The sequence below is a fragment of the Elephas maximus genome, chromosome 8 (assembly GCF_024166365.1).
Source record: "Elephas maximus indicus isolate mEleMax1 chromosome 8, mEleMax1 primary haplotype, whole genome shotgun sequence".
Taxonomy (NCBI): Eukaryota; Metazoa; Chordata; class Mammalia; order Proboscidea; family Elephantidae; genus Elephas; species Elephas maximus.
Genome location: NC_064826.1, coordinates 8266136 through 8509928, shown reverse-complemented (window position 1 = coordinate 8509928; position 243793 = coordinate 8266136). Strand labels below are relative to the sequence as shown.

General features: G+C 42.5%; 7 protein-coding genes and 1 pseudogene across 7 annotated transcripts in view; 1 reads left to right on the top strand and 7 right to left on the bottom strand.

Annotated features, from left to right (window-relative positions):
* The first annotated feature begins 7365 nt into the window (after positions 1 to 7365).
* On the top strand, positions 7366 to 112801 carry MGAM2 (maltase-glucoamylase 2 (putative)). The gene is made up of 51 exons (XM_049894599.1): positions 7366 to 7385; positions 15065 to 15170; positions 18863 to 18939; positions 27707 to 27830; positions 27909 to 28018; positions 28330 to 28484; positions 29728 to 29899; positions 33391 to 33487; positions 34835 to 34947; positions 36482 to 36607; positions 47112 to 47243; positions 47338 to 47436; positions 48841 to 48954; positions 50031 to 50115; positions 51636 to 51753; positions 59297 to 59468; positions 60005 to 60121; positions 61126 to 61280; positions 61412 to 61496; positions 62200 to 62256; positions 62757 to 62881; positions 63939 to 64027; positions 65101 to 65150; positions 72492 to 72665; positions 74640 to 74795; positions 75618 to 75866; positions 77275 to 77429; positions 78443 to 78611; positions 79881 to 79977; positions 80572 to 80684; positions 81336 to 81461; positions 83161 to 83289; positions 85263 to 85370; positions 86881 to 86943; positions 87728 to 87862; positions 89750 to 89834; positions 91228 to 91366; positions 92158 to 92291; positions 92511 to 92545; positions 92642 to 92758; positions 93539 to 93687; positions 93802 to 93886; positions 94524 to 94580; positions 95021 to 95145; positions 96792 to 96880; positions 105615 to 105664; positions 107027 to 107200; positions 108876 to 109882; positions 110045 to 110191; positions 110600 to 112333; positions 112705 to 112801. The coding sequence occupies exons 2-51, from the start codon at positions 15065 to 15067 to the stop codon at positions 112799 to 112801; spliced, it is 8376 nt and encodes a 2791-aa protein (XP_049750556.1). The 5' UTR covers positions 7366 to 7385.
* A 5618-nt stretch (positions 112802 to 118419) lies between these two features.
* On the bottom strand, positions 118420 to 126891 carry LOC126082203 (putative DBH-like monooxygenase protein 2). The gene is made up of 13 exons (XM_049894598.1): positions 126604 to 126891; positions 125345 to 125491; positions 124671 to 124832; positions 124340 to 124423; positions 123059 to 123226; positions 122819 to 122921; positions 122500 to 122666; positions 122139 to 122230; positions 121753 to 121849; positions 121478 to 121537; positions 119705 to 119835; positions 118896 to 119010; positions 118420 to 118662 (listed from the first exon to the last, which is right to left on the bottom strand). Exons 1-13 carry the CDS (start codon positions 126889 to 126891, stop codon positions 118420 to 118422), a joined length of 1857 nt encoding a protein of 618 aa, XP_049750555.1.
* A 3647-nt stretch (positions 126892 to 130538) lies between these two features.
* On the bottom strand, positions 130539 to 141121 carry PRSS58 (serine protease 58). Its single transcript, XM_049894595.1, has 5 exons — positions 141082 to 141121; positions 137160 to 137301; positions 136686 to 136942; positions 130776 to 130915; positions 130539 to 130688 (listed from the first exon to the last, which is right to left on the bottom strand). Exons 1-5 carry the CDS (start codon positions 141119 to 141121, stop codon positions 130539 to 130541), a joined length of 729 nt encoding a protein of 242 aa, XP_049750552.1.
* A 5091-nt stretch (positions 141122 to 146212) lies between these two features.
* On the bottom strand, positions 146213 to 150604 carry LOC126082202 (serine protease 58-like). The gene is made up of 5 exons (XM_049894597.1): positions 150565 to 150604; positions 148925 to 149081; positions 147863 to 148113; positions 147170 to 147306; positions 146213 to 146362 (listed from the first exon to the last, which is right to left on the bottom strand). Exons 1-5 carry the CDS (start codon positions 150602 to 150604, stop codon positions 146213 to 146215), a joined length of 735 nt encoding a protein of 244 aa, XP_049750554.1.
* A 9114-nt stretch (positions 150605 to 159718) lies between these two features.
* LOC126081529 (trypsin-like) lies at positions 159719 to 164209 on the bottom strand. Its single transcript, XM_049893515.1, has 5 exons — positions 164150 to 164209; positions 162282 to 162444; positions 161170 to 161423; positions 160482 to 160618; positions 159719 to 159966 (listed from the first exon to the last, which is right to left on the bottom strand). Exons 1-5 carry the CDS (start codon positions 164187 to 164189, stop codon positions 159817 to 159819), a joined length of 744 nt encoding a protein of 247 aa, XP_049749472.1. The 5' UTR covers positions 164190 to 164209; the 3' UTR covers positions 159719 to 159816.
* Positions 164210 to 190739: 26530 nt separating this feature from the next.
* LOC126081531 (trypsin-like) lies at positions 190740 to 198010 on the bottom strand (annotated as a pseudogene).
* Positions 198011 to 210696: 12686 nt separating this feature from the next.
* LOC126081528 (trypsin-like) lies at positions 210697 to 215355 on the bottom strand. Its single transcript, XM_049893514.1, has 5 exons — positions 215295 to 215355; positions 213323 to 213485; positions 212190 to 212443; positions 211504 to 211640; positions 210697 to 210934 (listed from the first exon to the last, which is right to left on the bottom strand). The coding sequence occupies exons 1-5, from the start codon at positions 215332 to 215334 to the stop codon at positions 210785 to 210787; spliced, it is 744 nt and encodes a 247-aa protein (XP_049749471.1). The 5' UTR covers positions 215335 to 215355; the 3' UTR covers positions 210697 to 210784.
* Positions 215356 to 241951: 26596 nt separating this feature from the next.
* The window catches only part of LOC126081530 (cationic trypsin-3-like), a 3389-nt gene continuing 1547 nt past the window's right edge, over positions 241952 to 243793 (bottom strand). The window contains exons 3-5 of the mRNA XM_049893516.1: positions 243378 to 243631; positions 242716 to 242852; positions 241952 to 242200 (exon numbers count right to left, since the gene is read on the bottom strand). Coding sequence (XP_049749473.1) covers positions 242051 to 242200; positions 242716 to 242852; positions 243378 to 243631 — 541 coding nt within the window. The 3' untranslated portion in view covers positions 241952 to 242050. The remainder of the gene's footprint in view (positions 242201 to 242715; positions 242853 to 243377; positions 243632 to 243793) is intronic.

Below are 243793 nucleotides of genomic sequence, written 5' to 3'. Positions count from 1 at the left end.
GGGTGAGCAAATATGAGGAAAACCCTCAGCGAGATGGATTGAAACAATAGCCTCAACTATAGGCTCAAACTTATCAATGATCATAAAGATGGAGCAGGAGTGGGCAATGTTTCATTCTGTTATGCATAAGGTCACCGTGAGTCTGAGTTGAGCCAACAGCAACTAAAAACAACAACACGACAACTGTGATGGGATGTGAAAATCCCTGTGATCTTCTAATTGAAAACAAAACAGAACAGAACTATGCTTTGTTGCCTACATTCATAATCTAAGGAAATGGTAACTTCCAGTTAGACATTAGTGAAAAGAAGATATATCTTTCACATCTATGTTAGCAGGTCCCCTGAGCTTTATCCATGTACCCCTTGACGGTGTGTGGGCCCTAGTTCAAGAAGCCCCTCGGTTAAGGCAGGTCAGCTTCCCAGACACCATCGTGGCAGCTCAGACCCCATGTGGCTGTAGCAGCAGAAAGGGCTCCCAAGCCTCAGTCTGTCTCCTGGCTCCTGAACACATCATCCGTTGGCCTTGGAGCAGCCAGCCCCACATGGACTCGTAGATCTGTGGTCTGGAATTAGAAAGATCGTAAAAGCTCTGGGAAGGGACATTGGAGGAGGTGGGTCTGGGGCTCCTCTATTTTCCCTCCTTGAAGACGACTTGCCAGTTGCTAGGTGTGGGGTCGCCACCTTGCCTGTCCCCATAACAGACCTTAGGGCCATTGGTTGGGGCATTTTATGCTGATCAGGAGCAATTCTTGGGTTCAGAAAAGTTGGTTAAGTCTCTTAATTTCTCTGAGATTATGTTTCCTACTCTGCAAAATGCCCAGTGCTGGACTAGAGCTGGGATTCCTGAACTGTGGGGCTGTCCAGAGCTCTGATGCTCTCCTTTGCCTGCTGGGGTGAGGAGAAGGTGGGTGGCAGAATTCTGTGCTCTCTCCCTGGGTTCAGTCATTCACTTATTTATGTGCTGAAATTCCATTTGGGGAAAGGATTTTAAATATATATATTTTAAAAGTTTGAAAAATCAAGGCACCAAATCAATAGTCCTCAAATGTTTTGGTTCCAGGATTGGACCCTGTCATGGAATGAATTGTGTGCCCCCAAAATATGTGTCAACTTGGTTAGGGCATGATTCCTAGTATTGTGTGGTTGTCCTCCACTTTATGGTTGTAATTTTATGTTAAAGAGGTTTAGTGTGGGATTGTAACACTCTTACCCAGGTCACATCCCTGATCCAATATAAAGGGAGTTTTCCTGGGGTGTGGCCTGCACTACCTTTTATCCCTCTGGAGATAAAAAGGAGAGAGAAGTGAGCAGAGAGGGGGGAACTCATACAACCAAGAAAGTAGTGCCGGGAGCAGAGAGTGTCCTTTGGACTGGGGGTCCCTGCGAGAAGAAGCTTCTAGTCTGGGGGGAGATTGATAAGAAGACCGACAGAGAAAGCCTTCCCCTGGAGCTGATACCCTGAGTTTGGACTTTTAGCCTACTTTACTGTGAGGAAATAAATTTCTCTTTGTTAAATCCATCCACTTGTGGTATTTCTGTTACAGCAGCGCTAGGTAATTAAGACAGACCATTTACATTTTTAAAAATTATTGAGGATCCCAAGAGTCTTTGTTTATGGGGCTGTATCTATAGATATTTATCACATTAAAGTTGAAAAAAAAAAAAGACAGAAAAAAAATTAAAACAAAAAAATACTTATCCTTGAAAGTAACAATAAACCCTTTAAAGTTAATATAGATAACACATTTTTTATGAAAAATAACTATATTTTCCAAAACTAAAATTTAGTCAGAACACTAGTGTTTTTTTTTTTTATATATAATTTTGCAAATCTCTTGGAAGTCTGGCTTAATAGAAACCAGATGAATTATCCTATCTGCTTGTACATTCACTCTTTTGTAATATCCCACATCGAGTAGACATTGGAAAACCCCACTGTATGCTCATGAGAGAATGAGAGTACAAAAGGCAAATACCGTCTTAATATTTTTATGAGAATAATTTTACTTCACAAACCCCCTGAAAAGGCCTTAGGAAACCCCAGGGTTGGGCTCCAGACCACACTTTGAGAACCACTGCTATGGAGTCATGTCCATCTGTGGCCACCCCAGAGAGGCCCTAAAACATGGATCTGCTCTCAAACTCCTGGCAAAGGATGGAGTCTTACTTTTTTATGTGCTCACTCTTCTCCAGATCACATAATCTCACTTTATCTCTTCATAGCTGTTCCAAAAGCAAAAATAACAATTCCAGTCCTTTGACTTAAAAGGGAAGAAGTATGTTTCTTATTAAAAGCATCATTGTTATAACATTAATTATCATATGCATGCGAAAGCTGAACAGTGAAGAAGGAAGACAGAAGAATCGACACATTTGAAGTTTGATTTTGGTAAAGAATATTGAACATATCTCGGACTACCTGAAGGAAGAACAAATCAGTCTTAGAAGAAATTCTACCAGAATGCTCCTTAGAGGAGAAGATGGCAAGACTTTGGCTGGTTTACTTTGGGCACATCATCAGGAAAGCCCCCAAACTAGAAAAGAACATTATGTTTGGTAAATTATAGGGTTAGTGAAAATGAGGGAAAACCTCAATAGATGGAGTGATACAATAACCACAACCACAAACTCAAACACACTGTGAGGATGGTGCAGGACCTGGCAACATTTCATTCTGTTAGGTGTAGGGTCTCCATGAGTCAGCTGAATGACAACTAACAACAACCTGCAAAGATAAGGTTGTGTTATGCTGGAATGATAGCATTGGAGTCTCACCAATATCCCTTTCTTGTCGTTGCATCGGGAGTTTTACATCTGGCTTGGAGGGTGTTGCTCTGAAAGTTAAGGGTCGTACATGCCTTTGGGTTCTGATCTGTTGACTCCATTTCCTTATATCACTTTATGTTGTTGTCAGGTGCTGTCGAATTGGTTCTGACTCGTAGCGACCCTGTGTACTACAGAAAAAAACGCTGCCTGGTCCTGCATCAGGCTCACAATTGTTATGATTGAACCTATTGTTGCAGTCACTGTGTCAATCCATCTTGTTGAGGGTCTTCCTCTTTTTCACTGACCATGTACTTTACCAAGCATAATACCCTTCTCCAGGGACTGATCCCTCCTGACAACATGTCCAAAGTATGTGAGACGCAGTCTTGCCATCCTGGCTTCTAAGGGGCATTCTGGTTGTGCTTCTTCCAAGACAGATTTGTTCGTCCTTTTGGCAGTCCGTGGTATATTCAGTATTCTTCCCCAACACCACAGTTCGAAGGCATCAATTCTTCTTCAGTCTTCCTTATTCATTGTCCAGCTTTCATATGCATGGCTTGAGTAAGGCACACCTTAGTCTGCAAGGTGACATATTTGCTTTTCAACACTTTAGAGAGGTCTTTCCCAGCAGATTTGCCCAATGTAATGCATCTTTTGACTTCTTGACTGCTGCTTCCATGGCTGTTGATTGTGGATTCAAGTAAAATGAAATCCTTGACAATTTCAAGCTTTTCTCCATTTATCATGATGTTGCTTATCGGTCCAGTTGTGAGGACTTTTGTTTTATATTAAGGTGTAATCCATACTGAAGGCTATGGTCTCTCATCTCCTTCAGTAAGTGCTTCAAGTCTTCTTCCCTTCTAGCAAGCAAGGCTGTGTCATCTGCATAAAGCAGGTTGTTAATGAGTCTTCCTCCAATCCTGACGCCTTATTCTTATATATAGTCCAAGTTTTGAGATTATCTGCTCAGCATACAACTGAATAGGTATGGTGAAAGGATACAACTCTGATGCACACCTTGCTTGACGTTAAACCACTCAGTATCCCCTTGTTCTGTTCAAACAACTGCCTCTTGATCCATGTACAGGTTCCTCATGAGCACATTTATGTGTTCTGGAATTCCCATTCTTCACAATGTTATCCATAATTTGTTATGATCCACACAGTCGAATGCCTTTGTGTAGTCAATAAGACACAGGTAAGCATCTTTCTGGTATTCTCTGCTTTCAGCCAGGATCCAACTGACATCACCAATGATATCCCTGGTTCCACAACCTCTTCTGAATCCTGCCTGAATTTCTGGCAGTTCTGTGTTGATATACAGCTGCAGCAGCTTTTCAATGATTTTCAGCAAAATTTTACTTGTGTGTGTGATATTAATGATATTGTTCAATAATTTCTGCATTGGTTGGATCACCTTTCTTGGGAATAGGCATAAATATGAATCTCTTCCAGTTGGTTGTCCAGGTAGCTGTCTTCCATATTTCTTGGCATAGGTGAGTGAGCACCTCCAGCACTGCATCTGTTTGTTGAAACATCTCAATTGATATTCCATCAATTCCTGGAATCTTGTTTTTCACCAATGCCTTCAGAGCAGCTTTGACTTCTTCCTTCAGTACCATCAGCTCCTGATCATATGCTACGAAACGGCTGAATCTCAACCAATTCTTTTTGTATAATGATTCTGTGTATTCCTTCCATCTTTTTTTTGATGCTTCCTGCTTCGTTTAATACTTTCCCTGTAGAAACCTTCACTATTGCAACCTGAGGCTTGAATTTTTTCTTCAGTTCTTTCAGCTTGAGAAATGCTGAGCATGTTCCTCTCTTTTGGTTTTCTATCTCCAGGTCTTTGTACACATCATCAAAATGTTTTGCTTTGTCTTCTCAAGCTGCCCTTTGAAACCTTCTGTTCAGCTCTTTTACTTCATCAAATTTTTCCCTTCTCTTTAGGTACTTGATGTTCAAGTGCAAGTTTCAGAGTTTCTTCTAACATCTATTTTGGTCTTTTCTTTCTCTACCTTTTTAATGATCTCTTGCTTTCTTCAAGGATAATGTCCTTGATGTCACTTCACAACTTGTCTGGTCTTCAGTCATTAGTGTTCAACATGTCAAATCTATTCTTGAGATGGTTTCTAAATTCAGGTGGGATATACTCATTCCTTGGTTCTCGTGGATTTGTTCTAATTTTCTTCAGTTTCAACTTGAACTTGCATATGAGCAATTGATGGTCTGTTCTGCAGTTGGTCCCTGGCCTTGTTCAGACTGATGATATTGAGTTTTTCCATTGTCTGTTCCCACAGATGTAGTCGGTTTGATTCCTGTGTAGTCCATCCGGAAAGGTCCACGTGTATAGTTTTCATTTATGTTGGTGAAAAAAGATATTTGCAATGAAGAAGTCGTTGGTCTCACAAAATTCTGTCATGCAATCTCTGGCATCGTTTCTCTCACCAAGGCCATATTTTCCAAATATTGATCCATCTTCTTTGTTTTTGATTTTCAAATTCCAGTCACCAGTAATTATCAATGCATCTTGATTGCACATTCGATCAATTTCAGACTGCAGAAGTTGGTAAAAATCTTCAATTTCTTCATCTGTGGTCTTTGTTTATGAGCTCTGCCAATAGCTAACGTTACTATGCCTTCTTGCTTACTAACGACTGGAAGATATTGGGTTATGTGTTTGTCTCTGCCCTTTAAGATGGCTCCATCACTGACTCACTGGCCAACATAAGCATGTGACCAACATCTTCCACTTGCTACTTAGCAAGAAAATATGGCGAAGTTAGCCCATTTTTTGGATTTGGATGTTAGGAAGTAGGTTTTAGCTGGGAATGTCGCTTACCATTGAAACGTGAATGATGTCACAAACGAGCATGGGACATGGGGAGTTATGAGTCAAGTATCACACAAAGAATAGAAAGATCTTGCGTACCAATAACTCTCTGTTCTTGATCTTTGGCCAAGACATCTTCCCAATTTGAAATGAGATCTAAATAAATTTCCCTTCTAATAAAAGCTTTCTTGTAACAGGAAAATGATAACATGGATATGTCATTCCAGGAGTTTATAATGGCAGAAACCAAGTTTCTGTGTGTGTGTGTGTGTGCACGCACACACTTGCCCACACACTGAGCACTTAAGAAAACATGGAGGACTGCTGTGGACACTGTATTACTTACGGTTCTCAAATATCATCAAAAGAACCTACTTTACCATTATGCATTGCTGGTGGGGATGTAAAATGGTGCGGCTGCTTTGGAAAACAGTTGGGCAGTTCCTCAAAACATTAAAGATAGAGTTATCATGTGATACCCAGCAATGCCACTCCTAAATATATACTCAAAATAATTGAAAATATATATCCACACAAAAACTTCTACATGAATGCTCATGGCAGCATTATTTGTCATAACAAAAAGTTGTAACAACCTGAATGTCCATCAACAGATGGATAAACAAAACGTGGTACATACATAAAATGGAGTATTATTCAGCCATAAAAAGGAACATGCTACCACATGGATGAACCTTGAAATCATTATGCTGAGTGAAAAAAGCCAGACACCAAAGGCCACATATTTTATTATTTGATTTATATGAAGCACCCAGAATAGGGAAATCCATAGAGACAGAAAGTAGATTAGTGGTTGCCAGGGACTGAGGGGAGAGAGGAATGGGAGTGACCATAATGGATATAAAGTTTCTTTTGGGGTGATGAAAATGTTCTGGAATTAGTGGTAATTGGATGCACAACTTTGTGAATATACTAAAAGCCACTTAGTTGTACAGATGAAAAAGGTGAATTTCAGGGTTTATGAATTATACCTCAATAATGAAAAAGAACCCACTTTTTTGGTATATACATAAACTGGAGTATCATTCAGCCATTAAAGGAATGGAGTCCTGATACATGCTAGACCTTGGATGAACCTTGGGGTAGGAAGTTCTTGAAGTGTGTAAGAAGAGTTTTCACGAGGTGCTGAGATGTCAGCAAGTCTGACTACTAATGGTGCCTTCTGCTTTAAGGTCCTGTAATTTCTATTTCCGTGGTGTTCCACTTAGGTAAAATGACTGATGGGCAAGTCTTATTTGAACTAATGAAAAACTGAGTTACCCCAACAGAATCCTGGGGAACAAAATGAAGAAAGGAACAGTGTGCTGAACCAAGAGCTATTCATTCTTTCATTTAAGTATTCAGCAATTATCTCTATGTTGTAAAAAACTTATGTATGTTGGGCAGAGTGCAAAGCACAGAGGATATGCAGGGACGAGATGGACAAGACCCTAGCTCCTGAGCCCTTTAGGCTAGGTGGGCAGGCAGGTGAGGATAGTCTAGTGTGGCCAGCAAGGTAACTGGATATGTGAGCAGGAACACAGCCCAGAGAAAAATCCCGCCTTCCCCTTTTCTTAACAAATGGAGCTTCTTCTATGGCGCAGGGCAGGCAAGGGCACTTTTACGGTTTGTTGGAAAACACACTCCTGACCTCCAATTGCCATCAAGTTTACAGGGCAATAAATCAATCACGCGGGGCTGGCTACATCAACTAGTCACCTTTGCTCAGTGCTTTTCAGGATCTCCAAGGAACAGACTCAGCACGAAAAAGATACGGCTATGAGGTGAGTGCTTCCCCATCCAGGTGGTTCTCTGAACCCTAGTGTCTTTCTCTTTGTAAGTGTTCCTGTCTCCTGCTCTGCTGACCCATACTTTTACTCTGGGCCTGATTTTCCTACCGTTTCCACAGACACGAGGAGGCGGTTGAGATAGTGCATGGTGTCTTGGGCTGACTGGAGAGGAGAGGTGATGTGTGAGTGTGTACGCGTGAGTGTGTGTGTGTGAATGTGTGTGAGTGTGTATGTGTGAGTGTGTGTGTGTGCGTGCATGTACGTGTATTTGGGTAACAGATGGGAAGTGTCTAGTGTAAAACTTTCCCCTCTGGGAGAAAACAAGGAAGAAATAAATAGACTGGCCCTTCTAGAAACCAGCTAAAGGTGGCATGGATTGGGAGGAGGTGAAGCCATTCCAACTTTAGGCTGGGGGGTTTCTAGGTGGGGAGGGATTCTGATTCAGGGACCCACCCCCCGCCACAGGTGAATGACAGCAGCTCCTATAACAGGGGAGTGCCTTGGTTGTCCCAAGTGCTTCTGAACTCCCTGAGCACAGGTGCTGAGCTTCCTGCTCCCCTGGAAGAGCCAGGGGATGCGGGGTAGGTGCCTGCTTCTGCTTTGTGGAGGCTGGGAAGAAAACTCACCCCCTGAGAGGAACAATAATGATTGGCAATGTGTTTGCTATGGTACTGGGCAGCCCTGGTGGCACACTGGTTAAGCCCTCGGCAGTTATAGGAAAATTGGTGATTTGAACCTGCTAGCTTCTCCATGGGAGAAAGGTGTTGCAGTCTGCTTCTGTAAAGATTACAGCCTTGGAAATCCCTGTGGGGCAGTTCTACTCTGTCCTGCGGTGTCACCGTGAGTCAAAATTGTCTTGACAGAGGTGGGTGTTGCTGGGGTATTGAAACGGCTGTACAAATAGGAAACAAAGTGAGCTACTACAGGTGTGTCCAAGTCCCTCAGTCTTGTTCCACAGCCTGAATACCCACCCTTAGAGATTTGTCCTCTAGGGCATAACGCCCCACAGTTGAGACGTTGTGGAGAGAGGGAGTCCTAGATCTTGGTGTTTACATCATCTTCCCCACTAACCATGGTTAGACAAAATTCCCCAACACTTACCTGTAAGATGGGAATCGCCATGGGAGCGGGGTTTTTTTGGGGGTGGGTGGGTGATAGAAATGTTCTAAAATGAGGCAGTGGTGTAGGTTGCTGGACTTTGTGAAGGTATTAAAAATCACTGAATGATACACTTTAAAGGAGCGAATTTCACGGAGGGTGAATTGCAACTCATTTAAAAAAAGAACCCACTTTAGCCAGTTTGAGCAGAAAAGAAAAGCTTTCAAGGGTATTAGTGACTCATCGAAACTCTAGGAGAGCTAGATGCCTGCCAGATCAGTCATGGGAAAGTGGTCATACGATATATATCTTATGGGGATTAGAGTAAAATGTTTGAATAGCTTAGACTAGAGGGGAGCCACTTGACAGATTCAGGTTAACAGGAAAGAATATTCAATAAACCTAAACCCCAGCTTCAATCGTAAACCTCAGTTGTACTGAAGGCTAAGAGGTTTTCCTAAACTCCTCTTGGCAAAACATCTGTAGATCCTTGCTCCTCACCCTATTTCAGTATTAAAGTGCTTCTTTTCTTGGGTCAGGGTCCTTGGGTGGTACAAATAGTTAATATGCTCATCTGTTAACATACGTAGACCTTGGAGGTTTGAGTCCACTCAGAGGCTCCTTGGAAGAAAGGCCTAGTGATCTACTTCAGAAAAATCAGCTATTGAAAACCCTGTGGAGCACAGTTCCACTCTGACACACATGGAGTCACCATGAGTTGGAATTAACACGGCAGCAACTGGTTAGCTTTGTTTTCTTAGTTTATTATACATTAAGCCTGCCTTCAATTAAAAATTGAAGCTATATACTGTAGAAACAGTAGTGTTCAGGGATTGAGAGAAGCAGTCTGCCGGGAAATGGAAAATAAAAGGAGAGGGGAAGTTTAAAAAAAACAGAGAGAGGGACAGACAATGTTTTTTGTCCCCGTCAGCTCGTAGGCTGTCACCGTGTAAGTGCTGGTTTGATATGGCTCAAACGTAGGGGAGAGGAGAGGCTGGGCAGCTGGGCATAGCCAATGTCAGGAGGAGTTTGATTACAGACTGAAGAGTTTATGTTTTATCAGGAGAACCACTAAAACTTGAATTCAGGAGCACGAAATGACCCTGCCTGTGCTGTAGGGAGATCAGCGGCTATCAGGGGCAGAAGATGGGGACAAGGAGCCAGATAGGATCTGTCCTCTCACTTCAGCCAGGAGTGATGGCCTGATCAAAGTGTTTCCAGTAGGGATGAGGAGGAAGGATCAGACCTGAGAGATGCTGGGAAAGTAGTCTTCGTGAACTGGCAACCGGCTCTGAGGACTCACAGAGGAGGAGAAAAATCTTCCTCAAAAAAGATTTCTCAAAAAGTTGAACACAGAAATCCCATATGGCCCAGCAATCCCACATCTAGGTATATAGCCAAGAGAACTGAAAGCAGGGATTCAAACAAGTAATTGTGGACCAAAGTCCACAGCAACCTCATTCACATAGTCAAAAGGCAGGAACAGCCTAAAGGTCCATTGACAGATGAATGGATAAACAAAATGTGGTCTATACATTAAAAAAAAAAAAACCCCAAAAAACAAACAAACAAAAAAACCAGTTGCCATTGAGTTGATTTTGGCTTATAGTGGCCCCATGAATATGAGTAGAACTGCACTGCATAGGGTTTTCAATGGCCAAATTTTCATAAGTAGATTGCCAGGTGTCTCTTCTTCTGAGACACCCTGGGTGGACTTGAGATGCCAACTTTTCAGCTTTTCAGCCAAGCTGTGAATATTTTTACCACCTGGGATTCTATATACATACAGTAGGCTATTATTCAGCCACACAAAAGAATGAAGTTCTGATATGTGCTATACCATGGATGAGCTTTGAAAACATTACGCTGAGTGAAATAAACTGACACAAAAGGGCAAATACTGTATGAGCCTACTTATAAGAAACGCCTGGAATAGGCAAATCCACAGAGACGGAAAGTACATTAGAGGTTACCAGGGACTCATGGAGGTGGGGACAGGAAGTGACTTCTGAATGGGCACAGGGTGCCTCTTCGGGGCGATGGAAGAGCTTTGGATGATGGTTGCACAACATTGTGAATGTAATGAATGCCACTGAATTGTGTACTTGCAAATGATTAAAATGGCAAATTTTATGTTATATATATTTTATCACAATTAAAAAAAAATCCAAAGATTCCTAGATTCTTAAAAGAAATTTTGATTTTCAAGCGATTAATTACAGGCGGAACAGCCAGAAGAGTGGATAGTTTAAGAAGAAGATCTAAAATATGATGAAAACATGAGGAATACCAACACTTAATGAAATAGGGGACTACAAGGAAAATTGAAAAGGAGCCAGAAAAGTAGGTGGAAAGCCAAGCTTGAGTGACATCCAGGAATCCAAAAGAGTTTCAAGAGAAGGGAGTGGTTGATAAAGCTAAATGATTAAGACAGGGCTCATTGTATTCAGCAGTTAAGTCCTCAGTGTCCTTGGCAAGAGCAGTTTCAGTGGTATGCAAGAAACAAAGTCATGCCAATCTTATATGAGGAAGTTAATGCAGTATGGATTTCTCCTTTAAAAGGTTAGTTATGAAAGGAAAAGGAAAGTTGTAACGGTACCTGGAGAGGAAGACAGTATCATTAACGGAGTTACAGCAACTTGGGAGATATTTATGAGGGGAAAGAGTGAATTAAGAGAGAGAAAGAGGATGTTAATCCAAAAAAGAGGAGGGATAATGGGTGGAACAAGAGTTTTGAGAAACTCAAAGCCTATAAAATCTAGAGAATAGATGCAGGGGTTAGACTTGGACAACAGGAGGGAAAACTCTTCCATTGAGAGCAGAGGGAAGGAGGTAAGAATTCACCTAGACATGGAAGATAAAGGAAGATCCAAGGAGAATTTTTTAAAATTGTGCTTTAGATGAAGATTTACAGAGCAAATTAGTTTCTCATTAAACAATACACGTATTATTTTGTGACATTGGTTGCCAATGCCACAACAATTCAATACTCTCCCTTTCTTGACCTTGGGTTCCCCATTTCCGTTCGTCCAGCTTTCCTGTCCCCTCTTGCCTTCTCGTTCTTGCCACTGAGCTGGTGTTCCCATTAAGTCTTGTATACATTGTTGAGCTATGTAAGAAAAAAATTATTATTTGTTTTATGAGCCTGTCTACTCTTTGGCTGAAAGGTGGACCTCAGGAGTGACTTCAGTACTGAGTTAAAATGGTGACCAGGGGCCATACGCTCAGGGTTTCTCCAGGCCCTGTTAAACCAGTAAGTCTGGTCTTTTTCGTGAGTTTGAATTTTGTCTTACATTTTTCTCCAGCTCTTGGTCTGGGACCCTCTATTGTGATCTCTGTCAGAGAAGTCGGTGGTGGTAGCCAGGCACCATTTAGTTGTGCTAGACTCAGTCTGGCGGAGGCTGTGGTGGTTGTGGTCCATTAGTCCTTTGCACTAATCTTTCCCTTGTGTCTTTGTTTTTTTTCATTCCTCCTTGCTCCAGACAGGGTGAGACCAGGGGAGTATCTTAGATGGCCGCTCACAGGTTTTAAGACCAAAGACACTACTCACCACAGTCAGATGTAGAACATTTTCTTTATAGATTATGCTTTGCCATGTTCTTCAAGATCGTGCTCCCCAGCCCTCAGCCCAGTAGCTTGGTCCCCTCAGGGCACTTGGATGTGTCTGTGAAGCTTCTGTGACTTTCCCCTGCTCAGGTTGTGCTGACTACCCCAGTATCGTGTACTGGCTAACCCTTCACCAAAGTTACCACTTATCTATTCTCTAGCTAATGTTTTTCTCTCCTCACCCTTCTCCTCTCTCTTTACCCCTCCCCTCCCTTGTAACCATCAAAGATTGTTTCTTTCTGTCGGTAAACATTTTCTTGAGTTTTTGTAGTAGTGATCTCGTACAGCATTTGTCCTTTTGTAGTTGACTTTTGTCACCAAGTGTAATGCCCTCCAGATTCATCCATGTTGTAAGATGTTTCGTAGGTCCTTCATTGTTCTTTATCGTTGCCTAATATTCCATTGTGTATATGTACCACAGTTTGTTTACCCATTCATCTGTTGATGGGCACTTAGATTGTTTCCATCTTTTTACTATTGTGAATAATGCCGCAATGAACATGGGTGTGCATATGTCTATTGTGTGACGGCTCTTATTCCTCTAGGATATACTCCTAGGAATGGGATTGCTGAATTGTATAGATATTTTTATTTCTAGTTTTTAAAGGAAGTGTCAGATTGTTTTCCAAAATGGTTGTACCATTTTGCATTCCCATCAGCATTGCATAAGAGTTCCAATCTCCCTGCAGCCTGGCCAACATTTGTTAGTTTTTGATTTGTGCCAGTGATGTTTGGGTAAGATGGTATCTCATTGTGGTTTGGATTTGCATATCTGTAATGGCCAGTGACTGCTAGCATTTCCTTATGTGTCTTCTAGAAACCTGAATGCCTTCTTTGGTGCAGTGTCTGTTTATATCCTTTGTCCATTTTTTAATTGGATTTGTATTTTTGTTGTAGAGGTGTTGGATTTTCCTAAAGATTTTAGAGTTTAGATCTTTGTCAGATATGTCATAGCCAAAACTTTTTTCCCAGTCTGCAGGTTCTCTTTTTACTCTTTTGGTGAAGTATTTTGATAAGCATAAGTGTTTAGAAGATCACAGCTATTTAGCTTATCTTCCGGTGTTTGTGTATTATTAGTTATGGTTTATATCCTATTAATGCCATGTATTAGGACCTCTAGCATTAACCCTATTTTTTCTTCTATGGTCTTCATAGTTTTGGTTTTATATTTAGGTTTTTGATCCATTTAGAATTAGTTTCTGTGTATGATGTAAGATATGGATCCTCTTTGACTTTTTTACAGATGGACATCCAGTTTTCCCAATGCCATTTGTTAAAACGATTGTCTTTTCCACATTTAATGGAATTTGGGTCTTTGTCGAAGATCAGGTGACCGTAGGTGGATGGATTTACATCTGGGTTCTCGACTCTGTTCCACTGGTGAATGTATCTGTCATTGTACCAGTACCAGGCTGTTTTGACTACCATAGCTGTGTAGTAGGTTTTGAGGTCAGATGGTGAGAGGCCTCCTACCTTACTCTTCTTCTTCAATAGCACTTTACTCATCTGGGGCCTTGTTCCTTTCCATATAAAATCAATGATTAGTGTTTCCATCTCCCTAAAGAATGCTGTTGGTATTTGGATTGGGGTCGCATTGTATTTGTAGATTGCTTTGAGTAGAATTGACATTTTCACAATGTTGAGTCTACCTATCCATGAGCATGATATGTTCTTCCATTTATGTAGGTTTCTTGCAGTTTTGTAGTTTTCTTTGTATAAATCTTCACATTCCTGGTTAGATTTATTCCTAAGTTTTTTTTTTTTTTTTTTAGGGGCAGTTATAAATGGCATTTTTTTCCTGGTTTCCTTTTTGTAGTTCTCTTTATTGGTGTATAGCTATCCAACTGATTTTTTTTGTTGTTGTTTATCTTGTATCCTGCTACTCTACTGAATCTTTCCATTAGTTTCAGTAGTTTTCTTGTAGAGTCTTTTGTGTTCTTTATGTATAGTATCTTATCATCTGCAAATAGGGATAGTTTTACTTCTTCCTTACCGGTATGGATGCCCTATATTTCTTTTTGTTGCCTTATTAGTCTAGTTAGGACTTCCAGCATAATGTTAAATAGGAGTGGTAATAAAGGACATCCTTGTCTTGTTTCTGTTCTCAGGGGGAATGTTTTTGGCCTCTCCACTGAGAATGATGTTGGCTGTTTGTTTTATGTTAAATAAGAGGAACTACTTTTTTATATATAACAAAAAACCAGACCAAACCTGTTGCCAAAGTCTAGCTGATTCTGACTCACAGGGACCCTATAGGACAGAGTTTGCCCCATACGGTTTCCAAGGAGTGACTGGTGAATTTGAACTACTGACCTTCTGGTTAGCAGCCAAGCTTTTAACCACTGGGCTACCAGGGATCAATCTCCATGGAACTCAGAAATCTAGATTCCACAAGAATTAAAAACTCCATTCTTCAGAACATACAAGCAAGCATTATGCCAGGGACCAGGCTCATTTCTACTACCAGATTCTTAAAAAGACGAGTGACCTTCAAACAGTTAAACACCTCAGCATTATGCCATGGAATTGGAGTAAGAAGACCTGGATTCAGGTTTCTCCACATTTTTTCTCCTAGAATGTCACCTTCTCCCCCTCTGCACAGGGTGGTTGTGGAATCAAAGTGAGAACAGACATCTAAAAGGACTTTGTGAGCCATCTCAAGCCCTCATCTTCCTTTCTCTTTTACTCTGTTCCACTCTCCCCTCCCCCCAGTTCTTTATGTCTGATGCAGTTTTCCTTGGACAATACTCCAAAGGCAAGAGCCCTAGAGGCGTTGTACACACAGATAGAGTTCTTTGGAGGCACTGTGATGAGTGAAAATAAATGTTCTCTGGATCAGGTGACAAAAAAGGCTGACAAACAAGGCTGTCTTGCAGATAAACTCACATTTTAATCTCCGTATGCAGGGATTCTCTTGGGCTGATGGGGCTTTGTGGTTTGCTTTAATCTAGTTATCTGTGTCCATCTAGATGGCCAGGAAGTTCAGCACGTTGGAAGTCCTGCTGATCGTCTTCATCGTAATTGTATTGCTCATAGCTGTATTTTTACTCATTCTTGTGTTGGAGGAAGATCAAGGTAAGGAAAGTGCCTATGGCTGCAGGATGGAAGGGTTGGTGATGGAAGTCCCCTTTGGATGCTGAGGGATCATTTTACTTCACTCTTCAGCACACTACAATACTGCATTTCTCAAAACCCACATCCACAACTAATTTAAGTCAATCTCTAAAACATAAGTTTTCTTTCTCTACAACAAAACATTGAATGGTAGTGGTATTAAAGGTCTCTCAAGTCTAATCTGGTACAATTCTAACACGATGCAGAGTTAAGCTCACCAGATGTTTGTCCTTTAACCTCGAGTCAAGAAGTAGTAGAGCCTTCAAGGAGAAAGAACATAAAGGCAACAGTGTCCAATCCCACTACTTTCTGGGAGAAGAAATTAGATTTCAGGGAAGTTGAGGGCTGATTAATTTGGCCGAAATATGTCAGTTACATTTAGCCTCCGGAATAGAGATGCCCATATTCTGGCTGAAATAGCCACGATTCCTTCACAGATGCTTTGAAACTGCTGGGTTGCTCTCACAGAAACACCAAACACTATGCTCTCTCCTACATGCACACGTTGTACTCTAATAAAACACCACGTGCAAGACAAAAATCTGTTTTTAATTAAAACTGAATCTGGGGTTAGTTCTACTTGATAAAGCCTGCTTTATAGATCTAAATTAAACATTGGGTGAAAAGAAAGTATACTGTTAGCAGCACCCTACCTATTCAGTTTTCTCTTCGCCACCCTCCGGGGTAAACATTAAGGCACCTGCTATGAACAATTATGACATTGAAAGATGATTTGAAAACCATTGATCCAAACCATTCTTGGGCCTATTCTACTTTTGCTCTACAGAGCTTTTTGGGAGTAATGAATACATGATATTTATACCCAGTATATATAAAGAAGTATATATGGGGTATAGTGGTTAAGAGGTCGACTGCTAACCTAAAGGTCAGCAGTTTGAATCCACAAGCTGCTTCTTGGAAATTCTATGGGCAGTTCTACTCTGTCCTATGGAGTCACTATGAGTCAAAATCAGCTCAACAACAGCAGGTTTGGTTTGGTTATATATGAAAAAGGAGTTCCTGTTATTTAACATAGAACTAGATCCTCTTGCCTGTGTTTATTCTAAACAAGATTCTGACTTATACAGAGTAGTTCCACTTTTAACTATTTTACATGTTGGATTTTTCTCTGCTCTCGGACATGTTTTTTGAAGACATGTTTCCATGGGTTGAAGTTTTAAAACAACAAATTTATATCACACACACACACACACACACACACACACAACTGTAGAACCTGAATATAGTAGCGATGTTTGAGGTCTTTTTAAAATGGGAATGAAGGCTTGGAGGGGAACATATTATGCCCACAGTTGCCTCAACCTCCGTTGGAATCCTGGGTTTTAGATAGTTTCTGGGTCTCACTGAACCAGATCCTACTTCTGATGTTCTTATATGGGGGAGGGGGGCTAAAAAGGTGATAAAAGCTAAAATAAGAATAACCAAAGTTTAGTAAATGTCTAGACTTCATGTGGGGTCAATAATATCTACCCAGCCTACCTCACAGGTTTTTGGGAGTGACTGAAACACAAGAAAAAACAAATGTAAGACATCTGGATATCCACATACAGAAGAATGAACTTGGATCCCTACCTGGCAACATATATAGTAATTAATTCAAAATGGATCAAAGCCCTAAATATAAAGCTTTAAACTATAAAACTCTTAGAAGAAAACATAGGTGTGAATCTGTGCGGTTAGGTAATGGTTTCTTAGAAATGACACCAAAAGTACAAGCAATCAAAGAAAAATGAAAACTTTTGTGTCTCAAAGGAAGAAATAAAGCACAGATTAGGAAAATATATTTAAAAATCATCCCTTTGATAAGGGCTAGTAGCCAGGATATAGGGTTGCTATGAGTCGGAATCGACTCAGTGGCAGTGGGTTTAGTAGCCAGAATACAGGATTGCTATGAGTTGGAATCGACTCGGTGGCAGTGGGTTTGGTTTTTGGTTAGTAGACAGAATGGAGCCCTGGTGGTGCAGTGGGTAGGAGCTCAGCTGCTAACTCAAAGGTCGGCAATTCAGATTCACTAGCCGTTCCTTGGAAACCATATGGCACAGTTCTACTCTGTCGTATTGGGTAGCTATGAGTTGGAATAGACTTGATGGCACCTAACAACAAGAAAAACAAGTAGGTATAATGGAGCCCTGCTGGCTCAGTAGTTAAGAGTTTGACTGCTAGCCAAAAGGTCAGCAGTTCAAATCCACCAGCTGATCCTTGGAAACCTTACGGGGTGGTTCTACTCTGTCCTGTAAAGTAGCTATGAGTCAGAATTGACTCAACAGCAACAGGATTTGTTTTGTTTTTAGTAGCAAGAATATATAAAGAAATCTTACAACTCAACCGTAAAAAGACAAATAACCCAATTAAAAAATGGGCACAGGACTAGAATAGATATACTCCAGAGATATACAAATAGTCAATAAGCTCATGAATAAATAATCAACATCACTGCTCATTGAAAAACAACCATGAGATGCCACTTCACACCTACTAAAAAACCAAAAAACCAAACCCACTGCTGTCAAGTCAATTCCGACTCAGAGCGACCCTATAGGACAGAATAGAACTGCCCAATAGAGTTTCCAAGGAGCGCCTGGCAGATTTGAACTGCCGACCTTTTGGTTAGCAGCTGTAGCACTTAACCACTACACCACCAGGGTTTCCTCACACCCACTAGGATGACTATGATTAAAAAGACAGACAATAGTCAATATTGTCAAAGATGTAGAGAAACTAACCCTCATACAGTGCTGGTGAGAATGTAAAATGGTGCAACCACTTTGAAAGAAACTTGGCAGTTCTTCAAAAGGTTAAAAATAGGATTCACCATATGACTCAGCTCTACCTTTCCTAGGTGAGGACTGAAAACATATATTCATACAAAACGTTTGCATAAAAAGGCACAGGAGCATGATTCACCGTGGCCAAAAAGTAGAGGGAGCCCAGAAGTCCGTCAATGAACGAACAAGCAAAATATGGTACATACATGCAATGGAATATTATTCAACCTTAAAGAGGAATGAAGTCCTCATACGGGCTACAACACGGATTAAAACATCATGCTAAATGAAAGAAGCCAGTTACAAAAGGCCACATATTGTTTGATTCTATTTATACGAAATGTCTGGAAGAGGCAAACCCATAAGGATAGCAAGTAGACAGTGGTTTTCAGGAACTGGCTGGGACGAGGATGGGGACTGACCACTAATGGGTATGGAGTTTCTTTTTGGGTTGATAAAGGTATTCTGGGATTAGATAATGATGATGTTTGCACAATTTATGAATGTCCTAATGAAACATTGAATTGTATACTTTAAAGGAATTGCCCATGAAACAAAAAATTGAACGGGCAAATGTTGTGTTATATATACTTTTACCACAACTTAAAATAGGATGGATTTTATGTTATATTAAATGTATTTCAATAAAAAATAAACAAAAAGACTGGAAAGCAAATGTGTTTAACACTTAGAGAAGTGTTAAACAGTGCGCGCAACTGCAGAGACCAGCCTCTAGTGGCTTATTAACTTCTGGTATCCTTTTGCCTGGAGACTAGGCTTAAAGTCTGTTTGTAACGGTGCCAGCTTGCTTCCAGGAATTACGATTACACCACACATTTTTATCTTTGTCTTCTAATTCCTATGCAGATTCATTTGTTCCAGACTGCCCGGCAATCCCTGAATCAGAAAGGATAGACTGTGCTCCTGGCCAGGTGGTGACCCAGGTCAGAGAAATGGGCTTCCTGCCAGTGGCCTGTAGGCTTTATTTAAAGGCGATAAGTCTGTGAGGTGGGGGGAGGGTGGTGGTGGTGGTTTCGGGTTTTTTTTTTTACTGTTGTTATGGCTTCATTTCATCCTGTTTGAATGCTTGATCTACACTGATGCTTTTTGAAGTAAGTAATGATTTTTAATGACAAGTGGGACACCCTGGTGGTACAGTGGTTAAGAGCTACTGCTGCTAACCAAAAGGTCAGCAGTTCAAATCCACTGGCAGCTCCTTGGAAACCTTATGGGGCAGTTCTACTCTGTACTATAGGGCCACTGTGAGTTGGAATGGACTCAGTGGCAATGAGGTTAATGACAAATGGATCTAGAGTTTTTTCAAATAGGATTTCAGGTGTCCTTTATTATTACTACTAATTAAAAAAACACTAAAAACTTATTTTTCTACTAGTATATAGTTAGTATAGTAGTTTGAGATATGTAGGAATTGCAAACTATGCTTAGGTAAGGTTTTGAATTCCCTATTTTATTGTGTTTTCCCACAACTTTTGCATCTTTAATGAATCCAGAGTTGGCTTGTGTGTATGGTATGATGTGGGAGTCTAGAAATTTCTTTTCCCCATGAATTTCCAGTAGATCTCTTCTTCCCTCTGTACCTTTGCTGCAAATCAGATGTCATTGTATGTGTGAAAATGTTTCTGGAATCTCTATTTTATACCGTTGTCAGCTGTCTCTTCTTTTTTCAATATCACACGGCCTTAGTTACAATAGCTTTATAATGGGTCTTTGTTTGTGGTCATAGAAGTCTTCCAAATCATTCATACTTTTTTCTAGATCGACTAGTCTATGCTTGGCCCTGGAGATTTCTGGATAAATTTTAGAATCTGCCTGTCAGCTTCCTCACAAAACCTACTGGAAATTTATAGATTAATTTTGGGAGAATTGGCATCTTTATAAGATTGGATCTCCCACTCCATAAACATGTTATATCTCTCCATTTATTGAGATTTTTATTTTTGAAATTTTTGGTGTAGTGGTACTGCAGATTTTTTACTAGATTTATTCCTAACCTTTTGATATTCTGGTGCTACTTAGATGGTGTTACTTTAAAGCATTAATTTTCTGTTTATTTGTTGCTGGTATATAGATTTAAAATAGATTTTTGGATGTTGGCCTTATAATCAGCAGTCTTCTTGAATTTGCTTATTCTTTTTCCTACATTGCCTGTAAATTATTTTAGATTTTTCTAGCACAATAGCGATACTCAGAAATAATGACAATTGAAGGTTTTTTCCAGTATGTGTTCTTTTTTCACCCTTGCCTTGTAACACTGATTTAAAAGGTCCTTTTCTTTCTAATTTTTCAATATCAGTTTGAAATATTTGATCTAAAAGGCAATGTGTAACTGTGATAGGCTTAAGGGGTGAAAATTTCTAGAGAGTGATTTTAACTGAACATAAATGATAACTTTGACGTGAAATATTAGCTGTAACATTTCTTGCTTTCTGAGGAAGGTGGTTACTCATTGTTTACAGAATTTAAGCATTTGTCAGAGATTCTATTGGAGAAATCCTGTGTGAAATGGGAATCGGACTACATACTTTCAAGTCAATTTTTAACTCATAATTCTATTAGTCACTAATTTCTGAGTGGAAAGTGACATGAATACCTATTTGGAAGATAACTGGAGAATACTGTCTAGAAAAGTTTGGTTTTAAGGAAAGAATGGAGATGGGGACTTGTGAGTCTACTGTTACAGCCAAGGTATGAGTTTATGTGTTATGGGTTGTTGTGGTGACAAGCTAATTGGCAAAGAAGGAGAGCAATACAGATTCAAAAGGAAGAGATGTGGGCTTGAAGGAGCTGGAAGGGTAAGTGCCTCCAAAGTTTCACTTTTGTTGTCTGGGACACTGGGAATGGCTTAAAACTGAAATAGGGGCATTAAGCCAGAGAGCACACAAAACTATTGTTTACCGGAACACTTAATTGTGCTTATGCAGAACCTATACTTAGACCAAGAGGCAGTCTTTCCAGCAGAACAAGGAGATACTAAGTGGTTTAAAATCAGGACAGGTGTGTGTCAGGGTTCTATCCTTTCACCATACGTAGTCAGTCTGTATGTCGAGCAAATAATCTGAGAAGCTGGACTTTATGAAGAAGAACACAGCATCAGGATTGGAAGAAGACTCGTTAACAACCTGGCCTGTGCAGATGACACAACCTTGCTTGCTGAAGGCAAAGGGGACTTGAAGCACTTAAACTGATGAAGATCAAAGACTACAGCCTTCAGTATGGATTCCACCTCAACATGAAGAAAACAAAAATTCTCACAACCAGGCCAGTAAGCAACATTATGATAAGTGGAGAGATACTGAAGTTGTCGAGGATTTCATTTTACTTGGATCCACAATCAACACCCATGGAAGCAGCAGCCAAGAAGTCAAAAGATGCATCTGCATCAGGCAAAGCTGCTGCAGAAGACCTCTCTGAAGCGTTGAAAAACAGAGGTGTCACATTGAGGACTAAGGTACGCCTGACCCAAGCCATGGTATTTTCAGGAGCCTCATGTTATGAGAAAGTAGACAATGAATAATGAAGACCAAAGAAGAATCTGTGCCTTTGAATTGTGGCATTGGCGAAGAATATTCAATATACCGTGGACTATCATAAGAAAGAACAATCTGTCTTGGAAGAAGTACAGCCAGAAGCCTCCTTAGAAGTGAGGATTGTGAGACGTCTTATGTACTTTAGACACATTATCAGGAGGGACTAGTCTCTGGAGAAGGACATCATGCATGGTAAAGTAGAGCGTCAGCGAAAAAAGAGGAAGACCCTCAATGAGATGGATTGACACAGTGACTGCAACAATGGGCTCAAACATAGCAGCCATTGTGAGGATGGCACAGGACTGGGCAGTGTTTCGTTCTGTTGTACATAGGGTTGCTGAGTTGGAACTGACTTGATGGCGCCTAACAATGAGAACACCTAGATGTACTGAGTTTCTTGCCTTATTCCTTTTTATAGAGGTCTGTAAACTTTGGAACAATTTATGGCAACGAAACTGAACTTTTGGACTTTAGAGATCTCAGTTTCGCGGGTATCAGAGGTAGTTAATGTCTATCTCAGACTTAGGAAAACCAGATATCCAGAGATTACCCATAATCCAAACTCTTCTTGCTAGCTGGAGAGAATGAGATGGGATTACCAGTGAGATCTAGAGATCTTATATTTACAATATGATTGCTTTGTTTATAACAGGCATGGACCATTGATTTCAGTTATATTCATATTGTGACTTTTTAGAGTAATTACATCAGATGTTAGCATCCAACGTATTTTGTAGCACTATGCCCTTTTCAGGAAACCCTGGTGGTATAGCGGTTAAGAGTTATGGCTGCTAATCAAAAGGTCGGCAGTTCAAATCTGCCAGGTGCTCCTTGGGAATCTGATGGGGCAGTTCTACTCTGTCCTACAGGGTCGCTATGAGTAAGAATCAACTTGATGGCAATGGGTTTAATGGGTTATGCCTTTTTCAAATGAGTAGTGTTGTGAAATATTTGAAATATTCTGTATTTTACTACACAATCTGTACTAAATACATTTCTTTATTAAAAAAGATTCAGACATTATAGTTGTCATGAATCTAATTGTGTCTTCCCAAAATATCTGTCACCTTGGCTGGGCCATACTTCCGACTGCATGATTGTCCCCTATTTTGTCATCTGATGTGATTTTCCTATGCGTTGTAAATCCTAGCTCTTTAATGTTAATGAGGTATGATTAGATGCAGTTATGTAAATGAGGCAAGATTCAATCTACAAGGTTAGGTTGTGTCTTCTGTCAATCTCTTTTGAGATATAAAAGAAAGAAGCAAGCGGGGAAGGGCGGTGGGTAGATACCTCATACCACCAAAAAAGTAGTGCCAGGAGCAGAGTGTGTCCTTTGGACATGGGGTCCCTGCACTGAGACACTCCTAGTCTAGGGGAAGATTGATAACAAACTCCTTCCTCCAGAGCTGACAGAGAAAGAAAGCCTTTCCCTGGAGCTGGTGCCCTAAATTTGGACATCTAGCCTCCTAGACTATGAGAGAATAAACTTCTGTTTGTTAAAGCCATCCGCTTGTGATATTTCTGTTATAGCAGTACTAGGTAACTAAGACAATAGTTATGTACAAAGTAAAATGGGGGTCTTTATTCACAAGGACTCCTCTCTACCTCCAAATTCCCTCCCTAGAATCAGACTGACAGCTTAGTGTGTGTGTCCTTTTCTAGATCTTTCTATGCTTTTGCATATATATGTATATATGCATATGCTTGTTTATACATATATATGTATTGCTTGTTTGTTTTAACACAGATTTGATTTACTGTGTATATTGTTTTGCAACTTTTTAAAAAATAATTTAGTATTTGAATTTACCACACTATTTTATTTATCTTTTTAATATTTTGCTTCTGTTACAATGATCATATGATTTTCTTTTGTTGATATGAATTACGCTGAAAGATTTTTAAATTTTTGACCATCTTAGCATTCACTTGATGAGCCCTACCTGGATATTATGCCTTAATTCCTCTAATACATGAGTGAATTCACATTGCTAATATTAAATTTTGTCCATCTATGTTTTTTTAAATAAAATTGGCCTATACATATTTGTTTGCTTGTTTATTTAGACTGTACTAGGAGTTGGTACTGTGATCGCTGTAGCTTCATAAAATAAACGGAAGTTTTCAACCTTTATGCACGTTCTGAAAAGCTCTATAAACCATGAGAATGTTCTATTTACTAAAGATAAAGTAGAACTCTTTCACTAAACCATATGAACAAGGTATTTTTTAAGGGAAAGTTCTTTGACTACATCTGAAAATTCTCTGATGGCTGCTGATCATTTCAGGTTTTTCATCTGCTCTTAGCCAATTTCGATAACTTAATTTTTTACTAAGTAAAGATGCATTTAACTTAGAATTTCACGCTCATTGCAAATGTCTGTGCGAATAATGCTGTCACTTTTCTACACATATGGAAAGCAATCCTATGTGTCTCTTTTTGTTTCTAACCTTGTTTCCCTTTTTCTCAGAACAGCACTTGATATGGTATTTCTATGTCCTTGATCTTTTCAAAGAGTGTCTTTTAAATTTATTGATCTGCCAAGCTAATATCAAAACCTGTTCGCACACAATAGTAGTTATCAGTGTGAAATTACAACAGGAACCGATACATACCTGGTTAGAATATAATAGGGAGTCCCCAAACATATTTATGTGCGTGTATTTGTGCACTTAAATTTAGTTTGTAATAAAAATATTTTTTTAAATCAGCGGTAGAAACCAGCTCTATTCAGTTATTAGTGGTGTCTGTCTCACCTATAAACTCACAGCCAGCTAGGACTTTGTCTTCTTTTGAGCACTCCATCACCGGAACATAGATGAGTGCCCCAAACAATAATAGGTACTCTATAAATATTTTGTATTGATAGATGTAGGTATTTGCTTCTTTTCTATTTCATTAATGACTACTATTATTTTTACTAACTTTTTATGTGTTTTTGTGGGTTTTTTTTAGTTCTTTTCTAGTTTCTTTAGTTGTGTACTTCCTTCATGATATATAACATTGCTTTCCTTCCTTTTGGATTCATAGTTGGGCGTTGCAGCCCAAGGGCAATGGTTACTTCATTCACCCTTTCTCCCAAACTTTGCGTTTATCTTTTTGGGTGATGTTCTGGGATATTAAAACATTTTTGTCTTGCTACTTCTCTCTTTCAATGTTTTCATTTTCTTATTCATTCTAGATAACAAGGAATTTTAAATCTCATTGTTCAAAATCTTAACTTTCAAAATTTCTTGTTGCTTTTTTTAATGGAAGCAGTGGCTTTGCATCTCTCTCTTAAAATAACACTTATATTTTTCTTGAAGCCTTGTTATGTTTTTTCTGTTAACTGTTTCCACCAATTTATTTCTTCTGTTTGTTAAGTTGGGTGCCTTTCTGTCATAGTGTGGGTTTCTCACCAGTATTCATTGGTTCTTGACTGCCATCTTGGATTTAAGTACAATGACACCCTGATCTGCTTACCTTGGCTACACTGGGTATTTAAGAGGGAAGGAAAGGACTATGGGAGGCAATATTGGTATTTGTCTTTGGGGAGGGGAGTCCTCTGAACCCCTGATTGTCATTAGCTGGGGCATTGCTCTGCTTCTTGACTCTCAGCACCTCTCGGTATGCCTGCCAATTAGCAAGAGCTTAGCAATAACCGAGAGGAGCTTGGGGCTGGCCGGATGAATGCTCATAGTAGAAGTTCTCCATTAATCACCCAGAACTATGCTCCCGGCTGTTTTCTTCTTCTTCTACACACCAGCTCTGGGCTTGAAGCTATTCTTATTTTCCTCTTGTGTTTTAGGCTATGAATATATTTTCCGCTACATAAAGTCTCTTTGCTATGCTTTAGGAATTTAACATACCTGGTCTGCCATCTTGCATTCTTTTTGCTGCTTTTTAATGGATTTGTAATCTTCTTCTTAGTGACAGAAACGTCGCTTCATGTAAATTTAGTTGGAAGTGCAGTGGATACTTATGCTCATACCAACGTACCGATTCAATCTACCCCCTACTTCATTTATCTTAACTAAACAATTTTTATACAAGTCAAGCCATGATTACTGTGGGATCTTTAGAATATACACCTTACCAAATAATAATGAAATCATCCATAAATCAAACCACTCTGAGAAGCCATGTGTCGTTTATCTTTACCATATAAACCCAAAGCAGACCACTGGCATTGAGCCAATTTTGACTCAGAGAGACCCCATAGGGCAGAATAGAAGTGCCCCACAGGGTTTCCAAGGAGCAGCTGGTGGATTTGAACTGCCGACCTTTTGGTTAGCAGCTGAGCTCTTAACCACTGCACCACCAGGGCTCCTTGTATTCACTTATATTTACTTCACCCTCTCTCTTATGTTTATCTTAATTTTTTCTATTTACCTTTGCTTTACTTTTTCTTACTTAAAAATTTTTTAGTTTTTTAATTAACAGACTTTATTATTCAGAAAAGTTTTAGATTTGTAGAAAAATTGCACACAAAGTACAGAGTTCCCATATATCTCTTCTTCCTGCCCAGTTTCCCTTATTAATATCTTGCATTGGTGTGGTACGTTTGTTAGAATTGATGAACCAATACTGATATATTATTAACTGCAGTCCATAGTTCACTTTTTCTGTTGTAAGTTTTATGGGTTTTGACAAATGTATAATGTTGCATTCATTATTACAGTAACATACAGTATAGTTTCATTGCCCTTAAAATGACCCATTCATCTCCCTGAACCCTGGCAACCACCAATCTTTTCACTATCTTTATAAAAGAAAAAACAACCCAACCCAAACCCATTGCCATTGAGTTGATTCTGACTCCCAGCAACCCTACAGGACAGAGTAGAATTGTCCCCACAGGTTTCCAAGCCTGTAATTTATATGGAGGCAGACTGGCACATTTTTCTTCTGCAAAGCAGCTGGTAGGTTTGAATAGCCTACCTTTGGGTTAGCAACTGAGTGCTCCACTACTGTGCCACCAGGGCTCGTCGCTGTCTCTGTAGTTTTGTCTTTTCTAAAACGTCCTGTGGTGGGAATCATACAGTATGTAGCTTTGTTAGGTTGGCTTCTTTCACTCAGCAATATGCATTTAAAGTTCCTTCGTTTTTCTTTGTGGCCTGTTAGCTCATTTCTTTTTATCACTGAATGATACTCCACTGGGTGGATGTATGACTCTATCCATTTAGCTTTTGAAGAACATTTTGATTTCTTCCACCTTTTGACAATTATTAATGAAGCTGCTATCAACTTTTATGTGCAGGTTTTTATACGGGCACACGTTTTCAATTCATTTGTGTAAATACCTAGGAGTGTGATTGCTGGGTTGTATGGTATTTTAGCTTTCTCAGAGACCACCAGACCGTCTCCCAAAGTGACTGTGCCCTTTCACATTCCCAAAAGCAATGAATGTGAGTGCCTTTTGCTCCACATCCCTGTCAGCATTTGGTATTGTTTATCAGATAAGTGTTTTGCAAATATTTTCTACCAGTCTGTGGCTCATCTTCTCATTCTCTTAAACTTTTTCTTACTTAAAAAAAAAAAATGTATTTTCCTTTCTGTATTTGTTAGCCAGTTCCATAGCTCTTCTGCATGACGAAATGTAGCCTCCTCAGCCAGGCATTGAGGTCACTCATGGTCTGGGTGCCCTGTCCCTCCAGCCTCACCCGTATTACTCAATGCTCTTGCCACAGTGAGCGCATGGCTTTTCTGAGCATGTCATACATGTTCTTTGCATTGCTGCATCTTTGCCTGGAATACCCCTTTCCTGCCACTCTAGCGTCTAACCTCCTTGGTGCTTTAGGACTGTACTTACCTATCACCTGCCTGGGGAACCCTTCTGCCCACCCCCAGCATACCAGGCTGGGCACAATGCCTGGTGTGTGTCCCCTTAGCCCTCAGCACACTCTGTTTCACCACTCACCTCCCCATGCTATGGTTGCTTATTCATTGTCCAGACTCTAAGTTTGTGCCTTCCTTGTCTGCCTAATCAGTCCTTTGCCTGGGAGATTAAAAATGCATATTGGAAAGCTGGATAAATGTATGAATTAATGAAGAATTAATACATGAATGATGCTATTACAACTATCTTAAATTCTTCTTGAAATAAAATGGGTTATGAATAAACAAGTGTACTTTGCTCCCTTCATTTCATACAATTCTGACCTGGTGCCATTTTTACAGGAAGTCTGTAGCTGGCAGCGACGGTGCTGCTGGAACCCTGTGGAGGACACCAATGTCCCCAGGTGCTTCTTTCCCAAGAACTGGGGCTATGAAGTCAGCACGATTCTCTGGAACAAAAGTGAAGGTGAGCTCTGCCCTGCTCTTGGCCCAGGGAACAGCACATTATGACCAGAGAGCTAAAAGCGCCTCTTTCTCTCCTTAGAGTTTGCTGCCCAGTTGAAAAGGCTGCCATCCCCAACCCTGTTTGGAAATGATGTCAGCGACACCCTCTTCACAGCTGAATATCAGACATCCAATCGTTTTCATTTTAAGGTTGGCTTGGTGGCTCCCACTGCATACATCCGTGAAGAGAGCAGAGCCCCTCAGTGGGTTCGGATGACTCTCCTTCAGACATTGGGTGGGGATGTGGAGAGGGGGGGACTCTTCCTCATCTTGGAATCTCCTCTCCATCCTTGGCTGATTTTTATTTGATGGGAGACATATGATCGGGTGAATTCTGTGGAACCACAAGGCCAAGAATTAGAAGGTATTCTTATTGGGGGCTATTTGAGAGTGATCATCTTTTGTGGTTCTACAAGGAAGTGGTTTTATCTGGAATTGTCCCTCTGTTTTTCTTCCGACAGATCACCGACCTCAATAACAGACGACATGAAGTCCAACATGAAAGTATTAATTCTCTGACTCAGACTGTTAATATCTCTGATTTCAACTATCAAGTGGATGTCACTGAGAAGCCCTTCAGCATCAAAATAATGAGGGCAAGCAATGGAAAAGTCTTGTGAGCTTTTCTTTATGTATCTTTGAATATATCAAAACAAAACAAAACAAAAAATTGTGGTCAAGTCAATTCTGACTCATAGCGACCTCATAAGACAGAGTAGAACTGCCCCATAGGGTTTCCAAGGCTGTAATCTTTAGGAAGCCTACTGACACATCTTTCGCAAGGAGCAGCTGGTGGGTTTGAACCGCCGACCTTTCCTTTAGCAGCCAAGTGCTTAACCACTGCGCCACCAGGGCCCCTTATCTTTGAGTAAACACAGTCCCAACCTCCCTAATTCTAAATTACTATGGGTGGGCAATGAGATAAGTATGATGGGAAAATATTTGAACCTCAGAAAAATGGCAAAGCTTTTACTGTAAATCACCATACTGTTAATCTGTGGCGATTGTAGAGCGAAGAATCCTGACACGCAGTGTGCTAGTTTGCTAAGTGGCGCAAATGTACTGTGGCTCATATATATTATCAAACAGGTTTTATTATTTCGAATTAATATTCACACTGGAACTCAACTTCCCTGTTCATCACTCCAAATTATCATTTATAAATTTATAAATTGCCCCAGGAGGGCAATTTCCCATCAAATCCCTAACAATAGCTTGAGCTTAAATCACAGACTGTACCGGAGAGAACAAGTATTAATGTCAGTAAAACCTATATTCAAATCCTGGTTCTACCAAATCATCAGTCAGTTGTGTGATGACATTAGGCCAGGTACCTGGTCCCCCTCAGTCACATTGCCCATAGAAAGGGGATCGAAATACACCCTTCAGAGTTTGTTGCTAGGTGTTATTGTCGCTGTTGTTGTTGTTGTTGGTTGCCGTTGGCTAGATTCTGACTCATGACGGCCCCATGTGTGCGGAGTGCAACTGCTCCATAGGATTTTCTAGGCTGTGACCTCTCAGAAGCAGATCACCAGGCCTGTCTTCCGAGGCATCCTCTAATGAGATGATATCTATAAGGCATTCAGAGCAGTGTCTGCCAAGGAATAGACGTAGAGGAAATGTAAGGTCATGTTTACACTCTTCCCCCAAATCATCCAACTCGAGCTCCTGGTACCGAGCCCCAGTACTATGCTCCTCCAGGATTCAAGAACTAGAGATGCCTCCCAGGGTGTCGATGTAGCACTAGAGCTGATGGAAGCACCTGGAGGGTATGACCTCTAAGTATAGGCGGAAAGAAAGGGGAGTGCAGGTCCTGGCAGAGAGACTTGTTGGGTAACTCCCTCTTCCCCACTGTCCAGGTTGGACACGGGCATTGGGCCCCTCGAGTTTGCCCAACAGTACCTGCAGCTGTCTTTTCACCTGCCCAGCACCAACGTGTACGGGCTGGGGGAACACGTGCACCAGCAGTATCGCCGTGACATGAACTGGAAGACCTGGCCCATCTTCACTCGGGATGCCTCTCCCACCGAGGTGAGGTCCCTTTCATCACGCACAATCAGGAATACCTTCCCTCCTTTCTGGGAAGTCTCCTACAGAGAAAGATCTCTATAATATTTTGTCCAAATTTAAATGTTTGTACTGGGGAATACTTGTTCTGCAAGTTCATAAACACACAATTAGAAATAACAGCAATTTAAATAATATATATCACTTTTAAAGGGAAATATAATCTAAAGATTTATTTATACAGGGTAATATGTATTCCCTGGAAACCCTGGTGGCGTAGTGGTTAAGTGCTACAGCTGCTAACCAAAAGGTTGGCAGTTCGAATCCACCAGGCGCTCCTTGGAAACTCTATGGAGTAGTTCTACTCTGTCCTATAGGGTCACTATGAGTCTGAATCGACTTAACAGCAACTTTTTTTTTTTTTTTAATATGTATTAGGAGCCCTGGTGGCACAGTGGTTAAGAGCTTGGCTGCTAACCAAAAAGTTGGCAGTTTGAATCCACCAGCTGCTCCGTGGAAACCCTATGGGGCAGGTCTACTCTGTCCTATAGGGTCTCTGAGTCAAAATTGACTCAACGGCAATGCGTTTGGTTGTTTTTTTTAATATGTGTTAGAAAATGCTTCTGCAAAATAACTATGTCTGGTTTAATAAATGAGAAAATATCTAGAGGAGAGCTTCACAGAAGCCATTCTCAGTAGAACTTTTTTTTTTTATAATACTTTATTGTGTTTTTGATGAAAGTTTACACAGCAGCATAGGTTCCCATTTAACAATTTCTATACACACTGTTCAGAGACATTGGTCACATGTTCACATTGTGTCAATTTTCTCATTATTTCCTTTCTGGTTGTTCCCTTTCCATTAATCTAGCTTCCCTACCCCCACCCTGTTCCCCCCCCCATCCTCTTTAGGGTAAATGTTGACCATTTGGTCTCATACAGATGATTTTGTAAAGGAGTACAGTATTCACAGGTTATATTATTTATCGGCAGAACTTTGTGGACTAAAAAATGCCTCTTTTGGAAACTTTAATACTGTTCCAGGCCCTTGCTAGTTAAAGCGTGCTCGTGAGGCAGCAGTACTAGCATCACCTGGGAGCCTGTGAGAAATACAGAGTCTCAGGCCCTAGCCCAGCACCTACTGAATCCGAATCTGCATTTTAACAAGATCCCCAGGTGAACCACATGCATATTCAACGTACCTGTAGTGAAGGGTTAGTTTCCTTGTTTCATTTAAATCCAGTATAGGCAATACTTTCATAAAACACAAAATATAAGAAGAATGAAATAATAATAATAAAAAACTCCAAAGACATACAAAACACAAAATCAAATTTTAAATTGAACAGACACAAATCTACTCTTTTAGACAGTATAAAAAAGTTTCTAAACTCTTACTCTAGATTTTCATATTTTTCCTATTGCTGAGGAGGAGTACTGGTGGCACAGTAGTTAAAGCACTCTGCTGTTAACTGGCAATTCAAACCCACCAGCCACAGTTCTGGAGAAAGATATGGCAGCCTGCTTCCATAAAGACTTACAACCTTGGAAACCCTGTAGGGCAGTTCTACTGTCCTATAGGATTGCTATGAGTTGGAATAGATTCAACGGCAGTGGGTTTTTTTTTTTTTTTTTGGTCACTGATGGATAACACAGCCTAGGGAGGTGCCAGCCCATGGACAACACTTTGAGTAGTGTTACTTTGTAGAGCACGTCTTGAAACCTCCATTGTGCTGATGAGACTTCTCGGATCTGTGCAACAACTTCAGGGTGCTCCATGTTGCTGGCAGGGATGGGGCTGAAGCTTTGCAATCCATATTCCCTAGGAGATGAACACAGCAGGTAGCATATTAATTGCTCCCCTGCCCCACAACAGACTCTGATGCAATGGAGAAAGCAGTTACTGAACCAAAAAAAGAAAAACAAAAGACAAAAGCAATGACCAAAACATTCACGAAAATGCTTAGTCTAGGATCCTGATAATTCTGGAATACTAAGCAGCATATTAAGTTTAAGTTTCCACAGCTGAAGTTCTTGAGTTATGCAGTCACAGATTAAAGACTCTATTTATTTATTTATCGCTCCACCTGCATTCTTTCCAAGTGTTGATATTGTGAGTCCTTATGGTTCCGATTTTAAATCTAGCCTAATTTTGCTAGATCTGTTGTTCCTCTCTGTTTTACATGGCATGCTGATTTTCTTTTTCCTCCTTCTCCTTCTGGACTTTCCCATTATCAGCACTATAGCCCTGTACCCGTTGCCGTCGAGTCAATTCCAACTAATAGCAACCTATAGGACAGAGTAAAATTGCCCCATTAGGTTTCCAAGGAGAGCTGGTGGATTCGAACTGTGACCTTTTGGTTAGCACCCTTGGCTCTTAGCCACAGTGCCACCACAGTTCCATGGCCCTGTACCAGGTGCTAAGTTTGTGACACTATGACACAGGATGCTTCTGTAAAGCTTTCGGGATATTATGATCAATAGCTTCTCTTTGTACAGCGCTTACAGTGGTACGTTTTCTTTTTTTTATATCAGTGCTCATCACAGTCCAGTGACAGGCTCAGTACCTCCCTCTACTTTTTAGTTTAATTTTTTTTAGTACGTAATTAACACATATTCATTACAGAAAAATTAGAATTTATACATAGGCATAAAGAAGCAATTTAAAATAGCTCATAATCGCTGTGAGGAATCAACTTGACGACAATGGGTTTTTGGTATAATCCCATCATCTTCTGCTAACATTTTGGTATATGTCATTACAGATATTTTCTACTGTAAAAAAAGAAAAAAACTAAGTTAGGTATAATGTATATACCATATGATTCACTCCTTTTAAATGTACTATAATTTTTAGTAAATGTACTGGTAAATTTACCAAGTTATACAACCATCGTCATAGTCCAGTTTTAGAACATTTTCTTTACCCCGATATGACCCCTTATGCAATTTAACATTAAATCCCCAATCTCCCCACCCGATCCCCACTCGACCCCCAAGCAACCACTAATCTATCTATGGCTCTTTAGATTTAACTTTTATGGTTATTTTATACAAATGGAATCATGATACAAGGTGTGATCTTTTGAGTATTGCTCCTTTCATTGAGCTTAATGTTTTTGAGATTTTTCGACGTCATAATGTGTACCAGAACCTCATTTCTCTTTATTGCTGAATAATATTCCATTGTATGGATATACCTACCTTGTTTTTCCATCCACTGATTGGTGGGTATTTCAATACCTTTTTGGTACTATGCTGAGACACATCACAAGGCTAGAAAAAGAAAGTAGAATAGCAACATTACTTCCAAAATGAGCAACATGGTACAGGGAGGCAGTGTACCAGTGGTTAGGAATCCTAGCCTCTAACCACTGCTAAGACATCCTGCTCTGGGGAAATCGGTGTGGTGATCAGGTACACATTGTGCACAGCTTTTGATTTGGTTTTAGGGTGATTGAAAACATTTTTAACGCACCATGCTCATTTATGTCCTTTTTTCTTTTTGCCGACAGGGCATTAATCTATACGGGGCTCATACCTTCTTCTTGTGCCTGGAAGACACCAGCGGCTCCTCGTTCGGGGTTTTTCTGTTGAACAGTAACGCCATGGGTAAGAAGCATCTTTTTATCTTGGCAGGATTTGGGATGCTGCTTTTACAAAACTGTTCACGGTGAGATCACCGTTTAACAGAGGTGTATTGGGCCTATAACACTTCTATAGAAACTGGAACTTCTCAGTAGATTAACCTGTCTGCAAACCCAGTTCAGGGGTTTCAATGCTCTTTTTATTGAAATCTGCTCCAGGATTCTTCTTCAACCAATGTTTTCCATAATATTTTGTAGATAATAGGACCCATCATTGATTGGCACATTCCAATGAGGCCTGTAGGTTTCACCGCTTAAACCATGTTCTGTTTGTAGGCAAAAAGGCTGCGCTTTCTACGCCATTTGTCACAGCCCTTCTTTTCCCACTCCTGTATCTTTCTCCTCCAGCTTCTGGATTAGTGAGGCTCTAAGGAGATTAGGTGGTGCGAGCAGTTTGCGACTGGCTGCTAACCTAAGTGTTGACAGTTCAAATCTACCCAGTGGTGCCACCAAAGAAGGGCCCGGCAATCTACTTCTGTAAAGACGGCAGCCAAGAAAACCCTATGGGGTTGCCAGGAGTCAGAACTGATCCATACCAAAAACCAAACCAAACCCACGGTGGTCAAGCCGATTCCCACTCACAGTGACCCTACAGGACAGAGTAGAACTGCCCCATAGAGTTTCCAAGGAGTGCCTGGTGGGTTTGAACTGCCAGCCTTTTGGTTAGCAGCCATAGCCCTTAACCACTTCGCCACCAGGGTTTCCAACTGATAAATAGCAAGATTTTTTTTTTTTTTTTTTTTTTTGCGGGGGGGCAGTGTTTAATAAGACTTTTAAAAATACTTTATTTAGGTTAACCCATGAGCAAGCCCCAGAAGTTTGTAGTTTTATATGGCCAGATTACAATAGAACTTGTTCTTTTTTCTCCGAAAAACAAAACAAAACAAAACAAAGCCACCCCCATCCTTCGTTAGTGTTTTACTCATTCAGTATTTTGCTCAACTCCCCCCCTCCCCCGCCGTTGAGTGGACTCCGACTCGTAGCCACCCTGTAGGACAGAGTAGAACCGCTCCACAGGGTGTCCAAGGCTGTAATCTTTACGGAACCAGACTGCCACATCACTTTCCTGAGGAGGTGGCTGGTGGGTTCGAACCACCGACATTTGGGTTAGCATCCAGGAGCTTTAGCCACCGTTCCACCAGGGCTTCTTTGCTAAACCTCGGTGGCTCCCTAATAAAAGAAATGTGTAATCTCCATCTCTTTCAAAGTGAGGCTTAAAACCACGTGTTTTATACAGCTTGGCTCTTTACATTCTAGAGAAGAACACGTTTTCAACCATGACGTTCTAGTAACTCTCATTTAAATCTTTTAGAGGTCACCCTTCAGCCTGCTCCCGCAATCACCTACCGCACGATTGGGGGTGTTCTTGACTTTTACGTGTTCCTGGGAAGCACTCCAGAGCAGGTCGTTCAGGAATACCTGGAGGTATGGATTTGTGTAGACGGTCGTTTTGCATTGCTGTCGTCTCAGACCCTCATTATAAACTAACACGAGAAAAGGAAAGGTTATGTACAGTAAACTGTCCGGACTAGCAATGAGGGGACTGTGACTCTCTCATCCATCGTAGGTTGATTTTGATGGACAGACATTTATTGGACTCTTTCTGAATGCAAGAGAGGCGCTGTACAAGGTTCTGGAAATTCAAAAGCAAGTCCAATTCTGATGCCACCCTGCTTTCGAGGGGCTCTTGGTGCATCCACGTGTGACCAGTCATTCCAGAGACCTAAGGCCACAAATCAGCAACATTTATTCATTCACCCAGTAAATAAAAACTCGGTGTAAAAGAACTGTGTAAAAGGGGCCGTGCTTGTTATTGAAAATCGCTTTTCCGTTTATTTTTTATTCAAGCCATAACAACAGGAAGAAACTTTAGACGCCATGTAGTCTGAACTCTCTACAGATAAGAAAACCCAGGTACAGAAAGGTGACATGATTTGTTCAAGATGACACATAAAGGCATGGGAAACGTGGTCCCAGACGTTCGAGCATTTACAATCAAACACGGGAAAGAAGAAACCAGCCGCCCTTGAGTCAGCTTTGACTCGTGGTGACCCCATGTGTGTCAGAGCAGAACTGCTCTCCACAGGGTTTTCAGTGGCTGATTTTTTGAAAGGAGATCACCAGGCCTTTCTTGTGAGGTACCTCTGGGTGGACTTTAACCTCCAACCTTTCAGTTAACAGCTGAGTGCGTTAACCATTTGCGCCACTCAGGGGCTCCAGGGGAAAGAAGAAACAGTGAAATGAGTAAAATAGGAAGCACCTCTTAATAAATGCATTAGTGAGTTGCAAATAACTAATCGGGGATTCTGAGGCATGACAGAAAACTCCTGCAGAGGAGGCTCATCTGGAGGACAGGGACTCTTCAGGAACAATGACAGGCGGGGCACCATCTGAGATCTTTTCAGAATTGTGGCTTGAGGGACTTGGAACACTTGAATTTTAAACATATTCCACCATTTCTTCACCCATCCTACCCCAAATCACATCAGCCTCTATAACTTCATCCTTAGCACATACCACTGTCTGAAATTTATTAGACATTTATTTACTTCCTTGTTTACTCCCCACTAGAATTCAAGCTCCACTGGGCAGAAACTATGTTTGCTTTGTCTACCGCTATATCCCAAGTGCCTAGGTCAACCCTTTCCACATCATAGGCCATCAGGAAGTATTTACTGAATGAATGAATGTCATCGCTCCCCCCAAGATTATACTATAATCCAAGCATTTTCTGCAAACTCCAATCACTTTCTAATGTTGCAATTGTTGGGAATACATTTAGGTCGACAGCAGAAAGAGATGTGAGTTGAGAATTTCATAAATTTACCCAGGAGATTGCCCTTGATTCTGATATTATCTGTCTGGGGACTTTACAGAAAATGAGATGGAACCAATGTCTGCAGTGTTGGACACAGTGCTCATTCTAAATGCCAGCTACTTCTTTATTGGTTGTTTTCAGCTTGTTGGAAAACCATTCTTGCCTTCCTACTGGAGTCTTGGGTTCCAGCTTAGTCGCAGGAATTATGGTGGCATCGAAGGACTGAAAAATGTTGTGAGTCGAAACCGTGCAGCTGGGATCCCGTATGTAAGTCGAAACTTCTCCTATTCTACATTCTACATTAGGCACTGTTTTTGGTCTTTTTAATTTTGCATCGATTTTAATTTGTTAGGAAAAATATATTTATCTGTAGATCAATCAATCGATAGGTGAACAAATACACTGTTAGAAATTTGCCTGCTAAATTACCTATCACATCACGGAGAGAGCACAGTTTATAGAGTCGGATGGAAATGGCTTTGAATTTTAGTTTTGCCTCTTCTTGGCTGTAGGCAACATTGAGTTAGTTTATTAGCATCTCTGAGTCCTCATTTCCTCCTTTGTAAAATGAGATTACAAGACTTTGTGCAGTGGGCTGGTAGTAAGAAACGCCTTATGTCACTCATGTAAAACACCTAGACAGAGGGTAAGACACCTGGTGCGGAGGGGAACTCTGTCAGTGTCAGCTATGATTTTACAAGAGGAAGCCACACCTGAGCTGACGTGGTTAACAGAGGCCAAAGATTATAACAATAATGTCCAGTAAATGAGACCACCTTCTCATTATGGCCTCGTACACCCCTTCCAGATTTAGCCAAGTCTAATTTTGAAAGCTCTGTAGTTGCTTGGCTCTAAATGGCTCCCCAGAGTTAGAACAGGTGCTGCTGCCTTGAGCAACAGGCCACACATTCCTTCCGACTCATAGCCACCTTCAACCTGCCCCACAGGATTTCCAAGGCTGTGATCTTTATGGAAGCAGACTGCCGCATCTGTCTGCCACAGAGTGGCTGATGGGTTCAAACCACCAACTTTTGGTTAGCAGCTGAACACTTAACTACTGTACCACCAGGACTCCTCTGCCTATAAACTAGAGCCTTTAAGTGATGAGCTATTTCCTGAGGAGACACTGGGACGTAGAAGACTTCCTTGTGACTTCGGGTTGTTATGTGGTAGAGTGGGGGAATGAACCTCTGACGCGAAGGGTCTCTCACCAAAAACCTGCCCTCCCCATGTATGTGACCTTGGGCAATGTCACTTAACCTCTTCACATTTCAGTCTTCTCACTAAGAATAATACCTGCTCCTCACAGGTTGGTGTGCAAGCAAGAGAGGCAACATATGTGTGAGAGTTTGATTATTTAAAACTCCAGCCCTTCGTTATGTGTATTTGTATTATTGCTGTAACAGTTTTAGAGGACGCACACACACACACACACACACACACAAAAGCAGTTTTCATTAAGTCAATTCAGACTCATGGTGACCCCATGAGTGTCAGAGTAGAACTGTGCTCCATAGGGCTTTCAGTGGCCAATTTTTGAGAAGTAGGTCACCAGGCCTTTCTTCCGAGGAACATTTGAGCTGACCATTTGTTTAGCAGCCTAGTGCCTCACCCTGAACCACCCAGAGACTCCTTTATTGGAGAGGGAGAACATTTTTTTCCTCTTATCATATATTCTGGCTTGATGCTGGGGTTTAATGTTACTGATACAGTCATCTAAACACACACCTGCCTTAGGTCAAGCATCCAAGCCCTCAGGTTATAGAGATCAACAAGATTCAGGCCCCACCCTTGAGTTCTCACAATACCTTTGGCATGCACTTCTCTGGCAAGGGGGTGACCTGCAGCTGACAGCAACGCATGTTTTGAAGAGGGGCTTATTTGCTCCAGGGAGACAGCCATACCTAGAAGCTCCAGGACCACTAAGAAATATGGCCTTCGTTTCTATTTCTGCTTCTTTCTTGGCCATTTTAACTATTTTTTTTATTGTTGTTGTTGTTCTTTTTTTTTTTCTTTTTATTAACTTTTTTTTTAATGATCTTTTTTTTTAATTAACTTTTATTGAGCTTCAAGTGAACGTTTACAAATCAAGTCAAACTGTCACATATAAGTTTATATACACCTTATTCCATACTCCCACTTGCTCTCCCCCTAATGAGTCAGCCCTTCCAGTCTCTCGTGACAAATTTGCCAGCTTCCAACTCTCTCTATCCTCCCATCCTCCCTCCAGACAGGAGATGCCAACACAGTCTCAAGTGTCCACCTGATACAAATAGCTCACTCTTCATCAGCATCTCTCTCCTACCCACTGTCCAGTCCCTTTCATGTCTGAGGAGTTGTCTTCGGGAATGGTTCCTGTCCTGGGCCAACAGAAGATTTGGGGACCAGGACTGCCGGGATTCCTCTAGTCTCAGTCAGACCATTAAGTATGGTCTTTTTGTGAGAATTTGGGGTCTGCATCCCACTGATCTCCTGCTCCCTCAGGGGTTCTCTGTTGTGCTCCCTGGCAGGGCAGTCATCGGTTGTGGCCAGGCACCATCTAGTTCTTCTGGTCTCAGGATGATGTAGGTCTCTGGTTCGTGTGGCCCCTTCTGTCTCTTGGGCTCTTAGTTATCGTGTGACCTTGGTGTTCTTCATTCTCCAGGTGGGTTGAGACCAACTGATGCATCTTAGATGGCCGCTTGTTAGCATTTAAGACCCCAGACGCCACATTTCAAAGTGGGATGCAGAAATGTATTCGTAATAGAATTATTTTGCCAATTGACTTAGAAGTCCCCTTAAACCATGGTCCCCAAACCCCCGCCCTTGCTCCGCTGACCTTTGAAGCATTCAGTTTATTCCGGAAACTTCTTTGCTTTTGGTCCAGTCCAGTTGAGCTGACCTTCCATGTATTGAGTATTGTCCTTTCCTTCACCTAAAGCAGTTCTTATCTAGTAACTAATCAGTAAAAAACCCTCTCCCACCCTCCCTCCCTCCCCCGCTCGTAACCACAAAAGTATGTGTTCTTCTCAGTTTATACTATTTCTCAAGATCTTATAATAGTGGTCTTATACAATATTTGTCCTTTTGCCTCTGACTAATTTCGCTTAGCATAATGCCTTCCAGGTTCCTCCATGTTATGAAATGTTTCAGAGATTCGTCACTGTTCTTTATCGATGCGTAGTATTCCATTGTGTGAATATACCACAATTTATTTAACCATTCATCCGTTGATGGACACCTTGATTGCTTCCATCTTTTTGCTATTGTAAACAGAGCTGCAATAAACGTGGGTGTGCATATATCTGTTTGTTGGAAGGCTCTTATTTCTCTAGGGTATATTCCGAGGAGTGGGATTTCTGGGTTGTATGGTAGTTCTATTTCTAACTTTTTAAGAAAACGCCAGATAGATTTCCAAAGTGGTTGTACCATTTTGCATTCCCACCAGGAGTGTATAAGAGTTCCAATCTCTCCACAGCCTCTCCAACATTTATTATTTTGTGTTTTTTGGATTAATGCCAGCCTTATTGGAGTGAGATGGAATCTCATCGTAGTTTTCATTTGCATTTCTCTAATGGCTAATGATCGAGAGCATTTTCTCATGTATCTGTTAGCTGCCTGAATATCTTCTTTGGTGAAGTGCGTGTTCATATCCTTTGCCCACTTCTTGATTGGGTTGTTTGTCTTTTTGTGGTTGAGTTTTGACAGAATCATATAGATTTTAGAGATCAGGCGCTGGTCGGAGATGTCATAGCTGAAAATTCTTTCCCAGTCTGTAGGTGGTCTTTTTACTCTTTTGGTGAAGTCTTTAGATGAGCATAGGTGTTTGATTTTTAGGAGCTCCCAGTTATCTGGTTTCTCTTTGGTATTTTTGGTAATGTTTTGTATTCTGTTTATGCCTTGTATTAGGGCTCCTAAGGTTGTCCCTATTTTTTCTTCCATGATCTTTATCGTTTTAGTCTTTATGTTTAGGTCTTTGATCCACTTGGAGTTAGTTTTTGTGCTTGATGTGAGGTATGAGTCCTGTTTCGTTTTTTTGCAAATGGATATCCAGTTATGCCAGCACCATTTGTTAAAAAGACTATCTTTTCCCCAATTAACTGACACTGGGCCTTTGTCAAATATCAGCTGCTCATATGTGGATGGATTTATATCTGGGTTCTCAATTCCGTTCCATTGGTCTATGTGTCTGTTGTTGTACCAGTACCAGGCTGTTTTGACTACTGTGGCTGTGTAATAGGTTCTGAAATCAGGTAGAGTGAGGCCTCCCACTTTCTTCTTCTTTTTCAGTAGTGCTTTGCTTATCCAAGGCTTCTTTCCCTTCCATGTGAAGTTGGTGATTTGTTTCTCCAACACATTAAAAAATGACATTGGAATTTGGATCGGAAGTGCATTATATGTATAGATGGCTTTTGGTAGAATAGACATTTTTACTACGTTAAGTCTTCCTATCCATGAGCAAGGTATGTTTTTCCACTTAATAGGTCCTTTTTAGTTTCTTGTAGTAGTGCTTTGTAGTTTTCTTTGTATAGGTCTTTTACATCTTTGGTAAGATTTATTCCTAAGTATTTTACCTTCTTGGTGGCTACTGTGAATGGTATTGATTTGGTTATTTCCTCTTCGATGTTCTTTTTGTTGATGTAGAGGAATCCAAGTGATTTTTGTATGTTTATCTTATGACCTGAGACTCTGCCAAACTCTTCTATTAGTTTCAGTAGTTTTCTGGAGGATTCCTTAGGATTTCCTGTGTATAAGATCATGTCATCTGCAAACAGAGATAATTTTACTTCCTCCTTGCCAATCCAGATGCCCTTTATTTCTTTATCTAGCCTATTTGCTCTGGCTAGGACCTCTAGCACAATGTTGAATAAGAGCGGTGATAAAGGGCATCCTTGTCTGGTTCCTGTTCTCAAGGGAAATGCTTTCAGGCTCTCTCCATTTAGAGTGATGTTGGCTCTTGGCTTTGTATAAAAATAGATGCCCTTTATTATGTTGAGGAATTTTCCTTCAATTCCTATTTTGGTGAGAGTTTTTATCATAAATGGGTGTTGGACTTTGTCAAATGCCTTTTCTGCATCAATTGATAAGATCATGTGGTTTTTGTCTTTTGTTTTATTTATATGGTGGATTACATTAATGGTTTTTCTGATATTAAACCAGCCTTGCATACCTGGTATAAATCCCACTTCGTCATGGTGCGTTAATTTTTTGATATGTTGTTGAATTCTATTGGCTAGAATTTTGTTGAGGATTTTTACATCTATGTTCATGAGGGATATAGGTCTGTAATTTTCTTTTTTTGTGATGTCTTTACCTGGTTTTGGTATCAGGGAAATGGTGGCTTCATAGAATGAGTTAGGTAGTATTCCATCATTTTCTATGCTTTGAAATACCTTTAGTAGTAGTGGTGTTAACTCTTCTCTGAAAGTTTGGTAGAACTCTGCAGTAAAGCCATCTGGGCCAGGGCTTTTTTTTTTTTGTTGGGAGTTTTTTGATTACTGTTTCAATCTCTTTTTTTGTTATGGGTCTATTTAGTTGTTCTACTTCTGATTGTGTTAGTTTAGGTAGGTAGTGTTTTTCCAGGAATTCATCCATTTCTTCTAGGTTTGCAAATTTGTTAGAGTACAATTTTTCATAATAATCTGATATGATTCTTTTAATTTCAGTTGGGTCTGTTGTGATGTGGCCCATCTTGTTTCTTGTTCGGGTTATTGTTTCCTTTCCTGTATTTCTCTAGTCAGTCTGGGTGATGGTTTATCAATTTTGTTAATTTTTTCAAAGAACCAGCTTTTGGTTTTGTTAATTCTTTCAATTGTTTTTCTGTTCTCTAGTTCATTTAGTTCAGCTCTAATTTTTATTATTTGTTTTCTTGCTGCCTGATGGATTCTTTTGTTGCTCACTTTCTATTTGTTCAGGTTGTAGGGACAGTTCTCTGATTTTGGCTCTTTCTTCTTTTTGTATGTGTGCATTTATCGATATAAATTGGCCTCTGAGCACTGCTTTTGCTGTGTCCCAGAGGTTTTGATAGGAAGTATTTTCATTCTCGTTGCATTCTATGAATTTCCTTATTCCCTCCTTAATGTCTTCTATAACCCAGTCTTTTTTGAGCAGGGTATTTTTCAGTTTCCAAGTATTTGATTTCTTTTCCCTAATTTTTCTGTTATTGATTTCCACTTTTATGGCCTTGTGGTCTGGGAAGATGCTTTGTAATATTTCGATGTTTTGGATTCTGCAAAGGTTTGTTTTATGACCTAATATGTGGTCTATTCTAGAGAATATTCCATGTGCGCTAGAAAAAAAAGTATACTTTGCAGCAGTTGGGTGGAGAGTTCTGTATAAGCCAATGAGGTCAAGTTGGTTGATTGTTGTAATTAGGTCTTCCGTGTCTCTATTGAGCTTCTTACTGGATGTCCTGTCCTTCTCCGAAAGTGGTGTGTTGAAGTCTCCTAGTATAATTGTGGAGGTGTCTCTCACTTTTCAGTTCTGTTAAAATTTGATTTATGTATCTTGCAGCCCTGTCATTGGGTGCATAAATATTTAATATGGTTATATCTTCCTGGTCAATTGTCCCTTTTATCATTATGTAGTGTCCTTCTTTATCCTTTGTGGTGGATTTCAGTTTAAAGTCTATTTTCTCAGAAATTAATATTGCTTCTCCTGCTCTTTTTTGCTTATTGTTTGCTTGATATATTTTTTTCCATCCTTTGAGTTTTAGTTTGTTTGTGTCTCTAAGTCTAAGGTGTGTCTCCTGTAGGCAGCATGTAGACGGATCGTGTTTCCTTATCCAGTCTGAAACTCTCTTTCTCTTTATTGGTGCATTTAGTCCATTTACATTCAGCGTAATTATAGATAAGTTTTATGTGTTTAGTGCTGTCATTTTGATGCCTTTTTATGTGTGTTGTTGACAATTTCAATTTTCCACTTACTTTTTTGTGCTGAGACTTTTTCTTAGTAAATTGTGTGTTCCTCATTTTCATAGTATTTGACTTTATGTTTGCTGAGTCATTACGTTTTTCTTGGTTTTTATTTTGAGTTATGGAGTTGTTATACCTCTTTGTGGTTACCTTAATATTTATCCCTATTTTTCTAAGTAAAAACCTGACTTGTATTGTCCTATGTCGCCTTGTATCCCACTCTATATGGCAGTTCTATGCCACCTGTATTTAGTCCCTCTTTTTGATTATTGTGATCTTTTACATATTGACTTCAATGATTCCCTGTTTTGAGCATTTTTTTTTTTAATTATCTTAATTTGTTTTTGTGATTTCCCTATTTGAGTTGATATCAGGATGTTCTGTTCTGTGACCTTGTGTTGTGCTGGTATCTGATATTATTGGTTTTCTGACCAAACAATTTCCTTTAGTATTTCTTGTAGCTTTGGTTTGGTTTTTGCAAATTCTCTAAGCTTGTGTTTATCTGTAAATGTCTTAATTTCACCTTCATATTTCAGAGAGAGTTTTGCTAGATATATGATCCTTGGCTGGCAGTTTTTCTCCTTCAGTGCTCTGTATATGTCATCCCATTGCCTTCTTGCCTGCATGGTTTCTGCTGAGTAGTCTGAACTTATTCTTATTGATTCTCCCTTGTAGGAGACCTTTCTTTTATCTCTGGCTGCTTTTAAAATTTTCTCTTTACCTTTGGTTTTGGCAAGTTTGATGATAATATGTCTTGGTGTTTTTCTTTTTGGATCAATCTTAAATGGGGTTCGATGAGCATCTTGGATAGATATCCTTTCGTCTTTCATGATGTCAGGGAAGTTTTGTGTCAGCAGATCTTCAACTATTCTCTCTGTGTTTTCTGTCCTCCCTCCCTGTTCTGGGACTCCAATCACACGCAAGTTATCCTTCTTGATAGAGTCCCACGTGATTCTTAGGGTTTCTTCATTTTTTTAAATTCTTTTATCTGATTTTTTTTCATCTATGTTGGTGTTAATTCCCTGGTCCTACAGATTTCCCACTCTGCATTCTAATTGCTCAATTCTGCTCCTCTGACTTCCTATTGCGTTGTCTAATTCTGTAATTTTATTGTTAATCTTTTGGATTTGTGAGTGCTGTCTCTCTATGGATTCTTGCAACTTATTAATTTTTCCACTATGTTCTTGAATAATCTTTTTGAGTTCTTCAACAGTTTTATCAGTGTGTTCCTTGGCTTTTTCTGCAGTTCGCCTTATTTCATTTCTGAGGTCATCCCTGATGTCTTGAAGCATTCTGTAAATTAGTTTTTTATATTCTGTATCTGATAATTCCAGGATTGTATCTTAATTTGGGAAAGATTTTGATTCTTTTGTTTGGAGGGTTGTAGAAGCAGTCATGGCCTCCTTCTTTATGTGGTTTGATATCGACTGTTGTCTCCAAGCCATCACTAAGATATTGTAGTGATTTATTCTATATTTGCTCACTGAGTCTTATCTTTTTTTGTTTTCTTTGAATATACGTGGATGGGCTACTAGATTGTGCTGTCTTGTTTTTTGATTGTTGTAGCCCTCGACTTACTTATGACCTATTACCAGCTGGTTTGGGCTGTTACCAGATATATATGCCTGAGTCCATTCACTATTCTTGAGTAGAATCTGATTTTGGGTCATCAAGTGTGTGATGCACCCTATCACCTATCCACCTTGAGAAGTAGTGGTGATAGTTGTGTGCACCAGATTCTAGTAGCAGCTGATGTTCACACTCTGGGGTGGGGGGCAGGATGCTGACAGGCTTCCCCCAAGTGTCAGTGAGGTAGGTGTGTCTCTATTCCTAAAGCACCTTGGCGGGTGGGCTCTGCAGCTGTACCTTAGGCCCCCAATGCAAGTACCTCTACAGATTGGTAGGTGTCACCCTCCTTAGACCCCTAAGGCAGGAGGCTAGGTGGTCTGGGAGGAGCTTCAGCCCTCAGTTCCCTGTTGTGGGTCGGTGAGGGCTCTGTTGAATACGCAGAGGTATCAGACCTGGGAAACTCGTCTTTCCAGTAAATCCGCTAAAAAAAAATGCAGTCAGATCCCTATCAGAAATGCCTTTGCATTATAATAGCCACCTTGTTCCCTGTAGGGTTGAAAGCCGGAGACTGTGGATCACATATGCTTGGCTGTAGCTGGTTCTGCGTTTTTAGTCCAATTAGGGAAGGATTTTTGGTCCCTGGGTTTTTTGTGGTTGCTTCTCTCAGGCTGGAAGAATGGGTTAGGAAAAGACCAAAAAAAAAAAAAAAGGAAAAGAAAAACTGCGGAGCAGTTCTCCCTCTGGCTCAGGAAATTCCAATGTTAATGAAGCCGCCTGGGAAGGGGAGGGGAGGGTTCAGAAAAACAGGAGAGAGTAGCACCCCGGAATATAGACAAAGTTACTTATCTTGCTTAGGATGACTATTTTATCTGAGATTCCCGAGGGGCGCATCGCCTACGTGTGCTGGCTGGGTAGAGATTGCCCCGGAGGGTCAGGCCGGCAGAAGCCGCGGTCAGTTCCTCCGCTCCGAGTCCAAAGCCCCAAGGTTCCCTGGCTGGGACGCTGCTCCCAGCTCCAAAAACAGTCGCTGCCTCCCGGTGACTTCTCCTCCCGCCAGCCTTGTCGCTGCGCCACCTGCACGGACCGGCTGGGCCCCCTCCCAGGGTCGGTTCAGGGGTGTAGGGCTGTGCCCCGTCATTTTAACTATTTTTAAGTGTATAATTCAGAGACATGAACTGCATTCACCATGTTATACAACCAGCACCATGGTTTTCACCACTTTTTCATCCTCCGAACAGAAATTCCGTGTCCATTAAGCAGTAAGTCCTCATCCCCCCTCCACCCAACCATGGTGATAGCTAATCCACTTCTTGTCTCTATGTATTTGCCTGTTCTAGGTATTTCATAGAAGTGGGTGTCTTAGTTACCTACTGCTGCTATCACAGAAATACTACAAGTGGATTCCTTTAACAAACAGAAGTTTATTCTCTCACAGTTTAGGAGGCTAGAAGTCCGAATTCAGGATGCCAACTCTAGGGGAAGGCTTTTTCTCTCTGTTGGTTCTGGGGAAGGTCCTTGTCATCAATCTTCCATTGGTCTAGGAGTATCTCAGAGCAGGGACCCCGATCCAAAGGGCACACTCTACTCCCAATGCTTCTTTCTTGGTGGCATGAGGTCACTCTCCTCTCCTTCCTTCTCTCTTTTATATCTCAGAAGAGATTGGCTCAAAATACAACCTAATCCTGTAGATTGAGTCCTGTCTCATTAACATAACTGCCTCTAATCCTGCCTCATTAACATCATAGAGGCTTAGGACTTATAACACACAGGGTAATCACATCAGATCACATAGTGGTAGACAAACACACAATTCTGGGAGTCATGGCCTAGTTGAGTTGACACACATTTTGGGGGGAAACAATTCAATCCATAACAGTGGGATCATACACTATGTGGACTTCTGGGTCTGGCTTCTTTCACTCAGGATAATGTTTTTGAGGTTCATAAATGTCATAGCATGTCTCAGAACTGTATTCGTTTTTATGGCTGAATGATATTCCATTGCATGGAGAGACCACATGTTGTGTATCCATTCCTCTGTTGATGGACACTTGGGTTGTTTGCACCTTTTGGTTACTGTGAATAGTGTTCCAGTGAACACTGGTGTACAGGTCTCTGTTTGAGTTCATCTTTTCAATTCTTTTGGGTCTATACTTAGGAGTGGAATTGCTGGGTCCTACTGTAATTCTGTTTAACTTTTGGAGGAACTGTTATGGCTCCAGTTTTAATGACCAGGGACCAGTGCTGTAAAGTTTTCCACCAGCGTGGTGACATTTCTTAGGTTCTGACTGGCCAGTGCTGTCTTTCAGGATGTGCAGTACTCTGACATAGACTACATGGATGGATACAAGGATTTCACTTATGATAACAGGACTTTCTATGGTCTCCCAGATTTCACCAAGGAGTTACACAGCAATGGACAGAAATATGTCATTGTTATGGTATGTTCAAACACTTATCTTTTTGCTTTGGTTTTCCCTACAGAGTGCCAAAGAACTTTACACAAGTAATATTTATATCACATTTATTTATTAGAATCCCGGCATCTCCAACAGCTCTGGCTATAAGCCCTACGAGGATGGAAAAACAAAGAGGATATGGGTCTACGAGAATGATGTATTTGCTTTTGGGAAGGTAATTTCTCAAGAAAATCAGAGCAAATTACAGTCATTTTGGGAGGTTTGAACTTCTGGTATGAAGACGAGTAGAGGCAGGTTACACATTACCGTTTTCATGGCTTTGACATTTTCTTTTATTATTATTTTGAAACCAGTAGATGTAATAATTTTAAAACCAAACCCATCATCATTCAGCCGATTCCAACTCGTAGCAACCCTGTAAAACAGAGTAGAACTGCCCCCATAGGGTTTCCTAGGCTGTCATCTTTACTGAAGCAGACTGCCTCATGTTTTGCCCTCAGAGCGACTGGTAGGTTTCAACCACCAACCTTTTGGTTAGCAGCTGAGTGCTTAACCACTGTGCCACCAAGGCTCCTGAGTTGTAAAAATAGAAAGATTAAAATTCCGAAGGATTTAAGAAGCTAGCCTCTGACCGTCTACAGATGCTAGAGAAGCAGTATATTGTTAGAAGAAAATTCAGCGATACATAGAAGCCCTCCCGTCTCCCCATTTCTCTCTCTCCCTCAAGGCAATAAATTCCACTGCAATCGATGTAGCAAGAGGCTCGGAGGCCAATGTGAAACCTATCTCAGCTAATGTATTTTTAATTTACTTGTGATGTATCTCTGATATTTTAGAACCCAGCCTCGATTCTAATGCTGGCAGTTTCAGGCATTGCACTAGGTTGACTATGAGTTTATTTTTAAGACAGCTCTGTTCTGAAAGCACTTTGACTCGAATCACGTAAGCAGCCTTCCATTCCACGTATGTGTAGGCTCTGCCTTAGATAATTGGATGACCTGAGATTTACTAGAACGGGTACTTAATCTAGAAAGTTCATGCGTAACCATAATTCTTATCGTTTCTGAGTAGTTTACTTTGCAAACTATCTTTTCAGGTTTATTGATGGGCCCTTATCTAACTCTGTTCACTCAAGTCATTTCATTGGCTTTACAATACTCAACTCTATTTACATTCTTTTTCATTGATTCCAGCTTTTTCTGAAACAGCTGAGAAGTTTCCTTCCTCCTCCAAACCAAGAGTTTGTGTTGACTGTTTTGCTTGAAGCGAATTTCTAAAGTATCAGATAGATGCGCAGTCACATGTCTGTGCAAAATCAGAGACCACAGTCACATAAGATTTATTTTGGTTATCTAACAAATCAGGTTATCCACGCATGTGAGTCATTTTAGTTTACTTAGATTTGGGTGGTTTATAACTAAGGGTCTGCATATTATGGCAAGAATTGAATTAGATGGTTACCTCCATTGAGTGATAAGTAATATGGTCTTTTGATCTAAGATATTGGCAGAAGTAGTGGTGGTGGGGGGTGGTCACTATAGTGCATTTGGTGGGAGTGAAGTTTGCCGCCTGTGATTGTTGCCAAACCAATTGCCACATCTTCCTCCTTGTTCTCTAGGGCTATCCTGGGTGGACAATCTTTCCTGATTTCAGTAATCCAGCGAGCTTTACCTGGTGGGAAGAACAGTTCAATAAATTCCATGAAACTCTGGAGTTTGATGGAGTGTGGATTGTAAGTTGTCCCTCCAGGACCAAAGTTCCCTTGGGAATGGATATGCCAAATTTTCAGATGAATTTTGACCCTGATCTACAGTAAAATAATTTGCTGGACATGGTGATATTAAAAGTTATTTTACTTAATTCTGAGCCCCAGTGCAGTGAATTAGGCCCCTTAAAACTCCGGGTTCCAATTCTGGAGCTGCCATCAACTGGCGATTAATTGATCGATTGATTTAAAGTCATTTGCTTTCTCCTAACCTCAGCCTTTTCCTCCACAACCTGTCTTTCAGCTTAAGGTTACTGGTTCATTAAATGCTGTAATTGTGATTATCTGTAATGAGTAATACTGGCAGGGAAGCCTTAGAGGATAATTCAGTGAGGCTCTGGCAGCTTTTAGGGGACAGCGGATAGGGAGATTTCTGTGAAATTTGAAAGATTATTATTGTCTGTTAGTAGGACTAGGCATTACTTATTTTTTTCACCCATTTAAAAAAAATTGATCTCAATTACATTCTCTTCTTGCTCCTCACCAAGTGAAATAAAAGAGAGAGAAAATTATGAAAAGGAAATATCACCCTATCCTAGGTTCTTTTAAACAATACTGAAACGATAACAGAAACAAGAAAGTCTTCACATTTTATAAGACAAGAATCTGCCATTGGAATGGCATATTTTAATTAACTGATTGAAATCAATTTATAAAATATGCCCAATACTATTTAGAGCTGGAAGATACCTTACATACAATCTCATCCAGCGATTACCCATTAAAAAAACCACTGCCGTCGAGTCGATTCCGACTCATAGTGACCCTATAGGACAGAGTGGAACTGCCCAATGGAGTTTCCAAGGAGTGCCCAGCGGATTCGAACTGCCGACCCCTTGGTTAGCAGCTGTAGCACTTAACCACTACGCCACCAGGGTTAGATTCTGTAAAAGTTGAAAGGGAGGTTAAAAAAAGTGAGGGAAATTACTCAATGTCCCAATTCCAGTTCATGGGAGACTCCAGGTATCCTGGCTTCTATTTCGGCAAAATATTTCTTGACAGCTGTCTATCAATAACATTTTGTATATTTTGTGTCTTTGAAGGAAATGGATGAAGTTTCTAATCTTCTTAATGGCTCTGATGTTGGGTGTGAATTAAACAGCTTGAACTATCCTCCTTTCACGCCTAGTAAGTTTTTGCCCCTTTGCTAATGGCGTGAGCATGCAATGTGTTTGAAACGACCTCAGTAAGACTCAGTGTGGTCAACAGCGATTTCATCTCCAGTCCAAGAGACCCCCAACCACCCTGTCCATGCCTCTACTTGAGTCTCTGTTGCATGTTTGGTCTCTGGTCCCCTTCGTGCTGCCATAACCCAAGGGCAATCAAGTGGCAAAGGTTACTTGTCTGAGCCTGGCTGCCTCTCTTGGCTGTGCTTCCCGTCTCTAGAGTTCCACATTCTTCCATCCTGTTCACTTCCTCCAAACCCCATACAGCTGGTTCTGTTTTAAACTTATAACACTACCAGAGCACTCTGTGGTGGAAACCACCTTCTCTTTAAGTAGAGGTGGAATTTTATTAACTTTTTTTTTTCATTAGCAAAGAATTTAAAGCCTCAGATTCCTTTTAGGTCCTTCCTATTTCATAGTTTCTATATTTCCAGTCAACACCAACTTCCCAGGCCCTGATTTTGAAAGAATGGGGGGTAAGGAGTATAGAATAGGCTAGGCTGTGGAAACAAATAAACATCATCTCAGTGGATTAACACAATGAAAGCTTATCTTTTGCTCACATCCTGCTCTAGTGAGAGATAGGTGGCTCTCATCCATATGGTGACTCAGGGATCTAGTGACTTCCATTGTTTCATCCTCCTATCTCAGAGCCTTTTGTTTGCAGCTTCATGAGCAAAGGGGAGAGGGTAGAGAGAATTTTATGGACAGCCTCTGGAAGTGGGGTGCATCTAATTTGCCCACATTTCTTTGGGTAGAACCCAGTCACTTGGCTTCAGCTTAATTTCAAGGAAAGACAGGAAATATAACCTTTTTATATTCCAGCCTAACCAGTCTCTGCCAGTTTCTTCTGGTTTGTCCACTTCACTTGAAAACCCTTGGACCAAGCTTTAACTGTTTTTTAGTCTCTTTTGTCACTGAAAGAGTAAAGAACTTTTTTTTAAGGGGAGTTGTTGACCTCAAACCATTTAACTTCTTACAAAATCTCCTGTTTGCTTCCCCAACTTATTTTCTGTCCTTCTCTGCTCACTCTGTGTTTCCCCAACTTTTTAAACTCTGGATCAGTTTATCACGGTTTTCCTTAATCTTTTAATCTTCTTCTTGGCCAAAGATTTTTTTTTTTTCCAGATAACTGTAATACCATACCTGTACTTTGTATACTCAGACCCTCTTGATTATATGTATAGATAAACATCACATGCCTTGTTTATACTTAATCTCAGCTCAGCTTCCCACTGCTCTGAGCATGTTTCTCCGTTGCCCCCACTCACCATCATTCTTTGTGAGTAGAAGGAATGCAAGTTAATTTTAATGATCCCTTTCTAGTGTACACCCCAGGTAGGAAGTGGGATTTATGAAAAGGATTTTGCCAGGTAGAAATTCGTGCAGAAGGTACAGTAACCAGGAAGTCAGTGATTCAGTGACTGTTTTATTGAAGTGGATTGATGTGATCACTGCCTCACTGATGAGTTTTCCCCACAGGAGTTCTGGACCGGGTGCTTTTCGAGAGAACCCTTTGCATGGACACAGAGTTTTACAGTGGCCTTCACTATGACCTCCACAGCTTGTATGGCTACTCCATGGCACAAGCCACAGACTCGTAAGGACTTGGTTGTCTAATTCCAGATTTGGGGAGGTGGGAGCTGGAGGGCTTCTCTTCTTTTCCATAACTATATTTTTCAAATATTTTTGGAGGTTATAGGGATATAGAAATGTTGGTCTCACAGGGCCCTTAAGGGGTCCTCTCATCCAATCCTGTGGCTTCTGAGGAGAATTCTTTTTGATGAGCATATGCTCAGGGACTCCATTATTTCAAGGATTAAAAAAAAAAAAAAATGCCGTCAAGTGGATCTGACTCATAGCAACCCTAAGGGACAAGGTAAGACTGCTCCAAAGGGTTTCCAGGGCTGTAAATCTTCATGGAAGACTGCCAGGACTTTCTCCCATGGAGCAGTTGGTGGGTTCAAGCTACCAGACTAACCCAAAGCCAAACCGTGCTTTTGAGTTGCTTCTGACTCATGGTGAGCTCATGTGTGTCAGAGTAGAACGGTGCTCCCCAGAATTTTCAATGGCTGATTTTTCAGAAGTAGATTGCCAGGCCTTTCTTCTGAGGTCCTTCTGGGTGGATTTGACCCCCGCAATCTTTCGGTTGGCAGCAGAGAGTGTTAGTAATTCATACTACCCAGGAACTCCTCAAGGATACTAGTGGGAGATAATGTGCAAGCCATTTAGAACCCTGACTGGCAGTCAGCCCTTGCTTGGTTCCCATTACTGAATGTGATGTGCTGTCCACACTTGGATTGCCAGACTTAGCAAATAAAAATATAGGGCACCCAGTTAAATTTGCACGAGACATACTCACACTGAAATTCATCGTTTATCTGAAATTCAAATTGAACTGACCGTTCTGTGTTTATCTGGCAATACTACACCACAGCCTCTTATCTTCCCTCCCTACTGGCCTCTTCAGTCTCTCTCTCAATACTTGCTTCTCCCCCACCTCACACACCACGCACACACACACACACACACTACACTCACACCACACACTGAAACACACTACACACACACCATACACAGCACACACACCACAAACACCACACATATGCTACATACTCACACTCTGCACACTCTCACACACCACACCGCACCATACACTCACTCCACACACTCACACACACCATATACAACACATGCGTACCACACACTCACACACACCACTGATACCACACATATGCTGCACACTCACACTCCACATACACACACCACACCACACAATACACTCACACCACACAACACACACACACCACACTGCACCACACACACAACACACATCACATATACACAGCACACTCACACATACACATATCACACACCCACAGTACATTATACCACACTAACACACCACGGTCTCACACATAGCACACACACCACACATACCACACCATACACTCACACACCACACGTGCCACACACACCACACCACACAATCACACCACACACACCATACACTCACAGTCACATGCACTGCAACACCACACAGTCTCACATATACCGTCATAGGCACTCACATACACACACACACACACACACACGCATTGTCTCACACACATACCATGCAAACACACATATACTCACACACACACTCACACCCATTCTCTCACACACACCACACAAACACACATATACACGCTCTCACACATGCCACAAATACACAGCACCCACTCGTACATACACTTAGACAATGCATTCTCTAACAAATGTCCACACAAACACACACATATACTCACACACTCACAGTCTCACACACACACATACTTACACATTCTCTCACACACATCTCATGCAAACACACACATACATACACACTCTCACTCTCACACACACACTCACCTATACCACACACACTCTCACATGTACTCATACACACACACTATCACACACACATTCTACCCGTTTTGAACATTTAACAAGGAGACAGATGCCTTCAGCAAAGAATTCTGTCCTTCCCACAGCTTGTCACATGGATTTTTGCTCATGACTTGTAAAGTGAAGATCAGCTCCCCCAACCCAGGTCCTTCTGGGAGGAAGGTGGTAAAATACAACCGATTATACCCAAGAAAGCAAGGAATTCTGGGCTAAGCTTAAAGATTTCAGTTTTAGGTTTGCAACACAGATGAGGAAACTGAAGCATCTGAAGACCTTCCTGGGGCTTAGGAAAGGATGTGACAGCCATTCCCTGCTTGCTTCCTTCTGGGTTGGTGGTTCCAGAGCTCCACTGTGGGGAGTAGGAGCAGGAGGGCTTGGGTGTGCTGTGGGAGAATCCTCAGTCCTTGTCCAGCTTGACTTCCCAGTTTCATTGGACACCTTGGACACTCCTTCAGTTTTGGGAGTACCACACTACCCTGGAGCTCCTCCCCTCTTTCCATCCATGCTTTCTTAACCTCTGCATTGGAATTGTTTTCATCTACTCTCTCACTGCTGATAGATCTTACGAGTCAAACCTTGGGCTCCCTTTTTCATTCTATGCTATAGACTCTAATTTGAACTCCCTGGGTGGTGCAGTTTGTGCATGACTACTAATCTAAACATTGGCGGTTCGAGCCCACATAGTATCACCGTGGATGCAATCTAACTCAAAGATTACAGGTTTGTTTTTGGTTTGGGCACTGCAAATAGTTAACATGCTCACCTACCAACCAAAAGGCTGGAGGTTTGAGTCTACCCAGAGATGCCTCATAAGAAAGCCTGGCAATCTACTTCTGAAAAATCGGCCACTGAAAACCCCACGGAGCACAGTTCTACCCTGATATACTTGAGGTCATCATGAGCCGGAGTCAACCTGACAGTAGCCTTTTGGTTATTATAATTTATTCTGATGATTTTAAGTTCTGTAATTCCAGTTTAGGTCTCTCTCTGCCTTTCAGACCCAAATATCCAAAACTACCTGCTGATCTTCTCCACTTGGATGTCTCATAGTGCCTCAAACACCACTCACCTGGCTCCACTACCTGTTTGCACCTGGCCTCCCCATACTGGCTAACCGCTTTTGAAACTTCTGCATTCCCTCCTTTGGTTGGTAGCAACGCCGTCCTTATCTTCCATACTTCCCAGTGAGAGGCTTGCCATCATCTTGAGTGCTCTCCTTCTTTCATGCACTTTTCATTCTACCTCTGAGACATTTCTAGAACCTTCTCCTTTTTTTGTCCACCGACACTTCCAAATGGAGGTCATGTTCATCTTTCATATAAAGCATTACTCTGGTCCCTTGGCTCGTTCCCCTGGTGTTAGCCTTTTTCCCATGAATCTGTCCTCTACGCTTGCTACCCAAGTGTGGTCCAAGGACCTGGAGCACCAGCAGCACCTGGGAATCTATCAGAAATACAGTCTCCCGGCTCTCCCTCAGACCTGGGAATCAGCGTCTACATTTTAACAAGATCCCCAGGGACTCAAATACACATTAAATCCCAAAAAGCATTACTGTGCACTGGTCTCAAGGGAATGGTGGTTCATGGGTGGAATTCTCACCTTCCACGAGGAACACCTAGGTTTGATTCTCACCAACGCACCTCGTCATGCACAGCCGCCACCCGTCTGTCGGTGGAAGCTTGTGTGTTGCTGTGATGCTGAACAAGTTTCGGCAGACCTTCCAGATAAAGATAGACTAGGAAGAAAGGCCTGGAGATCTACTTCTGGAAATCAGCTAATCAAAATCCTATGGAGCACAATGGTCTGATTCACAACCCGTCATGACGATTAAGAAGGACTGGGCAGCATTTCTTTCGGTTGTGCATGGGGTTACCGTGAGTCAGGGGCAGCTACCAGTAACAACAACACACTGCTGTCAATGAGATCTTTCTGAATCATCAGCCTGCTCGTTTCTCTTCCCTGTGTAAAATTCTCTGTGGCTTGATATTATCTGTACAGTAAAATCCAGTCACCTTAGCACAATGGATAAGGTGCTTTATAACCCAACCCTGTCTTACTGTTTTTCCTCTCATCTTTGCCACTCCACCCTCCCCATTACACAGCTTGCTCCCAAAGTCAAAATATTATTTCCTTCCTCCATGTCTTTGCACATACTGGCCACCCTGCATGGGGGCCTTCACTGCCCTGTCCACTTCCTTCCTCTGTGTCTTTGCACACGCTGACCACGCTGCATGGGGGCATTCACTGCCCTGTCCACTTCCCTCCTCTGTGTCTTTGCACACGCTGACCACGCTGCATGGGGGCCTTTGCTGTCCTATCACTTTGCAAACAGCCACTTGTCTTAGAAACCTCAGCCCAGGTGTCAGCTCTGGGAGCCTTCCTGACACCTCAAGGAAACACTGATTTCTCCTTCCCTTCTGCCACCTTCGTTCATATCTCAACACACTGAACATGCAGTCATCTTGTCTTGTAATTTCAAGTGTTCTTCCCCCTCTCCCCCCTTTGCTGGACTATAAATTCCTGGAGGGCAGCCAAAAAAGTCCCCATACCCAGTGCTTTTGAGTTGACTATGACTCATGGTGACCCCAAGTGACAGAGTGGAACTTCCCCATAGGATTTTCTTGGGTGTAATATTTACAGAAGCAGGTTACCTGGCCTTTCTTCCACAGCACTGCCAGGAGGGCTTGAACCTCCCACCTTTGGTTAGTAGTCAAGTGCTTAACCATTTGTACCACGTAGGGACATCTTGAGGGCAAAGTCACCTCGTCATCCTTAGCCTTACGAATGATGTGTGTACTGCATGCATGTTTGTTGAACGAATGTCTGGTCTGAGAAGGAGAAGAGGGGCAGGGTGGGCACCCAGGGGACTGGTGAATTAGAAGCAGAGCCCACACCTATTTTGTTTTCCAACACCATTTTGCCCTTATGACTTTGCATGATGCCGTGTGTCCAGGTGACACAGAGAGAGAGTCCTTGTCCAGTAGGTGCAAAGGTTTTTGTTTCAGTGAAGGAACAGCTTCAGTAAGAAGGACTGATGTCTCTGATTTGGCTGCCTTCGCTTTTCTGACTTCCTTTCCTATTACTCTGGAGCCCTGGTGGTGCAGTGATTAAGAGCTTGGCTACTAACCGAAGGTTGGCAGTTCCAATCTGTTCCTTAGAAACCCTATGGGGCAGTTCTGCTCTGTCCTATAGGGTTGCTATGAATTGGACTGGATTCAGTGGCAACGGGTTTGGTTCTGTTACTGTAGCTTTCTGGGAAACGAAGCTAGATGATAATTTAGTTTCCTCATCTGTGACATGAGAGACTTGGATCTGCATTCCCCATGGTCCCTTCCTGTTCTGATATATTTTCATTCTGAGATGTATCCATCTAAGCATGGAAGGTGGGAGGGAGAGTGAAGGAATGGAGAGGGTAAGAAAGAAAGGCAAGAGAGGGCAGGAGGAGGGGAGAGAGTGACACATTGGTTTGTTGCTCATGTCCCCATGTGATAAGCATGTTCTGAAATCACAGTGTATGGTTAATATATTCTAATGGTCATAGTTAAAGTGTACCATGACTGAGAGCCCTGGGCTCAGGGGTTAAGTGCTTGGCTGCCAACCAAAAGGTTGGTAGTTTGAACCGACCAGCTGCACGGTGAGAGAAAGATGTGGCAGTCTGCTTCCATAAAGATTACAACCCTGGAAACCCCATGGGGCAGTTCTAGGTGCTTTTCTAACTTCTCTGGGTCGAACAGAGTGGTCAAGAGTCCAGAGCACAGTGGAGACACTTTGGATTTGGCCTTGGGCACGGAGCAGAGGTGAATTAGAGAAACGGATGAGGTGTTCATTTGGTGGGCTCAGTCAGGAGAACTAACTCAAGGACTGCTGGATCTTTGGCCCAACCTGAACTGGAAGTCCAACTTGGGGACAATGCAGAGATCCTACTGGGCCAACCAGGGCATGAAACTCACTTCCCTCTAGGCTTAAAAGCAGGAGACTGAGTCCTCTTGGGAACCATGACCTGGCCATAAACAGACCAGGGGAGGAAAAAAGAGAAACTCCAGACTTAAGGGTCTCCATCCTAGAATGAGACTCTTCCTCAAAGCTGGAGCACACCTGCCTGTTCTCTACCTGTGTTGCCATGGCACAGGCCAGCCTCCTAATAAACCATAGTCTCAGATGACCTCACTGCTGCTTTGGTTTCAGTCTGCACATCCTGAGGGTATTTTTATCAGGACTGCTGGTGGCATAGTTGTTAAGTGCTACAGCTGCTAACCAAGAGGTTGGCGGTTTGAATCTGCCAGGCACTCCTTGGAAACTCTACCGGGCAGTTCTACTCTGTCCCATAGGGTCACTATGAGTCAAAATCGACTCGACGGCAATGGGTTTTGGCTGACTGCAGAGGGCAATAAACCCTTCAGCCAGTGGTCATAAAGGCAAAATACCTGCTAGTCCAGACCAGAGAAAAAATGGGGGCAGGGCTGGGGAGTAAATCCTTTCCTCCTCCCGTTTTTGTCCAACGTTGTCAGAATGGAGTGTGTCACTTTCTTAAACCAGCTTTCTGTTTCAGCGAGTTCTATCCCTTTGACACCGTAGGGTCGTTCTGCCTTCCTAGATTGTCCACAGCGTCCTTGGGAGTTGGAGGTGGGGGTGTTAGTGGCTGTGGTGGAGTGTTGGTGAGGAATTGCCTGGTGCCTGGGGATAAAGGTTTGTAGAGAGAGATTTTAGGGAGTGATACTCTTACAAGGGAAGACAGAAGAGCTTGCCTGAGGAAGAGCCGGCAGCAGTTGTAGCTCAGGTATCACCACCCCATAGCAGTGTTGTGCTTCAGTTTTGGAACTCTAAAGGAGGGTGGAGGCAGTTTGGATTAGAGGAGAAAGAGCAGGAACAATGTTCAAGAAAGTGCTTGTGCCCAAGAGTGTTCAGAATGAAAACTGGGACAAAGCCTTCATCCTACCATTTGTCATCCCACCCCATCCACCCCTGCCCCTGAGGTATTTAGCATTGTGGAGTCCGTATTTCTAATTCCTCTGGTTTCCTTTCTATACAGTTTTACTAGATATGTAATATATTATGTGCAATACAATACAAATATTGTACAAATATGTGTAATACAATACAAAGCATATCATACATCATCCTTTGAGAATGAGTATTTGCAATCAATATAATTTTGCTTAGACTACGCTTTGCTAACATTGGGAGCTGCCCCGAGCAGGTTCTGAGCTTCAGAGGAACCCAGGTGCCTGGGGCCCTGCTGGCGTACAGACTCCCCTCCTCTGCCGGCAGGGCCCCAGCGTTCCAACCTTAGCTGGCCTTGTGATAAACTACGGGCAGCAAGGTGTGGGACAAAGGGACATTGGAAACACTGTCTGGAGGAGACAGGGCCAAGGACCAAAGACATGGTTCCAATGTGGTGCCAACCGAAGGGCCAGACCACAGCCAGATCCAAGAAGACGGGGAAAACATGATAAGGAAGCCAGGAGCCTAGAGAAATTTCTGTGAGGGGCTGGAATGTAAAGGCTTGCACTGTTTTATAGGAGTTCTGCAACCTTGTCCAAAGGGGGAAGTCGAAGCTTAGAAGTGCTAAGCCAGTGGGCACACCTGGGAAGTGTTCAGGACACTGTGATGTTTTTTCTCAGTTTGGTTGGGAAGTCCACTGTTGGCCTGCATGTAAGGTGAAGCCTAGACACTCATAGCTCACCTCTCACTCAACCAGTTGCATTTCTTTTCAGGGCCATGCGGGCTGTCTTCCCCCAAAAACGGAGCCTCATCTTATCCCGCTCTACTTTTGCTGGGTCTGGCAAGTTTGCTGCTCACTGGTTGGGGGAAAACACAGCCTCATGGAATGATCTCCGGTGGTCCATTCCCAGTATCCTTGAGTTCAACCTATTTGGCATCCCCATGGTGAGCCTCTCTTTCAACCAAGTAACTTTATCATTGTCCTTTGACGTTGTTCCCACCATCAGTCTTCAAGGGTGTCTTGTAGCTAAGGAGCATATGTTCCACTGTGATTTGTGATGGAAAAACCAATTCATATAGGTGGTCTGAGCTGCCTTCTGAAATTAGGATGGTAAAATTTACCTCTGGGTTGGTATCCATGGACTCTCTGGGATTAGGAAGGAGATGCCAGGAGTAAAATGTATTAGTATCACCGAACAATCCCACCAGGAGAGCATCAGTGGGTGGGAAAGTGTGAAACCAGGAACTGAATCTGAGGAAAAGCCCACGATACAAGGACCAATGTCGCTACTGTCATTCAGTCCCCCTCTCAATCTGTCCTCTGCTGCTCACTTGCTTGTTTCCCTCATTTTGACTGGAGTTTCTTTAAGCATGGGAGAATGGGGACAAGAGATTCTCTTTTCCCTGTTCACGTAGGTATCTGGCTAATACCTTTGCCTCTCTTACTGACCGCTGTGCTTGTGTGTGTGCTAATGCTGCAGGTAGGTGCCAATATCTGTGGTTATAAAGAAGATACCACAGAGAGCCTCTGCAGAAGATGGATGCAGCTTGGAGCATTTTATCCACTATCCAGGAATCACAATGGGCCTGGCTTCATGGTAAGCTCCCCCCAAAAAGTGATGGGAACTTCCTGAATTTTCTAATCTGCTTGTTCTTAAAGAAATGTTGAGGAAAATCCTACAGGTTGTTCCTAAATGCAGATAGGCCTAAAAAGCAGGATATGGGAGTGGCAGTGGGGGAATGGGTGTGTGTGTGCTGAATGGTTTTATTGTTGGGAACTCCCTTCTTCTTCCCTTTCTTTTTCTTCTTCCTTTTTCCTTCTCCTCCTCCCCCTCTTCCTGCTTTTCCTCCTCCTCCTGGTCCTTCTCATTGTTACCAAGGGACATGTATATATATTTATTGTACTTTAGATAAAGGTTTACTGAGGAAATTAGTTTCTCGTTAAACAGTACACATTGTTTTACGACATTAGTTAACAACCCCAGGACATGTTAACACTCTCCCTTCTCTACCTTGGGTTCCCTATTATCAGCTTTCTTGTCCCCTCCTGCCTTCTAGTTTTGCCCCAGGGCTGGTGTGCCCCTTTAGTCTTGTTTTGTTCCATGTGTCTGTCTAATTTGGGCTGAAGGGTGAACCATAGGAGTGGCTTCATTACTGAGCTAAAAGGGTATCTAGGGCCATACTCTCAGGGTTCAAAGGACATATTTTTGAGAAATCTCCATATATAAAATAAATTGGAGGAACTCTGGAGGGAACAGGGGTCAAGGTTGGAGTCTGACCCACCATGGCCCCTTCATCTCCATGGAAACCCCTGTGGGGCTTCTTTCCCACCCTGGGGCTCTCATAGGTTGGCCTCAGAAGACTCATGTCAAATGTAGACTCTCCCACTTGCTTACACTTCTCATGGGAAAGTTACTTAGTCTTTGATATTGTTTCCTCATCTGTAAAATGAAGGGATAGAACTAAGAGCCTTTTGTTTCTGGAAGTATCTTGACATTTTCTACGTTGGAGAACAGGGCTACTTTCACTTCAGAAAGCTTATCAGAAGAGAACTTTTAAACGATGATGGGAACACCCAGCGAGTGCCCATATTTCCTCCTAGGACCAGGACCCTGCCTCCTTTGGAGCCGACTCCCTGCTGCTCAACTCTTCCAGGCACTACCTGAACATCAGATACACCTTGCTGCCCTACCTGTACACCCTCTTCTACTGCGCGCACACCCGTGGGGACACAGTGGCCCGGCCCCTGCTGCATGAGTGAGTCACCTGACCCCTGGTGACTTCATTCTGGATCTTAATTTCACCTGCCACCTTGCCGCTGCACCCTGAGCTGGTGTCCTATACTGGTGGTATCACCAGCCTCCCTGGGCTATCTTCTCATTTTTCAGGTTCTACCAGGATTCAGCCACTTGGGATGTGCACGAGCAGTTCCTATGGGGGCCTGCACTCCTGATCACACCTGTTTTACACTCAGTACGTCTATAATCTAAGCCAAGGGGTGGGTGTCACGCATGCCTCTGGCCTGTGTAGCTAAGTTAGGTGCTAAGTAACTTTGACCACATTTAAATATAAATGGGAGAGACTGAGCAGAAAAGTTCAGAAATTAAAAAATATCCCCTCTTGGTCCCACTGGGCCACCAAGTGAATGATTTCCTTTTTGAAAAATCACCTTAAAACCCACATCCATGTGGCTGTGGCTTTTGTCTGAGTGGTGGCAGAGGGAGGTGGGGAAGTCTGGGGGAGGAATCAGGATTATGCTTATCAGCCAAGAGACATGATGGAGTGCTCCTGTAATCATGCCCAAGCCCTGGGAGCTGATGTTTCCACTGGACCATCTGATGGCAGGTCCTGCTAGCCAGCAAGGGATCTGCTGGGGTGCTCACCATCCCCTCCCACCTGTCAGATTACATGAGTGACTCATGAATGGATATTCTCTGCTTCTCTTATAAAGCATGGGGGTGTGGAAGCAAAAGAGACTTGATTTCTAGTTAGAGCTCTGCTATCTCCTGGCTTTGGATGAACTGCTCAACCTTTCTGAGTTTGTGTTTCCATGTGTAGGCTGGGATGATCCCATCCATCTCTAGGATTGTCCAGATGAGCAAAGGCTACAACAGGGAGGTGTTTTGTAAACTGTGAAGGGCCATATTCACATTACTCATTCTTATTGCTTCCCTAGGATGTAGACCAAGTGAATGCCTACATCCCAGATGCTATCTGGTATGACTATGACACAGTAAGTGAGGCAGCCCCTGTGGGCACAAGAGCTACCCATGGCAGAGGGCAGTTTTGACAGAGCAGTCTTGGGAGCTTGGGATGGGAGCACAATACAGGGTTTACATTTTTTTTTTTTTTTGACTTGGGCAACTTTTCTGCAAGAGAGCCTTTCTGAATGTGTCATGACATGTTTTGAATAACTGGAATAGATATACAGAAATATTTACTATCTCAACCTGACCACCATGCAGCTGTTGGGACTAGCCCTGGCCTGTGGCTGAGACCACCTGGAGAAATGAAGCCCAGTTATAAGCCACAGCATGGTGTAATGTAAGGAAATGGGGTGGGTTGGAGTCTCAGCTCTGCTCTTGACTTCCTGTATGCCTTGAGAAGTCACTTTTTGCTTTGGGGGCACTCATTTTCTCTTCTTTAAAATGAGGTCACTGAACTTGATGATCTCCAAAGCCCCTCCAACCTCAAAGAGCCTATCACCTGATCTGTTTTCTTTTTGTTGATTAGGGAATGGCCATCCAATGGAGGAAACAATGGGTGCAGATGCAATTCCCCAAAGATAAAATAGGACTTCACCTTCGAGGGGGCTACATATTCCCTACCCAGAAGCCAAACACAACCACAGAGGCCAGGTACACTCCTCCCTGTTGTAAGGAGGGAGTGCTCTTGAAGTTCCAGTGGGCGGGCTCCATGAGAAGGCAAACAGGGCCTGGGAGTGGGTTACCAACGGGAAAATGTCTCAGCAATCACCCTCCCCTCTGTCAAGGTTGGTCCAGCATGGGCATCTCAGTCTGCAGTTAGCAGGGGAAAAGCTAGCCTTCGCTCCATTGTACTTCCGTAGTCTTGATTTTTGATTGGAATGAGTTTATAGGAATAGTCAAAATAATCAGTCATGAGGACTTCCCTAGGGCCGGAGATTGTTGTCATGTAGATTCTGAAGGCATAAGGGAATGCAAGTTAAAATAGAGATTGTTGTTGTCTTGTGCTGTTGAGTTGACTCCAACTCATAGTGACCCTATGTGACAGAGTAGAACTGCCCAAAAGAGTCTCCAAGGCTAGAATCTTTAGGGTAGCAGATCTCCAGGTCTTTTCTCCCACAGAGCCACTGGTGAATTTGAACCGCCAACCTTTCTATTAGCAGCCAGGCACTTAACCAGTGCACCACCAAGGCTCCTTAAAATATGAGATAAGGCTCTTCATACAAGCCTCAACACAGCTTGCAGGGCAAGAACTCAGATTTGAAGAGGACAGTTTGGGTTTCAGCTCCAGCTCTGCCCGTTGGTACTAGTAGTGTTACCTTGGGGAACTTGTGCTTCTGTTTCTCCTTGGTAAAATGGGGATGATGATGGTTCTACTTTTTAGGGTTAAGATGAGGGTTAAGTGAGTCAAGATGCATAGGAAGCTTGGAAGAGAACCTGGCACATTATAAGCAAGAATGCATGTTGTTAGTATCGTCACAAAGCCTGTTTTCGGCAGGAACTGTCCTCTTCCACCATTCTTCTCATGCTCACGTGCTACAAACCTCCGCTGCCTACTCATGCCCAATTTCCATCTTCCCACAAAACGTCATTATCTACTCTGTTTCTGGGATAGACCCAGGGGCTACCTGTCCATGGGGTGTGGAGGGAGTGGTTGAGCATAGTGCCATCTCTTCTTCATCCTCTGAAATGGAGACTTGCTGTTTTACAGCCGGAAGAATTCCCTGGGACTTATCATTGCCCTGGATCACAAGAGGGAAGCTAATGGGGAGCTGTACTGGGATGATGGCGTGTCCACAGGTAGACCTCCCCGTGGCCCCTCACTGTGCTTCTCAGTGAGACCTGGCCTTACGGGCTGCCCAACATGGCACTACACTGCCATCCTTGTTGTTTATTTCTGCAGCTTAGACTCATTGGGTTGAAGAGCATTCTGAGAGTTTGGGTTATGTCAGCCAAGCACTATGCATTAAAATAGACTTCAAATGTGTACTATAGACAGAATGCATGTTACTGACTCTACCAAGCCCATAGACATAACTGGGTTTAGTTTATTTATTCTCTTTGCTGGATATCATTATTAATACCAAATAATACATTTTTTTTTGTTGTTGTTAATGGCTTTGTAAAAACACCACTTTGGTTACTGTTAAGGGAGAAGTATCTCATCTGTATTGCATGTTTCCCCACTGTAAGAATTCCATGTAAATACCTCACATAAACTTATGGTCTGTGCTTATGGAAAAATCCTACCCTGCAGAGAATTAGCATTTATTGATATCTCTTGGTTATTAGGAGTCCCTGGGTGGTACAAATGATGAAAGCATTCAACTGCTAACCTAGAGTTTGGGGAGGTTTGAGCCTACTCAGAGGTAGGTCAGAAGAAAGCCCCGGTCATCTACTTCATAAAGATCAGCCACTGAAACACCAGGGAGCAGAGTTCTGCCGTGACACACACGGGGTCACCGTGAGTCAGAGTTGATGCGACGGCAGCCAGTCTGGTTCATTTTCTGGCTTATTGGCTATTTACTGTTGCATTATATGCTGGGGCTATAAAGACGAATAACACGTAAACACTTTCTTTGAGGTCCAACAGGAGAGCAAGGATGTGCAGGTAGATAACTATAATACAAGCCAGAATGTGTTAAATGCCCGAAAAAATGGTACCACAAAGTGCCTTGAGAGTTTAGAGGAGGGATCCGTTAGCTATGGATGGAAGTGTTTCAGGAATCCTCCGGTGGGCAGATGGCACTGGCGAACAATGGGTGGAATGTGGATGAGCAGAACTAGATACAAAGGTTTTCCAGGTGAAGAGAAAAGCGTGACCCAGCGCCTCGAGTCCCCTGGTAATGGCGCTCCTCTGTCTTTCTCTTTAGACGCTGTGACCAAAGAGAACTATCTCCTGTATGACTTCTCTGTGGCCTCTGTAAGTACAGTTTTTTAGGGACACATGGTGTGTGTTCCTTTCTGTGGTTGCTTGTGGGGGTTTGGACTCATAGATGCTTGGTCATGTGGACTAGGAAGAGTGAGTGCTGGGCTGTGATGGTCTGGGAAGGAGCCAAGTTAAAGTGGATTTAATCCGTCTTGGGTAAATAAACCAGCTGCGGTGGAGTTGGCTCCAACTCACGGCAATAAGCCTATTAAGAAAACAAAAAACAAAAAAAATGTGAGTTCTGTGAAGAACTTGTTTTCTCTGGGGAAAAAAAGCGTCACCTTTTGAGTTTTAGGAGACATGTCCTGTCTTCCAAGATAAGTGACCCTGCTTGAAGGGGGCAAGTGTGAGTGGGGTGCAGGCAGGGTGATGAGTGTGAAGTGTCTTTCTGAGATACTTCCACCATGGCTTTCCTTTCCAGCCCCATAAGCCTGACCTTGGGCACAGGCATCAGTGATGGCTTTGAGAGTCGGAAGATGCAGAACCTTGCAGGCCTTGTCTATTTCCCCAGGGGACTGGGAGGAGGAACGGGGCAGGGCAGGCAGGTGGGGGGATTCTAATTTGGTTTTCTTAGAAGTCTGATCATGCGTGGACAGAGAATTTTTTTATGTGTGGAATGTCTCTCCCTAACTTCTTTCATTCTTTTTTTTTTTCAACTCCTAGTATTTTTAATTAAACTTTTTATTTTGAGATAATTGCAGATTCACTTGCAGTTTTAAGAAATAGTACAGAGAGATACCTTGTCCCCTTTCCCGCAATGGTACAACCTGTAAAAGTGTAGCACAGTATCACAACCAGGATAGTTATACTGATGCAGCCAAGGTACAGAACATTCCTGCCACCACTGGAGCCCCTTTACAGCCATGTCCACTTTCCCCTGTCCCCACCTCCTCCTTAAACTCTGGCAGTCACTGCTGTTCTCCGTTTCTATACTTTTGTCGTTTCTGCGTAGAGTGGAGTCACGCAGTATGAAACCATTCATGACCGGCTTCTTTCATTAAGCATAATTCCCTCCAGATTCATTCAAGTCGTTGTGTGTATCACTAGTTCTTTCCTTTTTCCTGATGAGGACTAGTCTATGGTCTGAATGGCCTATCTTTTGTTGAAAGTTCACCCACTAAGGGACACGTGGACTGTTTCCAAGTTGGGGTGTTACAAATAAAGCTTCCCTGAATATTCACGTGTAGGTTTTTACGTGAACGTAGGTTTTCATTTCTCTGAGATAAATGCCCAGAAGTGCAATTGCTGGGTCACAGGGCAGTTGCATGTTTAATTTTACAAGAAACTACCAAACTAATTTTCCAGAATGGATGTACCATTTTACATTTGCTCCTGCAGTGTATCCACTTTCTCCGCACCCCCATCAGTATTTGATGTTGTCACTATTTTCCGTTTTAGCCAGTCTGGCAGGTTTTCAGTGATGCGGCATTGTGACTTTAATTTGCATTTCCCTGATGGCTAATGATGTCGGACAGCTTCTCCTGGGCTTATTTGCCATCTATATATCCTCTTGGGGAAATGTTTGTTCACACCTTTTGCCAATTTTCTAATTGGATTTTGTTATTTTTTAATTGTTGAGTTTTGAGTGTTTATTGTATATCTTAGGTATTAGTCCTTTGTCAGATATGTGTTTGCAAATATTTTCTCACCATCTGTAGCTTCTCTTTTCATCCTCTGAACAGGGTCTTTCACAGAGCAAAATTTGAAAAATTTGATGGATTCACCTTACCCATTTTTCGCTCTACAGATCATGCTTTTGGTGTCAAGTTTGCGAACCCTTCGCTTAGCTCTAGATCCCAAAGGTTTTCTCCAATTTTTTTCCAAAAGTTTTATAGTTTTGCCTTTTATATTTAAGTCCATGATCCATCTTGAGTTAATTTTTGTGTAAGATGTCAGTTTTAGGTCAAGGCTAACTTTTTTTACCAATGTATGTCCAATTGTTCTAGCACCATTTTTTTTGAAAAGGCTGTCCTGTCTCCACTGTATTGTTTTTGCACCGTTGTCAAAAATCAGTTGGGACACCTAATCTTTTTAATCATTAAACTGCCTTTTTTCCTCTAGTCTTCAGTTGCACCTTCTTCCCTGTCAGATTGTCTTTGTCACTTTATGAACTGTGGGACCCTTAATACATTTTTTTTGGGGGGGGGGAGTTTTTTGATTACCTTTTCAATCTCTTTTTTTTTTTGTTATGGGTCTATTTAGTTGTTCTACTTCTGATTGTGTTAGTTTAGGTAGGTAGTGTTTTTCTAGGAATTCTTCCATTTCTTCTAGATTTGTAAATTTGTTAGGGTACAATTTTTTGTAATAATCTGATATGATTCTTTTAATTTCAGTTGGGTCTGTTGTGATATGGCCCATCTCATTTCTTATTTGGGTTATTTGTTTCCTTTCCTGTTATTTCTTTAGTCAGTCTGGCCAAAGGTTTATCAATTTTTGTTTCAAAGAACCAGCTTTTGGCTTTGTTAATTCCTTCAATTGTTTTTCTGTTCTCTCAGCTCTAATTTTTATTATTTGTTTTCTTCTGCTGCTTGATGGATTCTTTTGTTGCTCACTTTCTATTTGTTCAAGTTGTAGGGACAGCTCTCTGATTTTGGCTCTTTCTTCTTTATGTGTGCATTTATTGATATAAATTGACCTCTGAGCACTGCTTTTGCTGTGTCCCAGAGGTTTTGATAGGAAGTGTTTTCATTCTCGTTGCATTTATGAATTTCTTTATTTCCTCCTTAATGTCTTCTGTAACCCAGGCTTTTTTGAGCAGGGTATTGTTCAGTTTCCAGGTATTAGATTTCTTTTCCCTGATTTTCCTGTTATTGGTTTCTACTTTTATGGCCTTGTGGTCTGAGAAGATGCTTTGTAATATTTCGATGTTTTGGATTCTGCAAAGGTTTGTTTTATGACCTAATATGTGATCTATTCTAGAGAATGTTCTATGTGCACTAGAAAAAAAAAGTGTACTTTGCAGCTGTTGGGTGGAGTGTTCTGTATAAGTCTATGAGGTCAAGTTGGTTGATTGTAGCAATTAGATCTTCCGTGTCTCTATTGAGCTTCTTACTGGAAGTCCTATCCTTCTCCGAAAGTGGTGTGTTGAAGTCTCCTACTATAATTGTGGAGGTGTCTATCTCACTTTTCAATTCTGCTAAAGTTTGTTTTATGTATCTTGCAGCCCTGTCATTGGGTGCATAAATATTTAATGTGGTTATATCTTCCTGGTCAATTGTCCCTTTAATCATTATGTAGTGTCCTTCCTTATCTTTTGTGGTGGATTTAACTTTAAAGTCTATTTTCTCAGAAATTAATATTGCCAGTCCTGCTCTTTTTTGAGTGTTGTTTGATATATTTTTTTTCCATCCTTTGAGTTTTAGTTTGTTTGTGTCTCTAAGTCTAAGGTGTGTCTCTTGTAGGCAGCTTATAGACGAATCATGTTTCTTTATCCAGTCTGAGACTCTCTGTCTCTTTATTGGTGCATTTAGTCCATTTACATTCAGCCTAGTTATAGATAAGTATGTGTTTAGTGCTGTCATTTTGATGCCTTTTTGTGTGTGTTGTTGACAATTTCATTTTTCCACTTACTTTTTTGTGCTGAGAAGTTTTTCTTTGTAAATTGTGTGTTCCTCATTTTCATAGTAGTTGAATTTATGTCTGCTGAGTTGTTATGTTTTTCTTGGTTTTTATTTTGAATAATGGAATTGTTATACCTCTTTGTGGTTACCTTAATATTTACCTCTATTTTTCTAAGTAAAAGCCTAACTTGTATTGTCCTATATCGCCTTGTTTTCCTCTCCATATGGAAGATCTATGCCCCTTGTATTTAGTTGCTTTTTTTGATTATTGTGATTTTTTACATAATGACTTCAATGATTCCCTGTTTTGAGCATTTTTTTCTTTTTAAAATTAATCTTACTTTGTTTTTGTGATTTCCCTATTTGAGTTGATATCAGGATGTTCTGTTCTGTGACCTTGTGTTGTGCTGGTATCTGATATTATTGATTTTCTGACCAAACAATTTCCTTTGGTATTTCTTGTAGCTTTGGTTTGGTTTTTCTAAATTCTCTTAGCTTGCGTTTATCTGTAAAAGTTTTAGTTTCACCTTCATATTTGAGAGAGAGTTTTGCTGGATATATGATCCCTGGCTGGCAGTTTTTCTCCTTCAGTGCTCTATATATGTCATCCCATTGCCTTCCTGCCTGCATGGTTTCTGCCGAGTAGTCCAAACTTATTCTTATTGATTCTCCTTTGTAGGAGATCTTTCTTTTATCCCTGGCTGCTTTTAAAATTTTCTCTTTATCTTTGGTTTTGGCAAGTTTGATGATAATATGTCTTGGTGATTTTCTTTTTGGATCAATCTTATATGGGGTTCGATGAGCATCTTGGATAGAAATCCTTTTGTCTTTCATGATGTCAGGGAAGTTTTCTGCCAACAGATCTTCAACCATTCTCTCTGTATTTTGTGTTATCCCTCCCTGTTCTGCAACTCCAATCACATGCAAGTTATTCTTCTTGATAGAGTCCCACATGATTCTTAGGGTTTCTTCATTTTTTTCATTCTTTTATCTGGTTTTTCGTCAACTATATTGGTGTCAGTTGCCTTATCCTCCACCTCCCCCACTCTGCATTCCAGTTGCTCGAGTCTGCTCCTCTGACTTCCTATTGAGTTGTCTAGTTCTGGAATTTTACTGTTAATCTTTTGGATTTCTGAATGCTGTCTCTCTATGGATTCTTGCAGCTTATTAATTTTTCCACTATGTTCTTGAATAATCTTTTTGGTTTCTTCAACTGTTTTATCAGTGTGTTCCTTGGCTTTTTCTGTAGATTGCCTTATTTCATTTCTGAGGTCATCCCTGATGTCTTGAAGCATTCTGTAAATTAGTTTTTTATATTCTGTATCTGATAATTCCAGGATTGTATCTTCATTTGGGAAAGATTTTGATTCTTTTGTTTGGGGGGTTGTAGAAGCTGTCATGGTCTGCTTCTTTATGTGGTTTGATATCGACTGTTGTCTCCAAGCCATCACTAAGATATTGTAATGATTTATTTTATATTTGCTCACTGAGTCTTATCTTGTTTTGTTTTGTTTCAGTATACCCAGATGGACTACTAGATTGCGCTGTCTTGATTGTTGTAGCCTTTGAATCACTTATGTCCTATTACCAGCTGGTTTGGGCTGTTACCAGATATATAAGCCTAAGAGTCCATTCACTATTCTTGAATAGAATAAGCTTAGGTGTTCTGATTTTGGGTCACCAAGTGTGTGGTGTAGACTGTCACCTATTAACTTAGAGGAGTAGTGGTGATAGTTGTGTGCACCAGATTCTAGTAGCAGCCGGGGGTCACACTCCGGGTGGGAGGGCAGGATGCTGACAGCCTTCCCCCATGTGCCAGTGAGGTAAGTATGTCTCTATTCCTAAAGCAGTTTGGTGGGTGGGCTCTGTACCTGAACTGTAGGCACCCAATGCATGTACCTCTAAAGACTGGTAGGTGTCACTATCCTCAGACCCCTCTGGCAGGTGGCTAGGTGGTTTGGGTGGAGCTTCAGCCCTCAGTTCTCTGTTGTGGATCAGTGAGGGCTCTGTTTAACAGGTAGAGATATCAGACCTGGAAAACTTGTCTTTCCAGTGATCCTAAAACAATTACAGTCAGATCTCTATCAGAATTACCCTTGCATTATAATAGCCACCTTGTTCCCTATAGGGATGAAAGCCAAAGACTGTGGATCTCATATGCTTGGCTGGAGCTGGTTCTGTATTTTTTTCATCCCTGGGTTGTTAGTAGCTGCTTCTCTCAGGCCAGGAGAGTGGGGTAGGAAAAAAAACAAAACCACTCCATGGCCCAGGAAATTCCAATGTTAATGAAGCCGCCTGGGGCAGGGAGGGGAGGGATCAGATAGATAGGAGAGAGTAGCACCCAGCAATATAGACAAAGTTACTTATCTTGCTTGGTGATGACTATTTTATCTGAGATTCCTGAGGGGCGTGTAGCCTGTGTGCCCTGGCTGGGTCGAGATTGACCCCTAGCGTCAGGCCCGCATCCTGTGCTTGAGCTGTCTCAGGAGCCATGGTCAGCTCCTCCACTCCCAGTCCAAAGCCCAGCGCCAAGGTTCCCCTGCTGGGATGCCGCACTCCAGGCTCCAAAACCAGTTGCTGCCTACCAGTGACTTCTCCTCCTGTCAGCTGCATTGTTGCATTGCCTGCATGCGCTGGCTGGGCTTCCCCCAAGGTCATTTCAGGGGGCTAGGGCTGCGTCCTGTGTTTGCGCTGTCTCAGGAATCCGTGCTCAGCTCTCCTGCACCCAGTCCAAAGGTCAGTGCCAAGGTTTTCTGACTGGGACTCTGGTTCCAGGCTCCGAAAACAGTCGCTCCTTCCCCATGGTTGCTCATTCTCTCGTTAGCTGTGTCAGTGTGCGGCCTGCTTGCACTGGCTGAGTCTCTACTGAGGTTACCCCAGGGGGCTAGGGGTTAGGGCTGTGTCCCGTGCCTGCCCCGTCTCAGTAAGCGGCAATCTGCCCCGCCACTCGGCACCAGGGAACCGCGAGGGCTCAAGGCTGTGGAGTGGGACACCAGTTCCAGAAGCAGTCACTGCTTCAGGGCGCACCGTTTCACTCCCGTGTCACTCAGGTCAACTCTTTAGTTCTGTGTTTAATGGCCAGGGTTCGTAGATTGTCATGTATGTGACCGATTCACTTGTTTTTCCGAGTCTTTGTTGCAAGAGGGATCCAGGGTAGCTTCTACCTAGTCAGCCATCTTGGCCCCGCCCTCTCCCCGTAATACGTTTTTAAAATTTCTCTGTGCCTCAGGCTCCTGAGCTGAAAAGTGGGGATAATCATAGCACAAACCTCGTAGTTTGCGGTCAGAATTGAAGAATATGTGTGAAATGCTTAGCATAGAGCCTGGCATATAGCAAGCATTCGTAAATGTTAACTCTTACCATCGTTAGTAAAAGAAAAAGAAAAAAGGCTGTTTGGGTACATTTTTGTGTGTGTGCCTGAATCTCTATACCTTTGTGTGCCAGAGATTCTCTGTGTGTTTGTGCCATTTGGTTTGTTTTATGGGTTTCCATCTTGTCTGCTTGAGAAATCCGTGAAGTCAGGACCGATTTTCTCAGTGATGGAATCAATAAAGAAACAGTGAACCAGAGCAGGGAATAAATAGTGCTAAAAGACCCAAGATTTTGAAAGGCTGGGCTAACAAGTTTTCATTCCCTGGGATGGTTGCTGGCAACATTTAAAACCTCAGAGAGAGAAGAGACACCTTTGATCTCGGAAAGAGCTGTGTTAGGCGTTATTTGGGAGCTGCTTTAGTAGGATTCACTTAATCTCTGAACTGACTTTTTTCCCCCCCAGAACCGTCTACAGGCAAAGATTATAAATAATTATACGAACCCTGACAACCTGCAATTTACAGATATCAGAATCTTGGGAATGGACAAGGAGCCGGCTAATTTTACTGTCATAGTTAATAATGTTCACACCCTCTGTTCAAACTGTTCAAACGTTGCCTACAGTGCCTCAGCAAAGGTGGGTGTTGCTCCGTTCCACAAGGCATGCAGACAGCCTGGCCGGAGGCTCAGCCAGCTGGCCCTCCCTGGCTCTTTCGACTTTGGGCAGTAGGCCGTCCACCATAGCCCAGAGAGGATGCAGGGAAACATGGCATGCTCCTGGTGGGCCCCGAGCAGGGTCTACACCAAGACCGTGGAGAGGACAGTGGAGGAGGGGCCCTGGGAGAAGGCATACTTTTTGAGCAAATGTAAAACCAGACAGGGTGATACCTAATATGACTTAGTGAAAATATTGCTTACCACATGGCCGGACTCTGGAGACCGTGTTCACATGTTTGTCCTCTCATTTAAACTAAAGACTCCCTTTGAGAAGCAAGTGATAGTGTTCCTTAGGGTTTCAAGCTACTTTTATACTGTTATAAGAGATCCCTAGGTAACACAAACAGTTAAGCGCTCAACTACTAGCTGAAAGTTTGGCGGTTTAAACCCACATGGAGATACCTTGGAAGACAGACCTGGCAATCTCCTTCCAAAAGGGCAAACTGGGGGGTCCAGATGCCTGTGTCTGACCTGGGCCATGGGGAAGAAGGAGTCACCCAACAACCCTATCTGCAGGAGACCTGCCCACACCTTTCCACCTATACTTAGGGGTCACAACCTCCAGGTGCTTCCACCAGCTCTCGTGCTACATTGACACCCTTGAAGGTATCTCTGAATCTTGAATTCTGGAGGAGCATAGTACTTGGGCTGGGTACCAGGAACTCGAGTTGGATGATTTGGGGGAAGAGTGTAGACATGACCTTGCATTTCCTGTACATCTACTGCTTGGCAGACACTGCTCTGAATGCCTTATAGATATCATCCCATTAGAGGATGCCTCGGAAGACAGGCCTGGTGATCTGCTTCTGAGAGATCACAGCCTAGAAAACCCTATGGAGCAGTTCCACTCTGCACACATAGAGCCATCATGAGTCAGAATTGACTTAACAGCAACCACCACCACCAACATCATTACAGAAAATAAGAATGAGTACAGCACAAAGGGTAATTCTGTTTGCTCTTATTGAATGGTTTTGGTGTTGCTGGATGCTATGGAGTTGATTCTGACTCATGGTGATCCCATGTGTTACAGAGTAGAACTGCCCCATAGGGTTTTCTTGGCCATAATTTTTATGGAAGCAGATCATCAGGTCTTTCTTCCACAGTACCACTGGGTGGGTTCAAACCACGAACTTTTAGGTTAGCAGTTGAGTGCAAACCATTTGTGCCACCTATGGACCTTTTATTGGGTAATCAGTTACATGATCGTCCCTGATGAAAGGTTCCAGTGGACTACTTCAAGTGCTGGGGTTCACTGTTTCTAGGGCAGCCCATGTCCATTTTAGCAACACATGGGGCAGGGGATAGATAACAGTGTGGTTTCTAGACTTAGGCAGAATGGGCTTAAATCCTACCTCTACCGTTCACAACTGTGAGGTCTAGGGCAAGATATGACACCTTTCTATACCTCAGAGTCCTATTCTGTAAAACAGACGTAGCTATAGCATTCACAGCACAGAGTAGCTTTTTAGCATTAAGTGAGGTAATGCATATACAGTGGTTATCACAGTGCTTGGCCCTGGAAAGTGCTCACTAAAGGTTATTAGGTTATTAAAGGTTATTGCTGTTATTGCCATCATTATTAAAATTGTTCAGAATGACACACTGAAAAATCACAGCTGTACCTATGACATGTGCTCCCTGACATGATGAAGCCTGATTGACTTCCACAATGGCCCCATGAGGTCAAAAGTTCAGGATAAATCAAGGTCATTCTCCTGACAGGGAAGTCAAAGTCCCAGAGAAGAAAAAGTCATATTCCAACCATTCCAAGGCAATGTGGTCGGGAGGAGGGATAGTGCAGCTACCAGTCCTGAGCTTCAGGCCAACAGGGACATGATCAGTGTCTCTGGCTCTCCCAGTTCATCATTGTGGCTCCGTCCTCCCTCCCTAGGTGGTAACCATCACTGACCTAGAGGGGCTGGTACTGGGACAAGAGTTCTCCATTGAGTGGACGCTTCCCGTCAGTGACCTGGAGAAGTTCAATTGCTACCCTGAGGATCCCTCTGCTTCGGAGGAGAGCTGCAAGCAGCGGGGGTGCCTGTGGGAGGTAACTGTTAGGACTGGGGTCACCATGCTGGGCGGGGGGCTGTAGGAACTGTCTCCAAGTAACTGGGCACCCAGAGGACACATTTAGCCTTGGTGTTTGAACAGCGATTGTTCTCTAGGAAGAAAAGGACGCTGTGCCAACTGATGCACTTTGTCAGATATCCCAAAACACATCACCACACCAGCTCTTTCTCTGCCAGCCTCGTCATTAAAGCCCCCCTTTGTGAACTTAGCAGTCGTAGGTTGGGTTTGCGCTGTGCACTGAGTGTGCTAAGCATCCTCCTTCCATCTATTGGACAGAGGCGGGAGGCGAGGGCGGGGCTGTTCCTCTCCATTTGAACAATGAGCCACCAGTTGCCAGTGTGTCGACTCTGACTTACAGTGACCCCGTGTGTGTCAGAGCAGAACTGTGCTCCACAGAGTTCTCAATGGCTGAGTTTTCAGAAGCAAATTGCCAGGCCTGTCTTCTGAGAGGCCTCTTGGTGGACTCAAACCTCCAACCTCTTGGTTAACAGCCAGGTGCATTAGCTGTTTGTAGCACCCCGGGAGTCCCTTTGGACAATAGAGAGAATGAAAACCAGAGAACCTGGTGATTTCTGCAAGGTTACCCTTGGCAACAAGGTCACTTACCCTGGATCAGAGCCCTGCCTACAGTTCCATTCCCAGGCCTGCTTCCTGCTGGCCCCTCACCAGTACAGGAGGCCTGGGTGTGTCATTTTGAAATGGCCTGGTGTTGGAGACTTAGACCCTGGGAACCACCTTCTTTGGCAAGCAGAGCCTGGAAACTTGGCAGGGGGCTGACCAAGACCCCCGTGTTTTCCAGCTCACAGATGTCCCTGGAGTGCCCTCCTGTTACTCTGACACCATCCCCAGCTATGCTGCCAGTAATATCCAGTACCTGCCCACGGGCATCACCACGGACCTCACTGTCCTGCCAGAATCCCTGAATCTCCCTCCAGCAGCGAGTGCGCGCCAATTGCCCTGGGCCCCCGCTGCTGATCCTCTCTCTGCCAGGATTGACGTCCTCCAACTGAGTGTGATCTACCACACAGACAGAATGCTGCAGTTCAAGGTAACAGCCTGCTGCTGCAGGTCCTGGGGCTCACCAAGAAGCTCTGAACGAATGCGCAGCTAGGCCTGGGGGCCGTGGAACATCTGCCATCCAAATGTCTCATTTTACAGATGAGGGGCAGGTCAAGAAGGGAGCAGGTGGCCTCAGAACCACCAGGCTGGGGATGAGATAGCATGACAAGTGCTCCAGGCCACAGGCATCCCCAGGGAATCATCCTAAGCCCTGAGAAGGTTGCCCACAATGTGATAAACCCACATGACCGCACTCCCTCACTTGCAACTTAGAGCGGCTCCCAGCAGGGGTTCTCAAACTGGAGCTGCGTCACAGCCACCTGCAGGGCATGTTAGAACCCAGGTTTCAGCCGTCCAGAGTTCCGGATTCAGCAGGTCTGGGGCAGGGCTGAGAACCTGCATTTCTAACAAGGTCCCACACACTAGCGACCACAGTCTGGGAGCCACAGTCTGCTCCATTCGAAAGAAGTAGGAATGAGTCACATTAGTGTGCTAGTGGCATTAAGAAAAGTATTTAAAAAAAAAAACTCATTGCCTCTGAGTGGACTCAGACTCATAGTGACCCTATAGGACAGAGTAGAACTTCCCCGTAGAGTTTCCAAGGAGCGCCTAGTGGATTCAAACTGCTGACCTTTTGGTTAGGAGCCGTAGCCCTTAACCACTATACCACCAGGGTTTCCTTTTTTTTTTTTTTAAGGTGAAACTAATTTTACTAACAATTTCTTCAACTACTGCATTAAAAATAGTATCAGTTTACCATGGAATCCGTGTAACTACCACGAGATAGTTTACAATCTGTTAATTGTACTGGGTCTCCAAAATCGGGAGAGGGTTTTGCACATTTCAGACCAGTGCATTGCATGTGCCCTGTGCGTCGGTGGGCACGGCATACACACACGTGCACTCTCACACACACTCACATACATATTAACACTCTGACATATATACACACTCAACACACACATATACCACACACGCATACACGCACACAAAAGCTCACAGTCACTTGCACAAACGTCTTCACACACACTCATACACACACATACACTCACACTCATACACACGCAAGCCCACACAGCCACAGGCACACACTCAATGCACACGCCCATTCGCACACTCACACCCCACCCTCTCTCTCTGTGTGGTGGTCCTCAGTACTCTGGAATCACAGCCTTTCTGGGCTAGGGTCCCTGGCTTTGAATGAACCTCACCGAGGCCTCCGCCTCTTTCTCAGCACAGGGGTGGATGGGCCTCTCACCTATTTGCAGCAGAATATTTGATGCCTCATGTTGTGGTCCAAACTGGCTAGAAAATATGGGAACCTAGTTGTCTGGGCTGGCATGGGGAGTTTTAGGTCCAAGATTCCATCAGGAAGCCTCTTTCTCTCTCCTTGCCAGATCTACAATTCTGCCAACAAGAGGTACGAGGTCCCAGTGCCCCTCAACACCCCAGCCACCCCAGTGGGCTCCCCTGAGCAGCGTCTGTATGTTGTCAGCGTCCAGACCAATCCTTTTGGGATCCAGATTCGACGGAGAAGCTCCAACACGGTGATGTGAGCAGTACTTACTTGGTCTAAGAAGCAGTGTTTCTAATTAGAGCAGGCGAAATATTCATCAAAGAGATTCTATGTGAAACGTGTGTGTTCATGTGGATTAGAGAGAGTATATCTATTTCTCTCTACTTCCATGGGAAACTCATATTTGTTAAGAAGAAAAATTATCAACCAAAGCATTCATAAGAATGAATTAGGTGCTTGATTTCAGAGAAATAAAAATGTATGTGTTAGTCATCCTCCTTATTAAGCAAGGAATAGAGAACTCTATTTAATAAGTATGACACATAAGCCAAGATATAAATCAGTTCTACATCATGGCTCATTAAGAAATGACAAACGAAGAAGCAGGAGAGAGAGGCAAAGACTCATGAGAGCAAGATGGCTCTTCACTGTCTTTGTGTTGATGCCCCTGTAGACCTCCCTCCTCTCACAATGCTAAACATGAAAGGAGCTGTGTTTCTCACCCTGTCCTGCTGAACGGAGGAAGTCAGGGACTGTGCTTTGCCTAGGGCTGAGGCCCCTTCCTAGTAGAAGCTTTCACCTGTGTGTGCACAGGTATGCTTCCTGTGGCCAAGCTTCCCTTCTTTGTGACCACGTGCCTGGTTTTCAGTCTGTCGACCCTTTGGTAAGAAGCTCTTTGTCCAGTCCAGAAAAGTTGTTGTAAGAGTTTCACACATTTCATTGGAAACTTTGCTGAGACCTTATTCATTGATTTTTATGCCCATTCAAGCTGATATGCCCTGCCCAAGAGCTAGAAATAAAGAGATGAATGAGACATGGTTCCTGTCCTCAAGGAGCTCTAGGCCCAGAAAGAAGCTCTCTGCAGAGCACAGAGTGAAAAAAACAATCAGAGCTTTGGCAGTGAGTCACGGGCCCCTGTTAGGATCTGGGCCATCTCACGGTATTCAAACCTGGATGTACAGCTAGATGTAACTCAGGTATGCCACAGTGCAGAGGTGTCTGGGCCCCTGGGGAGGGTTGACACCGACACCTCTGCCCTTGTGTTGCAGCTGGGACTCTCAGCTCCCTGGCTTCACCTTCAACGACATGTTCCTCTCCATCTCAACTCGCCTGCCCTCCCAGTACGTTTACGGCTTTGGGGAAACAGAGCATGAAAGTTTCAGAAGAAACATGAGCTGGAATACATGGGGAATGTTTGCTCGAGATGAACCCCCAGGGGTAAGGACAAATAAATAAATAAATAAATAAGGAAACCCACTGCTGTCGAGTCAATTTTGACTTATAGCGACCATATAGGACAGAGTAGAACAGCCCCATAGGGTTTCCAAGGCTGTAATCTTTACAGAAGCAGACTGCCACATCTTTCTCCTACAGATCGGCTGGTGAACTAGAACCACCAGCCTTCCGGTTAGCAGCTGAGTGCTTAATCACTGTACCAGCAAAATAAAAAAAAACAAACCTGTTCTCATGGAGTTGATTCCGACTCATAACAATCCTACCGGACAGGGTAGAACTGCCCCACGGGGTTTCCGAGGCAGGTGAGAGGAAGATGTGGTAGTCTGCTTCCACAGAGACTTACAGCCTTTTTTAAAACCCTATGGAATCACTATTGACTCAATGGCAGTGGGCAGGAATCTTCACGGAAGCCAACTGCCACACAGCTTTCTCCTGTGGAGCAGCTGGTGGACTTGAACACTTGACCTTCTGGTTAGCAGCCAAGGGATTAACCACTGAGCCACCAGGGCTTCTAAGGGCAAAAAGGACAACAGCTAATAGAAGCAGTTCTCTCTAGGTCAGTTCATTTTAGCCTTTAAGCTCATACATGGCACCTTATTCAAGGAGCCCTGGTAGTATAGTGGTTAAGCACTGGGCTGCGAACCAAACCCACCAGCCACTCCTTGGGAGAAAGATGTGGCCGTTCGCTTCCATAAGGGTTAGAGCCTTGGAAACCCTATGGGGCAGTTCTACCCTGTCCTATAGGGTCACTATGAGTCAGAATCAACTCAAGAGCAATGGGTTTGCTATTTATGTAGCTTCATCTTCCATTGATGAATCCTATGGTCAGATTTTTGTTGTTTCTAAAAGATTTATATATTTTCCCCCCATGGACTATGCATCTGATTTACTTCACAAACTTTTATTTAATATATTCTACCTGTCAGACACATTTCTAAGTGCTTAGCTCTAATTTTAATAAGACATTGTCTTTGCTCTCAGAGAAATTGACTGTGATTGAGAGAGACGCAGAAATAATAACAGCATGTAATCAGTGCTGTGATAAAATGATGTAATAATAAACAAGGTGGGCACAGGGGGGGCTCAGCACTTGGGTGGGAGAGAGGGGTCAAGGAGGGCTTTGCAAAGGACACGGCATTGAGTTGAGTCTCTAATGTGGAGTAGGAGTTTGCTGTTTGGGTTATGATGTGAAAACACTTTCTTGGATTTTTTTTCTTTTGATTACCCACCTTCCCCCATGACCTCCCCCAGTACAAGAAGAACTCCTATGGTGTGCACCCCTACTACATGGCACTAGAGGAGGACGGCAGTGCCCACGGAGTGCTCCTGCTCAACAGCAATGCCATGGGTAAGCCTGGGCACCCTCCCTGTGCACCCTATAAACAGCTGTGACCACCTTATTGGGATCTGGGATATCAATACAAATGGTACATTCAAGATCAAGGAAAATGGAATAAATAAACTGATTTTCCAATCATCCGTTCCTTTATTCAAGGTTTATCCAGAGCTCTAGGCCAGGTAATCGATCTGTTTCTGTAAAGATTTTAGCCAAGAAAACTCGATGGAGCTCAGTTCTATTCTGTCACACATGGGGCCTCCGTGAGTCAGAATTGACTTGATGGCAATGGGTTTGGTTTGTGTGTTGGTTTAGACCAGATATTAGGCATGAAATGTTGACTAAACACAGTGCCTGTTCTTGTGTAATTTTATATGGCTGTGACCTTGTAGTTCTTTTCATAAAGTGATATACAGTGTTGAGACTGTATATTATGTCGGGAGTGTCTGCAAACCCATCTCTGATTCCACTGGGTGAGAACACTTTCTAGAAGGTGGGCATTAAAAGAAGAGAGAGAAAGCAGTTTAGCACAGTTGAGGGCAGGTTCCCTATCTGGGCGGTTTGACAGCTTCAATGATGTTCCTTGTCTTCTATCCTTTCTTACAGATGTGACCATCCAGCCCACCCCTGCCCTGACATACCGCACCACAGGAGGGATTTTGGACTTTTATGTGGTTTTGGGGCCAACCCCTGAACTTGTAACTCAGCAGTACACCGAGGTTGGCAGCCATTCCATCCATTGATAAATCATCAAATTCTTACCGGGTGTTACCACATTCTTAGGATTGTGCTAGGCCCTTAGGTGTCCCCACTGTGTTATTGCTGTCTTTTCTGAAATCCAGCTTTGAGCTAAGGGGACATGAAGGCGTATTAATATCTCTTCCATGTCGTAGTTGTTGTTGTCAGTTGCGGTCTGCTCGGATCCAGACTCACAGCGACCTTATGTATAGCAGAACAAAACTTTGCCTGGTCCTGTGCCATCCTCGCAATTGTTGCTTTGTGTGAGCCCATTGTTGCAGACAATGTGTTGAGCCATCATGTTGAGGGTCTTCCTCTTTTTCGCTGACCCTCTAGAGAGACATATCTGTATCTTGGCTATTTGCTGGATAGTCTTCCTAAGAATCTCTAGAACCACCAAGTTCTCCAGTTTCCTAGAATGGAAGTCCTCGACTACAGGGAAACTTTGTGGAAAAGTTTGCTATCATTCTGCCACCCCATGGCTGTTCTGCTTTTATTTGTCTTTATTTTTCTTGTGTGAGGACTCACATGGACAGCAATCAGTAGAAATGGTCAAGGTGCTTCAAGAATAAACCCACAGTTCTTTCTTCCCTAAGAAGGTTACCTTGACCCATTCTTCTCTTTGATTCTAGCTGATTGGCCGGCCAGTGATGACTCCATACTGGGCCTTGGGATTCCAGCTGAGTCGCTATGGATACTACAGTGATACGGAGATCTCCAATTTGTATGATGCGATGGTGGCAGCCCAGATCCCCTACGTACGAAACTCCCACTCTGTGATATAATTAGTTATGGGGATTTGTGGCCAGCTATATATTGGAAACACGCCCATAGAAATTACTGATGTGACCATATTTCAGTATTAGAAGAAAATGTAGAGATAGCCTAGCGTGGAATTTGCTGCTTTTTAAATGTATTTCTGCTACCCTGTTAACGTGAGGGCTCAAAGCAAGCTTTGCATACGTGCTTCAGCTGGCAGTGGTGAGAATGGGGGTGCTGGTGTCCCCTGCCTCTTTTCAGGAGTGTCTTGCAGTAGCCATGGCTGGGCTTAATCCACAGCTCTGGGACTTCTAAATGGCAGTTGGAATCCCTGGGTGGCACAAATGGTTAGGTGCTTGGCTACTAACCGCAAGGTTGGTGGTTTGAATCCACCAAGAGACCCCTTGGAAGAAAGCCCTGGCGATCCGCTTTCAAAAGGTCACAGCCTTGAAAACCCTGTGGAGATGTTCTACTTTGTAACACATGGGGTCACCATGAGTCAGGATTAACTCTATGGCGTCTGGTAAGTGGGAATTTAAGAGCTTATACTGTGACTATTCTTGGAGAAGATGGATGTAAGTGACAATATGAAAGAAAACAACTAAAATCAAGCCTTCGCATTCTCTAAAACATGCACACACACATATATGTACCCTACTATGACAATGTAGCCCCCCAGAGAAGCCACAGAATTCAACTAATTGCCCTCAACAGCAGAGTTTCACAGAAGGTACGCTCTTTCTCCTCTTACCATCAATTCCTCATCACTCATTCCCTTTCTCTGTTTTTGAGTCTTCTCCTGAGGTCTTGAAGGAATTAATGCTTGGAAGATGAGAATGAAATGGAGTGCTGTGATGTCCTCATCAAAGATAATTTGACACAAACATCTAGGTTTACCATATACTACTATTCTACAGAAAACTATAAGTTTTTCTTTACTACTATGATATGTTCTTATTAAACAGAAATTGAAAAAGATAGGAAAGTAAAAAGACAAAAAAATCCAAAAATCTACCTTAGCAATCAATGTTAATAATATGTCAGTTCATTATTTTCCAAGCTTTGGCTTAAAAATGAGTCTTTTCTCCCCTAAACAAGTCTTACTGAGGATCTTAATGCAATAAAGGTGATTAACCCCTTCAGGAAGCATCTTGTTTCTCACCTGAATATTAACCTTTTTAGGCATCATTCAGCATCATGGGTTGAGTTGACCTCTTGAGTGGAAACCCGGTTGGTACTGTGCATAGAGAGAAGGGAAAACATGGTTCTCACCTCAAGAACCACCCGGACCTGTGAGGTGACAGAAACATACACCTTCTAGAGAGCAGTAGCATGGTGTAGTTCTAAATGCAAACAAATTCAGTCAGGTCTACTGTATTAAAAAAGACCCGGATGTACAGTCGTTTCTCTTTCCCAGCTACATCCTGCTTTCCGCCCTTGAACAATTCAACAAGCACTTTGTTGGAAGGCTCTAGGAGTTTGAGGTTTGATGAGTGGGGAAAACAGGAATTGAGGGAAGGAAAGGGGAGAGAATTCCAATTGGGGAAAGAAAAGGGGGAGAGCTAGGCAGAATTGAAGGGTCAGTGTAGGGGAGTCAGGAGGTAAGAGCTCGGGGCACCTGGGCCCCACAGAGGAGCCTGGGTACCCTTGGGTGGGGGGCTGCAGGGTCCTGAGCACTGTGCTTGCTCCTTCCGGCAGGATGTACAACACGTTGACATGGACTACATGGAGCGGAAGCTGGACTTCACCCTCAGCCCCATGTTCAAAGACCTCGCCCACCTGGTTGACCAAATGAAGGAAAATGGCATGAGATTTATTCCCATTTTGGTAGGTGTCCAGACAGGTTTGATTCTGCTTTGTTTTTGTTCCTAGGTCCAAAATAATACCATTGGGGGAAACTGGGTGGGGACACACAGGACCTCCCTGTACATTTTTCACAATTTCTTGTAAATCTACCATTGTTTAAAAATGAAAAAATGGCCTTTGAAAGGTGAAGCTTTGTAATATTTATTTATTTATTTTATAACTGCTTTTCACTGGAATATAATCTATTATTACCCTTTTCTTAGTAGGGTTAGAAGTAGGCTGAAACACTGAATATAGAAGAGAAAAAACGTGTTTCACTGTTGAGGCTGGGCCTCGGAAGGAATAGCAAGGCTCAGGGACTTATTTCCCCTTCATCAAGTGCAAGAACAACAGAGTTAAGATCCAGTTTTGTTTTCTGTATTAGAAGCTGCCTGGCTTGATAAACACAGAGCTAATCACCTGCAAATGGTCCTGCCTTCCAGCTTACAAAAAATTAGAGAATTATTTGTTGACCTTTGTTCATTCGTTCCTTCATTCAAATATTTATTGAACACTGGCTATTTGAAAATCAGCCCTCGTGTTGCTGTGGCTAGGCGTTAGGCTGCTAATGAAAAGGTCAGCAGTTCAAATCCACCAGGCTGTCCTTGGAAACCCTACAGGGCAGTGCTACTCTGTCCTATAGGGTCACTATGAGTTGGAATTGACTCGATGGCAATGGGTTTTTTGTTTTGTTTTGTTTTGGTATATATCACTATAGTGGCCCTATAGGACAGAACAGCGCTGCCTGTAGGGTTTCCAAGGAGCAGCTGGCGGATTCAAACTGCCGACCTTTTCGTTAGCAGCCGTAGCTCTTAACTACTACACCACCAGGGTTTCCAAGTGATATATAAGTATATATATAACCAGCCTTTTGGTACCAGCCAAACACTTAACAACTGTGCCATCAGGGCTCATGTGTGTGTGTGTGTGTGTATGTGTGTGTGTGTATGTATATATATATAAATTAGTTGATTAAGGTAATGTTCTTATAGGGCTTTTATTCTAGTGGGAGAAGACAGCCAACAAATAAACATAAAACAGGGTCGTTTCGATGGTGATAATTTATGTGGCAGTTGTGTAAACGGACACTACGGCAGAGAGTAACTGGGCAGGTGTGGGGTGAGATGAACAGGGAAAGTTACTTTAGATAGACAAGTCAGGACACAGAACAGAAGAAACTTTCATGTTCTTGAGGAATGTTGCCATCACACCCTGGAAACTCAGTAAATCGGCTTTCTCCTTGTAGATGACTGTGCCATTGGAAAACCACACATGCTGTGCCGTGTTCTATTTCTACAGTATTTATTATTATTATTATTTCATTTATATATCTTTGGGTGGTTATTTTCTATAACATAGAAATACACCACCATTTATTGACACAGGTTCTTATTCCCGGTGAAAGCAATTACTCTCCATAAGGGGGCTAGATCTTGTGTTGGGTACCTGGGACTCCCTTCCGTTGGGTGCAGTGGTTAAGCACTTGGCTGCTAACCCCAGGTTCAGCAGTTCAAACCCACCAGCCACTGTGTGGGAGAAAAATGTGGCAGTCTGCTTCCATAAAGATTACAGCCTTGGCAACTCTATGGAGGCAGTTCCACTCTGTCCTACAGGGTCTCTACAAGTCAGAATCGACTTGACAGCAATGAGTAATAGTAATAGTAATGAGTGGACGTAAGAAAAATTATCCACAGTCTTTGGTACTGAGGATGCCCTGGAGGCGCAATGGTTAAGAGCTACGGTTGCTAACCAAAAGGTGGGCAGTTGATTCTACCAGGCGCTCTAAGAAAACCCTATGCGGCAGTTCTACTCCGTTCTATAGGGTCGCTATGGGTCGAAAATGACTTGGCAGCAGCAGGTTTGGTATCGATGCTCATAGTTTGTTCAAATTTTGGAAAGGACGTTTCTTGGTGATGTGTTTCCCACTTTTGCTGTTTTAAATTCCTTCCTGGCAGGACCCAGCCATTTCTGGCAATGAGACCGGGTATCTCCCTTTCACCAGGGGACAGGCAAATGACGTGTTCATCAAATGGCCTGGCAGCAATGACATTGTCTGGGGGAAGGTAAGGCTGGGGCGAAGGTTTCTGTCACTAATCAGCATCGCAATGTCTTGATTAAAAGATGCTCTCAATAAAGCCTGGACAAATATATCGGGCAATGAATAAATTACGAATGAGCAGGAATCTGTCTGAAGCTGATTAGCTCAGAAACATTACGAAAACCAAGGTCACGGGTCTTAGCCTCTGTTTGGCTTTGTTGTCTAGACATACTTTGATCTGCCCCCACCTGGTGCGTTCCAGCTGGCCATTTCACAAACGCAAGGAACCTTTTCGAGAATGACTCTGAAATCTGTGTCTCCCAGTCACCCACTAGCCCTCCTCTTTGACCCATGAGGCTTAATCAAGCTCTACATCTAAATCTAGTTCCCTGGGTGGCACAGTGGGTTTACACGCACTGTTAAACTAAAGGCTGGTAGTTTGAACCCACCCCAGCGGTGCCACAGAAGAAAGACCGGGCAATCTGCTTCCGTAAAGATCACAGTCCAGAAAACCCTGTGGGGTGCAGTTCTACTCTGACACACATGGGCTCGCCGTGAGTCAGCAACTAACAACAACATATCTAAATCAACCACTAAGTTGTACAGCTCCTTCCCTCCCCTCCTTTAATTCCTTCAGGGGACCTCAGTTCTCATCCTTGTGTTTCTGATTGATAACATCTGTATGGTAGGTAGACTCCCTGACCCCTGAGGAGGGGACTCAGACTCCGTTCTCTTGATATACCTCACTGCTTCCTGTTGCTTGGGGCACATGTCATGCTCACTGCGCCTTGAATGTTGCTTTCTCACCTTAGCCAAATAATATCTGCACTTCAGGAACCACCTTAAATCTTACCCCTGCAAAGCCTTCCGTGACTGGTTTAGCTCTCCCTATTTCTCCCTTGTCTGTACTGTAACCTTCAGAAGGCATAGCATACAACCAGGTCCTCACCTTGCATCTACGAACTCTTAGAAAACAGCGACTATTTCTTACTTAAAGCTCCATAGACACAAAACCTGGAATAGTGCCTGGCACACAGTAAGTGCCCAATAAGTGTTTACTGCATGAACCAGTTAATAAATGTGTGTGGTTATTACCATGGATTTTGTAAGGCTCTAAAGACTGGGCCCCCAATACCTCCGTGAACAGTGACTGCAATTCAGTCTTTTTTCTCTAGAGTCACACTTCATGGTTATTGTTTGTAGAGAGAATTTTGTTCCAGGGTCCATGACTGGTCGATCAGAAAGGCAAGTAACCACTTGAAAGGAGATTGTTTGGAAGATATGTTTAAAATGGACTAAGTCAATCTTAAGTTTGAAAATGAGATTTTGGAAATGAGTCAAGAGATGGAATGAGTTGAGAGGCCCGAGCTCCTTCCACCTGACAGCGTTTCTTATATTTGCCTTTACAATTTAATTAATGACCGAGATACCCAAGCGTTTTCTGGAGATGCAAAACATCAGAGTCTGATGTGACGCATCTCACTGTTGTGTGTGCAGCACCTTTGAAGGTTCTGACCTTTCTTCTTCTGCTCCAGGCATGGCCGGATCTGCCCAACGTTAGCGTGAATGGGTCCCTGGACCAGGAGACTCAGGTGAAGGTACAGTTGTCCACATTGCCCCAAATATCCAGATACTTGGGCGTTTGATCCTGGTGTTAAGTACCTTTAATCTGAGTGTGCTTATCAGCGGGTAGATTACTGGAGAGAGAGGTGGTCAAATAGAAGACTCGACCAACAACTACAGTGGAAATGTGTACCAGGAAATCACAAATGAAATCCCTCCACATGAGTGCCTTTAATGGGTTGTGTTTTGTTTGAAGCTGAAGTTGCTTGAAAAACAATGAACCAAAGTCTAGAATATGTTCAGCGAAGAGGTATCCATTCTGAACAGACTGGGTTTTAATGAATTGTCTACATGCAACAGAAAACACGAGCCCCTTCGAAGGAGTAATGCCTTGATCTCAGCACTGGCTAGTACTCAAACAGCCAGGGCATTTGGCATCTCCTGGATTCCATAGCTCCTTCTTCCCTGGACAACTGGTCCATGTAGAAAAGCCTTTTGTATCTCTGAACTTCAATGGTTCGGGCAGTAACTGCTAATTTTCCAGTTCTCACGATTAAACGCCCAGTTATAAAACAAATCCCATAAGACTCTCCAGTAAAATAAGACCTTCTTCTAGGAAAATAAAAAATGTGACCTGCCTTCCCTGGTTTCTTTGTGTCCCAGTAGACGGGGGTGGCAGCAGACCTGAGGTTAGGTCAGGGAAGGAGGACCTGTGCTTGGCCCAGCTGCCTGCCCAGCAGTCTTTCCCGGCCCCGGACCCCCGGACCCCCTCCCTGGGCAGGCTGAGACCCACCTTGAGTGTATGTGTTACTCTCCCAGCTGTACAGGGCCCACGTGGCATTTCCTGACTTCTTTCGCAACAGCACAGTTGCATGGTGGAAGAAAGAAATTCAAGAGCTCTATGAAAACCTTCGAGAGCCAGAGAACAGCTTGAAGTTTGATGGGCTGTGGCTTGTAAGTGCAACCCTGGTTGTTTTTCTTTGGAAATATTGGCGACCAGAAGGAGAGCAATCTAGAAACTAGCACAGAGCAGGGGCTAAGGCTGCAGGGATGCAAGGGAGGGGTGCTGCTACAGAAGGGAGGTGCTGGGAGATTACTGTGGGCCTACTGGGCAGTGGTGGTGGGTTACTGGGTTTGGAGCCCATGGAGGAGATGCTGCCAGGACAACAGGAAGGGGAGAAATACTCTGGTTCTTCTCCTCCTCCTCCCACCCCAGTGCCTCCCATTGGCCACACCTACCCAGAAGCCAATGGGAGGGGAGCCTGAGAGCCCCTCCCCGTACAGAACAGACCTGGGGCAGGCAGGAGTAAAGCTGAGGGCCAGCGAACCTTCCCACCGGCCAGGTACCAAGGCTCTGGGGAGCTCATGAGGCCTGTGCCTATGAACACCTTCTGTCCAGGTGTGATGTACACATCCATGGGCTCAAGAGCAGGACTTCCTGAGAACCTCTAGGACAAATGTCCTTATTCTTAGAGACTGTATAGGACAGAATAAAGTTGCCCCATAGGATTTCCAAGGCTGTAATCTTTACCATAGCAAACTGCCACATCTTTCCCCCATAGAGCAGCTGGTGGGTTTGAACCACTGACCTTTCTGTTAGCCACTGCTAGGATTCCTAAGACTCTCCTACTGGCCTTTCTAGGGAATGGGAACATGTCAATGTCCTGATTTCCCTCCCCTCTGCCCAGTGGCCTGAATCTTGAGTATGGTCTAGGCCAGCTCTGCAGAACTGCTGGGGTCCGGGCAAGGCTGTAAGAAGCTCAGGACTCACCTAGCAACACACTGTAGGGCCACTGCCAGCCCCGGGGCCTGCCTGGCCATGCATCTTCAGGATAGCTAGGCGCGGTGCAGACACAGGGAAGAGCTTAACCCCAAGAGGCAAGTCCGAAGTGAGGACACCGGGCAGCTTGGAGGAACGAGAGATCCTCGCAGCTCCGGGCTCTTTGTTCTAGTGAGGGGAAAACTATAACGGAGGAACTAAGACAGTGACTAATTCCCTGAACACTTGTGTTTGCCTTTTTCATATGCTGTTTAAGACAGTCCAATATACAAGACGTAAACTTCTCCATTGATAAGTAAGTAGGCAGGGAATGTTCACCTCAGGAGTTCTTACTCCTTGCATTTAAGTAATAAATTTCCCCTAAGCACCATTGGTTTCCAAGTTACCGACAGCTTTCCAGAAATGCGTCTCCCGCAGAAAGTGAGGAGCTACCTCCTTGTCCTTGGCCTTTGCCAACGTCAGAATTAGTTCAAGCTCTTGGGCTGAGAAAGGGTAGGGGGAGATACTCCTGACCCTTGGCCACAGGGAACAGTGAACAGCCCACATGTGGAAAGCAGCAACGAGCTTCTTGTGTGGGGGGGTGAAGCAAAAGGGGTTTCCTTAGGCTCTGGGTCCAGCACAGCCTCAACACTTTGCCGATATGAAACAATCCTCACAAGCTTAAAAATGCCAAGTAAGCTAAACCAGGGCCTGTGGAGTCAGCCCCAGCTCCTGAGACCAGGAGTGGCGGAGCAGAACTGTGCTCCTTGGGGTTTCCAGCGGCTGATTCTCAGACGTAGGTCACCAGGCCTTTCTTCTGCGGCGCCTCTGGGTGGACTCAAACCTCCAACTTTCGGTTAGCAGTCAGCCAAGCACATGAACCATGTGCACCGCGAGGAGTTTACGACGCCCCCACACCCTGCCCACACGTTCGCTTACAGTCCATTTGGGTGTGTCCCTGGGGTTAAAATTCTGCCTCGAGCTGGTGTGAGGCTTCTGTACAACCCCGCTACCTGCCTGAGCTCAGCATAAAGGCTGTATGGCCCTGATGTCATGGAATCTTCTTTGCTAATTCACTTCAGGATATGAACGAGCCGTCAAGCTTTGTGGATGGATCTGTCAGTGGCTGCCAGGATCGCGTTCTGAATAACCCGCCTTACATGCCGTGTATGTACAATAGTTACTATGTCCAGTCATCTCCCGGCCCCCAAACCTTGAAGGTGGCCTCTTACCGTCAAAGTGAAGGCTAATGTTGGAGACAGGACACTCACTCGCAGACTTGGCGTAAAACCCGATAGAACGATATTGAGTAAGTGGGAAGAAGTGCATTACTACTAAGCAGGCATGATGAGGTATGGGAGAAACCAAGCAGACAGGGGGCATCTGGTTACCTCGGTGACCAGGAACCGATTTCTAAAACTTTCAACAATTCCTTTCTCTCTTTCTCTCTCTCCTTCCTCCTCTCTCTCTCTCTCTCTTTCTCTCCCTCCCCTCCCTCTCTGTCTGTATCTCTCTCCTTCTCTCTTTCCTTTCTCCTCCTCCTCTCTCTGTATCTATTTCTCTCCTTCTCTCCCTCCCCTCCTGTATCTCTCTCCTTCCTCCTCCTCTCTCTCTATCTCTCTCCGTCTTTCCCTCCTTCCCTCTCTCTCTTTCTTGATTAGAGAATGAGACCTAGCCCCTGCCTCTCCCTGCCCATGTTCGGAGACACAACATGAAGGATACCAGCTGGCCGGACCATAGTGCAAACAGGAACAGAGACTCATAGGGCGTTAGGATGGAAGGGGACGGGCCCTCTCCCCTTCCAGAGGCCCAGAGTAAAGTGACCCACCTCCCCAAAGCTCTGCATGGGTCATTAGTGAGACAGGATCTAGAACACAAGTCGCCACTGCTTAGTAATGCCCTCACTCACTCATTCACTCGTTCCTATTCTCTTTCCTCTCTTAATTCAGTATTTTATGTGTCAGGAGGTGTCAGGAGGTGCTGACAAATGGAGAGATTGGAGACAGGAACAGAGTTGGTTGAAAGGGGATCTATTCCCTTGAGAAGATCACCATCTAGTGGGAGAGACAGACGTGACAAGGGAGTGGGTTGTGTTGCTACTTGGGCTGTGATGTCCTCTGTTGCTGTCCATTTGATTCCAACTCCCAGCGACCCCACGTGTGCCAGAGTAGAAATGCCCCATAGGGTTTCCAAGGTTGTGACCTTTCGGAAGCAGGTCACCAGGCCATGCTTCCGTGAAACCTCGGGGCGGGGGGAGGTTAGAACCACCAACCTTCCAACCTTTCTGCTGGCAGTCAAGTGCTTAACTGTTTGCACTGCCTGAGGACCCACTGGGCTATGATGATGCTGGAGCAAAAAGGAGGGTGTTTCTCCCAGCACCACGCCCTGTCCTCACCCTCATCAGTTACAAAGCCACCAAATGTGCATTGGGTGGGCTAAAATGGGACCTGTTACTGGTAACAGAATTGCTGATTGAAATCAGGAAAAACAGAGAATGGTGGGCACTTCTAGTGAATGTGCAAGTCGCGTCACTGCGGTAATAACTAAAATCTCCCCTCAGCTCTGGAGTCCAGGGACGCAGGCCTGAGCAACGGGACGCTGTGCATGGAGAGCCAGCAGGTGCTGGCAGACGGCTCCCTGGTGCGGCACTATGACGTGCACAGCCTGTATGGCTGGGCCCAGGCCAGGCCCACCTACGAGTGAGTGTGCCCTTGACATTGTCATTGACTCTGCGTGCAAAAGGGGCCCAGCTGTGTGAGGGGTGGCAAAGCACAGTGAGCACGGCTGCAAAGCTGTCCTTCCTCTCAATTCCAGCTCTTCCCCTCTCTCTTTAAATGATCTTTGACATGTTATCTGCCTTCTCTCAGGCTCGGTTTCCTTATTGTTAGGGAAGGGCAAGAAAACCTTCCTCGTAAGGTTGTGAGACACGATGCTTGAGAGTGGGCAGAATGACCCTGGACGGAGGGATTGCTCAGTAGATGACAGTCCTACCTCCCCACCTCCTTTACCTCCATGTAAACCAAAACCAAACCTGTTGCCTGTTGAGCAGATTCCAACTTGTAGTGTGACCCTGTAGGACAGAATAAAACCATAGGGTTTCCAAGACTGTACCATTCACAGAAGCAGACTGCGCATCTTTCTTCTGAGGAGTGGCTGGTGGATTCAAATCACTGACATTTCAGTTACCAGCTACATGCTTAACCACTGCGCCACCAGGGCTCCTCACCTCCATGTAGACAACGCATTAATTAGATGTTTTAAATAAAGGAAGTCCTCATTCTGGGTGCTGATATACCTGCGGCTGTCCTCCTGGAAGCTCACTGGGCTTCTTAGCATCCCTTGTGGATGGTGGATCCTCTCAGGGAGGAGCTCCCAGCCACAGAAGGAGGGCCTGCTGCCTTTGCTCAGGCTGCAGCTGCTTTCTCTGTCAAGTGCCCTGGTGTCCGTCCTCAAAGCCACTTCAGCTCACCTGCTCGTCCCCTCCACCCAGAGCTGTGCAAGAGGTGACAGGGCAGCGAGGCCTTATCATCACCCGCTCCACCTTCCCCTCCTCTGGCCGCTGGGCAGGACACTGGCTGGGAGACAATACGGCCGCGTGGGACCAGCTGAGGAAATCCATCATCGGTGAGGTGGCTCCTTCCCGGGGCATGCGGGCAGGGGGTGCTGGAGTGAGGGATGCAGTCAACACCCACACCCCACGGTGTGGGTGTCGGTTTACATGCATCTTTAGATATTTTCACTGGAAGTGGCCCTGGGGTCTCTATGGGGTACAGAAGAGGCAGGTGAAACACTCCCCTCCCGAGAGCGCTGCTTGTCCAACCCCGTGGTGTCTTCTCTTTGCAGGCATGATGGATTTCAGCCTCTTTGGGATGTCCTATGTAAGTGGTACTGGGCCCTGCTAGTTACACAGCGCCATCTGAGGTGCCAGCAGCCCACAGGAGCCCCATCTCATGCCTGATGTTGCACCTTCTCAGACAGGAGCCAATATCTGTGGGTTCTTTGGAAACGCGGATTATGAGATGTGTCTCCGCTGGATGCAGCTGGGGGCCTTCTACCCCTTCTCCAGGAACCACAACACCGTGGGGACCAGGGTGAGACAGCTGTTCGCACCTCAAATCACTGCTTCTTGTCTTTAAAACACTGTATTTTAGAGCAACTTTGGGTTTACAGAAACACTGTATAAAAAGTACAGAGTTCCCACAGGCACCCCCCACCCACATAGTCACACATACGGTGCCCCCATTATTAAAATCTTACATTCCTGTGAATGAGCCAATATTGATACACTGTTTATTAACTGAAGTCACAGTTCAGGTTAGGATTCGGTCTGCATTGTGCAGCCCTGTGGGCTTTGACAAAGCCACCGTTACAGTATCCTGCAGAATAGTGTCACCACCCTCACGAGTATCATACTTACATCCTGAGAAAAAGCTAAAATCACCAGAACCCCCATTTTGTGAAAAACTCAAAGAACTCTGAGCCCTAGAGTTGTCCATAATTCTTAGCAACGTACTTTTCTTATCCCCTGGGAGGACAGTCCAGTGAGGAGAGACATTTGTTCAACTCCCCAGTGGGCTTGCATAGAAGAAGCCCCCCATCCACCCAAGATATGTCTGTGCTGCCTGGAGTCCTGTCTCTACACGCACACGAGGTCAAAGCCAGACCTGTGCAGGGACGTAGGAACTGGTGACAAAGAGGAGGCAGCAGAAGCTCTAGTTTGTAAGAAGGTGGTGGTGGAGGGACTGCGCTAGGAGAGAAGGGAGGAGGCAGGTGTAGCCCACAGTGGGGTATGTGTCGGCTGACCCTTCTCTGACACTGCATGGAGGGAATGATGGAGGAGGGAACTCTGAGTGTCCTCTTTTCTCCTTTAGAGACAAGACCCTGTGTCCTGGGACGCCACCTTTGAGAACATCTCCAGGAGTGCCCTGCAGACCAGATACACCCTGCTGCCATACCTGTACACCCTGATGCACAAGGCCCACGTCGAGGGCAGCACCGTCGTGCGACCCCTTCTCCACGAGTGAGTCTTGGCCCTTCCCATGAAATGGGGCTTGGTGTGTGGTAAACTACCCCCCCACACACACACACAACAGGTGTGCCAGCAGGGGTGAGTGTTTCTCATGCATCATTTAAGGTTTGCAGATGATGTCACAACCTGGGAGATTGACCGTCAATTCATGCTTGGTCCTGCCATCCTGATTAGCCCTGTGCTGGAAAGTGTGAGTTCCTGTCATCATCAGAAACCCTCTAATCTCGTCATCGAGAATGCAGGAAGAGAGCCATAAAGACCACCTTGGCTGGCTCCCTGTTGCTGTTGTTGTTGGCTTTGAGTTGAAGGCAACTCATGGTAACCCCGTGTGTGACTTAGTAGAACTGAGCTCCACAGGGTTTTCTCGGCTGTAATCTTTACAAAAGCAGATTGCCAGGCCTTTCTTCCATGGTGCCACTGGGTGGATTTGAACTAACAACCTTTAGGTTAGCAGTGGATGGCAAACTGTTTGCACCACCTAAAGACCAGTCCAGCTCCCTGCTGCCAGGCAAACCATGTCTGGTGACCTCTGAGGGTTTTTTTTTTTAAGATCTCCGTTAGTAAAATCTTCACAATCCCCTTTGATTTCTCATTTTAGAATTCTCTCAGCTGGTGCATTACAAAATTTGATTTTTTTTTAAATCCACCTTTCTGTGTGTTTGAAGAAGTGTTTCCTACCACTTTTTAAAATAAAACATCTCAAAATCTTGAAATCAGTAATAAAATTCCCTTTCTGATCTTAATTCTACTGAGAATGTTTTAAAAATCAAAATTAAGCTATTCTCTTAGTGACATATTCATAATGTCATATGGATTTTATGTTCCAGGGTGCCTTTGCCATCTCTGCTTACTTCCCCAGAGCCCGCTGGTATGACTACAGCTCGGTAAGAGCTCGCCTCTTGTTTTGTGGTTCCTTGAAGGCTAAGGAGGTGGCCAGGGCTTTCTCTTTACTTCCAGGTCCATGTTTTCCAGGGCAACACTGTCCAACCCCTTCAGCCCTGGCAGGGTTTGTATAAGTACAAGTTTACATAAAAGAGTAAATAGAGAAAACCTGGGCACCCATTTCACATTAGCCCCTCTCACTCCCCTCCCCCCATCTTTTCAGAGTGCCTTTTGAAAGGACTCCTTGATCCTTTACTGAATACACAGAAGTGACTGGGTTTCTAGAGGTTTTAGCAAAGCTGAGATCCAGACTTTCTCCCTAGGCTTGCGGTATTGTGCCAACTTTCCAACGTGCTTCCTGGAAGGAAGGACTAGTAAAAAAGCACGCACTCATTTCTTCTACCTGTTTGTCTCTACTCCTTGCTGATGTTCTCCCTTCCAGGAATCTGGTGAGGATTCGGCAGGTAAGTGGAAGACACTGGCGGCTCCCCTTGACCACATCAACCTTCACGTCAGAGGAGGCTACATCCTGCCCTGGCAAGAGCCTGCGATGAACACTCACTACAGGTGAGGACAAGCAGTTGCTGTCCAGTCAATTCTGAATCAGGGCGAGTCTCTGGGTGGTACAGATGGTTAACACACTCAGCCTCTAATCGAAAGGTTAGAGGTTCAAGTCCATCTAGAGGTGCCTTGGAAGAAAGGCCTGGTGATCTGCTCCAAAAAATCAGCTATTGGAAACCCTATGGGGCACATTTCTACTCTGACACACATGGTCGCCATGAGTCAGAATCAACTCAATGGCATCTGGTACTAGTACAGGTGAGAAGAGGCGACCTTCCAGGTGGCTGCTCTACCTTTGCCAAGGTTGTGTGGAGACATAAACCAAATTATAGAGAGGTTCCGTGGCTTTATTCTGCGACTGCCTTCTAAATTGGACCTGAGGGAGGATGGTTCCTGAAGTCAGTCTTGGGGAGATTTTTATCTTTAGGGCTGTGCCAAACATCTGGGGCAACAACTTGTCTAAGAACAGCACGTGTATCTTTTTCCACACTGTTAAAAATATTAAGACTCTTGATGAGTCTCTTGACCTGCGATGGCTACCCAGGGATTCAATACACATTCCCCGGTTTACTTGGGTCAACCCAAAAATATATGCCCCCCCACACATAACCACGCATAATAAAATATTTAGTAGAACATGTTACGTCAAGAGGGAGACACACAAAAAGGGTAACAAAAATTGAAAAGGAGAGAATTTACTTTCAGCCTTGTGTAAAGCCTGGTTCATATGAGAGACAGCTTTGAGCTAGGTCTTAAATAACAGCTAAGATTTGAATGTGTGAGGTCAGGGTAGAGAGATTGAGGGAAGATTAAAAAAATGAAGTGACTAAGGAGTTGGGTTTGGGGAAGAGTAAGTCATCAATTCCACTGGAGCATAGATAAAACCAAAAAACCAAACCCGTTGCCACTGAGCCGATTCCGACTCACAGTGACCCTATAGGACAGAGTAGAACTGCTCCATGAGGTTTCCAAGGAGTGGATGTTGGATTTGAACTGCCAACCTTTTGGTTAGCAGCTGAGCTCTTATCCACTGTGCCACCAGGGCTCCCTAGATAAGGGAGAGGGTAAAACAAACGGAGGTCAAAGAGGCTGGGATCAGGCCTTGGAGGGTGTTGAATGACAGGCTAAGGACTTTGGATTCTATTCTGTGGCAATCTGGAAGCTGCTAAAGGGTTTTCTTCCTGAGGAATTCGTAACACGCCATACTGCATTGTGATGTGTGTGTATGTAAAGTACATATCCCTGCTTTTTGCAAGTTGAAATTGTACCAAACATGTCAATCAATTTTTTTCATTAACATTGAAGCATCTTGCATTTGATCTCATTTTACCTGCTTTTAGAACTTTATGTGCATATTTAATACATTACCCTTATTTATTATTTTTTAATGGATAAGTACTGTTTTCCATAGAGCCCTCGTGGTGAAGTAGCTAAGAGCTCAACTGCTAACCAAAAGGTCAGCAGTTCGAATCTACCAGTAGCTCCTTGGAAACCCTACGGGGCAGTTCTACTCTGTCATATGGGGTCACTATGAGTCGAAATCGACTTGACGGCAATGGGTTTGGTTTTTTTGGTTTATGTTTTCCACAGAAGCTGTCCTTCATTCTGACAGCCTATAATCCAGAGAAAAATATCTGTCTTTTTTCTGACAGTCGACAAAATTTTATGGGACTGACTGTTGCCTTGGACAGTGACAGGAAAGCTTATGGCCAGATGTTCTGGGATGATGGACAAAGCATTGGTGAGTACTGGAGAACATTCCAGAGTTCATGCACCTCCCTCATCCAGGAAAACCATAGCACAGAGCCTCAGCGCACAATCAGAGTGAACTGAAAATCTTACCTCTTTCTTTGCTGCTGTTAATAAGGAATGATGCTGGTAAGATTGTTGCAAATATTGCCTCTTTATATATCTATCACTCCCTGGGTGGCACATACAGTTAAGTGCTGGACTACTAACCAACCGGTTAGTAGTTCAAACCCAACCAGAGGCACCTTGGAAGACAGGCTTGGCGATCTACTTCTGAAAAATCACCTACTGAAAGCCCTGTGGAACACAGTTCTACTTTGACACACGTGAGGTCACCATGAGTTGGGATCGACTTGACAGCAACTGTTTGGTGGTGGTTGTTAATTGTTAGAGACCAGATCCCCAGCTTTTCGGTTGAGGTGTTGGTGTTATGGATTTACCAGGATGGTCTATTGCCCCGGCTGATAAAACAGTGTGAAGGCAAATATGGAATTGACAATTTATTCATTTTCAATGGAAAATAGGCCTGGCTCTATTATTTGGGCCAGCCAACTGACCAGGTGTGCACCCTTTTTCTCATAAGTAGACTCACTCAGGAGACAAATTAGAGCTTGCAGAATTTCTTGGTGACTCAGAAGTGTTGCCAAAAGGAGTCTTGCATGGACAAAATGTTCCTTTGTATGCTTCCTTCCCTGCAGTACTGCCTGTCCTATGCTCCGCCTCCTGCCTTGGACAATTGATACTTGCCATTAAAATCAGGACACTTCAGGACACCCTCTTCCTCAGACATTGCTATACTGTCTGTTACCAACCAACTCTCATTTTTCAATACCTTTTACTGTGGACAAGAACACTGTGGGCAAGAACACTCTTATCTTGTAATATGTCATATTTTCTGAAATTATAGCTTATTTTTCACCAGTAACATCTTTAAAGGTTTCCTTTTTTTTAGTTTTCTTCCTTATAAAGGTAATATACTTTCATTTAAAAATAAAGGATTTTAAAGAAAGACAGAAAAATAATATACATAACCTCTTTTAATAGTTTTGCTGTATTGCCTTTTGTTTTTATATTAAAAAATGCTTAATTTTTTATAATCCTGAAAACTTACCACATATTTCCTGCTTATTTCCCCTTAGCACAATGACAGATGTTATTATACACTCTTTATTTTTTATTGTGCTTTAAGTAAACGTTTACAGCTCAAGTTAGTTTCTCAGACAAGATTTTATACATGCACTATTATCTGACCCTAGTTGCTATCCCTATAATGTGACAGCACACTCCTTCTTTCCACTTCGAATTTCCCGTGTCCATTCAACCCTCTCCTGTCCCTTTCTGCCTTCTCATCGTGCCTCCGGATAGGAGCTGCCTATTTAGTTTCATGTATCTACTTGATCTAAGAAGCATACTCTTCATGAGTGTCATTTTATGTCTCATAGTCCAGGTTAATCTTTGTCTGAAGTGTTGGCTTCAGGAATGGTTTCAGTTCTAGGTTGGTGGAGAGTCCGGAGGCCAGGTCTTCTGGGGTTCCTCCAGTCTCAGTCAGACCATGAAGTCTGGTCTTTTTACTAGAATTCGAGTTCTGCACCCCACTTCTTTCCTGCTCTGTCAGGGACTTTCTGTTGTGGTCCATGTCAGGGTGGTCATTGGTGGTAGCCAGGCACCATCTAGTTGTTCTGGTCTCAGGCTGATGGAGTCTCTGATTTATGTGGACCTTTCTCTTTCTTGGGCTCATATTTTCCTTGTGTCTTTGGTGTTCTTCATTCCCTTTTGCTCCAGGTGGATTGGGACAATTGACACATCTTAGATGGCTGCTCACTAGCTTTAAGACCCCAGACGCCACTCACCAAAGTGGGAGGCAGAACATTTTCTTAATAAACTTTGTTATACCAATAGACTTAGATGTCCCCTGAAACCATGGTCCCCAGGCCTCTGCCCCTGCTACTCTGTCCCTCCAAGTATTTGGTTGTGTTTAGGAAACTTCTGAGCGTTTGGTTTAGTCCAGTTGTGCTGACATCCTCTGTATTGTATTATATACTCTTTATAAACACCATTATGATGACCGTGATCCAGTGAGAGGATATACCACAATTTACCTAACTTTCTACATGTCCTGTCTGTAAAGGTTGTTTTCAGATGTTCTTGTGTTATAACCTCCTGACCCTCACCTGAAAACACCCCCTCCCACATAGCTAAAAAAAGCTAGCTCCATGCTAACCCTTGGTGGAATATTTCCTCAGCTTCTACGTTTAGTGTTCCTCAGATAGGCCATGATCATCCTGGTCAATAATTGTGACGCTATTGAGTTATTTTCTGACTGTACTCAAGATTGCCTGCCACAAGTGAAGCAACGAGAAGTTGCTTTCCTTTTTTCTTCTTTAATTGTGATTTAGGTGAAACTTTACAGAGTGTCTTAGTTACCTAGTGCTGCTATAACAGAAATAACACTAGCAAATAGCTTTAACAAAGAGAAATTTATTCTCTTACAGCCTAGGAGGCTAGAAATACAAATACAGAGTGCCACCTCCAGGGGATGGCTTTCTCTCTCTGTCACCTCTGGAGGAAGGTCTTTGTCATCAATCTCCCCCTGGTCTAGGAGCTTCTCCACACAGGGACCCCAGGTCCAAAGGATGCGCTGTGCTCCCCGTGCTTCTTTCCTTCTTTCCTGGTGATATGAGGTCCCCATGTCTCCCTGCTTGCTCCTCTCTTTTATATCTCAAAAGATACTGTCTTAAAATGAAACCTAATCTTGTAGAGTGAGTCCTGCCCCATTAACATAACTGCCACTAATCCAACCTCATTAACATCATAGAGATAGAATTTATAACACAAAGGAAAATCACATCAGATGACCAAATTGTGGACAATCACACAGCACTGGGAATCATGGCCTAGCCAGGTTGACACATATTTTTGGGAGACACAATTCAATCCATGACACAGAGCAAATTAGTTTCTTATTCAACAGTTGATATACAAATTGTTTTGTGACATTGATTGCAATCCCCAGGATGTGTCAACACCCTCCTCTTCCACACCCCAATTCCCCGTTGCCATCTGTCCATTTTTGCTGTCCCTTCCTGATTTCTTATCTTTGCTTTTAGGAGTTTCCATGTGGTCTCATATACCTGATTAAACTAAGAAGCATGTTTCTCACGCGTGCTATAGGACTTCATACTTGGTAAAGTAGAGGGTCATCAAAAAAGAGAAAGACTCACAAGGAGATGGATTGACACAATGGCTACAACAATGGGCTCAAGCATAACAATGATTGTGAGGATGAAGCGGGACTGGGTGGTGTTTCATTCTGTTGCACACAGGGTCACTAGGAGTCGGAACCGATTCAACGGCATCTAACGACAATGATCTTTGGCTGAAGGGTGAACTTTGGGAGTGGCTTTAGTTCTGAGTTAAAAGAGTGTCAGGGGACCATCATCTTGGGGGTTCTTGCAGTCTCTGTCAGACCAGTAAATCTGATTTTTTTTTTTTGTGGATTTGAATTTTGTTCTACATTTTTCTCCCACTCTATCTGAGACCCTCTATTGTGATCCCTCTCAGAGCAGTTGGTGGTAGTAGCCAGGCACCATCTAGTTCTTCTGGGCTTGGGCTGGTGGAAGCTGTGCCACTTATGGTCCGTTAGGCGTTTGGACTAATCTCTCCCTTGTGTTTTTGATTTTCTTCATTCTGCTTTGCTCTGGATGGAATGGGACCAGTAGATGTATCTTAGATGGCCGCTAGAAAGTTTTTAAGATCCCAGATGCTACTCACTGAAGTTGGATGTAGAGCATTCTCTTTATGAGCCCTGTAATGCCAATTGACCTAAATGACCCTTGCGACCACGGTCCCCAGCCCTCAGCCCCAGTAACTCAGTCCCTCAGGGTGTTTGGATGTGTCTATGAAGCTTCTACGACTTTGCCTAGGTCAAGTTGTGCTGTCTTCCCCTATATCACATACTGTCCTTCCCTTCCCCAAAGTTAACACTTATCTGTGATCTAGTTAAGGATTTCCCCTCCCTGACCCTCCCCTCCCTCGTAACCATCAAAACTTGTTTCTTTCTGTGTGTAAAACTTTTCTTGAGTTTTTATAATAGTGGCCTCATACAGTATTTGTCCTTTTGTGATTGACTTATTTCACTCAGCGTGATGCCCTCCAGATTGATCCATGTTGTGAGATATTTTGCAGATTCATCACTTTTCTTTATCATTGAGTAGTATCTCATTCTAGGTATGTACCGTAATTTGTTCATCCATGCATCTGTTGATGGGCACTTAGGTTGTTTTCATCTTTTTGCTATTGTGAATAATGCTGCAGTGAACATGGGTGTGCACATGTTTATTCATGTGATGGTTCTTATTTCTCTAGGATATATTGCTAGGAATGGGATTGCTGGATCATATGGTATTTCTATTTCTAACTTTTTAAGGAAGCACCATATTGTTTTCCATAGTGGTTGTCCCACTTTACATTCCCACCAGCAGTGCATAGGAGTTCCAGTCTCCCCACAATCTCTCCAATACCTGTTATTTTCTGTTTTTTTGATTAGTGCCAGTAATGTTGGGGTGAGATAATATCTCACTGTAGTTTCAATTTGCATTACTCTAATGTCTAGTGAGAAACCCTGGTGGTGTAGTGGTTAAGAGCTACAGCTGCTAGCCAAAGGGTTGGCAGTTCGAATCCACCAGATGCTCCTTGGAAACCCTACGGGGAAGTTCTACTCTGCCTTATATGGTTGCTATGAGTCAGAATCGACTTGACGGCAGTGGATTTGTTTTTTTTGTTGTTGTTGTTTAATGTCTAGTGATCAGGAGCATTTCCTCATGTGTCTGTTAGCCTGGATGTCTTCTTTGGTGAAATGTCTGTTCATATTCTTTGCCCATTTTTAATTGGATTGGATTATTTGTCTTTTTTGTTTTTGAGGTGTTGCAGTATCTAACAGATTTTTGAGATTAGACCCTTGTTGAATATGTTGCAGCCCAAAATTTTTTTTTCCCAGACTGTAGGTTCTCTTTTACTCTGTTGATGAGCATAAGTATTTACTCTTTCAGTTCTTTCTGAAAAGCTACTGAAAGAAGTAAAGGAAAAATCAAGCCTCAAGTTGCAATACTGAAAGATTCTACAGGGAAAATATTAAATGATGCAGGAGGCATCAAAAGAAGATGGAAAGAATACACAGTCACTATACCAAAAAGAATTGGTCAACATTAAACCATTTTAAGATGTAGCCTATGATCAGGAACCAATGGTACTGAAGGAAGAGATCTAAGTTGCACTGAAGGCACTGGCAAAAAAAAAAACAAAAAACAAAAAAACAAGGCTACAGGAATTGATGGAACACCAGTTGAGATGTTTCAACAAGCAGATGCAGCGCTGGAAGTGCTCACTCGTCTATGCTAAGAAATTTGGAAGACAGCTACCTGGCCAACCGATGGGAAGACATCCATATTTATGCCAATTCCCAAGAAAGGTGATCCAAGTGAATGCAGAAATTATCAAACAATGTCATTAATATCACATGAAAGTAAAATTTTGCTGAAGATCATTCAAAAGTGGCTATGGCACTACATTGACAGGGAGCTACCACAAATTCAAGCCAGATTCAGAAGAGGCTGTGGAACCAGGGTTATCATTGCTGATGTCAGATGGATCCTGGCTGAAAGCGGAGAATATCAGAAAGATGTTTACCTGTGTTTTATTGACTATACAAAAGCATTCAACTGTGTTGATCATATCAAATTATGGATAACATTTTGAAGAATGGGAATTCCAGAACATTTAATTGTGCTCATGAGAAACCTGTACATAGATCAAGAGGCAGACATTCTAACAGAACAAGGGGACACTGTGTGGTTTAAAGTCAGGAAAGGCATGCGTCAGGATTGTATTCTTTCACCATACTTATTCAATCTGTATGCTGAGCAAATAAGCCCAGAAACTGAACTATATGAAGAAGAACAGAGCATCAGGATTGGAGGAAGACTCATTAACAACCTGCATTATGCAGGTGACAGAACCTTGCTTGCTGAAAGTGAGGAGGATTTGAAGCACTTACTGATGAATAATAAAGACCATAGCCTTCAGTATGGATTACACCTCAACATAAAGAAAACAAAATTCTCACAACTGGACCAATAAGCAACATCATGACAAATGGAGAAATGATTGAAGTTGTCAAGGATTTCATTTTACTGGGATCCACAATCAACACCCATGGAAGCAGCAGTCAAGAAATCAAAGGATGCATTGAATTGGGCAAATCTGCTGCAAGAGACCTCTCTAAAGTATTAAAAAGCAAAGATGTCACCTTGAAGACTAAGTGCGCCTGACCCAAGCCTTGGTGTTTTCAATTGCCTCATATGTATTGGAAAGCTGGACAATGAATAAGGAAGATGGAAGAAAAACTGACACCTTTGAATTGTGGTGTTGCCAAAGAATATTGAATATACCATGTATTGCCAGAAGAATGAACAAATCCATCTCGGAAGAAGTATAGCCAGAATGCTCCTTAGAAGCAAGGATGGCATGACCACATCTCACATACTTTGGACATGTTGTCAGGAAGGATCAGTCCTTGGAGAAAGACATCATGCTTAGTAAAGTAGACGGTCAGTGAAAAAGAGGAAGAATCTCATTGAGATGGATTGACACAGTGGCTGCAACAATGGGCTTAAGCATAAAAAGGACTGTGAGGATGGCGCAAGACTGAGAAGTGTTTAGTTCTGTTGTACATAGATAGGGTCGCTATGAATTGGAACTGACTTGACAGCACCTAACAACAACAACAGCAAGTGTTTAATTTTTAGGAGCTTCCAGTTATCTAGTTTAACTTTTGGTGTTTGTGCATTGCTAGCTATTGTTTGTATCCTATTTAAGCTGTGTATTAAGTCCCCTAGTGTTGTCCCTATTTTTTTTTTCCATGATCTTTATAGTCTTAGGTTTTATATTTAGGTCTTTGATCCATTTTGAATTACTTTTTGAGCATGGTGTGAGGTACAGGTCCCGTTTCATTTTTTTACAGATAGACATTCCATTTTGCCAGCAGCATTTATTAAAGAAACTGTCTTTTCCCCACTTTGGGCCTTTGTGAAAGATCAGCTGACCATAAAATATATATATATATATATATGTGGGTGAATATACACCTGGATTCTTAATTCTGTTCTATTGGTCTACTTGTTTGTCGTTGTACCGGTACCAGGCTGCTTTGACTACTGTAGGTTCTGAGATCAGGTAGTGTGAGGCCTCCTACTTTGTTCTTCTTTTTCAATAATGCATTACTTAGCCGGGGCCTCTATCCTTTCCATATAAAGTTAGTGATTAGTTTTTCCATTACATTAAAGAATGCTGTTGATATTTGGATTGGGATTGCATTATATCTGTAGATAGCTTTGGGTAGAATTGTCATTTTCACAATGTTGAGTCTTCCTACCCATGAACATGGCATGTTTTTTCATTTAGGTAGGTCTTGTTTGGTTTCTTGCAGTAGTGCTTTGTAGTTTCCTTTGTATAGATCTTTTACATCCCTGGTTAGATTTATTCCTAAGTATTTTATTTTTTTTAGGGACTATTACAAATGGTATTGCTTTCCTCGTTTCCTTTTTGTAGTTCTCTTTACTGGTGTAGAGGAATCCAACTGATTCTTTAATGTTTATCTTTCATCCTGATACTCTGCTGAATCTGTTAGTTCCAATAGTTTTCTTGTGGAGTTCTTTGGGTTCTCTATGTATAGTATCATATAGTCCACAAATAGGAATAGTTTTACTTCTTCCTTACCAATTTGGATGCCTTTTATTTCTTTTTCTTGCCTTATTGCTCTAGCTAGGATTTCCAGCACAATGTTAAATAGTAGTGGTGATAAAGGGCATCCTTGTCTTGTTCCTTTTCTCGGGGGGAATGCTTTTTGCCTCTCTCCATTGAGAATGATGTTGGCTTTTGGTTTTGTATAGATGCCCTTTATTATGTTGAGGAATTTCCCTTCTATTCCTATTTTGCTGAGAGTTTTTTATCAGGAATGGGCGTTGGACTTTGTCAAATGCCTTTTCTTCATTGAGCTGACCCTGTGATTCTTTTGTTTTATTTATATGGCGGATTACGTTGATTGATTTTCTGATGTTGAACCATCTCTACACACCTGTTATGAATCCCACTTGGTTGTGGTGTTTTTGTTTTAGTTTTCTTTTTTTTGATACAATGCTGAATTCTATTGGCTAGAATTTTGTTAAGAATTTTTGTGTCTATGTTCTCGACTCGATGGCAGTGGGTGGAGTAGGTTATGTTCATGAGAGATACTGGTTAGTAATTTTTTTTTTTTTTTGGTGTCTTTGCCTGGCTTTGGTATCAGGGTTATGCTGGCTTCATAAAATGAATTCTGGGTATTCCTCCCTTTTCTGTGCTCGGAAGTAGTTTGAATAATACTATTATGAGCTCTTCTCTGAACGTTTGGTATAATTCTCCAGTGAAGCCATCCAGGCCAGGGTTTTTATTTGTTGGGACTTTTTTTTCTTCTTCTTCTTCTTATCTGTTCAATCTCTTCTCTTGTTATGAGTCTGCTCCGATTTTCTATCTCAGTTGGTGTTAGTTTAGGTAAGTAGTGTGTTTCTAGAAGTTTGTCCATTTCCTCTAGGTTCTCCAAATTTGTTGGGGTGCAATTTTTCATGGTATTTTGCTGCAATCCTTTTTATTTCAGCTGGGTCTGTTGTAATGCCTTTTCATTTGCTTGATTGCAGATACCTATGAAAATGGAAACTATTTCTTGGCAAACTTTACAGCAGCACAGGTAAGACTATTTTATTGAATTTTATAAATCCTTTTCCAGTTAGCTACAGGTTGTTGTAGTTGTTAGGTGCTGTTGAGTCGATTGTACTCATAGCCACCCCATGTGACAGAGTAGAACTGCCCCATGGGATTTCCTAGGCTGTAATCTTTATGGGAACAGATTGCCATGGAGCTGCTGGGTAGGTTTTAGCTGTCCACATTTTGGTTAGCAGCCGAGTGCTCCTTAGCTACAGCCACCAGCACTCCTTAGCACAGATTAGCAATTATTGATTAACTGTATAAATATGATATCCCACATCTTAATAGGAGTTCCTCTGCCTTTACTGTTATAATTCATAACTGTTGATATTAAAATAGGGGTTGTGTGTTATGCACATTATTTTGCAATACATGGCTGATATAGCACTTGTCTTTTAAAATTTTATCAGCTAGAAAATGCATTCTCATCCCTAGAAAACATGTAATATGTTTAAGGACCAAATTTTCCCCAGCATTATAATTCCCTAGGTTGTCTGGAGTTCCATGTCCTTCCTAAGTCCTTCTTGCAGGGATTTTTTCCTTTCTCTGAGCACCCATAACAAATGTTCCTTGTGACTTTCATTTGGGCCTTACTCAGGTACCACTGCGATGAATCTCCCAATATTTTAACCCTTGTATTGATACTTAAGAGGATCCTTGGTGGCACAGTAGTTAAGCACTCAGCTGCTAACCGAATGGTTGGTGGTTCAAACCCACCAGTGGCTCTGTGGGAGAGATATGTGGCAGTCTGTTTCCATAAAGATTACCCATCACCATCGAGTTGATTCAGACTCATACAGCCTTGGAAACCTTATGAGGCAATTCTACTCTGTCCTATAGGATCACTACGAGTAGGAATCGACTTGGCAGCAATGGTTTTGCGTTTTTTATTGCTACTTAAGCAGTTCATGGTTTAGAGAAGTTTCTGTGTTTGTTGCAAACTGTCTTGAGTCTAGGAACTGTTTGTGCATGCTGTATTAAGTCATGTGATACTATGCACATGGACCGATGATTCAAACACTGTGTCATTTAGGTACATCTTCCAGATCCTCCTTTTTTTCATCTGTAAAAAAGAGGGTGACAATGTTTTCTTTTCAAAATCACCATAAGAATTAGCAGTGATACAGGTGAAGTGACTTTCGTAAGGTTGGTACATACACCTATTTTTTGTTATCATCAAAGTTATTAAAGATATACTTGGATAGTATGTCTTCATGAAGTATTTATTGAACACCAGCAGATCAGTATGACAAAAGTATTTGAGCTTTCATATCATTTTAAAATGGGGTGTAGCCTGTTAACAGATGAATTATGAGTTTTTTTTCTCTTTAAAAATCTTTTATAGGATAACTTGCAGATCCAGACCATACACAATAACTATTTGAGTGACTCAAATCCCCTGAAGGTTGGCTATATTAGGATCTGGGGGATGAAATCTGCTTATGTGACAGAAGTCAAGATCACCCATGACAACCAGCAATTCACAGAGACAAACTTCAGGAGTGACCCTTATAGTCAGGTACATCTCCAAGGAATGGCATCTCATCATAAGAAAATTTAATTCTTCTGCAATGTTTACTTATATTGGAAATGTTAGAGATATGTGCAATAGATATATCCCCCAAAAGTTACAAGTGTTGAATCACTGTTGTAAAATGCACATTTGTGGTTCTCTGCATGTGGTCCAGAGATCAATAATTAATGTTCTGAGATCAATAATCAATGTTCTGATGAGGTCCTTTCATGTGTTTCCCAAAGAAATTGTGCTGTGTATTAAGGTTAGACTCCTAGGCCAGCATAACAAAGCATAGTTACTTCTGCTGCAGATGCTGACACAAAGGAAAGAATGATTCCCCAATGTTGTGGGAGGTTTCTCCCCTTCTTCCTGAAATTACTCTTATCCCTAGTCAAATTAGTAGATCTTATAAGTTGGTGATAATTGGTAGTAAACTGTGGTGATCACCGAATGAATACGTCCTACCTGTTGCGTGAGATAAAACTATCTGGTTACCAAAGCAGAGTGACAAAGCAAATCCTACTAGTGGGTCTGCTGCTAGTTAGCAGGGCCACCCAAACAGCATCTACAAACCAGCATTTTGGAAGGCCGTTTACCAGTAGAGTTACCAAGGGCAACCACAGAGAGAAACGAATCCCACTTAAGAACTCAAGACTGATCATAACCATGGATCTAGTGACCCACAGGAGATGGTTAGGAAAACTGAAAATGGATGACTACAGTTGATTTCCTAAAAGGAATGCAGGGTGCCCCACTGGTATTTGGATTTTGGAAACTAGCCCTTTTAAGCACTCAAATAATCCTTTCTCTATAGCACCTCCTATTACTTCAAAACAGTTGTCCTGGACTATTGGGTTCAAAAACACCATTTTCAAGGAATTGCTTCTACTTGAGACTGATTCAGAGAACCTTTGAACACTTTCTCTATGGCATAGTGGTTGTCTATGAATTATGTGCCATGCACTATACTTGGCATTGTTGTTGTTGCTAGATGCCGTCGAGTCAGTTCCAACTCATAGCTACCCCATGTACAACAGAACACAACACTGCCCGGTCCTGCGCCATCCTCACAATCATTGTTATGCATGAGCCCGTTGTTGCAGCCACTGTGTCAATCCATCTCACTGAAGGTCTTCCTCTCTTTTGCTGACCCTCCACTTTACCAAGCTTGATGTCCTTCTCCAGGGCCTGATCCCTCCTCATAACATGTCCAAAGTATGTGAGACGTAGTCTCACCATCCTTGCTTCTAGGGAGCATTCTAGTTGTACTTCTTCCAAGACAGATTTATTCGTTCTTTCGGCATTCCGTGGTATATTCAATATTCTTCACCAACACCACGATTCAAAGGCGTCATTCTGTAGTCTTCCTTATTCACACTTGGCATTGGAGAAAGTAAAACATGAAACCAGCCTCCCTTAAAGGGAGGCTAAAATTCAATGTGGCTCTGATCAATGGAGTGGAGAGAGATTTCCACCATGGAGATTTTGAACGTGGTGTGCCTCCCCACGCTAGTCTGACTGGAATCATTGTAGCCTTAAAAGTCATGTTTCTGTTCTGTTGCTCTCTTGAAAAAGAATGAACACACCATTTTATGTTAAGTTGTAGTGTGAAGTGTGATTTAAATGTGATGTTTAAGAAGTTCTAAAATGCCAATTTTTTTCTCTTCTTTTCTGGCAGACACTAACTATTCAGTTGACTGACAAGATTATTCACCTGGAAAAGTTAACTGAGGTTACTTGGATTCATGGTGACCCTGTAGTTACTACTCCAACTATGACAAGTACCTTTTTGACGAGTTCTCATTCTTCTCCATCAACTACTGAGGCTACCACTTATGAGACTATTAACACTAGTTCTGCTGGTACAAGTTCTGATGCTCCTAGCACTAGCATTACTGTTCTTATTACAACTACTCCTGCCCTGACAACTGCTACTACTGTTAGCACTAGCACTATTGTTCCTATCATCACTACTCCTTCTCCTACAAGTAATACTGAAGATAGCACTAGTACTACTGTTCTTATGACTCCTTCCCCAACAAGTACTACTGGTGTTATCACTAGCACTACTCTTCTTATTCCAACTACTCCTTTCCCTACAAGTACTGATGCTCCTAGCACCAGTACTACTGTTCATAATACAACCACTCCATTTCTGACAAGTACTACTGATGTTGGCACCAGTACTGCTATTCTTATTAAAACAACCCCTTCTCCTATAAGTACTGTGGATGCGAGCACTGACACTACTGTTTCTAATACAACCTCTCCATTCCTGACAAGTACTACTGATGCTAGCACTAACACTACTATCTCTAATACAACTATTCCTTCCCCTACAAGTACTACTGATGCTAGCACTAATGCTACTGTTTCTAATATGACCACTCCTTCCCTGATAAATGATACTGATGTTGTCAGTAGCACTGCTATTCTTATTACTACAACCCCTTCTCCTACAAGTATTGTGGCTGCTAATACTGATACTACTGTTTCTAATACAACCTCTCCATTCTTGACAAGTACAACTGATGCTAGCACTAACAGTACGATTTCTAATACAATTACTCCTTCTCCTACAAGTACTGGTGCTTCTAGCACTAGTACTACTGTTCCTAATACAACCATTCCGTTCCTGACAAGTACTACTGATGTTGGCAGTAATACTGCTATTCCTATTACGATTACCCCTTCTTCTACAAGTGATACTACTGTTCCTAATGCAGCTACTTCTTCCCCCACAAGTACTACTGATGCTAGCACTAATACTACTATTTCTAATACAAACACTCCTTCTCTGATAAATACTATTGATGTTAGCGCAAGTACTGCTATTCTTATTACAACTACTCCTTCTCTTACAAGTACTACTGATGCTAGCATTGACACTACTATTCTTATTACAACTACTCTTTCTCCCACAAATACTGCTGATTCTAGCACTAGTACTACTCTTTCTACAACTACTCCTTCCCCTACAAGTACTACTGATGCTAGCATTGACACTACTGTTCCTATTAGCACCACTTCTTCCCTGGAAAGTAATACTGGTGCTAGCACTGATACTACTCTTCTTATTACAACTACTCTTTCTCCCACAAATACTGCTGATAGTACTACTCTTTCTAATACAGCTACTCCTTCCCCTACAAGTACTACTGATGCTAGCATTAATACTACTGTTCATAATGTAACCATCCCTTCCCTGATAAACCCTACTGATGTTAGCACGGATACTACTGTTTCTAAGACTACTCCTTCTCCCTCAAGTACTGCTGATGTTAGCACTAATTTTACTGTTTCTAATACAAATACTTCTTCCCTTACAAGTACTACTGATGTTAGCACTAGTAATACTATTTCTATTACAACCGTTATTTCTCCTACGAGTAATAATGATGGTAGCACCAGTACAACTGTTCTTCTTATAACCACTCCCTCTCATACAAGTACTGATGCTGCTGACGCTAATAATACTGTTCCTATTACAGCTACACCTTCTCCTACAATTACTGGTGCTGATATTACTAACAATAATTTCCCTTTTATGACTACTTCTTTCTCTACAAGTACTGATGCTGTGAACACTACTGTTGCTATGATGACTACTTCTTCTCTTGCAAGTACTGATGTTGCTATCACTAGTAGTAATGCTTCTATTACAAGCCCTCCTCTCTCTACAATTTCTGATGGTATTAGCATTGGTAATACTATTCCTGTAGTGACTACGCTTCCTACAAATACTCACACTGCTAGCACTAATAATACTCTTTCTGTTACGACTAATCCTTTTCCTACAAGTACAAGTGCTGCCAGCACTAGTAATATTGTTCCTATTATGACTACTCTTTCTTCTTCAAATACTGATGCTGTTAGTACAAGTATCACTGTTCCTATAATGACTACTTCCTCTACTCCCTCCTCCACTCCTACCCCTATTCCTATGTCTGCCCTTAGCTCTGCTACTTCTATTTTGAGCCCCTTTCCAACAAGTAATACACTTACTACTGGTATAATTACTAATTTTACTACACCTACTAAAGAGAACACCACTCATTTCAACACTCTGGATACACAAAGTACTGTGATAAAGGATGCTACAGCTGCTGCTACCAGCACCACAAAAAGTACTACAAGTCCAGTTACAATGGTTACTTCCACAGACAAATTTACTGCATATACCAAACCGGCTGCGACAGATTTTATAAGCTCGTCTTTTCCAGAAGGAACAACTGCCAGCTCCCTAAGCACCACGTATACTGAAATCACAACTCATGCATTAACTTCCACAAATCTGGACAATGGAACGTCTGCCACCACAGCAAACTCAATAAGTAGCCCCACTAGAAACAGGATAACTACTGGTACACCACAGTCCACAGATACTACCGTCGCTGCAGCGGCTGCCACGGACACACCGTTCTCTACCACCCAAAGCTCTTTTTCTTTTCCCACAGCAGGGCTTATAAATACTACAACCACAGATGTCAGAACTGCCACCATGGACCCTACACTGGTCACTACTTCCCATTCTGCTGCTGCTACAATACAGGCCTCAAGTCCCACAGCATCAACTTCCACAAATTTTCCTAATCCAGGCCCCATCAAGACGACTACTGCAAGCACTACAGCTACTACTGTGGATTCAGTCACCACAGGGATTATAAATACTCCCCCTGCAGGAAACACAAATGCAGCTACAGTCATCCCCACAGTTACTGTGACTACAAATGCTACATCTAAGGAAGCTACTTCTCAGGGCGTTTCTGCTTCGCCACCTCAAGGCACCTCTGGTATCACCACCACAAAAGACACATCTCCCACTGCACTTACTGGAAATATTACCACTACCCATCCTCCCAATACTCCTACTCATGCTTTAAATACCACCTCCACAGGAAATGGAGATACTGCCGCACCAGGCACCACCGATGGAAATATAACCAACGTAATACCTGGGGTTACAGATATAAATACTTCCACTACAGACAGCCCGACTATTGCTAGTGCCAACATCACAAGTACTCCTACTGTGAATACTTTCTCTACTAGTACTGAAGGCTTTGCCACTTCCTCACATGGAGACACTACAGATATTGCTTCTACTACTGCAGCTACTGGAAATGCCATGACAGCGTATACTACACCTCTTTTCAACATGGAAACTACAAATTTAGTTACTAATTCTGGTGTAGGCCTTACAAACACTGACGTTTCAAGTACTACAGCTATTCCCACCACAGACACCATAACCAGTATGGGGCAGACAGTAAGTAACGCTGATACAGATGGCTCCAGCAGCGTTACAGGTGACACTACCCACCCCGCTGCCATCGAGTCTAATGTTTCTAATCCAAATACCACAACAGGCTAAGACACGTTAACTCTTGTTACTCTACATATAGCGACTTACCCTCCAGTAACAACAAATTCTACTACCAGTCATTTACCTACTATTGTAACTAATGCTACCGCACGGTCACAATTGTCACCACAAATGCTGACAGAACAACCATGGATGCTTCTGCTACTGCCTCTAATTATACTGCAAATGCCCTAAATGCCAAACGAGTCCCTCGATCATTGCTACTCAAAGCAGTATAATTACTACAGACCTTAACTCTTTAAAACAGCTATTGGAGATACAGAAAATTAATGAACTGATTTATTATCTTTTTTTTTCACATAAGCTTCCACAAATATTAGTACTCTAGCCGTAACACGTGCAGCTACTCCAGGCATCGTCGCCATTGCAGATATGTCCGAAGAGGCATCCGTTACAAACATAGTAAGGCTCACTTAAGAAGCTGCAGGCACATTGTTCACAGCTAATATGTGTACTACTGTTCTTTTTACTGTTATAGTTATTCTTCTATAGACCCATCAATTAATAAAGCACAGCTATTCTTTTTTATTTTATACAGCCCTGCTGCAGACTTCTCGGGTGATTTTGGTATCTCAGATAATACCACGTTAGGCTCTGCAAGTACTATTGGTTAGGTGTAGTGATTGAGATAGTCCGACTTATTTCTGGGGCTACAAGACATAATACCATTATTGAGAGCACTGGTAATACTTCTGACTCTCAAATGGCCACAATTATTAATGTCACAATGGATTATTTAACTACTAATGATAAAAAATAATGCACTTCATTTTCCTATGGACTTTTCCGAATTCCATGGCTACCAATATCGTAATTTGCTATTCCATATACTGAAAGCATTATTGCTTCTAATAAGAGATCCTAACTGTAGCTATCAATATGGAAAATGCTCCTATTGTAGGTCTTGTATACACCTGACTCCAGGTACTGGAATTATTAAATTAAGAACATTACATGTTATTTTTACTAGCATAAAAAATAAAAATACAATTATAGATTTTAAAAACATAGCTTCCCAAACTTTGCAACCATGACTTCAATAGGTACTAGAGATGATTCACATTTGATAAGTACTTATATTCATAGACACCTAAAGTACTTCCAGGAAGCTAGCACTAATCTTAGTTGTCAGATAGTCTTGGGTCCTTGATGTTACCACCAATTACTGGGCGCACTTACAAGCTCTCCTGTAGTCAGGGCCATGGGAACAGAGATGACAGTGTAATGATACAGCATGGCAATAGACAGTCTCTTTCCCAGGATCAGAGCTGGAATCTAATCTGCTCTTTCTTTTACCCACTAGCTTTTCTCCTATCATTTTCCTATCCAGATTCCAGCTTATTTTTCCCTTTCTCATCCTAATCCACCATGCATCTTTGAATCTTCCTTAACTCCTCCAAGAAAACCCACACTCATTGCCGTCAAGCTGATTCTGACTCATAAGGACCCTACAGAACGATGTAGAGCTGCCCCATAGGGTTTCCAAGGCAGAACATATTTATGTAACCAGATTGTCACATCTTTCTCCCTCAGAGCAGCTGGTGGGTTTGAACCACTGACCTGTTGTTTAGCAGCCAAGTGCTTAACCACTGTGCAACCAGGGCTCTTAGCTCCTCCAGACCCCATGAATAGACTCCTGGCCACAACCAAGTCCAGCCAGTTGGGTGGTATTGAAGGTTTTCTTCTAGGACAGTATTTCTCAAAGTGCAGTTTAGGGACCCCCGGGGGCCCTGAGACTCTTTCTGGGGTCCACAAGGTCGAATCCATTTTCATAATGATTATTGTTGTTGATAGTTGTCATCAAGTCTGCTCTGACTCAAGGCGACCTTATGTATAACAATGAAACATTGTTGGTCCTGTGCCATCCTCACAATCTTTATTATGTTTGGGCCCATTGTTGCAACCACTGTGCCAGTCCATCTCATGGAGCGTTTCCCTCTTTTTCACTTCATAATGATAATAGGTTGTTATTTTGTTATTGCCTTTCTCACTCTCACCTCTCGTGAGTAAACAGTGGCATTTTCCAGAGATGACATGATATGTGTTGCCACATAGATGAATACAGAGACATATATAAGAATCTTTTAGTAAGTCAGACCTAAACAGATTTACAAGAATGCAAAATAATGCCATTATGTCAACCTTCTCACTGATTTTTTTTTTTTTTTTGCTTTGGAAAAGTTATTTTTCATAAAACTATTATTTATGTTAACATGTAGTGGTTTATTGTTATCTTTAATGAATTAATAAATATTTTACAAATGATTCCATTTTAATTTCTGATACAGTAAATATTAATAGGTATAGCCAACATAAAAAAAGCACTTAGGAGTCCGCAATAATTTTTAAGAGTGTAAAGAGGTCTTGAGACCAAAGAGTTAGAACCGCTTCCCTTTTAAAAAAAAAAAAAACCCTTGCAGTTGAGTCGATTCTGATTCATATGGCCCCATGTATTATGGAATAGAACTGAGATCCACGGAGTTTTCTTGTCTGTAATCTTTACAGAAGCAGACCACCAGGCCTTTTATCCATGGTACCACTGCGTAGGTTTGAACTGCCAACCTTTCTGTTAGTAGCAGAGACCAACCATTTGTGCAATGGGACAACAATACCCTAGTTCTCTGTTCTGGCCCTAATCAAGTATACCACGAACTTTACAGCCAGTAGGAACTCTGGCATCTGTGGCTTAAGGTGCCTTCTCCTTAAGTGGGTGGGTGTCTACTAGCTGCCATCTACACATCTGCTGGCCTCTGACCTGCTTACCTTGATGGTGGTCCACAGGACACACAGAACCATCAGCTGGATTCATTTGCCGTTTGGAATCTGCCCACAGGCCAATCTGAGCAAAGTTAAGAGGCCTTATGCCAGAGTATATATGGTTCTTAAATTGACCTTCTGACTCTAAGAAAAAAAACTCATAATTCTAGACTATACCAATGGACTTGGTCATAGATGCCTTCACTTGAGTCTTTAGGGAGGTATCCCCAGGGCACTTGGCCTGAGGGTACCCCACATTCTGAGACAAGGCCAAGTGCTCTGTGGCCTAAGGCCTAAGGGGCCCACACCAGGGCAGAAGAGGTGGCCCAAGGCTCCACTTGAAGCACTTGGGATTTGGAAAACTGAGGATGAATTTGCTCAAACCACCTTATTCCGTAGTTACTGAAATTAAACCTCTTTGTGCATAGAAATGGACCACAACTGAAGGTATAGAATTGTGAAAAGGTAGGTAAAGAGTACAGTTGTAAACACACCGGACTTAGGTCTAACATTTAAAGAAACATGAGAGTTGAAACTTGAATTGAAGCAGAAAGCCTGGTCCAGGACCAGGTCCAGAGAACCTGGAGGCAAAGTCAACATGCTTATGCTACCGCCAGGGACACTTTGTGAAACTTGTACATGGACTTTGGTTTATAGGGTCCAGGGAAGTCCATGCCAGTATCAAAGAAAATGGCAGGCTAGCTTGTTATTTTCAAGTAGGGTAAAACCTCGGACCCTTGACTGTACTGATAAGATGGAAATTGAGGGACAGGGAACTTGAGGGTGGGAATAGGGACTCAAGAGTTCCTTTTTGGCCATGTTAAGTTTGATATGATTTTTAGATATCTATTTAAGAGGAGACAGGCATCAGATAGACAGTTGGATGCATAAGTGTGGAGGTGTTGGGTGGGGGTTCTGGCTAGAGATAAATTTGGAGTCATTAACATATAGCCAGTATTTGAGCCATGGGGATGGATTATATTAGTTTGGGAGAAGATACACGCATAACACAGGGAGAATGAGGCTAGGGCCCTGAGGTGCTCCAACATTTGAAATCTAGGAAAGGAATGAAGGAGCATAGGTGGCGTAAATGGTTTACACTGGACTGCTAACCTGGCTTGAACCCATCCAGTGGGTCCATGAAGGAAAGATCTGGCAATCTGCTTCCCTAAAGATTACAGCCAAGAAAACCCTATGGAGCAGTTCTACTCTGTAACACATGGGGTCTCAATGAATTGGGGCTGACTTGACAGCAGCTAACAACAACAAGGAGAGGAAGAAAGATCAGAAAAGGAGACAGTGGCCAGCAGTAAGGTAGAAATAGAACTGGCTGAGTGTGGTGAGTGTGGTGTGCCAGGAGGCGAGATCCAGGACCTTCCTTCACCCTGTCCTCCTGACTGCTCAGTGCCTGTGCTACAGCTGGGATACCTGACGTGGCATGCGACTCCTGTCCCGGTGAAGGAAGAGGACTGTCAAGAGCAATTGCACTTCTAGTTCAGGGATTCTTCATCTTGGACGTGCATTGGAAACACCTGGAACATTTAATGATCTACAAATGTCTGGGCTCTCCCCCAACAGAATGCTAATCCCCCACCAGGAAGGCTAAACATGCAGTCCAGTTTGAGGGCCCTTGGGTTTGCAGGATTGGGGAGCTCTCCCACCCCACCTCAGCTTACTCACTAGGAGCAGGATTTAGATATTGATGAGAACTCTGCCAAGCAGCAAGAGGAAACTGGGTTACCAGCATGATGAACAGTTGGAGAGAGCTATGACCAGTTCTTCTGTTGCAGCTGGAGACAGGATTTTGAGTCTATGCAGGAGAGGGGCTATCAAATGGCAGGACGTGCAGGCTCTGGAAGGTCTGTGGGTGCCCTGGGATCTGCCTGGCTGCTCCTAGCTCCCCTTTCACCACCCCAGGCTACACACACAGCATTAGCCGCAGTCAAGATGGTAGATCCAGTGGACATGGGCCAAGCTCACTGAATACTTTCTAAGAAGAGGGGAAGTGGGCTCGGCCTGTCCTGTCACCTCCCTCACCACCCCCCATGCTCCACATGCTTTTCTCCCTTATGGTTGTAGTATTTATAAGCCCTGCTGTGGGAAAAGAAAAAGAGCTTTGGGTGGTAGAGAACGGTGTGTCCCTTTTTCTGACTTATTTTAACCAGCCCAGGACTTCCTCCTCTATTTCCGCTTTCCCCCAAACTGACTTTAACAACACAATTGGTGCTGAGATAACCTGCACTGATTACCTGGCATGGTGTCTGTGGGGTTGCTGCGGAGAAGGTGGATTCACAGTAGAATGTAATTGGAACTGCCCAAAGGCCTGGGTACTTGTAGGATGTAGTACATGCAGTGCTGGTGGTGTGTGCATGATGCCTTACTGAGCTGTGAGGATGGAAAGAACTGGGAAGACATGGCGCTGGGAGGAATGCTCTGGTTCATATATCACCCTTTCCAAATGATCCCTCTCCTTCCATCTTAACCCTAGGCTGAGGGGAGGATGCCACTGCCTCTTAGTTCCTTTGTCTCTGACTTACCTCTGGTCCTTCATCTTCATCTTATTCCCATTTATCAGAGATTCTACCTTCCCCATCACACATACAACATCCCAAGGGCTGGGGATCCCTAAGATTCAAGCTCATTCCTGTGCTCCCCAGTGCCAAGCAAAAAGACACGACCCCTGAAACAGGACATTTTATCTATCACAAATGCCTGAACTATTTTCCTTTAGTTTAATGATATCCTCTCTTTTCCCCACCCCTCACGGGGTCTCTGTGTCCCCATTCGCAATACATAGGTAAGACCAAGGTCACTGTAACATGAACCTGTGCTTCCACTTGTCCCCACAGAACCTCAGAGAAAAGGAGTGAGAGTAATGAATCCTTTATTTACCCTCCACATTCAACATGAGCTTTCCAGCAGAGGAGGTGGGCGGCAAGAGAATGACAGGCTTAGGGTCACTCAGAGCCTATGGGGGGTAGCTGCAGCTGGCTGGGCTGAGGGCAGGGAGGAGCTTTGTCTGATGGGAGGGGTGGGGAGGGCTGTGGAGAGGGGCCTGGTGTGTGAGACGGGGACAGGGTCAGTCTCTAGCTTGCAGTGTAGCTAAGAACAATGAGAGGGTCCCCTGTGTAAACAGGAGGGTGGCCAGGGGGAGGCTCCCTGGGGAAGCCATGCTGGCTCCTGAGAGGGACAGGGGTTTGGCCCTGAAGCCTGCAGGGGTCTTGTCATGGGGCTCTACCTTGCCCCCAGTAGACTCCAAGCAGGGTCCTCGGGGAGTAGGGATGATGTCAGGGATCCAACCTGTGGTGTTCTCCACCACCTCCTATGGGGGAGAAGACGTGGGTGAGGGTGGATGTGCTCCTACCCAATTCCTTTCCTGAGATCACAACTGGCCACCTCTAGCCTGCAACCACAACCCAGGGCAGTAACAGCGTCCTTTGCTTCATCAGTCCCTCCTCTCCAACCAGTGTTCCCACCACTGCCATTCACCCCCTCATTGCTCTTTTGTCCTGTACCCACCACCCCTACTGCACAGGGTGGTGTTGGGACACTCACGTCAATCGTCTTTATGATCACCGTCTGCTGGGCCTCCTTGCAGGCTTTCTCTGCCTTCTTAATGTTCTCTGGGGTCCACTCAACATTATTCATGGCCATCATGCCCTCCATGGAGCTGCCGTGGGTGGTATGACAGGGAGGGGGACAGACAGTTCAGGGTCATGCACAAACCATGCTCGCTTTTGTTAGCATCAGTTCTATGTCAGCATAAACCATGAGGCATGTCTTACAGCTCAGTGAGGCAATCATACTGAGCCTGTCTAAAGAGAAAGATCATCAGAGCTCAGAGATGGGAATAAAACAAAAAGAAAGAGAGGATCTTCTGACCAAATCTGGGACCACTGGGATTCAAGAAGGTTGGTGGTTGACTTCTGGAACCTTCAAATGCCCTGAAATTGTGTGAAATGGGATGTGTCTGCACCGATGAGCATTTTTCTTGGGAAGAAGTTTCTGGGCTTTGCTCAGTCTCAGAGAGGGCACTTAGCCCCACAACTAAGAGTCGCTGCTCAGAAGTAAAACACACTCTGATGGAGCTGAATACATGAGAAAGAGGCAGACAAAGGGTTTACACATAAATGACCTGGCTTCTCAGGATAGTTCTTATCTGCCCCTCTGAGTTGCCTTACTAATGTGGAGAAAACCCACAAAGTTCCCACCTTGTGTCAGCTGTGACAGTCAGATCGAGGCCTAGGGCATCAGGCAGACCTTGGAGGAGCCCGGCGTAGGGGACAGTGGAGATTCTCCTTCCCCCCTATCCTCCCCAGCCCCATCTTCTCATGCCCAAGGGCCTATGTCCCAGGCTGACTCACTCAGATGCCTCCTCCCCCAGCTCGTGGGCCACGTAGATGATGTCAGGATACCCCATGCAGCTGGAGATGTTGTTCCGGGGGTAGTAGAAAAGGAAGATGAGGCACATCTCATTGATGGTGCTGGGTCCCCCCTGAGGAAGGGGAGAGACAGAAGAGAGACAAGGACACAAAGGCGTGCAGAGGCCGGCAGAAACCAGGCGAGGTGGGCCTTCCGCCAACCATGCTACTCCCCTTTTCCCTTAATCTAGGTTCAGCTCAGTGCTGGTTCCTTATGGCTACTCCCACACCTCCTCTTCAGGGAAGCAACCCACTGAGCTACCCTGTCCTCTACATGTCCCCAGCCACAGCCCTGTGTCCAGATGGAATGGAAACCTCCTAACTAGTCTCCTGCCAACAACTTCTCCCAAGCTGCTAGACTGGTTTGCTGAAGGTGCATCTTGGGTCCTGTCATCTGCCTATTTAGGAACCCCCAGCGGTTCCCAATAGCCCACTGAACGATAGTCCTTGGCATACATATACACATATGCATATACATATGTATAATACATTTATATATAAATGTAGGTGTGTATATTTGTATCCGGGAGTCCCTGGGTGGTGTAAACATTGATGAGCTGGTTTGCTTAACTGAAAGGTTGGTGGTCCAAGTTTACCCAGAGGCACCTCGGAAGACAGGCCTGACAACCTGCAAAATCAGCCATTAGAAACCCTGGAGAGCACAATTCTACTGTGACACACATGGGTTGCCATGAGTTGGAGTTGACTCAATGGCAACTGGTTTGTTTATATCATCTATCTATCTATGTCTGTCTGTCTCTCTGTCTGTCTGTCTACCTATCTGATAAATTCCCACCCATTCACTTAGAAAATACTTAAGAGCAACAGACCTATTGTCCTGGAGACATAGATAATACAATATCACCTGTGCTTCAAGTGTTCTTTCCAACCCCATGTCCTTCCTGCCACTCCTTCAGATGTCATTTCCCATTCCTTAACTTCCCAGTCAAGTCACTGTTCACCCTACATACCTCATGCTCTCCTCATATATGGCTGTTTCAACCTTCTCCTTTTCTGGCATCCCCTTCTCTATGTGTCTAAAGTAAGACCCATTCAAATGTGTCATAAATTCAGTTCACTTTAGTAGGACCTTAGGATTTTTCCTATGAATTCCCCGAATACATTACCCCCATTCTTAGTTTATGGTTTATACCACTTTCTGCCTTTTTAATAATAATCCGTATGGCAGTCTTGTCTTCCTGTACAAACTGCAACCTCTTTGAGTCCCATCAACCATTTCTGATGCACAGAATGGGTGGGGTTCCCTGTGACCATGATAATAGCAGCTAACCCTCTTGGGCACCTGCCACAAGTCAGACACGGATCTAGGGGTTTTGCATGTACAATTGGTCATTACTTTATGAATGAAGAAACTGAAGACAAAGAGGTAGAGTAACTGTCTAAGGTCAGAAAGCTACCGAGTGGTTGGGTTGAGATTCACACCCAGGCAATGAGGTCCACAGTCCATGATCTTAGTCTCTAGAACACACTGTCTCCCATGGCCTGATGACCATTGACTGAAGGTAGGGAGTCCCTGCACCCACCTCAGATGCCTGGGAGTGGGAAAGCATGAAGACTCCCATGTGAAAGGATAACACCATTGCAGGTAGGGAGGGGCTTCAGCTGGATCAATCAGAGTCACTTGCAGCTACGACAAGAAGTGGAGGTCTGGGGGGGCATTGTTATGGTGACCATGGTGGTGAGGCAGACACTTACAAAAGTCAAGGAGTCTCGGTCCAGCGTCTGGTACTGACACTCCACCAGCAGTTCGTCTCCCTGTTGGGGTGAAACAGGAATGCTAGAGCAAGTCAGAGGGACGTAGCTGATTATCATGAGATCCGACTGCTCCCACCTGCAGCAGCCCTGCCTCTCTCCACCTCCAGCTGTTCTCCCCACCTCCAGCCCCAGCCACGCCTCCCCGGTTTTAGCCACGCCTCCCCGGTTTTAGCCACGCCTCCTCTCAGCTTTAGCCGCGCCTCCCCAGCTCGCACCGGCTTGATCTCCACTCGTGCAGGTAAATCCCGAGTCTCCTGCAGGCTGAAGTCATAGGAGCCATCTCTACAGATGGTTCGGAGCTGGGATCCATTTCTACAGGGAGCAAAGGGGAGGAGAGAGGAAGACGATCAACGGGGAGGGGTCTGTTAATAAAGATGGTGAGGGCGGGTCTTTTGGGGGGCTGCAGCCTGCAGGTCAAATACAGAAGCTCCTCCTCTATAGCCTCGGCCAGACTGTCACCTGCGCTCTAGGGATAGACTTAAAAAAAAATTAGCTCCTCTTAATTCCCACAGAGCGCAGCCTTATGCTGCAGAACCAATAGCTATTCCTTACCTGGGTTCCCACACACAGAAGGAAACTCCGAGTCAAGCCACCCCCTTACCTGTACTGCACGGCCTGCAGAGCCCGGCCTGCCAGGTGGGTGTGGAGCAGGTAGCCATACACCTGTATGTCGGGCACCGGAGTCCCGTTCATCTGTGACAGGGAAGAAGGAAACCTGTTTTGCTAAGAATGTAGGTCTCACCCTGCTCCTTGGTTTTCCTCCCTGGGTATTGGACCCCTTGCTCTGAGGGCTCTGTCTCACCCTCTGATTCTTTCTGCCCCTCCTGGCCTCTCCCGATCCCCCAGCCCTGACCACTACCCTCAAAGTCCCAAGCACCTAGCTGTGGTCATTCTGTGCGCCTGGGGCTTGGGCAGGTGGGTCACACCAGCTCTGGGCCGCATCGAGGGGCCTCCTCACTCACCTCCTCGAACTTCTCCGTCTTGCACAGCCCGTAAGACATGAAGGACTGGGTGCCCGGGGGGATGAAGTGGATGGGGAAAGTAAAGAAGCCCAGCTGCAGGACGCCCATGTCGTATCTGCGCAGCCGCGGGCTGTAGTACATGCGGATCCCGGAGGAGTCATAGATGCCTTGTGCAGAAAGAAGCCCTCACTGGAGTCAGGTGCCAGGAGAGGCCTGGGACAGCTGGGTGGGGATGTCCCTGCACGCACCCCACACCATCTTCCCAGACACACAGGGATCAGCTAGACCACCAGCACCTGCCCGGAACAAGCCCCCTCACCAGGGAGGTTGTGGAAATTGCTGTAATGAATCTCCAGCCGGATCCACTGGGGGTCCATGGGGGTCCCAATAGAGATGCCTACATCATCCGGGAACTGGTAGCTCTGTTGGAAGGAGGAGCAGGGGAGCAGGAGGGCTGGGAGCTGGGTGCAGGGGGCCAGCGCCTGCCCTCCATTTGTCCAGCCATCCCGGTGGCCTGCAGCGGGCCCACCCCAGCCGGGCATCCCCACCCCTGACTCACGGTGCCTCCCACGGCCCAGCCCACGACGACCTGGGAGCAGAGCGAGAAAGCCGGGTCTGCCCCGTAGCAGTCGCTGATGCCGGTGGGGAGGGCGCTAGCGTTGCCGCAGGCATACACCAGGATGTGGTGCACCATGGTTTCATTGTGGTGGGCCAGCTTGGGCTCAAACTGGGAGAGGAAGAGCCGGCACTGGTCAGGGCCCTCTGTGCCCCTGCTCTAGCCCTTTTCCCCAGATACAACCGCGCCTGCCCCTGGCCTCCCCTTTTTCCTCTCTCTTCCATTCCCTGTTTGGTTTGTTTTTGGTTTTCCATTCCCTGTTGCCTTCCCCTCACCGCTATTATTTCCCCCACTCTCTTTGACTCCTCTCTTAGCATCAGGCCTCCACCTCCTCCCTGAGCTAACTTGGCTAGCAAGGAAGTGCTGCCTCCTGACTTTCCTTAATAACCATATCCAGTTTCATTACCTCTGAGCATAAAACCAAGACTTTTTGGGTTCTCTTTCTAAATAAAATGGCTCCCACACACGTGCTACTTCTTCTAAGATAATCTACCCCCCAGAGACACTTGGAAGAAAGGCCTGGCAATCTACTGCTTGGGGGGAAATCAGCCCTTGAAAGCCCTATGGAGCACCGTTCTATTCTGACACACAGGGGGTCACCCTTGTAAGATAGTACTTCTGTCTATTTGATCCAAACTGACATGTGAGCTTAGGTGACCATGTCTGAGTCGCTCTCTCCAGACTTTGTGGCTATACAGCCCTTGGTTGTGTTCCCTCTCTGCTTTTACCTCCTCCTGAGCCAAAAGAGTACCATTCTCAGGCAGGGCAGGGCACATGTCTTGTTCTTTGCAAACATTTGTTAATGAGTTGCTTTTGTCCAAATCTCTGCTGCATTGTGGGGTGTGGAGGACAGCACTGTTGTTGTGACTATAGCGACCCCACAGGGCAGAGTAGGACTGACCTGTGTTTCCTAGACTGTAATCTTTATGGGAACAAATCACCAGGTCTTTCTCCCACGGAGCTGCTGGTGGGTTCAAACCACTGACCTTTCAGTTAGCAGCTGAGTGCTTAATCATTACACCATCAGGGCTCCTTTCCATAGTCCGAGGAGCTAGAATTCTGTGCTCCCCAAATCATGTCATTATGTACTCCACCAAGCCCACCTGGCCCCATTTGCTGCCCAGCTACTTCACCATCGCTCCCTCCCAGTGGTGTTCTAAGCACTGTCCCTCAGAGTGGACTCCCCCTGCTCTGCTCTCTGCCTTTCCTGCTTAGACACGGCACCTTGTAGATGTGGTGCTTCTTGCTCACGATGGGCAGAGGGAGGAAGGTGCAGGCATAGGTGGTGTCATCTTCTGGAATGAGGAACTGGGGGCGGGGGATACCGAGGTTGATCTGGGGGGATGAGGCCCCCCAAGGAGCAGGGAAGGGACCCCAAGGAAGGGGGTTCACTTTAGGGATAGTTTGGCAGTTTTGGGGGACTGAGCAAGGTCAGAATAACCTCAATCCAAGGAATATATGGAAGTATGGAATGTGGGTGCAAAAGGAGGGGCCAGCGTTGAGTGGGAAGAAGGAAACGGAGCCAAGGAAGGCTGGGTGGGGCAGAGGGTCATACATCAGTGATCTCCAGGTCATGGATAATGGTGTCCTCGGGGACATCAAGATCATCGGGGTGGACAATCTGCAGCAGGAAGATGGACTTGACAAAGATGTGCTCCCGGTCCAGCTTCAGGGTATCATCTTGGCCATATGCAGCTAGCACCCGCACTGTGTCACTCTGGGGGATTGGGGCAGTAGCCCATGAATGGTACTTTGCACACCCCACCCACAGATTTCACAGGTCTTCTGCTCATATCTATACCTTGGGGTGGAAGAGCTTAGACTGGGCATCAGGACACCTGGCTTCTAGCCTCCAAGGCTAACCTGCTGGTGATGTTGAGAAGGCACAGTCCCTGTCCCTCACCCTCTCTACGCCTCTGGTGGAGCTAAACTTTTACATCCTAACACTAAATTCAATGAAATCAGGTGAGGTTTTTTGAGTTCTGTATCTCCTGCCGGGGCGGGGGGCACTGGGAAGAGTGGGGTGGATGCTTAGTTGGAGGTGACCACCTTGCAGAGGACTCCTGGATTCCTGGAGGTGGCATGATTGGGCAAGGCTTGGAAAGGCTGAAAGGAATAGTTCTAGGAATAGAGCCTGGCTGCCTGAGATACACGGACATTTCCAGGTAACTCCACCACCCTAGAAGAAAGCTGCTTGTGCGTATATGTCCTTCTCTCTCCCCATTTTACCGTGATGTCCTGGTCATGAGGGTCGCAGGAGCGGAAGGGCCGGGAGAAACGCATCGTGGTGTAGAAGGCATCTTCCATGAGCCCCTGCAGCTCAGCATCCTGACTCCCGTCCTCCTTCAGGGTATCTTCGTCCACCAGATGCTGATCCTGGAGTCCAGGAAGGCAAGGGAATAAGAACCAGAAGTCCCAAAGGTCATGCTTTGTGACAGGACATGCTTTGTTGCAGTACGTGTCCCTCCAGCTCCCCCCGTAGTGCTAACATGGTGGAACTCAGGTCTTCCTTGTTGTGTAGCGTCCTCCTAGGACAGGGAAAGAATCAAAGGGCAGACACTCAGGGATCGATCACGTTTGATGGAGTTCCACCACCAGACCTTGTTTTACTCCTCCCAATTCAAGTCTTCTCTCCATAAATTCTATCCTTCCTGTAGACGCCCCCTCCCCTTGAAAGCTCACCTCTCCCCTGAACAATCTGGGCCACTCGCCCTCTTTTAGCTGGCCATAAACATGTCTCACCTTGTACTGTTAATTGATGCTTCCTTACATAATTGAAGATTAGGAGAGCAATCAGGATGGGTGGTTTTGGAGATGGGTGAGATGCTTGCTTATGTGTAAAATGGGGGTAATAATACGCCACCTCATAATGATACTGTGGGGTTTAACATGCAAACACTTTGGAACCCAAAAAAACAACACCCATTGCCGTCAAATCAATTCCAACTCATAGCAACCATACTATAGGAGAGAGTAGAACTGACCCATAGGGTTTCTAAGCTGCAGCTGGTAGATTCAAACTGCTGACATTTTGGTTAGCAGCTGAAATCTTAACCACCAGGGCTCCGGTAAATCAGAAGTACCTAACCTCACAATTTTAAGCTGTTCTTCTTGTTGTTAGACTATTTCATATCGTACAGAGACATGACTGAGCTTCAAGGAGATTGAGGACAGGGACCATGTCTCAAACAGCTTTGAGTCTTCCCCAGTGACCTGCATGAAGTAGGCTATTAGCAAGTGTTGAGTGCAAGACTCTGTCAGTCCAGCAGCTCCGTTCTATTAGCAGTCTTGGGACACACAGTCTGAAGACCTAGGTTGAAGGTCTACAATGGGCCGCTGTTGTCGGAAGAGATCAGTGGTGAGCAGGTGTTCTGGGAGTACGTCTGGAATCATTTGGGGAATATGGAACCTTCCTCATGGTGGACACGGAGCCTTCCTCCACCCATCAGAGGACCCGCACCTTGGGAGGGAGTCACCCTCAGACTTACCGAGAAATAGACGTTGCCGTCAGGCAAGACCCCACCAACCACCAGATCGCCTCCCACGTTGGTGTAGCGATTCGTGACACCCAGGCCCACCCAGCCAGCTGTCCGGACCTGCAGCTCAAACGTGATGACCTCAGCCTCAAGGTCAAAGTCCCAGCACAGGAACATGACATTGGACGGATCTAGGAACCTGGAATATCGCAGGCGAGATTTTGGGCCGAAGTGGTGGCCTTGGGATGGGGTGGTCAGGGCCAGGAGCAGGATTAGCCAGGAGAAGAGGGTACAGGTCATGGCTCCCAGGGCCCTGAGTGTCTCTCAGCGGATAGACCTGGAGGCCCCAGACTTATATGTGCCTCCACTGTGCCAGGCACCAGGCCATGGGAAGGGCGGGCTGGGGCTTTTGAGCTGATTATCTTCTGGGTTCAGGTGATGCCACTTACATAACTCTGAAGGTGAGAGGTGGTGTCCAGAGGACACAGGACAAGTTGCTGTGGCCCCAGGGCAGGGGCCTGGCATGAAGTTCTCAGGACTAAACTGTTCAGGCTCTTCTTCCCTAATCCAGCATCCTGTCAATGGGGACCCTGCAGAGCCAATGGGGCTGCATTTTTCTCTCTCTCTCCCTCTCCCCACCTCCTCTGCCATCCCTGTGTTCCTGGAAATCCTTGTTGGACACCCTGTCTCTGGCAGTTGTCCGCCTGCCCCAGTTCTCATGGGCACTTCCCTTCTGTCCTTATAGGAACTGAGGCTGCAGCAGGGGTATGGTCCCACAGGTAAACCCAGCCTCACAGCCACCCAAGACAGGGCAGGAAGGAGTGAAGTTGGTGGGAGGGGTTGGGGAATGCCATGATTTCCATCTCCCAGAGGAGTCCTTGCTACTAATCCCTGGAAGGACACTCAGAGGCGCCGGATGCATAATCAGCTTTCTCATGGCCATACCTGGGGCTGCTTTGAGTGTCTGAACATCCCTGGGGAAGGCAGGGAGGCGAAGGAGTGGGAAAAGGCATGAATTCACCTTTGGAACACTTTGTGCCTTCCCAGGGTCCTCCCCTGAGCTGCCTTTCAGAGAAGTCACACATTAGTGACCCTCCACAGGAGGCTGACCCAGTTCCCCTACTGGCAAGCATGTGGCATTGTGGAAATCTTTACAACCACAGAAAGAGTATTCGCACATCAGGGTAGAAGGGAACTTTACATCCACTTGATTATCCAAAATTTCCAATCAACTTAATTTTTAGAAGGGGTAATAGAAACACTAAAGGGTGACATGAATAGGGCCAAGCCATCCAGGGGTCAGGGGCAGAGTCCCAGCAAGGACTCAGGGGTCTGGACCAGGTCCCCCAGAGTCAGGGGCAGAGCCACAGGAAGGACTCAGGGGCCTGGACCAGGCCAGCACAGCCTTTTCCTCCTTTGGCCACAGGCCCCTACGAGGTACCCAGACCAACACATGGGTCTCTGCAGCGCTTGTCCTGAGAGGAGTTGGTGTCATTTGCTGACTGCTCCTCAGGGAAGGGATCAAGGTCTTGCTCTAACCTGACACCCCCCCCCCGGTGCTCCCTCTTTGCACAGCTGCTCTGGATAGATGTCACCTCATCTGACCCCATATGCCTTGGACAGTGAAGAGGTCTGAGAAATAAGCCAGGACATGTGCCCTTGAGAACCCCCAGGAATAGCAGTGCCCATCTGCACACAGAGGTAGACCAGGAGTAGGTGGGAGCAGAGGGCTTGTTTACACCTCAGTGGGATGCGAGTGTAGCTCAGATTCTTCTCATCACCTACTGGATCCACCAAAGGCTGTTTGCTGCTACTGGGAGCACTTGAGTAGTAATGGAATCATATTAATGGGGTATAGTGGGGCGGCTGAGAAGGGAGGGAGCTAAGCCACTTCCGGAAGGGAGAGGCTTATCTGAGCCCAGGAAGGGGAGCCAACCCAGAGAGGAGGGGGAGGAAGAGCCTGGGGACAGGGACACCTGACCTTGAGGGGCAGGAGGGGACAACAGCAGACACTCTGATCCCAATCTCACTGCGGATTATGGCGAGGGAGGGCAGGCGGAGACAGGATGGCGGCCTGTAACCCGAGATAGGCCAGGGTCCCTTTTTCTGCAGGCCGCCCTCTGGGAGGAGGCAAGGGCCACATGGACAAGCTGGGAGCCAGGACAGCAGCCTCAGAATCTTCTCCTGGGCCCCCTGCTTCCACCTCCCAGGTTCACCTTCACATCATTGTACCCCCTCCCTTCAGACAAGTCACTGCAGACAGGGAGAGGAGTGACTTTCTGGGAGATGCTGGCAAAGTCACATGCCCTGAAAACCAGACAACTACGCATTAGCATAGATGCGTCCTGCCCTGGAGAGTGCCCTGGAGCTTTCACCCAGTTAGAGTGCTCTTCCCTGTCTCAGCCTGTTCTCCCACAGTCCAGCTCCCAGAGTGACCCTCCCCACAACCGGACTCTGATAGAATTCACGGCACTCTCCAGGGCAGGATGCATCTATGCTAATGCGTAGTTGTCTGGTTTTCAGGGCATGTGACTTTGCCAGCATCTCCCAGAAAGTCACTCCTCTCCCTGTCTGCAGTGACTTGTCTGAGGGGAGGGAGTTCACTGATGTGAAGGTGAACCTGGGAGGTGCAGCTCCCCAGGAAGCCAGGCCACTGCTGTGCCTTACATGGGGCCTCTCCAGGAGGTGGGACTTGGTCCAGAAGTGGAGAGGGATGACTTTCTGGGAGACACTGGCAAAGCCACACACACACACCCTGTCGTCAGGTATCCAGTGTCTGTGACGTGGCAGACACCACACTGGGAACACAGCCTCAGTGCAGCCCAGGTCGGGAAACAGGACTTTGTGGTGCTAAACCCTCTGTAACACGTTGAGATTGGAGAGATGGCAGATATGGAGTGTTTAAATCTCATTTTCCAGATCACTGGTGTTCAAACTTTCTGAAAAATGAGGCCCCTTATCAGTGTTAAAGTGTTATGAGAACTTGTGCTTTTAATCTCAGTTGATTACAAAGTGATAGGAGACTAAAGAAAGACAAAAAGCTACTATTAGTTTCATGAAATTTACCATCGTAGTGACGAAGTCAACTCTTACTGAGCCCTCAGTCTGCGCCAAGCTCTGTTCTAAGGGGTTCTCATGTGTAAATCCATTTACTTCTATAAGACAGTTTCTACCAGTGCCTCCATCTCACAGATGAAGAAACTGAGGCCCAAGCTCACGCAGCAGGGAAAGGCAGCATTACGGGTCAAACACAGGTGATTTGAGACTGGTGTCTGATGTTGACTGGCATTTGAAGCTTATGGGGAACAGGTGATTGTTCCATCTACAAACCTCCCTTGGTTGTACTGGATATTTGAATCTCAAGCAAAGATTTGAATTAGGAAGACCTGTCCCAGGTCTGCAGCACAAGCCCCTACCCAGAATCCCATGAAATGAATGGCCAGAATCTCCAGCTGGTGTTGGGAATCACATGGATGAGGAGAAACTAGGGCAATACCTCCCTCAGACTCCAGCCTGAAGAAACCTCCCCTCACCTCTGTTTTCATTTCTGCCACTTCTTGCCAGTCTTCCTTTTGCCAATCGGCATGTGTAACTTGCCGATAGTTGTCTAGCTCGGTGCAAGGGTTTTGGCTCTCAAAATGGTTATGGAGTTGGGCTTTTTTTTTTTTTTTTCAATAAATCGATTTTAGTGATCAATTTGCCAGAGAGAACACAATCCCCACTGCATAAACTTTGACCCTCTAAGGAGCATTGGGCTTGCCATCTTCATCTAAAGGGAAGAACGGTTGCCAGGGGAGTCCTAGCAGAGGTACATACAAGTCAGGACTCAGTCACCCACCCAAGTCAGCAGAAGCCAAACAGGGTTATGAGGCACCCCCTAAAGAGCCCATTCAGATTTAATTCTGGCCGGGCTGTGTCACATGGCCCGGAACTACTCCCATGGGGGCTCAGTGGTTTTGGATGATATTTTGGATCCAGGACATGTAGCTAAAGATTCTGGTGTAGATGGCAACATCTGCTCTCAGCACACACCCATCCGCAAAAGCCAGGATTCCATGGAGTGTCCCATTGCAGACTGCTGGGGCAGCCGTTACTTCCTGCAGGGAAAAAAGACACCAGGTTACCTTTCAGGCAAAAGACACAGGAGATAAAATGGGAAAATTGGGTCACTGAGAGCATACTACCTTGCAGGGCAGCCTCCTTCCAGGCACGATGCCCAGGCACAGCATGCTTTCTCGAATGCGGTGGGTTCTATAGGCATCCTGGCACTGCGCCTTGGGGATCACGGTGATGTTCACCCTCTGCATTGAGTTAGGGTCTTTGGCTACAGGAAAAAGAAATGTCAAACCAATAGTCCCTGAGTTCTCCTAATAGCTAGACACCAAACCTTCATTTTTCCTTTTCAGTATATTTTTCTTTCTCTGGGCAGAAAAGAGATCAAACACTTGAGAAATCAGCAGCTAAGGACATCATCAGATTAACAATTTCTTGTTATACTATCTCCTTAAAATGAAAGTTATATGTAAAAGGGAGACATCTCTGCAATGAAATGAAACAAATTACCTTAAAAAGTTTTGGAAATTTAAATATTCAAAGAGTGCACTTTGAGATGAGATTTTTAGTTTGAAGGAATTTAGAGGTCTCTAGCCAGGGCTGCTATTCATAAGGTTTTCACTGTCTAATGCTTTTCAGAAGTAGACTGCGGGTCCGTCTTCCTAGTCTGTCTTAGTCTGGAAGCTCGGTTGAAACCTGTCCTACATGGGTGACCCTGCTGGTATCTGAATACTGGTGGCATAGCTTCCAGCATCACACTAACACGCAAGCCCCCACAGTATGACAAACTGACAGACACGTGACATTGATCGAACATGCAATCAAGATGCATTGATAATTACTAGTGGCTGGAATGTGAATGTTGGAAACAAAGAAGAAGGATCAGTAGTTGGAAAATACGGCCTTGGTGAGAGAAACAATGTTGGAGATCGGATGATAGAATTTTACAAGACCAAAGACTTCTTCATTGCAAATACCTTCTTTCACCAACATAAACAGCGACTATACACATGGACCTCGCCAGATGGAACACACAGAAATCAAATTGGCTACATCTGTGGAAAGAGACAATGGAAAAGCTCAATATCATCAGTCAGAACAAGGCCAGGGGCTGACTGTGGAACAGGCCATCAATTGCCCATATGCAAGTTCAAGCTGAAACTGAAGAAAATCAGAGCAAGTCTATGAGAGCCAACATATGACCTTGAGCATATCCCACCTGAACTTAGAGACCATCTGAAGAATAGATTTGATGCATTGAATACTAGTGACCGAAGACCAAACAAGTTGTGGAATGACATCAAGGACATCATCCATGAAGAAAGCAGAAGATTACTGAAAAGACAGGAAAGAAAGAAAAGACCAAGATGGATATCAGAGGAGACTCTGAAACTTGCTCTTGAGCGTCTAGCAGCTAAAGCAAAACGAAGAATTGATGAAGTAAAATAACTGAACAGAAGATTTCAAAGGGCATCTCAAGAAGACAAAGTAAAGTATTATAATGACATGTGCAAAAAGCTGGAAATGGAAAACCAAAAGGGAAGAACACGCTCGGCGTTTCTCAAGCTGAAAGAACTGAAGAAAACATTCAAGCCTCGAGTTGCAATAGCGAAGGATTCCATGGGGAAAATTTAAATGACACAGGAAGCATCAAAAGAAGATTGAAGGAATACACAGAGTCATTATACCAAAAAGAATTAGTCGATATTCAACCATTTCAAGAGGTGGCATATGATCAGGAACTGATGGTACTGAAGGAAAAAGTCCAAGCTGCTCTGAAGGCATTGGCAAAAAACAAGGCTCCAGGAATTGATGAAATATCAGTTGAGATGTTTCAACAAACAGATGCAGCACTGGAGGTGCTCACTCGTCTATGCCAAGAGATATGGAAGACAGCTTCCTGGCCAACTGACTGGAAGAGATCCATATTTATGCCTATTCCCAAGAAAGGGGATACAACTGAATGTGGAAATTATAGAACAATATCATTAATATCACATGCAAGTAAAATTTTGCTGAAGATCATTCAAAAATGTCTGCAGCAGTATATTGACAGGCAACTGCCAGAAATTCAGGCTGGTTTCCGAAGAGGACGTGGAACCAGAGATATCATTGCTGATGTCAGATGGATACTGGCAGAAAGCAGAGAATACCAGGAGGATGTTTACCTGTGTTTTATTGACAATGCAAAGGCATTTGACTGTGTGGATCATAACAAACTATGGAAAAAATTGGGAAGAAGGAGAATTCCAGAACACTTAATTGTGCTCATGAGGAACCTTTACATAGATCAAGAGGCAGTTGTTCAGACAGAACAAGGGGATACTGATTGGTTTAAAGTCAGGAACGGTGTGTGTCAGGGTTGTATTCTTTCACCATACCTATCTAATCTGTATGCTGAACAAATAATATGAGAAGCTGGACTATATGAAGAAGAACAGGACATCAAGATTGGAGGAAGACTCGTTAACAACCTGCGTTATACAGATGACACAACCTTGCTTGCTGAAAGTGAAGAGGACTTGAAGCACTTACTAATGAAGATCAAAGACCACAGCCTTCAGTATGGATTACACCTCAACATAAAGAAAAGAAAAATCCTCACAACTGGACCAATGAGCAACATCATGATAAACGGAGAAAAGATTGAAGTTGTCAAGGATTTCATTTTCCTTGGATCCACAATCAACAGCCATGGAAGCAGCAGTCAAGAAATCAGAACATGCATTGCATTGGGTAAAGCTGCTGCAAAGGACTTCTTTAAAGTGTTGAAGAGCAAAGATGTCACTCTGAAGACTTAGGTGTGCCTGACCCAAGCCATGGTATTTTCAGTGGCATCATATGCATGCAAAAGCTGGACAATGAATAAGGAAGACCGAAGAAGAGTTGACATCTTTGAATTGTGGTGTTGGCGAAGAATATTGAATATACCATGGACTGCCAAAAGAACGAACAAATCTGTCTTGGAATAAGTGTGGTCAGAGTGTTCCTTAGAGGCAAGGATGGCAAGATTGCGTCTTACATATTTTGGAAATGTTGTCAGGAGGGATCCGTCTCTGGAGAAGGACATCATGCTTGGCAGAGTACAGAGTCAGCGGAAAAGAGGAAGACCCTCAAGCAGGTGAATTGACACAGTGGCTGCAACAATGAGCTCAAGCATAACAATGATTGGAAGGATGGCTCAGGACCAGGCAGTGTTTCATTCTGTTGTGCATAGGGTCACTATGAGTCAGAACTGACTCGATGGCACCTAACAACATCATCAATAACAAGCCAAGGCTAGGAAACCCTGGTGGTGTAGTGGTTAAGAGCTAGGGCTGCTGACCAAAAGGTCAGCAGTTCAAATCCACCAGGCACTCCTTGGAAACTCTGTGGGGCAGCTCCACTCTGTCCCGTAAGGTCGCTGTGAGTCAGACCCGACTCGACGGCAGTGGGTTTGGTTTTTGGTTTGGTTAGCTAGGGCTATGAACCGGTTTGTTCCAGTTCGAGCTCTTGCTGAGAATTTGCATTTTTAATAAGTTCCCCCCCCAAACCAAAACCAAACCCATTGCCATTGAGTCGATTTCCACTCATGGTGACCGTATGGGTTAGAATAGAACTGCCCCATAGAATTTCCGAGAAGCACCTGGTGGATTTGAACTGGCAAAGTCTTTGGTTAGCAGCCGTAGCACTTAACCACTATGCTGCCAACATTTCCACCAAGTTCCCAGGTGATGTTAATTCTGCTGGTTAGGGACCAATTCTAAGAACCACTAGAAGAGCAGTGGTTCTCAAAATTTATTATACTTCAGCATTGCCTGGGGATCTTGTTAAACTGTAGATTCTGATTCAGGATATCTGGGGTGTAAAGGCAAATTCTCAGCAGGGGTTCAAACCAGAACAGAACACCTCCAAGCCCTGTCTCTAGCCTATTTTTGGAGCCCTGGTGGCACAGTAGTTAAAGAGCTCAGCTGCTAACCAAAAGGTCGACAGTTCAAACCCATCAGCTGCTCCTCAGGAGAAAGATGGGGCAGTCTGCTCCAGCAGATTACAGCCTTGGAAACTCTACGGGACAGCCCTACTCTGTCCTACAGGGCCGATATGAGTGGGAATCAACCTGAGGGTAATGGTGGTTTTTTTTTTTTAGCCTAGTTTCTCATTTGTCAGGTCAAAAAACAAAAACAAATATTTCCTCACAAAACAAAACAAAAACTAAACCAAAAAAACACTCAAAGTAATTTGCTGAAAACCATACAGCTGGTAAGTGGCAAAACTAAGAGTTAAAACTGAATTTCCTGATTCTCAGTTCATGTTCTTTCCTTTAAATTGTTTTTGTTGTAGTTAAGTGCCTTTGGGTCGGTTTTTGACTCAGAGCGACCCCGTGTGAGCCTTTAAATTAAAGGTTCACAAACAGTGTGGGCTGTGCAGGTGTGTAAGAATGTTTTCCAAATCTGCAGCGAAATGAGAAGAACAAGAACTGAGTCTGATATATACCTGGGGTAGCTGTGCTTGCCCGGGACTCTTCTCTGGGAGGGAGGACTTCATTTAGAAATTTTGTTTTTCCAAACGGAGGTGTGTTTAGTTTAAATGTCTTTATTTGAAAATAACATTGGCAGTCTGTGTTGGTTTTTCTCAGTTGAAAACAACGTGTGTTTATTAGTTTGTGAAAATAAAGCCTTTGAGAACCTTTGTTTTGTTCTCCAGTCCAGCAATCGTTTCACGACTCAACAACTTCGCAGACATCGCCTCAGAAAATGCTTACGTAACTATCCATCAGCCAGATCAAAGTAAGCTTTATTTTTTATAATCATATCTTCCCCTCCCCCAAAGGGCATCATCCAGATTAATCCAACACCCTGTTTACTGGAGGGACATTTGGGTGTTTCTAAAAATCAAATTGACCCTCAAAGGATGAGGAATTTCTACTTCTTGACATAGTCAAGAAAATGTGCCCCAAGACCTGAGAGCATTTCCTAAAGAGCACTAAAACGGGTCTGTGTAACCTTGGCAGTCTGAGGACCAGGTACAGTTTTTTGGCTTCCACAAGCAGAAACTAAATGTGGATGGATGAATGTGGCCTGAGAGACTTGTTTAAAATGAGCTCCTTTTCCATATGGTGGAATCTACTACGTGACGTAGATTAAATATACTCAAATGAACTTACTCCTGAAGAAAGCCATACTAATAATTCTTCATAGAGGACTATGTCATTGTTCAAATTTGCTTATAGCTAACCCATCCCTCTTCCCCAGTACTTACCACTATCTCGATTAATAGCTACAAACATTTGATTAGAGTTTGCATGAAAATTTTGGGATGGGTTATCAGGCAGAAGTACAAAACTCAGAAAGAAAACAGAAAGCTGTCTTAATTTGTTCAAGGTTTTTTTTTTTTCATGGAATCTGAAACACAACAGCTGGAAGAAATCTTAGGTAGAAGAACATCTAGATCAGTAGCTTCAAATTATGTGTAGAAGACTTCCACTGATTAAAAACAAACAAATGACAGTCTCTGGTCAGATGTCTGAAGAAATGAGTGAATGCTTAGAACGTATCAATTAAAAGTGCCTCTTTCAGAAATACTTTTCTTAAACTTTCAACTAATTAACTCTATACAACCTTGCATAAGGAAAATCTGAGGACTTAGCGCATTATTATATGTGTGTTTGTCTTATGATTAATTCACTAATATTTATTTAATGGTATTTTAAGACCTTGTGTTGCCTTGTTGCCTAACTCAGTTTGGACATATCTGATTTAGTGTTGAGCCCAATTTTAGGGTCAGCTCCAAATGTGAAGGGACCTGCTGTAACACAATGAATTAGGGATGGAATTCAGAAGTCCTCTTTCTGCTAACTTCACGTCTACCGTGTATGGAAGCAAAGGTGGTGGAGGTAGTAGGGAAAGCCTGGAGGACTCTCTCAGCGAGGGTCAGGGAAAGGGACAGGAGGTGAGGAGGATGAATACAGAGGTTAGAGGAGAGGTGCACAAGCCAAGAGGAGAAGGCATAGAAGCACGTCTACTTCTGAGAGAAAAAGAAGATTTTGTCTTGAAGGCACTCACAGATATCACACAAGTCGTAGGCCCAGGTGGAGACAGTGCACATGGTGTTTTCAGGGACATCCTGGTGGGGAAGGTTGACCAGCTGCACATACTCATTGAGGTGGCTCTTCCTTTTCAGCTTGATTAACATGAGGTCATACTCAATGGAAGTGACTGTGAAGTATGGGTGGTGGATCATCTTCTCATAGCCTACCACTTGCAGATGGTTTTCACTCAGGTCTCCTGGGTTTGTGGCCCCCAAGACCACTGTTAGCTTCCTGGAACAACATGGATGTTCATGAGAGGACTTGACAGAGATGTCTTACCCCTCCTTATGGGCCTTTCTCAACTCCACCCCATGGACTTGTATCTCTATCACTGACCCTACCCAAAAGGCCTCCCTAACCCCATTCTACTGGGAGGTGATCCCAGGCAAGGGTTTGTTCCCACCTGAGAACCCCAAGTGTAGAGTGGCTGTGGAGGCCTGTCACTTACGGTAGGTTGCAGTGAGCTGATGTGATGACCCAGAGCGGGTGAACTAGGGCTCCAGTGCAGGGCAGATAATTTGATTTCAGGTAGACCAAGTAGGGAGGAGGGATGAGGTCATCTTCATAATCTGGATTGAAGGCCAAAGTAACTGGGAAAAGAGGCAGACACAGTACAATATAAGATTTATTGGGAATCACTGGAGAAACCGAAGGGAAAACTAAATGCTTTGAAAAAGCTCAGTGTTTTTTTATCTTAAGGCTCCAGCTTCCCTCTACCCTTCTTTCCAGCACTTTATCTACAAGCTAAATAATATACTGGCTTAATTTGCTCTAAAATATGAAGAAACATGATAGACACCCATCTGTTTCAAAGGGTAAAATGTATTTTCTTTTTTAATTATCAATAAATATTTTCTCAAATTTAAATCCCAGGTTTCTTAAATATCTTCCACAATTCAGGGAGCACTACATTAAATCAGCTCATTGGAATGCTTTGGCAAATCTTATTCATTTCTCCCAATACCATTGAGAGGTAGGCAACATGGGTCTTACCTTCATTTTATACATAAAGAAACTGAAACTGAGAAACACAGGAACTAAGATGACAGTAACTAGTAGACCTTCGGCCATCCGACTCAAGGCTTCAATGATTTTCCTTTTCTTTATTTTTTTTCTTAAATTTTCTACAGCGAGTGTGTATTATTATTTTTTCATTTATTTTTATTCTTTAAAAAATTATTTATTTTATTGTTGAGAATATACACAGCAAAGCATACACCAGTTCAACAGTTTCTACATATACAATTCAGTGACACTAAGTACATTCTTCGAGTTGTGCAACCATTCTCACCCTCCTTCTCTGAGTTTTTCCTCCCCTATTAACATAAACTTACTGCCCCCTAAGCTTCCTATCTAATCCTTTGAGTTGCTGTTGTCAGTTTGATCCCATATAGGTAGTTCTTAAAAGAGAATAATGCTCAAGGCAGACATTCTTTACTGGTTAAGCTAAACTATTGTTGGTTTTAAGAATACTTCGGGGGATATTTTGGTTTAAGGTTTGAAGATTATCTCGGGGCAATAGTTTTAGGGATTCATCCAGCGTCCATGGCTCCAGAAAATCTGGAGTCCATGATAATTTGTAATTATGGTCTACATTTTCACCCTTTTGATCAGGATTCCTCTATAGAATCCTTGGTCAAAATGTTCTGTAATGGTAACCCAGCACCATCCAATTCTTCTGGTCTCATAGTAAAGGTGGCAGTTGTTCATAGAAGCAGTTAGCCACACATTCCATATCCCCCTCCTGTTCCTGACACTCCTTTGTCCTTGATTGCTCCAGGTGAATAGAGACCAATTGTGCCTCAGAGGGCCACTACGAAGCTTTTAAGACCCCCAGAAGTATGCAGCGAACTAGGAGGTAGAATAGAAGCACTAAACATGTTATTAGGCCAATTAACTGGGATATCCCATGAACCCATGACCCTCAACCTCCAAATCAAGGGACCAAATCCCATGAGGTTTTTGGTTGTACATATGCTTATAAAAGTAGCCTCAACAGCTACTTTTTTTTTTTTGTAGTTGTTATAAATACATCTATCACGCAACTTTTGCCAATTCATAGGTGTACAACTTTTTATAGGTGTACAACTTACAGCAATTACATTATTTGGCTGTGTATTACTTTTTACTCAGATAAAAATAACTAGAAAATGTAAGAATCATCTCTTAGGTGCTTGAAAAAAGAACTAACAAAAGAAAATGAGAACATGTTTCATCATGATATCTTTCATGAGTGTCTTTACCACACTCCCTTTCCTCTCTGACCTCCAGAGAAAATCTCCTCATCCTTCAAGGGCCAGCCCAGTACTGTACCCTGTGTATCATCTCTGACCACAGCAACACAGCAATGATTTCTCTCCTGCCCTCTCTACTGGTACCATCACTATCCAAAACAATCCATTGGCTCCTAGACACAGTCTGCATTATATTGTCATTTCTATTTTATTTTTGTATAGTCTTTCTTGTAAAACTTTTAGAGGGTAAGGATCATGTTTATACTTAACTGAGTCCACTAAATTACCTGCTATGGACTTTAAGACTTCAGGAAGAGACAGTGGGACAGAAACAGACCATTCAAGAATGGCATGTGTGTTTTTGGACACTAGGGCTGGCCAGATGACCACCGGGCTTTCTGGCCACTGAAACAAAAAGTGATACATCTAAAATATATGACACTATGACCATAATAACAACAATGGGAGGCAAAATCATATAGATACCATTAAAAGAAGAGACCAAATAAGAGACTCTGAGAGAGGAAAAACAATCATTCCACAAATAAATCAATGTTGGTCACCTAATATATTGGGTAAATCTGCTGCAAAGGACCTCTTCAAAGTGTTGAAGAGCAAAGATGTCACCTTGGAGACTAAGGTGCGCCTGACCCAAGCCATGTTATTTTCAATCGCATGATATGCATGTGAAAGCTGGACAATGAATAAGGAAGGCCAAAGAAGAGTTTGGGCCTTTGAATTGTGACATGGGCGAAGAATGTTGAATATACCACGGACTGCCAAAAGAACGAACAAATCTATCTTAGAAGAAGTACAGCCAGAATGCTCCTTAGAGGCAAGGATGGCAAGACTGCGTCTCACATACTTTGGACATGTTGTCAGGAGGGATCAGTCCCTGGAGAAGGACATCATGCTTGGCAGAGTACAGGGTCAGCAGAAAAGAGGAAGACCCTCAATGAGGTGGATTGACACAGTGGCTGCAACAATAAGCTCAAGCATAACAATGATTGTAAGGATGGCGCAGGACCGGGCAGTGTTTTGTTCTGTTGTGCATAGAGTCGCTATGAGTCAGAATCGACTCAATGGCACCTAACAACAACAACAACAATATATGCCAGGCTCTGTTCTAGGTGTTTGGAATGTAACAATGAACAAAGCAGAGAAGGTCTCCTGCTCTGGTACATTCTAATGAGTACAAGCATTCAATAATAATAAAACATGGTACATAAGTAAATTATACACATGTTATAAGGTGATAAGTGTGATGGAAAAAAATTTAGGGCAGGAAAAGAGAGAAAGGCAGTACCAGATGTGTGTGTGTGTGTGTGTATTCAAGAGTTTATGTGCATGTGAGTGTGTGCTCAGGTGCATGCATGTGTGTGTCTGTGTCTTGGAGTTCTCCACTGATTGAAACAGGGGACCACTCAGGATCTTGTATAAAGGAATGATGAGAATTTCCTTACAGAGAACTGTAGGGTGTAGAGTATAGAAGCAGAGAGGCCTGTTAGGAAAATAATCTGATAATTCAGGCAAGAGGTGGTGGCTTAGAGCCTAGTAAGCAATGGGAAAGGAGTTCTGTTGGCACAGTGGTTAAGCACTCAGCTGCTAACTGAAAAGTCGGAGGTTCCAACCCACCAGCCACTCCCCGGGAGAAAGATGGGGCAATCTGCTTCCTTAAAGATTACAGCCTTGGAAACTCTATAGGGCAGTTCTACTCTATCCTGAAGAGTTGCTGTGAGTCAGAATTGACTCAACAGTAATGGAGTGGTTGGTTGGGGACATGTTTAGAGGATAGTGTCAACAAGATTTTTCAAATAGGTTGAATGTGGGATGCAAGAGAAAGAGAGGGTTTGCAGATGACGCCAGGGTTTCTGCCTGAGACCCTGAAATCACGCCTGGGAAGCCATGCCTTTGAAATCATGCCCCCACTGCTTATGCTCCTGTCCAGCATGCATCCTGCTCTAGATGGACCCAGGCCCAGGTCACAGAAGGGAACCTGATGGGATGGCAACAATGAGGGGTGGAAAGTCAGCCTTGCACCTGAAGTGTGGAACTTTGCCCCATTTTTACCCATCTTTCTCACTTTCCCCAGGATTTCTCCTTGTCAAGTAGAAAGAGGAATGCACTGGTGCTCACCTGGCAGGCTCAATAGGGCCCAGAGGAAGGTCAACTTCATCATGGTGTTCAAAGCCTTTCAAGGGATAGATAAGATAAACTCAGGTCTCCGGAAGCAAGAGGGCGAGAACAGGGTAAATAAGACAGAGCAAGAATTGGTCCTGGGGAAGACAGGAAATATCCTCTGAATCCTGTCAGTGGAAGGACACCGTTCCAGAAGATATATCCATTAGGTGAGAACGGATGGTACCAGGTGTCCCAGGGGCCAGAGCAGAGGTCAGATGACTTGGTCTGACCTGGAAAGAATGGTTCTGGAATTCAGAGTTTTACCCTCCTTCTTCATGGAAGAAAGTACCTAACCTGGGAAAAGTGGATGCTCATAGTGCCTACACAGACGTCTCCTCTCTGGCCTCCCCTTTGTCAAACCTGAAGGCAGATCCCCCGCTGGACCGCATGTGGGGTGCTGACCCCTCCCATCTGTGTGATGCTAGTCCCCATTTGTGTGACATTGACACTTACCTCCACTGGACACATCACCCAGTCCTTTGAGCTGACCTCTCTCCCTCTGCCTGACATGAAGTCCTCTCATTCAACCAACCGACCAGCCAACCAACCAGTCAACCAACCAATCCAACCAATCAATCAACCAACCAACCCAACCAATCAAGCAGCCAGCCAGCCAACCAACCAAATCAGTAGTATATGTTATGTGTCTAACTTCCACTTGGTTCTGTGCTTAGTGTTGGGATAAAAAAAAAAAAAAAAACCTCATTTTAATGACCCCATTCCCACCTTTAAGGAGCTTACAGACTAGTGGGAAGCAAAGGTACATAAACAGGCAGTTACAATACAGTGTATTCAGAGCTAAAAATCCAGCTGTGCCTTAGAGCCAGAGTTAAGGACATCTCTTCAGCCTGCATGGTGTGTAAGAAAGGGGTGCCTTGAAGTTATACTTGACCTGGATCTTAGGGGAGGGGGGGATATTTATCACAGAAAGAAGAGAGAGAGAAAAAAAAAGGTTCAAGGGGAGGGAGAGCATTGACAAAGACATTGTCTTAGCCGCCTAGGGCTGTGGTAACAAAATACCACAAAGTAGGAGACTTTAAAGAGCAGAAATTTATTTTCTCATCATTCTGGACACTGAATGTCCAAATTAGGGCCTCTGCCATGTCGGTCCCTTATGTGGGCCTCTCTCCTAGTTTCTGGTAGCTGCAGCAATCCTAGGCATTCCTTTGCTGCTTAAAGATGTATCTGCCTCTGTCATCACATGGTATCTCCCCCTCTGTGTGTCTCCATAACTGTTTTCACTTTTATAAGACACTTAGAAGGGATCAGGACTCACCCTACTCTGGCATGGCTGCATTAACTTAACCGATTACTTCTGAAAACAAACAAACAAACAATTTCCAAAAAAAGGTCACATTCACAGGTACCAGGGTTAGGGTTTCGACCTATCTTTTTGGGGGACACAACTCAATCTATAACAGATGTGTTACTTGAGAATGTATGTAGGCTGAGCGAAAAGTGGAACAGAGAGCCCATTAAATCCATTGCCGACAAGTTGATTCTGGCCCTATAGGACAGAGTAGAGCTGCCCCATAGGGTTTCCAAGGAGCAGGTGGTGGATTCAAACTGCCAACCTTTGGTTAGTAGCCAAGCTTTTAACCACTGTGCCACCAGGGCTCGGAAACAGAGAAGGAGATGCTTAACATATAGGAGATGGAAGGACGAGTTGTTCACACAAGATCCTGGTGTTAGGTGAGATTATGTGCACGTGGCAGGGATTAGCCATGAGCAGAAGGGAGAGCCTCCTCTGAGCCCGGAGGACAGGAAAGAAGGCAGGTGAAAAAGAGAATCATTTGAAGGTGGAAGAGGCAGAAGAAAATGACTGATTTGGAGCCTGTCCATCTCTATTTTCTCTGTGAAAGGGAAGGCAAAGCCACATGCTGACTGCTGGGTAAGACTGTACATGAGGGGGCAGTGTAGGCCAGGAATGACATGCCCTGCTGGGCTGATGGCTTAACTGAGACCAATAATGAATTGTAGTGTCAGCAATATGTGATCTTTCTCCAGCTGCACATACAGGTGAGTATGGGAGGAATTAGGCATGATGAGTTGTAGGGTTGGTTCAGGGTTTTAGCTTTCAAGACATATGTGATGAAAGGAAAAAGAGGTTTGGGATCAGAGATCCCGGGTTTCGGGTGGCAGCCAGCTTGTCAGATGAGGGTTGTTTTCCCTTGACAGTGGCAGGATCCTAATCTGAGAGTGGCACTGAGGAGTAGACAGTGCTGCCCCGCAGCCTCACACCTCTGTCTGCCCTTGTCATGGATTGCATTATGTACCCCCCCAAAACGCGTGTAACAGCTTGGTTAGGTCATGATTCCTAGTATTCTGTGGTTGTCCTCCATTTTGTGATTGTGATTTTATGTTAAAGAGGATTAAGGTGGGATTGTAACACCCTTACCAGGTCATATCCCTGATCCAATGTAAAGAGAGCTTCCCTGGGATGTGGCCTGCACCACCTTTTACTTCTAAAGAGATGAAAGGAAAGGGAAGCTAGCAGAGAGGGGAGACCTCATACCACCAAGAAATCAGCACCGGAAGCAGAGCATGTTCTTTGAACCTGAGGTTCCTGCACTGAGATGCTCCCAGGCCAAGGGAAGACTGATGACAAGGACCTTCTTCCAGGGCCAACACAGAAAGAAAGCCTTCCCCTGGAGCCAGTGCCCTGAATTCTGGCTTCTAGCCTACTGGACTGTGAAAGAATAAATTTCTCTTTGTTAAAGTCATCCACTTGTGGTATTTCAGTTATAGCAGCACTAGATGACCACGACAACCCTCATGCCCAGGCTGTTTGGAAAGCAGAAGGGAGGCCTGCCCCTGACAGAGTGCAGAAGATGCACTGATCCCCAGAAGGAGCTGAGGCTCAGGTGAAGTAGGGTCCTGGAGAGAGGTCTCCATGAGGAGGGAGAAAGTGTAGGTGGGTGTGTACAGGAGTCAATCAGTGAGCAGGGCTTAGAGGGGATTGAGTTGGCAGGACCGGGAGGACAGGGCAGGTAAATAAAAGACAGAAGCAAGGGGAGAAAGCAGAACGAGGCTGCTGGAGAAGACAGGCAAACAGAAGGGCTTGCAGTTTGGATGGGGCCAAAGACTACAGGAAAACGAAAGAAAATCCCAAACCCATTTTCCTCAAGTCGATTTTGACTCACGGTGACCCTGTGTGTGTCACAGTAGAACTGCTCCGTAGGGTGTCATTAGCTGTCACCTTTTGAAAGCAGATCAACAGACTTTTCTTCCAAGATGCCTCTGGGTGGACTTAAACTGCCAACTTGTCGGTTAGTAGCCTAGCACTTAACTAATATGAGAGCAGAGACGATTTTTGTGTGTCAGAACAAATCGTGGGCCTCAGACTTAGCCCAGCTCTACGGTTTGCTTTAGTGGGGGAAGAAAAGTATCCACCGGGGCTCTCAGTCATCTGGTACTGCCCAGTCATTGTCTCAGCTCCAGGTCTTTGTCTCTAGCTGCCCGTTAAAAATGACCACCTCCAAGCCCCCAAGGACCCCAAACACAACCTGCCCAGTGTCACCTCCTTCCCGACCAGACTCCCATCCTTACAAGGAAGCCTTGGTCCTCCTCGTGTAGTTGTTGAAAACCATCACATCCTGGTGCCTAAATCAGAGACCTGGGAGTTACCTGAGACTCCTCCAGTTTCTTTCTCTTCTCACAGTTGATACATCACAATCTCGAAGATCCTACTTCCATAGCCCAAGCCAACCAGCTGTCGCTGCGTTGGTTCTGACTCACCGCCACCCCACGTGTGGTAGAATAGAACCGTGCCCCACAGGATTTTCAATGGCTGGCTTTTTGGAAGCATATCACCAGGACTTTCTTCCGAGGCACCTTTAGGTAGACTCAAACCTTCAACCTTTCAGATAGCAGCGAAGTGTGTTAGCCTTTTGCACCAGTCAGGGACTCCTTTTCTATCTCTTCAGTATTATCTCTTAATTCAGAAACCTGATTATAGAAATCTGACTATGTCATAGAGGCATTAGTGACCCCCTCCCCCAATGCTCTCAAGATAACAGCTAAATTTCTTTATCTAGCAGAGCAGATCCTTCAGGAGCCAACCCTTGCCTACCTGTATAGAATCATCTTTAACCACATTCTGTCTTCCTCTGCAGAGTTCATTTTTTACCTGTGGTGCTACGTTTCCCAGACCATGCCACCTTTTTGTATGTTCCTGTGCCTTCTCATAAGCTACATCCTCGGGTTTACAATGTCCTACTGTTACTGGAGAATAGCCTCGGTTCTTGTTTTTGGTGTAGGAAAGAATTCAAACACTGAGACAAAGAGTGTCAAGCAAGCAAGGGGTTTTATTAGTTAGCAGAGGGATAATAGTGAAAGTACACTTGACAAGACAGCATCAAGCAGACTGCTCAGAGAGAGAGTCTGAGAGCCCCAATAGTCGTTTTCTTAGGGTTTTGTACCCTTCTTGTCTCTTATCTCTCTGTGTTAACATTTAACAGCCAAGTCAGGGACCCCTATAGAGACTATTTCCTTGGCTTAAAGTTTAATTACCAAGTTAGGGACCTTACCAAGTTAGGAACCCCTATAGGGACCATTTCCTTGGCTCAGTGTTTAACTACGTAGGGACCATCTTATTGAGGAACGTCACAAACCCCGTCTCTTCCTCCTCCCGAGTGCAAGCTCTCTCCCACCACTTTACACTACCCTCACTTGTCTGTCTTTCTGGCCCTGTCCCTGACTCTCCCAGCCAGCACAGTTCTCCCAATGTTCTCATATCACTTAGTGCTCATATCCATTATAGCAATCATCACAAGGTACCGTAACTGGCTAACCAATGGCAAAGGCCACGTCTTACTCATTCATGTGTCCCCAGCATATGCAGTGCCTACAAAAGAGTTGGTGGCGCAGTGATTTTTGAATGAAGTGGGGACATTGTTAGATCCCTCATCGTTCTCATGGTTTCCGTGATAAAGAGAGTGGGAGTCAGGGCAAGCACTCTCAGTGGATTTTTTTATTGAGGACTTTCTATTTGTATTCTGTTCAAGAACAAGAAAGATGAAGAGGTGGTGGGCCCCGTAAAGAATCGTGAGGATGCTGCACCCAGGGAATGGAGGGACCAAGGACCTCAGTGGGTACTGATGATATTCATGATCCACCTTGCATAAGGATGAACTTCCGTGAAGAATGCTTCACTTCCTAGGGTGACACTGCCCTTGGCCCAGGACAGGATCCCATGCAGCCGCCCACTGCAGACGGCCAGAGCAGCTGAAACTTCCTGTTGGAGAGAGGAGACCAGAGGTCAGGGGGATCTGTAGTCATGGAACATGAGTGGATCCCAAGAAGTGGCTCAGTACAGTAGCAGAGACAGCAAAGGGACATACTCTTTCTTCTTGAGAGGTGACAACCTCTCTTCACATCTCTGCTGATTCAAGTGAACCTGACCTGAGTGTGAGCAGGAAGGAGGACTTGACCCAATCTGAGTGTGAGCAGGAGGGAGGAATTGACCCGAGCTGAGTATGAGCAGGAGAGGAAGGACAGGTGTCCTGCCAGATCTCCCACTCTGAAAGGGGGGATGAATCACCAGCTGCTCACTCTTTGGATGAGTGTTGTTACAGATTAAATTGTGTCATCAAAAATATTTGTTGTAAATCTAACCCTTATACCTGTGGATGTAATTCCATTTGGGAATAGGGTTGTTAATGAGACCATTATCAGTGTAGGCTGTGTCTTATGCCAATCACCTTTGGGATATAAAAGGAGCAGATTAGACATGAGAAGCAAGCAGAGATGGGGGAAGGTAGATGCCAGGCCACATGAAGATCACCAAGGAGTGAAGAAATAGAAGCTGAAAAGAGACAAGGACCATCCCCCAGAGCTGACAGAGGGAAAGCTCCCGCTAGAGCCAGTGCCCTAAATTCAGACTTCTAGCCTCCTAAACTGTGAGGAAATGTCTGTTTGTTAAAGCCACCCCCTTGTGGTATTTCTGTTACAACAGCAGTAAATAATTAAGGCAAGTGTCACTTGGTTTTCTGTGAGCCCCCTCCTCCTTGTGTTGTGGTCTTGTGTTCCGGAAGGAGAGTACCTTGACTTTTGAGGAGACCTTCAGAGGCTGTCCCACACACATGAAGTTCCCTGTGCTTTTCTGGAGGAGAGCCTCCTGGCACTCAATGAAGGGCAGAGAGTGCTGGTGGATCCATGCGAGGACTTCAGGGTCACTGACTGTGGGGGAGAAAACAAATGAGCTGCCATCCCCTTTGCCACGTGCACTCTTGGACCAGCCCTATTTCCCACCTACAGCAATCCCTGAGAACAGTCAATGCAGCTCCACACTCTGGTCTTAGATGTTCTCAAGATATAGCAACCACTGCCTGCTCCTTTTCTTTTGGTGTCACACGACTGAGGAGCCCTGGTGGTGCAGTGGTTAAGTGCTTAGCTGATAACTGAAAGGTTGATGGTTCTAACCTACCAGCTACTTCTTGGGAGAAAGTTGTAGCCGTCTGCTTCTGTAAAGATTTACAGCCTAGGAAACCCTATGGGGCAGTTCTACTCTGTCCTGCAGGTTTGCTGGGAGTCAGAATCTTGAGGGCAATGGTTTTGAGTCACATAGCTGCACTATTTCCATTTCTTTGGATTGTATTTCTTTGTTCCAGCCTTGGCAGTTAACTGCTCTAGGGTCAAGAACATCACCTCTAGCAGCTATTTCCTTCAAGAATGTCCCTCTGCATGTTCCCCAATTCTAGCCCCTCTGGACTAAGCCCACAGAGTTAGCACTTACAGTTTTTGTAGTTGTTCCAGGTCCAGGTGGGGATGAAGCAGGAATCATTGAAGGACATGGGCTCCAAGGCTATTGCTATGGTCCCCACGTAGCTGTTCATAGTGGCAGCCTTGGACAGCTTGATCAGCATCAGGTCGTGGTTCAGAGTGTGTGCTTGGAAGTCAGGGTGGCGCATGATCACTGAGTGGTCCCGTCTCTGCTCTTTCTTAGTCGGGATGCTGGGTTGGTAGACTCCCAGTCTGATTTTATTGCTTTGGGAGGAAGAAGCCAGGGTCATGGGACAGAACAGGGTCATATGATGTCAGAACTATGGAAAATGTGAGGGTCAACCCCTCCAGTCATCCTAAGTGTGTCTATCAGACCTTAGAAGCCAAGTGATCAGCCCCTGTCTGTAAAGTAATAATAACTATAATTTATAGGATTGTTGTATTAGAGGCATAGTGTATTTAAAAAAAAAACAAAAACCTTACATGGTGTTAAACTGTACCACCCCTCAAAAAAGTGAGGTTGAAGTCCTAAACTCCAGCACCTGTGGATGTCACCTTGTTTGGAAATAGGGTCTTTGAAGATGGTATCAGTTAACATGAGGTCCTTCTGGAATAAGGTGGGTCCTAATTCCATCTGAGTGGTGTCCTTATAAGAGAGAAGTGACACAGAGAGGCAGAAGCAGAGGGAAGGTGGCCATGTTATGACAGGGACAGAAACTATAGTTATGCTGCAGTCAACAAACAACTGGGGCTACCAGGAGCCGGGAGAGGCAAAGAAGGCTCTTCCTCTGGAGGGGACAGAAAGAGCATGGCCAGGCTGATACCCTGGTGGAGAACTTCTAGACTCCAGAACTGTGAGAGAATGCATTTCTGTTATTTAAAGGCACCCAGTTTGTGGTACTTTGTTACAGCAGCTCTGGGACACTGAGACAGTATCAATCACACAACACTTTCTCACACACAACAGAAACAATGAGATTTGCAAGGGATGTATTTCCTTGCCCAGGGTTTCCTTGCCCTTCTCTTTCCTGCTTGAGCAGGACCCACCCAGGTCCCAGAGCAAAGCGGTACTTACGGTAAGGGGCAGTGAGCTGCCGTGAGCACCCACTCAGGGTGAATGAGAGACCCCACACAGGGCTCGGGGCTGGACTGTAGGTAGACCATGTAAGGAATATTATAATTTTGTGGTAAGTTCAAATTAGCATCTTGAGAGTTGGAGGCCAGAACGACTACTGGAGAATTGATGGTGTCACAGGCAGAGAGAGAGAGAAAGGTTGAGAGGTTAGAATAGGCCAGGGCAGATTTTCCCAATCTTCCACTCTGTCCTTTAGGGTCGCTATGAGTCGGAATCGACTCGATGACAATGGGTTTGGTTTTTTGGTTTAAGGTCTTTAACATCAAAAAAAGACTATTTTTCTTTTTTTAATACATTTTTTAATACTTGAAAAAATCCAAGGGAATAATGGATGTCACCCAAGCTATATATTAAAAAAAAAAAAATTGCTTTTGAATCTATTCTGACTCATGGTAACCACACATGTGCAGAGTAGAACTGCTCTATAGAATATTCTTGATTTTAATCTTTTAGGAAGCAGATTGCCAGGTCTTTCTCCCACGGAGCTGCTGGCTGGGTTCAAATTGCCAACCTTTTGGTTAGTAGCTGAGCACTTAACTATTGCACCACTAGGGCTCCTTCCCAAGCTATGTCCCTTAAGGAACTTGACAGCATGTCTCCCTGTTTCAGATGGAATTATATTGAACTCCTGAGTCACTAACTCATGGGCCTGTCTCATGCTGACCATCTGATTGGCAAAGCTTTTCATGTTAACAATGAATAATAATTAAAAAAGCATCATTGTCTTATAATAACTTTGCAAAGTGTGGGGGTCATGGGTAAAAAAATGAAATACAGCCTGACTTTGGTGGTAGAAAGAGGGGGAAAGCTTGGATGAGGGCCATAAGTCTTCAGAGCTCCTGACCGCCGCCTCTGTCCTTGCTGGGCCCATTCCTCTAATGCCCATCTGCCCAAGTAAAGAGGGGGGAGGCTGCCAGGAAATGCAGGAACCTAGGAAACCACATGGTCAGGGGCTGAGCGGGCTCCCTGGAGCAGGGAACGTTTACAGCGCAAGCATCCTGGCTGCTCACAGATGCCCTGGGTGTGGAGAGAGCGTTGATCAGCACAGTTCTGCATAGAGACCGATTCCTGTTGTCACCTGCAGGAGCTCATTGTTTTTTAAATCAATTAATTAATTTTTTATTGCTGTAAAACTATAGATAACACAACATTTGCCATTTCAACATTCTTCACGGATACAATTCAGCGACATCAATTCCGTGGTGCAATCAACACCAATAGAACCAACAACCAAACCTGTTGCTGTTGAGTCCATTCTGACTCATAGCACCCCCTCAGGCCAGAGTAGAGCTATCCTCTAGTGTTTCTGAGGAGCAGCTGGTGGACTTGAACTGCCGACCACGTGATTAGCAGCCAAGCTCTCAACAGCTGCACCCCCAGGGCTCTAACCATCGCCAATATCCACTGCCAAATTTTCCATTTCCATGAATGAAAAACTCAGTGCTTCTGAAGGAGTGAGCTCATTGATTTTTAAGTGCCCTCCACAACCTATCTCTTTAGTAGTAGCTGGCTACTTCTGGCTCCCACCTTTCAACAGCCCAACCCTGATGGTGCCCTGGGCGGAACAGGGTCCCACTCACCAGCTGCACCCAGAAGAGTGAAGACCAGATGGCACTTCATGGTGGCTGGGACTACCAGGAGCACTTAAGTTGAATCGAGCGTCAACCTGTCCCAGTCTTTAGTCTGAGTGTCCCTGGCAAGGATAGCTGGGGAGAAGCAGGGGCAAAAGGGGAAGGGGACAAGGATCTTATAGTAGTCCTCTATCTAGTCTTTACCAAAGCCCAGTGATATCAGCACCGCCTCTGACGTGGGTGAGAGAGGGGAAGGAGAGGACCTAGCATACTCTGGCTCCTCTCTCTCTCTGGCCTGAACGTGTCCCCAAGGCTCTGTATATAGCAGGGACACTTCCCTCCCCTCTCTATGACATAGCCACTGTTGTCCCCTCCTCCCTTTGTGACTGTGAACTCTCTTGCCCTCCCTGCCCTCTGCCACTTGCTCCTTCTCCTAAGAGGCCCCTGAGGCTCACAGACTCACACAACAATGAAGTGTGAAGTACATTTAATATATTTTTTATATATATATATTTTTTTTTCCCTCCTCCATCATTTCAGTGATGAGGAAGCTCTGTCCACCTGGGAGTTAGTGGCTCAGTCAGGACTTGGAACTAAGTTAGCAGGTTCTCCATGAAAATGGTGAATTCTGCCAGAGCCCTGAGCTCCCAGGAAACAGCCATGGTTAAGAAACCTCCACCCACTCTTTTGTGTTCCAGGAAACAGCTTTCTGCAAAGAATACCCTTTTCTGTATGATTTGTATACAACTCCCTGTCACTTGTTTACCTGTGACAAGGCCCCACACAGACCTTCCAACTGCCTGTTCGCTGCCTCATGAATGCCTAGCTGAGATTAGAACTGTTTGACCCCCCTGAAGGAGCCCCTGAGAAGAGCCTGTGGTTAATGCATTTGCCTGCTAACTGAAAGATGGGCAGTTCAAATCCACCCAGAGGCACCTTGGAAGAAAGTCCTGCTGATCTACTTCCTAAAGGTCACAGCCATTGAAAACCCTATGGAGAACAGTTCTGCTCAGACACACTTGGTGTCACAGGAGTGGTAGGTGACTAGACTGGCTCCCTGAAAGTGGCTTGACCCAGAGATGTACATTTCCTGCTCAGCTAACTGACTGAGACTTGCCCTGATTGCAAACAATGCCCACTGTAAATTCCTCCACCTGTGACCTATTTACTCATCCCTGTGAAAGGCTAAGGCCAGGACACCGGATATTCGCATCGGAGGTGCTCTCCCTATTTCTCCCTAAGACAACTGTGACATTTCACAATACACCACACTCCTCTTTGTAAGTTCACTTTCACAATTATTTCCAACCACACCCCTACCCCACCCAGAGATAAGTCATCAATAGCCAGTTCAGTCCTACCTCCTCTGGAGAATAGATTGAACAAAGGCAAAGCATACAGGCCAGTACCGGCCTGTGTCAGAGTAATTTAATGAGCAAATCAGTTATAAAAGGCTGTAAAGAATAATATTACTATATCTCTAAAAATGATACACAAACTTCATTCTCCTAAAATTTAGTTATTCATTTGAAGCTTGTGACAGTTAATGTTGTGTGTCAACCAGACTGGGCCATGATTCTCAGTAGTTGGGCAGTTATGATATAGTTTGACAGTTATGTAATAATGTAATCGCCTCCATGATGAAATCTGCTATGAGCAGCCAATCAGTTGAAAGGATTTTTCCTTGGAGGTGTGTTCTGCATCCAATATATATGGACTTTCTGGCAAAATTTCCTGGCTCTTGCTCTGCTCTGGTTGCTGCATCTGACTCGTCATTATCTGGCCTCTGGTTCTTGGGACTTGAGCTCGCAGTCTGCTGTCTGACCTGCTGATTTTGGGTCATCAGCCCCTGCAGCTTTGTGAGGTCAGGAGAAGCCTCCAACCTCACACCTGGCCCATGGACTTAGGACTTTCCAGGCTCTTCCTTGATATAAATCTCCCTGCCTCTCTCTCTCTTTCTGTATGTATATCTATACACACACACACTTCACTGGATTTGCTTCTCTAGAGAACCCAGCCCAAGACAAAGCCCGCAATCTGAATTTTTCGAAATCCTCTAGTCTTTGGGTGATAAACCCTAAAACCCATACCTGTTACCATTGAGTCAATTCTTACTCATAGCGACCCTATGTGACAGAGTAGGACTGTCCCATAGGGTTCCAAGAAGCAGCTGGTGGATTTGAACTGCTGACCTTTTGGTAAGCAGCTGAGCTCTTAATCACTATGCTACCAGGACTCCGTCTTGGGCATACTATTTCTTTATTATCCAAATTTTTTAAAATTAATAGTGATAAAATAATTTAGCATTTATTGAGTTTTAATTCGTTGTGCTAAGCTCCCCCCTTCATATTGCTGGTGTGGTTTCTGTCTATTGACTGTCTTCTGAGTGACACGGAGTCTGAAGAAAGACCTCGGACAGCATGTTTTCTATGGTGTGAAGGAATTTTCCTTCTCTATGGAAACGGCCATAGCTGATAAAGAAATACACCTTACTCATCCTACTTTACTTCATCCTGGGTTACCCATATGTGGCAGGCCTTTCCTGGGAAAACTCATCATTCTCCCCATGCCTGTCTTGAAGTTATCTAATCATTATTTTATCTCATTCTCCAAAACAAATTCAACTATAAAACACAGAAGCAAAAAAAGAATATTGTTCTGGACATGTCGTGAGAAATTGAAGATTTGTATTGTGCAACGCATAGCAGAACTTCATAAAGATCTATCTTAGCTATCTCTACTCTTTTTCAAAATTCCTTCCTTAGCTTTTCTACCTCATCTCTCTCTATTTTGACTCATGGCAACACCATGTGTGTGTCAGAGTAGACCTCTGCTCCATAGGATTTTCAATGGCTGTTTTTTCAGAAGTAGATTGCCAGGCCTTTCTTCCAAGGAGCCTCTGGGTGGACTGGAACTGCCAGCTTTTGGGTTAGCAGCTGAGCATGTTAACCGCTTGCTCCACCCAGGGTCTCCTATCCCCTTTATTGTTTTCACCAAATAGATCAGGTCTTCATTTTGAAAATCCCAGTCAGTAGAACAACTGAAAGGTGGGTGGTTCTAACTCACCAGCTGCTCCATGGGAAACAAGAGCTGGCCACCTGCTTTTGTAAAAATTACAGCCTCAGAAACTCTATGGGGCAGTTCTACTCTGTCATATATTGTTGTCGTGAGTTGGGATCCGCTGGACGGCACACAACAAGGCAACAATACAAAAGCAGTTATCTTTCTCTTGGGAGGGTGTAACTTGCCCCATCCCAAGTGGCTTATGAGGGTATTGATTCAACAAAAGTGTCTTGGGTTGTAGGAAGGGGGCTAAATTATATAAAGAGAGAGAGAGTTTTTAAATATTTTTTATGCCTTTTTCCCAAAAGAGAGCAGGAAGGATTTTTTTTTGTTGCAAAAAACTGTAAAATAAACGTAAAAATGGAGAGACAATACAAAGCTACACTGAAGCCAGTTTTTGCTAGACACACTGCAGAGAGGCATTCTCTCCTTTGAGGGCTAAGCGATCATATTAGGTAATCATGAACATGAAACTGAAGAGGGTCTCAGTGGATTGAGGAGAAGGGTATTAATTCCAAAACTTCATTTTTGAGTTCAATTAATTGGTCATCCGACAATGGAAAAAGTGAGGTCAAAGTGAGGAACCTCAAAAGGAAGTTCTACGGCAATGACAGGCAGGGTCCTGCTGATGCAGGTGTCTTCCTTCTGTGTATGCTTGATACGGGAGCTCCATCTTGTTGAGGAAATGGAGGACGAGGCCGTGGATGAGGCAGTTAGGTGCAGAGAAAGGATACTCCTGGTTCAGGAGTTTGGAAAGGGGTTCCTCAGAAGTCCGCACTGCCTTTCTACTTCGTGTGTGACAGAGACATGCGGGGTGATGGGGGGACCCCTCATGCACCAGGATGACACAGTCCATGATTCCCAGGAAGGTACTATCTTCACATTTTAAAAAATATTCTAAAATTACAGAAATAATACATAAATGTTTTGACAAAATATTACAACAAAGAATCAGGGAAAGTCTCCCTTATAAATAAGGGCAAAACAGCTCTTCCATCAGCTATCAGACAGTACGACTTCATTTTCTTTTGAAGCACATGGTTCCCTTACTGCTTTTGGCTCATTGACCTGGAAATGTGCCTTGGTGGACACCTGTGGTCTTCCACTGGACTCCACTCTGGGTGGCTTCCAGTCTAATACAGTCTCAGAGGCAGAGCTGAAAAAGCCCAGAACTCTGCAAGTAGGAATGAAACCAAAACCAAACCAGTTGCCATCAAGTGGATCCCAACTCATGGGGACCCCATGCGTTGCAGAGTAGAACTTGTGCTCTATAGGGTTTAGACTGTGGCCTTTGGAAGCAGATCGCCAGACCTTCCAAGGCACCTCTGTGTGGACTCAGACAGTTAGTAGTGAAGCACTTAACCATTTGTAGCACCTTGAGACTCCTGTAAACAGACCATAGAAATAGGGACAGTCAATTAAAAATTCAAGTTGAATTTGCCTTATGGATATGGCCTTAATAACAAGCTATGTTAAATAACTGAATTACTTAACTGACTTTACACATAGAAGAATTGTATGCATAAATATAGTCCATGTGGACTGTAAAGGTAGTGTTGTAGGGCATATGCAACCAACAGGTTAGTTTTGATAAAGGAGCTCGAGTCTGTAGGTGAGAAGAAGAGATCAACTAGTGGAGCAGTAAGTCAGCTGATTTATTTTGGGGGTGCTGGGAAACTGTAAAACTGGAGAAACGGGTTGTGGAAAACTAGTATTACACAACAGCAACTGGTTTGGTTTTGTTTTATTCCTACTTGCAGTGTTCTGGATTTCTTCAGCTGTGTCTCTGAGCCCTTATTAGACTGGAAGGCACCCACAGTGGAGTCCAGTGATTATGCTAGATAGAAGTAGAAAGTGATTAGACTGAGCTCTTCAGAATAAATGAATATCCATAAGGCTAAAGGCTTTTGAGTTTGTATCCTGTGATTGTTAAGGTTATGTGTCAACTTGACTAGGCAATGCTTCTCAGTGGTTTGGCAGATATTATGTAATCATCCAATGTGAGCAAACAATCAGTTGAAAGGGGAGTTTCCTTGGGGGTGTGGTCTGCATCCAATATATATGGATGTTCTGGCAAAGCTCTCCCTCTCTCGAATTGTATCCAACTCATCATCCTCTGACCTCTGGTTCTTGGAATGTGAGCCAGCAGCCTGCCTCCTGACCAGGAGATTTTGGATTTGCCAGCTTCCTCAGCCCTGTGAACCAGCATCCTAACATCTGACCTGCCAATTTTGGGTGCTTCAGCCCCTGCAATGACATGAGTCAGGAGAAGACCCCAGCCTGATGCCTGACCCACAAATTTGAGGCTTGCCAGACTCCACAACTGCATGAGCAATTTCCTTGAAACAAATGTCTCTCTCTCTCTCTCTCTCTCTCTCTATATGCTTCATTGGTTTTGCTCCACTAGGGAACCCTGCCTAAGTCATATCCTTTCAATGAGACCGACATTCTTGGTTGATTTCTAAAAGTAAGACTAAAATAATACTAAGATTGTAAATATTTTCATTTTTAAAGGTTTTTTAAAATGTGATTTCACTACTAAAGTTGCTTGCAACTGAATACCTCCTAAGTGATATGATTGCATTTATGCATCTTTTTGAACTTATGTGCATATTTTAATAGATAAATTACTAGAAGTCAAGTTGCTGGGTCAAAGAGTCTACAGAATTTACATTTTAAAAGAAATTCAGAAATTGTGAAAAGCTGGTCTTTAAACAAAGTAAGAGGCAGAAAATGACAAATGTGCAAATAAGGGACTATTGGAGAGCATCAAGAACAAATGATTTATTTGCCCTTTTCTCACTGTTCTTCTGCTCTGATCTCCCATCTTTTATAGGTCTTAGTTACCTTGTGTGATGGTTAAGAATGTGTGTCAACTTGACTGGGCCATGATTCTCAGTGTTTTATATATGATCACCCTCAAGATGGGATCTGCTGTGAGTAGCCAATCAACTGAAAAGGAGTTTCCTTGGGAGTGTGACCTGCATCTGAATATAAGTGGACATTCTGGATTTTGCCTGGTCCTGCAGCTGGCTCCTGTTAACCTGACCTCTGGTTCTTGGGACTTGAGCTACCAGCTTATCTGCTGATCTTGGGATTGGTTGATCTACACAGCCTGTGAGCAAGAACCCTGCTCTTCGACCTGTCGATCTTGGATTTGCCAGCCCCTGCAGCTACAAGAATCAGGAGATGCCTCTATCCTGATCCATGAACTTGGAATGTTCTATACTCTACAATTCCGTGAACTATTTCTTTGATATAAATCTCTCTATATACTTATATACATAGTCATACACTTTACTGGTTTTGCTTCTCTAGAGAACCCAACCTAAGATACCTTGTCAGGTCTCTGAGTCTTCCCTTTACCTGAAGTGGCAAGATGAGTAGGTGTGTGTATTGGTGGTGGTGATGGGGTGGAGTAGAAAGACATTTTGGAGGAAACTGGGAATTTTAAAGCATATTTTGTTCTGGGGAGAACTTTAAGATGTTTAGTAAGGTAAATAAACTTAAGACTACTTAACAAAGAGGAGTTATACATAAAATTAATTTAGACCATTGTAACAATGACATATATATGTATAATAAAACAAATAACAGTTGCAGAAACTGATACTTTTTAGACATAACCAATTACCTCATGGGATTAGTTATTTTGGTTTGAAGACTTAGGGTTATAGTCTCCTGGGACAACATAGTCAGTTGGCATAATACAGTTCATAAAGTTTATGTTTGGTAAGTAGCGTCTGGGGTCTTAAAAGCTTGGGAGTGGCCATCTAAGATACAGCTATTTTTCTCTACTCATCAGGAGCAAAAGGGAAAGAAGGAAACCCAAGATTCAGAGAAGGAACTGGTCTACAGGATTGATTGTCTACATTAACCACAGCCTCCTCTACCCTGAGACCAGAAGAACTAGATGGTGCCTGGCTACCACTCCTGAACATTCTGATCAGGACCACAATAGGTGGATCCTCATAGGAAGAGAAAAAAAATGTGGAAAAGAACTTCAAATTCTCAAAAAATCCAGACTTACTGGACCCATTGAGACTGGAGACTCCCTGAAACTATTGCCTTGAGATACTCTCTAATCCTTGAACTGAAACTATCCCCTCATGTCACCTTTACCTAAATGGAAGGTTAGCTCATAAAGCAAAAGGATATCATCCTCGAGTACCGTGTTCTTCTAAAAAATCATCTATATAAGAGAAATGGTCACAAATTACTCTAAAGCATAGATGAGAAATTTGGGGGACAGTGAGACTAGGTTACTGGGAATGAAGCTGGGAATGAAGCAAGTAGAACAAAATAATGCAAATGTTGACACAATGTGAAGAAAGTAATCTATGTCACTGAACAATATGTGTAGAAATTGTTGAATGGGAACCTGTTTTACTGTGTACACCTCCACTAAAAATACAATTAAATATTATTTAAAAATTAATTTAGGCAGTACACAAACATAAAAGCAATCCAGTAAGAACTAAAGAGGTAAAAGAGGGAAGATCAATGGAGTCCAAATATGTGAGTCTTGGCTGCAAGGCTCAGGAACCTTGACTTGGTCCCAGCAACAGTGATAAGGCAGCACTAGAGTTCAGAACTGCTGTCTACAGATGTGCCATCCAGAGTGACAAATGGACAGAGACTTGGGAATGGGTGCCCACATTTTCCTCCCAAGATACTCCGTCTTTCCTTTGTTACTGAGCCCTCAAACATGTTCCTCTCTTAAACCTACTCCACCTTCTCCATGCTCAGACCCCATATGTCCCATCTCTTTTTCCACACCAGACCTGTTCAACTCTACCCAGGGAGAGGAACCTCTAGTGTTTGAGTGGACTACATTGGGATTACACGTAGGGAATTCTACTAAAAACCTGCTCTGGGGATTCATAGAACAAGGATGAGGTGGAGAGGGATGGCTTGATGAATTGGAGCAGGGACTCCATGGTGCACAACCCAGACAGGGTAGAAGACACCAAATGACACCTTCGCCCCACAACCTTCACTACCATAGGGGAATAGGTCTCTCTTCTGCAAACTTATCTGCACTTGTACTTTTTTTTTCCTTGTAGTTTAAATTAGTGCATAATCAGGGGTGGGGTCTAGGGGTATAGATAGTGGGAAGAGGGCACAGGTTTTCTCCAGAGACCATGCACCTCTAGCTATAGAACCCCAGTTGGAAAATAAGAAAGAAATTGTAGGAACATAGAGGTAAATGGAGACTTGGAGATGTAGGGAAAGTTGTGATGTTTAAGGTTTCTCCATCTACTAGTTTCCATGGTCACAGACTTTCAAATGGATTAGAGAAGAAAGGAAGAGAAAAAGATCACAGTGTCATAGCAGCGGCAACAATGCTTTGGGAATAAGGGCAGTGGGTCTCCTTTCAGCATTCCCGTGGCTGCAGGAAGTTGATTTTAACTTTCTGTATGTTCACTTCATCATCTGTTGAAAGGTATGGTGGTAACAGTGAGCTCGAACCTTAGTCACCTTTATATCCTCAATGTCCCATACAGAGGCATATAGTAGTGTTATGGATTAAGCTGTGTCAACAATTTATGTTGTCATTCCTAACTCCTATACCTGTGGTTATAAACCCACTTGAGAATCATTTTGTTTTTTATGTTAGTGAGGCAGTATTAATGTAGGACTGTCTTAACTCAATTATCTTTTAAGATATAAATACAGCCAACCGAGAAATCAGACGTGGGAGAAGGTAGATGCCATGCCACATGAAGCTAACCAGGAGAAGAACAAGGAATAGAAGCAGAAAAGAGAAAAGGACCTCCCCCCAGAACCAACAGAGAGAATTCTCCTAGAGATTGCACACTGAATTTGGAATGCTAGCCTTTTAAAATGTGAGAAAACAAATTTCTGTTTGTTAAAGCCACCTACATGTGTTATTTCTGTTACAGTAGAACCACCTAACTAAAAGAGTGATTAATAAATTTTTATTTATTTGACTGAATGAATGACTAAATAATCTTCAAATTCTCTCTTAATATAATTTTTAAATTCTATGTGCACCTTCTTATTTACCAGCCATCTCAAGAGAACATTCATAACATCAAGCAAGGACAACTCTTAGACTGATATGTGGTGCATGATGGGATGCTTTATTTAGATACTGTTTTCAGGCATGGGAGGAAGATCAGTTGACTACTGGGGGATAGATCATGGAGATGTACAGGTGGGCCGGGGAGGTGCCTAGTTGGCAGCGATTGTCTGCTGAATCCAGCTCACATAGTTGTAGACCTTGGTGTAGACACCGGGTTTGCCTTTCAGAGCACAGCCATTGCCCCAGGAGACAATGCCCTGAAGCTCTCCGTTGCAGACCACAGGGCCACCAGAGTCCTCCTGAGCAAAGGAAAAAATGGTTAGGCTCTCAGCTGGGCCCAGATGGGAGAACGGCTCAGGATAGCCCTGCATTACCCTGGGGCCATCTTCCCAGGCTGCCATCCTCATGGAAACACCTTCTCTTTTCCTGGAAATCCAACCCCCAGTCTCCATGCTCTACCCCTATTCCTCTCCCTCCCCCCTTCTAGTCCCATCTCTTCCCACAGCTGCAGGCCTGTGGAGCCAAGAAAAGCAAGGACTTGGGGGATTTAATGTCACTCAGCTATCCCCACTCCTTCCACATGGTTTACTTCCCACCATACACTCCTGCAAAATTCACGCTGACCTACTCTTGGCTGGCTATCTTCTGTGTATCTTTAGGGTTAATGGTTACCTTAACAAAAAATAAAATCTATAATTCATCCTATAACTATCCCACACCCCTCATAATCAATCCTAAGTGTTCCAGGAAAAGGAAAATATGATGGAACAGAAGGAGACTGAGCTGGTGGGAGAAGGAGGGCAGAGAAACGAACCTGGCAAGAGTCCTTGCCACCCTCCAGGAAGCCCAGACAAATCATGTTGCTGGTGATCTTGCCTGGGTAGGCACTGCGGCAGACACTGTCAGAGAGGATGGGGGCGTTCAGACACTGCAAGAGGTCTGGGTAGTTGGCTGTTGGGGGCAAGAGTGAAAACGGAAGGAGATTACCCACCGGATTCCTGGAATTTCCTTCTAATATCTCCTATCTCCTTCCCAACACTCCCACTCTTTTCTCAGACTGCAAATGTCTTCTAGTTTGGGAGAACAATGCTGTTCTGGAAGGTTCTAATCAACAAGCTATTCTCTTTCTGACGTGAGCCTCAGTGAGCACAGACCTCAAGTCCAGAGGCTTTATTCTTAAGCAGGTCTACACAACAGGCAGTACCAAATCCCATAGCCTCTGTTCTGTTTACCTCCCCAGTGCCTAGTTCTTTCACTGTCATTGACAACCCTTCAGTTGAATATCTTGGCATCTTTATCATTGTTCATTTCTGCTGTGTCTTCTGCATGATCCCAGCGAATAGATCTTCCTCGTTGCCATTAATGTATTCTCGGACCCCATATGCCCCAAGACTGTCCTCCGGGAACATGGTGTCGAGTGGCAGCTTGAACTAAAAGGCCCTAAGCATTTCTGCCCCTTATAGGACTCTGAGCCTACGAATTTCAGTTCCAGAGGCACTTACATCCACTGCTTTCAGTATTGCCCCAGCCAGAGATGAGGCACTGGGAGTGGACAGCAGCGCAGGACGTTGGCAGAGAGACTGTGGACACTTGAGAGTTGATGGTAGCAGGGGAGCTCAGTTTAATCAGCATGATGTCATTATCGATGGCGGCTAAGTTGTACTTGGGGTGGGGGATGACCTTGGCCGAGTTAATGAACTGCTCTTTGCCCTCAAGGACCGCGATATTGTGTTCTCCCAGACGCACCTGGATTTGGCTGGGTTAAAGGATTAAGTTTCCTAAGTATCCAACTTGAGGTGCCCCCACCTACCAGCCACCCCTGTCATGAGCACAAGCACAGGCAGCAGACCCTTTGAGCCTTCACTTGCACAGGTGATTGTGCACTGAAGGTAGACCCATGGGACACAGTGAGGTGAGATCATTTCCAAGGTGAGTGTCTCCACAAGCACAAACTCACAGCCTCTTCTTGTTAGACTACACAGGTGTAGGAACAGGATACGAATGGCTCCGGTAAAAGAATGGGAGCGGAAAAGGCATTGGTGGTTGGTCAGCACCTACCCTTTCTCCTCTGTTGGATTACTGATTATTGAAGGGAGCTGAGGCAGGAGTCAGAGGTGAGACAGAATATTGGAAAGGAAAGGGCATTGGTGTTGATCAGCACCTGCCCTTTCTCCTCTTATTATTATTATTATTGAAAGGAGACTTGGCAGAAGTAAGAGGTAAGACAGAATATTAAGGGGATAGAATAAGTTACGCTTATTTTTAATGTTATACTGAAAGTTCAGGTACTTTATTACCTTCACAATCCTTTTTTTTGGCTGAGTTATAATGATTAGGACTACATCCTGGTTCATGTTCCCAAGCTTTTTCTAGGGATGCTTCCCCACCCACTGCTCCCCCTCCACACACCCTTATGTTGATAGTCTTGTCATTTGGGAGGACATCAAGGAAACTCTGAGGGTCCTCCCCATAACTTACAACTCTGGAGAAATAGTGGGACTCTTAGAAGCTGGATGCTTCACCCCTCATGCTTGACTCTGTAGGGATCCTTGGCTTTGGCAAGTCTGGGGATTGCATAGACCTTCAAACACAGGGACACAGTGTTGGCACTTACGGCCTGTAGCAGTGAGCTGCGGACACCACCCACTGGTCAGTGATGAGGACGCCACCACAGAAGTGATTGCCCCCTGAGTTCAGGGACACCTGGTAGGGGAGGGAATTCTTCTGACAGGTGTAGCCGCCAACAATCTTGTCATCATCATCAGTGGTGAAAGCAACTGACAGGGAGAAAGTTGGGAACATTCTGTTAGACCCATAGTTCTTGGAATTTCTACTCCACCATGAAGTTCTTGCAGAGTAGTAAGAAAAAAAGAGTTCTCTTGTCCCACATAACAAGGAAATGGTGGTTTTCAGGTAATTTGTCTTAAAACAGTATCACTCTATATCTTTAACATGCACCCTACTTATACCATTATATTATTTTCAATTTGTGCTTTAAATTTAGTAAATATATTGTTTAGGTTGTTCTTCACGTGTGTGCCATACACACGCACACAGATGCACGCACACAGATCAGAGACCCCTTGCACCACAGCCTGAGGGTAAAAAGTAAACTTATTTCACAGAGCCCTGCTCAGGGGCCCTGCAAATACGTCTTCAGTAAAGCTTTGCATTATCATGGAGTGTTTGTTTTTGGTGGTTGGTATATCATCTCCTCATGTGATGAAGAGAAGGAGGGACTTAGAAGCTACCTGAGAATATTCTGGCCTGGAGAGCAAAGGGAGGTTTGTACTTTTGTTTCCTAAATTTCTGTTCTTGTTTTCAGACTAAAAGTAATTACACAAAACATTATAAGGTCTCTCTCCCCAACCTTTCCCTTATTCCAATTATTGTTAAAATATTTATCAATTAATTTAGGTTTATGAAGAATGGCCCTCTAATTTATCAAAATTTCCCGCAACTTCAAAAGTTTTGATTATTTATATGAGCCCTACTGTTAAAGTAATTTTAAGGAAGAAGTTCCTAAGTGTCTAAACAGATGTACTGAAATAATGCTGCCCAAATTGGGAAATTTTAGTATTCGGTTTTTGTAGTATAAAATTTAGTAAGCTGAAATAGAAATAGCCATTTCTCTATTCCTTTTTATGATTTAAAAACATATTATTTTACACCAGAGGGACTTCACTGACAAAGACGTTGTAAACACAAACCTATAGCTTTCATTCATGAGAAATAAAATGTCTCTGCCTCCTAAAATCCCTTGAATCCTGTCCTTCACAGAGAGACTCGGGCTCTGACACTACTAGACTCTTCAAGGTATACAAGATTAGTCCCAATTACTGGTACAAATAGTTAAGCACTAGACTACCAGTAGAAAGGTTGGCAGTTCAAGTCCATCCACAGACACCTGGTGATCTACTTCCAAAAAATCAGCCATTGAAAACCCTATGGAGCACAGTTCTACTCTGACGCATGTGGGTGTTCCATGATCAGAGTTGAATCAAGGGCAAATACATACATACATACATATATATATATTTACACATTTCCAAACCCCACATTATATATATATATATATATATATATATATATACTGGTTTTGTGTGTGTGTGTGTGTGTTGCTAACACCAAATCCTTAGAATGGTCAAGACACACACTTCCTTAATGTGGACTGCCTTTCATCGCCTTTCCTTCATAGCTTCTACCTGTTCTTTGAAATTCAGAGTAAACCCTGCCTCTCTATGCTTCTACCATGGGCACTCCTGCTCACCTTGATCTTCCTGACCTGCAGCACTTGTACCCAACAAGTGAGATTCAAGTACCTATAAGCTTACATATTGTACACTGCTGCTGTTCCAACATGCTAGGTTTCTTGACTACAGAGACTATGTTTAATACTCATTGTTGTCTTCCAGAGCACATACTTAAACATGTGGTAGACACCTGTGAGAGACACCCACTGATTCATTACAAGAGACTCACCAGCAGCTCCCAGGAGAGTGAGGATGATGAAGGCCTTCATGGTTGCTCAGTGGATCCAGGCTGGGCAATAGGATGAAGGGGTCTAGTCCACAGCTATTTAAATTCCTAGACTGGTCATTACCATCCATGGTCACAGGAGCAGAAACATGATTTCACTGAAAACTCAAAAATCCAAATTTAGAATTCAAACCTGTGTCAGGTGGAGAATAGTTCAGCATCACAAGCAATCATCTGCCCTTGTCCATTTTCCAGAAGGCTATGGGAATGGAAGTAAAGAGCCCACCTGTTGGAAACTGTTCCCCACAAGAGGAAAGTAAGTTGGCATAAGGCCACAGAACACAGCTACAGGTGTCCTGATTCTCAAAAAAAAAAAAAAAAAAAAAAAACTTAGGTACTTGGTTTTTCTGGCTCTGAACGTCCACCTGAAGCACTATCTTGAAACTTCACTCTTGATGTGCAATTAATACCAGCTCTTTGACTATTTTAATACTTAGTCTTGTGGTAACTCAGGTCTTATGTATCCATGTGAGCATCATTATGTATAGGAACGACTTGTTCCCCTGAGGAAAAGAAAAGTGTTCTGGTTGGAAACTACAACAGATCAAATGAGGAGAGTAAAAAATTATAATATCCTTTGCTGTCAAGGAGATTCCAACTATAGTGACCCTATAAGATAGAGTAGAACTGCCCCATAAGGTTTCGAAGGAGTGGCTGGTGGATTCCAACTGCTGACCTTTTGGTTAGAGACCAAGCTCTTAACTACTGCACCACCAGGGCTCCAAAAATTATAATCACGTGCATTTTCTAGAGCTGACTATGTGTCAGGGAAGCTCTAAGCCCTTTGCCTGTGTTACCTGGTAATCCTTCTAAGGACCACACAGGCCAGTTGCCACGGAGTCAGCTCTAGCTTATGAAAACCCCATGTGTGTCAGAGTAGAACTGTGCTCCACAGGGTTTTCTATGGCTGATTTTTTAGAAATACATTGCTAGGACTTTCTTCCAAGAAGGCTCTGGGTGGATGAGAAACACCAACCTTTCCATTAGTGGCCAAGTAGTTAACCATTTGCTCCACCAAAGAACTCCAACAACACTATGAGATAATAATACCTTCATTTTACAGATGATAAAACTTAGCACAGAAAACCATAAGGGACTTAGCCAAAATCACACAGCAAGTACGTGGTAGGGTCAGGATTCCAACCCAGGAAATCTGACTTCAGGGTCTGTGCTCCTAATCCTATGCAACACTGCCCTAGTCAGTTCACCAACATCTGGTGACCGAGGTAACAAGGAATTCTTGAACACAGATGATAACGTGTGAAACATATACTGTGTTTTCTAAGTCAGCCACTGTGCTAAGTGGTTTACATGCATAACCCTTATTCCATCCTCACAACAACCCTGTAGATGCTGTGCCTTTATTCTCACTCTTTTAGGGATGGGGAGGGTGAGAGTTTTGCTCACAGTCTCACAGTTTGATGAAAACGGCTGTTTCCTGAGGGGTAGGGAAATTCCATAGATTTCATTCGATAGAAGTAGGAAGTGATTAGACTGAGCTCCTCAGAATAAATGAGTATCCATACAGCTAAAGACTTTTGAGTTTGCATCCTGTCATTGTTAAGGTTGTGTGTCAACTTGGCTAGGCTGTGATTCTCAGTGGTTTGGCAGATATTATGTAATCATCCTCCAGTTGTGATCTGATGTGAGCAGTATATCAATTGAAAGGGGAGTTTCCCTGGGGTTGTGGCCTGTATCCAATATGTACAGATGTTCTGGCAAAACTTGCCCTTTCTTGATCTTGCATCCGACTCATCATCCTCTGACCTCTGGTTCTTGGGACATGAGCCAGCAGCCTGCTGCTTGACTGCCAATTTTGCATCTAATCCTGCAATGATGTGAGCCGGTAAAAACCTCCTGCCTGACACCTGACTCACCAATTTGGGACTTGCCAGCCTCTACAACTGCATGAACAATTACTGTGAAAGAAATCAGTCTGTGTATGTTTGTTTATGTATATATATGTGTGTGTGTGTGTGTGTGTATACTTCATAAGCTTCACTGGTTTTGCTCCACTAGAGAAACCAACCTAAGATATATCCGTTCAATGAGACTGACATTCTTGGTTGACTGTTAAAAGTGAGGTTAAAATAAGATTGTAAATGTCTTCACTTTTAAAGGCTTTTTTACAATGTAACTTGAATACTAAAGTTACTTGAAACTGAGTGCCTCCTAAGTGATATGATTACATTTATACATCTTTTTGTACTTATAAGCATATTTTTATAGGATAAATTTCTAGAGGTTAAGTTGTTGGGTCAAAGAGTCTACAGAGTTTACATTTTAAAAGAAATTCAGAAATTGTGAAGATTTGGTTTTTAAATAAAGACACAGAAATGACAAATGTGCTCAAAAGGGATTATTGGAGGGCATCAAGAATAAATGATTTGTGTGCCCTTTTCTCACTTTTCTTATGCTCTGATCTCACATCTTTTATAGATCTCAATTACCTTGTCAGGTCTCTGAGTCTTCTCGTTACCTGAAGTGGCAAGGTGAATAGGTGTGTATTGGTGGTGGTGATGGTTGTTGTTGTTAGATGCCATCAAGTCTGTTCTGACTCATAGCAACCCTATGTACAACAGAACAAAACACTGGGTCATCCTCACAATCATTGCTATGCTTGAGTCCATCATTGCAGCCACCGTGTCAATCCATCTCATTATGGGTCTTCTTTTTCATTCACCCCCTTCTTTAACAAGCAAGATATCCTTCTCCAGGGACTGATCCCTCCTGATAACATGTCCAAAGTATGTGAGATGTAGTCTCACCATCCTTGCTTCTAAGGAGCATTCTGGTTGTATTTCCTCCAAGACAGATTTGTTCATTCTTTTGGCAGTTCATGGTACACTGAATATTCTTCACCAACACCATAATTCAAAGGCGTCAATTTTTCTTTGGTCTTCCTTACTCATTTGTCCAGCTCTGGCATGCATATAGGGTGATTGAGAACACTGTTTGAATTATCAAGTGCCTGTGTAACAGAAATATCACAAGTGGATGGCTTTATATGTTCATCCAAAGACTTCACCAAAAAAAGTAAAAAGACAACCTACAGACTGCAAAAAAATTTTGGCTACAACAAATCTGATCAGTGTCTAATCTCTAAAATCTACAAGATACTGCAAAACCACAACAATAAAAAGACAAATAACCCAATTAAAAAATGGGTGGAGATATGAAAAGGGACTTCACCAAAGGGGACATTTAGGCAGCTAAAAGATACATGAGGAAATGCTCACGATCATGAGCCAATAAAGAAATGCAAATCAAAACTACAATGAGATACCATCTCACCCCAACAACAACAACAAAAAAAATTTTTTTTTCACCCCAACAAAGCTACCATTAATCCAAAAAACACAAAACAAGAAATTCTGGAGAGGTTATAGAAAGATTGAAACACTTATACACTGCTGGTGGGAATGTAAAACGGTACAACCACTTTGGAAATTGATTTGGCATTTCTTTAAAAAGCTAGAAATGAAACTACCGTGTGATCCAGCAATTCCACTCCTTGGAATATATCCTAGAGAAATAATAGCCTTTACATGAATAGATATAGGCACACCCATGTTCAGTCCAGCAACAAATGGAAAAAACCAAGATGCCCATCAACAGATGAATGGATAAATAAATTATGGTATATTCACTCGATGGAATATTATACAATAATAAAAAACAATGATGAATCTGCAAAACTTCTCATAACATGGATGAATCTGGAAGGCACATGGGTAGGCCATAATGGGCATTGACTCAATGGTAAATACATATACTCGAAGTTCAGAGCTAGTACTGTCTTTTTATGCATCCACCCTGGTCATTCCTGCTCACCATCATCTTCCTGACCTGTAGCACTTGTACCCAACAAGTGAGATTTAAGAACCTATAAGTTTAGGATTTAAGAACCTATAAGTTTACTGCTGTTCCAACATGCTAGGCTTCTTGACTACAGAAACTATGTTTAATACTCATTGTTGTATTCCAGAGCACAAACTTAAAAACATGGTAGACACCTGTGAGAGACACCCACTGATTCATTACAAGAAACTCACCAGCAGTTTCCAGGAGAGCGAGGAAGATTAAGGCCTTCATGGTTCTTCACTGGATCTGGGAAGGGGAATAGGCTAAAGAAGTCTCCTCCACAGCTATTTATACTTCCTAACTGGCCCCTACTATCCATACTCAGAGGTGCTGGAAATGTGATTTCACTGGAAACTCAAAAATCCAAATTTAGAATTCAAATCTGTGTCAGGTGGAGAATAATTCAGCATTACACGTAATCAACAACTCTTGTCCACTTTTCCAGAAGGTTATGGGAATGCAAGTAATGAGCCCACCTGTTGGAAACTATTCCCAACAAGAGGAAAGTAAGTTGGAGTAAGGTCACAGGACGCAGCTACAGGTGTCCTGATTCCCAAACAAAAATCGTAGGTACTTGGTTCTCCTGGCTGTGAATGTCCATCTGAACCACTACCTCGAAACTTGCACTCTCGATCTGTAATGAATATTGTGACTTGGTGGCAACCGGTCTTTGACGATTTTAATACTTTGTCTTGTGGTAACTCAGTTCTTGTATATCTGTCTTAGTTTTCTAATGCTGCTATAACAGAAATACCACAAGTGGATGGCTTTAACAAAGAAAAATTTATTTTCTCAAAGTCTAGTAAACTAGAAGGCCAAATTCAAGGCGTCAGCTCCAGGTGAAGACTTTCTGTCTCTGTCAGCTTTGGAGGAAGTTCCTTCTCATCAATCTTCCACTGGACTAGGAGCTTTTCTGCACAGGCACCCCAGGTCTAAAGGATCTGCTCTGCTCCTGGTGCTGCTGTCTTGGTGGTATGAGGTGCCCGACTCTCTGCTTGCTTCCCTTACCTTTTCTCTCTTGTAAGAAAAAAGGTGATGCAGACCTCACCCCAGAGAAACTCCCTTTACATTGGATCAGGGATGTGACCTGAGCAAGAGTTACATCCCACCCTAATCCTCTTTAACATAATCTAACCTTGCCTTATTAACCACAGGCAGAGATTAAGATTTATAACACATAGGAAAATTATATCAATCACAAAAAGGAGGACAACCACATAATACTGGGAATCATGGCCTAACCAAGTTGACACATATTTTTGGGGGACACAATTCAATCCAAGACAATATCCATGTGTATTTTTCATTACCTATAGGAACAACTTGTTCCCCCGAGAAGAGGAAAAATGTTTTGATTGGAAATTATGAGAGATCAAAAGAGGAGAGTGAAAAAATGATAATAATGTGTATTTATATAGAGCTTACCATGTGACAGGGATATTCTAAACCCTCTGCTAACAGTAACTTAGTAATCCTCCTAACAACCCTACAAACTAGTTGCCATCAAGTCAGCTCAAACTTAAGGTGACCTCACATGTGTCAGAGTAGAACTGTGCTCCACAGGGTTTTCCATGGCTGATTTTTCAGAAAAAAAATCTCCAGGCCATTCTTCCATGATGCCTCTGGGTAGATTTGAACCACCAACCTTTCTTTTAGTAGCCATGCACTTAGCCATTTGCACCAAGTGACTCCAACAGCCCTGCAAGATACCTAATATTACCCTCATTTTACAGATGATAAACCTGAGTGCCATAAAGCATAAAGGACTTAGCCAAAATCGCACAGCAAGTACATGGTAGGGTCAAGATTCCAACCCAGGAAATCTGGCTTCAGGGTCTGTGTTCCTAATCCTATGCAACATTGCCCTGACTAGTTTATAACCATCTAGTGACCAAGGTAATATAGAACTCTTGAACAAAGATGATAACCTGTGAAACATATAGTGTGTTTTCTTTCAGGCACTGTGCTAATTGATTTACTTGCACCACCTCATTCTATCCTCACAACAACCCTCTAAGCACTGTGGCTTTATCCTCACCATATTAGGAATGGGGAATGTGAGTCTTAGATCAAGAGTTTTGCTCAAAGTTTCGTAGCTATTGACAAAAAGATGGAGACAACCTAGGTGCCCGTCAACAGATGAACGGATAAACAAATTATGGTATATTCACACAATGGAATACTACACAACGATAAAGAACAATGATGAATCCACAAAACATCTCATAACAAGGGTGAATCGGGAAGGCATTATGCTGAGTGAAATTAGTCAGTTGCAAAGGGACAAGTATTGTATGAGACCACTGTTATAAGAACTCAAGGAAAGGTTTAAACATAGAAGAAAACATTCTTTGATGGTTACGAGGATGGGGAGGGATGAAGAGGGGTATTCACTAACTAGATAGTAGACAAGTATTATCTTAGGTGAAGGGAAGGACAACACACAGTACAGGGGAACTCAGCACAACTGGACTAAACCAAGGGCTAAGACATTTCCTGAATACAACAAAACACTTCGAAGGTCAGAGTAGAAGTGGCAGGGGTCTGAGGACCATGGTTTCAGGGAACAACTAGGTCAACTGGCATAATAAAGTTTATTAAGAAAAAGTTCCGCAGACTCTCGGTCAATATGGTACCATAGACAGAAGCACCACATCATACTTCCATAGCAAAGATCAAAAAAACTAAGTAAGACAGAGACAAACATCACTCCTGGAACTTGAAGTGTCAAATGAAGAGATAAAGAACTCAGTCAAACACCAAATGGAATGAAAAACTGACAGAGTCAGGCAAATTGACCTCATAGACATATATAGAACACTCCATCCAACAGCTGCAAAGTATACATTCTTTTCCAATGCATATGGAATATTCTCCAGAATAGACCATATCTTAGGCCATGGAGCAACCCTCGACAAAATCCAAAACATTGAGGTAATACAAAGTATCTTCTCTGACCACAATGCCATCAAAGTAGAAACTAACAACAGAAAGAGTAAGGAAAAAAAAAAAAATCAACTACGTGGAAACTGAATAACACACTGCTTAAAAACCACTGGGTAATAGAAGAAATCAGAGATGGAATAAAAAAAATTCCTAGAACCAAACGAGAATGAAAACACATCCTACCAAAGCATTCGGGACATAGCAAAGGCAGTCTTCAGAGGTCAATTTATATCAATAGGTGCACACATCAAAAAAGAAAGAGACAAAATCAAAGCATTAGCTACACAACTTGAACAAATAGAAAGAGAACAGGAAAAGAAGCCCACAGCCACCAGAAGAAAGTAAATAAGCAAGATTAGAGCAGAAATAAATGAAATAGAGAATAGAAAAACAATAAAAAGAATCAACAAAACCAAACTTTGGTCCTTTGAAAGGATCAACGAAATCAACAAACCATTGGCCAAATTGACAAAAGAAAAACAGGACAGGATGCAAACAATCCAAATAAGAAATAAACGGGGAACAGATTTGAAAGCCTAGAGGAAATTAACAAATTTCTAGAAACACAATACCTATCCAAATTAACACAAAACGATGTTGAAAATCTGAACAGAACCATAACAAGACAAGAGATTGAAAAGGTAATTAAAAAAAAAAAAAACTCCCAACCAAGAAAAGCCCTGGCCCAGATGGCTTCACTGGAGGATTTTACCAAACATTGAGAGAAGAGCTTACACCAGTACTACTCAAACTATTTCAGAACGTAGAAAAGGAAGAGATACTTCTGAATTCGTTCTATGAAGCCAGCATTACTCTGATACCAAAACCAGGCAAAGACACCACAAAAAAAGAAAATTACAGACCAGTATCTCTCATGAATATAGTTGCAAAAATTCTTAACAAAATTCTAGCCAATAGAATTCAGCATCATATCAAAAAAATAATACACCGTGACCAAATAAGATTCATACCAGGCATACAAGGATGGCTCAACATTAGCAAATCAATCAACGTACTCCACCACATAAATAAAAGGAAAGAAAAGAATCACATGATCATCTCAGTCGATGCAGAAAAGGCATTCGACAAACTCCAACATCCATTCTTTATAAGAACTCTCAATAAGATAGTCATAGAAGGTTAATTTTTCAGCATAATAAAGGGCATCTATGCAAAACAAACAGCCAACATCATTCTCAAAGGAGAGAGGCTGAAAATATTCCCTTGAGAACTGGAACAAGACAGGGAAGCCCTTTATTACCACCTCTCTTTAACGTTGTATTGGAAGTCCTAGCTCGGGCAGTAAGGCAAGAAACAGAAATAAAAGGCATCCAGACTGGCAATAAAGAATTTAAACTCTGCCTATTTGCAGATGATATGATACTATACATAGAAAAACCCAAAAGACTCCATGAGAAAACTAATGGAACTAATAGAAAGTTTCAGCAGACTAGCAGAATACAAGATAAGCATACAAAAATCATTGTGGTGGACTCAACATTGTGAAAATGACAATTCTACCCAAAGCATTTACAAATACAATGCAATACTGATCCAAATACCAAAAACGTTCTTTAAAGAGATGGAAAAACTTATCATTAACTTTGTATGGAAAGGGAACAAGCCCCGGATAAGCAAAGCACTATTGAAGAAGAAGAATCAAGTAGGAGGAATAGCACTACCTGACCTCAGAACCTACTATACAGCCATGGTGGTAAAAAACAGCCTGGTACCGGTACAACAACAGATACATTGACCAGTGGAACAGAATTGAGAACCCAGATGTAAATCCATCCACCTAGGGTCACCTGATCTTCGACAAGGTCCTAAGTCCATCAAATGGGAAAAAGACAGACTTTTAAACAAATGGGGCTGGCAAAACTAGATGTTAATCTGCAAGAAAAATGAAACAGGACCCATACCCCACACCATATACAAAACCTAACTCAAGATGGATCGAAGACCTAAATATAAAGCCAAAAACTATGAAGTTCAGAGAAGAAAAAGTAGGATCAATGCTAGAGGCGTCAACAGAATAGAAACCACAACCAACAACACACATACTCCAGAGGATAAGCTAGATAACTGGGAAATTCTAAAAATTAAACCATTATGTTCATTGAAAGGCTTCACCAAAAGAGTAAAAAGAGTACCTACAGTCTGGGAAAAATTTTTGGCTATTACAAATCAGACAAAGGCCTAATATCTAAAAACTACAAGAAAGTCCAACAAGTCTACAACAAAAAGACAAATAATCCAGTTAAAAAATGGGCAAAGAAAATGAACAGACGCTTCACCAAAGACATTCAAGCAGCCAACAGGCACCTGAGGAAATGCTTGGGATCTCTAGCCATCAGAGAAATGCAAATCAAAACCACAGTGAGATACCGTCACACCCCAGCATTACTGGCAGGAATCAATAAAACAAAAAATAACAAATGTTGGAAAGGCTTCGGGGAGATGGAAACTCTTATGCTCTGCTCTTGGGAATGCAAAATGATACAACCATTTGGGAAAATGATATGGTGCTTCCTTAGAAAACTAGAAAGAGAAATACCATGTGATTCAGCAATCCCACTCCTAGGAATGTATCCTAGAGAACTAAGACTCGTCACACGAATAGATATATGCACACCCATGTCCATTGCAGCACTGTTCACAATAGCAAAAAGACGGAAACAACCTAGATGCCCATCAAAAGATGAATGGATAAACAAACTGTGGTACGTATGAACAATGGAGTATTACACAATGATAAAGAACAACGATGAATCTTTGGAGCATCTCCTAACTTGGATTAATCTGGAGGGCATTTTGCTGAGTGAAATAAGTCAATCACAAAAGGACAAATATTGTATGAGATCACTACTGTAAAAACTCATGAAGAAACTTGCATACAAAAAGAAACAATCTTTGATGGTTATGAAGGAGGGGAGCAGTGGGAATGGGAAAACACTAGACAATAGATACGTGGAAATTTTGGTGAAGGGTAATACAGTACTCAATACTGGGGAAGCCAGCACAGCCTGTACAAGGCAAGGTCATGGTAGCTCCATAGACACATCCACTCCTGAGTTTGACCCTTCAACCAAAGTTTGAACAGGCTCATGGAACAAAACAAGAGTAAAGGGGTGCACCAGCCATGGGACAGGTAATGGAAGGCGGGAGGGAACAGGAGAGCTGGTAATAGTGAACCCAGTGTTGAGAAGGGAGAGTGTTGACATGTTGTGGCATTATTAACCACTGTCATACAAGAATATGTGTAGTGTTTAATGAGAAACTAGTTCTGTAAACCTCCATCTAAAGTTCAATAAAAAAAAAAGAAAGAAAGAAAACTTCCTGCATCCCACTTCGGTGAGTGGCTTCTGGGGTCTTTAAGGCTAGTAAGCAGCCATCTTAAATGCATCTATTGGTCCCAACCCACCTGGAGCAAAGGAGGATGAAGAACACCAAAGACACAAGGAAAACATGAACCCAAGACATAGAAAGGGCCACATAAACAGAGACTCCATCAGCCTGAGACAGGAAGAACTAGATGTTGCCCAGCTACCACCAATGACTGCCCTGACGTGGAACACAACAGAGAGTCCCTGATGGAGTAGGAGAAAAGTTGGGTGCCGAACTCAAATTTTAGTATAAAGACCAAACTTAATGGTCTGGCTGAGACTGGAGGGATCCCAGAAGACTTAGTCCCCAGGCTCTCTGTTAGGCCCAAACTAAAACCATTCCTGAAGCCAACTCTTCAGACAAAGATTAGACTGAACTATAAGACATAAAATGATACTGGTGAGGAGTGTGCTTCTTAGCGCAAGTAGACACATGAGACTAAGTGGGCAGCTCCTGCTCAGACTCAAGATGAGAAGACAGAGAGGGATAGGAGCTGGTTGAATGGACATGGGAAATACAGGGTGTAGAGGAGGAGTGTGCTGTCACATTACAGGGAGAGCAATTACGGTAACATAAAAATGTGTGTAAGTTTTTGTATGAGAAACTGACTTGAATTGTAAACTTTCACTTAAAGCACAATAAAAAAAAAGAAAAAAAAATACCACAAGTGTATGTCTTTCACAGACAGAAGTTTATTGTCTCCCAGTCTAGTAGGCTGGGTGTTCAAATTCAGGGTGTTAGCTCCAGAGGAAGTCTTTCTCTGTCAGCTCTGGAGGAAGGTTCTTGTCATTAATCTTCCCCGGGACTAGCAGCTTCTCAAGAAGGAATCCTAGTTCCAAAGGACTTGTTCCGCTCCCTGCACTGGTTTCTTGGTGGTATAAGGTCCTCCTGTCTCTCTGTTCACTTCCTTTACCTTTTATCTCTTGTAAGATAAAAGGTGATGTATGCCACACCCCAGGGAAACTCCCTTTACACCGGATCAGGGATGCCACCTGAGCAAGGGTGTTACATCCCACCCTAATCCTCTCTAACATAAACTAATCTTGCCTCATTAACCACAGGCAGAGATTAGGATTTACAACCCATAGGCAAATTATATCAATCACAAAATGGAAGGCAACCACACAATACTGGGAATCATGGCCTAACCAAGTTGACACATATTTTTGGGGTATACAATTCAATCCATGACAAACACCATGGCTTGGGTCAGGTGCACTTTAGTCTTCAAGGGGATATCTTTGCTTTTTAACACTTTAAAGAGATCTTTTGCAGCAGATTTGCCCAATGAAATACGTCCTTTGATTTCTTTTCTTTTTTTTTTTTCAATTGTGCTTTAGGTGAAAGTTACAGATCAAGTTCACGTCTCATACACAAATTTATACATATTGTTTTGTGACATTAGTTGCAATCCCCACAATGTCATGGCACACTCTACCTTTCCACCTCAGGTTCCCTGTGTCCATTCAACTAGTTCCTGTCCCTTCCTGCCTTCTCATCCTGCCTCCGGATAGGAGCTGCCCATTTGGTCTTGTGTATCCGATTGAACTAAGAAGCACACCTCTCACGTCCTGTCTAATTTAAGAGTGGGCTTGAAGAATGGTTTCAGTTCTGGGTTAACAGAGTGTCCAGGTGCCGTAGTTTTGGGGGTTCCTCCAGTTTCTGTCAGACCACTAAGTCGGGCCTTTTAATGTGAATTTGAGCTCTGCTTCACATTTTTCTCCTGTTCTATTTGTGACTCTCTACTGTGTTCCCTGTTAGGGTAGTCGTTGGTGGTAGCTGAGTACCATTTAGTTCTTCTGGTCTCAGGCTGGTGGAGTCTCTGGTTTATGTGGTCTTTTAGTCTTTTGGGCTAATATTTACCTTGTGTCTTTGGTGTTCATTCTCCTTTGCTCCAAGTGGGATGGAACCAACTGATGCATCTTAGATGGCTGCTTGCAAGCTCTTAAGACCCCAGATGGCAGTCACCAAAGTGGGATGCAGAACATTTTCTTAATAAACTTTTTTATGGCAATTGATCTAGAAGTTCCCTGAAACTATGGCACCCAGGCCTGAGCTCCAGCTACTGTGTCCCTGAAAGTGCTTGGATGTGTCCAGCAAACTTCTTAGCGTTTGATTTGATCCAGTTGTGCTGACTCCCCCATATTGTGTTGTCCTTCCCTTAACCAATGTTGATCCTTGTCTACTATCTAGTTAGTGAATTCCCCTCCTCCTCCCTCCCAACTCTCGTAAACATCAAAGAATGTTTTTTTTCTGTGTTAAAACCTTTTCTTGAATTGTTATAATAATGGTTTCATACAATATTTGCCCTTATGGGTCGGAATCGACTCAAAGGCACTGGGTCTGGCTTTTTTTTTAGTTTCACTTAGCCTAATGCCCTCCAGATTCATACAAGTTGTGAAATGTTTTGAGGATTCTTCATTGTTCTTTATCATTGGGTAGTATTCCACTGTGTGTAAGTACTGCAATTTGTTAATCCATTCATTTGTGTCTTGTAGATTTTAGAGATTAGACCCTTATCAGATATGTCATAGCCAAAAAATTTTTCCAGTATGTAGGCTTTCTTTTTCTTATTGGTGAAGTTGTTTGATTAGTACAGTATTTGATTTTTAGGAGCTCCCAGTTGTCCTGTTTCTCTTCTGGTATTTGTGCATTGTTAATTATGGTTTGTATACTATTTGTGCCATGTATTAGGGCTCCTAGAGTTGTCCCTAATTTTTTTCCATGAACTTTATCATTTTAGATTTTTTATTTAGGTCTTTGATCCATTTTGAGTTAGCCTTTGTGTATGGTGTGAGGTATGGGTCCTGTTTCTTTTTTTTGCAGATGAATATCCAGTTATGCCAGCCCTATTTGTTAAAAAGACTTTCTTCTCTCCATTTAACAGACTTGGAGCCTTTGTCAAATATCAGCAGCTCGTATGTGGATGGATTTAAGTCTGGGTTCTCAATTCTGTTCCACTGGTCTAGGTATCTGTTGCTGTACCAGTACCAGGCTGTTTTGACTACCATGGCAGAATAATAGGATCTAAAATCAGATAATGTGAGGTCTCCTACTTTTTTCTTCTTCTTCAGTAGTGGTTTACTTATCAAGGGCCTCTTCCCTTTCCATATGAAGCTGGTGATTTTTTTCTCCATCTCGTTAAAAAATGCCATTGGAATCTGGATAGGGATTGCATTGTATCTGTAGATCACTTAGGGTAGAACAGACATTTTCACAATGGTGAGTCTTCCTATCCATAAACTTGGCATGTTTCTCCACTTATGCAGGTCTATTTTGGTTTCTTGCAGTAGTATTTTGTAGTTTTTTTTGTGCAGGTCTTTTACATCTCTGGTTAGATTTATTCCTAAGTATTTTATCCTCTTGGGAGCTATTGCAAATGGTATTGATTTGGCGATTTCCTTTTTGAAGTTCTCTTCGTTGTTGTTGTTAGGTTCTGTCGAGTTGGTTCCGACTCATAGCGACCCTATGTACAACAGAACGAAACACTGCCCGGTCCTGCGCCATCCTTACAATCTTTGTTATGCTTGAGCTCATTGTTGCAGCCACTGTGTCAATCCACCTCGTTGAGGGTCTTCCTCTTTTCCGCTGACCCTGTACTCTGCCAAGCATGATGTCCTTCTCCAGGGACTGATCCCTCCTGACAACGTTGGTGTAGAGGAATCCAGCTGATTTTTGTATGTTTATTTTGTACCCTGATACTTTACTTAAATCTACTAGTAGTTCCAGTAGTTTCTTGTGGATTCTCTGGGGTTTTCGGTGAGTAAGATGATATCATCTGTGAATAGGGATACTTTCACTTCTTCCTTACCAATTTGGATGCCCTTTATTTCTTTTTCTTGCCTTATTGCTCTGGCACAATGTTGAATAAGAGTGGTGATAAAGAGCACCGTGGTCTGGTTCTCATTCTCAAGGGGAATGCTTTCAGTCTCTCTCTGTTCAGAATAATGTTGGCTGTTGGCTTTGTATAAATGCTCTTTATTATGTACAGGAATTTCCCCTTTATTCCCATTTTGCTAAGAGTTTTTATCATGAATGGGTGTTGGATTTTGTCAAAGATCTTCTCTGCATCAATTGATAAGATCATGTGGTTTTATCTTTTGTTTTATTTATGTGATGGATTACACTGATTGTTTTTCTAACGTTGAACCATCTCTGCACACGTGGTATGAATCCCACTTGGTCATGATGCATTATTTTTTTGATATGCTATTGAATTCCATTGGCTAGAATTTTGTTGAGAATTTTTACATCTCTATTCATGAGGGGTATTGGTCTATAATTTTCTTTTTTTGTGGTGTCTTTACCTGGCTTTGGTATCAGGGTTATGCTGGCTTCATAGAATGAGTCCAGGAGTATTCCCTCCTCTTCTGTGCTCCAAAATACCTTTAGTAGCAGTCGTGTTAACTCTTCTCTGAAAGTTGTGTAGAATTCTCCAGTGAAGCCATCCAGGCCGGCCAGGTTTTTTTTTTGTTGTTGTTGTTATTGGGAGTTTTTTTTTTTTTTTTTTAACTACCTTTTCAATCTCTTGTTATGGGTCTGTTCAGATTTTCAGCATCATTTTGTGTGTGTTTAGATAAGTAGTGTGTTTATAAAAGTTTGTCCATTTCCTCTAGGTTTTCAAATTTTTGGAGTTTAGTTTTCCATAATACTCTGTTATGATCCTTTTTATTTCATTTGGGTCTGTTGTAATGTCCCCCATTTCATTTCTTATTTGGGTGATTTGTGTTCTGTCTTGTTTTTCTTCTTTTCGTTTGCTCAATGGTTTGTTGATTTTATGGATCTTTTCAAAGAACAACTTTTTGTCTTGTTGACCCTTTCAAATGCTTTTCTATTCTCTATTTTATTTATATCTGCTCTAATCTTTATTATTTCCTTCCTTCTGGTGCCTAAGAACTTTTTTGCTGCTCTCTTTCTATTTGTTAGAGTTGTAGGGTTAATGTTTTGATTTTGGCTCTTCTTTTTTAAAAAAAATTTTATTGTGCCTTGAGTGAAAGATTACATATCAAGTCAGTCTCTTAAACAAAAATTTATACACACCTTGCTATATACTCCTAATTGCCCTCCTCCTAATGAGACAGTACACTCATTCCCTCTACTGTCTCTTTTCTAGTCCATTTGGCCAGCTTCTGACCCCCTCTACCCTCCCATCTCCCCTCCAGCCAGGAGATGACAACATAGTCTCTTGTGTCTACTTGATCCAAGAAGCTCATTCTTCACCAGTATCATTTTCTATCCCTTTGTCCAGCCCAATCCCTGTTGGAAGAGTTAGGTTTGGGAATGGTTCCTGCCTTGGGCTAACAGAAGATCTGGGGACCATGACCTCCAGAGTCCTACTAGTCTCAGTCAGACCATGAAGTCTGGTGTTTTTATGGGAATTTGGGGCCTGCATCCCACCACTCTCTTGCTCCCTCAGGGCTTCTCTGTTGTGTTCCCTGTCAGAGAAGTCCTCACTTGTAGCTGGGCACCATCTAGTTCTTCTGGTCCCAGGCTGATGTAGTCTCTAGTTTATGGGCCCTTTCTGTCTCTTGGGCTCATAATTACCTTGTGTCTTTGGTGTTCTTCATTCTCCTTTGTTCCAGGTGGGTTGAGACCAATTGGTGCAACTTAGATGGCTGCTTGCTAGCGTTTAAGACCCAGATGCCACTCTCCAAAGTGGGATGCAGAATATTATCTTAATAGATTTTATTATGCCAATTGACCTAAATGTCACCTCAAGCCATCATGCCCAAACCCCTTTGAAGCGCTGGCCTTTGAAGCTTTCAATTTATGCAGGAGACTTCTTTGCTTTTGGTTTAGTGCAGTTGTGCTGACCTTGCCTGTGTTGTGTGTTGTCTTTCACTTCACCTAAAATAATTCTTATCTATCTAATTAGTGAAAACCCCTCTCCCTCCCTTCCTCTGTCTCCCCTCTTTAAACCATCAAAGAATATTTTCTTCTCTGTTTAAACTATTTCTTGAGTTCTTATAACAGCGGTCTTATGTAATACTTGTCCTTTTGCAACTGACTAATTTTACACAGCATAATGCCTTCCAGATTCCTCCATGTTATGAAAAGTTTCACGTATTCATCAGTTCTTTATCGATGTGTAGTATTCCATTGTGTGAATAAACCATAATTTATTTATCCATTTATCTGTTGATGTGCACCTTAGTTGCTTTCATCTTTTTGCTATTGTAAACAGTGCTGCAATGAACATGGGTGTGCATATCTGTTCATGTAAAGGCTCTTATTTATCTAGGATAGATTCCAAGGAGTGGGATTGCTGGATCGTATGGTAGTTCTATTTCTAGTTTTTAAAGGAAGCACCAAATCAATTTCTAAAGTGGTTGTCCCATTTTACATTCCCACTAGCAGTGTGTAAGTGTTCCAGTCTCTCCACAACTTTTCCGACGTTTATTATTTTGTGTTTTTTGGATTAATGCCAGCCTTATTGGAGTGAGATGGAATCTCATTGTAGTTTTGAATTACATTTCTCTAATGGCTAATGATCATGAGCATTTCCTCATGTATCTGATAGCCACCTGAATGTCTTCTTTAGTGAAGTGCCTGTTCATATACTTTTCCCATTTTTTAATTGGATTATTTGTCTTTTTGTAGTTGAGTATTTGCAGTATCATGTAGGTTTTAGAGACCAAGCGCTGACTGGAAATGTCATAGCTAAAAACTTTTTCCCAGTCTGTAGGTAGTCTTTTTGCTCTTTTGGTGAAGTCTTTGGATGAGCATCAGTGTTTGATTTTTAGGAGCTCCCAGTTATCTAGTTTTTCTTCTGCCTTCTTAATAATGTTTTGTATACTGTTTATGCCATGTGTTAGGGCTCCTAACATTGTTCCTATTTTTTCGTCCATGATGTTTATTGTTTTAGATTTTATATTTAGGTCTTTGATCCATTTTGAGCTCATTTTTGTGCATGGAGTGAGGTATGGGTCTTGTTTCATTTTTTTGCAGATGGATGTCCAGTTATGCCAGCACCTTTTGTCAAAAAGACTGTCTTTTCCCCATTTAACTGACTTTGGGCCTTTGTCAAATATCAGGGGCTCCTACTCGGGTGGATTCATGTCTGGATTCTCAATTCCGTTCCATTGGTCTATGTATCTGTGGTTGTACCAGTACCAGGCTGTTTTGACTAATGTGGCAGTATAATAGGTTCTAAAATCAGACAGAGTGAGGCCTCCCACTCTGTTCTTTTTCAGTAATGCTTTACTTATCCGGGGCCTCTTTCCCTCCCAAATGAAGTTGGTGATTTGTTTCTCCATCTCATTTAAAAAATGTCATTAGAATTTGGATAGGGATTGCATTGTATCTATAGATTGCTTTGGGTAGAATAGATATTTTTACAATGTTAAGTCTTCCTATCCATGAGCAAGGTAGGGTAAGATTTACATCTAGGGTAAGATTTATTCCTAGGAATTTTATCTTCTTGGGGGCTACAGTAGATTGTATTGATTTGGTGGTTTCTTCTTCAATGTTCTTTTTGTTGGTGTAGAGGAATCCAACTGATTTTTGTATGTTTATCTTTTATCCTGATACTCTGCTGAACTCTTCTATTAGTTCAAGTAGTTTTCTTGAGGATTCTTCAGGGTTTTCTGTGTATAAGGTCATGTCATCTGCAAATAGAGGTACTTTTATTTCTTCCTTACCAATCTAGATGTCCTTTATTTCTTTATCTTGCCTGATTCCTCTGGCTAGTTCCTTCAGCACAATGTCAAATAAGAGTAGTGATAAAGGGAATCCTTGTCTGCTTCCTGATCTCAAAAGAAATGCTTTCAGACTCTCTCCACCTAGGATGATGTTGGCTGTTGGCTTTGTTTAAATGCCCTTTATTATGTTGAGGAATATTCCTTCTCTTCCTATTTTGCTGAGAGTTTTTATCATGAATGGGTGTTGAACTTTGTCAAATGTCTTTTCTGGATCAATTGATAAAATCATGTGACTCCTGTCTTTTGTTTTATTTATATGATGGATTACCTTAATTGTTTTTCTCATATTGAACCATCCCTGCATACCTGGTATGAATCCCACTTGGTCAGGGTGAATTATTTTTTTGATATGTTGTTGAATTCTATTGGCTAGAATTTTGTTGAGGGTTTTTGCGTCTAAGTTCATGAGGGATATAGGTCTGTAATTTTCTTTTTTTTTGTGGTGTCTTTACCTGGTTTTGGTATCAGGGATATGCTGGCTTCATAGAATGAGTTTGGGAGTATTCTGTCCTTTTTTATGTTCTGAAATACCTTTAGTAGTAGTGGTGTTAATTCTTCTCTGAAAGTTTTGTGGAACTCTGCAGTGAAGCCATCCAGGCCAGGGCTTTTTTTTTTGGTTGGGAGTTTTTTGATTACTTTTTCAATCTCTTCTTTTGTTATGGGTCTATTTAGTTGATCTACCTCTGTTTGTGTTAGTTTAGGTAGGTAGTGTGTTTCTAGGAATTCATCCATTTCTTCTAGGTTTTCAAATTTGTTAGTGTACAATTTTTCGTAGTAATCTGATTTTTTAATTTCATTGGGTCTGTGGTAATATCGTCCATCTCATTTCTTATTTGGGTTATTTGCTTCCTCTCCTGTTTTTCTTTTGTAGTTTGGCCAATGGTTTATCAATTTTTAAAATTTTTTCAAAGAACCATCTTTTGGTCTTGTTAACTGTTTCAATTTTTCTGTTTTCTATTTCATATAATTCTGCTCTAATTTTTATTATTTCCTTTCTTCTAGTGCCTGAAGGTTTCTTTTGTTGCTCTCTTTCTATTTGTTGAAGCCGTAGGGATAATTCTTTGATTTTGGCCCTTTCTTCTTTTTGGATGTGTGCATTTATTGATATAAATTGACCTCTCGTCATTGCTTTTGCCGTGTCCCAAATGTTCTGATAGGAAGTGTTTTCATTCTCACTGGATTCTATGAATTTCTTTATTCTATCTTTAATGTCTTCTATAACCCAGTCTTTTTTGAGCAGTGTATTGTTCAGTTTCCAAGTTTTTATTTCTTTTCCCAACTTTTTCTGTTATTGATTTCTACTTTTATGGCCTTATGGTCAGAGAAGATGCTTTGTAATATTTTGATGTTTTGAATTCTGCTAAGGCTTGCCTTATGACCTAATATAGTGGTATATTCTAGAGAATGTTCCTTGTGCACTAGAAAAGAAAGTATACTTGGCTGCTGTGGGGTGGAGTGTTCTGTATATGTTTATAATGTTGAATTGGTTGATTTTGGCCTTTAGATCTTCCGTGTCTTTATTGAGCTTCTTTCTGGATGTCCTGTCCTTCACCAAAAGTGGTCTGTTGAATGCTCCTACTATTACTGTGGAGCTGTCTATCTCAGTTTTCAACACTGTTAGAAGTTGTTTTATGTATCTTGCAGGACTGTCATTGGTTGCATAAATATTTAATATGGTTATATCCTCCTGGTTTACTGTCTCTTTAATCATTATATAGTGTCCTTCCTTATCCTTTGTGGTGGATTTAACTTTAAGGTCTATTTTTTCAGAAATTAATATTGCCACTCCTGCTCTTTTTTGATTGTTGTTTGCTTGATATATTTTTTTCCATCCTTGGAGTTTTAGTTTGTTTGTGTCTCTTAAGGTGTGTCTCTTGTAGGCAGCATATAGACAGATTGTGTTTTTTTATCCATTCTGCCACTCTCTATCAGTGCATTTAGTCCATTAACATTCAGGGTAATTATGGATAGGTATGAGTTTAGTGCTGTCATTTTGATGTCTTTTTTTGTGTGTGTGTTGTTGACAGATTCTATTTCCCACTTGATTTTTTGTGCTGGGTAGTTTATCTTTGTACACTGTCTTTTCCTCTTCTTCATGGTTGTTGATTTTCTTTCTGCTGAGTCTCTATTTTTTTCTTGTGTTTTATTGATGAGTTTTTTTTAGGATAGTTAGTCTCCTTTGTGGTTACCTTAATATTTACCCTTAGTTTTGTAAATTTAAACATAACTTTTATTTCTTTATATCACCTTGTCTTCCTCTCCATATGAAAGATCTATGACTACATTTCTTAGTCTCTCTTTATTATTTCGATGCTGTCTTCTTTTACATAATGACATCACTGTTTCCCTGTTTTGAGCACTTTTTTTTATTTTGATTTATTTTTGTAATTTCCGTGTCTGGGTTAACCTCTGACTGTTTTGTCCAGTGTTCTAGTCTTGGGTTGATACCTGATATTATTGATTTTCTAACCAAAGAACTCTCTTTAGTATTTCTTGTAGTTTTAGTTTGGTTTTTACAAATTCCCTAAACTTCTGTTCATATGGAAATGTCCTAATTTCACCTTCATATTTGAGAGACAGTTTCTCTGGATATGTGATTCTTGGCTGGCAATTTTTTTCCTTCAGTGCTGTATATAAGTCATCCCATTGCCTTCTTGCCTGCATGGTTTCTGCCAAGTAGTCTGAGCTTATTCTTATTGACTCTCCTTTATAGGTGACTTTTCATTTATCCTGAGCTGCTCTTGAAATTCTCTTTTTATCTTTGGTTTTGGCAAGTTTGATTATAATATATGTTGGTGACTTTCTTTTAGCACCTACCTGATGTGGAGTTCGATAAGCATCTTGGATAGATATCTTCTCATCTTTCACAATATCAGGGAAGTTTTCTGACAATAAACCTTCAACAATTTTCTCTGTATTTTCTGTTATCCCTCCCTGTTCTGGTACTCCAATCACTTGTAGGTTATTTCTCTTGATAGAGTTCTACACGATTCTTAAGGTTTCTTAATTTTTTTTAATTCTTTTATCTGATTTTTCTTCAAATATATTGGTGCCAAGTGCTTTATCTTCAAGGTCACCAATTCTGCCATTCACTTGTTTGATTCTGCTCCTCTGACTTTCTGTTGAGTTGTCTAATTCTGTACTTTATTGTTAATCTTCTGAATATCTGATTGCTGTCTCTCTATGGATTCTTGCAGCTTATTAAATTTTTCATTATGTTCTTGAATAACCTTTTTAATTTCTTCAACTGTTTTATCTGTGTGTTCCTTGGCTTCTTCTGCCTATTGTCTGATCTCCTTTCTGATACCTTGAAGATTTCAGTATATTAATATTTTGAATTCTGCTTCTGGTAATTCCAGAAAGCCACCTTCATCCAGAAGATCCTTTGATTCTCCGTTTTGAGAGCTTGTTGCAACAATCATGGTCTGCTTCTTTATGTGGCTTGATATTGACTTTTGTCTCCGATCCATCTGTAAGTTATTGTGTTAGTTTTTTTTATGTTTGCTTATTGTATCCTAGTTTCTTGCTTTGTTTTGTTTTGATATGCCCAAATGGGATGCTTGAATGAGCTAGCTTGATTATTTTCACTTTTGGAGCTCTGGTGTGCTGTCACCAAATGGCTAGAGCTGTTAGTAGGTATATGAGCTTATGAGTCTTTTCACTTTTCTTGTGTGGATTCAGCTCAGGTATCCAGGTAGCTGGTCATCAAGTGTGTGGTTCATGCTCTGTCCTACAGTCTTAGAGGGGCAGGGGTGTTTGGTGTTGGTACCGGTATCTGGTTATCACACGGGGTCACACTTTGAACAGGGCATGAGGCTGAGAACCATCTCCTGAATGTCTCTGAGGAAAGTGTGTCCCTGTTCTCTAGAGCGAACAGGTGAGTGGGTTCTGCAGACAGACCATGGGCACCCAATGCTTTTGGTTGTTAGGACTGGGTGGTACCAGTTATCCTTGAACCCCTGTCATGGGTGGCTGGGTGACCTGAGTGGAGCAACCAGTCCTTAGGCCCCTGATGTGGGTAGGTGAGGACCCTGTTTAATAGGCAAAGTGGTGTCAAATATCAAACACCCACCTCTCCACCACACCACTTAAACAGCTACAGTCTGCCAGCAGGGGTCTATTCTCCTGAAATAGGCCCACATGGGTCTATGCAGAGGCGAAAGCTATTTAAAGTTCATGGAGCATTTATGCCTGGACAGGAGCTGCTTCTGTCCTGACCTCCCCAGGTTAGTGGAGCTGGCAAATTATCTTTTCCCCATGTTGTGAATTTAGTCCTTCTCCAAGTCCGGGAGCATGTGTTGGGGCACTCAAATGGGCCTATCTCAGGCCCACGGAAAAGAACAACCACTGAAGCCAGCTTGGGGGCAGGGGATGTGGTAAAGTATATGCAAGTACTTAGCTTTTGCTGAGAGTGCCATTCTTTTCTGGTTCCGGAGGTATGAGTAAAAGACCTATATAAAACAAAACTACAAAACACTACTGCAAGAAACCAAAATAGATCTACATAAATGGAAAAGCACACCATGTTCATGGATAGGTAGATTTAACATTGTGAAAATGACAATTCTGCCCAAAGCGATTTACAAATACAACGCAGTCCAGATTCAAATACCAGTAACATTCTTTAAAGAGATGGAAAAACTTGTCATTAGCTTTATATGGAAAGGGAAGAAGCCCGGATAAGTAAAGCACTATTGAAGAAGAAGGATAAAGTAGGAGGACTCACACTACCTGACCTCAGAAGCTACTATACAGCTACAGTAGTCAAAACAGTCTGATACTAGTACAACAACAGATACATTGACCAATGGAACAGAATTGAGAACCCAGATGTAAATCCATCCACCTATGGTCACCTGATCATTGACAAGGGCCCTAAGTCCATCAAATGGGGAAAAGATAGTCTTTTTTAAAAAAAAATGGTGCTGACAAAACCAGATATCCATCTGAGAAAAAAATGAAACTGGGCCCATACCTCACACCATATACAAAAACTAACTCAAAATGGATCAAAAACCTAAATATAAAGCCCAAAACCATGAAATTCTTAGAAGAAAAAATAGGATAAATGCTAGAAGCCCTAATATATGGTATTAACAGGATACAAACCACAACCAACAAAACACAAGTTCCAGAAGATAAGGTAGATAACTGGGATCTTCTAAAAAGTAAAGACTTAAGCTCAAAAGAGTAAAAAAGAGAACCTATAGACTGGGAAAAAATTGGGGGCTATTACAAATCAGACAAATGTCTAATCTCTAAAATCTATAAGAAAATCCAACACCTGTACAACAAAAAGACAAATAATCCAATTAAAATATGGGCAAAGGAAATGAACAGACATTTCACAAAAGAAGACATTCAAGGGGCCAACAGACACATGAGGAAATGCTCACGATCTCTAGCCATTAGAAAAATGCAAATCAAAACCACACTGAGATGCCATCTCACCCCAGCATTACTGGGAGGAATCAATAAAACAGGAAAGAACAGATGTTGGAGAGCTCTGGGGAGTTTGGAACTCCTATGCACTGCTGGTGGGAATACAAAATGATACGACTATTTTTAAAAAGTGTTTAGAAAGCTAGAAATAGAAATACCATATGATCCAGCAATCCCACTCCTAGGAACGTATCCTAGAGAAATAAGTGTCATCCATGGACAAACATATGCACTCCCGTGTTCACTGCAGCATTGTTCACAATAGCAAATAGATGGAAACAACCTAGATGCCCATCAGCAGATGAATGGATAAACAAACTGTGGTACATACGCACAATGGTATATTACACAATGACAAAGAACAATGATGAATCTGTGAAGCATCTAATGACATGGATGTATCTGGAGGACATTATGCTGAGTGGAATAAATCAATCACAAAAGGACAAATATTGTATGAGACCACTACCATAAATACACATGGAAAGGTTTACATACAAAAAGAAACAACCTCTGATGATTACAAGGGAGAGGAAGCATGGGGACAGAAAAACACTCAATAGACAATAGATAAGTGGAAACTTTGGTGAAGGATAATACAGTACACAATATTGGGGAAGCCAGCACAACCTGTAAAAGGCAAGGTCTTGGTAACTCCATAGACACATCCAAACTCCCTGAGGGACCAAATTGCTGGGCTGAGGGCTGTGAGGACCATGATCTTGGGGAATTTCTAGTTAAATTGGTGTAACATAATTTATAAAGAATGTCCTACATTCTACTTTGGTGAGTAGCATCTGGGGTCTTAAAAGCCTGTGAATGGCCATACACCACTGGTCTCACCTTTTTGGGAGCAAGGAAAAATGAAGAAAACTAAAGACACAAGGGAGAGATTAGCCCAAAGGACTAGTGGACCACATCTACCACCGCCTCCACCAGACTGAGTCCAGAACAAGGAGATGGTGTCCTGCTACCACCACTGACTGCTCTGACAGTTATCACAATAGATGGTCCCTTACAGAGCTGGAGAATATGTGAAACAAAACTCTAACTCAAAAAGAAATACCAGACTTCCTTGCCTTACAGAGACCAGAGAAACCCTGAGAATATGGCCACTGGAACCCTTTCAGCTCAGTAATGAGGTCACTCCTGAGGTTCACCCTTCAGCCAAAGACTGAACAGGCCCATGGAACAAAACAACACTAAAGGGGCACACCAGCCCTGCGGCAGGGGCTGGAAGGAAGGAGGGAACAGGAAAGCTAGTAGTTCACCCAGGGTTGAGAAGGGGGAGTGTTGACATGTTGTGGGGTTTTTAACCAATGTCATAGAACAATGAGTGTACTAACTCTTTGATAAGAAAGTAGTTTGTTCTGTGAACCTTCATCTAAAGTACAATAAAACAAAATGATGAAAAAAATGGTTGCAGCAGAACATTAAGAGGTAATTTCCAGAAATTCAAGTTAGATTCAGAAGAGTGTGTAGAATAAGGGATATCATTGCTGATGGCAGATGGATCTTGGTTGAAAGCAGAGGATACCAAAAAGATGTTTACCTGTGTTTTATTGACTATGAAAGGCATTCTACTGTATGGAGCATGACAGATTATGGATAATATTCCAAGAATGGGAATTCCAGAACACTTAATTGTACTTATTAAAAACCTGTACACAAAACAAGAGGCAGTAGTTCTAACAGAACAAGGGGGTACTGTGTGGTTTAAAGCCAGAAAAGATCTGTATCAGGGTTATATCCTTTTACCATACTTACTCAATCTGTATGTGGAGGAAATAATTTGAGAAGCTGGACTGTATGACAAAGAATGGGGCATCAACATTTGGAGGAAGACTCATTAACAAACTGCATTATGCAATGACACAAATTTGCTAGCTGAAAAAGAAGTGGATTAAAAGCATTTATTGTTGAAGGTCAAAGACTACAGCCTTCAGTATGAATTACAGCTCAACACGAAAAAAACAAAAATCTCACAACCGTACCAATAAGCAACATCATGATAAATGGAGGAAACCTTGAAGTTGTCAAGAATTTCATTTCACTTGGATCCTCGAACAACACCCATGAAAGGAGCAGTCAACAAATCAAAAGACACATTGCATTGGGCAAATCTGTCTGCAAAAGATCGTTTTAAAGTGATATAATCAAAGATGTCACCTTGAGGACTAAGGTGTGCCTGACCCAAGCCATGGTGTTTTCAATCACCTCATATGCATGGAAAAATGGTCAATGAATAAAGAGTACTGAAGAAAAATTAACGTTTTGAACTGTGGTTTTGGTAAAGTATACTGAATATACCGTAGACTACTAGAATGAACAAATCTTTCTTGAAAGAAATATAGCCAGAACGCTCTTTAGAAGCGAGGATAGCAAGATGGTGTCTGACATATTTTGGACATGTTATCAGGAGAGATCAATCCCTGGAGAATGACATCATACAGGGTACAGTAGAGGGTCATCTAAAAAGAGAAATACCCTCAATGAGATGGATTGACACAGTGGGTGCAACAATGGGCTGAAGCATAACAGCTGTGAAAAATGTGAAGGACTGGACAGTGTTTCCTTCTCTTTTACACAGTGTCACTATAAATACAAAATGACTAGATTGCACCTCACAACAACATACCTGTGGTTATAATCCCATTTGGGAACGATTTTCTTTGTTATGTTAATGTGGCAGTATTAGTGTAGGGTGTGTCTTAAATCAATCTGTTTTAAGGAGATATGAAAGGAGCAGATAAAGAAATCAGAGAAGGGGAAAGATGGATGTCATGCCCTGTGAAGATCTCTAAGGAGCTAAGGAATAGAATCTGAAAAGAGAAAAGGACCTTCTCCCAGAGCCAACAGAGAGAGAGCATTCCCCTATATATTTCATGGAGAATTTGGACTTCCATCCTCTTAAACTGTGAGAAAACAAATTTCTACTTGTTAAAGCCACCCACTTGTGCCATTTCTGTTACAGCAGAACTGCATAATTAAGAGAGTAGGTGATTAGTGAATTTATATCCATTAGACTGAATGAATGACTAGATCATCTTCAAATTCTCTCTTAGTATATTTTTCAATACTATGTGCACCTTCTCACTTACCAACCATCTCAATAGAACATTCATAATATCAAGAAAGGACCACTCTTAGAAGAAGTGTGGTACATGATGGAATGCTTTATTTAGATACTGTTTTCAGGTGTGGGAGGAAGGTGAGTTTGACTAGCGGGGGATGGATCATGGAGAGGTACAGGTGTCTAGCAGGTGTCTAGTTGGCAGTGATGGTCTCCTGAATCCAGCTCATGTAGTTACAGACCTTGGTGTAGACTCCAGGTTTGCCTCTCTTAGCACAGGCATAGCCCCAGGAAACAATGCCCTGAAGCTCTCCATTGCAGACCGTGGGGCCACCAGAGTCACCCTGAGCAAAAGTAAAGAGACAGTCATGACTCTCACCTGGGCCTAAACCTATTGCCGTTGAGTAGATTTTGACTAATAGATACCCTATAGGACAGAGTTCTCGATGGAAACAGGTTTTTTTTTTTTAGGACAGAGTAGAACTACTCCATAGGGTTTCCAATGAACTCCTGGTAGATTTGAACTGCTGACATTCTGATTAGCAGCTGAGCTCCTAACCACTATACCACCAGGGTTTCTTGGGCCTAAATGGGAGAAAACTAAGGACAGCCCTCCATTAGCCTGATGCTGTCTTCCTAGGCTACCATCCTCAAGGAAGAAACTTCTCTTTACCTGAAAATCCAACCCTCAGTCTCTCTGCTCTACCCCATTCCTCCTCATCCTCACTTCCAGCTCCATTTCTTTCCACAGATGCAGGCCAGTAGGGCCAAGAACAGTAAGGACTAGGGAGATTTAATGTTGCCCAGCTAATCCTACTCCTTCCACAAAAGTTCCTTTCCACAGTACAAAACCAAAACAAACCAAACCTGCTGCCTTTGAGTCGATTCCAACTCAAAGTGACCCTATCAAACAGAGTAGAACTGCCTCATAGGGTTTCCAAGGAGCACCAGGTGTATTCAAACTGCCGACACCTTTTGGTTAACAGCCATAGCTCTTAACCACTACACCACCAGGGAATATGTATACTCTTGCAAAATTCACCCTGACATACTGTTGGCTGACCATCTTCTGTGTATCTTTAGGTTTAATGGTTACCCGAAGAAAGAAAGAAACTCTATAATTCTCCCAAAGCTACCACTCACCCCTCATTATCAGTTCCACAGTCCTATAATTCATCCTATAACTATCACCACACCATGCATAATCAATCCTCCATGTTCCAGAAAAAGGGAAATTTGATGGAGCAGAGTGAGACTGAGATGGGGGGAGAAGAAGGGCAGAGAAATGAACCTGGCAAGAGTCCTTGCGACCTTCCAGGAAGCCCACACAAATCATGTTCCTGGTGATCTTGCCTGGGTAGGCATTGAGGCAGACACTGTCAGAGAGGATGGGGGCATCAAGACACTGCAAGGGGTCTGGGTAGTGGGCTGTTTGGGGCAAAAGTAAAAATGAAAGGAGATTACCCACACTATTCCTGGAATTCTCATCCCAGTGCCTCCCCCCTCCTCCTCAACACTCCCATCCTTACTTTCAGATTGCAAACGGCTTCTAGTTTGGGAGAACAACATTGTTCTATAATTTCTAATCAGAAAGCTCTTCTCTCTTTGACGTGAGCCTCAGTGAGCACAGGCCTCAAGTCTAGAGGCTTTATTCTCAAGCAAATCTACGCAGCGGGCAGTAACAAATCCCATAGTCTCTGTTCTATTTACTTCCCCAGTGTGTAGTTGTCTCAGCATTCATTACTAACCACCCTTCATGTGAATACCCTGGCATGTTTATTACACAGTTCATTTTTGATGTGTCTTCTGCATGGTCTCAGCAAAGGGGTCTTCCTCATTTCCATTAATATATTCTAAGACCCCATATGCCCCCAAACTGTCCTCTGGGAAGCTTGTGTTGAGTAGAAGCTTGGGCTAAGAAACCTTCAGTGTGCCTGCCCCTACAAAGACTCTCAGACTGGACATTTTAGTTCCAGGGGCACTTACGGCCAGATTTTATTGTTGCCCCAGCCGGAGATGAGGCACTCAGTGGGGTCATGGACACAAGACGTTGGTAGAGAGACCGTGGATACCCAAGAGTTGATGGTAGCAGGAGACTTCAGTTTAATCAGCATGATGTCATTATCGATGGTAGTTGAGTTGTAGTCTGGGTGGGGGATGATCTTGGTCTCATTAATGAACTGCTCGTTGCCCTCAAGGACTGCCATGTTGTGTTCTCCCAGATGCACCTCGATTTTACTGGGTTAAAAGATTAAAAGTTTCCTAAGTATCCAACTTGAGGCCCCCCTACCTCCCAACCACTCCCGTCATGAGTACCAGCACAGACAGCAGCCCCTTTGAGGGTTCATTGATGGTTGTGCACTCAAGGTAGACCTACGAGACACAGTGAGGTGAAGCTAGTCCCGAGGTAAGTGTCACCACAAGCACAAACTCATAGCCTCCATCTTGTTGGACTTGACAAATATAGGAACAGGATAAAAATGATCCAGATAAAAGAGTGGGAGAGGAAAGGGCATTGGTGGTTGATCGGCACCTGCCCTTCCTTCTCTGTTGGATTACTGATTATTGTAGGGAGATGAGGCAAGAGTCAGAGTGAGACAAAATATTAAGGGAACAGAATAAGTCAAGCTTATTTTTAATGTTATACTGGAAATTTCATGTGCTTCATTTCCTCAACATGCCATTGTTTTGGCTGAGCTATAATCTCTAGGACTACTTCCTCCATTCATGTCCCAGGCTTTTTCTGAGGATACTTCCCCACCCACCACTCCTACTCCACACACCCCCAAAAAGTTAGTCCAGTCATATGGGAGGACATCAAGGGAACCCTGAAGGCTCCTGTCCATGCTGACAACCTTCTCCACACCATACAACACTTGGGGGAACAGAGGGGCTCTTAGAAGTTGGATGCTTCACCCCTCAAGACTGACTCTAGGTTTTTCTGGCTTTGGCATGGCTGGGGAATGCATATATCTTCAAACCCTGGGACATGGTGTTGACACTTACTGCTCCTAGCAGTGAGCTGAAGACACCACCCACTGGTCAGTGATGAGAGAGCCACCACAGTAGTGATTGCCATTGTTCAGGGACACCTGGTAGGGGAGGGAATTCTTCAGACAGGTGTAGCCCCCAAAGATCTTGTCATCATCAGTGGTGAAAGCAGCTGAAAGGAGAAAGTCGGGAATGCCCTGTTAGGCAGATCCTTCTTGGAATTTCTATTCCACCATGTTCTTGAAATCCACCAAAACCTAACCCATTGTCACCGAGTCAATTCTGGCTCATAGAGACCCTATAGGGCAGAGTAGAACTGCCCCATAGGGTTTCCAAGGAGCACCTGGCAGATTTGAACTGCAGACCTCTTGGCTAGCAGCCATAATATTAAACCACTACGCCACCAGCGTTTCCGAAGCTCTTGCAGAATAGAGAGAAAAAAGATTCCAATGTTCTCTTTACCCACATAACCAGGAAATGGTGCTTTTCATGTAATTTATCTCAAAATCTTGTTATTTCATATCTTTAACATGCACTCTACTTAAACGCCATTATGATAAAAGTGAAAACCCGTTGTCGTCTAGTCTATTCTGATGCATAGCGACCCTGAAGGACAGAGTAGAATTGTTCCACAGGACTTCCAAGGAGTGGCTGGTGGATTGGAACTGTTAACCTTTGGGTTAGAAGCCAAATGTTTAACCACTGAGCCACCAGGGCCCCACCAATATAAGTATTTTATTTTCAATTTGTGCTTTAAATTTGGTAAATGGGTTAATATTTACATGTGTACCATACACACACACGAACAAACACACAAGGTTCAGAGACCCTTTACACCACTATCTGAGGGTATAAAGAACACTTTTTTCACAGAGCTCTGCTCAGCAGCCTTGCAAAGAGGTCTTAATTACAGCTTTGCATTATCACAGGGTGTTTGTTTTTGGTGGTTGGCATATGATCTCCCCATGAGATAAGGATAAGAAAGGGCTTACAAGCTTTATTTATTTATTTATTTTTTACAAGCTAACTGAGAAAGTTCTGACCTGGACAAAAAATGGAGTTTTGTACTTTTGTTCCCCAAATTTCTCTTCTTGTTTGTAGCCTAAGGTTTCAGAAAGTCATTTCACAAAACAGTATCAAGTCTCTCTCCACAGCCTTTCCCTCTATTCCAATTGTCTATACAGCATTCTTTAATTAATTTAGCATTGTTAACATTGGTCCTCTAATTTATCAAAATTTTCTGCAACTCCAAAAGTCTATGATTATTTATATGAGCCCTACTATACAAGGATTTTAAGATAGCTTTATGGAAGAATTTCCCAGATGTCTAGACAAATTGGCTGGGATTATGCCTGCCCAAAATGGGAAAATTTAGTATTCAGTCTTTGTAGTATAAAATTTAGTAATCTAAAATAGAAATACCCAAATCTTTATTTCTTTTCATGATTGAAAAACATATTATTTTACACCAGAGAGAATTCACTGGCAAAGATATTATAAACACAAGCCATAACTTTTACTCATGAGGAATAAAATGTTCCCACCCACTAAGAGTTTCAGAGTCTCTTCTGACATTCACTTTGGTCTTTTCTTTCTTTTTAATAACCTCTTGCTTTCTTCATGTATGGTGTCCTTAATGTCGTTTCACAACTCATCTGGTCTTTGATCATTAGTGTTCAACATGTCAAATCTATTCTTGAGATGGTCTCTAAATTCAGGTGGGATATACTCAAGGTCATACTTTGACTCTTGTGGACTTGTTCTAATTCTCTTCATTAAAAAGACAGGAAAAAAAGAAAAGACCAAAATGGATGTCAGAAGAGACTCTTAAACTTGCTCTTGAACATCAAGTAGCTAAACCAAAAGGAAGAAATGTCAAAGTAAAAGAATTGTACAGAAGATTTCAAAGAGCTGCTCGAGAAGACAAAGTGAAGTATTATAATGACACATGCAAAGAGCTGGAGATAGAAAACCAAAAGAGAAGAACACACTCAGCATTTATCAAGCTGAAAGAATTGAAGAAAAAATTCAAGCCTCGAATTGCAATAGTGAAGGATTCTATGGGGAAACTATTAAACGATGCAGGAAGCATCAAAAGTAGCTGGAAGGAATACACAAGTCATTACACCAAAAAGAATTGGTCGATGTTCAACCATTTCAAGAGGTAGCATATAATCAGGAACCAATGGTACTGAAGGAAGAAATCCAAGCTGCACTGAAGGCATTGGCATAAAACAAGGCAGAATATCAATTGAAATGTTTCAACAAATGGATGCAGCAATGGAAGTGCTCACACATCTATGCCAAGAAACTTGGAAGACAGCTACCTGACGAATTGACTGGAAGAGATCCATATTTATGCCTATTCCCAAGAAAGGTGATCCAACCAAATGTGGAAATTATCAAACAATGTTAATATCACATGTAAGTAAAATTTTGCTAAAGATCATTCCAAAGTGGTTGCAGCAGTATGTCGATAGGGCATTGCCAGAAATTCAGGCTGGATTCAGGAGAGGATGTGGAACCAGAGATACATCATTGCTGATGTCAGATGAATCCTGGCTGAAAGCAGAGAATACCAGAAAGATGTTTACCTGTATTTTATTGACTATGCAAAGGCGTTTGACTGTGTGGATCATAACAAATTATGGATAACATCGTGAAAAATGGGAATTCCAGAACACTTAATTGTGCTCATGAGGAACCTGTACATAGATCAAGAGGCAGTTTTCCAACAGAACAAAGGGATACTGCGTGGTTTAAAGTCAGGAAAGGTGTGCATCAGGGTTGTTTCCTTTCACCATACCTATTCAATCTGTATGCAGAGCAAATACTTTGAGAAGCTGGACTATATGAAGAAGCATGAGGCATCAGGATTGGTGTAAAACTTATTATAATAACCTGGGTTACACAGATGACACAACCGTGCTTGCTGAAAGTAAAGAGGACTTAAAACACTGATGAAGCTCCAAGGCCACAGCTTTCAGTACGAATTATACCTCAACATAAAGAAAACAAAAATCCTAAAAACTGGACCAATAGGCAACATCATGATAAACAGAGAAAAGATTGAAGCTGTCAAGGATGTCATTTTACTTGGATACACAATCAACACCCATGGAAGCAGCAGCCAAGAAATCAAAAGACAAGTTGCATTGGGCAAATCTGCTGCAAAAAGCCTATTTAAAGTGATGAAAAGCAAAGACGTCACCTTGAAGACCACTAAGACCATGGTATTTTCAATAGCATCATATGCATGCGAAAGCTGGACAATTAAGAAGGAAGATGGAAGAAGAATTGACTCCTTTGAATTGTGGTATTGGCAAAGAATATTGAGTACGCCATGCACTGCCAAAGGAACAAACAAATCTGTCTTGGAAGAGGTACAACCAGAGTGCTCCTTAGAGGCAGGGATGGCGAGACGGCATCTTACATACTTTGGACATGTTGTCAGGAGAGATCAATCCCTGGAGAAGGACATCATGGTTGGTAAAGTACAGGGTCAACAAAAAAGAGAAAGACCCTCAACGAGATGGATTGACACAGTGTCTGCAACAGGGGGTTCAAGCATAACAACAATTGTGGGTATGGCGAAGGACTGGGCAGTGTTTCCTTCCATTGTACATAGGGTAGCTATGAGTCAGAACTGACTCAATGGCACCTAACAACAACCCGCAACAATCTCCTAAGATCCCTTTGATTTAGTTCTTTACTGAGAGACCTGGGCTTTGACAATAATAGACTCTTCAAGAAGCGCAAGTTTAGTCCCAATTACTAGTACAAATGGTTAAGCACTCCACGATCAACTGAAAGGTTGGCAGTTCAATTCCACCCAGAGGCAACCGATGACCTACTTGCAGAAAATCAGTCACTGAAAACCCTATGGAGCACATTCTACTCTGACATGTGTTGGTGCACCATGATCAGACTTAACAGCAAGTATATACATATATGTATGTGTATATATAAACGTATGTGTGTGTGTATATATGTATGTGTATAAAATTTACTAACACCAAGTTCTTAGAATTGTCAAGACAGACACGTCCTTAATGTGGACTAGTTTTCCCTGCTTCTCTCCTTCTTCATAGCTTTTACCTGTCTTTTGAAGTTCAGAACTCGTCCTGCCTCTTTAGGCTTCCACCCTGGGCACTCCTGCTCACCGTGATCTTCCTCACCTGCAGCACTTGTACCCAAGTGAGATTTAAGTACGTATAAGTTCCAACGTGCTGGGCTTCTTGACTGCAGAAGCTACGTGTAATATTCATTGTTGTCGTCCAGAGCACACACTTAAACATGTGGTAGACACCTGTGAGAGACACCCACTGACTCATTACAAGAGACTCACCAGCAGCTCCCAGGAGAGTGAGGATGATGAAGGCCTTCATGGTTGCTTACTGGATCCAGGCTGGAGAATAGGATGAAGAGGTATCCTCCACAGCTATTTATACTTCCAGACTAGTCATTACCATCCATGGTCATGGGTGCTGGAAACGTGATATCACTGAAAACTCAAAAATCCAAATTTAGAATTGAAATTTGTGTCAGGTGCAGAATAATTCGGCATCACAACCAATCATCTGCCTTTGTCCACTTTGACAAAGTGTTGTGGGAATGGAAGTTATGAACTCATCTGGTGGAAACTGTTCCCCGCAAGAGCAAAGTAAGTTGGCATAAGGCCACAGGGCACAGCTACAGGTGTCCTGATTCCCAAACAAATTCTTAGGTACTTGGTTTTTCTGGCTGTGTACGTCCAACTGAAGTACTATCTCGAAACTTCACTCTTGATGTATACTTAATACTGGCTCTTTGACTGTTTTAATACTTAGTCTTGTGGTAACTCAGGTCTTGTGTAGCCATATGAACTTGTCATTTTCTATAGGAATGATTTGTTCCCTTGAGGAAAAGAAAAATGTTCTGATTTGGAAACTACAACAGATCAAAAGAGGAGAATAAAAAATTATAATACCCATTGCTGTCAAGTTGATTCCAACTCACAGTGACCCTACAGGACGCAGTAGAACTGCCCCATAGAGTTTCCAGGGATAGGCTGGTGGAATCCAACTGCTGACCTTTTGGTTAATGACAGAGCTCTTAATCACTGTATCACCTGGGCTCCAAATATTATAATAACTTGCATTTTCTAGAGCTTACTACGTGTCAGGGATGTTCTAAGTTCTTTGCCTATATTACTTGGTAATCCTCCTAATGATCCTACAAGCCAGTTGCCGTTAAGTCAGCTCCAACTTATGGCAACCTCATGTATGTCACAGTACAACTGTGCTCTCAGGGTTTTCCCTGGCAGATTTTTAAGAAAAAGATTCTAGGCCTTTCTTCCAAGATTCCTCTGGGTAGATTTGAAATACCAACCTTTTGTTTAGTAGCCAAGCAGTTAACCTTTTGCACCACCAAAGGACTCCACCACCACTACAAAATAACTAATATTATGCTCACTTTACAAACAATAAAACTGAGCACAGGAAATCATAAAGGACTTAACCAAAATCACATAGCAAGTACATGGTAGGGTCAGGATTCCAAGCCAGGAAATCTGGCTTCAAAGTCTGTGCTCCTAATCCCACGCAACACTGCCCCAGTCAGTTCACCAACATCTAGTGACCAAGGTAATAAGGAATTCTTGAACAAAGATGAAAATATTGGAAATGTGTGTGTTTTCTATGTCAGGCACTGTGCTAAGTAGTTTACATGCATCATCTCATTCCATCCTCACAACAACCCTGTGAACGCTGTGCCTTTATTCTCACCGTTGCAGGGATAGGGAGGGTGAGGCTTAGAGAAGTCAAGAGTTTTGCTCACAGTTTCATAATTTGTTGAAAACAGCTGTTTCATAAGGGGTGGGGAAATTCCATAGATTATATTGGATACAAGTAGAAAGTGATTAGACTGAGTTCCTCAGAATAAATGAGTATCCATACAGCTAAAGACTTTTGGGTTTGCATCCTGTGATGGTTAAGGTTGTATGTCAACATGGCTAGACTACGATTCTCAGTGGTTTGGCAGATATTATGTAATCATCCTCCAGGTGTGATCTGATGTGAGCAGCCAATCTGTTGAAAGGGGAGTGTCCCTGGGGGTGTGGCCTGCATCCAATATATATGAATGTCCTGGCAAAGTTGCTCTTTCTTGATCCTGTGTCTGACTCATCATCCTCTGACCTCTGGTTCTTGGGACATGAGCCAGCAGTCTGCTGCTTGACTGCCAATATTGCATCTGCTCCTGCAATGATGCGAGCCGGGAAAAACCTCCTGTCTGACACCTGACTCACCGATTTAGGACTTGCCAGCCTCTACAACTGCGTGAACAATTACTGTGAAAGAAATCACCTCTGTGTATGTTTATTTATGTATACTGGTTTTGCTCCTCTAGAGAACCCATCCTAAGTTATATTCCTTCAATGAGACTGATATTCTTGGTTGACTTTTAAAAGTAAGACTAAAATAACATAGAGCTTGTAAATGTCTTCATTTTTAAAGGCTTTTCAAAATGTGTTTTGAATACTAAAGTTACTTGCAACTGAATGCCTCCTAAGAAATATGATTTCATTTACACATCTTTTTGTACTTATATGCATATTTTTATACGATAAATTTCTAGAGGTCAAGATGTTGAGTCAAAGAGTACAGAACTTACATTTTAAAAGAAATTCAGAAATTGTGAAGGGTTGGTCTTTAAACAAAGTAAGAGACAGTAAATGACAAATGTGCTCAAAAAGGGTTGTTGGAGGACATCATGAACAAATGATTTGTTTGCCTTTTTCTCACTTTTCTTCGGCTCTGATTTTCGTCTTTTATAGGTATCAGTTACGTTGTCAGGTCTCTGAGTCATCCCATTACCTGAAGTGGCAAGGCGAGTAAGTGTATGTATTAGCGGTAGTGAAGGTTGTTTTTCTTGTTAGGTTCCATCAAGTCGCTTCCAACTCATAGTGACTCTATGTACAACAGAAAGAAACACTGCCCATCCTGTGCCATCCTCACAATTGTATTTATGCTTGAGCCCATTTTTGTAGCCACTGTATCAATTCATCTCCTTGAAGGTCTTCTACTTTTTTGCTGACTCTCTACCAAGCATGATGTCCTTCTCCAGGGACAGATCCCTCCTGATAACATGTCCAAAGTATGTGAGATGTAATCTTCCATCATTGCTTCTGAGGAGCATTCTGGCTGTACCTGCTTCCAAAACAGATTTTTTGTTTTTCACCAATACCGTAATTCAAAGGTGTCAATTCTTCTTCCATCTTCTGTATTCATTGTCCTGCTTTGCCATGCATATGAGGTGACGGAAAATACCATGGTTTGAGCCAGGAGCACTTTAATCTTCAAGGTGACTTTGCTTTTTAATGCTTTAAAGAGGCCTTTTATAGCAAGATTTGCCCAATGCATGCGCCCTTTGATTTCTCTACTGCTGCTTCCATGGACGTTGATTGTGCATCCATGCAAAATGAAATCCTTGACAACTTCAAACTTTTCTCTGTTTATCATGACGTTGCTTATGGGTCCAGTTGTGAGATTTTTTGTTTGTTTTATGTTGCTTTGTAATCCATCGTAAAGGCTGGGGTCTTTGATCTTCATCAATAAGTACTTTACATCCCCTTTACTTTCAGCCAGCAACGTTTTGTCATCTACATAAAAAAAGGTGTTAATGAATCTTCCTCCAGTCCTGATGTCTGATTCATATAGTCCATCTTCTAAGATTATTTGCTCTGCATACAGCTTGAATAAGTACGGTGGAAGGATACAACCCTGGTCCACACCTTTCCTGACTTTAAGCCATGTAGTATCCCCTTGTTCTGTCCGAAGAACTGCCTCTTGATCTATGTTCCTCAAGAGCACAATTAAGTGTTCTGGAATTCCCATTCTTTTTTTTTTTTTATGCTAATTTTTTTTTAAATTAACTTTTATTATGCTTCAAGTGAACATTTACAAATCCAATCAGTCTGTCACATGTAAGTTTACATACATCTTACTCCCTTCTCCCACTTGCTCTCCCCCTATTGAGTCAGCCCTTCCAGTCTCTCCTTTCGTGACAATTTTGCCATCTTCCCTCTCTCTCTATCTTCCCATCCCCCCTCCAGTCAAGAGTTGCCAACACACTCTCCAGTGTCCACCTGATTTAATTAGCTCTCTCTTCATCGGCATCTCTCTCCCACCCGCTAACCAGTCCCTTTCATGTCTGATGAGTTGTCTTCGGGGATGGTTCCTGTCCTGTGCCAACAGAAGGTCTGGGGAGCATTGCCGCCGGGATTGCTCTAGTCGCAGTCAGACGATTAAGTATGGTCTTTTTATGAGAATTTGGGGTCTGCATCCCACTGATCTCCTGCTCCCTCAGGAGTTCTCTGTTGTGCTCCCTGACAGGGCAGTCATCGATTGTGGCCAGGCAACAACTAGTTCTTCTGGTCTCAGGATGACGTAGGTCTCTGGTTCATGTGGCCCTTTCTGTCTCTTGGGCTCTTAGTTGTCGTGTGGCCTTGGTGTTGTTCATTTTCCTTTGCTCCAGGTGGGTTGAGACCAATTGATGTATCTTAGATGGCCGCTTGTTAGCATTTAGGACCCCAGTCGCCACATTTCAAAGTGGGATGCAGAATGTTTTCATAATAGAATTATTTTGCCAATTGACTTAGAAGTCCCCTCAAACCATGTTCCCCACACCCCCGCCCCTGCTCCGCTGACCTTTGAAGCATTCATTTTATCCCAGAAACCTCTTTGCTTTTAGTCCAGTCCAATTGGGCTGACCTTCCTTGTATTGAGTGTTGTCTTTCCCTTCACCCAAAGCAGTTCTTATCTACTGATTGATCAGTAAAAGACCCTCTCCCTCCCTCCTTCCCTCCCCTCTTCGTAACCACAAAAGTATGTGTTCTTCTCAGTTTTTTCTATTTCTCAAGATCTTATAATAGTGGTCTTATACAATATTTGTCTTTTTGCCTCTGACTCATTTCGCTCAGCATAATGCCTTCCAGATTCCTCCATGTTATGAAATGTTTCACAGATTCGTCACTGTTCTTTATCGATGCGTAGTATTCCATTGTGTGAATATACCACAATTTATTTACCCATTCATCTGTTGACGGACATCTTGGTTGCTTCCAGCTTTTTGCTATTGTAAACAGAGCTGCAATAAACATGGGTGTGCATATATCTGTTTGTGTGAAGGCTCTTGTATCTCTAGGGTATATTCCGAGGAGTGGGATTTCTGGGTTGTATGGTAGTTCTATTTCTAACTGTTTAAGATAACGCCAGATGGATTTCCAAAGTGGTTGTACCATTTTACATTCCCACCAGCAGTGTATGAGAGTTCCAATCTCTCCGCAGCCTCTCCAACATTTATTATTTTGTGTTTTTTGGATTAATGCCAGTCTAGTTGGTGTGAGATGGAATCTCATCATAGTTTTAATTTGCATTTCTCTAATGGCTAATGATCGGGAGCATTTTCTCATGTATCTGTTGGCTGCCTGAATATCTTCTTTAGTGAAATGTGTGTTCATATCCTTAGCCCACTTCTTGATTGGGTTGTTTGTCTTTTTGTGGTTGAGTTTTGACAGAATCATGTAGATTTTAGAGATCAGGCGCTGGTCGGAGATGTCATAGCTGAAAATTCTTTCCCAGTCTGTAGGTGGTCTTTTTACTCTTTTGGTGAAGTCTTTAGATGAGCATAGGTGTTTGATTTTTAGGAGCTCCCAGTTATCTGGTTTCTCTTCGTCATTTTTGGTAATGTTTTGTATTCTGTTTATGCCCTGTATTAGGGCTCCTAGGGTTGTCCCTATTTTTTCTTCCATGATCTTTATCGTTTTAGTCTTTATGTTTAGGTCTTTGATCCACTTGGAGTTAGTTTTTGTGCATGGTGTGAGGTATGGGTCCTGTTTCATTTTTTTGCAAATGGATATCCAGTTATGCCAGCACCATTTGTTAAAAAGACTACCATTTCCCCAATTGACTGACACTGGTCCTTTGTCAAATATCAGCTGCTCATACACGGATGGATTTATATCTGGGTTCTCAATTCTGTTCCATTGGTCTATGTGCCTGTTGTTGTACCAGTACCAGGCTGTTTTGACTACTGTAGCTGTATAATAGGTTCTGAAATCAGGTAGAGTGAGGCCTCCCACTTTCTTCTTCTTTTTCAGTAATGCTTTGCTTATCCAGGGGTTCTTTCCCTTCCATATGAAATTGGTGATTTGTTTCTCTATCCCCTTAAAATATGACATTGGAATTTGGATCGGAAGTGCGTTATATGTATAGATGGCTTTTGGTACAATAGACATTTTTACTATGTTAAGTCTTCCTATCCATGAGCAAAGTATGTTTTTCCACTTAAGTATGTCCTTTTGAATTTCTTGTAGTAGAGCTTTGTAGTTTTCTTTGTATAGGTCTTTTACATCCTTGGTAAGATTTATTCCTAACTATTTTATCTTCTTGGGGACTACTGTGAATGGTATTGATTTGGTTATTTCCTCTTCGGTGTTCTTTTTGTTGATGTAGAGGAATCCAAGTGATTTTTGTATGTTTGTTTTATAACCTGAGACTCTGCCAAACTCTTCTGTTAGTTTCAGTAGTTTTCTGGAGGATTCCTTAGGGTTTTCTGTGTATAAGATCATGTCATCTGCAAATAGTGATAGCTTTACTTTCTCCTTGCCAATCTGGATACACTTTATTTCTTTGTCTAGCCTAATTGCCCTGGCTAGGACTTCAAGTACGATGTTGAATAAGAACGGTGATAAAGGGCATCCTTGTCTGGTTCCCGTTCTCAAGGGAAATGCTTTCAGGTTCTCTCCATTTAGAGTGATATTGGCTGTTGGCTTTGCATAGATGCCCTTTATTATGTTGAGGAATTTTCCTTCAATTCCTATTTTGGTAAGAGTTTTTATCATAAATGGGTGTTGAACTTTGTCAAATGCCTTTTCTGCATCTATTGATAAGATCATGTGGTTTTTGTCTTTTGTTTTATTTATGTGATGGATTACATTAATGGTTTTTCTGATATTAAACCAGCCTTGCATACCTGGTATAAATCCCACTTGATCAGGGTGAATTATTTTTTTGATGTGTTGTTGGATTCTATCGGCTAGAATTTTGTTGAGGATTTTTGCATCTATGTTAATGAGGGATAGAGGTCTATAATTTTCTTTTTTTGTAGTGTCTTTACCTGGTTTTGATATCAGGGAGATGGATAGCTTCATAGAATGAGTTGGGTAGTATTCCGTCTTTTTCTACGCTTTGAAATACCTTCAGTAGTAGTGGTGTTAAGTCTTCTCTGAAGGTTTGGTAGAACTCTGCAGTGAAGCCGTCCGGGCCAGGACTTTTTTTTGTTGGAAGTTTTTTGATTACCGTTTCAATCTCTTTTTTTCTTATGGGTCTATTTAGTTGTTCTACTTCTGAATGTACTAGTTTAGGTAGGTAGTGTTTTTCCAAGAATTTGTCCATTTCTTCTAGGTTTTCAAATTTGTTAGAGTACAATTTTTCATAGTAATCTGAAATGATTCTTTTAATTTCATTTGGCTCTGTTGTGATGTGGTCCTTCTCGTTTCTTATTCGGGTTATTTGTTTCCTTTCTTGTTTTTCTTTAGTCAGTCTAGCCAATGGTTTATCAATTTTGTTAATTTTTTCAAAGAACCAGCTTTTGGCTTTGTTAATTCTTTCAATTGTTTTTCTGTTCTCTACTTCATTTAGTTCAGCTCTAATTTTTATTATTTGCTTTCTTCTGGTGCCTGATGGATTCTTTTGTTGCTCACTTTCTATTTGTTCAAGTTGTCGGGACAGTTCTCTGATTTTGGCTCTTTCTTCTTTTTGTATGTGTGCATTTATCGATATAAATTGGCCTCTGAGCACTGCTTTTGCTGTGTCCCAGAGGTTTTGATAGGAAGTATTTTCATTCTCGTTGCATTCTATGAATTTCCTTATTCCCTCCTTGATGTCTTCTATAACCCAGTCTTTTTTCAGGAGGGTATTGTTCATTTTCCAAGTATTTGATTTCTTTTCCCTAGTTTTTCTGTTATTGATTTCTAGTTTTACTGCCTTGTGGTCTGAGAAGATGCTTTGTAATATTTCGATGTTTTGGACTCTGCAAAGATTTGTTTTATGACCTAATATGTGGTCTATTCTAGAGAATGTTTCATGTGCACTAGAAAAAAAAGTATATTTTGCAGCAGTTGGGTGGAGAGTTCTGTATAAGTCAATGAGGTCAAGTTGGTTGATTGTTGTAAGTAGGTCTTCCGTGTCTCTATTGAGCTTCTTACTGGATGTCCTGTCCTTCTCCAAAAGTGGTGTGTTGAAGTCTCCTACTATAAATGTGGAGGTGTCTATCTCACTTTTCAATTCTGTTAAAATTTGATTTATGTATCTTGCAGCCCTGTCATTAGGTGCGTAAATATTTAATATGGTTATGTCTTCCTGATCAATTGTCCCTTTTATCATTATATAGTGTCCTTCTTTATCCTTTGTGGTGGATTTAAGTCTAAAGTCTATTTTGTCAGAAATTAATATTGCTACTCCTCTTCTTTTTTGCTTATTGTTTGCTTGATATATTTGTTTCCATCCTTTGAGTTTTAGTTTGTTTGTGTCTCTAAGCCTAAGGTGTGTCTCTTGTAGGCAGCATATAGATGGATCGTGTTTCTTTATCCAGTCCGTGACTCTCTGTCTCTTTATTGGTGCATTTAGTCCATTTACATTCAGCATAATTATAGATAAATAAGTTTTTAGTGCTGTCATTTTGATGCCTTTTCATGTGTGTTGTTGGCCATTTCATTTTTCCACATACTTTTTTGTGCTGAGAGGTTTTGCTTAGTAGATTGTGAGATCCTCATTTTCATAATGTTTAACTTTATGTTAGTTGAGTCGTTACGTTTTTCTTGGCTTTTTTCTTGAGTTATGGAGTTGATATTCCTTTTTGTGGTTACCTTATTATTTACCCCTATTTTTCTAAGTAAAAACCTAACTTGTATCGTTCTATATCACCTTGTATCACTCTCCATCTGGCAGTTCAATGCCTCCTATATTTAGTCCCTCTTTTTGATTATTGTGATCTTTTACCTATTGATTTCCATGATTCCCTGTTACGTGTATTATTTTATTTATTTATTTTTTAGAATTAATCTTAATTTGTTTGTTTTTATGCTTTCCCTATTTGAGTTGATATCAGGACGTTCTGTTTTGTGACCTTGTATTGTGCTGGTACCTGATATTATTGGTCATCTGACCAAACAATCTCCTTTAGCATTTCTTGTAGCCTTGGTTTGGTTTTTGCAAATTCTCTAAACTTGTGTTTATCTGTAAATATCTTAATTTTGCCTTCATATTTCAGAGAGAGTTTTGCTGGATATATGATCCTTGGCTGGCAGTTTTTCTCCTTCAGTGTTCTGTGTATGTCGTCCCATTCCCTTCTTGCCTGCATGGTTTCTGCTGAGTAGTCTGAACTTATTCTTATTGATTCTCCCTTGAAGGAGACCTTTCTTTTCTCCCTGGCTGCTTTTAAAATTTTCTCTTTATCTTTGGTTTTGGCAAGTTTGATGATAATATGTGTTGGTGTTTTTCTTTTTGGATCAATCTTAAATGGGGTTCGATGAGCATCTTGGATAGATATCCTTTCGTCTTTCATGATGTCAGAGAAGTTTTCTGTCAGGAGATCTTCAACTATTTTCTCTGTGTTTTCTGTCCCCCCTCCCTGTTCTGGGACTCCAATCACACGCAAGTTATCCTTCTTGATAGAGTCCCACAGGATTCTTAGGGTTTCTTCGTTTTTTTAAATTCTTTTCTCTGATTTTTTTTCAGCTATGTTGGTGTTAATTCCCTGGTCCTCCAGATTTCCCAGTCTGCATTCTAATTGCTCAAGTCTGCTCCTCTGACTTCCTATTGCGTTGTCTAATTCTGTAATTTTATTGTTAATCTTTTGGATTTCTACATGTTGTCTCTCTATGGATTCTTGCAACTTATTAATTTTTCCACTATGTTCTTGAATAATCTTTTTGAGTTCTTCAACAGTTTTCTCAGTGTGTTCCTTGGCTTTTTCTGCAGTTAGCCTAATTTCATTTGTGATATCATTAAGCATTCTGTAAATTAGTTTTTTATATTCTGTATCTGATAATTCCGGGATTGTATCTTCATTTGGGAAAGATTTTGATTCTTTTGTTTGGGGGGTTGTAGAAGCTGTCATGGTCTGCTTCTTTATGTGGTTTGATATGGACTGCTGTCTCCGAGCCATCACTGGGAAACTAGTTTTTCCAGAAAATCCGCTAAAAAAAAAAAATGCAGTCAGATCCCTATCAGAGTTCTCCCTCTGGCTCAGGCTATTAGGATGTTAATGGAGCCGCCTGGGGAGGGTGGGGGAGGGATCAGAGAGCTAGGAGTGTAGCACCTCGGAATATAGCCAGAGTTGTTTGTCTTACTTGGAATGACTCTTAAATCTGAGATTTCCATGGGGCGCGTCGCCTATATGTACTGGCTGTGGGGAGATTGCCCTCTGGGGGGTCTGGCCCGCTGGCGTCACGGTCAGATCTTCTGCTGTCATCCCCACCCCAAGGTTAAGGCTCCCCTACTGGGATGGTGCACTCCCGACTCCAAAATCAGTCGCTGCCTCCTGGGGACTCCCCGTCCCGCCAGCCGCGTTGCGGCCGCTCCCGCAAACTGGGTGAGCTCCCCCCCTGGGGTCAGCTCAGGAGAGTGGAGCAGCTCCCCGCGCCTGAGCCGCGACTGCACGTCCCGGCTGGGACGCCGCTCTCCCTGCTCCAAGACCAGCCACTGCCTCCTGGGGACTTCTTCCACTGGCTGCACTGCCACACCGCCCGCGTGAACCGGCTGGGCCCTCGCGAACCGGTTGGGACCGCTCCGGGGTCAATTCAGGGGGATGGAGCTGCACCCCGCGCTCACCCTCCACCCGCGCCCGCCAAAATCCCGGCGGGACGGCTCCCCGGCTGGGACGCTGCTCTCCCCGCTCCAAGACCAGTCGCTGCCTCCCGGGGACTTCTCCCACCGGCTGCGCCACCACGCCGCCCGTGCCAACTGGCCGGGCTCCCTCCCGGGATGAGTTCTGGGGCTAGGGCTGGGCCCCTTGTCTGTGCCGTCTGCCCCCCTGGGCTCTGCCCCAAATCCGGCTCCGAAGGTCACCTGACTGGTACGCTGGCTCCTGGCTCTGAAAACAATCGTTGTCCCCCCGTATTTGTTCGTTCTCCGTCTCTAAATCTGTGTTTGTTGTTCAGAGTTCGTAGATTGTTATGTATGTGATCGATTCACTTGTTTTTCCGAGTCTTTGTTGCAAGAGGGATCCGCGGTAGTGTCCACCTAGTCCTCCATCTTGGCCCTCTACCTCCCCATTCTTTTTAATGTTATCCATAATTTGTTATGATCCACACAGTCAAATGCCTTTGCATAGCCAATAAAACAGGTAAATATCTTTCTGGTATTCTCTGCTTCCAGCCAGGATCCACCTGACATCAGCAATGATATCCCTGGTTTCACATCCTTTTCTGAATCCCTTTTGAACTTCTGGCAGTTCCCCATCCATGTACTGCTGCAGCCACTTTTGAATGATCTTCAGCAAAATCTTACCTGCCTGTGATATTAATGATATTGTTTGATAATTTCCACATGTATTTGGATCATCTATCTTTGAAATATCTTTGAAATAGGCATAAATATGCATTTTTTCATGTTGATTAGCCATGTAGCTGTCTTCAAATTTCTTGACATAGATGAGTGAGCACTTCAATGCTGCATCCTTTTGTTGAAACATCTCAATTGATATTCTATCAATACCTGGAGCCTTGTTTTTTGCCAAAGCCTTCGATGCAGCTTGGACTTCTTCCTTCCGTACCGTTGGTTCTTGATCATACGCTACGCTCTGAAATGGTTGAGCTTCCATCAGTTCTTTTGGTATAGTGGCTCTGTGTATTCCTTCCATCTTCTTTTGATGCTTCCTGCGTAGTTTAATATTTTCCCCCATAGCTCCTCAATATTGTAACTCTAGGCGTGAATTTTTTCTTCCGTTCTTTGAGCTTGAGAAATGCCTAGTGTGTTCTTCCCTTTTGGTTTTCAACTCAGGTCTTTGCACATGTCATTATAATACTTTACTTGGTCTTCTTGAGACACTCTTTGAAGTCTTCTGTTTAGCTCTTTTACTTAATCATTTCTTCCTTTCGCTTTAGCTACTGAATGTTCAAGAGCAGTTTTCAGAGTCTCTTTTGACATCCACTTTGGTCTTTTCTTTCTTTCCTGTCTTTTAATGACCTCTTGCTTTCTACATGTATGATGTCCTTGATGTCATTCCACAACTCGTCTAGTCTTTGGTCATTAGCGTTCAACATGTCAAATATATTCTTGAGTTGGTTTCTAAATTTGGGTGGGATATACTCAAGGTTGTACTTTGGCTCTTGTGAACTTGTTCTAATTTTCTTCAGTTTGAACTTGCATATGAGCAATTGATGGTCTGTACTGCAATTGGCCCTGGCCTTCTTCTGACTGATGATACTGAAACTTCCCATAGTCTCTTTCCATAGATGTACTTCATTTGATTCCTGTGTATTCCACCTGGCAAGGTCCACATGTATAGTTGCTGTTTATGTTGGTGATAAATGGTATTTGCAAGGAAGAAGTCATTGGCCTTGCAAAATTCATCTTGCGATCTCTGGCATGTGTCTTATATCAATATCTTTTGAGACATAAAAAGAGCAAATTAAGAAATCAGAAATGAGGCAAGAAAAATGCCATACTGCATGAAGATCACCAAGCAGCTAAGGAATAGAATCTGAAAAGAGAAAAGGACCTTCCTTCAGAGCCAACAGAAGGAGAGCAATCCCCTGGAGATTTCACCCTAAATTTGGGCTTCTAGCCTCTAAACTGTAAGAAAAAAAAAAGTCTGTTTGTTAAAGCCACCCACTTGCAGTATTTCTGTTACAAAACCATATAGCTAAGAGAGTGGGTGATCAGTGAATTTATACCAACTTGACTGAATGAATGACTAAATAATCTTCCAATTCTCTCTTAATATAATTTTTTAATTCAATGTGCACCTTCTGATTTACCACTCATCTCAAGAGAACATTCATAATACTGAGAAGGACCACTCGTAGACTGATGTGTGGTGCATAATGGAATGTTTTATTTAGATACTGTTTATTTAGATGGGATGAAGATGGGGTTGACTAGCAGGGGATTCATGGAAAGGTACAGATGTCTAGTTGGCAGCAATGGTCTCCTGAATCCAGCTCACATAGTTGCAGACTTTGGTGTAGACACCAGGTTTGCCTATCAGAGCACAGCCGTAGCCCCAGGAGACAATACCCTGAAGCTCTCCATTGCAGACCACGGGGCCACCAGAGTCACCCTGAGCAAGAAGGAAGAGACCATCAGAACTCTTACCTGGGCCCAGATGGGAGAACGGCTCAGGACAGTCCTCCATTACCCTGGGCCCATCTTCCTAGGCTGCCAATCTCAATGAAGCACCTTCTCTTCTCCTGTAAATCCAACCTCTAGTCTCCAGGCTTTACCCCTGTCCCTCCTCCTCCCCTCTTCTAGCTCCATCTCTTTCCACAGCTGCAGTCTCGTGGGACAAATAAGAGTGAAGACTGGGGATATTTAATGTAGTCTAACTATCCCTACTCCTTCCACAAGGGCTCATTTCCACAATATACTCCTGCAAAATTCACCCTGACCTACTGTTGGCTGGATGTCTTCTGTGTATCTTTAGGGTTAATGTTTACCCTAACAAAAAATAAAATCTATAACTCTCCCAAAGCTATCCCTCATCTGTCGTTATCAGTCCCACAGTCCTATAATTAACTCTATAACTATCCCACACCCCTCATAATCAATCCTCTATGTTCTGGAAAAAGGGAAATATGATGGAACACAGTGAGACTGAGCTGGGGGAAGAAGAGGGGCAGAGAAACAAACCTGGCAAGAGTCCTTGCCACCTTTCAGGAAGCCCACACATATCATATTGCTGGTGATACGGCCCGGGTAGGCAATGTGGCAGACAAAGTCAGACAGGATTGGGGCTTCCAGACATTGCAAGAGGTCTGGGTAGTTGGCTGTTGAGGGCAAGAGTGAAAACAGAAGATGATTACACAAACATTCTTGCAGTTTCCTTCCCAATATCTCCTCCTCTTCCCCAACACTCCCACCCTTACTTTCAGATTGCCAACAGCTTCTAGTTTGGGAGAACAATGCTGTGCTGGAAGGCTCTAATCAGCAGGCTGTTCTCTCTCTGATGTGAACTTCAGTGAGCACGGACCTCAAGTCTAGAGGCTTTATTCTCAAGCAGGTCTACACTGCAGGCAGTATCAAATCCCATAAACTCTATTCTGTTTGCCTCACTGGTGTGTATTTCTCTCAGTATCACTAACCACCCTTCAGTTGAATACCTGGGCATCTTAATCATGGTTCATTTTTGCCGTGTCTTCTACATGGTCCCAGCAAAAGGATCTTCCTAATTTCCATTAGTATATTCTCAAAGTCCATCTGCCCCCAAACTGTTCTCTGGGATCCTTGTGTTGAGTGACAGCTTGGACTAAGGGAACCTGTCTGCCTGTCCCAGCTGGGACTCTCATGCTGGACATTTTAGTTCCAGGGGCACTTACAGCCAATGATTTTAGTGTTGCCCCATCCAGAGGTGAGGCACTGGGTGTGAGCAGCGGCGCAGGATGTTGGCAGAGAGACATTGGACACCCAAGAGTTGATGGTAGCAGGGGAGCTCAGTTTAATCAACATGATGTCATTATCATATTCAGTTGAGTTGTACTTGGGGTGGAGGATGATCTTGGTTGCATTAATGAACTGCTCAGTGCCCTCAAGGACCTTAATATTGTGTTCTCCAAGACGCACCTGGATTTGGCTGGGTTGAAGGATTAAAAGTTTCTTAATTATCCAACTTGAGGTCCCTCCACCTCCCAACCACCCCATCATAAGCACAAGCACAGACAGCAGCCACTGTAAGCATTCTTTCACAAAGGTGATTGTGAATTCAAGGTAGACCTATGAGACACAGTGAGATGAGACTAGTCCCTAGGTAAGTGTCACCACAAGCACAAACTCACAGACTCCATCTTGTTAGACTTGGCAGGTATAGGAACAGAATACAAATGACCTGGATAAAAAATTGAGAGAGGGAAGGGCATTGGTGGTTGATCGACATCTGCCCTTCTTTCTTTGTTGGATTATTGATTATTGTAGGGAGATGAGGCAGGAGCCAGAGATAAGACAGAATATTGGAGAGAAAAGGGCACTGGTGGTTGATCAGCACCTGCCTTTCCTCCTCTGTCAAATTGCCAATTATTGTTGGGAGATGGGGCAGGAGTCAGAGGTGAGACCAAATATTAAGGGGACAGAATGAGTAATGCTTATTTTTAATGTTATACTGGAAATTTCATGTGCTTTATTTCCTCAACATGTCATTTTTTTGACTGAGCTATAATGACTAGGACTACTCCCTGATTCGTGTTCCCAAGCTCTTTCTGGGGATACTTCCTCACCCACCACTCCCCCTCCACACATGCCCATGTAAATTAGTCCAGTCATTTGGGAGGACATCAAGGGTACCCTGAAGGCCCCTCTCCATAGGGAAGACCATACACCATATAACATCTGGGGAACAGGGGGGCTGTTAAAAGCTGGATGCTTCACTTCTCAAGCCTGACTGTGTAGGGATCCTTGGCTTTGGCAAGTCTGGGGATGCATAGACATTCAAACACAGGGACAGAGTGTTGGCACTTACGGCTTGTAGCAGTGAGCCGCAGATACCACCCACTGGTCACTGATGAGAGAGCCGCCACAGAAGTGATTGCCCACCGAGTTCAGGGACACTTGGTAGGGGAGGGAATTCTTCTGACAGGTATAGCCCCCAACAATCCTTTCATCATCAGCAATGGTGAAAGCAACTGATGGGGAGAAAGTTGGGAACATTCTGTTAGACCCATAGTTCTTGGAATTTCTACTCTACCATGAAGTTCTTGCAGAGTGGTAAGAAAAAAGATTTCAATGTTCTCTTGTTCCACATAAACAGGAAATGGTGATCTTCATGTAATTTGCCTCAGAATCTTATTATTCTATACCTTTAACATGCACTCTACTTGTACCGTTATGATAAAAACCAAAAACCCATTGCCATCTAGTCAATTCTGACTCATAGAGACCCTATAGGACAGAGTAGAACTGCTCCATAGTGTTTCCAAGGAGCAGCTGGTGGATTTGAACTGCCAACCGTTTGGTTAGCAGCCAAATGCTTAACCACTGTGCCACCAGGGCCCCACCATTATAAGGCTTTTGTTTTCAATTTGGTAAATAGGTTAATCTTTACATGTGTAACACACACACACACACACACACAACTATCAGAAACCACTTATATCACAACCTGAGGGTTTAAAGAACACTTTTCTCATAGAGCCCTTCTCAGCAGCCCTGCAAAGAGGTCTTCAATAAAGCTTTGCCTTATAATGGGGTGTTTGTTTTTGGTGGTAGGTTTTTTTTTTTTTTTAATATATAATCTCCCCAAGAAGGGGCTTAAAAGCCACCTGAGAAAGTTCTTACCTGGACAGAAAATGGAGTTTTTTACTTTTGTTCTCCAAATTTCTCTTCTTGATTGTAGCCTAAATGTTTCACAAAGTCATTTCACAAAACATTATCAGGTCTCTCTCCACAACCTTTCCCCCTATTCCAATTATCTTTACAACCTTCCTCAATTTAGCATTCTGAAGGTTAGCCCTCTAATTCATCAAAATTTCCTACAATGCCAAAAGTCTGTGATTATTTATATGAGCCCTACCATACAGGGATTTTAAAGTAACTTTAAGGAAGTTCTCAGGTGTCTAGGCAGATGTACTGGAATTATCCCTGCCCAAATCGGGAAAATTTAGTATTCCGTTTTCATAGTATAAAATTTAGTAATCTAAAATAGAAAAAGCCTTTTCCCTATTTCTTTTCATAATTGAAAAATATATTATCTTACACCCGAGAGAAATTCACTGGCAAAGATGTCATAAACATAATTCATAACTTTATTCATGAGAAATAAAATGTCTCTGCCTCCTAAGATCCCTTCACCTGAGTCCTTTACAGAGAGACCTGGACTTTGACAATAATAGACTCTTCAAGGAGCACAAGATTAGTCCTAATTACTGGTGCAAATTGTTAAGCACTCCACTACCAACAGAAAGGTTGGCAGCTCAGTTCCACCCAGAGGCATCTGGTGATCTACTCCCAAAAGATCAGTCATCGAAAACCCTATGGAGCACATTCTATTCTGACACACATTGGTGCAACATGATCAGACTTGACTCAACAGCAAATTATATATATATATATATATACTTTTTTTTTTTTTTTACTACTAACACCAAATCTTTAAAATGGTCAAGACAAACACTTCCTTAATGTGGACTATCTTTCATTGCCCCTCCTTCTTCATAGCTTGTACCTGTCCTCTGATGTTTAGAACTAGTCCTGCCTCTTTATGCTTCCTCCCTGGGCACTCCTGCTCACCGTGATCTTCCTCACCTGCAGCACTTGTACCCAAGTGAGATTTAAGTACCTATAAGCTTACATATTTTACACTGCTGTTCCAACATGCTAGGCTTCTTGACTATAGAGGTTATATTTAATATTCATTGTTGTCTTCCAGAGCACAAACTTAAACACGTGGTAGACACCTGTGAGAGACACCCACTGATTCATTACAAGAGACTCACCAGCAGCTCCCAGGAGAGCAAGGATGACAAAGGCCTTCATGGTTTCTCACTGGATTCAGGCTGGAGAATAGGATGAAGGGATCTCCTCCACAGCTATTTATACTTCCAGACTGGTCATTACCACCCACAGTCACAGGTGCTCAAAACGTGATATCACTGAAAACTCAAAAATCTGAGTTTACAATTCAAATCTTTGTCAGGTGGAGAATAATTCAACATCTCAAGTAATCATCTGCCCTTGTCCACTTTTACAGAATATTATGGGAATGGAAGTAATGAGTTCACCTGTTGGGAATTGTTCCTCACAAGAGGAAAGTAAGTCGGCATAAGGCCAAGGGACACAGCTACAGGTGTCCTGATTCCCAAATAAAAATCTTAGGTACTTGATTGTCCTAGCTGTGAATGTCCATCTGAAGCATTATCTCGAAACTGTACTCTTGATGTGTAATCAATATATATATATATATTTTTTTTTTTACTATTTTAATAGTCTTGTGGTAACTCAGGTCTTGTATATCGATGTGATCTTGTCATTATTAATAGGAACAACTTATTCCACTGAGAAAAAGGAAAATGTTCTGATTGGAAACTACCACAGACCAAAAGAGGAGAGTAAAAAATTATAATATGCATTGCTGTCATGTTGATTCCAACTTATAGCGAACTTGTAGGACACAGTAGAACTGCCCCATAGGGTTTAAAAGGAGTGGTTGGTGGATTCCAACTGCCGATCTTTTGGTTAACGACAGAGCTCTTAACCACTCATCCACGAGGGCTCCAAATATTATAATAACTTGCATTTTCTCTAGCTTACTATGTGTCAGGGATGTTCTAAGCTCTTTGTCTATATTACTTAGTAATCCTCCTAATGACCCTACAAACCAGTTGCTATGTGTATCAGAGTAGAACTGTGCTCCACAGGGTTTTCCATGGCTGATTTTTAGAAATACATTGCTAGAACTTTCTTCAAAGATCCCTTTGGGTAGATTTGAAACACCAACTTTTCAGTTCGTAGACAAGTACTTAATAATTAATGCCACCAAAGAACTCCAACAACCCTACAAGATACCTAGTAGTATTCTCATTTTACAGATGATAAAACTGAGCGTAGAAGAACATAAAGGACTTAGCCAAAATCGCACAGCAAGTACACGGTAGGGTCAGGAGTCCAACGCAGGGAATCCGGCTTTGGAGTCTGTGCTCCTAATCCTAAGCAAAACTGCTCTAGCACTTCACCAACATCTGGTGACCAAAGTAATATGGAATTCTTGAATAAAAATGATAACATGTGAAATATAAGTGTGTTTCCTTTGTCAGGCACTGTGCTAAGTGGCTTACATGCATCACCTCATTCCATCCTCACGACAACCCTGTAAGCACTGTGCCTTTGTTCTCACCATTTTAGAGATGGGGAGGGTGAGGCTTAGAGAAGTCAAGAGTTTTGCTCAGAGTTTCATAGCTTGTTGAAAATGACTGTTTCCTGAGAGGTGGGGAAATTCTATAGATTACTTTGGCTGCAAGTAGAAAGTGATTAGATTGTACCTTTCAGAAAAAATGAATGTCCATAAGGCTAAAGAATTTTGCATTTGTATCCTGTGATGGTTAGTGTTATGTGTCACCTTGCCTAGGCCATGATTCTCAGTGATTTGTCAGATCTGTAATCACCCTCTATGTTGTGATCTGCTGCGAGCAGCCAGTTAGTTGAAAGAAGCATGGCTTTGGGGGTGTGGCCTGCATCCACTATATATGGATGTTCTGGTAAAGCTCACTGTCTCTTGATTCTGCATCTGACTCATCATCCTCCGAACTCTGGTTCTTGGGACATGAGCCAACACCTTGCCACTTGACTGTTGATTTTGCATCAACCCTTCAATGATGCGAGTTAGGAGAAGCCCCCAGCATGATGCCTGACCCACGAATTTGGGACTTGTCAGCCTCCACAACTGCATGAGCAGTTCCTTTGAAATAAATCTCATTCTCTCTCTCTCTCTCTATATATATACACACACTTCACTGGTTTTCCTCCACTAGAGAACCCAGCCCAAGACATATCCCATCAATGAGACTGACATTCTTCATTGGCTTTTAAAAGTAAGGTTAAAATAACACTAAGGTTGTAAATTTCCTCACTTTTAAAGGCTTTTTAAAATGTGCTTTGGATACCAAATTTACTTATAACTGAATGCCTCCTAAGTGATGTAATTGCATTTATATATCCTTTGTACCTATTTGCATATTTTTATAGGAAAAATGTCTAGAAGTTTAGTAGGTCAAAGAGTCTACAGAATTTATATTTTAAAAGATATTCAGAAATTACAAAGAGTTGGTCTTTAAACAAAGTAAAGGACAGAAAATGACAAATGTGCTCAAAAGGGGTTGTTTCAGGGCTTCAGGAGCAAATGCTTCATTTGCCCTTTTTTCCCATTTCTTCTGCTCTGTTCTCTCTTCTTAGACATGTCAGTACCTTGCCAGGTCTCTCAGTCTTCCCATTACCTTAAAATGGTAAGGTGAGTAGGTGTGTGTATTGGCGGTGGTGATGAGGTAGAACAAAAAGATATTTTGGAAGAAACAGGGAATTTTTAAGCATATTTGGTTCTGGGGAGAAATCCGAGATGTTTAGTAAGGTAAAGCTAAGGCTGCTTTTCTTAACAAAGAGTAGTTATACAGAAAATGCATTTAACTCATTGCAACAATGGCAAAAATCTCTTGTGTATTGCTGTGATGCTGGAAGCTATGTCACAGGTATTCAAATACTAGCAGGATCACTCATGGTGGACACTTTTCACCTGAGCTTCCAGACTAAGACAGACTAGGAAGAAGGACTTGGAGGTCTATTTCTGAAAAGAATTAGCCAGTGAAAACCTTATGAGTAGTAGCAGATCATTGTCTGCTATAGTGCCAGAAGATGAGATCCTCAGGTTGGAAGGCACTCAAATACGACCAGGGAAGAGCTTCCACCTCAAAGTAGAGATGGACTTAATGATGTGGATGGAGTCAAGCTTTTGGGACCTTCATTTGCTGATGTGACATGACTCAAAATGAGAAGAAACAACTGCAAACATCTATAAATAATTGGAACGTGGAATGTAGGAAGTATGAATCTAGGAAAATTGGAAATTGCCAAAAATGAAATGCATAAACATGGATATCCTAGGCATTAGTGAGCTGAAATGGACTGGTATTGCCCATTTTTGAATCAGACAATCATATGGCCTACTACACTGGAAATGACAACTCAAGTGAAATGGAGTTGCATTCATCATCAAAAAGAACATTTCAAGATCTACTCTGAAGTACAATGCTGTCAGTGATAGGGTAATATCCATACACCTACAAGGAAGGCCAGTTAAAAAGACTATTATTCAAATATACAAACCAGCCACTAAGGCCAAAGATGAAGAAATTGAAGATGTTTACCTACTTCTACAGTGTGAAATTGATCAAACATGCATTCAGGATGCATTGATAATTACTGGTGCTTGGAATGTGAAAGTTGGAAATAAAGAAGGATCGGTAGTTGAAAAATATGACCTTGCTAATAGAAATGAAGTCAGAGATAGCATGATAGAATTTTGCAAGACCAACAACTTCTTCATTGCAAATGCCTTTTTTCAACAAGATAAACAGTGACTATACACCTGGACCTTGTCAGATGAAATACACAGGAATCAAATGGACTACCTCTGTGGAAAGAGATGATAGAAAAGCTCAATATCATCAATAAGAACAAGGGCAGGGGCCAACTGCAGAATAGACCATCAATTGCTCATTTGCAACTTCAAGCTGAAGTTGAAGAAAATTACAACAAGTTCAAGAGAGCCAAAGTATGACGTTGAGTATATTCTACCTGAACTTAGAGACCATCTCAAGAATAGATTAAGGGACTCCAGTAGACAGGGCTGTGGCCTCATGATTGTCCATTTTCCCACTTTTGTCAGTTCTGTAATATTCCCTGGACTCAGACACACACAGCTCTTGCAGCATGCTTGTCCACTTCCTACTTTTGCCTCTGTGAACATATGCTAAAGAAAAGCTCTCTTTTGCTTTACAAAAAAAAAAAAGGAAAAAAGAATAGATTTGACAAGTTGAACACTAAGGATCGAAGACCAGATGAGTTGTGAAATGACATAAAGGACATCATTCATGAAGAAAGCAAGAGGCCATTGAAAAGACAAGAAAGAAAAGAAAAGAAAGAGAGAGAGAGAGAGAGAGAGAAAGAAAGAGAGAAAGAAAGAAAGAAAGAAAGAAAGAAAGAAAGAAAGAAAGAAAGAAAGAAAGAAAGAAAGAAAGAAAGAAAGAAAGAAAGAAAGAAAGAAAGAAAGAAAGAAAGAAAGAAAGAAAGAAAGAAAGAAAGAAAGAAAGAAAGAAAGAAAGAAAGAAAGAAAGAAAGAAAGAAAGAAAGAAAGAAAGAAAGAAAGAAAGAAAGAAAGAAAGAAAGAAAGAAAGAAAGAAAGAAAGAAAGAAAGAAAGAAAGAAAGAAAGAAAAGACCAAGACGGATGTCAGAAGGGACTCTGAAACTTGCTTTCCAATGTTGAGCTGCGAAAGCAAAAGGAAGATATGATTAAGTAAAAGAATTAAACAGAAGGGTAACTCAAGAAGACAAAGTAAGTATTATAATGACATATGCAAACAGCTGCAGATAGAAAACCAAAAGGGAGGACCAATATTAGCATTTCTCAAGGTGAAAGAACTGAAGAAAAATTTCAAGCCACTAGTTGCAATAGTGAAAGATTCTACAGGGAAAATATTATATGACACAACAAGCATCAAAAGAAGGTGGAAGGAATACAAAGAGTAATTATACCAAAAAGAATTAGTCAATGTTCAAGCATTTCAAGAGGTAGCATATGATCAGGAATCAATGGTACCGAAGGAAGAAGTCCAAGCTGCACTGAAGGCATTGTCTAAAAACAAGGCTTCAGGAATTGACGGAACATCAACCGAAATGTTTCAACAAAAGAATGCAGCACTGGAAGTGCTTGCTCATCTATGCCAAGAAATTTAGAAGAAAACTGCCTGGCCAACCAACTGAAAGAGATCCATATTTATGCCTATTCCCAAGAAAGGTGATCCAATCAAATGTGGAAATTATCAAACAATATCACTAATTTCACACACAAGCAAAATTTTGCTGAAGATCATTCAAAATCAGCTGCAGCGATATATTGACAAGGAACTGCCCCAAATTCACGCTGGGTCCAGAAGAGGATGTGGGACCAGGGATATCATTGCTCATGTCAGATGAATACTGGGTGAAAGTAGAGAATACCAGAAGGATGTTTACCTGTGTTTTATTGACTATACAAAGGTATTGGACTGTGTGGATCATAACAAATTATGGATAACATTGCAAAGAGTGGGAATTCCAGAACACTTCATTGTGCTCATGGGGAATCTCTACATAGATCAAGAGCAGTTGCTTGGAGAGAACAAGGGGATACTGCATGATTTAAGCCTGGAAGGCTGTGCATCAGTGTTGTATCCTTTCACCATACCTATTCTATCTGCATGCTGAGCAAATAATCTGAGAAACTGGACTATATGAAGAAGGAAGCAGCATCAGGATTGGAGGAAGACTCATTAACAATGTGGTTATGCAGATGACACAACCTTGCTTGCTGAAAATGCAGAGGAAGCACTTACTGATGAAGATCAAAGACCACAGCATTCAGCATGGATTACACCTTAACGTAAAGAAAACAAAATCCTCACAACCAGACCAATAAGCAACATCATGAGAAATGGAGAAAGATTGAAGTTGTCAAGAGTTTCATTTTAATTGCATTCACAGTCAACACCCATGGAAGCAGTAGTTCAAAAAATCCAAAGACACATTGCATTGGGCGAATCTCCTGAAAAGGACCTATTTAAAGTGTTGAAATGCAAAGATGTCACCTTGAAGATTAAGGTGCGCCTGACCCAAGCCATGGTATTTTCAGTCACATCAAATGCATGGGAATGCTGGACAGTGAATACGGAAGACCAAAGAAGAATTGATGCCTTTGAATTGTGGTGTTGGGGAAGAATACTGAATATACCATCGACTGCCAAAAGAAGGAACAAATCTGTCTTGGAACAAGTACAACCAGAATGCTCCTTAGAGGCAAGGATGGTGAGACTTCATCTTACATACTTTGGACATGTTGTCAGGAGGGATCAGTCCCTGGAGAAGGACATCATGCTTGGTAAAGTACAGGGTCAACAAAAAAGAGGAAGACCCTCAGTGAGATGGATTGACACAGTGTCTGAAACAATGGGCTCAATCAAGCATAACAACTACTGTGGGCATGACGCAAGACTGGCCAGTGCTTCATTCTGTGGTACATAGGGGTGCTAAGAGTTGGAACTGACTTGACAGCACCTAACAACAACCACAACATATGCATGTGAAAGGTGGACAATGAATAAGGAAGACTGAAGAAGAATTGATGGCTTCGAATTATAGTTAGTGAAGAATATTGACTATGCCATGAACTGCCAAAAGAGTGAAAAAATCTGTCTTGGGGGAACTACAAAGAGGCAGCTCCTTAAGAGCAAGGATGGTGAGACTATCTCTCACATACTTTGAATATGTTATCAGGAGGAATCAATCCCTGGAGAAGGACATCATGCTTGGTAAAGTAGAGTATCTGTTAAAAAGAGGAAGATCCTCAAGGACATGGATTGACTCAGTGGTTGCAACAATGGGCTCAAGCATAACAATGATTGTGAGGGTGGCACAGGACAGGACAGAGTTTTATTTTGTTGTACATACAGTTGCTGAGTCTGTTCCAATTCAATGACACCTGACAACAATAACACACATATGTATAATAAAACAAGTAAGGTTCACAGAAAGTGATACTTTTTTGACTTAACCAATAACCTCACGGGATTAGTTTTCTTGCTTGAAGACTTAGGGTCACAGACTGATGGAATAACTTGGTCAATTGACATAGTCACAAAGTTTATCTTCTGGGGTCTTAAAAGCTTGTGAATGGCCATCTAAGATACAATTATTGATCTACTTGTCTGTAGCAAAAGAGAAAGAAGGGAACCCAAGACTTAGAGAACAATCTTATCTATAGTTCTAATCATCTATGTGGATCACTGCCTCCTCTTCCCTGAGATCAGAAGAACTAGATGGTAACCAATACCGCTTCAGAAATTTCTAATCAAGACAAAAATAGATGGATCCTGATAGAAAAGGGAGAAAAACATGGAACAGAGCTTTAAATTCTCAAAAGATCCAGACTTACTGGACCCATTGAGACTGGAGGACTCCCCCAAACTATTACCTTGATATATTCCTTAAACCTTGTGCTGAAACTGTGCCCTCATGTCACCTTTTAGCTAAATAGCAGTTAGCGCATAAAGTAAAACAACACGACCGTTGAGTACTTTGGCCTTTAAAAAATCATCTATATGAGACCAAATCATCACCAATTACACTAAAGCATGGATGAGAAGTTTGAGCGGCGGTGAGAATACACTAATGGGAATGAAGAAAATAGATTGAAAATAATGAGAGTGTTGACACAACACGAAGAATGTAATCAATGTCATTGAACGATATGTGTAGAAATTGTCGAAAGGTAACCTGTTTTGCTGTGTACACTTCCACCAAAAATACAATATAATATTACTTAAAAATTTAATTTAGGCCATACACAAACATAAAAGCAATTCAATAAAAACTAAGGAGGTAAGAGAGGTAAGATCAGTTAAGTCCAAATATATGAGTCTTGGCTCCAAGGCTCAGGAGATTTGACGTAGTCCCAGCAACAATGATAAGGCAGCAGTAGGGTTCAGGACTTCTGTGTGGAGATGTGTGGTCCAGAGTTATAAATGGACTGAGACTTTTGAATGGGTTCCTGCATCTTCCTCCCAAGATACTCCATCTTTCCCTTGTCACTGAGTCCTCAACCATGTTCCCCTCTCTAACTGACTCCACCTTCTCCACACTCGGACCCCATATGTCCTTTCATTTTTTCCATACCAGATCTGGCCAACTGTACCCAGGGTGAGAAAACTCTTGTGTTTCAATGGACTACACTGGGATCATGTGCACTGACTTCTACTGAAAACCCGGTTCCAGGGATCCATGGAACAAGAATGGGGTAGAGAGGGAGGGCCTGAGCAACTTGGAGAAGGGACATTATGGTGCCCAAGACAGACAGGGTGGAAGACAGCAAATGTCACCACTGCCTCCAAGACCTTCACTATCGCAGGGCAATAGGTCTCTTTTCTACAAACTTATGTGCATTTGTGTTTTTAGTTTTTTTCTTGTGGTTTAAATTAGTGCATAATCAGGGGTGGGTTTTGGTAGTACAGATGGTGGAGGGAGCACAGATGTCTCCAGAGACCATGTGAGCTTTTATCATAGAATCCCAGTTGGAAAATAAGATGAACTTGTAGGAACATAGATGTAAGTAGAGACTTGGAGATGTAGGAAAGCTGTGATGCTTAAAGTTTCTCCATCTAGTGGTTTCCCTGGTCAGTGAGTTCCAGATGGATTAGTGAAGAAAGGGAGACAGAAAGATCACCTTGTCATAGTAGCAGCAACAACGCTTTGCAAATAAGGGCAGTGCGTCTACCTTCAGCATTTCCATGAGACAGTCGAATGGCTGTGGGAAGTTGATTTTAACTTTCTGCATTCTAACTTTATCATCTGTTAAAAGATGTGGTGGTAACAGTGAGCCCGAACTTTATTCAACTTTATATCCTTCATGCCTCTCAAAGAATCTGGCATATGGTAGTGTTATAGATTAAATTGTGTAGAAAATTAGTGCTGTCAATCATAACCCTAAATCTGTAGCTGTGAGTGATAGGACAATATCCATATGCCTGCAAGGAAGACCAGTTAATACGATTCCAATTTACACACTAACCACTAATGCCAAAAATAAGGAAGTTAAAGATCTTTACAAACTTCTGTAGTCTGAAATCGATCAAACATGCAGTCAAGATGCATTGATAATTACCGGTGATTGGAATGCGAAAGTTGGAAACAAAGAAGTGGAAACAGTATTTGGAAAATATGGGCTTGATGATAGGAAGGATGCTGGAGAACACATGGTAGAATTTTGCAAGACCAACGACTAGTTCGTTGCAAATATCTTTCTTCAGCAACGTAAACAATGACTATACACGTGGACCTTGACAGACAGAATACACAGGAATCAAACTGAATATATTTGTGGAAAGAGACTTTGGAAAAACTCAATATCATCAGCCAGAACAAGGCCAGTGGCCCACTATGGAAGAGACCATCAACTGATCATATGCGAGTTCAAGTTGAAGTTGAAGAAAATTAGAACAAGTACATGAAAGCCAAACTATAACCATGAGTACCTGCCACCTGAATTTAGAGACCATCTCAAGAACAGATTTGATGCATTCAACACTAATGACCAAAGACCAGACGAGTTGTGGAATGACATCAAGGACATCATACATGAAGAAAGCAAGAGGTCATTAAGAAGACAGGAAAGAAAGAAAAGATCAAAATGGATGTCTGAAGAGACTCTGAAATTTGCTCTTGAACATAGGGTAGCTATAGCAAAGAGAAGAAGTGATGAAGTAAAAGACCTTAACAGAAGATTTCAAAGAGCAACTTGAGAGACAAGATAAAGTAGTATAATGACATGTGTAAAGTCCTTGAGTTCGAAAACCAAAAAGGAGCAACATGCTCAGCTTTTCTCAAGCAGAAAGAACTGAAGAGAAAGTTTAAACCTTGGATTGCAATATTGAGGAATTCTAAGGGGAATATATTAAATGACTCAGGAAGCATCAAAAAGAGAGGGAAGGAATACACAGAGTCCCTGTACCTGGCTGACGTTCATACATTTCAGGAGGTAGCATATGATCAAGCATGGATGGTACTGAAGGCAGAAGTCAAAGCTGCACTGAAGGCATTGGAGGAAAAACAAGGTTCCAGGAATTGACAGAATTCCAACTGTGGTGTTTCAACAGTCAGATGTAAATGCTGCAAGTACTCACTTGTCTATGTGAAGAAATTTGTAAGACAGTCAACTGGCCAGTCGACTGGAAGAGACTCGTATTTGTGTCCCTTCCAAGGAAAGGTGATCCAACAAATGTGCAAAGTATCTAACAATATCATTAATACCACACGGAAGTAAAATTTTGTTGAATATCATTCAAAAACAGTTGCAGCAGTGCGTCCACTGGGAGCTGCCAGAAATTGAAGACGGATTCAGAAGAACACATGGAACGAGGGATACCATTGTGACAGCAGATGGAGCTTGGCTGAAAGCATAGAATACCAGAAAGATGTTTACCTGTATTTTATTGACTATGCAAACACAGTCGACTTTATGAATCATAACAAATTATGGAGAACATTGTGACGAATGAGAAGTCCAGAACACTTATTTGTGCTCATGTGGAACCTGTACATTAACCTGTAATTGTCCCAACAGAACCAGGGGATACTGTGTGGTTTAAAATCAGAAAAGGTATGAGTCAATGTTGTATGCTTTCATCATACTTATTCAGTCTGTACGCTGAGAAAATAATCTGAGAAATTGGAATATATAAAGAAGATGGAGCACCAGGATTGGAGTAAGACTCATTAAGAACCTGCTCAAGATATGCAGATGACAACCTTGCTTGTTGAAAATGAAGAGGACATGAAGCATTTATTGATAAAGACTAAAGACTACAGCCTTCAGTATGGATTACACCTTAACATAAAGAGAACAAACATCCTCACAGCTGGAAAATAAAGAAAATCATGATAATAGTGGAAAGATCGAAGTTATGAAGGATTTAATTTTACTTGGATCCACAATTAAGGCCAATGGAAACAGGAGTCAAGAATTCAAAGGATGCATTGCATTGGGCAAATCTGCTACAAAAGACCCCTTTCAAGTGTTAAAAAGCAAACTATCATTTTAAAGACAAATGTGCACCTGACCCAAGCCATGGTGCTTTCGATCACCTCATATGCATATCAAAACTAGATAAGGAATAAAGACGACCAAAGAAGAATTGATGTCTTTGAATTATGTTGCTGACAAAGAATATTGAATATATCACATACTGCTAGAAGAAGGAACGAATCTGTCTCAGGAGAAATACAGCGAAAATGCTCCTTAGAAGTGAGGATAGGGAGAATTTATTTCACATACTTTGGACATGTTATCAAGAGGGACCAATCCGAGAAGGACATCATACTAGGTAAAGTAGCCCAACAAACCCAGTGCCCTCAGTAAAGTAGGGTCAGCAAAAAAAAAAAAAAAAAAAAAAGGAAGACCCTCAAGGAAGATGGATTGAAACAGTGGCTGCAACAACGGCCTCAAGAATAACAATTGTGGGCTCAAGAATAACAATTGTGAGGGTGGCACAGGACCAGGCAGTGTTTAGGTCTCTTGTACGTAGTGGAGCTAAGAGTAGGGACCCACTGGATGGCACCTAACAACTCTAGCAACTTACTTGTGGTTGCTGTCCCATTTGGGAATAATATTTACTAGGTTAATGAGGCAATATTAGTGTAGGATGTGTCCAAAATTGATCTTTTTTGAGATATAAAATGAATAGATTAGGAATCAGAGATGGGGAGAGATAGATGCCATGCCACATGAAGGCCACTAAGGAGCCAAGAAAAAGAAGCTGAAAAGAGACAAGGACCTTCCCACAGAGCCAACAGAAAGAGAGCATTTCCCTAGAGATTTCACCTTGAATTTGGACGTCCAGCCTTCTAAACTATGAGAAAACAATTTTCTGTTTTTTTAAATTTTTATTCTGCTTTAAGTGAAAGTTTACAAATCAAGTCAGTCTCTCACACAAAAATTTATATACACCTTGCTATATACTCCTAATTGCTCTCCACCTAATGAGACAGCACACTCCTTCCCTCCACTCTACTTTTCATGTCCATTCCGCCAGCTCCTGACCGCCTCTGCCCTCTCATCTCCTCTCCAGACAGGAGATACCAACATAGTCTCATGTGTCTACTTGATCCAAGAAGCTTATTCTTCAGCAGTATCATTTTCTATTGCTTTGTCCAGCCCAATCCTGTCTGAAGAGTTGGTTTTGGGAATGGTTCCTCTCTTGGGCTAACAGAAGGTCTGGGGACCATGACCTCTGGTGTGCTTCTAGTCTCAGTCAGACCATTAAGTCTGGTCTTTTTATGAGAATTTGCACCCCACTGCTCTCTTGCTCCCTCAGGGCTTCTCCGTTGTGCTCCCTGTCAGGGCAGTCATTGGTTGTAACTGGGCACCATCTAGTTCTCCTGGTCTCAGGCTGATGTAGTCTCTGGTTTATGTGGTCCTTTCTGTCTCTTGGGCTCATAATTACCTTGTGTCTTTGGTGTTCTTCATTCTCCTTTGTTCCAGGTATGTTGAGACCAATTGATGCATCTTAGGGGGCCACTTGCTAACATTTAAGACCCCACTCTCCAAAGTAGGATGCAGAATGTTTTCTTAATAGATTTTATTATGCTGATTGACTTAGATGTCCCTTGAAACCATGGTCCCCAAACCCCTGCCCCTGCTACACTGGCCTTCTAAGCATTCAGTTTATTCAGGAAACTTCTTTGTTTCTGCTTTACTCCAGTTGTGCTGACCTCTCCTATACTGTGTGTTGTCTTTCCCTTCACCTAAAATAGTTCTTATTATTATCTAATTAGTGAGTACCCCTCTCCCTCCCTCCCTCCCTTCCCACCTCTCTTAACCATCAAAGAATATTTTCTTCTCTGTTTAAAGTATTTCTCGAGTTCTTATAACAGTGGTCTTATATAATACTTGTCCTTTGGCAACTGACTGGTTTCACTCAGCATAATGCCTTCCAGATTCCTCCATGTTATGAAATGTTTCACAGATTCATCACTGTTCTTTATTGATGCATAGTATTCCATTGTGTGAGTATACCATAATTTATTTATTTATCTTTTTGCTATTGTAAACACTGCTACAATGAACATGGGTGTGCATATATCTGTTTGTGTAAAGGCTCCCATTTCTCTAGGTTATATTCCAAAGAGTGGGATTGCTGGATCGTGTGGTGGTTCTATGTCTAGCTTTTTAAGGAAGCGCCAAATCAATTTCCAAAGTGGTTGTACCATTTTACATTCCCACCAGCAGTATAGAAGTGTTCCAGTCTCTCCATAACCTCTCCAAAGTTTATTATTATGTGTTTTTTGGATTAATGCCAGCCTTGTTGGAATGAGATGGAATCTCATTGTAGTTTTGATTTGCATTTCTCTAATGGGTAATGATTGTGAGCATTTCCTCATGTATCTGTTAGCTATCTGAATGTCTTCTTTAGTGAAGTGTCTGTTCATATCTTTTGCCCAGTTTTTTAAAAATCGGGTTATTTACCTTTTTGTAGTTGAGTTTTTGCAGTATTATGTAGGTTTTAGACATTAGGCACTGATTGGAAATGTCATAGCTAAAAACTTTTTCCCAGTCTGTAGGTAATCTTTTTACTATTTTGGTGAAGTCCTTGGATGAGCATAGGTGTTTGATTTTTAGGAGCTCCCAGTTATCTACTTTTTCTTCTGCATTGTTAGTAATGTTTTGTATATGGTTTATGCCATGTATTAGGGCTCCTAATGTTGTCCCTACTTTTTCTTCCATGATCTTTATGATTTTAGATTTTATATTTAAGTCTTTGATCCACTTTGAGTCAGTTTTTGTGCATGGTGTGAGGTACGCGTCTTGTTTCATTTTTTTGCAGATGGATATCCAGTTATGCCAGCACCATTTGTTAAAAAGACTGTCTTTTCCCCATTTAACTGATTTGGGGCCTTTGTCAAATATGAACTGCTCACATGTGGATGGATTTATGTCTTGATTCTCAATTATGTTCCATTCATCTATGTATCTGTTGTTGTGCCGCTACCAGGCTGTTTTGACTACTGTGGCGGTATAATAGTTTCTAAAATCAGGTAGAGTGAGGCCTCTCACTTTGTTCTTTTTTTTCAGTAATGCTTTGCTTCTCTGGGGCCTCTTTCCCTTCCATATGAAGTTGGTGATTTGTTTCTCCATCTCATTAAAAAATGTCATTGGAATTTGGATCCGAATTGCATTGTATCTATAGATCACTTTTGGTAGAATAGACATTTTTACAATGTTGAGTATTCCTATCCATAAGCAAGGTATGTTTTTCCACTTATGTAAGTCTCCTTTGGTTTCTTGCAGAAATGTTTTGTAGTTTTCTTTGTATATGTCTTTTGCATCTCTGGTAAGATTTATCCATATGTATTTTATCTTCTTAGAGGCTACTGTAAATGGTATTGTTCTTTTTGTTGGTGTAGAGGAATCCAAGTAATTTTTGTATGTTTATCTTTTATCCTGATGCTCTGCTGAACTCTTCTATTAGTTTCAGTAGTTTTCTTGAGGATTCCTCAGGGTTTTCTGTGTATAAAATCATGTCCTCTGCAAAAAGAGATACTTTTACTTCTTCCTTGCCAATCTGGATGCCCTTTATTTCTTTATTTTGCCTAATTGCTCTGGCTAGAACCTCCAGCACAATGTTGAATAAGAGTGGTCATAAACAGCATCCTTGTCTGGTTCCTGATCTCAATGGCAATGCTTTCAGACCCTCTGCATTTAGAATGATGTTTGCTGTTGGCTTTGTATAGATGCCCTTTATTATGTTAAGGAATATTCCTTCTCTCCCTGTTTTGCTGAGAGTTTTTATCACGAATGGGTGTTGAACTTTGCCAAATGCCTTTTCTGTATCAATTGATAAAATCATGTGATTCTTGTCTTTTGTTTTATTTATATGATGGATTACATTAATTGTTTTTCTAATGTTGAACCATCCCTACGTACCTGGTATGAATCCCTCTTGCTCATCTTGAATTATTTTTTTGATATATTGTTGAATTCTATTGGCTGGAATTTTTTCATGGAGGATACAGGTCTCTAATTTTCTTTTTTTGTGGTGTCTTTACCTGGTTTTGGTATCAGGGATATGCTGGCTTCATAGAATGAGTTTGGGAGTATTCTGTCCTTTTTTATGTCCTGAAATACCTTTAGTAGTAGTGGTATTAACTCTTCTCTGAAAGTTTGGTAGAACTCTGCAGTGAAGCAGTCTGGACCAGGGCTTTTTTTTTTTTTTTTTTGCTGGGAGTTTTTTGATTACTTTTTCAATCTCTTTTTTTTGTTATGGGTCTATTTAGTTGTTCTACCTCTGTTTGTGTTAGTTTAGGTAGGTAGTGTGTTCCTAGGAATTCATCCATTTCTTCTAGGTTTTCAAATTTGTTAGAGTACAATTTTTCATAGTAATCTGATATGACTCTTTTAATTTCATTGGGTCTGTGGTAATATCTTCCATCTATTTCATTTAATTCTGCTCTAATTTTTATTATTCGTTTTCTTCTGGTGCCTGAGGGTTTCTTTTGTTGCTCTCTTTCTATTTGTTCAAGCTGTTGGGATAATTCTTTGATTTTGGTCCTTTCTTCTTTTTGTATGTGTGTATTTCTTGAAACAAATTGACTTCTGAGCAGTGCTTTCACCGCGTCCCAAAGGGTCTAGTAGGAAGGGTTTTCATTCTTATTGGAGTCTATGAATTTCCTTATTCCATCCTAATGTTTTCTATAACCCAGTCTTTTATTTTATTTTATTAACTTTTATTAAGCTTCAAGTGAACGTTTACAAATCCAATCAGTCTGTCACATATAAGTTTACATACATCTCACTCCCTACTCCCACTTGCTCTCCCCCTCTTGAGTCAGCCCTTTCAGTCTCTCCTTTCGTGACAGTTTTGCCGGCTTCCCTCTCTCTCTATCCTCCCATCCCCCCTCCAGACAAGAGTTGCCAATACAATCTCAAGTGTCCACCTGATATAATTAGCTCACTCTTCATCAGCGTCTCTCTCCCACCCGCTGACCAGTTCCTTTCATGTCTGATGAGTTTCTTCGAGGATGGTTCCTGTCCTGTGCCAACAGAAGGTCTGGGGACCATGGCCGCCGGGATTCCTCTAGTCTCAGTCAGACCATTAAGTTTGGTGTTTTTATGAGAATTTGGGGTCTGTATCCCACTGATCTCCTGCTCCCTCAAGGGTCCTCTGTTGTGCTCCCTGTCAGGGCAGTCATCTATTGTGGCTGGGCACCAACTAGTTCTTCTGGTCTCAGGATGATGTAGGTCTCTGGTTCATGTGGCCCTTTCTGTCTCTTGGGCTCTTAGTTGTTGTGTGGCCTTGGTGTTCTTCATTTTCCTTTGCTCCAGGTGGGTTGAGACCAATTCATGCATCTTAGATGGCCACTTGTTAGCATTTAAGACCCCAGACGCCACTTTTCAAAGTGGGATGCAGAATAATTTCATAATAGAATTATTTTGCCAATTGACTTAGAAGTCCCCTCAAACCATGTTCCCCAGACCCCCGCCCTTGCTCCGCTGACCTTTGTAGCATTCATTTTATCCCGGAAACTGCTTTTGGTCCAGTCCAATTCAGCTGACCTTCCATGTATTGAGTGTTGTCTTTCCCTTCACCCAAAGCAGTTCTTATCTACTGATTAATCAATAAAAAACCTTCTCCCACCCTCCCTCCCTCCCCCCCTCGTAACCACAAAAGTATGTGTTCTTCTCAGGTTTACTATTTCTCAAGATCTTATAATAGTGGTCTTATACAATATTTGTCCTTTTGCCTCTGACTAATTTCGCTCAGCATAATGCCTTCCAGGTTCCTCCATGTTATGAAATGTTTCAGAGATTCGTCACTGTTCTTTATCGATGGGTAGTATTCCATTGTGTGAATATACCAGAATTTATTTACCCATTCATCCGTTGACGGACATCTTGGTTGCTTCCAGCTTTTTGCTATTGTAAACAGAGCTGCAATAAACATGGGTGTGCATATATCTGTTTGTGTGAAGGCTTTTGTATCTCTAGGGTATATTCCCAGGAGTGGGATTTCTGGGTTGTATGGTAGTTCTATTTCTAACTGTTTAAGATAACGCCAGATAGATTTCCAAAGTGGTTGTACCATTTTACATTCCCACCAGCAGTGTATGAGAGTTCCAATCTCTCCGCAGCCTCTCCAACATTTATTATTTTGTGTTTTTTGGATTAATGCCAGCCTTGCTGGTGTGAGATGGAATCTCATCGTAGTTTTAATTTGCATTTCTCTAATGGCTAATGATCGAGAGCATTTTCTCATGTATCTGTTAGCTGCCTGAATATCTTCTTTAGTGAAGTGCGTGTTCATATCCTTTGCCCACTTCTTGATTGGGTTGTTTGTCTTTTTGTGGTTGAGTTTTGACAGAATCATATAGATTTCAGAGATCAGGTGCTGGTCGGAGATGTCATAGCTGAAAATTCTTTCCCAGTCTGTAGGTGGTCTTTTTACTCTTTTGATGAAGTCTTTAGATGAGCATAGGTGTTTGATTTTTAGGAGCTCCCAGTTATCTGGTTTCTCTTCGTCATTTTTGGTAATGTTTTGTATTCTGTTTATGCCTTGTATTAGGGCTCCTAGGGTTGTCCCTATTTTTTCTTCCATGATCTTTATCGTTTTAGTCTTTATGTTTAGGTCTTTGATCCACTTGGAGTTAGTTTTTGTGCTTGGTGTGAGGTATGGGTCCTGTTTCATTTTTTTGCAAATGGATATCCAGTTATGCCAGCACCATTTGTTAAAAAGGCTCTCTTTTCCCCAATTAATTGATACTGGTCCTTTGTCAAACATCAGCTGCTCATACGTGGATGGATCTATGTCTGGGTTCTCAATTCTGTTCCATTGGTCTATGTGCCTGTTGTTGTACCAGTACCAGGCTGTTTTGAGTACTGTGGCTGTATAATAGGTTCTGAAATCAGGTAGAGTGAGGCCTCCCACTTTCTTCTTCTTTTTCAGTAATGCTTTGCTTATCCGGGGGTTCTTTCCCTTCCATATGAAATTGGTGATTTGTTTCCCTATCCCCTTAAAATATGACCTTGGAATTTGGATTGGAAGTGCGTTAAATGTACAGATGGCTTTTGGTAGAATAGACATTTTTACTATGTTAAGTCTTCCTATCCATGAGCAAGGTATGTTTTTCCACTTAAGTATGTCCTTTTGAATTTCTTGTAGTAGAGCTTTGCAGTTTTCTTTGTATAGGTCTTTTACATCCTTGGTAAGATTTATTCCTAAGTATCTTATCTTCTTGGGGGCTACCGTGAATGGTATTGATTTGGTTATTTCCTCTTCGGTGTTCTTTTTGTTGATGTGGAGGAATCCAAGTGATTTTTGTATGTTTATTTTATAACCTGAGACTCTGCCAAACTCTTCTATTAGTTTCAGTAGTTTTCTGGGGGATTCCTTAGGGTTTTCTGTGTATATAATCATGTCATCTGCAAATAGTGATAACTTTACTTCCTCCTTGCCAATCTGGATACCTTTTATTTCTTTGTCTAGCCTAATCGCCCTGGCTAGGACTTCCAGCACGATGTTGAATAAGAGCGGTGATAAAGGGCATCCTTGTCTGGTTCCCGTTCTCAAGGGAAATGCTTTCAGGTTCTCTCCATTTAGAGTGATATTGGCTATTGGCTTTGCATAGATGCCCTTTATTATGTTGAGGAATGTTCCTTCAATTCCTATTTTGGTAAGAGTTTTTATCATAAATGGGTGTTGGACTTTGTCAAATGCCTTTTCTGTATCAATTGATAAGATCATGTGGTTTTTGTCTTTTGTTTTATTTATGTGATGGATTACATTAATGGTTTTTCTGATATTAAACCAGCCTTGCATACCTGGTATAAATCCCACTTGATCAGGGTGAATTATTTTTTTGATGTGTTGTTGGATTCTATCGGCTAGAATTTTGTTAAGGATTTTTGCATCTATGTTCATGAGGTTTATAGGTCTATAATTTTCTTTTTTTGTAATGTCTTTACCTGGTTTTGGTATCAGGGAGATGGTGGCTTCATAGAATGAGTTGGGTAGCATTCTGTCATTTTCTATGCTTTGGAATACCTTCAGAAGTAGTGGTGTTAACTCTTCTCTGAAAGTTTGGTAGAACTCTGCAGTGAAGCCGTCCGGGCCAGGGCTTTTTTGTGTTGGGAGTTTTTTGATTACCGTTTCAATCTCTTTTTTTGTTATGGGTCTATTTAATTGTTCTACTTCTGAATGTGTTAGTTTAGGTAGGTAGTGTTTTTCCAGGAATTCATCCATTTCTTCTAGGTTTTCAAATTTGTTAGAGTACAATTTTTCATAATAATCTGAAATGATTCTTTTAATTTCATTTGGTTCTGTTGTGATGTGGTCCTTCTCGTTTCTTATTCGGGTTATTTGTTTCCCTTCCTCTATTTCTTTAGTCAGTCTAGCCAATGGTTTATCAATTTTGTTAATTTTTTCAAAGAACCAGCTTTTGGCTTTGTTAATTCTTTCAATTGCTTTTCTGTTCTCTAATTCATTTAGTTCAGCTCTAATTTTTATTATTTGTTTTCTTCTGGTGCCTGATGGATTCTTTTGTTGCTCACTTTCTATTTGTTCAAGTTGTCGGGACAGTTTTCTGATTTTCGCTCTTTCTTCTTTTTGTATGTGTGCATTTATCGATATAAATTGGCCTCTGAGCACTGCTTTTGCTGTGTCCCAGAGGTTTTGATAGGAAGTATTTTCATTCTCGTTGCATTCTATGAATTTCCTTATTCCCTCCTTGATGTCTTCTATAACCCAGTCTTTTTTCAGGAGGGTATTGTTCATTTTCCAAGTATTTGATTTCTTTTCCCTAGTTTTTCTGTTATTGATCTCTAGTTTTATTGCTTGTGGTCTAAGAAGATGCTTTGTAATATTTCGATGTTTTGGACTCTGCAAAGATTTGTTTTATGACCTAATATGTGGTCTATTCTAGAGAATGTTTCATGTGCACTAGAAAAAAAAGTATATTTTGCAGCAGTTGGGTGGAGAGTTCTGTATAAGTCAATGAGGTCAAGTTGGTTGATTGTTGTAAGTAGGTCTTCCGTGTCTCTATTGAGCTTCTTACTGGATGTCCTGTCCTCCGAAAGTGGTGTGTTGAAGTCTCCTACTATAATTGTGGAGGTATCTATCTTACTTTTCAATTCTGTTAAAATTTGATTTATGTATCTTGCAGCCCTGTCATTGGGTGCATAAATATTTAATATGGTTATGTCTTCCTGATCAATTGTCCCTTTTATCATTATATAGCGTCCTTCTTTATCCTTTGTGGTGGATTTAAGTCTAAAGTCTATTTTGTCAGAAATTAATATTGCTACTCCTCTTCTTTTTTGCTTATTATTTGCTTGATATATTTTTTTCCATCCTTTGAGTTTTAGTTTGTTTGTATCTCTAAGCCTAAGGTGTGTCTCTTGTAGGCAGCATATAGATGGATCGTGTTTCTTTATCCACTCTGTGACTCTCTGTCTCTTTATTGGTGCATTTAGTCCATTTACATTCAGGGTAATTATAGATAAATAAGTTTTTAGTGCTGTCATTTTGATGCCTTTTTATGTGTGTTGTTGACAATTTCATTTTTCCACATACTTTTTTGTGCTGAGGCGTTTTTCTTAGTAAATTGTGAGATCCTCATTTTCATAGTGTTTGACTTTATGTTAGTTGAGTCGTTACGTTTTCTTGGCTTTTATCTTGAGTTACAGAGTTGTTATACCTTTTTGTGGTTACCTTATTATTTACCCCTATTTTTCTAAGTAAAAACCTAACTTGTATTGTTCTATATCGCCTTGTATCACTCTCCATATGGCAATTCAATGCCTCCTGTATTTAGTCCCTCTTTTTGATTATTGTGATCTTTTACCTATTGACTTCCATGATTCCCTGTTATGTGTATTTTTTTTTTAATTAATCTTAATTTGTTTGTTTTTGTGATTTCCCTATTTGAGTTGATATCAGGACTTTCTGTTTTGTGACCTTGTGTTGTGCTGATATCTGATATTATTGGTTCTCTGACCAAACAATATCCTTTAGTATTTCTTGTAGCTTTGGTTTGGTTTTTGCAAATTCTCTAAACTTGTGTTTGTCTGTAAATATCTTAATTTCGCCTTCATATTTGAGAGAGAGTTTTGCTGGATATATGATCCTTGGCTGGCAGTTTTTCTCCTTCAGTGTTCTGTATATGTCGTCCCATTCCCTTCTTGCCTGCATGGTTTCTGCTGAGTAGTCTGAACTTATTCTTATTGATTCTCCCTTGAAGGAAACCTTTCTTTTCTCCCTGGCTGCTTTTAAAATTTTCTCTTTATCTTTGGTTTTGGCAAGTTTGATGATAATATGTGTTGGTGTTTTTCTTTTTGGATCAATCTTAAATGGGGTTCGATGAGCATCTTGGATAGATATCCTTTCGTCTTTCATGATGTCAGGGAAGTTTTGTGTCAGGAGTTCTTCAACTATTTTCTCTGTGTTTTCTGTCCCCCCTCCCTGTTCTGGGACTCCAATCACCCGCAAGTTATCCTTCTTGATAGAGTCCCACATGATTCTTAGGGTTTCTTCATTTTTTTTAATTCTTTTATCTGATTTTTTTTCAGCTATGTTGGTGTTGATTCCCTGGTCCTCCAGATGTCCCAGTCTGCATTCTAATTGCACGAATCTGCTCCTCTGACTTCCTATTGCATTGTCTAATTCTGTAATTTTATTGTTAATCTTTTGGATTTCTACATGCTGTCTCTCTATGGATTCTTGCAACTTATTAATTTTTCCACTATGTTCTTGAATAATCTTTTTGAGTTCTTCAACAGTTTTCTCAGTGTATTCCTTGGCTTTTTCTGCAGTTAGCCTAATTTCATTTGTGATGTCTTGAAGCATTCTGTAAATTAGTTTTTTATATTCTGTATCTGATAATTCCAAGATTGTATCTTCATTTGGGAAAGATTTTGATTCTTTTGTCTGGGGGGTTGTAGAAGCTGTCATGGTCTGCTTCTTTAAGTGGTTTGAGATGGATTGTTGTCTCCGAGCCATCACTGGGAAACTAGTTTTTCCAGAAAATCCGCTAGAAAAAAATGCAGGCAGATCCCTATCAGATTTCTCCCTCTGGCTCAGGCTATTCGGATGTTAATGAAGCCGCCTGGGGAGGGTGGGGGAGGGAACAGAGAGATAGGAGAGTAGCACCTCAGAATATAGCCAGAGTTGCTTGTCTTGCTTGGAATGACTATTATATCTGAGATTCCTGCGGGTGCGTCGCCTATGTGTGCTGGCTGTGTGGAGATTGCCCCCGGGGGGTCTGGCCCGCTGGAGTCACTGTCAGATCCTCTGCTTCCAGCCCCACGCCCAGGGTCAAGGCTCCCCTGCTGGGACGGTGCACTCTCGACTCCAAAATCAGTCGCTGCCTCCCGGGGACTTCTTGTCCCTTCAGCCGCGTTGCCGTGCCGCCTCTGAGAACCGGTTGGGCCCCTCCCGGGGTTAGTTCAGGTGGGTGGAGCAGCTCTCCATGTTTGTGCCGTACCTGCGTCCAGTCCAAATCCCGGCGAGATGGTTCCCCGACTGGGACGCTGTTCTCCCCGTTCCAAGACCAGTCACTGCCTCCCGGGGACCTCTCCCATTGGCTGCATCCCACGCCGCCCGCGGAACTGGCTGGTCCCCCTCCCGGGGTTAGTTCAGGGGGGTGGAGCAGCTCTCTGTGCTTGTGCTGTACCTGACTGGTATGCTGGCTCCAGGCTCTGAAAACAATCGCTGCTTCCCTGTATTAGTTCGTTCTCCGTCTCTAAATCTGTGTTTGTTGTTCAGGGTTCGTAGATTGTTATGTATGTGATTGATTCACTTGTTTTTCCATGTCTTGGTTGTAAGAGGGATCCGAGGTAGCGTCTGCCTAGTCCGCCATCTTGGCTCCGCCTCCAACCCAGTCTTTTTTGAACAGGGTATTTTTCAGTTTCCAAGTGGTTGATTTCTTTTTCTAGCTTTTTCTGTTATTGATTTCTATTTTTACGGCCTTACGATCTGAGAAGATGCTTTGTAATATTTCCATGTTTTGGATTCTGCTAAGGCTTGCTTTATGATCTAATAAGTGGTCTATTTTGGGGAATGTCCCATGTGCACTAGAAAAGTAATTATACTTGGCTGCTGTTGGGTGGAGTCTTCTGTGTATGTCTATGAGGTCAATTTGGTTGATTGTGCCATTTAGATCTCCCGTGCCTTATTGAGGTTCTTTCTGGATGTCCAGTCCTTCACCAAAAGTGGTGGGTTGAAGTCTCCTACTATAATTGTGGTGCTGTCTATCTCACTTTTCAATGCCATTAGAATTTGTTTTATGTACCTTGCAGCACTGTCATTGGGTGCATAAATATTTAATATGGTTATATCCTCCTGGTATATTGTCCCTTTAATCATTATATAGTGTCCTTCTTTATCCTTTGTGGTGGATTTAACTTTAAAGCCTGTTTTGTCAGAAATTAATATTGCCACTTCTGCTCTTTTTTGATTGTTGTTTGCTTGATATATATTTTTTCCATCCTTTGAGTTTTAGTTTGTTTGTGTCTCTAAGTCTAAGGTGTGTCTCTTTTAGGCAGCGTATAGACGGATCATGTGTTTTCATCTATTCTGCCACTCTCTTTCTCTTTATTCATGCATTTAGTCCATTTACATTCAGCATAATGATGGACGGGGCAAATTTTGTGCTGTCATTTTGATGTCTTTTTTTGTCTGTTGTAGACAGTTTCTTTTTCCCACTTAATTTTTTGTGCTGAGTAGTTTATATATCGTTTTTTTTCTCTTTTTCATTGTTGATTTTGTTTCTGCTGAATATCTGTTTTTTTCTTGTATTTTATTTTGATGAGTAGGATAGTTATTCTCTTTTGTGGTTACCTTAATACTTACCCCTATTTTTTAAATTTAAACCTAACTTTTATTTCTTTGTATCACCTTGTCTTCCTCTCCATATGAAAGATTTATGACTACATTTCTTAGTCCCTCTTTATTGTTTTAATGCTGTCTTCTTTTACATAATAAGACCACTTTTTCCCTGTTTTGAGTGTTTTTTATCTTGATTTATTTTTGTGATTTCCCTTTCTGGGTTGACATCTGATTGCTCTGTCCAGTGTTCTAGTCTTGGGTTGATACCTGATATTATTGATTTTCTAACCAAAGGACTCCCTTTAGTATTTCCTGTAGTTTTGGCTTGGATTTTAGAAATTCCCTAAAAATCTGTTTATCTAGAAATGTCCTAATTTCACCTTCATATTTAAGAGACAGTTTTGCTGGATATATAATTCTTGGCTGGCAATTTTTTTCCTTCAATTATTATATAAGCCATCCCATTTCCTTCTTGCCTATGTGGTTTCTGCCAAGCAGTCCAAGCTTATTCTTATTGACTCTCCTCTGTAGGTGACTTTTCGTTTATCCTGAGCTGTTCTTAAAAGTTTCTCTTTATCTTTGGTTTTGGCAAGTTTGATCATAAAATATCTTGATGATCTTTTTTAAAATCTACCTTATGTGGAGTTCGATGAACATCTTGGATAGATATCTTCTCATCTTTCACGATATCAGGGAAGTTTTCTGCCAACAAATCTTCAACAATTCTCTTTGTATTTTCTGTTATCCTTGCCTGTTCTGGTACTCCAGTCACTCATAGAGTTATTTCTCCTGATAGAGTCACACATGATTCTTAAGGTTTCTTCACTTTTTAAAAATTCTTTTATCTGATTTTTCTTCAAATATATTCGTGCCAAGTGCTTTATCTTCAAGTTCACTAATTCTCCTTCCACTTGTTTGTTTCTGCTCCTCTGACTTTCTATTGACTTGTCTTCTTCTGTAATTTTATTGTTAATCTTCTGAATTTCTGATTGCTGTCTATGTATTTTTGTAGCTTATTAAATTTTTCATTATGTTCTTGAATAAACTTTTTAATTTCATCAACTGCTTTATCTGTGTGTTCCTTGGCTTGTTCTGCATATTGCCTCATTTTCTTCCTGATGCCTCGAAGGGTTCGGTATATTAGTCTTTTGTAATCTGCAGCAGGTAATTCCAGGAAGCAACTTTCATCTAGAAGATTCCTTGATTCTTAGTTTTGAGAGTTTGTTGAAGTGATGATGGTCTGTTTCTTTATTCGATTTGATGTTGACTGTTTTCTCCAAGCCACCTGTAAATTATTTTTTTTAATAATTTTTATTGTGCTTTAAGTGGGTGTTTACAAATCAAGTCAGTCTGTCACATATAAGCTTATATACACCTTACTCCTTACTTCCACTTACTCTCCCCCTAATGAGTCAGCCCGCTCCCTCCTTCCAGTCTTTCCTTTCGTGATGATTTTGCCAGTTTCTAACCCTCTCTAACCTTTAAGTTATTTTATTAGTTTATTTTATGTTTGCTGACTGTATTCTAGCTTCTTGCTTTGTTTTGTTTTGATATGTCCACATGAATTGCTTGAGTGAGCTAGCTTGATTATTTTCACTTTTGAAGCTGATGTCCTGTCACTGGATGGTTAGAGCTGTTATCAGGTGTTTCAGTCTAGGAGTCCATTCACTTTTCTTGTATGGATTCAGCTCAGGTGTCCAGGTAGCTTTTCATCAAGTGTGTGGTACAGGCTCTGTCCTACAGTCTTAGAGGGGCAGGTGTGATTAGTGTAGGTACCAGTATCTGGTTGCAGCAAGGGGTCATGCTCTGAACAGGGCAGGTGACTGAGAATCATCCCCAAAGTGTCTCTCTTCCCTAGAGCGTACAGGTGGGCGGGTTCTGCAGATGGACCATGGGCTCCCAAAGATTTTGGTTGTAGGGACTGGGAGGTACCAATTACCCTTGGACCTGTGTTGCCGGTGACTGGGTGACCTGAGTGGAGCCACCAGTCCTTATGCCCCTGATATGGGTAGGTGAGGACTCTGTCTAATAGGCAAAGCAGTGTCAAATATCAAATACCCACCTCTCCACCACACAGCTGAAACAGTCGTAGTCTGACAACAGGGGCCTATTCTCCTAAAATAGGTCCACACATGTCCATGCAGGGGAGAAAGGTACTCAAAGTCCATGGACCATTTATGCCTAAACAGGAGCTGCTTCTGTCCTGAGCTCCCCAGGTTAGTGGAGCTGGCAAATTATCTTTTCCCCCAATTGCAAGTTTATTCTTTCTCCAAGGCTGGGAAGATGGTGCTAGGCACTCAACAGGGCCTTTCTCAGGCCCAGGAAAATCAACAGCATCTGAAGCCGACTTGGGAGTGCGGGGCAAGGTAATATATAAGCAAGTATTTAAGTTTTGCCGAGAGTACCGTTCTTCTATGGTTCCGGAGGTGTGAGTAGGTTGCATGGCTGGCTGCTTCTCCTGAGGAAACTGCGCCTGAATGCTAGTACCAGCCTGCTGCAGCCACTTCCGGGTATGCTGCCTGAGAGATCTGGTGATTCAGGTCCAGTAACTCTTGTCCACTTCTGAACTGTCTCTTCCTCCCCCGCCACTCAGTTCTTTTTCAAACTCTGCCTTTGATGTTCAGGGCTCCCAGCTTGTTATAAATATACTCGTTTCACTAGTTTTTTTTTCAGGTCTTTGTTGTAAGAGGGCTCTCTGGAAATGTCTGTCTATTCTGCCATCTTGGCCCCACCTCTCACAAATTTTGTTTGTTAAAGGCACCCACCTATGGTATTTCTGTTATAGCAGCACTACATAGCTGAGAGATTAGGTGATTAGTAAACTTTTATTGATTTGACTGAATGACTGATAAAATAATCTTCAAATCTCTCTTAATATAATTTTTTAATTACATGTGCACCTTCTTACTTCCCAGCCATCTCAAGAGAACATTCATAATATCAAGCAAGCACCACTCTTGGACAGAAATGTGGTTCATGATGGAATGCTTTATTTAGATACTGTTTTCAGGCATGACAGGAAGGTGAGGTTGACTAGAGGGGAATGGGTCATGGAGAGGTACTGGTGGGCCCAGGGAGGTGTCTAGTTGGCAGCAATGGTCTGCTGAATCCAGCTCAGGTAGTTGTAGACCTTGGTGTAGACACCGGGTTTGCCTTCCAGAGCACAGCCGTAGCCCCAGGAGACGATGCCCTGAAGTGCTCCATTGCAGACTACGGGACCGCCAGAGTCACCCTGAGAAAGAGGGAAGAGACACTCAGGGCTCTGTACTGGGCCCAGGTGGGACAATGGCTCAGGACAGCCCTCCATTAGGGTAAGATCATCTTCCCAGGCTGTTGATCTCAATGAAGCATTTTCTCTTCTGGAAATCCAACTCTCAGTGTCCATGCTCTACCCCATCCCTCTTTCTCCTCCATTATAGTTCAATCTCTTTCCACAGCTGCAAGCCTGTGGGGCCAAGAAGAGTGAGGCCTAGGGAGTCTTAATATCACCCAGCTACTCCTACTTCTTCCACATGGGTTCATTTCTATCAGTTACTCCTGCAAAATTCACCCTGATATTCTATTGGCCAAATGTCTTCTATGTATCTTTAGGGTTAATGGTTACCCTACCAAAAAAAGAAAATCTATAATTCATCCTATATCTACCCCTCATCCCTCACAATCAATCCTCCATGTTCCAGAAAAAGGGAAATATAATGGAACAGAGTGAGACTGAGCTGGAGAGAGAAGGAGGACAGAGAAACAAACCTGGCAAGAGTCCTTGCCACCCTCCAGGAAGCCCAGACAAATCATGTTGCTGGTGATCTTGCCTGGGTAGGCACTGCGGCAGACACTGTCAGAGAGGATGGGGGCGTTCAGACACTGCAAGAGGTCTGGGTAGTTGGCTGTTGGCAAGAATGAAAATGGAAGGAGATTGCCTACACAATTCCTGGAATTTCCTTCCCAATAGCTCCCCCTTCCTTCCCAGCACTCCCACTCTTTCTCTCAGATTGCCAATGGCTTCTAGTTTGGAAGAACAATGCTGTTCTGGAAGGCTCTAATCAGAAAAGTGTTCTCACTCTGACTTGAGCCTCAGTGAGCACAGGCCTTAAGTCTAGAAGCTTTATTCTCAAGCAGGTCTACACTGCAGGCAGTACCAAATCCCATAGCCTCTGTTCTGTTTACCTCCCCAGTGCCTAGTTCTCTCAACATTACTAAGTTGAATACCATGGCATCTTCATCATGGTTCATTTTGCTGTGTCTTCTGCATGATCCCAGTGAAGGGCTCTTCCTCATTTCCATTAATATGTTCTAAGTCTCCAGATTCCCCCAAACCTTGTGTTGAGTGGCAGCCTGAACTAAAAGACCCTCACTGTGCCTGCCCCCTCTAGGACTCTCACACAGGACAGTATAGTTCCAGGGCCACTTACTGCCACTGCTTAGGGTGTTGCCCCAGCCGGAGATGAGGCATTGGGTGCCGACGGCAGCCGCAGACCTTGGCAGAGAGACTGTGGCCACACGAGAGTTGATGCTAGCTGCAGAGCTCAGTTTAATCAGCAAGATGTCATTATCATAGGTGCCTGAATTGTAATTGGGGTGGCGGATGATCTTGGCCGCATTAATGAACTGCTCATTACCCTCAAGGACCTCAATGTTGTGTTCTCCCAGACGCACCTGAATTCGGCTGGGTTAAAGGATTAAAAGTTTCCTAAGTATCCAAATTGAGATCTCCCCACCTCCCAACTATCCCCATCATGAGCACAAGCACAGACAAGAGCCCCTTTGAGTCTCCACTTGCACAGGTGATTGTATACTCCAGGTAAGCCTATGGGACACAGTGAGGTGA

What these genes read in the sequence shown, in the direction of transcription:
- MGAM2 (XM_049894599.1), top strand. Translation starts at nt 15,065, where the DNA reads ATGGCCAGGAAGTTCAGCACGTTGGAAGTCCTGCTGATCGTCTTCATC. An exon ending in TGTGTTGGAGGAAGATCAAG is followed by an intron (nt 15,171 to 18,862) that starts GTAAGGAAAGTG and finishes ATTCCTATGCAG; the next exon opens with ATTCATTTGTTCCAGACTGC. An exon ending in ATGGCACAAGCCACAGACTC is followed by an intron (nt 51,754 to 59,296) that starts GTAAGGACTTGG and finishes ATTTCTTTTCAG; the next exon opens with GGCCATGCGGGCTGTCTTCC.
- LOC126082203 (XM_049894598.1), bottom strand. Translation starts at nt 126,891, where the DNA reads ATGACCTGTACCCTCTTCTCCTGGCTAATCCTGCTCCTGGCCCTGACC. An exon ending in ACCGAGACTCCTTGACTTTT is followed by an intron (nt 119,836 to 121,477) that starts GTAAGTGTCTGC and finishes CCCCTTCCTCAG; the next exon opens with GGGGGACCCAGCACCATCAA. An exon ending in CTGGGGGAGGAGGCATCTGA is followed by an intron (nt 119,011 to 119,704) that starts GTGAGTCAGCCT and finishes CACCCACGGCAG; the next exon opens with CTCCATGGAGGGCATGATGG.
- PRSS58 (XM_049894595.1), bottom strand. Translation starts at nt 141,121, where the DNA reads ATGAAGTTGACCTTCCTCTGGGCCCTATTGAGCCTGCCAG. An exon ending in TCAGCTCACTGCAACCTACC is followed by an intron (nt 136,943 to 137,159) that starts GTAAGTGACAGG and finishes ATGTTGTTCCAG; the next exon opens with GAAGCTAACAGTGGTCTTGG. An exon ending in GAAGGAGGCTGCCCTGCAAG is followed by an intron (nt 130,689 to 130,775) that starts GTAGTATGCTCT and finishes TTTTCCCTGCAG; the next exon opens with GAAGTAACGGCTGCCCCAGC.
- LOC126082202 (XM_049894597.1), bottom strand. Translation starts at nt 150,604, where the DNA reads ATGAAGTGCCATCTGGTCTTCACTCTTCTGGGTGCAGCTG. An exon ending in CACTCTTCTGGGTGCAGCTG is followed by an intron (nt 149,082 to 150,564) that starts GTGAGTGGGACC and finishes TCAATTCTCCAG; the next exon opens with TAGTCGTTCTGGCCTCCAAC. An exon ending in GCAGCTCACTGCCCCTTACC is followed by an intron (nt 148,114 to 148,924) that starts GTAAGTACCGCT and finishes TTCCTCCCAAAG; the next exon opens with CAATAAAATCAGACTGGGAG.
- LOC126081529 (XM_049893515.1), bottom strand. Translation starts at nt 164,189, where the DNA reads ATGAAGGCCTTCATCATCCTCACTCTCCTGGGAGCTGCTG. An exon ending in CACTCTCCTGGGAGCTGCTG is followed by an intron (nt 162,445 to 164,149) that starts GTGAGTCTCTTG and finishes TCTCCCTGTCAG; the next exon opens with TTGCTTTCACCACTGATGAT. An exon ending in GCAGCTCACTGCTACAGGCC is followed by an intron (nt 161,424 to 162,281) that starts GTAAGTGCCAAC and finishes CCTTTAACCCAG; the next exon opens with CCAAATCCAGGTGCGTCTGG.
- LOC126081528 (XM_049893514.1), bottom strand. Translation starts at nt 215,334, where the DNA reads ATGAAGGCCTTTGTCATCCTTGCTCTCCTGGGAGCTGCTG. An exon ending in TGCTCTCCTGGGAGCTGCTG is followed by an intron (nt 213,486 to 215,294) that starts GTGAGTCTCTTG and finishes TCTCCCCATCAG; the next exon opens with TTGCTTTCACCATTGCTGAT. An exon ending in CAACACTAAAATCATTGGCT is followed by an intron (nt 211,641 to 212,189) that starts GTAAGTGCCCCT and finishes TGCCCTCAACAG; the next exon opens with CCAACTACCCAGACCTCTTG.